Raw genomic sequence first — 243,793 nt, 5'->3', positions numbered from 1 at the left:
TTGGTCGGGTAAAAGTTCATTTTCAAACAGAGCACTTGGTTAATCATGAACACGTCTCTTTGTCATTGTGTAAGGAGAGTTAAGACTTACGCGAACTATAAAATTCTAACCGGTAGTAGGCGGTAAAGTGCTGTAGCAAAAATAATCGTAGCGGAACATTACACTGTATATTTCAGAGAGTTAGAAAGTAAAATTTCAGATTTACGGTAAACCTTAACAGCATATACTTTCTTTAACCAGTTTTCAAAGGTAAAAAAGTTTTATTTTTATTCTCACGTGACCAATCTAGAACTCGGGGGAATCCCCCAGCAACAAAACATTGTAACTTCTTTTTAGTTTTTTCTTGGTAAGGTTAGAACTTTAGAAGATAAAAACGAATAGTCCAGTCATTTATTTGCAGTAAAATTACGTTCAGTGGTGACGTAGGAGTAAAATTCAGGAGAACACTATTTGTTTTACGAACTTAGTTGTGTGGTTGCTTCTTGTTTGACTTTTTGCATTCTTTGTTTGTTGCAAAACTGTGTTTTGTTTTAATTAAATTAAAGTCGTGTTTATATGCTTTCTTATTATAGATTTTAGTATTAAAAGATATTGTTAGGATCTGACGTTTCAATGTTGTCCATCTGTAGACTTGGTGGTCACACCAAGGAAGTTAACTCGTGCACTTTTTCTACACAATATTTTGTGACTTGCTCTGGTAAGTTTTATTCTGTCATTACTTCACAGTGTGTAGTTTTCTCTGGTAACTATGCTGTATTGGGATTTAAAAATAGATATTAGTAATATTAACCCATTCCTATTATTTGCAAAAATACACATATATTTCTATGTATATGTGTATATATATAATAGAGTTAATATCATTTGCCCGGTACTTTGGTGAAATATAAACTTTTCTGTTGGGTTTATTAAATCACTGCTAAACCGTATTATTGTGACCTAATGATGTTTTATCATTTTAATGCAAGTATGCTAACGAATCGTAACGAACATTCCATTATTAAACAGGTGACAAAACATTAAGAGTTTATTCAGCAACAACATTCACTGAGTTGCCATACTCGCCGATAAAAATCTTTAAATATGGGGTGAATTTTGTAAAGTTTGATAAATCAGGTTCTCTACTGGCAAGTGCGTGCTCAGATGGGAAAGCACATCTGTTTCAGCTGAGTGAAACAGACTACCAGGTAAGCTATATATATGGTAGATTTTAAACCATAGGCGTAACATTAAGGGTGGCTGGGGTGATATGTAACCCCAATTTTTTTAACTGAGAGTTGAAATAAGATCATGCGTTTTAGTACCATGGTTTTACACCTTTAAATTTGTTTTACTTGCTGTTATGTGTTTAGGCCTATACAAACAAAAAAATGCCAAAATAAGTATATATACTGCTATTCTCCACATTAATCAATAAAGTTTCCAATTTTTAACAACCATGGGCAAATAAGAGTAATTACCTTTTAAGAATTTTACCACAGATTTAACAAAAATCCAAAACGTCAAGCTGTTAATTTTTTGATATATGTTAAAGTATTTAAAAGAGTGTAAACTAGTACACCCTACACGCGAAGAACTTGTTCTAAAAACATCAATTTTTCCTTACAGAAACCTGCACTTAAATTAAATTAATCAATGATTAATTTGAACTTCCTGTAATTCATTTTGTGTGTTCCAACTTAGTCCTAAATCCCAGGACCCTTGGCGAGCTCTGCCATAGTTACCCACCCATATGGATTGAAGTAGAATTTCTGTTAAAATGCATCATGTTTTTTTAGTATTTTAAAATGCAGTTACGCTCATAGTTGTCAAACAAAAAAAGTCATTGATTAATGTGGAAAATGGGATTTGACTTTGCTTGTTTGTACGGGCACTTTATGAGTGACATGTTACCCCTAACCTTACAACTGTACTTATGTTTTAGGTTGTGGCAGTGTTTCGACATTCAGACGTAAACACAGCGCAAGTGTGCGCTTTTTCCAGCCAATCGAATCTACTCGTTACTGGATCTGCTGATGGTTCAATTGCATTGTGGGATATAAACAGTAAAAAACAAGTCAGGTATATCTTGAACAAGACTCAAAGTTTCCAGTTTTAAACATTCTACCTACTTTATTTTATTTTGTTGATTTAATTGCAAATATTGTGTGCTAAATCAGCCAAAAGTCAGAAGCAAAACTGCATTAACATTACAATTGCCATTAAAATATAAATACAGCTATGGGGCAAACTAGATTCCAATTTTGTTCTATTTTTTTAAAAGTACTTTTATACAAACGCTCTTAACATAATTGCTTTATATAATTAACTCGAATTAAAAGTATTTTTATATGTATTTCGTTTCTATCAGAATTAAAGCTGGCCATCCTGAGGGCAACGTATATGCAGCTGCTTTCACGCCTTGTGATCATTTTCTTCTTACTGGTTCCGCACTCGGTGATATTAGAATGTGGAATATGCAGCAAAACAGAATTTTTGTAAGTCTGCAACTTGTATTCTCATGAAACCTGAAATTTTCGCACATTTTTTCTTTCGTAACTACTTAAACAATTAATAATAAAATTGATTTCTAAAATTGAACTTAGTGGCCTATCTAAAAAATTCATCTAAAAAACTAGAAGTATTTTAAGTAGCAAATGATAAAATTTAAGAAACTGTAATGTTAAGATTATTTCACCAAAAAAGTTTATATTTTTGTCACCATAGCAACCTATATCACTCACACAAGCACATGATGAAGGCATCTCATCATGTGGTGTCACGTGCATCGTATTTTCACCAACTTTTCATCAATCACGTGAGTTTTTATCGTATGAACAAATTCAACACAAACAGTTTGTAAATATTTTTTGAGTGACATCTAAAATTTAAAAAAAGTAAAAAAAAACGTTGTTTTATACCAGATGAGCCACTAGAATATTTTTACATTATGCCTGGTAGCAGAAGTGACAGAATAGTTTTTTTTTTGTATTTTATGAATATCTAAGGGCATACACATAACGTTAGGTGTTCCTGTCTTGGAACAGGTGTGATTCCGATATTATCTGTTTAGCACCCCAGTTTTAAGCCTAAAATAGCTTTTATGTTGTCAGGTGTCTACAATCAGCAGAGCCTAAGTATAATACATTCACCACATTAACAATGAAGTTTCCTGTGTTTTATGAATATAAGTGTAACTGCATTTTAACAATGGCACCCAGGATTTTGTTAAAATTCCAAAATATGACACCTATTTATAAAATACCTAGGAACATGGTATTTCCATTTGCATAAGCATTTTTAAAACAATAGATTAAATGCTGGTTTAATACATTGTATAAACTGCATGTTTTTAAACTATTCATTTACATCGATATTTGTATCCTTTACATAAATTGTTTGTATTATTAAACTTGTAAACTTTTCTTGCTTTTCAAGTTGACAATCCAGATCGAAGTTATCTAGTTGCATCTTCGGGGCAAGATAACAACGTAAAGATGTGGATTTTCAACTATGCTTGTAAGTTGCTTAAGAAGCATTATTATTTACTGTTAGTTTATCAGTTGAATTTTTATAAGGAATAGTCTATATGGGTAAGGTGAGGTTCTATTGTGTGGGTTAGGGATTTATGCCAGAATTGCATGTAAAGGCATTAGCATGTGAAGATCTCCAATATATTACTGTTAAAGCCCTCGCGTACCTTTGGGGAAGTGGCTAGCTTAAAAACCTGGTTGGAGGTCCATGGAGTAGCACCCCTGGTGTTGGGGTAATAGGCCACTCCTGGCCTATATTCTAGCACTCATGAGCAGGTTTTAAATTAGAACAGGTTTTAAATAACCTAAAAAAAGGTTTACTGCCTATATATTATAAGATCATTAAGGCAAAATGTAGCTTTATACGTCAGTTGGTTTTGGTTTGTAGTCCATGTTAACTAATACAAAAAAAGTAGCCAAGTGAAACCCCAATGTACCAACTCTTCCTATATCTTGGGACCCCTGAAATGCCTCGCTGTAGGACATCCCCAACATGGAATAGAATAATAACAAAATCAGTCACCTCTAATAGACCTTGATGTGCATATTGTTTCTCCAGCAAGAAGTCTTCAGTTATTTCAAACACTCTCAGGGCATGGTGGGCCAGTTAACTCGTGCGACTTTTCCCTGGATGGCAGCAATATTGCTTCGGTTTCATTTGATAAAACGGTTCGCATATGGGCATCGGTAAGAATATATTGTTTTTTTTCAACTTTAGTGGGATACATGTATTACTATTAAAAAAAATTTGCTAAAACTAGAATGAATGAATGTAACTTACTTTATCCCACGTGGCCGGAAAACAACAACACAGCCACAAGTGTTCTGTTTCATACACCTCATGTCAGCTTACGAGTTACCATATATGTTACTTTGTGGTGGTTTCTATTAACACCTAATATCATTGGAGATATAGAGGCAGCTCAGCGTAAACCACAGCTTTGCTGAGCGATGTTCTCCAAAAATGATAAACTTCTTTTAAAAACCCACTGTCCACTCTTTGACAGTGATGTTACATATAGAAGAACAATCTTTTTCAACCTGTTTTGCGGAATTGCGCAGTTTAGACACTCTGCTGCAGTTTTCTTTAGGGCAGGAACAGCACAGAACAGCAATAACAGCATTGGACCAGTTTCAATGGCGTAAATTTGCAAAGTGTTCGAACATTGTCCAAAATAAAAACAAATTAAAATCACAACGTATTAAACATGGTGTAGCATCTAGCACCACTGTGAAATGATTTGTTTTATATCATAATTGAGTTTTCTCATGCAGCAGAAAAAAGTGTTTTTTTTTGCTGTGTTACAGACTCGTACATTTTCGACTACCTATTTTTCTCCTATTTTTTTGTTATGAATTAATAAATAGTACATGCATGTGTGGTTTAAAACGTAATACATATTTTAGAACTGTGTGAAACAAATGTCTCTATTACCATAAACTGTTTGCATTCATTCACCCCTATTGGAAAATTCATATATAGTAGGGTGGGGTAAGATGGATACTTTTAGCACATAATATCCTAATATTTCCTAGTCTTGTTTTAACAATTACCAACGTTTTTTTTATACTTGTGCGGATACCGGTATATAATTTTTTAACTGTTCTTCATTTTTTACCAAATTGGGCGGTATAAATGAATGAAAATATGGACCAACTTACCCCAACCCTAACACATATGCAACGCAAGCAATAATATATGGTAGGGTGGGGGGAAATGGGACACATTTTCATTCGTTTTTTTCGTCCCATGTGATAGTAAACAAAGAATACTCGAAGAATTTTAAAACACTGTCCTGACAACTCCCACAGTCTGTTGTTATTTGTTTAAAACATGATTGGAATTTTGTATATTTTGTGTAGAAGGTGTCCCATATTTCCCCACCCTACTTTATCATCAAAACAGACACATCCACACCTGTATTTAAATTCCACATTTATCAATAATTCAACTTTAGATATCTGGTGAAACAGAAATGGTTCTTGACGGTCATTCCACCATTGTAACATCAGTATCTTATTCAAGAGACGGCAAATACCTGGCTACCACTGGATATGATAAAGTTACCACTGTATGGAAAATACAGGGCGAGACAACATCAAATAGTTCTGTTTCTCCCAATCGAGCTGCTGTCTCGGTAGGTCAAAAATGCCTTTGAGTTGGAAATTAAATATAAATTTGTATTTTTCTTTTACTCAATAGGCCGATGTGCTTGGTTTACTCAAAGGACAAACTGATTCTGCAACCCCACCATCTGCTGCAGGTTTGTTTAGGATATTTATATTACCTTGGCGCCGTGGCATAGTGCTTAGCGTGTCTGCCTTTAACTCAGAGTGGGTTCAAGGCTCGTCGCTGCTATCATTGTGGTGGTGTCTGTTCTTGGGCAAGAAACTTCGGCAGTTGCTCCAACCCAGTAGTCAGTAATGAATTGTATGAAAAAATATTGAAAAAATTCAAAAAAATCACCCACAAAGTAAAATATATGGTAACTTGTAAGCTGGCACAAGCTGTATGAAGACCCGCGTTATAACGACCGTTATTTTATGGGCACTTTTTCCTTTTAAACTTGTTAACAACTGCCTCTATTACAGCAGCTGCAAACATTTCATTTCAAAACTGGTCATGTGACGAGGTTGGGGAGTGGTTGACCAATGAGATGAAACTTGAACAATATGTGGAAGCGTTTAAAAATAATGATATCGATGGTGCGGAGCTCGAAAGTTTAACTTCAGAAATTTTGCAAAAGGAATTGGGAATAAGTGAGTAATTTTAAGGTTATTCAGTTTTGCTAAAAAGTATTAAAATTGTTTTAATATGTTTCATTCTAATAAGAAGAGTACACTGTTTTTTTTTTGTTTTTTTTTTAATTGTAAAACCTGTTTATTTTTAACTGTATCTTAATTTGTAAGCAAAAAAAAGAAAAAATTAAAAATGGAAAAATATTGTACACCGAAACCAAATATATTTAGATGTTTTTAAAAAAAAACATCACAAAACCATATTTTTTTATCACAGCTCCTCTGGGACACAGAAACAAGATTATAAGAGCGATAAAAGCTCTTCAAGGAGGCGAGAGAGCCCAACAAGAGAAGCTTGACCTCTCTGCGTTGGTTGGGGCTCTTCCTCAGTCTTTACAAGCTATTGCTCCATCTGTGATCAACCAGTTTATGAAACCAAACGCAAAAAAAAGTGGAGGTAAGGTTGGTTATGTTTGGTGCTGGGCTCACTTGGTATTCTATTCTATATGGGTAATGGTTCCTAGGATTTGGGTCAGGATTGGCCCATTACCACAATGTCTCACTTGAGTCGTAATTGAAGGATACCAGGTTCAATGCTCGACGCTGATGAGTGTATGTATGTGTCTTTGTGCAAGGCACTTAACATGTAGAACCTATATCTTAGCATCAAGTACTTAGTTTTATACCTGGATTTAGGAAAGAGTTTGTCCACTATTTTTTCACACAGGGTGCTACAACACATTTAGTGACCACTGTTTCTGAATACTCGTATGTTCCTTTAATGTTATGTGTAAAAATCAATAAAACAGTTATTTTACCAATACAGATGGCAATGATGAATATGAATGGAAGAAAGTTCACCTGATACCTCCAGGTCAAAGAGTACCAGCAAATAGACCAGCAAAGATTGGTAACTTTGTTTTTGATTTACTAGAAAAGTATTTTTTGGTTGAACAAATGTAACTTGCTTTATCCCGATGCGGCCGGGAAATTTGTTATAATAAAGGTATTACCTGTTTCATACACCTCGTGCCAGCTTACGAGTTACCTAGTATGTTATTTTGTGGGTGAATATTTTTTGGAAAATATTTTATAAGAGATTTTTTTTAAGTATGGCTGATAATTTGGACAACCCATTAGTGACCCCTGCATTGAAGCAAATGCCGCGTTCCACCGAAAAAGACACATATACCCATTGGTTACAGGCAGGCACAATAATCACAGTACTACAGTGTCGGACTTCTTTTCTGTATAACATGTTCTTAACTTTGCAGTAAAAGAAGGAGAATGGCAGAACATAACATATGGGAGTCCTGTTCAAGTTACCAACCTTAGAAGAAGTGAAGCTGATGGTTAGTAGAGGAATGTAAAAGTTTGGTTTCATTTATATATTTTTTAAAATATGATAAGTAATGTACTGACAAAGTAATTGTTTGGCTAATTCTATATGGGTGAGGTCCTATAGTGATGCATGCTTGGAAACATGGGTTTCAGGTTAGAGTTAGACCATTCATTTCAGTATTGAGAAAAGTTTCTTGTTTAATCAAATGTACTAGAGTTATGTGCCTTTTTTGATTTTAGTTTTGATTTTATTATGCAAGAACGTAATTTTGAAAACATTTCTTTTTCAGAGACAGCACCAGATGAATACCTTTGTCCGATATCAAGGGAAATAATGACAGACCCTGTTTTAGCTGCAGGTAATATCTTATAAATAAGATTTTTTCTACAATTATATATAGTAGGTTGAGGTATGATGGTCCATATTTTGTTTTTTTTATTATCCCAATTAGATATATCCTTTGGTGAACAAAGCATATTTACAGAATTATATAACTGTATCGTCGCAACTCCTAAAGGAGTGTTTGTAACAATCAAAAAAGGGCAAAAAATCTAGCTTTTTCAGTAAAACTGATTTCAAGACTGTGATTTTAAACTATATATTTTAACTCCATTCTCAGTTCTTTTTAACTCTTAGATACTAAAACTTATCATAAATTCATTTTTGTGTGCATTTTCTATGATTAATTAATCATTCATCAATGCTTTTACATATTACTACTACTATTTTTACCATTGTTTTCACCTAAAACTTTTAAATCCCCAGATGGTTTCACATATGAGCGCGCCTCTATTGAGAAATGGTTTGCAAAAGGCAGCAAGCTTAGTCCCATGACAAACAAGGCTTTGGTAAACAGAAATCTTTTTCCAAACCAAACTGTTAAATCCCTGATTGCGCAATTTATTGAAAGCAAAACTACAACCGGCTGGGTAGAAGAAAAACTAGACTGAAAAAATGCTAAAAATTAGATTATTGTTGTTTTTTAATCAAGTCCCCAAAAAAGTGCTCTAGTAAAAAACGCAATGTAATTTATATTATTGCTTTTTTTTATATTTAATACATAAAAATTAAAGTGTTCTATATATATGAATGAAATGTTAAAATTAAACACGTTTAAAATTTTGTTTATTTTTAATTAAGAAACTTTAACAATTACCACTGCTTTTAAATCAAACCAGCATTGCACTAAAATGTATCATTTAAAAGTGCTCATTCAGTTCTTATTTTATTTTGAAGTTAGCCAGTTCAGGCTGTAGCCTGTCACCATAGGCACCAAACCTGGGCTGGCTGGGTATCCAGGTCACCCCTATATGTCAAATTTACACATTACAACTAAATATGTGAAATTTGTTTCAAAAGATTGTGTGTCTAAAAATCACCCCGCTTTCTCTGCATTTATAAAAGATTGGTGCCTAGAACTGTCACCTAAACCCTACTAAATTATCATCACATATTAAAAAAGTTTTTTAATCAATTTAGTGCAATACAATTAACCAAAAAAACAGACACCATGTTTAAATATTTTTTGCTTCAATATCTTTTAGTCAGAAAGTTATTGCAAGTTAAAACTTTTTAATTTTGAGCGTGTTTTTGTTGTTCACTTATATATCTATACAGTATGTAGGTATTTTATTATGTACAAATATGCAAGACTTCTATTCTACCATTTTGTTTCTTCTGTACATATTTCTGTTATCTCAAAAATGTTTTCTTGTCTTTTTTAACCAGATTTTTTGTTGTAAGACTAAAAGTAGGAAAATAATCATTTTCCAGTTTATTTAACGCAGAAAATGTGTTTTTTTTTATATATTTATTTTTGCATAAGTTACAGCGAAAATAAATGCTGGAATAAATGTTTCTTATTAAGTGGTAACAAAACTCTTTCTATGAGTTTAAGCCAAAAGTTATTTCATCTAAAAATATTGTTTAAAACTTGTTTTTTATTTCTATTACTTATTGTAGTAAGATTGCATTTTGTTATTTAGCGGTTAACTTAAAACTTAGTTTTTCTTTAGTGTATAACCCATTATTTTCTATTAATTTTTTATTTATTACAGACGTTTCTTTGTTTTTTCTTCCTTAAAAAAAGCTTTGTTTTTTCTTCCTTAAAAAAAGCTTTGTTTTTTCTTCTTTAAAAAAAAAGTTAAATTACATAACAAAAAAAATAAAACCTTTTATTTTTTAATTACTATTTCAGAAACCTGTTGATAGGTTAAATTCAATTTTTTTGACACAAGTGACCTATGGCTGCACCTGTAGATCATGAATTCAACAAGGATATGGTTGAACGAACAGCAGCAGATTTTGCAACATTGTTTAGTGTGACATCACAGACAAATGTGAGTGAATATATTTTAATTGCATTTGGTATTTTTTCAATGTTTTCAAAGTTAAAATTGACACTGAAGTTCTAATGCAGGAAATACAAATTGCGTAACACATCTTATCTACATTTACTCTGTACATAGGCTATAGACACTTAACGGCAATCTCTCCAACCCAGTGGTTATTATTGGGTTGTCCAAATTATTAGCCCTACTTATAAAAAAGCAACATACATTAGAAACTAGTAAGCTGACACGAAGTGTATGAACACTGGTGTTATAAGAACGGTCGGTTTCCGGCCACGTGGGAATAAAGTAAGTTGCATTCATTCATTGTAATTTTCCTTAGTGCTACAATGTAAGAATGTGTTGAATGGATTCTACTTGCATATCTTCGCGTAGCAGGCAACGACAGTTGTTATAACACATTATTATGCTAGAAGCAGGCATGTTAACCACTGTGCCAAAGCACATACCACGGCTTCCCTTTTTTATGTCATGTTTTTCGTCAGATGACTGCGATTGAGGAAAGCATGGAGGCTGTCATGACTCGCCTTGATGAATTATATGGAATGTTAGATATGGTGGGTCAAACTTTGGGTTTTTATCATCTTTAATTACCTTATTTCACCATTAACAGATTCGCACAGACAGTACATTAGCCACTACTGAGCTCCTGCCGTCTGTGAGAGCAAAAATGGACGCTTTGTCGCCGTTATTTCACCAAATAGACCAACTGGAGGTTTGGTTTTATGTAGTTACATTTCCAAATCCAGTTTTCGATTTTGATTCTAAAATAATTTTAATTATAATTTATCTTTTCACAGAAATTTGTAGAGACAGTATACAAATCAGTTACAGAGATGGAAAAAGCTGTAAAAGTTGCAGACAGTGAATTTAGCACCTTGAACTCAATTAAAAAAGCGGTTTCTGGTTTTTCATTTCTTGGAATTGGAAAGGTGGCTTTTTTTACATGAAACCTAATTATTCTTTGTATTTAGAGGTGTAAGCTTATTTTATGGTTTAACCAGATTCTTGTCTGGCACCCTGGTACAATTGGTTAGTCTGCATGCCTCTAACCCAAGGTAATGGGTTCAAGGCTCGTCGTTACTACCGTCATTGGCATTATGTCTTTGGGCAAAACACTTAATCAACTGCTTCAACCCAGTGGTCACTAATGGGTTGTCTAAATTGTCAGCTATACAGATAAACGAAACAATAAAAAAAAACAATCCCTCACAAAAATACATTTGTGGTAACTCATAAGCTGGCATGAGGTTTATGAAACAGAACACCCATGTTACAACGGCTGTCGTTTTCCGGCCACGCTAGGATAAAGCAAGTCACATTCATTCATTCAACTTTAAAATACTCCTATTTTTGCAGAAAACAGAACTGCAACGTCATAATGACCATTCTAATATCAGCATACCTGAAGCCTTTGTTACATCAGAATATTTAAATTTAAAAAGTGCTGATTCATCGAAAGAGATTAATGAGTCCGCAGAATAATCTTAAAATGTTTTGTTCATGTGCAATATTTGGTGTTTTCTCTTTTACAGCTGTTAATTTTATTAATGTTTAAATGAATGTATTTAATTTTTTATGTCCCATTTTATTGCTGTTTTATTAATCTTTTTGTTCAAAATTGTCAGTATATATTTCTGTTGTACTTTTCTTGAATTTTAGTGAAAATTATATTATATTATATTTGTTTTAGTTTAATATATCATATATTTTTTTCTTGAGTGCCTATGTTTGGGAATTTCATAAAATGACTAAACTTTTTTACTATCCTGATAAAAACTTATACGGGCTGACATGATTCTTTTAAAAAAGCTTTTACCAAATTAACATTAAAAATATCCCATTATTTTCTCCAGGCTTAAGGGAATAGGAAATATTCTAAATGTCTTCTCGTGAATGCCTCTTAGCTTATGAGCTGTTGCAAGAGCATTATGGTAAGATAGCTGCAGACGTGGCGAGCTTCCTGCTTCAAAATGGCTGGCAACCTCTTCGTTATATTGCCCTCAAAGCTAACTTGAAGCTTGACCAGGTGTGTGCAACATAGTATGGTTAATAATATGCTCTATCACTTGTTATATACTTGTATTGTAGTTTTGTAATTGCTAACTATTATGATCATTGTCACACTACATTACACATCTGTAAAGATATGAAAAACCCTAATTTTTTCTTTTTTCTTAAAAAATTTCCTTTAAAGAAACAGATGCAGAAATTTATATCCAAGCTGTTATGTTTCACTAATTCTTTACTTTATTTTTATCTTATCATAATTTTTTACTTGCTTATCTTTTTTTAATTTCATCACCACAATTTTTTATCTTTAGGTGCGGAAAGCTCTGTGCCTTTTGATTCAGCATAAGTTGGCAAAATTCCATGTAAGGAAGAGGAAGATTGTGGAATACGCCATTAATATCGAAAATGTCCTTTCCATACTTTTCCACCCAAAGTTTATTTACACAGTTAAACTACTTTACGGTGATGCTGCTGAGTTGATCGTGGAGGAAGCATTACAACATGGAATTGTAAGAACAAGCTGTTTTTTGTTTTTTCATTAAACACTAGATACGTAAATTAACTTGTATCATGGTTTATCTTCATGTGGCAACAATAGGCTAACACGGGTGTTCTGTTTCATAAACCACGTTTCAGAAAGTTACCACGTTGTAACTTTTTAAGTGTGTTTTTCTGTATGACCGACAACTCATTAGTGACCACTGGGTTTAAGGAATTTCCGCTAATTTACTTGCACAAGAATAAATATGCTCACAGCAGTTAGCGAAGTATGGCTTTTGTAAAAAATGTCTCTTTTTTCACAAAAAAACCTGACTAGATTCTGATGAGCACCGCAATTAAAAATGTGGCAGACAGACTCCCAGATGAAAATGGATCGGGGAAAATTGAAAAAGCTTTCAAAGACCTTGTACAGACTCATTTTTTACAGAGGTAGGCATTACTGTAAGTTAATCAAAGTCTCCGGACTTTAGGTGGCTGTACACAGTATCCAGCATGCGAATTCGCTTGCAAAGTAGTATGCAAACCCATTACCGAGTTCTGCATGCGGCAGCGAAATCCCAACAAAACAGACAAAACGACGAATTCCGGATACTGTGTACAGTCATCTTTGTAGTATTTTAAAAATAATTTTAAATTTTGTAAAAACCCAAATTGTATCAAATATTTGCTAAAAATAAAAGGCATTCGGATTAGGGTAATATGTTAACTCTGCCCTACAACCAAGATCTTCTGTTGTGCTGCACAATAGGACCTTACTCCTATACAATTCATAGCTCACCGTCACCAAACATTACAATGTATGTCATATCTGTACCATAACCACTTTTTAAGGCTTTAATTGCTCTTTTTTTTTAAAAAGTGTTAGAATTTATAGCTTACTATAAAATAAAATCCATGTCATCCCTGTACCACAAGTTCCACCACTTTTTACTCCAGAGAGCCAGAAGTAGAGAAGAACGAAGAAGAGGAATATATTGTTCCCATCTTCACTCAGAATGAAGCTGATCTGTATCGTCTTCCGACTTTATCAGAGGAATGTGAGTACTGCTGCTGGTCCTAATTTGCATAATATTATTTTTTAATTAGCCATACCCTAATGAAAATTTACTATTGGCACTAATGCAGTTTTAAACAGATTTATTCAGTTAACATTTTTCACTGATATTAACATGGTCTTCACTGCCACTAGAACATTTCTTTTATTACATATACATATAAAATATTGTTTTCCGGAATATTTATTCTGACTTTTTGCTTTTTGGAAAGATAAATTTGAAGTGCTGCTTTTGAATAAATGTGCACCATGATATATAATCTCTTCATTTTATGTTTTATATTAAAACAGCTTTGAAAAGAAAAAGATCTGATGATGGTTCTGATGAACCAAAAGCAAAAAGATTAAAATCGGAAAATGGAACACCTTCTGTAAGTATCTTTATAACAGAAATTCATGTTCTCCTACCTTGTTAAAAGCCCGTGCCTTGCCAATATAAATTAATTCATTTATTGTAAAAAAAGTATGGTAGGCTGAATACGGGATACCTTTGGCACAAAATATCCTGATCATGTTTTAAACAATTAACAACGGTCTATGCCAGTCATGAGCATACAGTTTTCAAATTCTTTGAATGTTCTTTGTTTACTACCAAATGAGACGAGAAAATAGAATGAAAAGGTGTTTCATTTTCTCCCACCCTACTATGACACCTACACCAAGCCACTTTACCATAAATTCAACGCACAAAAACAAAAGTTTTTTCTTGCTACAGATGCCTACAGACGTTGTAGAAGACGATGGTGTTTACTGGTCAGTTAACATTTCCAGATTTCAACAATATTTTCGCGACCAATCCATAGTAGCTTCTGTTACGCAACGCTTTGGGACACCGTGTGGTGAAATAGTCCGAGCAATGCTAAGGATTAGTGAGGTCACGACCCCAGCCAACGCCCAGTCCACACAACCAATCAGCAGCGCCGAAATCGCGAGGTCTTTACCACAGAAATTACCAATGGAGGTTGGAATATATTGATTTTAATGTTTTTTTGGGTTTATTTTTTAAAGCATGCTTTTAGTTTTTTTTTTGCTTTAGCATTTCAGTTTTGATGCTTTTAAGTAGATCTACACTGTTTTAACTTTTTTCTTTTAAAAACTATCGGTGCTCCTTTATTAAATTTAGTAATATAAGGACTTCAATTTATATAAGTTTTGTGTTACATCACAGTAAACTTTTTACAATATGTTCGAGTGACACACATTCTCAAACGCCGAAGTGGCTAAAGCAGTGCAAATTTCAATCACGAATTGTTTGTACATGCATCACAAGTACCCATAAACTCTGGCATAGAAGCAGACGCTTGTTGCCAATACTTATGTTGCCAATACACTGAACCTAAAGTCACGAATTGTTTATTCAGCATGTTGAGCAACATCTGAAACTTCTCTCTAATGATGAAGATAAAATTGTTCAGTTATTTGATGACTCTGGCAGTGGGGGATTGTATGTTGTCAACTTAAAAAACTCGGCTCTGGCGCTGGCAACTGCCACAGTGCTTTCCTATGTTCAGCAGAGGTGTGTAGTTGGTTCTGTTTAGATTTTTGCTGCGATTATGTGAATGCATGATTCCGGGACCAGGCAAAGTGGTTAGCGCCTGCCTGTAACCCAGAGGTAATGGATTCAAGGCTCGTCACTGCTACCATTATGGGTGTATTTGTCCTAGGGCAAGACACCTATCGGCAATTGCTCCAACCCAGTGGTCACTAATGGGTTGTCTAAATTATCAGCCATACATAAAAAATGAAAAAATCCCCCTCCCCCCAAAAAAAATAGTCACCTGCAAAGTAACATGGTAACACATAAGCTGGCACAAGGTGAATGAATAACCGTGTTATAACGACTGTCATTTTTAGCCATGTGGGGATAAAGTAAATTACATACATTCATAAAACTTGTTTATCCTTGCATGGCATTGACAGTCCTTATAACCTGATTGTTCTAATTCATATACCTTGTGCCCGCTTATAAGTTACCACATATGCAACTTTGTAAGTGAATATTTTTTTTTATATATGGCAGATAACCCATAAGGAACCCAGCAATTAAGACCAAGTGTCTTTTCCAGGGTAACAAAATGCCAATTGTTTTTGACATCATTTTTTATGTATTGAATCTGCAACTTGTGGGTTTGTTGCCAGTACAGTATCACATAAAGTATTGCTTTAAACATTATATAAATAATTATAAGACATGTCAATGTCCTATTTTCATCACTAACTCATATCTATTATAGATACGGAAGTAAAGCTTGTCGTATATTCCGTCTACTCATGCTAAAGAAACATTTGGAGCAGAAACAAGTTGAAGAATTTGCGATGATTCCTCCCAAGGAGGCAAAAGGATATCTTTACCATGTAGGAAACTGATTTAAAATTTTAAATCTAAAAGAATGAATTTAACTTTTTTATCTTAACGTGGAGGGGCAACAGTAGTCGTTAAAACACAAGTGATGTTTTTTATACACCTCGTGTCGGCTTTTGAGTTGCCAGATATAGTAGGGTGGGGGAAGATGGGACAGCTTTTCATAGTAAACAAAGAACATTCAAAGTATTTTAAAACTGTATCCTCACGACTCACATAGACCGTTGTTAATTGTTTAAAACGCCATCAGGATTTTTAGATATTAGGTGCTAAAAGTTTCCCGTCTTCCCCCACCCCACTATATTATGTAACCACTGAGTTAGAGCCAACTTTATACTATTTTGCACAAAAACACATATAGGCACAATTGTAGCCTAGAACCTCCAGTCTGTTGGGTAGGGGTAGATGAACTAACGACTGCGCAGCGAAACTGGACCGCTACATATTTAAGTTTCAGTTTTTATACGAAAAATCTAATATTTTTTCCACCACTTTATGTTGCATTTAAAAATTTTTTTGAATTGTAAATTTTTCATGAATCTGCAATATGGTTTACTTTTTTCAGATGTTAGCAGAAAACATGGTTATCATGCAAGAAGTTCCACGCACACCTGACCACGCTCCTGCTAGAACGTTCTACCTTTACTCTGTTAATATTCAGAGACTCTCAAGAATATTATTAGTAAAGTGCTACAAGGTATATTACTGGTTTATATTTAAAAACACTTTGGTTATTTTTCATGCAAACATCTTAACTTTTCTGTTACTTTTGCTACCAGGCATGATGTAAATAATTTTTAGTGGCCCATCTGGTATAAAAAATGTAATATATTTTTTAATTTTCATCTGCCCTTTGGCAAGTTCAGACGAAACGTCGAATATTCCCTAGATCTTTATACCTGATGTATAAAAATTGGCGCATATGGTGTCTTTTCCCTCAATATGAAATTGCCTAAAATAACGAATATTTAATCATTACAGACCTGCACTAATCTTATGACGCGGCATAATCACTTAATCAAAACAAACAAAAGAATTCTCGATAAAGAGGAACGAATTACGGCTATTAAAGTGAGAGTAATATTATATTCTTTACTGAACAATGTTTACTTGACCGGCGCCGTGAGGTGTATGAACGAGGTGTATGAAACAAAACACCCGTGTTATAACGACTGTCGTTTTCCGGCCACGCGAGGATACAATAAGTTACATTCATTCATTCAATGGTGGCAGCGTCAAGAAATTGGCTGTAAATCTTCCAAACGTGTTGGGGTTATGCGTGGTTTTAGATAGATACTGTTACAGGTAGACAAGTTAACCACTGTTGACTGTTCCACAGCGCCGTACGATATATTATCTTTTTTAACCAAGCAAGTTTCTAGGCTACGTTACCAGATGCTGATGAAGCACAGCTTGAGGAAATTGAAGAAATGATGACGTCATCAGAGCGTACGTCACTCACAAAGCATCAGCATTGTTGCAATAAACTACACACAGCTCAGAATCAGTTGCTGAACACCATTTTTGTTTTGGATTCGTATTTAAACGCTCTTTCGTCAGCGTGAAAATAGATTAAAATAAATTCAAAAATTTCGTTTAGCCGGCGTGTTGATTGTACCTTTAGTTATACGGTTGCCATTTGTACGCACCATTACACTCCTTGGCTCCTATATGGCACATTCTTGTTTTTAATGCTAGTAACGGGCATACGTATCGAAACGACACTTAACAGCGCTCACAAGATTGTCAGTAACGGGTTCTATTCTATATGGGCAGAGACCCCAACACCAAGGACACATATGCGTATTAGTGTGTTAAGCTTCGAACCGGATATTCTTCGAATACAATGCAAGCGCCTAATGACTGAGCCACGGCGCGTAAAGTCAAAATTGTCAATGTGGCGAAATTACGCATGGCCGAGTACGAAAATTGCAATTAAGAAACTTTCTCTCACGAGTTTCCTTATCCATATCACGTACATAAAACTATATATCCAATTTCTGCTTCCTTGTTTCAGACCCTGAATAAAGCCTGTACCTGAATTAAAAACTCTGTGATACGGAAAATGTACAAAACCGAAAGTTGCCGCTCCTGTATTTTTCATTGATGCAAAAATGTCGTAACAATACACACGTGACCAGTCATAAAAATTTTCCTTTTAAACAAGCTTTATAAATATAAACATTTGTAGATATAAACTTTACACACAGATTGCTATGTGGGCACAAGGTGTGTGGAACCGAACACCCTGTGTTATAACGACTGTCGTTTCCCCGCCATGTGAGGATAAATAAATTACAATCATTGTTTTAATTTTATAAACAGATTAGAGTTAATTCCGTCCAAGAAAATGAATCAGACCATGAAACGAAATACCGTTTTAGTCCTGTGTGTGCTGCTGTTGGCACTCCAGTTAGCTGATTGCTGGAGTTGGGGCAGAAGACGCCATAGACGCCGTATTAGACGCCGAAATATAGTTTACGTCGGTCGCCCAGGACGACTTACAAGCGGTCGCCAAAGATTTTACGTCGGAGTTAGATATAAAATTCCGTTTACGTAATGCTTGTTATTTAGAAAAAAACAAAGCTTTTTTATTTAATCATATTTTCTTACAGAGATACCGCTGAAAACGAAAACAACCCAATCGAGACGGGTAAGCGTCTTACTTTTCCAATGTTATATATATATAATAGTAGGTTGGGGAAAGACGGGACACCTTTACCGCACATGGTATCAAAATATCCTGACCGTATTATAAACAATCAACAACGATCTATATGGGAGTCGTGAGAGTATACGGTTCTATAGTTATTTCAATGTTCTTTGTTTACTACCAAATGGGACGAGGAAATAGAATGAAAAGGTGTCCCATCTTTACCCACCCTACTATATAGTAGGGTGGAAAAATATGGGTCACCTTTAGCACAGAATAACCAAATATCCTGATCGTATTTTAAACAATTAACAATGGTCTATCGGGTCGTAAGGATATGGTTTTACAAATTTTTAAATGTTCTTTGTTTACTACTAAATGGTACGGGGAAAGAGAATGAAAATATGTCCCATCTTCACCCACCCTAATATAAGTTACCTTCATTATTTCATATTACCACAGATTCCGACGAAACGCCATACATTAACAGCGACCAAGCGGACGACGAGTTGATGCAAATGACAGAGGAGTAACAATTCCAAAGTCTAAATACAATGAAAGGACCGACCCCAGCACGACCCTGACTTACCAACCGTTTAATCAACGTTCATATTTACACATTTTCGTGCTTATGTATCAATGTTGGTCGGATTTTTTTTTCTTTTATGTAGTTGGAAATAAAAGGATTTTTAAAATGCAAACTTATCGAATGTGTATAAGTACAGTACAGATGTTTTTTTTAATAAAACGCGAAACGTTGCAAGGTGTTAAAAATGCGAAATATGCAATCGGCGTTGTAAGTAATGGGCCTGTGGTTTAGGCCATAGGTGGTTCATTACCATAACACCCAGGGTGTTATAGCAAATTAGTGACCACTTGGTTGAAGCAATGTTCGCTAAACATTTCTCAAGGACACATGTACGCGTATCAGTGTGTAGAACTGTAGAGCTTCGAACCGGATGTTCTTCGATTACAATGCAAGTGCCTAACGAGCCACGGCGCGTTAAGTCAAAATTGTCAATGTGGCAAAATCACGTACGGCCGAGTACGAAAATTGCAATTCAGAAACTTTCCCCTACGAGTTTCCTTATCCATATCACGTACATAAAACTATATATCCATTGTCAGCAATCTCTGCTTCCTTGTTTCAGACCCTGAATAAAGCCTGTATCTGGATTAAAAACTCTGCGATACGGAAAATGTACAAAACCGAAAGTTGCCGCTCCCCAGTCACAAAACTCTTCCTTTTAACCAAGCTTTATAAATATAAAGATGTATGGATAAACTTTACACACAGATTGATACATGGGCACAAGGTGTGTGGAACAGAACACCCTGTGTTATAACGACTGTCGTTTCCCCGCCATGTGAGGATAAATAAATTACATTCATTGTTTTAATTTTATAAACAGATTAGAGTTAATTCCGCCCCAGAAACTTTAGAACATGAAACGAAATGCTGTTTTAGTCGTGTGTGTGTTGCTGGTGGCATTCCAGTTAGCTGATTGCTTTTCGAGGAGACGATTTGACTTTTCTAGACGCCGAATCTACGTCGCTCGACGTAGATCTCTCGCTTTCGCTCACCGGAGGCGTTTTGGGTAATTTATCCGTAATGCTTGTTATTTGGAAAAACAAAGATTTTTGATTTGATCTTATGTTTCTTTCAGGGATACTGCTGAAAACGAAAACAACCCAATCAAGACGGGTAAGCGTTCTACTTTTCTCATGTTATATATAGCAGGGTGGCGAAAGACGAGACACTTTTAGCACATGATATCGAAATATCCTGACTGTGTTTTAAACAATTAACTACGGTCTATGGTAGTCGTGAAGGTGCGGTTTTATAATTCTTTGAGTGTTCTTTGTTTACTACCAAATGGAACGAGGAAATGGAATAAAAAGGTGTTCCATCTTCACCCACCCTACTATATGTTACCTTCATTCTTTCATATTGTTACAGATTCCGACGAAACGTCATACATTCATAGCGACCAAGCGGATGACGAGTTAATGCAAATGGCAGAGGAGTAACAATTCCCAAGTCTGAATACAATAAAAGGACTGACCCCAGCACGACCCTGACTTCCCAACTGTTTGATCAACGTTTATATTTACACATTTACATGCATTTTTATTAATGTTGGTCAGATTTTTTTCTTTTTTGTAATCGGTAATAAAAAGACTTTTAAAATGTAAACTTGATCAAATGTAGGAAAATACAGTTTAGATTTCTTAAAGAGTATGCGAAACGTTGTTTAATGTTAGGTCAGTCAAAAATTACCAGTCATGCTATGAGCGCTTAAAACTCAAGGCATAAAAAACGGAGTGCAGAAAACGCTTGTAATTATTTTTCTCGCGTTTGTTTTGGTCTCAGTTTCTCGTTTAGATTGCAACTGGTTAGTGTAGCAGCATAGTAGCCGACTCCTGCTTGAAAGAAGCCATTGTAGTATTGAAGCAAGGTAAGTTACTTGGTTTAATTTATTGATGGATTTAAAAAATATGTACAACCATTAACATATATAGTAAGATGGGGGAAAATGGGACATCTTTAGCACATAATATTTAAATATCTTGATCGTTTTTTAAACAATTAACAACGATATATGGTAGTCGTGAGGATACTGTTTCATAATTCTTTGAATGTTCTTTGTTTACTACCAAATGCGACGAGCAAAGAATGAAAAAGTGTCCTATCTTCCCCTACCCTACTATATGTTGTATTTATACCCCTTTATTGAGTATATTTCGTTACATTATTACTTACAAATAAAATTATATTGGTAAGTACAGTGTGACTGACTGACGATAGACTCAGCAGGCCGTTATTCGCAAAATAGGTAAATAAGCAGGATGGGTGTAGAAGCTGGCTGTTTGTAAATACACATACAATGGGTTGCATGTATATGCGGTAACTCGTAAGCGTGCACCACGGCGGGCACAAGGTGTATGAAACAGAACAGCGGTGTTATAACAACCGTCGCTGTCTCGCCATGCCATGCAAGGACAAATTAAGTATCCTTCAGTTATATAAAAGTATCTGTTATTTATAGTTTATACATTCAATAAAAACCAGCTACTTTCTTATGAATGAAACCATGATTAAACATAAGTATATATCCACACTGTTTGACGTCATACCGTATGTAATAATGGGGTTTTGGCTAATCATAAACGTCTTTATTTTAAAATAGACACACACATTTTACATGTTTTATTCAGAGCAACCTTAAAAAGTGACATTTATTATTTTTTTTCCAATTTTACGGACTTCGATTAGAGCTAAACATACGATGAAACCACCGTAAGGAAGCAAATTTTACGGATGGAGTACAAGACTGGCGAAGGATGTGCCTCTCGAGGTATTTACAAGTTTACATCGTATTTTAGTTTACTCAGAGAACATAAATCTGCAAAATATGATAATTGCGGGCGAGAAATCAGGCGTATATAAAGTCATATTTTACCTTTGTGTCTGTTGTATAGCCAAAGATATAGACATGTTATCTCGCAAACTCTGATTTTTCGTTTTAACCATTTTGCAATCTTCGCTACCGTAAAGAGACAAATAAAAATTATTAGTATTTTTATTATAACAAATTGTAGCATATAACATAATGAAGCCCTAAACAGGAAGTTCCAGCCTAAAACTGTAGTAGGCATGTATCCTACTGTGTAGGCCAGAACAATAAACATATATGCACTAATTTATAACACTTGTACAATAGCAGACGTGTATGGACAAATTGTAACCTTTTTAAATATTATCAAATAATAATTTTTCTTTTTCTTTAGATTCTAATTCTGATTCAGTAGTCCCAATACCAAACATTTCACAGAAATTTAAATGCAATCGTTTTCTTGTCATATTTGGTCTGTGTGCTCTTATGTTCGGTGGTCTAGCGCTTATACTCGTAATAAGTAAGTAATAACATGCTGTGTCTAATCTCATATGTGTCAAAAACTGTCATTTTACCAATTTTAAATTTTAATAATTGTTCTATTTTCTGCTTAAATGCTTTTTAAATAATTTAAGAACTGTTCTTTAAAAGATTTATAAAAATGTTTTAAAGACGACACATTTTTGTATTTTCTAAGTAAAATAATTGTTTTTAAGTACTTTCTTTTCATGTATTTGGATTTTTCGTTTTATGTACCCACAAGTTTCTAAAATATTTTTTATACAGCTTGGCCTGTTGATCCCGGCATAGCTGCATCCGAAACCGAGCGTCTTTACTTGAGTAGAGAATTCTCCAGTCCTTTGTTTAGCGGTGGCATTCAGATCGAGAAGCTGGATAGCGTTGATGTAGTTTGGGATGATGGGATGGGAAATTCGGATGATAGTAGAAGAAAGGCGATATCTAGGTCTTTAACTGCCAAGGTGGGTCGTTAGTGCCCGGCGCTCTGGCACAGTGGTTACGGGTTCGAGGCCCGACGCTTGTATATCCTGGTCTCGATGGTTGTCCGTTTTTATCTCGTTAATTGAAAACAAGAGCATTAAACATGAAACTATAGCATATATTCTCTGCCGAGCTGTCAGGGAAAGATCTTACATCTATTACCATTAAAGCAGGTTCCAAAACTGGTGAGGTCCATGAGGTAGCACCCCGGGTGTTGGGGTAATGGACCAATCCTGACCTAAATCCTAAAACCCATGGCATGCCACGTTGCGGGACCACACTCACATAGATATAAACACCAATAAAGCTATAGGTGTTACACCACATAATCTTTTCTTTAGAAATTTATGTTTTCTTCAGTTACAAACTGCATTTGAAATTGAAGGCTTCACCATCACTAAAGTAGAAATAACGAGCTTTGAACCTGTAACTGTTGATGTCTATTCAATATTGGGACGCAACGTCACGACCCTAACCTTCCCCGCTTCACTTGCTATGGGCGGGAACCAAACAGACAAGATAAAGGTAATCCTATGGTGCTTATATATATATGTATGTGTGTAGTATGATGATCTTCTTATATAGTCTATTATGATGGTATTCATATATCTACAAACCGGCGTTATAGGGTAGCGTATTTATAAAATACAGATTCGTACGTAAACATATCCTTTTTAACCGACTAAATCGTTCTTTTGCGCTTTGGTGCCAACGTGTTTTAATTTACCTCTAACAAAGCGATTTGATTAAGTATGAAAAGAGACTGTTGCCTATCAGTCAGTACTTTCAATGTTGACGATACCACACCTGTGGGTAAATAAGCGCTCTTTTATAAACAGACAAAAACGCGAAGGTTAAAGGCAGTTTTTATAATACAAGTGTTCTGTTCACACACCTTGTGCCTGCTTACGGGTTACCACGTATTACTTTTCGTTTATTATCAAGTGTTACCATCAAATACCGCTTTAAATAATGATGATGTGATTTACAGGCAGTAACCTTGGGGAAAAGAAAAATTATTCGCATTGCTTATGAGTGTTTTGCAATTCCGTCCAAAAACGTAAAAGTAGGGTCGCAAGTTGGCGCCGTCGAGGCAGGTTCAATTCAATTTATGCTGGGAAGTTATTTGGCAAATCGTGAAGTAATTGCTTTGGTTGAAACTATTGAAGGTTAGAATATATTATATATATATATATATATATATATATATATCAATTATTAGCGTCATCATTGATGTGTGGCAAATGCCATTGGTTAGTGATGTTTATCTATAATGTAAATTAAACATTCTGACAAAAAAAATTGAGTGATAATTGGCATCATCCTTTTTCTATCATGTACGCATGACGTTTACCAACTGTAACACGCGTGGTACCAAGTGTGTATACCCACATGCATATAGTAACTTGTAAGCAGGCACAAGGTGTGTGAAAACAACATCTGCGCTAAAACCACTGCCAATACCCGTCACGCGATTGTAAAATTCGATCACATCCTAAGCGTACACACATTATTGTACCAGCAGTTTATAAACCTGTCTTACATAACGCAGTGCTTGACAATTTCAAGAAATCTGTGAAGTCTGCATTGCGAGCGATACCACGACTTGCTACCGAAGTAAAAGCAAATATGAACCATGCTGCTACACCAGGTATATATATATAAGCCAATTACTCTTTTTAACGGAAGCTTTTCCCCCAACGTTTTTTCCCATAATAAGTTTTAACGAATGTCGTTTGCTGTTGATTCCATCTACGTTCTTTGATCTTCGCTTTCGTTTTTGCTTCTTTCGACGATTTAATGTAGATGTGTATTATCCATATAGTCGGTTTCAATGCCTATTGTTTTGCCGTTGTCTATTTACATATATATATATAGTAGGGTGGGGGAAGATGGGACACCTTTAATACATAATATCCAAATAGCCTGATCGTATTTTAAACAATTAACAACGGTCTGTGGAAGTCGTGAGGATACGATTTTATAATTCATTGAATGTTCTTTGTTTACTACCAAATGGAAAGAGAAAACTAAACGAAAAGGTGTCTCATCTTCCCCCACCCTACTATATATATATTTTTTAAAATTTCTTGGACATGCTTTTACTCAGTAATGTTTGTTTATTTTACTGTTCACTTTCAGCAACCTTCATCACTTGCCATAAAACTGGAGCCCAGATCGACAACAGCAACTCTATCTTTCGTTGCCCCGCAAATTGTCGCTTTACTTCTGCAGATAAAATCGTTGGTCATCACTGGTACCATATCGCATCGTCAGTTTGTTTTGCAGCAATTCATGCAGGGGCCATACAGGTGAAGTCAGTGTTACCCAACGTGTTTTTAAATTGTTCCCCAACGTGTTTTTTAAAAAAAATGGCAAAATGGCATTTTTCAATCAGTGATTCAATCATGTTTTATAGTTGTTTTTTGTTAAATATTTATTTTAGTATAGCCTGCCGCTGGACCACAATTTGTATGTTCGAGGCTCGATGTGGCTTGGTAGTATCCTCACGACTCTAAAACTAGCGTTGCCAATTGTCAAAACACGGCTAGGAAATATGCTAACAGTATCTATCTTACCCACAGTACTATAATAGGAAAAAATGTGTCAAATCATTAGACCTAGTGCAGTGGCTGCAGTTACTAGTAATTGTTCATATTTTAATTTTAATAGAAATCTAAAGGAGGAACAATTGAATTTTTAAAGGTGGGCAGTGGTTTTGTATTCAAAGGATTACTTGCGAACGAAATTAACTCCACGACCAAGGTTGAATATGCTGAACGATTTATAGTGAAGTGTAGGTTTACCAAAAAAATAGTTACTTGCTATAACAGGCTATGTACTTATTTAATTGTCGGGTAAGATGGGATACCGTTGGCACGTAATATGCTATTTATTAATTAGGTTTCTATCAGTGAGAAACACTCTTAGAGTCGCGGGCTATACAGTTGTATGGTTCTGTAAATATTCTTTCTTTACTACCAAATCGGGTTAAAATATAATGAAAACATGTCCCATTTTACCCCACCATGTTATAACACCTGCATCGGTATTGTGTACAATGTACATATAGTGGGTTATGGTAAGACAGGTAATTATACAGATGCGTTGCAATATTTTTGCAGCACAAGGACCGAGCTGGATTGCTAAACCGACGTCTGGTCAAAAAGATGCTGACGCTTCTTCTGATTCATACGCACCAAAAAAAGGAGATCTTATTATGAAAGGTGTGTAAACGACTTTAAGTAATCTGCTTTGCAAGTTCTATTAAATAAAACCGGCGCCGTAGCACAGTTGGTTAGCGCGTCTAACCCAGGGGGCGTATGGGTCCTTAGGTGGACACTTCAATTGCTCCAACCCAGTGGTGACTAAGGGGTTGTCCAAATTATCAGCCACACGTAAAAATTTTTTTAAAAAATCACAAAAAAATAATCACTGACAAAGTAACATACATGGTAATTCGTAAGCTGGCACGAGGTGTACATCCGTGTTATAACGACTGTCGTTTTCCGGCCACGTGAGGATAAAGTAAATTTCGTTCATTCATTCATTCATTTGTTCACTATGTTATAGCGACTGTTGTTAATGAAACCAACAAGTTTAATTTTCATAAAAGTTATTTCTCCAAAATTATCTTATATACAGTAAAGTTCATATTGTTGAAAATGGACGGCACGAATATCAGATTTTCATTGATCGGCATTCAGTCTTCATATTTGGCAAATAAACTACGAGAAGACGTCGTTGTAAAGGTTAGAGTATTTTAACCTGACCCAACTTATAAGTGTTATTATGGATTACGCATGTGGTGCACAGTTAAAGGTTAATGTATTGTGCCAATATCCTTGTGTGCTCGTCTCTTGTCCGGCACTGTCACACAGTAGTTAGCACGACTGCCATACACAAGAGGGTATAGCTAGTAGCACGACTGCCATACACAAGAGGGTATAGCTAGGTTCGAGGCTTGAAGCTGCTAGCTGAGTGTGCGTTTATTTTTTTGAGGTAATGGGTTCAAGGCTCGGTGTTGCTACCATTGTGGGCGTATGTGTCCAATGGCAATTGTTCTAACTCAGTGGCCACTAACGAGTTGATCATCAGCCACACATAAACAATAAAAAAAAAAAAATAATAATAATTCACAAAGTAACATACTTGGTAGCTCGTAAGATTGCACGAGGTGTATGAATACCCCTGTTAGTGTCGTTTTTCGGCCACGTGAAAATAATTAAGTTCCATTCATTCATTAAAGCTGTAGTTAATTTTATCTATTCCCAAAAATTTTAAAATCTCTCTAACTCTTGCTGTATTCTCACAGACAAGAGCATCTTTTGAGGTTTTGAACTTTCGTTTTACCTCAGCTAGTTTATCAGCATTGGAGCCGTTACTACATGATGCTAATTCAGTTAGAGTTACGATAGATCTATATGGGAACTTTAAGGCTAATGCTTGGGTATGTTGACCAATACGTTATAATGTAAACTATGTCCAAACTGGTACACAATGCAACCATATGTGATATATAGGGGAAAAGACGCGACACCTTTTAGTTTTATTTTCCCGCCCATTTGGTAGGAAACAAAGAACATTCAATAAATTATAAAACTGTTACCTCACGACCCTCAAACCGTTGTTAATTGTTTAAAACACGATCAAAATGCTTGGATATTATGTGCTAAAGGTATTCGGTCCTACTCCCCACTGTATCATATTATACGTTATTGCTTTGTTTACTTAACCTTTTATGTTGAACACAGCCCATGTTTTTATACAAACCTTGGAAAGATACAGATATAAAGAAACTACATGATGACGTCAGTGAAGCGTCATCTAAATGGCAAATTTCATTCGAACACTTGGACATTAATTGTGAGAATTTAATCATAATTTAACAAGTTTTAAAAGTAGATTGACTCAAACAAGTATTACATTACGATTCGTATACCAGGGGAGGGCACATTCAGCACATAATATCGAAGTATCCTGATTGGGTTTTAAAGTATTAACAACGGTATAGAAGAGTCATAAGAAAACGGTTTTATAATTTCTTTGTTTACTACCAAATGGGACGAGAAAATAGAATAAAGGAGTGTCTCATCTTCCCCCCCCCTGCTATCCAAAAGTTTTTAATTTCTGGCATCACTGAAAATAGTCACAGACATTTAAATAGTTATAAAACCGTATCCTCACGAGTGTCACGACTCCCATAAACCGTTGTTAATTGTTTAAAAACATGATCAGGATATTTGGATATTATATGTTCTAAAGGTGTTCCGTCTTCCAGTTCCAGTTTCATTTCTATTAATCTGGTTCTGATACTATATGTATTATTTAAAAATGTGTATTAAAGTATTAGTTAATACCAAAATATAGACAAATAGCAACCACAATGTGTGTTTTAACTTCCAGTGAACTCCAAGTTCATGCAATTAATAGAAGTTATACCAAGCACAACCGGAGCCCCTATCACTGACTACCCAGGCAAGTGCGGGTACGTTAACCTTTGTCATATTTAATGAATGGAATGTGGTTAGTACGCATGTCTCTAACCCGAAGGTGATGAGTTCAAGGCTCGTCGCTGCTACTATTATGAACGTATGTGTCTTTGGGCAAGAAATTGTGTCTTTGGGCAAGGAGAAAGTTAATTGCTTTAATCTAGTTGTCATCAATGGGTTGTCCAAATTATCAGCCCTACATAATATAAAATAAAAAATTCACACTTTGTCCTCACATGTACGAAAAACGACTGTCGTAATAACACTGGTGCTCCGTTTCATACACTTCGTGCGAGCTTACGAGTTACCACGTATGTAACTTTTGGGGGTGTTTTTCTCTGTATAGCTAATAATATGACCAACCCACTGGTGACCACTGGGTTAGAGCAATTGCCGTTAAATGTCTTGCTCAAGAGCAGATACGCTCACAACAGTAGCAGCGACGAGCTTTGTGTGCTTTATATACATTAGGGTGGGGAAAGATAGGACACTTTTATTTTATTTTCTCGTCCCATTTAATAGTAAATAAAGAACATTCAAGGAAATATAAAACCGTATCCTCACGACTCCTATATACGTTTAGAATCTTAGAGTAGTATATGCTAAAGGTGTCTCGTCTTCCCCACCCTACTATACAGTTTGGAGTACGTGTTATATCCTATATGTAAGACTACAAAGCTGCGCATTTAATTAAATTTAACATTTTCCCAAACAGTTGCGGAGAGATCTACTTCATCCACAGCATCGGGCCAGTAGAACACCGTGACAGCATTCGAAATTTCTACAACCATATTTTCAACATGTTTAAATTCGACCAGGTGTATATATAAATATATGTATATAGATTAAGGTGGGAAAGATAGGACACCTTTAACACATATTATCCAAATACTCTGATCGAATTTTAAACAATTAAGAACGGTCTATGGGAGTCGGGACACTCGTAAGGATACGGTTTTACAACTATTTAAATGTCTGTGTCCCATCTTACCCCATCCTACTATATTTTATATATGTTTATATTTTTCCCGATCGTTTCCTCTTTTCGGTTTATTTTCGACCTTTACGGCAACTTACCGAAAAGTAAAGATTAAAAGCTTTGCTGCTATAGACCCGTCAGCTTAAAGCTTTGAATAAACTCCTTGAAAAAAAAACTTAAAAATTTGAAAAATTTTAAATAAATTTAAATACATGAATAAAACTTTGCATAAAACAAACTTTGAGTAATTTAATTCCAGTTGGATTTGGGGTTTGGTCTTGCCATGCTTCGCCCTACACCAACGGGGAAATCAGAAACTGAAATTGTAACGAAAATCGGTCAAGATTTGAGCGTGGGTGCTTTGCGTAGATTGGATGAGGTTTTGAAGGAAGGGAATCAAATTGATGATGAAGACATTACAAGGGAAGAACTATGGAGAGTGTTGGACGTAAGTAGGGATAAATAAATTAACTGTCGATGCCAAGTTGTATCGTAATTATAAAAAAAGTCCAAGGTTATAATAGTTCATGTTTTTATTCTATTTTCTCGTCTTATTTGGTGGTAAACAAAGAATATTTAAAAAATAAATAAAACTGTACTATTACGACCCCCCATGGACCATTCTTAATTGTTTAAAATAGGGTATTTTGGCATTGTGTCCAATCTAACACTACAGTACTATATATAAACATCTTCGCGACTATAAAAGTGCATTAATATTTATTATAACTGCAATTTGAAAATATGAAACATTATATTCCAACGGTTTTCATCTTTCCCCTCGGTACTATATTTTTGTTGTTCTGTGTGCTTCCATGTCATACCAGCATATACCTTATTCTAATAAATGTCAATATTTTAGAAACTAGAAAAGGAATCCAACTTCATGAGACAAGATTTAAAAACTCGGAAAAAGTTGCTCATAATTTCATCACGGTTCGTGTTCGGTCCTGCAGCCAGCACCAATATAGCGTACTTGGACCGTGTGAAACGTAAAGGAATACAAGTTGCTTACATCGGTTATAACTGGGACGAAGAGTTACTGAAAGCGTAAGTTTCTATTACACAATTGTATAAACAAAGGATTTTTCTAGAGTTATATACCCTATCTTCACGACTCTAAAGAAGCATTTTTAATTTTTAAAACAACAGAATTCTGTGTATCTATCTTACCCCACTGTACTAATACAAACTCATTTCTTTTATTTCTCCAGACATTACTATCCACAAATGTTCGCATCCCAACCGGCTTCCGACTTCGTCAAACACGTGAGAAGTATTGATGACGTAGACTCACTTACGTCATTCGTAAGTGACATCATAAAGTACGTACACAACTTTTAAAATGGTGATTTTAACTAACCGTTAAACTTGTGCCTGTTTACGCTTTACCACAATTTTAAGTGTGAGAGTGTACGTCCGACAGTTTAGTTAGAGTCAGACAACCGCGACAAACGATCACTAGGTTAAATCAATTGTTCGGTGTCTTGTCCAAGAACACGTCGACAATATGGCAACGACGAGCCTCGAATTCGTACGGTCTAGGTGTGACTCAGCAGGCTCGTGTACTAACAACTTGCCACAACGTCAGTAAATTGTAATTAATACCTGCTTGGGGAACAGACCTAATACTGTGTAAAGGTGGCTGTATACATAGAATCCGGATTTCGTCCGTTTTGTCTGTTTTGTCCGGATTTTGCTGCCGGATACTGTGTATAGCCACCTTAAAGCTCCCATATTTCAAGTTCTAAATACTCATAACATACAGACACCTTTATCGTTTAGATTAAGATTATTTATTAATTTTTTAGGAAACAGATTTGTAACAGCAGTCCACAAACGTGTGCAAACATTAAGTTTCTCATTCAACCCCCAGGTATGGTTTATAAATTATTTATTTAATATAACTTGCTTTATCATTACGCTTATGGAAAAATGACAGTTGTTATAACACAGGTGTTCTGTTTCATACACCTCGTGCCAACTTAAGAGTTACCACATATAGTAGGGTGGGGAAAGATGGGACACCTGTTCATTCTATTTTCTCTTCCAATTTGGGAGTAAGCAAAAAACATTCAAAGAATTATAAAACTGTATGTTCACAACTCCCATGCACCATAGTTAATTGTTTAAAAACACGATCAGGATATTTGAATATTATGTGCTAAAGTGTCCCATCTTCCCCCACCCTACTATATATAACTTGTGGATGGTTGTTTTTCTGTTTGAATAACTATTTGGACAACGCAATAGTGACCCCTGGATTGGAGGCTTATATGTATATAGTATATATCCTTTATATAAGCTATTTCTCAGTTTACTTTTTTAGACGACCTGACGTTCGATTCAGTATTACCCAGTAACGATACGACTGGTAGCTACATGTTGGGAGTTCCAGTTGGAACCGGTTTGAAGCAGTACAAGCCTACAGGCGGTATGTAGTTTTGTGTAAAATTACGAATTTTACATTCGATTTTTAATATTTGCCGCTATGATAAAATGATTACACGTCTCAGGCCTACAGTACAACAACGTAGACCTCCCACCTACCTCTGTTTGGAGGAAAACTGTCCCGGGTCCAAAACAAGCTTTCTACAATAAATATCAATGTGGTGTACAAGCTAACCAGCCTGCGTTTCCGACAGGCAGAATAGTGGGTGGGTATATAAATGAAATATTGAGTTTTTTAAATTAATGTTAGTTTTATTTATTTATTTACAAGATACCTCAAGCGTAAGAGGTCGCTAAAACCGTTAGATAAGGTGTTCAATCCTTTTTTACCAGCAGCTGTAACTTACAAATTATTTTTCACTTTAAGATGTAACCCCTCAAATTTCTAAATTGTTAGCTATATACAATAAAAAAAATTCTTAAAAATAATCACTCAGACAATTATTTGTAATAATTCATAACCGGGCACGAGGTGCACGCAGGAGATATAGCACCAGTGTTATAACAATTGCCGTTGCCCCGCCCGAAGTACAATAATATAAAAAAAGTTTCATTTGTTTATTTATTCGTTCAGTTTTTTATTTTGTTGCCAGAACGTTACTAAAAACTGAAAGCATCATGCCTTTTATTACAGGCGGGTCTGAGGCGGTACCTCACTCTTGGCCATGGGCAGTTAGTATTAACTTACTTCGTTCCAAAGTCGACAGCAAAACTAAACTTCTTTCCTATTATTATAACTTTTGGAAATGCGGAGGCACTATTATTCACAACGATTGGATCGTAACTGCAGCACATTGCTTCGCTAATAAGAACGAACTAGTGTGAGTATACACTAAAGTGTGAGTGTGAGTATAATATAGTAGGGTATTGCACTATATTAAAGATCTATACGAAATACTATAAACACAACTCATGCCCAAATGAATATGCATACCTGTTGTTTTTACCAAAAACGTGTTTTTCACCATTGTTGTTTTCGTGCTACTTGCCCTCTCTTTGTTGTTTTAATTAATTTGGTCTTATATATTCTAAGAAATAAGAAATATAGAGTATAAGGGTGGGGGAAGATGGGGCACATTTTCATTCCATTTTCTCGTCCCATTTGGTAGGAAACAAAAAACACTCTAAGAATTCTAAAACCGTATCTCCACGACTCCCATAGACCGTTATTAATTGTTTAAAAGGCGGTCAGGATATTTGAATACTATGTGCTTCAGGTGTCCCATCTCCACCCACTCCACTATATGTTATAACGTAATGTAAGGTAAGAAGAGATAAGACTAGCACATAATATCCCTTACTTTTTTATTGTGTTTTAAACAATAAACAACACTCTTTTAAAGTCTTTATGATGCAGGTATATATTATTCTTTGTTTAGTACCAAATGGGACAATAAAATAGAATAAAAATACAGACTAACCTAACCCGCCCAACTATATAACGAAACACTAGGTTTACTTTTTTGAATAAAACTTATTTCAACAGGCCAACAACTAACTACGTAGTAGCAGTCGGTCGTCATGACCAGAACGACCTAACCAGTTTACCCGGCGACGTGTATGAAATAAAGAGAATTGTCTATCATCCAGATTATGACGATCCGAGTAACAAATTTGATGTGGCGTTACTGGAATTGAAGGTAAGAGAAACACTAGATAACTTAGTGGTAACTGCTGATGGGTTGTCCAAAGTGCCAGCCAAACATAAAGACAAAAGGAAAAAAATAAGGTCCTATACAGCAGGGACTCGCCACGGGACTTGTTGAGATTAAGGCTACAGGCTAATTACCTTGAAAGGAGGTGTCTACCACTCAGGGTGCTAACTTGTAAGCAGGCACGAAATGTACGATACATAACACCCGTGTTATAACGACTGTCGTTGTTCTTATTTATGCTTCTGTCATTTATTCAATTTTTTAGCGTTCCATAACATACCGTCGTGAGGTGGCGCCAGCGTGCTTGCCAAACCCTGATGTGATACCATCCACTGGGGGGCAGTGTTGGCTTGTTGGGTGGGGATTTACAAGTAACGAAGGTGAGTTAATAAAATCACAATTTTAATTAAAATCACACCTTTTTTATAAAATGACTTAAAATTAGCGTAGTTTTGTTATTCCTATGTATAGTGGGGTTGGGGTACATAGGAATATGTGGTGTGGAAAGAACACCTTTTCGTTCTATTTTCTCGTCACATTTGGTAGTAAACAAAAAAACACTCAAAATTTAATAAAACCCTCCTCACGACTCCATTAAACTTTTCTTAATTGTTTAAAACACGATCAGGATATTTAAATATTAAGTGCTAAAGGTGTCCCGTCTTACCCTACAGTACTATATATCTCGATGTTCATAAATCATTGCAAACCATTCCCTATCCTCCAATACGCAGCTACATCACCACGTAATATTTTGAAGCAAGCTGTTCAAGTAATAGAATCACCAAGCACGTGTCAGCAAGTATACAAACGTTACTATTATGACCCGAACACCAATCTCTGCTCAAAAAGATCGGAATCCGAAAACGTTAACATGCAATGTCGGGTAAGTGGTTAAACAGCACTCCAGAGCGTTTTATGCGCTTTTACGAAACTCGTCTGCAATCTAGGGCTTCTAGGCCATGACCTAGATTTTGGCTGAATTTTCATAAGCATTTTCCGACAGTATAAAGTATAAAGCATTGTAGGAAAAAATAAAGTAAAATAAAGCATAGCGTACTTTACGATTTCGTAGCCGTGTGTAGAAGTCCTATCTAAGTCGCCTCGTGTTCCATTACTGCTTAATATAGTAGGGTGGGGGAAGATGGGACACATTTTCATTCTGTTTTCTCGTCCCATTGGGTATTAAACAAAGATATTCAAAGAATTATAAACTGTATCCTCACGACTACCATGCACCGTTGTTAATTGTTTAAAACACGATCAGGATATTTGGATATTTCGTGGTAAAGATGTCCCGTCTTCCCCCATCCTACTATATATCCAACGTTGTATTAATGTTAGGAAGCATTGAAATACTTTGCGAGCTTTTGTCATTCTTCTCTTTTGAAAAAGATTAATCACCAGCAGTTAAAATGCCATTTCTCATCCAGAAAGCGTTGGTATAAATGTAAACAGTCTGACTTCACTTTCGTAACAAGGCAGCACATGCCAGCTTATACATAAAGCTAGATAAAGCTAGATAAAGCTAGATAAATATAAAAACCGCCAATCAGATATAACACACAATCCCACAAAGTTACAAAGGCGGAATTAAAACTCGAAGGTGGGTACGAGTTTGAAACAGAAAACCCATGGTATATCTATACTGTCGATTTCCCATCACGCGGGATATATACGTTACATTCTTTCTTTCATTTGACCCTTACCATTTTAAATAGGCAAATTATATGATATATAGTAGGGGAAGATGGGACACCTATTTATTCTATTTTCTCGTCCAATTTGATAGTGAACAAAGAATATTCAAAGAATTATAAAACCGCATCCTCACAACTCCCATATAAGACCGTTGTTAATTGTTTAAAACACGCGATCAGAAAACATGGGTATTAGGTCGCAAAGATGTCTTGTCTTCCCCGTCCTACTATATATATATAAGTTTTAAGGCAGTGCCGGGTGATTAAAATCAAACGCGATTTAGACAGTTAGATCTGATAATGTATATCTGCCCAGGGTGACAGCGGCGGCCCACTTGTATGCTTTGAGAACGAACGTTGGGTGTTGTACGGCGTTTCCAACTTCGGCCCAAAGTTGTGCGAAAATGGCGGGGAAAGTGGATACTTCTTATTGTCGTCTGTACTGGATTGGTTATGCTGCTACATTCAGCCCAAAATAGGACCTTGCGCTTATGTAAAGTGTTCAGTAGGCGTTTCCTAATACAGTGTATATATAGCTAGCAGTAATGTTCCACAGTGTGGCTTGCTATACTTGCGGTGCAATAACCCTGGTTATAATAGTTACATAAGAAATGAAGTATAACTTTGAAATCGGTATATAAAGCTACTTTAAGCATGGTTTTATTGTTCTTTCAACCGAATCTAAGTGTGATCGAGACCGTCGTCTTATACGACGTAAACACCAGAAACTGCTATTCTATATGTAGTATAGGGTAAGATGGCACGTTTCATTGTGTTTTATCCCCCCCCCCCCCTTGATAGTAAACAAGAAGTATTTACAGAGTTATAAAAACCTTATTACGATCTAAAACTCATTACGACCTAAAACACGAAGAAATGTGGAACTTTATAAACTAACTGTGTCTATTTTAATCTATATAGTAGGGTGGGGTAAGACGGGACACCTTTAGCAGATAATATCCAAAGATCCGAATCGTGCTTTAAAGAGTTAACAACGGTTTATCGGGTTTAGTATATAAGCCATCGCAACGGTTAAACTAAAAGTGTGCGTTTATTTTTAAACTAAGTGACAAAAACAAACTTTGTAAGCCGCAAGTGGAATTTTATTCACCGCGCGCCGAACAGAACATCCATTACGCATGACATGAAGTGTATAAAACTAATAGTTATTTTGCCATGGTTTCGCCACAAAAGAGACCACGACGCCGTTTCAGCATGTGTATTGTAAAAAGTATTTTGCCTAAGGCGATGCGTTGTATACGTTCTCCCGATAGCGCGTAAGATAAAATACCTCACCTCGTCGAAACTAAAAAGGTTAAAAATTTAGGAATATTATTTTTACAATTCACATATATATCCTTGTTTACCTATATCCTTTGTGTGTTTTTCTCTCCCGTCCCATTTGGTATTAATAAAGAACGTTCAAATAATAAGCCGTATCGATCAAGACTTTTTAAACGTAGAGCAATAATTTCAACTGTTTTATTATTTTCTTTACTTTCTTCATTTTTTTTTTTCTAAAAACTATATTTTTTATAAACCAGTCCCTGTCCTTACGCATTTATTAGTCGGAAATAGCAATCGTATTATCACAGGTTGTGCTAAGATTTGAATCGTAGCAAAGTTACAGGTCGTGACATCATGTAATTGCAATTTTGAAACTTCATGATACTACAACATAACACCCCATAACAGTTAAATATTTTATTCAAAAAACGTTTTGTAAACGAAGTTATGGGGTTATTAACTTCTGGAAAAGTTATTTTATTGTTCTATACCATGCTCGTTTTTATGTGTACCTTTCAAACATTTTTGACAGCTTTGAGTACAAAAGTAAGTATTAACTGCGTAGTTTTAGCATTATATAAGCCAGCCTTGTCAAGATGACCTTTGCAAGCGTCGGAAACCAGCGCTGCTAATGTTTTTCACAAACTGTCAGCTTAAGCGATTTATCAACTTGACGCTGCAGTAATTTTAACTAACTTTCAATTTTGGCAACAAATTCTCAGTTTCAAATAATCCACGCTTTGTGTAGGTTTCGGTGCCAAAATTTCTTGTTCGGTTTTCTAAATCTGTAATATGGACATTATTGACAACACTGACCGTTAGCGTATGACGATGATGTAATCCTATCTATAATCCAGATTAAGTTAGTTTAATAGACCGACACTTTGGCGCCACTTGTTTATTACAGCATATGAAGCTTTTGGTATAACCGTATAATCATATATAAAAGTCCAATTCGTTTTAACTACTATAGTACTTGAGTCTAGAATGCGTTCTTGAATCTAGAATATTAGTTTAGCATATTTCATAATCTTAATGTCATAAAATGCAGCGCTGGCGTAATTCGGAAGTTTCCATAAATTATTAGTTCGCAACCGTATATTTTCGAAACTTTATTTTCACCTAACAAAATTTTTACAAAATAATTTTTGTTTTTTGACAAAATCCTATCCAAACGACGCGCCTGTGTCGTAAACAATTTGACTTTTTGCGTCATAATGTCAAGCGTCAGAAGTTCGGATGATCCAGGTTTAAAATACACTGCTGGTTACTCATCATTCAATTTGGTACAAAACACCAAAAACGGAATTTAATATTTGATTTAAAGATTCTTGACGATTTATAACTATTTTTTTGCGTGGGCGGAAAAAGAAATTTTGCTTCATAAAACGTTTTTTAGAGAGAGTTTTACCAAGTTTGTCTAAACGCTTAGGCCTCGACACTGTACTAAACTTGTAAAAGTGTATTAAAACGGCAACGCTTTTTATAACTGGCGATATTTGCCGCACATTTTAATTCTTGGTATGTTTATAAAGTCGCTTTTGGCTGTTTATTTCATTCTTTTCGTTTTTTCGATAATATGGTCTTCCGTTTTTAAAGAATAACTAAATAATTATTTTTATGTAACTTGCGATACCTGCCCAAAAATAGCGTTGGCTTTTATTTTTATACTTCAGAAAAAAAGCTTGTTTCGTTTTGCAACGTTTATTTTTAGGCGGGTTTCAAACACTGATACGCCATGTGTTCTTTTAAAAGTAAAAACGGTTAGAAATGTGAAGGAAAGTTATTGTTTGTATAAAACTATGTATAGTACTGTGGGGGAAGATGAGACACTTTTAGCACATGATATCCAAATATACTGAGCGTGTTTTAAATAGTTAACAACGGTCTATGAGTGTTGTGAGGATACGTTTTTGTAATTTTCCGAATGTTCTTTGTTTGCTACAAAATCGGACGAGAAAATAGAATGAAAAGGTTTCCCATCTTCCCCCACTCTACTATATATAAATTGTATACCAGTGGTTCTTAACCTAAATTTATATCGGCTTAAACTGGACAGTGCCTATTTACCATAACAGTTGTTTAACATTTTCATTTAGCTGAAATGTGTCTTCTCTTAAAAGGCCTGAAAGACTTAGGTTAAGAACCACCGGTTTAAATGCAGATAATAAGTGCAAACAGTAATTAAAACACTGTATATGAAATATGGGTGTCCACAAAAACATAATTACAGTAATATAGCTTTAAAAGTAAAAGTCAAAATCAATCGTAGTCTATTATACGATTTCTATTTTTTGCAGTAAAACGCAATTATTTTTCAAATACATTTTTAACGCAAAACATACACGTTCATATAAACTATAAAATTTACTAATTACGAAAAAAAATTTTAAAGATGCTTTATAATTTAAATTAAAAGGTCATCTTAGGTAACAATTGAAAACCAATATACCGTTCTTGATTCTGAATAAGACACATACTAGATCGTATTTAAGTTTGAGTGGCTTCTGTTACGTTGATTTGTGATAAGATATCGTAAGCCGCCTTCAGTTCAGTGATGGTATTCAAAGTATTGCATAGGTCACCTATGCAACAGAAGTGGCATGTAGACACCTGCAAAATAGGTTATTTTAATTTCTGGTCTTTTTATAACAGGTTCTGTTACTTAATCTTATTTTTTGGTCCTGTAAAATAGGTCTTGTTGTTCTTCAATGTATTAGAAATTGGAACAGTGCCATTTTAAAGTACTTTTACACTAGATTAAACTTGGTATATGGTATTTAGAGGTTGGAGTAGGATGGTTCATGTTTTTATTCTATTTTATTGTCCCATTTGGTAGTATTCAAAGGCTATAACAGAAACATATAACCGCTCCTCACTCTAAAATGCTTTGTTAAAAACACGCAGTTTATTTAAATAGGCATATCGAAATAAGCGGTATAAAAACCTTATTTTAAATGTACGCTAAAATTTTTCCAACATTTATAAATATATAACTAAATTTCTATCACAAAATTCGATAAACCAAAAGGTATCAAATTTAACAAACGCGGGGTTAGGCAGGAATATTGGTATTTTAATTTCTGTACAAAGTTCTGCGGCGCTTTGCCCAAACATTGCGGCGGATAATCTTCACTAAATTCTATCTACTTGCTGTTGTACATGCGGAGATTTAAGCCATGCAAAACAAATTGCGTAAATATGCCCTTTAGGGACTTTTTAACCTAGAAGATAACACTATAAGCTAATGTTATGCAACGTCGTATACAGATTGTTAGTGTTTTTCGTTGTTGGTCATGTCGGCTATTTAATTGTACAGTACTTCAGTGGTTCTTAAACTTGGTATTTTTAAAACTGCACAATTTTAGCATAGAGTTGACATTTTTTAATTAAGTTTTTAACACAACAAAGTGTCAACTCGTACAACTTTTTCCGAAACTTATGTTCGGCACAGCTGAGCCTAATTACCACAACATAAAGGTTGGAAAGTTGCAGTTTAAAACACATTATACATATGTTTAATTGACTTACCTCGTTGGTAAGGGCCTCGAATCCGTTGCATTGTAAGCTGTTTTCGCTCTCATGTCTGGTACAAGCTTCAGGTTGTTTACATTGCTTCGTTATTTCAGTTACTCCGTTATTGAGTTGTAACGTGGTCATGCACATTTGCTGCAATAAATAAATAAAACGTTCATTAATTAAACAATATGATATTGATACCGACTCCAGTGTTATATTGACTATTTGTCGTTGCCCCGCCACGCAAGGATGAATAAGTTAAATTAATATGTGTTACTAGTCTATTCGTATTTGTGTAAAAACGAATAAAAACTGGGAACTATTTTATTAAATGCTCCAGAAAAAAGATTGACTATTAAACATTTGTCGTGTATAAGTTGTTTATTAGGTCTGTATATAGCAGATAGCTTTTACAGTCCGCTTTATAACAAGGCGTTTTTATAAAGATTTCTATCAGTACTTTGAATAGTCTACAAAGGATAATTAAATCATTTGCCACAAACTGCGACATATAAGTTTGTTTATTATGACGACCGCTAATACCCCGCTGGCAAACGCTGTATGGCTACAAACTAAACGTCAGACGCTTAAAAACAGTAAATCGCCCTAGTCTTGTGCTAAGAAAATGCTTTAATATTTGAACTTAAGACTATACAGTAGTGTGGGGGAAGATGGGAAACCTTTAACACAGAATATCCAAATATCCCATTTGTGTTTTAAACAATTAACAACGGTTTATGGAAGTCGTGAGTATATAATTTTAAAATTCTTTAGATGTTCTTTGTTTGCTACCAAATTGGACGAGAAAATAGAATAAAAGAATGTCCCATCTTCCCTCACCCTACTATATTATTTATATATACGAGAAGTTAGAAGGAAGAGAATGAATGCTAACTATATAATGGTCACTTTTATTCAATGCGGTTTTATGCTTTTTTTTAAAGTCAAACGAAAACTTCCAAACCAAAACTGTCACGTTTAAAACTTTTCGGAAATTCGATTTTTTCATAGCTATAACATTACTAATGGTATATTAGTTCCGGGTGTAAGCACTCCGGGTGTACGGAATTACTGCTGTTATCAGATCAAGACACGTACGCAGTGTAATCGATCGTGCCAAGAAAAGTTTATGCCTTTTATCGTTCACACATTATACCAACAGACTTTTGGGACAAATTATAACTTACGGAACAAAAAATATCGCATATTTTTTAATTTCTTTTGTTTCAAATTATAACTTAAGTTTTGACCACAATGCCCCATATATATCGCATGCTTTTTACCATATGGGATGAGAATACGTTTAAGATTTTGTACGGTTCCCGCATTATTCGTTAAAGTTATACCGTAAATCTTAGGTTTTGTTATTTAAGTTAATGCAAGTAGAGACAAACATATCCAAGCACGCTGCGTTTTCGGGAAATATACACATAAGAAGACATGATCAACCATGGCGGACGCAATACATTGAGTATATGCCACGGGTCAGCAAATTAAAATTTGCGCTAAAGTAAAATAATATATTTCCTATGCCGAAATTATCTGATAGGTGTACGGAATTAAGTCGGTATAAAGGTACTCACATTGTTGCCCGGTTATGTCACTAAAGATTTTGGCGCGTGAAGTTACATAGGTGCGCTTTTGAAGGCGATGACATTTGCTTTGTTTAACGATTATTGTGATAACCTAGGAATGTATATGTTTTGTATATACACGCTCACAAAGGTTATTCGACAGATAATAGGTTGGGGTAAGATGGTCCATGTTTTTATTCTACGGTATCCTACTATTTGGTAGTAAGCAAAGAATATTTACAGAATTATATATGATTTGTCACGCGTTTTAAAAGAGTGTTGTTAATTCTAATTGTTAAAAGCACAATAAGAAATTATGGGATATTGTATGTGAATATTATAGGATATTATATGTCTATCTTACCCTACACTCCTACAGTATTATACTTATAAAATATACCTCATTAGCTGGACATTGGGATTCTGTATAGTTGGTATTTTTTCCAGTGTAACAGTTAAGAATTGGAGTGACTGCAGAACCTTCGATTTCTGTAACAAACACAACGTTCTAAAAACAGTTTATCATGGACGACATTTCGGACTGTCGCCGCCGGTAATGATAAAGTGTTGCGTTACATGAATTATAACGAAATCCTATATTCCCAATAAGCTCGCAACCTATAAAGGAATAGGTTTAAACCCTTTAAAGTGAGCACAGGTGTAAGAAATTTTAAACATGTTTTAAGGTTTAAAGTTTTTGAAATGTATTAACTGTGGAAAAAGTAGCTAAATGTTAAAAATGATTTAAACAGTTAAACAAAAACTACTTTTAAAAAGGTATTTATAAGTATTTTTATTTTAATTATGTCAGTACACAAAATTTTTGGAAATTCCTTGTATAATTCACAATTATAACTCCTCAATCACGAGTTGAAGGTAATTGTTCGTTTCGGTATCAATGAAAGGACATACAGACAGAATAATTATAACGTATTACATATCTAGAACTACACTTAATAGCCACGAAACTGTCATTATGAAGCACGCACACTTGAATTGAAATTACGTAATCACCTGCTTGTCTTTTCACAATACTTGCGCTGACCACGCAGACACAGAAACCAAATACGATTCCGAATTTCATCATTTTAGTTTTGTTGCTCCACAGTCTTGACACAAATTCCAAAAATTTAAAAACAGCCTGCTAAAAAAACATATTTGAATTCATTATAAAACCTGTCGTATGCAAAATTCGTCTTTATAGCTGGCCAATTCTAGTTCTTCTTACGTCTAAACCATTCTTTTGCCTTGTACTGATAAGAAAATCGAATTCCGTGTTTTACGTAAAATAACTAACATTTCTTTTCTCTTGCTAAAACTTGTGCGGACTACGTCAGAATTTCAGTATTTAAGCGCTCGCCTTTTTCTTTTTTCTCTGTTCTTATACCGTGAGTAACGCTCATGACGTGTACGCACAAATAACAACGTCAATCTCACATTGCGTGGCCAGCTTGTCAAATGACGTTGCTTTACATTTTTGCCGGGCCACCAAAGGAATTCATTACTGGTCAGTGTAAATAAATAAAACCGAGACAATACGGCCGTGTCAGCCCCCTGCGACGCAACAGAAGTGCGTGCGATCGTTTTACGATCATTACCAAGGACGGCACATCGTGTATGTCATTGTATTTCCACGTCGCATTATTGCGATTTTAAAATTGGGTAATCGGCGTTACGGTCTTTACAATATGTGTAGTTGTATGTAAACAAAGAAAGTCGTGACGGGTTATATAGCCTATTTCACACACAAGTTTAAATTTACCAGTCTCAGTGCTCTGCATATTTAAACGCAACAACAAAACTACAATAAACAAATCATATTGCATGTTTTTAAACCCCTTATTCTGAATTTTAACGGATCGTCAGTTTTAAATAAGTGTGTTTATTATAATAAAAAATATATATAACATCGTCTGCCACACAGAAGCAACGATATTTTAGTGTTAAAATAAAATTGTTCAATTAAATTGTATAATATAGAAAACTGTGAGGAGAAAAATAGGCACATTTTCCTCTTATTTGATAGTAAACAAAAAACATTTAAAGAATTATTAAGCGGTATCCTGACGACTTTCATAATGGACAGTTTTTAATTGTTTAAAAAGTGCGATTGGGATATTTGAATAGTATGGGGGCCTAGTATAGACATTCGTTTCTTAAACTGGGGTGAATTTACCCCTTGAAGTAAATTCCTAGTATTTACAGGAGGAAAATGAGCTACCAATCGAATTCCACTTCATGCAGTTCAACTGATGTAATTAGTTGTTTTTGCTTTTTAGTAAATAGCGTCTTATATATTACATATTTGGGGTAAATCTCATAACCAATTTGTTAAAAAAGCAAAGCATACAAAAAAGTTTAGGAACCACTAGTATAGATGTAATATGTAACGCATATGATAGTCCACGTATAATGTTTGACGACTGCATACGCCTATCTGTACTTTTATGTTTATGCTTAGTTAGAACACTACATTAGTTGTACTTGGTATATAAGCAGCTTGAAGGGTCATGTAAACTAAGTTACCCCAATTTAAAGTTCAAGAGGACCGATACGTGTTCCATTGGTCACCTGGCCGCTGTCAATCAAATCAAGCCGTGGGCGGGGCTTAAACCACGTCATTCCATAGTCACACCTAATTGATCAACCTCTAGGCCCTGTCTTATAATCACCGGTATCAGGTTAGGCCAGTAATGCCAAACCAAGCATGTTCAATGGGATCATATTAGGTATAACACGTACCATGGGAACAATTGACATTTAAACAGCTCGCCGTATAATTAGGCAAAAAATAGCAGTTCACATGAAATACCTGACAGAAAAACCTCATTAACAAAGCGGGTATTCATGCTTGTGTAAAATGCTTAGATAATTTGCCGATGGCGCTCAAAGATTGAAATGTTTCCAACTTTTACTCAACTTTTGTAAATTCACCGGAATGAAAGTTTATTGACGAAGTAAACAAAAAACTCAGCGTCTGCCATCTGATAATGCAATATCGTATATACCTTTTTACATAGCCTACTAAAGATATCTTTAGTACCTTTAGTATGCCATGCTTTTTACATGTTCACATGGTTCGATTGCTGCAACAATGCATCAAAGTTACTTCTTACATAGTACGTCATTATACATAAGTAACATACTTGGGTACTTTCTACATAACTTTCTACACAATTATAAATCAATTTAAGAAGGGTGCTTTTTTATCGCAAAAAGGAGCCACGAAGCAACCACTTGTCGATGCACCTATACATCTATTTTTACCCGCACTAACAAGTTAGAGGATTCCCCTATCGGTAAACAGCAGTCTTCCGATTTTACGTCCTAACTTTTTTCGTCTGTTAATTTGTGCCTCAAAACTTTTTAAAGGTATATTTAAATAACACAGCCGGGCTCTAGTGGTATTGGGAAGATTTAAAATGCCTAGTTGTTTTAATTTTAACTGCTGCCACCGGTGCCGTTCGTCGTCAGACAGCGAAGTTTTGGAACCTTTAATCCAACAACCTTTAGCGAGCAGGGAGCACTCAGTTCACTGTAAAGATTATGAGGTAGTTAATATATGATACTCAACGTGTAATCCAATTAATTTTTTGCCAAGTCTTCAAATTGTAGGGTCCACGGCCCGAGACACTGTCGGACTACCTATACAGAATAAATTAAGCCACTTTATCCCTTGGTAATAAAATGGTAAATGCACCTATAGCGCAGCTGCCTCCAACCCAGAGGTTATGGGTTCAAGGCTTATCACTGCTACCAATGACATTGCTATCATGATGGCTTGTGATTTTTGGGGGCAATTGCTCTAACCCAATAGTTTCTTTTCTTATGGGTTGTATAAATAAATACGAGAACAATTCAAAATTAAACTCTTCCCATCTTTTTTGCAGAGCTTGGATTATGACAAATGCTACAACACGCCATACAGGGAACATATAAAGGTAAAGTTTTATTCCCCATTTCATTATCTTTCACAAACTCTTACTGTTTTCAGAATCATGGAAAATGGTTTGAAACTAAAAAGGAAATTCTAAGTTGGGTTTCAATTTTCATCATTGGTTTTTGTACAGCATTGGTAAGTACTTTTGTATAGTTTCATATTTATATATATAGTAGGCCAGTAGGGTGGGGAAGACGGGGCACCTTTATTACATGATATCCAAATATCCCGATCATGTTTTAAACAAGTACCAACCGTATATGGGAGTCGGTAAGGTGCCGTTTTATAATGCTTTGAAAGTTCTTTGTTTACTACTAAATGGGAAGAGAAAATAAAATAAAAAGTCCCCCCATCTTCCTCCACTCTACTGTATACTAGTGCGTTCCTTCAGACTATGTTAGCTTATATTATATAGCTTTATTGTAAACGTGATAGAATTGAAATTTTATTTTACGCCCTAAATAGTTAGGCTTACATAATATGTAAACTCATAAGCTGTCACCAGGTTATGAGACAGAACATCCGTGTTATAACGATTTTCCGGTCACACGAGGATAAAGCGTTACATTCAAGCAATAAATTAAAATATGTGACCTACTTTAATATTTAGCTTTGAGAAATCATAATATTTTCAATATTTTTGGTAGGTTGCATTTGGTATTGACACCGTTATTCGCTACTTAACTGCATGGAAGCTTACCACAGTTACCAAGTGTAAGTATGTGCATGGGAGTAATGCTGTTTGAATTTTGGACAAAATCTGTGGTGATATTGTTAAAAACAAAATGCAGTTACACTCATAGTTGCGGTATACTTTGATTCTACTCGTTTGTGTATACATATAACATTAGGGTAAAAGTTATTTAAGGTGTAAAAGTAGGGTACTAAAACATATGATGTTACAAATGTTGGTGTGACATGTTACCCAGGACCCCTTAAGTTAAAATAACAATAAAAAATTGTTACATAAATACAATAACTTGACTTTAAATGCGCCAAATATATCGAAAATAAGCATTTCGAAAATTTTTTTTTTTTACTTATTGAAAGTTAAAATACCAGTAAACAAATTCCTATATAAAAATAATAATTTCACATCTTTGCAGCAATGGGTGCATGTAAACATGATAGTTGTATTGCTACTTCCCTATTGTTGCTTGCTGCATTCAACCTTTCCTTTGTGTTTATCGCTGCATTGTTGGTGGTGTATGGGGAGGTAAGTGTGATGTAACATAGCCTATTTGTATTATGACATCATAATACCAGCATATTTAGTGTGAAATTTGATTTCAATTTTTTTCAGTTTTAGTATAATTTTCGCGATAAAAACAAAATCAAAAGCTTTTTTTAGCATGTAGGAGTCCCGGATTTCTTCAAAAGTCTATTTCCTTTTCTGTTTTTATTTATAAGAAGATTTTAATAACCTTTGTCTTACCACTACTACCTGTTGTTTCACTTTATCTTTCCCGTACTTCTTTATCAAGACTAAAGAGACAAATTTGAAAAAGAGACAAATAAAAAAAAAATGTGACAAAACAAGTTTTGTATGCATTCTTGCACTAATTTTGGTTAAACTAATGCTTACTATTGACTTACCAAATACCTTCATATTTACTACCTACGTCAAATAAAAGGTTGTGTGTTGAATCAACATTACAATAATATTCCTGTTTTCAGTTCTACTATTGCAAAACCTGTCGTAAACTCCTGTTTAAATAATATGTGTGCATTAAAACACTCTTTAAATAATAATTTTGCATTCAGTGTGGTGGGTACAATATAATGAATTGGATTTTCTATGTATTAGCGTTGCTTAAGTTTACTTTACCATTTGGGCATTCGCCTTTTTTAATGTTTAAACATGCAGGTAAAGCTTATATACCGAAACCAATGTAAATTATAATTTAGCATTGTATCGGTTACATTAAGTTTTGTAAATCTTGGTATCTGAGATTGTATGCCTTAAAACTTACACAAATATTCTTAGTACGGATAAAATTTTGTTTCCTATTGGGATTTTTTATGGCCGACAATGTAGACAATCCATAGGGGATCTTTCGTTTGAAGCAATTACCCGTAAGGGTCTTGCCCATAGACACAGGCATCCACAATGGTAGCAGTGTCCAGCCTTGAACCTGTATCCTCTGGGCTAGAGATACTGCTTACCGGCAATGTGTCATAGCACCAAAACACTGAGCATTTTTATTTCAGCCTCTTGCCGCTGGGTCTGGTATTCCTGAAATCAAATGTTATTTAAACGGAGTGAAAGTACAAAATGTAACCAGGTTAAAAACTCTCTTCTGCAAAGCAGTTGGAGTCCTTTTCAGTGTGTCTGGAGGTATGTGTTAATGTTCAAAACACATTGTGTAACTTAGGATTTTTTTATTTTCCAAGCATATTTTGGCAAATAGTGTTGATAAATTGGCAAACTTATGTAAAATGTAGAGTACCAAAGACAAACCCATTTTAAACTGTAAAAGTAATCTGCAATTTAACAGCAAAACTATTCAGTCAAAGTCTCAAAGAAATATCATAAATACCAAGACAAAAATAAAACAGAAAAAGTTTTTAAACTTCCCTCCAAAAAATCCAAAATTTCTAAAAGCCCTTTTTTTACAAAAAATAGTTTTACAGTTTGCTTTACAAAAAAGGTTTTATTTTGTTTTACCCCACCGGCCACCCACAGGTTTATTAGTCGGCAAAGAGGGTCCAATGATCCACAGTGGTGGCGTAATAGGAGCAGGAATACCTCAGTTTGAGAGTCTTACAATCAAAGGCCTCAAACTAAACATCCCATATTTCCGATCAGACAGGTATTTATTGACTGCAGCCTATGTCCTAACATCAGTTGCTGTATTATCATGTATGGACATGGTCATTTGACGCAAAAATATGATAAAGTAATTGAATAGTTTTAGTGTACTCTTACACTGGCTTCATAGGCGTGACTTGTCTGTTGACACCCCAGCTTTTGAAATCGGGGTGACCGTACATTATATTATTAGAAATGGCTTTTAATCTGATATAACATGTTGTTTATACAAACAAGTGCAGCCAAAGTATATTTCATTCTCGATATTAATTATTGAGATTGTCTATGTTTTATAACCATTGGCGTAAGCGTAACTTCGTTTTAAAACTGTCCCCCAATATTTGTTAAAAATTTTAAAACTTGATTTCAATAAGGCTATGTTTAACCTATAGTATTCACAAAGATACAAGCCCTAAGCTTACCATACATGTCACTACATTAGAAATATAGTTCAAAGTAATCACTGTTACACAACAATGCAGTCAATTTTACAAGAATGCCTTACCTATAAACAGCTTTTACAAATGCTAAATCCAGGGCTACGGAAAACCCTGATCATTTTTAGGGTAGGCTTGCAAACCCTGCACCATATAAATCGTTGCCATTTATATACAAGTGTGTGTAACTTCTTACTTTATCCTTGCGTGGCTGGAAAAAACGACAGTCCTTAAAAACGGGTGTTTTGTTTCATACACCTCGTGCTAGCTAATGAGTTACCAAGTATGTTACTTTGTGGCTGATTAATTTTCAGTGATTTTTTCATACCTTATATTTATACCTTATATTCAGGGACAAGCGTGACTTTGTATCAGCTGGTGCAGCTGCTGGAGTAGCTGCTGCATTCGGTGCTCCCATTGGTGGCGTGTTGTTTAGTTTAGAGGAAGGTTGTTCATTTTGGAATCAAGCTCTTACATGGAAAACGGTAATCATTGAAAATGTAGACTCGTTCATGGCCCTCTAAATTAGTGGGCCTATAACATTTGCCTAAAAGATATGTTAAAGACTAAAGTTGGCACTAAATGTACCACACTCGCGTTTTGTTAAAATGTATCATGTGCGCGTCAATTTGCAAGCATAAACTAACTTTACTAACCAAATGCTTGGTCAAGACATGGCCTACTCAATACACGGCCTAGGAATACACCGAAACTGTTCAGAAAATAAGAGGCCTATTGACGCGAATAATGCCCATTATAATACATTGTTACGTCACGGTTTTATCAATGGATTTCCTTCATTTTGAATGCAGTTTGCAGTTGTTGGTAGGTTCAATATCAGTTCTAGGTTGTTTTAACTTACAGTTTATCACAGAACGTGTCGCAGGGATATTTTCTTGTTTAGTTAAAATCATACCAGACATATAAAGCAGCGCAAAAGGTTTATTAGTATATAAATATCAGTTTATTAAGCATAAAGAGAGACGAGCAATCAGATTCAGTTTACCAACACAGAAAACCTACGTTTTGATTATATTTAATTTAGTAGACAGGCATTTGGCAAGTTTTATAATGCACAACACTTAAGTACGAAGGGAGGCTATCGTGAGTTTGTTTGTATTATACAGTCTTAATTTATGATGTGCTGTATGACCCATTTTTTGACCTTGAGGAAGAGCCTCTGTCCTGCTTTAACAAAAAAAACCTCGAGTAGAAAATGGGTTATGAGCAGCAGGACAGATCAAGGCATAAGCACCTTGAGACAAAAGGCTGATGCTTGTGTTTATCCAATATGTATCCTATATTGTTTTTAAGGACCGGTTTTAAAAGTCCACAACGGACATATCAATTAACTTACTTGTTGTTACTGCGGTGTTGTTTTGCTAGATATATATAGGCTGTCTTAAAAAACTTCTGTTTTAAGCCAAATACTATTTTCACTCAGCGACTGTGCCAAACTAAACTGTCGGTAAAACTTACTTGTATGCCGCACGTGGTTAAAAGTAACTCCTATCTGTTCAGTCATGCTTAAACATTTATAAAAAATATAAGATGTTGACAAAATAACCCGAAAAATAAGGTAATTTAACCGGGAATGGTAAATAAACTGTTATTTGATGCAAAAACTACAGCCAGACAGCAAAATCCATTCATAAAACCGTGACGTAACAATGTATTATAATGGGCATTATTCGCGTCAATAGGCCTCCTATTTTCTGAGCAGTTTCGGTGTATTCCTAGGCCGTGTATTGAGTAGGCCATGGTCAAGACTACCCAAAAAAGAAGTATACAGATGTTATTCAACTACTTGTGTGCTACTTTTGTCCCAACTGTTTTGCAAAATATGTTGTAAAAAACAGTGGCTGGCCAGAACTATGTATTCCCTAATGCAATATGTTGGCCTACTTTCAAATTTTGGACATATTTCATGTTTTATTTAAACAGTTATTCTGCACCATGACATCAACGTTCACTTTGAATTTTTTCCTCTCTGGTACATTTGACCACTCATGGGGATCCTTTAATCAGAATGGGTTGTTAACATTTGGTGTTTTTCAGGTTAGTTGAGTTGTGGTTTGTGGGACTTTTGTTTTGGTGTTGGTTTTATAATTCTGCTTTCGTTATAATACTTTGCTGGGGTGGCCTTGTTTTAATGTGTGGGATGGTCTTTTAAATTGTTTCTTTAATCAAATAGTGTTTTATATATCATTTATAGTTCCTGGAAAATGTTGAGATTTGTACCAAATTCCAGGGCCATAACAAGGACCTCGTGCATATAAAATAAAATAGGAAATGAAAATGTGCCGAAATATTTTGTACCTTCACAAAAAAACTGACAGTTTTTGTTTGCAAATACCCATTAATTAGACTAACAAGGCCCTCACCCATATAAAATAAAATTGGATTAGAAAATGTTGTGATTAATTTGTTGTGTTTTTATTAAAAATTGACAGTTTTGGCTTGTAGTGTGTTACTAATTCCACTAACCTGGTTGCAGTGTCCACCTTCTAATAAGAACTGCCACTTATGGACTTTGGGTGATTTACTTATATTTATTATCATTGGTGCTGGAGGTGGATTGTTTGGTATGGTGTTCAATGCAATAAATACAAAGCTAACTTTGTTTAGACTCAAATACTTAGCTAAGAAACATAAGCTATTTAGGTGAGTACGAAAAAGTGAAAAATGGCTCAAAAATTGTGTAGAAAAATGGCTCAAAAATTGTGTAGAAAAATGGCTCAAAAAAATATTTTTATTGGGTTAAAAATATGGCATCAAACACACTAAAAGGGAGGGAGGGATAGTTAAATGCATATTTCTTTAAAAAATGGTTGATTTTAATGTTTAATTATAAATGGGGTGCAGAAAACTCCAGGGTAGGGCTGTCTATCCTGCCACCTCAGGTTTGGTGTCTGACGTATGTTTTAGAAAATATTTTTTAACATTTTTTTAAAATATCATAAAAATATTTTTTAACATTTTTACAAAAGTTAATAAAACTGACACAGTCACTAATTTTTACAGTACTTGTTATCACTTTCAAAATCAATATATTTCCGCAGAGTACTTGAAGTTCTAGCAGTTGCCTTCATGACAACTTTAGTTGTTTTTCTCAGTCCATTGGTTGGGAAATGCAAACCTATTGTAAGTATTTAAACTGGTGCCAGCTATATTGCACGTATTTTGTAAAATAGCACTTCTGGTATTTATTTGCTTACTGGCGCTTTAAAAATATATTTTTAGAGAGGTGTTGTAAGTACATTACCTGTTTTTGCTATTAAATAAAGATTTTAGATATAAAGTAGAGTGCAAGAAGATGGGACATCTGTTCTTTCTATTTTCTCGTTCAATTTGGTAGTAAACAAAGAACATTCAAAGAATTATAAAACCATACCCTCACAACTCCCATAGACCATTGTTAATTGTTTAAAACACGATTATGATATTATGTGCTAAAAGTGTCCCATCCTCCTCCACCCTACTATATATCTAAAATCCTTAAAAAATGAACTTTTTTGTAAATTAAATACAGAAAAGAAGTTTTTTTACCAGGAGCCATTTCCTTTTTTAAATAAAAAGTTGTTCGAAAACCATGTTAAAAATAACTCAAAAAATATGTTGTTGTGTTTTACAGAGCGCTTTTCCAAACAATACAATTACATTAAGCTTTAAGGAGTCTGGCCAAAATGCAAGTCTGCAAAGATTCTTATGTCCTGTTGGAGAGTATAACGACATGGCTACCTTGTTTTACAATGGCCAAGAAATTGCTATCAAACAGTTGTTTCATAATAATGGTAAGACTAGGATCCTAATTTTTTAAATGGTGTGCAGCACCTGTTTTTTGTTGGGCAACGGACAGCATTTTTTACTGGTGCCCTTTTCCACACCTTTTATTTATAGCTTGTTTTAACGACTGTCGTTTTGCTGTTAATACTATTCTCTTTGTTCTTAAAATAAAATCTTCGCTATTTTTTTCGAAGAGATAGATAACAAATTATGTAATTAACACAGCATGTATATATTTATATAAACATGTTTATTTAAGCGTATGTATGTTATTGACCGTTAGTTTACTGCTATACATTTTTTTTTTAAATTGAAAAATAATTTTTTTAAATAATAAATTTTAAAAAGACACAATTTTATTTTACTATAGGAGAATTTTCTTTGGAAACTTTGGGTTTATTTTTCATTCTCTTTTTCTTCTTATCATGTTGGACATACGGCAGTAGTGTACCAAGTGGTTTGTTTGTCCCATGTATATTATGTGGTGCAGCTTACGGCAGATTCGTGGCATCTTTCTTACATAAGTAAGTGATTTTTAATGTTTATATATTCTGCTGGTGTTCCAGCTATAATGTAATGTAGGAGTTAATGGCTCTTATTAATAAATTAACAGTTTTCACCAGAAAAGCTTATTAACAGCTTCAGTTAGACACTGCTACCATGGTAGGCATGAGTTCTTAGACAAAACTCTTAATGACTATTGTCAACTCAGTGGTCACTAATGGGTTGTCCAAATTGCTACAGCCATATAGTAAAACAATCACCAACAAAGTTTTAAATGTTGTTAGCCACTTCAGAATAAATAAGTTGAATGAAAATAACTTACTTATCCTCGCGTGGCTGGAAAACAGCAGTCTTTAAACACGGGTGTTCTGTTTCAAACACCTCTCACCAGCTTTACCATGTATGTTACTTTGCGGGTGATTATTTTTTGGGAATTTTTTTAAGTGTGGCTGATAATTTAGATAATTCATTAGTGACCATTGGGTTGAAGCAATTGCTATTAAGTGTCTTGCCCAAAGACACATACGCCAACAATAGTAGAACCTTCAACCCATTACCTCTTGATTAGAAGCAGGCCTGCCAACCTACAACCTTATGACGCTTCTATTACAAGTTACAATAATACATTCCCATTCCCTCCATCAGCTACCTTGATATCAACCATATCTACCTTGGTACTTTCTCACTTATTGGAGCTGCTGCATTTCTGGGTGGTGTGGTTCGCATGACAATAAGTTTAACTGTCATATTGATTGAATGTACAAACGAAATTAGTCTCAGCTTGCCAATTATGGTTACTTTAATGGTTGGTTGTATTTTCTGTATTTTATATATTTGTTTGAATTTTTATATAGTAGGAAGGGGGAGATAGAACATCCTTTCATCCTAATTTCTTGTCCCATTTGGTAAACAAATAAAAAACGTTCAAAGAATTATAAAACCCTATCCTCACAACTCCCATAGGCTGTTGGTAATTGTTTAAAACACAAGCGGGATATTTGGATATTATGTTCTAAAGGTGTCCCGTCTTTCCCCACCCTGCCATATAAAGTATAGAATATATTATATATATGTCTATAGAATATACAATTTAAAAATTGTGAACAATTTTGGTGTTTTAGTTGTGTGTTCTGCTTTAACATATTTATTTTATTGGTATATGTATTTTATACTTGATAACATATGTGGTATTTGGTGTAGGAAGAATATTTTGTTCTTAGTTACCAGTTTCTAATATCTTTTAATGGGTTTTAGGTTTAAACCGCTGTATAGTATGTTACTATGTTTTCAGATCAAAGTTGGAGAATATTTGAGTAACTGAACTGAAGAGATAGTTAATTCACAAAAATTGTACAGAATTATGTCATTTGGGACTTTGGTAAAAAGTAGTAAAATACTCCTTAAACTGTTATTTTTACCTGATGCATGGTACAACTATTCAACTTAAAAAATGTCACTTTTATTTGTGCATTTTAGGTTGCTAAATGGGCTGGGGACATGGCTAATCATGGCTTATATGATATTCATATATTTCTCAAGTCTGTTCCACTCTTAGAATGGGAAGTACCCATTATAGCAAAATCGTAAGTTCTCAAAAACTGCTATTCTTGTTCTAATTTCATCAAAGTCAATTTACTTCAGTTCCAAAATTAAAATGCACAATTTGATCGATTTGTTACTTTTACCTTAGCATTGTTCACTGAGAATATTTTATTTGCTTTTACAGTACAATCCTATTTCTTTTTCCTAAACTAGCTATTAACCCCTAAATTGCTTCAAAAGTTTTTTTCCACTGTAACAAAACAATCCATTTTCAAAAAAAAACATTCTTTTTATTTTCAGCCTGACAGCCGTTGACATCATGAACACTCGCTTGAAATTCATCTTTCCACACACTAGAGTGCGCTCTATCGTGAACTTGTTACGCACCACCGCACACAACTCTTTTCCCGTCGTTACCATGGAAACAGTAGATAGGGAACCCAAGTCTACTTTGTCCACTGCTAATCTAAGATACAGGGTGCGTGAATGAATGAGTAACTTATTTGTGCACACTTACATAGTATGTGTAACTTTGTGGGTGATTTTATTTTAAATTTTTTTATTTAACTCATTAAAAAAAACAAAAAATTACCGCTGACAAAGTTAAATATGTGGGAACACGTAAGCAGGCACGAGGTGTATGAATCAGAACACCCAAGTTATAAGATTATTATTTTCCCACAAGCAAAGATAAGCAAGAAAAATTGATAAACAAGAAGAAAAACTTTGCGGGTGTTTATTTCTAAGATTTTTTTCCATTTTTTATATTTGGTTGACGATTTAGAAACCCATTTTTTGTCCATAGTCCTCCAGTCATGTGACAAGAATGCAGGTGGAGCGCGAACGAGCAAGGACGAGGAGTCAACTGGAGACAGAGCTTGTGGAGGTTGATCTCAGTGATGAAGATACATCTGAAGAGGGATCCATGTGTGAGAAGATGAGGTATGAAGTCTTGAAGAAATTAAACATATTTTTCCTTGTTTGGCAGGGCAACGATAGTTGTTGTAACAAGGGTCTTTGTTTTATTTACCTTGTGCCTGCTTACGAATTACCACGTATGTAACTTTGTGGGTGAATATTTTTTATGTATGGCTGACAATTTGGGAAATATATTATTGATCACTATGTTGGAGCTATTGTCTTTAAGTGTCCTGCCCAAGGACACATTCTCCCGTAATAATAGCAGCAACACGGCTTGTGCACTTAGACAGCACCAGTATCCCTGTTGTTTTAAAAGAACTAGGACAAATTTATTACAAAATTTACAAAATTGAAATTTTGTTCTGCGGCACAGTGGTTAGTGTGTTTGCATCTAGCTTAAGAGGATATGGGTTCACGGCTTGACGTTGCTACCATTGTGGGGAAATGTGTCCTTGACCAGGACCTGTAATGACAATTGCTCCACAGTGGTTCCTTAAAATAATAACCTGCAAAGTTACATATGTGGAAATTATATATGTATATATATATATATATAATACGTATATAATAAGTTATACATATATAATAAGTTATATTTAACTTGCAAGTGTGCGCGAGGTGTATAACAATTATTTCAAAATGTGAATTTTCTGAACTGAAATTTCAAAAGATCTTTATAACATGCAGCAGCAACGAGGACTCAAACGGTTCTTCAGGACTTGCAGATAATTTGCAACCAATGACCTTTCATGGAATAATTCTTCGCACACAACTGACTACACTGCTTAAGAATAATATTTACCACAACCAATATTCGGGGGTAAGCATCTGTGTCATATCAATGGAACTTGATTTATCCTCACTTGGCCGGGAAACAACAGTCGTCATAACACAAGTGTTTCATACGCCTCATGCTCGTCCGCCAGCTTATAGGTTATCATGTGTTATAAATTCGTGGGTAATTTTTTGTATGGCTGACAATTTAGACAAGCCATTAGTGACCACTAGGTTGGACTAATCGTCGTTCTCAACAAACAATTTGTCCACAATTGTAGCAGCAACAAGCCTTGAACCCATAACGGCTGGGTTTTAAGCCAGGGGCAATTACCATTGTGCCAGGAAGCTGGACAATATGTTTACATTGGTTGGCACTGTGAATAGGTGCTTGTATCAAAACCAAATATACTGCTCAACATTGCTTCTGATAGCTGTTTGTGTCTTTTGAGCGGACATTGCTCCAACCCAGTGGTAACAAATGGGGTAATAGCCTAACTTTGGAATAAATTTAAAGTTCCATGGCATCCCACGCTGTAGGGCCTCACCCACATAAAACAGAAGGGGTAAATGCAGCTGTTAAATAAATCGGACAAATTTGAACTAGAATGTTTTAATTTTTAATCATTTTAGATAAACATTTTATTTTTTCAGGCATCCACTCAAGAGGTATTATCATATGAAAAATTTAATGAGGATTACCCACGTTTCATGAACATTCATGATATGAATATGGATGATTTGAACCTAAATGAAATATTGGTAAGCAATTTAATTCTGTGTTATTTAATTCTATGAGGGTGAGGTCATATGGCAAGGCACAACAAAGTGGGATAATGCAGAGTTGGCCCATTACTCTAAAAAGTTTCTACCAAATGTTCTGCTGTTTCCACAAAGGAAAACAATAAGCTTGTATTGATTATTAAGCTTCTTGTGAATTTTAATTTTAGTTAAACCTTAAGTTAGGGTAGTGTATGTTACTTTTTTTGCATAAAACATAGATTTTCTAGTTAATTAACCTAAAGCTAAAATTAGCAGTCCATGTATGACCCATTTGTCCCTTTTTTACATTTTAATACAAAATTAAATTCATTACAATTTATTCAACAATGTTACATTTTAACACGAAATTTATACAAACTTTTTAAGGATGTTACACCTTACATGCACCCATGTCCACATATCGTTCACCCTGACTCTCCAGTGCCTCAAGTGTTCAATTTGTTCCGTACTATGGGCTTACGTCATTTACCAGTCATCAACAGTAGAGGAGAGGTACTTTATAGTTTCAACTTGGCTGTTTTTTTCTGATTTTTTATTAACTTTTAATATTTAAATATTTTTTTAAAAATCATTTAATTTAGTTTGGTGTTTTTTTTCTGATTTTTTAACTTCTTCAAATTTTGCTCATCTGGTATAAAAAAGTAAGGTGCCCTGATGAAGTCTTGTCAGATGGCGGACAAAATGTTGAAAATACAGTTTTTATACCAGATGAGTGGCCAAAAAAAGATTCACATTATGCCAGGTAGCAAAAGTAATAGAATCTGCAAATTTAGTCTAAATACCGGTTTATAGATTATGTAAAATTTCTGCGTCGCACAGAAATGTCTGATAAAGACATAACATGTCTATCCCGCACTAAAAATATCGGCAACGCTCATAAAATATCCGTAACACATATAAAATGTATAGAAATGCATATAAAAATGCCACTTTAGTGGAATGGCCTCCCCAGGCTTACTTTCTACATTTAAATAAAGTCCGTGATTTACATTCGATAAATTCAATGGTTTGATTTCAGTCTCTAGTAGTAAAGTAGTAATGTTTAGTTCTGGGAACATAATCAGTGAAATTTAGACGACTTTAGACAAGAAAGATTATAAGCCTGAAAGCGATCTTCTGTCAATTTTTTGTTTATGATCTAAAAGAAACTCATAATATGCATGCCAGCAATTGCATATATAGTATGACATCTTTTTATTCCATTTTCTCGGCCCATTTGGTAGTAAACAAAAAAAACATTCAAAGAATTATGAAACCATATCTTTCAGACTGCCATAGACTGTTCTTAATTGTTTAAAAAAGGATCACAATATTTTGACCTCACCCCACCCAATTATATATAGACAGATTATGCCTTAGATATTTAGGTTAAAGGTATTGCATGATACAGATACTTACATAATGCAAAACTATGCAGGTACTAGGGTGGATTACCAGACACAACTTAACTCATGAATTCATTGAAGAAATTGTAAAAATTAAAAGCAATTCCAGAGATTAAGTTGAAATACACTTTGTGCAATAAGCTAATAATCTCCGTGACCTATATATTATATGGCAAAGAAATACACTGGATAATTTAGCAGGCATATTGATTTTTGAATTTTTAACAAAATCTGGGGTGGCAATGTTAAATTTGCATTTATAGCGTGAAACATTGGGAACTTTGGTGACAAATATTACTGTACAGTTTAGCCCTGCTTGTTTGTATAGAGTTTACATCAGGGTAAAAGCTGTATTAAATTGTAAAACTGAGGTGCTAAAACACATCCTGCCCCCCTTTCCCCAAATTGGGAGTACATGTCAACCTAGTCACCCCTATGATGCAAAATGAATAGTATTCGAAGTGAACTGTTTTGGTGTATTTTCGAGCTATGTTTAATATCTAGGTCATACTTATGTAACTACATAACTGCATATACCCATTAAGTGCCAATTCCATTTTTATGCAACATTTTATAAATCTATCATATTGCCATTTGTGTGATTTTGTTTATCATTCTCATGATTATATATGTAACCAAGTGAATATTTATCATCGTTTTATGTGATTTCTATTTATCTTACGCTACCTACCTGTTTAAGAAGTGCAATTACACCACCATTATTGTAAAAAACTCCAGGTTGAAAAATTTTTGAAAAATTTATTGTGCACTGTTGAAATTGCCTATAAAGTGCATGGGGCATGCAGAATTGATTATCTCAGTAGTTCAAAGTTAGTGACAGGATTTTAAGTTGAAGTTCTTGTTGTCACAAACCATCTCCAGTTTTCTGCTTCTTTTTTGCCCGTATTTGGTTGAGAGTTTCTTCAATTGATCTTTGATCTCGTTTGTTTGTACTTGGTACTGGGGAAAAGAAGATGTATGAAGAAAACTACATATCAATATATCAATACAAATTTAAAGCAAACTTAAGGGTTTTGATGCCAGACTGCAGAACATGGCAACAAGACCTTGTGAAATTTTTATTGAAATTTAGTGTTTAACTGGCAGAAACGGAGACATATTGTTCTTTTTGTCTTGTAAAATTTTTCAAACCATTTCTGACACAAATGTATGTGAAACGTGACCAACACAAACTATCGGATTTTTAAAAAACCTATAATGTTTACTTGCCCACAAATGCTCACAAAGAAACAAGACATCACTCACCCATTCCAAAGGATTTATTTGCTTCTGTTTTGCGTGCAGCTTCTTTTGCAGCAGACGATCCAATAATATGATTATATTTATCCTTATAGTTAGATGTAGGTTCTACTGTTGAGGTCGTAGCGACAATTACTTCGTTTCTGATTCGTTCTTCTGCCTCCTATATAGTGATCAGGTTAAAAAGAAAAAATATTAAAATTGTCTCACAACCCAAGGTCCTACATTTGATCTTTTCATAGATTTTTTATATTTATATTCTTGTTCTTCTATTAAAGGATTTAAAAAAATGCGTTTTAAGGTTTATGTAAAATTTCAAGGTATATGGGTTTTAGGTTTGCATACAGATATGTAACACTCTAAAATTAATCATACAGCAACATAAATAATTGGTTTGGACTTGGCTTGGTAATGGCAAATAGTTAACAAAGCTCCATTCGATACAACCTTTCTTTTCCTTGCTTCTTTACCAACAACAGGAAATTATACAATGACAATAATGAATCACTGTCAAAAATTAAAAAACAATGGCCGTCGTTTATTTACCTTTCTCTTTTTAACTTCTTTTTCTTTCTCTTCATTCCACGTCTCTCCTTGTTTATAAGCTTGTATTTCATCCTCTGTTAGCGGATGCTCTTTCTTAATAAGCATCACATATCTGGAATATAAAACTTAAAACATGTGGAACAATGGGCCAAAAATAAACAGTCTATGACCAATTGTAAAAAAGCAATAGACTTTGTACAGGCATTCAACCCAACAGTCATTTAACTGCAATCATTTCTGCTTTTTTACAAATAGTTCGAAATTCATAACTGCTGACTGTTGCTGCCAATCTAAGAGTATAAATTTTTTTTTAAATAAAAAATTAAAAACAGGAGTACAGTATACATAGCTACACAAACCAATGTAAACATATAATATAATAAATACAACAACTTTTATTTTTCTCTTCGACTACAATAGCGAAGATTTAAAAATATTTTGAACAAAAAGACAGGCAATAGCGACAAAACAACAGTTGTTAAAACTCGCTTACAATTAAAAACGTTTTTACAATTAAATGAAAGAAAATATGCGTGGTTGCTACACCTATATAGTTTAACTACCTGTCATTTTCCTCAACTCCAAAAGCTTGCGTTGATAATCCACCAATGTCTGCCATTTCATGTCTAAAAAAGCAAATACAATTTGGACATTATCTTAACACCCTGGGCGTTGGGGTAATGGGCCAACCCTGGACCAAATCCAAGGACCCATGTTCTGCCACGTTGTGGCTGTGAGACCTCACCCAAATGAATAAGAATAAAATTTCCACACTTAGTTATATGATCATAAGCATAGGCGGATCTAGGATTATTCTGACGGGGGTGTTCGCAAGAAAATGTTTAACTAGTAGTTGCAAAGCGTCGTATTAATATGTGCGTAAATCAACCCGTAAGTTTTAATTCACCACTTGCATTTGCCCGCGGTAGCAACATTAATCTATGCTACGCGTAATAAAGTCATTATTTACGCAGGATTTACTCAGACAAGCAGAATTTTTGTTACGTCATAGTAGGGATTCACACGTTGATTGTTTACGTCATAATACCGACTTTCGTATTCAAATTTTGCCGCACAGGAACTTTTAACTAACTATAACCAAAGGTTCGTTGTTTCACGTTCATATTAATTGCCACAATATTTTGTTACATCACTTATAGTTACAACACCGGTTAGGCAGACTTAAAACATAATACGATACGCATGTTTCTGGAAAGCCTGTTACTATTTTTTGCTTACGCGAGTTTGGTTTACTCTCTCTATTACTGCATGAGAATTCAGTTAAACAAACAATATTACTGCGATACTGCTAAACAGACAATGTTTTATCCCTGCATTGCATTCTAAACGATTTAGGCCGTAAGAATCAACTTAAATCTGTTCCAGAAGCATTGCTTCTTTATATTTACGATGTTTTGCTCAGCCAAGCAGTGTATTTGTTACGAAATAGTAAGGATTCACACGTGTATTCATTGCATCATAATAACGATTGTTTGACCTGGCAATTGATTACGACATAATAGCAATTCACACGTCGATTGTTTGCGTCATAATAGGGACTCACACGTTCATTATTTAGCTTGCAGGTGCTTAAAACATGTTGAATGTATGCTTTTTCACGTTTGCCATTAGGTAAAGGATTGTCTCGTTTACGATGAATACTTTCTACGAACGTAAACGCAACAAGCATGTGAATTAAATGTGTGTTTAGATAAAGCTTGCTGGCCACTGGCCAGACCGATTTCGCCCCTATAGATTCAAGCTTTTATTTTGGTTATAACAGCAGGTAATCGCAGATTTACCGTTCCTGTAGTGGTAATCCTTTAGCTGGTGGTCACAATGTTCCTTAGGTCTCACTGATACCTGCTGTCTAATTTTTTTTTTGAAAAAACTCGTGCTTTCGTGTCGAAAATTAACATTGAAAATGCGCGAAATCGAGCTGCGTTACCGTATTTTCCACACGAGCCGTCATGAATTAAACAAAGGTTAGATTATTACATCATAGAATGCGTATTGTTACGTTTAATTTCTACGTTACAGATAACGTAATTTGTTGGGGGTTAGTGGTTGGGAGTTAGGGGTTAGGGCATGGGGTTAAGGTTTTCACTAGCATAAAACAGTGCGAAAAAACAAGGCTATATCGTCCCGTAACGTGCGTAATATAACACTGTTGTGACGTAACATACCGCGATTGTGACGTAATAAAACGTTAACCTTACGCAAGTCAGACGAATTACGGTGACGAGGCATGTTTTCGCGCATTTTCAAAGTTAATTTTCGACACGAACGCCCGACTTTTTCGCAATAAAAATTAGAGAGCAGGTATGAGTGAAACCTATAGAACATTTTGAAACCAAAATTTCAGGTGGCCACCAGCTAAAGGATTACCTCCTGTAATTTGGCTCGCCAGACGAGTGATCTTTTCGTTAGCATGTAGATATGCATACGATAATATAGATAACGATTGCAACAAGTTGCGCAATCAGTAACAGAGATTTAAGTATTGTAGTTGATTTTGAGTCACGGAATTTTGATTTTAATTAACTACAAACGATCGTTACTTTGACGCGCGCCGTTTTTCGTTTAGAGCTACGTAACGAAAATATGTATAAAATATCTGAGGGGGGTGTTCAAACACCAAACACCCCCCTCTAGATCACCAAGGTGATCCTAGAATACAGATATTCTAGCGGCCATTTTCGATACCTTCTACTGGTGCCACCAACCTAAAATTTGGACACTGTACTAACTAGACCCCAGCGGTACCGATTCTGAAATCAAAAATTTAAAATTCGAAAAAATATTAATTATGAATATTAATATTCGTCATAAAAACATATTTATAAATTTTTCGCACGCACCAGCTTTGAATATGTTGTAGCGCTACTTAATAGCTACAAAACGAAAGATTTTTTTCTTAAAAAAAATGGGGGCTTGGGTATGAAATATTAAAAAGTATGACCATAACTTGAATCATATAAATATTAAATTTTCAATTTTTTTTGCAAAAATATAACTTACGCATACATCTATGTTGGTCACTAACATACCATTCCCATTAAAAAAATAATTAATTTTAATTTTTTTTAATTATGAATATTAATATTCGTCATAAAAACATATTTATAGAATTTTCGCACGCACCAGCTTGGAATATGTTATAGCGCTACGTAATAGCTACAAAATGAAACATTATTTTTTTCAAAAAAATGGGGGCTTGGGTTCAGAATACAGACAAGTATGAGTCAAATATCTCAAATTATATGAATATTAAATTTTCTAAAAATATTCGCGAAAATATAACTCACGCATACATCTGTGTAGGTCACTAACATATTTTTCCCATTAAAAAAATATTTAATTTTAATTTTTTTTTAATTATGAATATTAATATTCGTCATAAAAACATATTTATAGAATTTTCGCACGCACCATCTTGGAATATGTTATAGCGCTACGTATTAGCTACAAAATGAAACATTTTTTTCTTCAAAAAAATGGGGGCTTGGGTTCAGAATACAAACAAGTATGGTCATAACTCAAATCATATAAATATCAAATTTTCGATTTTTTTTGCGAAAATATAACTTACGCATACATCTATGTTGGTCACTAACATACCATTCCCAATAAAAAAATAATTAATTTTAATTTTTTTTAATTATGAATATTAATATTCGTCATAAAAACATATTTATAGAATTTTCGCACGCACCAGCTTGGAATATGTTATAGCGCTACGTAATAGCTACAAAATGAAACATTATTTTTTTCAAAAAAATGGGGGCTTGGGTTCAGAATACAGACAAGTATGAGTCAAATATCTCAAATCATATGAATATTAAATTTTCTAAAAATATTCGCGAAAATATAACTCACACATACATCTGTGTAGGTCACTAACATATTTTTCCCATTAAAAAAATAATTAATTTAAATTTTTTTTAATTATGAATATTAATATTCGTCATAAAAACATATTTATAGAATTTTCGCACGCACCAGCTTGGAATATGTTATAGCGCTACGTAATAGCTACAAAATGAAACATTAATTTTTTCAAAAAAATGGGGGCTTGGGTTCAGAATACAGACAAGTATGAGTCAAATATCTCAAATTATATGAATATTAAATTTTCTAAAAATATTCGCGAAAATATAACTTACGCATACATCTGTGTAGGTCACTAACATATTTTTCCCATTAAAAAAATAATTAATTTTAATTTTTTTTAATTATGAATATTAATATTCGTCATAAAAACATATTTATAGAATTTTCGCACGCACCATCTTGGAATATTTTATAGCGCTACGTAATAGCTACAAAATGAAACTTTCATTTCTTCAAAAAAATGCGGGCTTGGGTTCAGAATACAGACAAGTATGAGTCATAACTATAATTCCTTGTTCATATATTTTATTTGCACGAACGCTAAAATTATACGCGCATAAATCGACGTACATGTCATTCACAAAAATAAATAAATGCGGAAAAGTTTATGTACTGCACCACGGTTCTTTTTATACAAGTTTTATTCACCAAAACACCCAAAGATTTTTCAATATGGCTATTAACATACGTCATAAAAGCATAGTAATACCATCTTGTTTCAAATTAAAATCGGAAATCTAATAGTTCCACTAAATAACTAAAAAGTAAAACATTAATTTCCTTAACTGGGTGCGGGGATGGGTGTCAAATATTGTGAAGAATATTCGTATAACTTATGTCACTTTACCGTTTATTGACTTTTTTTTATTCAAACTTAAAAAACAAAAGTTGTTTTTGTAACTAAACATTTGTTTTGCAATAACATGTTGTTGTTGTTGTTGTTCTAAGTGCAAGACTTGGCTCCATTTTGACTGCGTCGCTGAGGAAATACCTAGTGAGGCTAAACGTATCGGCGTTAAATGGTTTTGTATCAATTGTTCTGAATAATTTGTTTACTGCCTAACTATGTGTTTTCAATTATATTCTTCAGGTATCCGACGATGATCAACGAACACACAACGAGGAGATCACTAAATCTTTGGTCACTATTCCTCACATTTTACTCTTCTATTAATTCTGCATCGTACTTCTAATAATTCTGCATCGTATTAAAAGATAAACCCTAATCTTAGAGGCTTCAAGAACAAAAAACCTTTTGTATTAATTGAAACAAATAAATTAAATTCTCGATGTTTCTATACTTACGTACGGATAGGATAAAGTAAATGGTGCGGCAGTCGAAGACTTTATTTAAATTCCAAGCATCACATTTGAATGTACGTATTTACTGTTTATTATATTATTTTTTATTATATGTATAATTTTTGCGTTCGTGCAAATAAAATATATGAACAAGGAATTATAGTTATGACTCATACTTGTCTGTATTCTGAACCCAAGCCCGCATTTTTTTGAAGAAATGAAAGTTTCATTTTGTAGCTAATACGGAGCGCTATAACATATTCCAAGCTGGTGCGTGCGAAAATTCTATAAATATGTTTTTATGACGAATATTAATATTCATAATTAAAAAAAAATTAAAATTAATCATTTTTTTATTGGGAATGGTATGTTAGTGACCAACATAGATGTATGCGTAAGTTATATTTTCGCAAAAAAAATCGAAAATTTGATATTTATATGATTTGAGTTATGACCATACTTGTTTGTATTCTGAACCCAAGCCCCCATTTTTTTGAAGAAAAAAATGTTTCATTTTGTAGCTAATACGTAGCGCTATAACATATTCCAAGATGGTGCGTGCGAAAATTCTATAAATATGTTTTTATGACGAATATTAATATTCATAATTAAAAAAAAATTAAAATTAATTATTTTTTTAATGGGAAAAATATGTTAGTGACCTACACAGATGTATGTGTGAGTTATATTTTCGCGAATATTTTTAGAAAATTTAATATTCATATGATTTGAGATATTTGACTCATACTTGTCTGTATTCTGAACCCAAGCCCCCATTTTTTTGAAAAAAATAATGTTTCATTTTGTAGCTATTACGTAGCGCTATAACATATTCCAAGCTGGTGCGTGCGAAAATTCTATAAATACGTTTTTATGACGAATATTAATATTCATAATTAAAAAAAAATTAAAATTAATTATTTTTTTAATGGGAATGGTATGTTAGTGACCAACATAGATGTATGCGTAAGTTATATTTTTGCAAAAAAAATTGAAAATTTAATATTTATATGATTCAAGTTATGGTCATACTTTTTAATATTTCATACCCAAGCCCCCATTTTTTTGAAGAAAAAAATGTTTTATTTTGTAGCTATTAAGTAGCGCTACAACATATTCAAAGCTGGTGCGTGCGAAAATTCTATAAATATGTTTTTATGACGAATATTAATATTCATAATTAATATTTTTTCGAATTTTTAATTTTTGATTTGAGAATCGGTACCGCTGGGGTCTAGTTAGTACAGTGTCCAAATTTTAGGTTAGTGGCACCAGTAGAAGGTATCAAAAATGGCCGCTAGAATATCTGTATTCTAGGATCACCTTGGTCTCTAGATCCGCCACTGATCATAAGTTACATACACAAACTAGTATATTCTACTTACACAATACTTCGTTCCAGTTTATTCATTGGTTTCATTTTATGTCTCGTCTTTTCACCATCGTTTACAAAATCAGAAATCTGCTTCTCAACATTTTTACGAAATTTTTCTTTTCGATCCTTTTCTTCTTTTAACATTTTTCTCATCTTTATCTGCTGCTCTGCATTTCATAAAAGGCATGTAAAACTATGTATCGTAACAGACTTCTAATTGAATGTAATTTTCTTTACCCTTGCCTAGCCGAAAAACAACAGTGGTTATAACAAGAGTGTTCAGTTTCATACCCCTCGTGCCAGCTTTTGAGTTAACACATAACTTTGTGGGTAGGTGATTTTTCTTTATGGCTGATAATTTAGACAACCCACTAAGGATCACTGGGTTGGAGCAATTTCTGTGTCTTGCCCAAGAGACAAAGGTAGCGGCAATAAGCCTTAACCTCTGGTAATGTGGGAGTACAGATTTAATTTTATACAAGTGCATTAGCAATACCTGGTCAAGCTTATGCTCCTTTGTGTTTGTGTTTTCTGTATGGCAACTTATTACTGAATACTGGGTTGGGGCAATTACTGCTTAAAGATATCCACACTACAATGGCATAGACACAGTAAGGAAAGATTTAAAACTCGTATCTTCTTGCAACAGCCTAGCCAACAGTGTTACAACGGCAGTATAAACGCGTAAAAAGTAACAAATGAAATACTTTATTTTTGTGTTAAAAGTATTGAAATTTCTTTGTATATTATGTCATTTTTTAGGTGGCAAACACAGTTGTATATTTCACCTTTTGCCTTTTTCTTTTCATCTTCCGAGGCAGTTGGTGGTTTGTCCATAGACCCAAGTATGGAACCAAGCAGGTCAGCCATGTTTATTGTAAGCCTACCCTGTGTTATATTCAATCACATAAAGAAGTTAGATTGATAAATAATTTGTTACAGTGGAAGAAATGGTCAAACAAAAACGTGGATGGTGGCAAACCAACAAGGAAAAAAGAAAAAGGAAAACTTCCATCTGTATCGTTAAGAAATAAATAAAGATGGGAAAAGAAACTAAACAGAAATGCATCAGGTAAGAATGATAGATAATCTAATACCTTTGTCGGCAATAATCTAGAATATGTAAAAATGTTGTACTTCAATGACAACTTTTCACTGAAATAACAGTACAGCTTAAAATGATAGTTGTTCCAATATAAAAAAAAATGTTTGCTGGTTGTTTTATTTAATGAACAAATGGATTATGAATTGCACTGACGTTTGGCGAACTTGAAAAAAAATTTTAACCTGCATTTAAAGGCATTCAAAGATACAAAAAAACACCGTATTTTTGCCACTACTAGTCATCAGAAAACGTGTACCTGTCTCTAAAAGTAAACAATTTTGGATTTACACTTTGTGTGCTGTCTGCTGTATCATTTCTGCTTTTAAATGAAGCAAATGAGTCTTTTGAGTTACCAAGAAAAACACCTACAAGTCCTGACCATAAACTGTTCAGTATGGACTTCTTTTGATCCTTTATGTTTAACAATTTTGTCTCTTGATCATGAAGTGCAAGAAGTTTGTCGTATTCATCTTCAAGAAGTTCTAGCTTCTTATGCAAAGATTTTATTTCTTCTTCCCCTTTAGATGCGACACTCGATTCTGATTCATTTCTTTTGGGTTTTTGGAGCTGTTCCAATTCTTCTTTGATTTTCACTTGTGCTCTAAAAATAATAACACAAAAAAATGAGCAAATATATTCATGTGTAATTACAATTGACAAAAATTTAATGAAAAATACTTTTCACTTACTTTATATTGACTGCAAACTTTCTCATCTCATGGGCTTTAACAAGCGGGTCACTTCGCTTCTCAAGGTTTGGGCAATTGCATTCTAGTCTCATTTTCATTGCTTCAGGAATCCGTTCTTCTAATGTAACTGCTCGTTTCTCATGACTTGGATGTGTGGACGAGAATTCAAAATCAATCTCGGATTTTCCAACCAACGCATCAGTAGCTTCCTGTATAAATGCTATGTTATTTATATGAGTAATTAGAGGTACATGTGTGTCAAGGGTGGCACATCATGTGTCTAGGGTGACACTTCCCCCAGTCGTTGAACCAGGGGTGCATAATAGCATCCAAGTTTTTCTATGATTGACGACTATAAGTGTACATTTTACTAAAAAAACTAAAAACCTGATGATTATGGTGACATTGAAGCATTTACTGTACACAAATATTCCGTAATAGCACCCAATGACATTTACTTCAGTGAGCCTTGAACCCCTTACCCTCTAATCCAACTTACCATCAAAGCCAGTTTATCCCACAAATACACGCTCCATCTTGGATCAAAACAAGCTTTAGAAGCAAGCATGAGACCAACTTCATCTGCTTCTGATTCAAGCTGTCTACTGTATGGCAGCTTAAACCCAAGCTCAAATATAATGGGGTACATGAACTGTTGGATTGAATACACAACGAATGCAGCAAAGTCATCAAGGAGAAACCATATGAAGGCAAGCAGTGGTACAACTATGAGTTCTCCAAACACAGCAAAACTTTGCTGCTCCTATGATAAAGCATGGGATTAGTTCATGCAGACCATGCTTATAAAAATAGGTGTCATTTTAGCGATGCCACTCAAACTTTTAATACAGGAGTGACTTCATATGTTGAAACCAGCTTTTACCTTGCTAAAGTTAGCATTTATCCCTTTAAACAATGAGGTTCCCTTTGTTTTGACACTTTGGGTCCTGCTGTATTTATATATATTCTACACAATGCATTTTACAGAAACATCAAACAATATATTCAAACATAACACTACTATACCTGAACATGCCCAAGAATTGCATGGGACATCTCATGTCCAAGAACAATAGCCAGCTCCTGCCAATCACTCATCACATCAACCATACCAGTGAACAAGAAGATTTCTCCGTTGGGTAAAACAAAGGCATTGTTCATTTCAGGATCATCAATAACTGTCAGTTTCCAATCTACCTTTTTAACAATATCAATATCCTGATTGTGGGATATAAGAGAATCTACTATGCTTTTACATTGCTTGTACAGAGGTGTTTTATGGTCAATAATCTTCGATGCATATTCGTCCATTAGTTGATTGCGGTCCATGTCAGCTAGAACCAAAATCTGATCTTTTGTGAAGGAAATCCACCTTTTTCTGCCTGTTATTGGGCATGTGTCGTAGTGGACTATAGAGTAGTATACTATGTACATTAAAATCACAGCTGATGTTCCGAAAGCGATTTTGTGCCGTGAGAGTTGACGTTGGATAGCTTCAGGAAGTTTGTCATGTAGCTTTCGGAAGGAACGCCCTGAAAGAATTGAGACGTACTTTAAAGCCTGTATTCCTTTCATTTTAAAAAGAAACATGACCAACGGGTTGACCGGCCTTCGTTCTGAAGTTGAAAACTGTTTCAAACTTTCAAGATTCTTGAGGTGTGGCCGCTTGGGCATAGTTCTGGTTAAAAGTGCGCGTGTTCTCATAGTTGTATGATGGTTCATAAATACGTTCGTCTTGCATAAGCAGGAAACGGCGGCTCGAAAAACATGCATTGAATACAGTGGTAACGATAAGAACTTGAGAAATATTACCTAAACATTTATATACACTAACAACGATACAGTTTTTACAAACTCTACAGTTTAACTGAGCGTGCAATTAACTTAGACAAAACACGAGTCTCGTAAATTTTCTAAAGAAAAACAAAGCTTGGGGTAATTCCCTGCTTCGAAACTGGGGTGCAAAAACGTTGTTGTCTCTCTGCGCGGATCCGCTGTCGCCAAATTAACTTTAGAAAATTGTCTTTGTCACAGTTTCAAAAAAAAATTATTGTAGACTTACTAATTAATATTTGTAGATTAATTTTTGCAGCTACAGTGTGTTTTATGACTGAAACGAAGAAACATCTGAGGAATAGGAATTGTATTTGTTAATGGAATGCAAATAAACTTCTAATTAAAAAATCTATACAATAAAAAAATAAAACTGAGTAATTGCAGTACTGTTCTAAATTTTAATTACTGTGATTTTAGAACAACGGTACATAAGCGTGGTATTTAAACACCTTTATGCTTTCCTTTTGCACCTTTTCTTGTTTTACAATATACAAAGTACATGGCGATACACACAATAATTAACACAGCTAAATACACCGTAACACTGGGCACATCCGTATCAGAAACCAGAGTTTTTAAAAGAACATCCAATGACCCGTTATTGGGAGCTGGTTGTATTCCGAGTAGATGACACATAAGCGGGTAAATGTGAACAGATTCAAAACCATCTACTACATAGTTTTTCTGTAGATAACAAAAATAAAGTTAATGTTATTAAAGTTGAAATTGATGTTTTGTGATATACTGTTGGTTTTTATATTTTAAAATATGGAAGCATTACATAATTTTATATCAAATTTCAAATACTCTGTAATATTTTTACCAGAAACCCATGTTTGATAAAAAGCAGCTGTAATATGTCACTAGTAGCCTATATAAACAAGTCATTACCTTGAATGATGGACCAATACTGTAGTAAAATGCTCTCATATTAACCAATTTATTATCATATCCATGATCACCCCTAGTTGGGTGGTATCCTGGAAATTTCTAAAAACGACAATCTTTGTAAACATAACATAAATTTAATTCATAAAAAAACAAGGACGGAAATTGGCAAAAATTGCCAGTTGTTAAAACCAAGGTATAAATAAATAAAAAGCTACTTGACTAAGAGCAATAGAAAAATATGTTAATAAACCCATTTCACAATTGAAAAACTATATTGAGTTACATTTAATTTAGACAAATTCGATTTAAGAAGAATGTGCATTGTTGAAGCTATGTTTTTTTTACAGGGCTTACCCAGAAAACAAAGTATCCTGGTTCACCAACCACGATAATGGATGGGATTCTGTCACTTCCTTTTAAATGCCATCTTTCTGGTATCTCTTCTTTGTAATAAACCCGAACATTTGATTGACCTGCAAAAAAACGAACAGATTAAAAAACAATTACTGTTATAAGCATATTTATATTATACTTTATTAGAATAAAAAACATACTACAATAATTTTAGTCGCTTTAACTACAAGGGTGTAACCCAAAAGGTAAAATATCCCATTTAGGTTTAATTTGACTCTAACTATGAATACCTACCTTTTAAAGCTTGGTACACTGAAACTAGTCTTCCTGGTTTTGGTTCAATGAGACCAATAGGTCCATAGCAAAATTGGAAGTCAATATCATCAATATTAATATGCTTGCTTAATGATACTGCATCATCATGTCCCACTGTCGTGTTGATTGGTATATGCCCATGATCACTGGGTAAAAATAACAAGAGCGTTACTTTCCCGCATTGTAATAGCTTTTTACCTTACACCATATGCAGAAGAGAACCCAAAGCAGTACAAACACACAGATTATATCTTTCTGTTTTTAATTTCTGAATTGTTATTTTTTTATAAGATGAAATTTTGTTTAACATAACAGATTTTAAAAATAGGAAATTTTTGTTTTACAATAGGAGAATTTTCCTTAGACGCTTTGAATTTATTTTTCATTAATTTATTCTGGTTACTAAACTTAAAAGCTGTTACCTTATGGATAGTACGGTGTATATATATAAATATAGTAGCTTTTTAAGATTTAGATTTTATCTAGCAAAACTCTTTACAGTGGTTAGTTAATATAACATTTAATATACTTTTCTACACATGCTATCTCATAGGGGAGCAAAAGAAGTCACCCCAGATATGGGACTGTTAACTTATTACGTAATTTAACTCTATTCACTTTTCAAACCTGAGAAATATTATATTAAGGTCATCAGTTAAGCCAGCATCCTCAACTTTCTTGAGTAAATGCATGATAGTGTTGCTAACCCAGGATTTCACATCATATCTCACTCTCTTTGAGTCGGGGCCCAATTCATGTGAAAGAGTATCTGGCTGAAATATACACAATATTAAAATGTGTAGAAAATTATCCAGACAGGTGCTACAGAATAACATTTTTTTATTCCAAGTAAGGTGCTACAGCGTGGCATACCATTGGACTTTATATATAGGTTTTGCCCAAGAACAAATACGCCATCTGTGTCAAGCATTGAAGCCGGTATTTTTTGGTTAAATGCAATGATGCAAACACCTTTTTACTGAGTCTTGGTGTCAATTGCCATGCTGTAAATTATGTTTCTGGTTCTACCTCTTCGAAGTAAAGTGCCACAAAGTCCATATCCTCATCTTTCAGCCAACCAACCACAGTGCTGATACGGTTTTGCCAGGAGCGCTGTGAGTATGGCATAAACTGCTTCTGTAGAACTTTCTTTGTTGCACTAACTCCATTTATAGTTGCATAGCTGCCAGGGAACATGTAGCCACCACTTTTAAGACCCTTTAAAGATAATTGTATTAGTGTAAAATGGAAATTAATAAATTGTATCTATTCTTAATCAGGTTGAAAAAGTAAAAGCTTTTATACTGTTTTTGTGGTATGACCAAAACTGTGAAATGCTTTTCATAAGAGCAAGATTATAACATGAAACGTAATATTTACCAATACCGTAATGGATGGTCAAAATTAATGATTTATGAAATTTTGACCTATTTTGTAAAGTAAACCGACTTGTCTTGATGATATGTACATTACACCCTGTGTATTTCCATATAGAGGAATATAATACAAGGTTACCAATTTTACTTCACATAAACCATGATGTACATTTTCCTATCATACCAACTTGATTGACAGCTGCGATCCATATAGGCTCCACCCCTGTGTCCCACCAATAGTTTACAGGCAGTGTAGAAAGAAAATCAGAACCTTGGTGCCCAACGCTCATGTTATAATGACAGTTGTGCACAACGTTGTGAGACTCAGTGTACAGACCTTAAAAAGAAAGGGCAGCATATAATACAGTAGGGTGGGGAAGATGGGGCACTTTTTAGCTCTGTTTTCTCGTTTCAATAAGTAGTAAAGGAAAAACATTCAATAAATTATAAACTATATCTTCACGACTCCCATAGACCACCGGCATTTGTTTTAAACACGATCAAGATACTTGGATATTTTGTGCTAAAGATGTCCCATCTTCCTCCACCCTATTATATAAAGTTGGGACCCACTTTTATGTGCTATATATATTAACTGTCATAAAAAGTACTGAGCGATGAATGGGAGCTATATAGAGATGCCTGCAAATCGTATAAATGTTTGTTTGTAAAGTAGCCTACATGCGTTCATTGTTTCTTATCGTTCTGTTTTTTAGTACGCAAAGAAGTTAACATAAATACCAGTATCCTCACGACCATAAAGAGCGTTGTTAATTGTTAAAAGTTAATTAGGATATTTGGCACATTATGTGTTAACGGTGGCTATCTTGCCCCAGAATAGTATGTCTAAATTTGTATGTTATTGTTACATCGAACAGGTGGGAACAGTTTCAATTGATAAGTTTTATATTACCGACCTGTAGCTATTGACATGTGAGACGGGGAGGTTAAAGTGGGAAAGGCTCCTTGCAGGTATTTGGCTCGAACACCGTTAGCGTTGAGGTATTGGAAAGCCGGAAACATGGGTTCTTCATTTGCATAGTCGTACCTAAAAGTGATATGGTAGGGTAGTGTAAGTTGGGACACGTTTTTCAATTGTTCGTAAATAAAGATATTTAAAAAACATCATATTTTAAAAGAGCGCTGTTAATTATTTAAAACACAAGAGGATATGTGCATACTATGAGCTAAAAGTGTCCCCATCTTACCCCATATGGCCATTGATCATTGTGTAGAATGTAGCATACGTTGTAACGTTAACCTATTGTGGCAGAAAAGTCACATATATGTTGTAACTCGTATGCTGGCACGAGGTGTATGAAACAGAACACCCGTGATATAACGACTGTCGAGTTTTAGCTATGCGAGGATAAAACAAGGGATTTTCATTCGTTGTAACCTGATTTCTGTGTTTATCATTATATGCGCATGTGGAAGAGACACTTTAAGCCAACAGCTTCAACCCAATGGTCTTTTATTTGGTTGCCTTAAAGTAAATGTGCGAACCGTTTTCGTTTTGTTTGTAATTGAACCACGATCGACACACTGATACACAATATCACCGCATGTCCCACTAACTGGCTAACGGCATCTGACACCGACAAAGTTCGTATTGTTTACCGAGCTATATTGCGTGATCGGCGCGCTCATTGTTTATGTTGACAAATAGAACACTGCTGACTGTGATCAGTGTTTAAGTCTAACGGCATCTGACACCGACAAAGTTCGTATTGTTTACCGAGCTATATTGCGTGATCGGCGCGCTCATTGTTTAACCTTTGGAGCTATTGTGTGTGTTCCGAAAATTCTCTGGTTGCATTGTTTACAAATAACACAACAATTTGCTACTAAAACCGCAGCAAAAATACAGATAAATATAGGAGGAAAGATGGGGTGAGGAAAGATGGGACAACTATTCATTCTATTTTTCGTCTCAGTTGGTAATAAACAAAGAACATTCAGAGAATTATAAAACCGCATCCTAACGACTCCCATGGACAGTTGTTAATTGTTTTTAAACACGAAAAAAAAAAGGATATTTGGATATTATGCGCTAAAGGTTTCCCCTCTTTCTCCACCCTACTATAAAAGTAACGACTTACCGAAAACCGTCAAAAGATATCAAAAGCAGCTTGTGGTGTTTAGTAGCAACAGTGGTAGCAGTAGAAAAAAATGCTAATGAAAGCAAACACCTCAATAACGCTTGCATTTCGATGACTAGACCAGAGGGTCTACTAATTCAAGTAACACGCCTTTGCATCTGTGAAATATGTTACTTTTAAATGCATGTACTATTAGGTTTAGCGGATATGATAAATGTATGCAAACTTTGCACTTTGTACACTTCTTCTTCTAACAAGCTTCATGCTGTCTGGTCTAATTTAACACCGCGAGTAAGTTTCGCTCTAATTCCACTGAGATAACCAGACCCAATTAACCGGCTTCTGATAACCGGCCGCTGCACCACGCCCAGATGCGCTATTATGTACACTCGGACATTGTTTATTTATTGCGGACGTAGTCACCTATAGATTCTCTTCTCTTTTCGATTACAGTAACGAAGATCCGATTAATTATAATTAAAACAGGGAAGAGAACGGAACTATAACAGCAAATCGACAGTCGTAAAAACACGCTCCGATGACGTGATATATTTGTTCCGACCATTAAATTTGTACCCGGCGCTGTATTTCGAATGGACCGCAACGCTACTTCGCGTGCGCAGTAAGTCGGAACGAATATAATGACCACTCGGTTCAAATTTAATACGACCCTCCATTGAAAACGTTCCACACACAACGTTTGTACGTTAAAAGTTTAATTATCGGGTTAAAGTTAGCAGAACTGTATAGGCTATGTTTTTGTAGCGTAGGATATTCAAGTACTCCTAACAAACTTTATTTTAGATTAGTTTAACAAGCATATTTTACTTAATTTAATACTTTTCTCTTACATTTGAAAATTACTTAAAAATATGCTGTTTAAAATGAACATTTTTCTTAGTTGACCGAAAGTAAACAATGCTAAATGCGAACTATCCTGTTTTTTCTTGACAAAATACAACAATAGTAGCAGGGGCAAGTGCAACAACAAAGTGATTTTGGTGATTAGTTCATTACTGGTAATTATCGGTACAGGATGATGTTTGACGTAATCTTATATTGCGACACCAACAGTACAGGTGGTAGAAATGTTCCTTGAAATGGTGCAAAAAGTATATAAAATATTTTTCCCCGGGACTTTTTTTAGTCGGTCCATATTTAACAAACCTTGTATTATGTTTGCATCGACCTATTATGCGCAGTAGTGTTACGGCGCGTGCGTAATAGCGCCCAATACAAATTCAACAATCGAAACAAATGTATCACGACACCGGTTAATTATTGTATTCAAGCACCTTCTGAACACTCCCCCAAAACAATGCAAATACAAACAAATAACATTTAATTTAATTATCGTATAGGAATAGGTTAAGAAATGAACATTCACTTTAAAAGCCGTAATTACCTTAGGTAACCTATGTTCAAATGCGTTTGAGCGTGGGAAAACACGTGTCATAAATGCGGAAGCGGTTCTAATCAGCTGGTTTTGGTGTGACGTAGTAAGGTTTTACTATACGTTTTCAGGTGCGTTTACGTGTCCACATTTGTGGCCAGTTTTAACGTCGTATGTCGCAGGAATTCCAAAACAAAAATATTCTTTTAAACCATATATAAACATTAAACAGCCATACTTTCTTTATTTAAATGTTTATTTTGTTAACAGAATCAAAAAGGGTAGCATATATACGATAAGAATGAATGTAGTGAAAAGATTTTCGCTGGCATTTGCATCAATTTTATTGGTAAGTTTGATATGAACATTTATAAACATATTCCCAGCTTTATATTTTATGTTGACAAATAGAACACTGCTGACTGTGATCAGTTTGTTTAAGTTTGGTATATGACTGAAGGAGTGTTACTGGATAACTTACCAAATTTACGCAGTAACTCAACTATATTTTAGTGTTTCGAACTAGTGACAAATTTACCTACTTGGCTATATGCTAACTCAATATATTTACTTTATGGTTTTGCTATTATTTTAGGAAAAAATATTTTCAGCATATTTTTATATTTATTTTATTTGCTAGGTGCTGTCGCTTCAAGAGGTTGAATGTAAGAAAAAAGATGAATTTTCTAAGTTCGTGCAAGAAGTGGACAACGTAAAGTCTTTTAAAAAGTTGATTCGGACTAAAACTAATGTTCTTGTCCTATTTGCAGAATCAGGTACAGTTACACACACATATATATAATATATATATATATATATATTGCAACAATATTCTGTAGTTTGAATGGCTTGTATTGTGTTCTTAACTTTTTGATGTCATAGCACTCAGTTTTATTTTATTTTAATGAGATCCTACAGTGTAGCTTGCCATGACTTGAGATATGGGCCAGACCAGAGTAGACAGTAGTGCCACAACATAAAGTTAATGTTAATTGGATGAAGTTTTGCAAGTCACATGAGATTCGTGGCACAATGGTTTGTAATGACACACAATTTAAAAAACCTTGGTGCATACATATGGCAACAGTATACATATGCAAACAGACAAGATGGAAATAGTCTATGTTTATATTGTAATAAGTGTGTATATATATATATATTAATTTTAAAAACAGACAGTGCTGCCCAGAAGCGATTCTCAGTGTTTGGGGAAGCTGGTAAAATATCAAAAGGCACGGCAACACTTGCATGGGTGGATTGTGCTGATAAAGAAGGAAAGAAGGTAAAACTAACAATGTTTTGTTTGTTGTGTTGATCAATCAATTGTATATTTTCTTTATTCAGTTATTTCTGCTACCAGGTATAATGTAATTAATCTTTTAGCTGCTGACTTTATGAATTCTTGCCAGTTAGCAGTCATAACGGCGGAAATACACTGCATTTTGCCCCAAATAAGCCCCTAAAAAATATTAATTTATTGTATGTGTTAATGTTCATGCAAATTGCCGAGGCCTAAATTATTCAATGTATTGAGTTCTAGGTTCCGTAACTATGTTTTATTTTGAGTGAGTCTTAACAGCAATATCTTCAGTCAAATTATATATTGTATTGAAATTGATATGATACGTACTTTAGTCTTAAGTTAAATTATTAATGTTATTGGGGTATGTAAGTATTTGTTACCGTGTATGCGGTATTGCAAAATTTAAGTTAAATTATTTATGGAATTTGAATTGTTACAGTATGTTTATGTATGTAAAATAATTTGTTCAATGTATTTTCAATTCAGTTGTCTTATTTTAAAGTTTCTAATTTATAGTATTACTGGCGTTTAGAAGATTAGGTATAATAGTATTTTGGACCATCCATTTTACTTCTAGTTATAATTGAGTTTTAGTTCTAGTTATAAATATTTACATATTTTTTTCTTGTTTTCATAGTTATGCAAGAAGCAAAAAGCAAAGCCTTCACCCGTGGAAATCCAACATTATAAAGATGGAGAGTACAGTTCAACTTATGACAGGAAGTTTACTGTTAAGGTAATCACTGTAACAAGTGGCTGCTGGCTGTGTTGTGTTGGTATTCTGAAATGCAAGTGTTTTGTATTAGACTATGTCGGATGTTGTATTGATTGAATAATTGTAATTTATCTTCACACAGTGGGAAAATATACACTATGCGGCGAGTTACCATGTTTAACTTTGTGGTTAATTGTTTTTTTAATGTATGGCCGACAATTTAGCTACTTATAATAACAAACCACTGGATTGAAACGATTTGTCTTGCTCAAGGTCACTTACACCCACAAAAGTAGCAGCAACAACTTTAGAAGTATTGATAGCTTTTATGAATGCAACCTGTTTAGAAACACATGACTACTTTTAAACAAGAGTGACATCATCTGTTTCTTGCCCCCAAAACTGGCGAACTTTTTAAACAAGGGTGACATCTGTTTTTTGCTCCAGAACTTTACCAAAAACATTAAAAACTGATTTTGAACTTTCATCAATTTTTCCCTCAGTCAATCCTGGCTTTCTTGAAAGATCCGAAGTCCGATGGTCCATGGGAGGAAGAAGATGGAGCAGAGGATGTTGTTCACATTGAGTCAGAGAAACAACTTAATAAGATGATCAAGAAGAACAAACCGTTGCTTGTCATGTTCTATGCTCCATGTATGTTTTTTTTTTATTCAATTTAGAGGTTATCCATTTTAGATTTTAAAGGTTTATCCATTTTTAGAGGTTAGAGGTTTTTTATTTATTAAAAAAGATGTTTTTTGTTTGTATAGATGTGGTTGCAATATTTTTACGTATGGTTGTGAGTCTTGTCACTAAAGGGTTTAAAGTTATGGTTTTTACTTTTTAAATTATAATTTACAATGGTCATTTCTTTATTTAAAGTTTTTTGCATGTGTAAAATCCAGCTGAAAGTTACATTATGTTTATATAATAAGGTGCATGGCTAAATTTTATAGATTTTTGTTAGAGTTCAGTGTTTTTGCATTGAAATCATAACTTATCATGTATTTATTCCAGGGTGTGGATATTGCAAGAGATTTAAACCCGTGTTCGCCGAAGCTGCTACAGAAGTAAAAGGACAAGTTGTAAGTTGGTGTTAACACTGGTTTCGAACCCTTTTTATTCTACTTTTACCCTTTGTAATTTTTTCTGCCAAGCATCTTCTAGAAATAAAGATATAAAGTTAACTCATTTAAACTAAAAAACTTGAAAATACTTCGGTGAGATTGTCTTCAAGGTTTAATTTGGCAGTATGGCTATGTCATGCAAATTTGAATGAATGAATGTAACTTACTTTATCCCTGCGTGGCCGGAAAACGATAGTCGTTTTCACACTGGTTTATCACCTCGTGCCAGCTTATGAGTTACCATGTATGTTACTTTGTGGGTGATTATTTTTTTGGATTGTTTTTCATGTTTTTATGTATGGCTGATAATTTGGACAACCCATTAGTGGCCACTGGGTTGGAGCAATTGCCGTTAAGTGTCATGCCCAAGGACACATACGCTCACAATGGTAGCAGCGTCGAGCCTTGAACCCATTATTGTCTTTCAGGTGTTGGCAGGTTTAGATGCTGAGGGCAACAAAGATTCTGCCTCAATCAGGCAAACTTACAATATTACTGGATTCCCAAAGACAATTTATTTCGAGTGAGAAATCATTTAAATATAAACTGTAACCATGTTGGATTATTTTTTGTCCTCACATCAATTTTTATATCGTTGAATTTAGGAATAAATGTGATTTATTTACCCTCCTTGGCGGGGTTTACACAGGTGTTCTGTTTCATTCACCTCATGTCCGAGTTACCACGTATGGTTGTAGAAATAAATGAGAAATTGCAGTTGTTTATGTTTTAACACATGATTATTTTGTAGCAAAGGAAAACAACTGTTTGATTATTCTGGTGGCCACACTAAGCAAGAGTTAATAGACTGGTTAGAGGAGTAAGTATTTGTCGTGTGTTTCTTACAAAATACCCATATATTTAAGGGTTTTTTTAAAACTGTTTTTTTTTTTAAGTATTATTAAGTTGTATTGTTAAATTGAAAAACGGTGTAAATAAAAATATGTAGAAATTTTCACAAACTAATTGAAAGCAGTTTATCATTGACTATTTTTATTTTAAAACGGCAAAAAATGGCATATCTGGAAACTGGAGCCTTGTGCTTGTACAATATGTATTTAGAATTTGCTTTGTTGAAAAAAATAATTTCTAACTTTATGTTACAGACCTTCAGAACCAAAGCCAAAGGAACCTGAGCCATCATGGGCTGATGATATAACTGATGTTGTACATTTGACCGATGAAACTTTTGATCCTTTTCTCGAGGAAAATAAGAAGGTTATGGTTTTCTTCTATGCGCCATGTAAGTGGTACTTGGTATTCTAAAAAAATTATAATTTGAAATTTTTTTTTTATAGAAAATTTTTTAAGTTTATAATTTTTTTTGCAACCTAAAACTGTAGCGTAGGGTGAATTCCATGAATATACCTTGTTTGTTCTCGCTGGCGGTACAATCACAGTTGTTATAAAATGGGTTTTGTGGTTTATGATATTAACCGTTTTATAACAACGGTCATTGTAGTCTAAATTAAAATTTTTCATCAGGTAAGTGGTGCTTGGTAATATAATTTGAAATTAAAGAGTTTTACATTTTTCTTTCAATTTAAAACTGTAGGATGCATGTAATCTGTTTATTCACAATAGTGAGACAATGACAATTGTATAATACGAGTTTTGTGTTTTATAACATTGGAACTTAAACTTAAATCGCATTTTTATGGGCAGTTGTACTTTATAGGCAGTGTGTGGTTAGCTACAATTTAATATTTCTTCAATAGGATTGTTTAAGTATTTAAATTTATTCTAAAATTCTTTGTGGATTTGAATAAATCATACTAGATGCAAAGTAGTTAAGCATTTCTTGTAAACAATCTTTTTATCCTATTACATTGCGATACATAAAAGAAGTTAAAAAATGGTATTATACCTGTGTGTAAATTTGATGCTAATGTTAACAGATTAATGCAGTGCGGACAATTTCAGGGTAGACCTGCCTACCTTATCACCCAGGTCTGGTGCCTATACTTGGGTAGTAATTTTTCCCAAAGAACATACCTACCCACAATGTTAGCAGCGCCGAGCATTAAACTGTTACCCTTAGTTTATAATGATGGTGGTCACCTCTGAACCATGTTTCAGACAAACCATACTTTTGGATCCATTAGCAATAACAGTCTGATTACTTTTCAGGGTGTGGTCACTGTAAGAATTTGAAGCCTGAATGGAACAAAGCGGCCACCATACTGAAGGATGAGGAAGCCTCTGAGAAGCTTACTGCTGTGGATGCTACACAATATAGTCAGCTTGGTAATAGATACAAGGTATAAATGGTATTGTAAATTGATAGGATATTTCATGAAATGTTTCTGTGTGTATATTTTAATAGAAGTGTCAGTTAAAAACGTGTTTGCTGGTGTTTTGCAAAAAAGTTTGGAAAATCTGCATAAAAGAATTAAAAGTGACTACGTTACAATAAAATTATTAAAATGTATCAAAATACACCTAAAAATATAAATAATTTTCGACCTAATTTAAATGTTACATTCTTAAGGTCACTGGTTACCCAACTGTAATCTACTTTGAGAATGGTGAGCACAAATATGATGCTTCATCCGCATTCAAACGAACTGCGGAAGGAATTGTGGAATATATTAAAGAGTAAGTAACATGATTTTTATTAAATTGGATGATATTTTTCTGCAAAAAAAATTTAAAAAATTTTCGCAAACTATATATCATTAGTTACTTATTATGAGTTGGAGCCAATATATAATGTGTTTGTGTCAGTATCTGAGGTTACCAACTACTTAAGTGGATTTTTCATTAGCTTCATAACTATATTTGTTTAAGTCATTTAGTCTCAATAGGCTCGTGTTCATGAAAGCCAAGCACTCTCCATTATATTTTATACACTAGTTGTACTTGTCAATATTGATTTTGTTTGCACTTAAGTGTTAGCATACATTTCCATTATATTGAAAACTACTGGAACATGAATGTGGGATTGGAGTACTGTTACATTAGCTGTATAACTAACATATGCTTGTTAAGCGGACATGGCTTCATTACTATTAGTGAAAATATGCTATTTGAAATAATGGTGCCAGAAAACTTCTTATCCTAACTTGTGTAACTTATAAAAATGAATGTAATTTATTTATCCTTACGTGGTGGCGGGCAACGACAGTCGTAATAACATCAATGGTATGTCTCATACACCTGGTGCCCATTTACAATTTAACACATACAAAATTATGTTGGTACATGTTTAAAAAAAAAGATGTTCAATTTACAGTTTTTATTGATATACAACATATGTAACTTTCGGGGTGAAATAGGTAGCTGAAGTTTTTTTAAACTACCTATTTCTGGCACTTTCCGTTTCCATAAATATTGTATTTTGTTCCATGCAGCCCCAAACCACCCCCGCCCCCTGAGAAAGCTTGGACCGAAGTTGAGAGCGATGTCGTCCATCTTGATGATTCATCATTCAAATCTACAGTGAAAAAGAAGAAACATTCCTTGGTCATGTTCTACGCACCATGTATGTTTTTACTTATTTTACTATTTACCTTTTATTTGGGAAATAGCTTGGTGGTTAATGGTATTAAACTTAAACAAAACTTTTGTTAAAATTTTTTATTGTTTCAAATATTTTCCAATCTTGCCCAACTTTATATATATAAATAAATATATATATATATATATACAGATTTCAAATAGAGCCATTCTGACAGTAGGCTTAATAATATTTCTGAAGGCAATAGCATAAACACACATATTTTTTTCTACCTATATTGTTGGAATAAACAAATTCTATTTGAACAGGGTGTGGACATTGTAAGAAAGCGAAACCAGAATACCAGGGAGCTGCTGCACAATTCGTGGATGACAAGAAGGTACGTAATGCTGTCTAGCTAGCTATTCTACTAACTTAATGCACTAAACCTGTACATTCATGATATTTTTACTTTTTTGCAGTTGCCTACTATTGACTTAAATTTGGTCAAACGCAATACAATTGTATTATGTACTTTTTAACGGCACAGATTATAAGTATTAACAGATTTTTTTAACTTCAGACATTTGATGGTTTAGTTCGAAACATAAAAAAGGACGAAAATAAGGTTATTGTAGGGTGAGGGGGAGATGGAACACCTTATATTTCATTTTCTTATTCTATTTGGTAGTAACTAAAAAAATTATAGATAGCTGTTAATTGTGTAAAACACGTTCAGGATATTTGGATATAATTTGCTTAAGGTGTGTTTATTCTCACCCTACTAAGTACATAGGTTTTGTAATTCATGAAAGAATTAGTATTTTCAGTATTGTTAAACCACTAACTTTCAGGTTGTGTTCGGCGCTGTGGATTGCACACAGAACCAAAAAACTTGTGAAATTTACGACGTCAAAGGTTACCCTACCATCTATTACTTATCATATGGAAAGAATGAGGAGAAGTACCAGCTGGGCAGAGAGGTAAGATCATTTTACCATTTAATGTAATGAGTCAAATCATATTACGATGGTTTAGTGTAAAACTTATATAGTAGGTTTAGAACAGTGTTTCTCAACCAGTATATAACTGCTTTTAAAACTTCAGAGGTGTTTATTGGGGGTTTTGCCAAGGCTATAGAAGCTGAATGATGAAAAGTTTGTCACTATTAATCTAGCAATGTAAATGTAACATTTTTATTCTGGCCTGGCGGGCAACGACAATGGTTATAACAGGGTTGTTTTTACATGTTGTTACATACATGGTATGCCCCATGCCCACTTACAAGTTACCACATATAGATATATACCTTACCTTTTAAGTGATTATTTTTTAGGATATTTATTAATATTATTTATTATTATAAGTAAAAGTTTCTTTATAAAAAAATGAGACACTGAGCCAAAGGGTTGAGAAACACTAGTTTAGTAACATAGATTGTAGGCCTAGCTTTTCACTTACTGGTGGTAATTCTAACAAAAAATATTTATTTTTTGTTTTCTCGTGCCGCTTGAATTGTGATGTCATAAAGGAATCGGATTTCGTCAAATTCATGTCGGGAAAGACGGGAGTTACGAAGACAGAGCTGTAGTTATTTTAAGATTTAACGAATAGCGGTGTTATGAAACTATTTTAACAAATTTCCGTTTTTCAATTACACCTCTTGAGACTATTTTCTAGAAGTAGCTTTTTGGTTAAATTTGCAATAATTTTAGTAAAGTAATAACAGATAGAAATTATAATGTTAAATGTCAAATGGTACATTTAAACAAAAAATGTTAAAAGCACTTAATATTGTTATCAATGAAGCAGACTTCTCATGAAATTTTGTCTTATTATTTCTGCTTCCATGTTATGCAGTGTCAAAATTCAAAATATATTTCATTTTTCATGCAAATTATGGCATCCTATCTATACCTAAACTGTTTCGCCCTGGTTTTTTGAAGCATGTTAAGAACTAGTTACAACGTTAGAATGTAGTGTTACTTATAACCGGTGGTGGTGCCTTAGATATTTTTCATTCACAATTCCTGAAGTGCCATATAATTGCATTACACCATATTATTTTGAAAAAGTTATCATGTACAGTTGTTGAACTTTTCGATGTCTGTTTATAATATTGCCTTGTTTGAAACAGTTGATTACTATTTGGTGGCAACAGCCTTAAAAGTGAAAATTTATTCGGGAAATATAATATTTTATAGGTACATTATGTTTTACTTAGCCTACATGACGAAATAACAAAAATATGGTCAAAAATAGAAAAGTGCTAAGTTTAGCGCTAACTAAATGAATTATCTGCATTGTTTTTTTTAGGTTTTAGTCCGTTTCATGAATAAGTTTGTAAAGTTTTTACCGTTTGATAAATATTTCGAATGTGCCTAAAACGAATATTAAAACCTATGATCTACATATAGTCGGCCAGACCTAAGTAAATTCAATTCAATGCAAAGACATAAAGTGTGAGAACGTGCGTTTTGTTTTTAATGCCAAAAGGGAAATCATTTAGGAAGAAGATTTTGTTGAGTTTATAAAAGCTAAAGAACGACTATCCAACGATTCGCAGAAGACGGCCACGTTTTGGCAAGACATCCCGAACGTACAATATCTACACCAGCTAACAAGTAAAACAAAATTTAGTTTATTTTGGTGTTTTAGTACAGTTGTGGAGCGTTAGCCTAATACGTTTAAATTCCTTTTTGTGCCATTTGCCGTCGTGAGTTTATGTTGTAACCCCACGCGCATGTATTTTACTTTGTCTTAAAGTTAACCTTACCAAAGGGTGCACTAATCATACTTTATGCGAGAACCTGCTTGTACACTGTTTTAGACGAAACATGGCAATCCTTTGTAAAAGAAAACTCTAAAGTTTTAATAACCATTTATTACGCCGGGTGTCCAAACTGCGAAGTTATTCGAAAAGAGTTGACTGAATGTGCCAAAGCAGCAAGGGAGCAAAATGTAAGTTTAAACTCAAGAATTTAATTGCCTATGTTATGCACTTTCCTACAGGGTATGTGTCCTTTGACAGAACAATTATTGCTACAACCCAGTGGTTAAAGGGTTTGTAGTACTCTAGGTGCAGCAGTAATGGCCCAACTGTCTAAAGCCTAGGTCCCATCCCATGGCATTCTATGCTGCAGGATCTCTTTTTTTAGAAGGCTATTACATTTTTTTTATTAGGCTTTGGTTTTCGAAAAATAATTCAAATGCCCAGGTAAATGTGATTTTTCTTTTGCTCAGATTGCTGTGAAAATAGCTGTGGTAGACGGTGAACAGTATGGTAGCACTATTCACCGGTTATGGACCAAAGACATGGGAACTCCTACCATATTCTGGTATGAAAATGGAATCAAACAGTTTGAGTATATTAAATCTAGAGCAGCAGAAGAACTGATAAAATTCATTAAAAAGTAAGTACAAAAGCAACTTTTAATTCTAATTGCTAGTGGATATGGTTCTTAAACTTTTAGCTGCATTCTTGCATGTCAAAGATTAACAAATGCATAATACACTTCTGTTTGATACGATAAACCTAAAATAGCTCTTTTTACAAAAAAAAAACGAAAAAACATTTTTTCATTTTGAGACCATTTTCAATGCTAAATTTTTTTTATTGTTACAACATTAAAAAGTGTTTAAAAATGATTTTCTGTTTATGCAGCCCGAAAAAGCCACAAGAAAAGAAGTCTTATCCTGACTGGTCAATGCAAGAATCCGCAGACGATATTTATTTTCTTGATGCTCGTGGTTTTGACTCATTTGTAAAAGATCAGGAACACATGATGGTTGTCTTCTTCTCACCAGGTTAGCATTCTATAAGTTATATAACAAAGCTAGTAATGGAAACTGTTGTTAATGAATTAGACTTGAGTTACTCCGTTTGCATTAGCATTATATTCTACATGAGTCCTATTGCAAAAAAAACGGCAAAGAAACCTGGGACATGGACCCGAGATGACCCATTACCCCTACCCAAAAAGTCAACATTTTTTGCTACTCTGTATTATAAATTATGGTCAACAGAGGGTAAAGAAAACCCATATAAACTGCTATTTTAAATATGTTTCGAAACGATAACAGTTATTTTTTTTTTAAATAATTTAAAAAGTCCAAGCTCTAATTTAAAACGTTGGTGGCTGTTATTATTTTTTTAACATTATCAAACAAATTTTTAATTTAATTGCATACTTTAATAAGTTGTAAATATTTATTTTGAACTTATTTATTTTATTAAGGGTGCAATGCTTGCTTCAATATTCGATCACAATATGAAGAAGCAGCCACGAGATTAGATGACATCAGGTCTGATGTCACGATGGCTGCAGTCAACTTTGCTAAAGGTATTGTAAGTTTATTTGTTTTGTAACATTGACTGACTCGTACTCAAACCAAATGTTGCCTTCTGGCTTATAAGTTGCTTAAACTTTTAGCCATAGATTGAAATGAAAAATCAAAAAATACTCCTATACATAATTACATAGACATACTTAAAACATGCATGATAACCAAAAAGGGGGAATGATGTGTATGAAACAGAACACCAGTGTTATAGGTACTGTTGCAGCCTTGTAATGTGATTATATGAAGATAAATAAATTACGGTTGTTTATGTATTGTAAGACACTTTGTTTAATGGTAAGACATTTTTAGCAGTCTTGTATTTATATAACATCAACATATATATGTATGTGTTGATGTGGTGCAATAAAATTTGTGAAACTTTTTAGGAAATATGTTTTTTCTTGTGTTTTTGCTGCAGCCAGAGAACTATCAGCTCGTTTCAATGTTGTGTCATATCCATACTTTGCTTATTTTAAAGAAGGGAGGTTTAAGTTTCAATACAAAGGAAAACCTTTAGCTGATGATATTGTCGAGTTTATGAAGAAGTAAGTTAAGCATAGATAAATGTAATTTTTGGTCAACAATTTAGATAAGCCAGGGGCCACTGGGTTGGCACAATTAATGTTCAATGTTTGGCCTACCATTTGTACCCAATGGTATCACTATCAGCATTGGGCCTAGAACCCATACCCTATTAGCTAGAGACAGACCCCCCAACCACCATGGCACCAGTATGCAACAGTGTCTTTAATCATTATTGGTGCGTGGTCACTAATATATATTTGTGGTTACTTACCCTGATCATAATTAAAGTTATCATTTTACCCACACAGTCCTAAGCCACCAGCTGAACCAGATATCTCAGAAAACATTCCAGCAGAACCAGAAAGTAACGTCACATCTTTAACTGAGGAAACTTTCAATAAATTTATGAAAACTCACTCAAATGTGCTGGTCATGTTTTCCACACCGTGTAAGTGGAGTTGAAGTCTTATAGTACACACCATGGGATCTAAGATTTTAACCCTAATTAGCATATTACCCCAACAAACTTTTAGTTTTTGTTTGTTGTACATTTGATTCCATTGTTTTTCTCCTGGTATTGCAGTGCGTCTGATTAAAAACTGTATGTAATACCTTTATACACCTTTTATAAGGGTAATGTTTAGGGTGGCCGAGCCGAGGTAATGAATTTTAAAACAGAGTCACAAATTTTGGAACCCCAGTTTTAAGCCTAAAACTGCTGTTACCGTGCTGTTGGCTGTCTATACAAATAAGCATAGCCATTTACTTAGGACACACACCCTAATTTTTGAAACAGGCGTGACATTTTATGTTTTAGCACACCAGTTTTAAACCTAAAACAAGTATTACCACACTGTTTGGTGTTCAAACATAATCAGAGCCATAAAATATTGTGTTTTCCACATTAATTATATTCAATAACCAGGGTGTGGACATTGTCGTCACTTTAAACCAAAGTATGAGAAAGCAGCAGATGCATTAAAGGCCGATGGATCCTTGGGAAAGCTAGCCAGTGTTAACGGGAACAATGAAAAGAATTTACTAAAGGAATATAATGTATATGGATTTCCTACGCTCTTGCATTTCCAGTGAGTTATGTTTTTCCTTTTGACTTCATAAGTTTAATTTTTATGTATATAACTACAGTAGCATTATCTGTGCTTTTGTACCTCATATGCACTTTCCAGTGACATAATTATTAATTATGATGATATGATAGTAATTTTCGCAAACTGTAAATGCAAGTACATGTTGTAATAATATTAATTCCTAATGCCTTTTCCTTCTAGGAATGGTGAAAATAAGGACAAATACAAAGGAGAAAGAACTATGGAATCTGTTGTAAGATTTATGAAAAAGTAAGAATTATTTATTTTGAAACATCCACAACAAATACTGTATACAGTTTTTTGGTCTAACATTCTATGGGCAAAAAAAATTCTATGGATTTGTTTTCATTCTTTTATGAGTAATTAAACAACTTAATTTTGTCTCTTCGGTTGCGGTAAAGGTCAGATGAGTATATAAAAGTGAAAAAAACATGACAAATATTACACGCTTAAAGGCAAAACAGTAGGAAACTTGTCGATAAAAGCTAATCTGTTACACTCTAGTTATCTACCATTTTTGACAAAGTCCTTCAGCTAATTTTCTATTTAAACAGTGCCACAAATGAAACAACATTATCAGAACACCCAAAACCTAAAACCACTGACATAATTATGAAAACCAAACCCCAACAAGTGACTGCTTTGAACTCAACAACATTTGAAAAGTTCATTAATTCTTCTGAACAAGTTTTTATCATGTTTTATGCTCCATGTAAGTTTAGTTTGAAATATTTTATTGTTTTACTTATTTTGTGATGGGGGATTTTTATTAATTATGAATTTTAGAACTGTCTGTTGAATGGTTGCGTATGTATATATATATATACCTTTTGTTTTGGGTGTTAGAAATTAGTCTAAAATTGCTATTTGTTATAAAATGCCAAAAGTTCCTTAAAATGTTTAAATAGTTGATTAAACTAAAGTTTAGTAAAGTACTGAGCAGTGGCATTTGAAAATAAAGTTTAAATTTACAAGTTGATAATATCAATGCACACTACACACAGGGTGTGGGGCATGCAAGACAAGCAAAGATGCATTTTTCCAAGCTGCTATTGAAGTGTATGAGGAATTGGATTATTTCAAACTTGCTGTGATTAATGCAGATAAATTGAGTTCACTGATGAAGAAATACAACCTAACAGTTAGTGCCTAAGAGTTCTGAATTTAGGCTTTAAATGTACAGACCTCAAAATATCTCTAACACTTTTATTTGGCAAGACTATAACACAGCTTCGCATGTATTGTAAATGCATTTCCAAATTTTATGTCAATGTTCCTAGTGTTTTTATTGAAATAATTCCAGGGTTTTCCATCCTTTCTCTTCTTTAAAGATGGTCGGTTCATCACAAAATATCGAGGAACGACGGACAAAAAAAGTTTTATCGGATTTTTAAATGAGTAAGTTGTCCTAATGGAATGTATTTTTGTAAATTTTGTTTTAATCTGTAAAAAGTTCAAATACAATTTTTGTGTTTAAATTTGTAATGTCCAATACACTTATTAAATGTATTATAAGTCTAATACAAATGTGTTTGGCAAAGAGAAGAAAATTAACAACAACACAACACTCATTAAAAACACACAATTAATAAATAAAACTTGTCTGATAAAAGTGTGGGTGCTAACCCCACAATGGCAAATAAATTAACTACTATTATGTAATGTAACAACTTACTTTATCCTTGCATGGCCGAATACGTCAGTCGTTATAACACAGGTGTTTTCTTTCTTATATCTCATGCCAGCATACCAGTTACCATGTATGTTACTTTATGGTTGATTAATTTTTTAGAATTTTTTTTATAATTTTTGTTTGTGGCTAATGTTTGGACAAACGATTAGTAACCGCTGGGTTGATTAAGTTGTATTTATTCTAAACAAATTAGGCTGTAGTAAGAAGAAAACGATGTGTACAGACACAATTTGTACAATGCAGAATAGTTTTATAATTTATATTTAGTCCTCCTGAAGAGAAAGAGGAGACAGAGCAAAAACCATCTTCATCATCAAGTCAACAGTGGATTAGTGAAGTGGGGAAAGTGGAACATCCAAATATTAACAACTTTGAACAATTTGTTCGGAAATACACTCATGTGTTGGTCTTCTTCTATATTAATGGTAATTACTTTGGATTTTATTCATTATCTTAATATAAATTTAATGCATAGCATGCCATTCCTGCCATGGAAAATCAACACTGTTTTTCAGACAGCCTGAAATAAAAGTTAATGATTGCTGTCATAGGCACCAAATTTTTTATTATGCCAGAGAGGCAGGGATAGTTTGACAAGTAATTGTGTAAAACAAATCCAACATATTGGCTGTAATGTTTTTTGATAATTGATTGTAGAAAACTCGATATTGTCGTCATAATTGTTGCTGTTGGCTATGTCTCACACTGCATAACTGTATTTTATGTGGTGTACCAATAAAATATATATATATATATGTTTATTTAAACTGGGTATAACTGAACACTATTCGTTCTAACTACATTTTAATTCCCCAGCTTGCGAGATCTGCTTAAACCAGATGAAACCGGAATACACAAAAGCTGCTGAGATTTTGAGAAAAGAGAGACCTGCAGTTCGACTTGCTGCTGTTAATGGAGCTTGGGAAAGTAAATTGATGCAACAGTTTGGTGTGGATGGTTTTCCTACCATCCTGTACTTCAGGTGTTTATGTTATAGTTAACTTTATGTTGTATGCTTGAATGTAATGTATTAGATTGAATGGAACTTATTTACCTGTGGCGGGGCAGCAAAGGCGGTTATAACATGGCTGTTCTGTTTTATACATCTTGTGTCTGCTTACAAGTTAGCTACCACGTACGTTACTTTGCGGGTGAATATTTTTAGGTATTAATGTTTTCCTGATTTATAGCTGACAAATTTAGCATCCCAAAAGGGACCACTAAATAAATAAAAAAATGTGTTAAAAATGTTCTTGATTTTAAAATAGCAGACTATTTCTTTAGTAAAGGAAAGAAGCAATATGTGTACAAAGGTGATTGGAAAACTGGCAGTCTGGTAAAGTTCATGAAAAAGTAAGTAAGAATTTTTAAACTGAAATCCCCCCAATAACAATGTTGTTTTCTTAATTCAATCCAGTCCTAAAGAAGAGCTTGCGAAGAAACAGAAGCCAACATCATGGCAAGATATAAAGGGGGTAATGTTTGGGGGTGTTGTTCATCTTGGAAATAAAACTTTTGATCAATTTATTGCTAAACAGGTGAGTTAATTAGTCTTCGTTTTGCTTATTGGATTTCAACCCTTTATGGTTCATGTCTCTATTGTAGCTATTTTTTATGTTCGGCAGAATGATTAGCACTACTGCTAGCCCAAAGGTTACAGGCACGAAGCACGACACTGCTACCATTGTGGCATATATGTTCTTGGACAAGACATTTAACTAAGTAATTGTTCCAATCCAGTGGTCACTAACTTGTCAGCCATACAAATTTTAATTAACCACAAAGTTACATATATGGTAACTGGTAAGTGGACACAAGGTGTATAAAACAGAACACCCGTGTTATAACAACCGTACTTGCCCCACCACGCAAGGATTAATAAATTACATTTGTTCATTCAACCTCTCTTTTCACCAGAAACACGCTCTCATTCTCTTCCATTCACTCTACTTCTCACGTTGCATCATCGCACGAGAACAATTCCGTATTTCTGCGATGACCTTTGCTCGTGAAACCAATGTTGGGTTTGGAGCAGTGGATTGTCATAGACAACCTGAACAAGGATGTAAGTTTGTTTGGTATATTCCTATGATACAGTAGGGTGGGGGAAAATGAGACACTTTTTTATTTTATTTCTCTACTATTCGGTAGTAAACAAAGAACATTCAAAAAACTATAAAACCGTATCCTTATGACTCCCATAGACCAATGTTAACTCTTTAAAACAGTATCAGAATATTTGGATAATATTTGCTAAAGGTGTCTCCCCCCACCCTACTGTATATAATTAAAATAGCTTTCCTTTGTCTCTTTGGTTGCGGTAAACAAAAATTAAAGATTGAGGTAAGATGGATACAGTTAACACATAATATTTCATATTTCCTAATCATGTTTAAAATAATTTTTATATTTTGCAAAGATACAGTTTTATAATTTTGTGTTCAGTCTTTGTTCACTACCAAACTGGACCATAAAACAGAATTAAAACTTAGACCAACTTACCCCGACCTATATTTTGTTCTATCTAATTACTCACCAACTGTCAAACATTCCACAGTGGTTTGTTACCACCTGGATGTAAAGAAATTCCCGTCATACAAATATTACTTGAATGGAAAACTCTCTAAAGATCTTGAGTTTGCCCGGACAGAGGAAATAACTGACTTTATGCTCGCCAAGATTGAACAACAAAAAAGCAGGGAAGAACTTTGAACTGTGTTCTGTTATAAATTTTTCGCTTTGTTTTTATGGACTTCTTCTTAAGCTGAGTAAGTCTGCTTTTAGTAGGCAGTAGATAGATAATTATTGTTGTTTTGAAAATGTATTCTTAGCCACACGTGTTTGATTATAAAATTAGATTACGAAAAACATAGATACAGTGAGATGGATGATGCATATTGCAGTGACAGAATTGGGCTGTTTACAATTAATTACGATGCAGATTATAAACTTCACTAGAATACATTACTGGAAATACTACTAGAATACATTACTAGAATACATTACTGGAAATATTACTAGAATACATTACTAGAAACTTCACTAGAATACATTACTAGAAACTTCACTAGAATACATTACTAGAAACTTCACTAGAATACATTACTAGAATATATTACTAGAAACATTACTAGAATACATTACTAGAAAACAGAACACAGTTTGCTGAAGAACTATTAAAATTACAAGACACAGTTTCAGACAAAATGTGTGATCATATGCGAAAAGTTCAGACATAAAGTGTAAACTCAACAGAATGGCTCAACTGTTTAGCATACGCCGATATGTAGATGTGTAATACGCGTATGCTATACATTTTCAGGAGTACTACTGTTTCACATATGTTACCGGCTAAGTTCATATACAACCTTAATTTGATGGTTAATGTAGGCAGTTTTATTTATTCCTGTTGTTGGTTAGTGTTTTGTGGTAGAACCGTGATCGTGTCACCCCCAATGACGCAGTTGGTGTAAGTACCACCAGACATATTGAGAATCATTGACCGGTTTTCGGTAGTGCCACTTTCTGTAAACTGAACTTGGTTTACCATGTTGCTGTTTTGGCGAAGAAAATTTGGAGTTGGTGTAGCTGGAACTGTCTGGTTTGCAGCAGGCGTCGATTGGAGAGCGCATTTTAAAATTATCTCTTCGGTGTCCTGGTAAAAAGGTATGTTTTGCTCAACAACTTTATTGGAGTTTTGGGAAGTCGTGGTTGGGTTTTCAGGTTGAATTACTTGTGGTATTTCGTGTTGCTTTGGTTGAGTTACGAAGGTTGCGTCTACTTGTTCTTCTTCAGCTTCTAAAACAAATCTACTTTACAGTGAATAATTGAGGTTTGTATTTGCTCTATATATGCTTGTACAATCATTGCTTACCAGAGTGTTCAGTATCAGACCCGGCATCAGTTTGAAGAATTTGTGAACCTTCGTTGTTTTCTATTTCATCGGTTGGTAGCTCATTCGCTGATTCGTCATGATTTTCCTCGTCGTTGGACTCCTGTTCCAAGTCACTCGGCTCATCTGTGGCGGTTGCTTCTATGAAAGTATATGTGCTAAAAGGCTGGTAGGGTAACATGGGGTACTGTAAGCATCTAAAACCCATATTTCCCAATCGTGTTTTTAACAATGCTCATTTAGAATCATAGACTATGTATATAATTCTGTAAATATTCTTAGTTTACTACCAAAAGGTACGCTAAATGAGGACAAAAACATGATCAAACATGCCCCACCCTACTATACCACCGCTGACAAAATTTGGATAAAAAGTAAACTAACCTGTGTCCCTTTCATCCTCCTCTTCTACATTACCATCTTCTTCTTTCGGTAGAAAGAAATTCTCAATACTTGTTTGTGCTTTCTTGTTTGTATCATGAACATCAATAACAGAGGGAGAGGGTATTATCTTTAAACACGATAAAAATATTTCAAAAGTAGTATTTATTAATCAGTATTCATACCTGATTGTAAAGTAAGGGATTCTCCTGTTTTTCTATAGTTGCCTTCTGATAGTCTTTTATTTCAACCTGTATGAATTGTTGTTGCTTTGAAAAAAGCCATGTAAACTTTAATAAAGTACATAAAGAGGTCGTATGTATCTATATAGATACCTTGATTATCTTTGTTCCCACGCCAAAAGTAGTGACATACTCCGTCGGAATGGCGAACACGTCACCATCTTTGTACCTGATGTATGCCTCGTCTGTTTCGTCAGAGATAGCTACGAGTTTACAAACACCCACCATTGCCTTAAAATTAAAAATGGAAAGTTTCGAGCTTTGCTCATATATGATATATTTAGTGTTATCCACCTTACCTGACAAATACCCAGATCCAACTCCATTCCTAACCCTTCCATATCGAAATGGGCTATGGAACTGTCAAGTACAACGTTTGAGTTGACCTAGATAGAAAGTGTTACAGATGCATTACCATTGAGAGACTTTAAAGAACATTTAACAGATTAAAGATACCTTTATTGCTTGTACAGCTGAAACATGGTCTCTGTGTTGCTGAGCTACTGACTCGTTCGAAACGAAAAGAAAATTTGTCGGAACATGTAGGCTATAAAATATACATATAGTAGGGTGGGGGAAGACGGGACAACTTTAGCACCTAATATCCAAATATCCTGATCGCGGTTTAAACAATTAACAAGGGTCTATGGGAGTCATCAGTATATAGTTTTATAATTCTTTGAATGTTCTTTGTTTAATACCAAATGAGACGAGAATTGAATGAAAAGGTGTCCCATCTTCCCCCACCCTACTATATTACCCGTGTGTCAGCAATGTTCAATTCAACGCAATTTATTACCTTCTTTTGTTGAATTTGACGACTGTTGTTGTAAATGATGAATACCCTTGAACCATGCCAGGGGATAACAACACCTATGTATAAAACAGATAATATTCCAGTTGGGATTATTACAAATTGAGGTCCAAGCACCGGTTCAGCATAACCACGCATGGTTTAGTTTAAAGTATACATACTTTTAAGTACTTTTCGGAAACACGAAGGTCTTTTAACATTCTGAGAATCTGTCGGTGTTTGATTATCTGAACCACTTGGTTTATCTAGAAATGATCCAATGTTAGGTCTATAATGCCATTAATAACAATCATGCACAAAATTTCAAAAAGCGCTTGGAAAACTGTTCTACAAACCGTATTCACCTCAAAAGGAAACTGTTCTGTAGTTTTGAAATGGCCTTCCCCGCTCTTATGTCGTGTTCGTTTATCTTTCTTTTTACGTTCTTTTTGAATACAATTCGGGGGTAGTATCCATCTGCATTAAAAAGAAGATGTTAAGACATAAGAGAAAAATAAGACAAAAGTTTTTGAATTTAGTGCATTTGTTTCGCATTATAAAAATATAGACTTCATAAAAACACCAACTTAAACTCCAAAAAACGTCAGGAGTTTCAATATTATACATGTTAATTTTCTCTTTAAACAAAACACTTACACCCGATCTTTTACTTTTACCACAACTTCTCTTTCCACGGAAAAGGTCACTATCCCTACTTTTCCCAGAATCTTCGCAAAAATATAACTTACGTTAACGAAGAAAGAATATTAAAAAAAACTGCCACACAACCTGTGTCATTTCGTAATTCCATTTCCCAGTTAGAGCATTTACTGCCTGCATTACTTCCATAAGATCGCTACTCACAACAACACGTGTACCTAAAGTGAACCCTTGAGCATGCTGTAATTTATGGTATAAGAGATTAAATTAATTTATGGTAGGGGAACTCCATGATTTTATTATTTCACACCTTTGGTAGTTCAATGTTGATCGGATACTTTCGCTTGGACAGGAGCGCTTTGTTTACAATCACGCTGTAAATAATAGAATTTTTTTTGCATACAGTTATATTATGACTACATGTATGGTACTGGGGTCAGTGGGGTAAGATGGGATACTGTAAGCACCTAAATTTCATATTTCCTGATCGTGTTTTGAACATTTAACAATTCTCTTTTAGAGTTGATCGGTTACGGGTAGATAATTTTGTAAATATTCTTTGTTTACCACCAAACAGGAGGATAAAAGAGAGTGAAGACCATTGTTTGAAGAATAAACCAAGTACAAATAGCATAATCAAAATGACGTCTATACTTTGTATACTTACCAGGAATATTCGCTCACAGTCACGAATGCATCACCTTTTGAATCGAATGTAATAATTCGCCCAAGACGATCTTGTAACTAAAATAGTAACCGTAACATTACAAATATATAGCCTATAACTATTACATATAATATATATCTTGTCATTGCATACCTGTAAAAGTTGATTCACATCAGTACCATGGTTCGGTTGCATCAGCTGAATTAAGCGTGTTTCGACATCTATTTCCACCTCAGTACCAATCTTGAAATTTACAAGTGTTTTTTATACATCGAAATGATAGAAGAAATTTTAAAGTATCAGATGTACAAGAATAGATACAAAACAGGCACCAAAACGAAATAAATCCAGTTTACCTGCAAATCATTACTTGCAGTGAGGGCTGAGCCATCATCCTTACAAGTGTCAGACACACTTTCAAGTGCACTGCCATCGCTTATATACCACCTTATAGAAAGTAAAATAGATTTAAAATGTGTCAAAATTACTGTTTAATATTAGATTCTGTTCCAAAGCCTGGTTGTGGCAGGTAATATGTATTTTATTATAGACTTACATTGTTCCAGTATTGGGGAAATAGACAACAGTGTCATATTTCCCGTCCCTATATCGCCCGACCACTGTACCAACATGTCCAAAGTTCTGGTAAAAAGGCAGTTTTTTATCAATTTTTTTAAATAGGCCATTTATTTACCTGTGTAATTAATTCATTCCAGCTATGTGGAGCTAGTACTTGTTTCAGTTGCCGCTTTTTTAGGGTAATGCGGACGCGATCACCAAGCTATAAAACAAGAAAATTTGTTTAATTTTATTGTGTAGACATTATTATTATTTCGCAATTTTTCAATGAAGGTGTTTACTTTTATTTCATCTCTTGGTAGAGGTGGTGGAGGTGGGAACAGCAAGGTGTCTTGGTTGCTCCTAATTTGCAGTTGCCTGCAGGTTAATAAAATAACAAAATTGTTTGATTCTCGAAAACATGGTACTTTACCTCACTTCAGAAGATTCCACTTTTCGTATTTTACTGCGAATCTAGAAAAGCAACCATTAGTAACCAAGCTAACATGGGTACTAAGTTGTAACCTCTAATATCCTTGCTCTCCAGTAAAAGACAGTTTCCTCCACAAATTGTTGAAGTGTTGGGCCATTGACACCTAGTGCCTTTAAGATAAACAATTGTAAGGGTATATGCAACTGCCATTATCTGTTTATCATGTGTTAAGGTAACATGCAATATATTAATATAGAAGTACTTACTGGAAGTTGAATATTTTGTTGTAGATTTGAATTTAAACTTGTAGGCTGTGGGATTCCTAGAATGAATATCTTGTTATCTCAATAACTTTATATAAAAATACTTAGTTTATAACTTGAACTTGATAATTCGACCGAGACGAAATTATCATGGTATGCTTTGCTGATAGGCTATGTAAACTTTAAAATATTATAGTCATTTTAATATGTAATGTGTCCCATTTTTTAGTGTTTAGAAGGTGGGGTAAGACAGAACCCCTAAGCACATATTGCCCAATATTTCCAAACTAAAAGTATATGGTTTTAGGGTGATTTTAGTTGGACTGTGGGTGTAACGTAAAAGTAGATTTTAAAAAAGTCCCGTTTTCACCCACCCAACTATAATACTATAATCTTACCTCTTTGCTGCACATATGCTGCTGCTAAATCTCTGAAAAACTGTTGCTGGAGTTCTAGTGCCATTTGCAACTCTTTCTGTAGCGCGTATGTCAAAATTTGAAATGAACGTTACTTTGATCGCGCGAACCGTTTGTTTTACGTAATCAGAACAGACGAAACTTTAGTATCGCTTTTCTCTTGGGACGCTGAATCAATACATACCTACGCACTGAGCTGAATCAAAATATACCTACGCACTGAGCTGTATTATATAGTAGGGTGGGGGAAGATGGGACACCTTTTCAATCTATTTTCTTGTCTCATTGGGTAGTAAACAAAGAACATTCAAAAAATTATAGAACTGTATCCTCACGACTCTTATAAACCGTTGTTATTTGTTAAAAACACGATCAGGATATTTGGATATTATGTGAAAAGGGTGTCCCATATTCCCACAACCTACTGTATACGAAAGCTGACTGAACGTACCATCTACGTTACATGCTAAACAATCAAACGATTTAAACTAAGAATACAGTAGGGTGGGGGAGATGGGACACCTTTAGCACATAATATCCAAGTATCCTGATCGTGTTTTAAGCAATTAACAACGGTCTATGGGAGCCGTAAGAATATAGTTTTATTTACATTTTTTTAATGTTCTTGGTTTACTACTTATTGGGACGAGAGAAAAGAGTTAAGGGGTGTCCCATCTTTCCCCGTCCAGCTCCATATACGAGTATGACGGCAATTTACGTTTTACATTTACTAAAATGAGCTGATAAGAATAGCCAATATATGCTACTATTTTTTAAATTCCTTATTTAAACGTTTTGTCAAGAAATTTGTTTTGACTTGACAGTAACGTACGTTTTTTCTGTTTTATATAAAAAAGTTTTGCCAGGTTTAAATCTTTACGGTATCGTGATATAGTAGGGTGGGGGTAGATGCGGAACCGTTTTATTCTATTTTCTAAACCCATTTGGTCGTAAACAAAAAATATTTAAAGGATTATAAAATCTCATCTTCCCGACTCACATAGGCCGCCGTTATTAATTGCTTAAAAAACATTAGGGTATTTTATATTATGTGCTAAAAGTGTTCCGTCATCTACCACCCACAACGTCTAATATTAAAAAGCACCTTGCTGAAAGATAGACATGTTCTTTCTGTATAACCAACTTATTTGCTGACTTATCATGGTAAAATGTATTCTAATGTGCACATATAGGATACCATAGGATGTGCGTCAGGCTACCTTTACGCGTATCCTCTATATTAACTTGTACTTCTGCAGTGTAGGTTTGTTACCCATAGGCATATTACCATAGTACTCTAAACAGAGTGTTTTAGAGTACTATGATATTACCTTTTTATATAACGTATAGGGAGGGAAGCAGGGTTGAATTCGATGTAGTTGGTTTCATATTGTATTTTCCCATAGTGGTTTGAGCTATACCATCGTAATCAAAAAACATCGTGTTTGTTGTTCGATGTTACCATCTGCTACTCTTTGCTGGCGTGTGCGTTTTGGGGGGTAATGAATAAAATCTTAGGCCTGCTTTATTTTTAGGGGACCATGGTAATACACATGACCATAGCGGTCGTTGCACGGAGTGTACGGTATATATAGGATATTCGTATTATAGAGACAGTAGTTGTCGTGCTACGCGAATGTAAATACGTAACATTCATTTCTCATTTGCACTCCCCATTCAAACTTATGCAATAGAAATCTTATATTACAATATGGCGACAAAATAAATATTTTTTGTCACGAGATTTCGCAGCGGAACTGTAGAGAAGTTTATAGAGTAGATGTCAGATATTTAAGGACGAATAAATACTAATATAAAGCCATGTAAGCGCCTGTTCATGTTCAGGCGCGTGTCATGTAGATGTTATCATTATTGTGCACCGTTAAACTTGTGGCGTGGTACTCAGTGAATGTGGATGTGGTGTATATTGTAATGCATTGATTTGAGACGATACATTTTCAGCAACTTTGTTTCACTGGCCCACTTGAATAAACTGTGTATTGTATCATAATAGCAGTAAAAATGGCCCAACCACCATCTTATAATGAAGCTATGGATGAGAAGAAGTTGTTTGACCCAAACCCCCCAACCCCACAACCTTATGTTCAACCCAGTGCACCCCTACAAGCAGGAGCCCCCTACCCCCCAGCCAACCAACCATACCCACCAGCCAACCAACCATATGCGCAACCGTATCCCACAGGGAATTACCAGACACAGTATGCACCACACCCAGCTGGTAGGTGATATTTTAAAAGCAATACAGCAATAATTTGCGAAAAAAATAATTAAGCATCACAAGTCTGCATGAAAAGTTGTTAAAAAAGTATTTTTGCACACAAAATTAGTCACCGTATTGCCTAATTTTAGTTATGGTAAATTCGAAATCGACACTGTAACAGTTTACAGATTAAAAGCATGGGATACATAATATATATATAGATGGATTTATTTTATATATGTATATGAAAATATTCATTAATTTATATTTAATATTATACTCAATTAAGTGGGATATGATAATGTTGTTCAAAATAGTTGTTAATTTAAATGGAACTATATGTTATTTAAAAATTGTATTTCCTTGACATAAAATTATATTATGCTTTCATAGTACTTGCATCTGTAGTAACTTAAAACTGTGCTTATATAGCTCCTTATGGACAGAATAGTGTGCAGCCAGCTGCGGGTATGGTTCACTAATTTGTAGTCTGTTAGCTTGCTGCATGTTGCCTGCAATATAAGATTAGTGTAGGCAATCACCAACTGCACTTATTTTACTGTTAATTTTGTAGTAGGGTAAAAGTCTAAAAGAATCTTGAAAGAAACTTAATTATTTATGTGTTTTTAATTCCACATATAGCGTTTGAGTTAATTTGTCATACTGGTAGCGTTGACACTTTTTAAGCAAAACAGACATAACACGCACACATGTCACATGACTCACATACTATGTTATTGTTAATGTTATTAAATCATTTTGAACATATTTGCTAACAACAAAACCAAAGCTTTATTCTTTGGTATATTCATAAAAATGTTATAAGCCATATGTCTAATATATAAATCATTTATTATTTCACCATAATAGAAATTGTCTCACAAATAACAATATAACTGCCCACCATCTTGTAACTATTTTCCAACACTTTTTAATGATGCTCCCATATTCCTATATCCTATTATACGCATGCTTTTAAACTGAACGGTCTGTTGTTATTTTGTGACTTCATATTACCAACCACTGACTTTTCCTAAATATTAGAAACAGCTGTCCATCAGCCGTCATACAATTCCACACCACATCATGCTGAAGATGGAGGATTTACAACACGGTAAGTATTCAAAGGATAGCAAACTATTTAAAATGACACCCAATATAAAGTTTTATGTACTTTGAATATAATTTCATTCATTGAAATAGGAGTAAAACAACTTTAAACTTGCGATTTTTTTTATCTTAACTTGTCATTATCTTTTATTGTTCACATTAACTAGTGTATTTACATTAAACACAATTTGTCACTAAAATTACAAGGCTTGAGTTAAATCAATTTGCAAATAGTTTTGTTTATTCCAGAGGTTCATTTGATGACAAAAGTGTTCGTCGTTTGTTTATTCGGAAAGTTTACATCACACTGGGTCTTCAACTGCTGGTAACATTTGGAATTGTCTGCATTTTCACTTTCATGTAAGCAATATTTTTGATAAGGTATTTAAATGATTAGAATTAAATGTTAGCTTTGTCCTTATGATACAACTAATCAGTTTTTGTATAAACTTTTCTAATTTGAATACAGCAATAAGATAAAACCCTAAATGTAAAAAAGTGAAATGAAATTTCATAAAAGTATCACATACATCACAATCACATTGTTTTCTTTGAATTCCAGACCTTCTGTGAAGACATTCATTAGAGCAAATTCAGCGATGTATTATGTTGCATAGTAAGATTAATTTTCTAGTTCTAACTAATGTTACTATTCTTTTTTGAAAATATAGCCTACCATTAAACGTTTGTAATTGATACAGTTTTCGGTAGCCTGACTGTGAGCCCCACATTCTCAACTCTTAAAATTAAACTCAGGGTCCCAGTACCATTAGTTATTCGTTTTTAAATTATCCTGTTTAAATCTAAATTTGTTTAAAATCAGACTATTTACTCAATGCACAATCTATGAAGCTGTAAACTTTTAATAAGCATTAAAATGATACCAAAACAAAATAAACTGAGGTATCGAATCTTTCAAGAAATGATAGGCCTATACAATTTAATATTTCGGTGCTAAAAAGCTCCCATCAAAGTTTCTAAAGACAATCAGCCTATAAAATAATTGTGTGAAATTGAATTGCTTTAGTAAAGGTATCGGTCTTGTGATAATGCATGGGATTTCCCAGAAGAAAAAAATGTCTCCCACTGTCAACCTATTTAAATGTTCCTCATATTACACAGTGCTATTTTCCTTGCTCTCTACATAGCTCTGGTGTGCTGCCCCAATGTTCGACGCAAGCATCCTACCAACATTATTGTTCTTGCCATCTTCGTAAGTTTTACTAATAGATGTTTACATTTTATGATTATATATGTCTACCATAAAATCTTCCACTCCTACCTTTTTGTGCTTGTACTGGTATGTTATCCCCTTTAACTACACAAGACCCTTGAAACCTACTTTACCCCATATGAGTCGGGTTCATGGGCAAGACACGCAAGGAGACCTGAGATTTGTGCCAATGTTAGCACATAAATATAACTTTGTTGTCTATATTATTGATATTTTTTGTTCATTTAGACACTTGCCCTCTCCTACATGGTTGGAACTATTGCAAGCTTTTATGACACAATGTCTGTTGTTATCGCCTTAGGCATAACAGTGGTAAGTTGCTTATTAAACCATCTATTATTAAAATACACAAATAGAACGACTGAATTTGGTGCAAAACTTATGGAAGTAAGCCAGTAATATCAACAGTTCTTTGTTGACCTCAGTGTTAAATTCATGAAATATCCTTATATTATTTGATGTGTAATCCAATAAGCTTAACAATGACCTAGTTTTTTTTGGTGATAGTTTATATGAAATAAGATTAAATTATTAAATTAAAGTATATGTGATGTTTAAAACACTAATGAGTATGGTCGTTTGACGATACAATACGTTGAAGTAAGATGATTCATGTTTTCATTCTTATCGTCGCATTTCGTAGCCTAGTTAACAAAGAATATTTACTGATTTATATAATTATCCTTTAATCCTTATGACTCTTAACACAGCCTGGTTAACTGCCAAAACACTATATGGGAATATGGGATATTATGTGTTAACGCCCACAGGACTGTATAACAAGAGACAAATTCACACTTTGCAATGACTTTTCTTAGGGTGTATGTGTAGCTGTTACATTATTCTCATTGCAAACCAAATTTGACTTCACAAAAATTATGTGTTAACGCCCACAGGACTGTATAACAAGAGACAAATTCACACTTTGCAATGACTTTTCTTAGGGTGTATGTGTAGCTGTTACATTATTCTCATTGCAAACCAAATTTGACTTCACAAAATGCTCCGGTCTTCTCTTTGTACTTGTTCTTGTGCTCATGCTGTTTGGATTTGTGACTATCTTCACATGGAATAAGTCATGGGTATGTGACTGTGTTTTATATCTATATATATATATATAGTTAAAATTGAGTGTTGTGGTATAAATAAACTTTAGCGTCAGCTGTTTTATATAAACTTACTTTAGTTATTTATAAAGTTGGTTTAAATATAAAAAATATGCATGTTTAAAAACACTTAAAATTTCACTAGTTTTCTGTGGTGTCAATAAAATAGATCCTTTTGAAGTTTCTTAACCTCTTTTAAAATGACGTCAATGGTGGTAACTATTCAAACACTCCCTAACATTTAGCATACATGGTTATTCTTATCACAACATTCATAAGTTTGTCTACATGGCACCCTAGGTGCATATTTATCTATCTAAAATATGTTCTTATCCTCTAGTATCTTCATGTTGTATATGGATCCCTGGGTGCTCTTGTTTTCACTTTGGTAAGTTGTCCGGATTTATTTAAAATGCAAGCATAACATTTTCTGTATACATTTGTGTAACATAGAATATCAAGATTCTAGGTCTTTTTGAACTAACTTTTTTCAAGTATTTGGTTAATAGTTCACAAATATAGTTTGTTATCAATGTGTATAGTTAGAGTACACAAATACAGATTGTATGCAAGGGATAATATATTTCTGATTATTCGCAGTTAAAGTAAATAGGAGGTTATGTGCAAAGAAATAGGATTATGATGCGCTTTTTCATAGTTACAGTATAAAATAGATCTAATATTAGTATATACATATTAATACATACATATATTTGAGATTGTAATATAATTTAAATAAATTAAATATTGTCAGTTCCTGGCTTTCGACACTCAACTTATAATGGGAGGAAAACGTTATGAGCTTGACCCAGAAGAATACATCTATGGTGCCCTCAATCTCTACATAGATGTTGTTTACATTTTCATCTTTATTCTTTCCATTTTTGGGAGTAGCAACTAGTGTTGTGGATATAAGGAGACTGTATGGAACTATGCCATACATCTGTAATTAACTAGCTCATAGAGACAAGCTAAAGAAAGCTGTCTCAAAAAGCAAACACTAATGATTTCTTGTTGTTCATTATTTAGGATGTTTATTTAATTCCATGTGTTTGGTATTATGTCGACTCATTGTTATCTCAAGCAAAGTTTGCATAATTGAATATATTTTAATTAAAAGTTTTGATAAAGTTTTTGCTAGGATTACAAATTAAGTTGCCACATGATATCCTGATGCACAATGTACAACAGTGTGAATAGTTAATTACATAGGATTTAGTTCAGCAGTTGGCCCATCGCTCATGTTTAGTTGACTACTGTATATAATGGGGTATCTATTATTATGTACGTTGTTTGATGTTAAATTAATGTATTTTAAGCACACTTGCCTAAATGTTTAATCTGACAAATGTGAAATGCTAAGTAATGGAAATTTATTGTTTATTTTTTCTTGTATATAGCAAACCCATCTTGTCACCCCTGTACATTTGGAACAAAAATGTAGATTACATTGTAGTAGTCTGAACTGTAATGTTAAATTTGGTAATTAGTACTTGAAACCATTGCTGTGATTTCCATATCTTAAAAGTTTTAAAAGATATATAGGTTTATTTGTTGTTGTAATTTATTCAAGCATACATATGTATATTACTGTTGATAATAACAAGCAAATAAAAGTTGTATAACTTGGTTTTATGAAGACTAACGGAGATCGTAAACAACTGCAAAGCAAATTTTGTTATGTTTGTGGTCTTTTATAGACTATACCTTATTTAGGTTTTTAAAATAACTGAAACGATTGCCTCAATACTGTATGTAGCTTTCGTAAATGGGCCGTGGTTGCTACAATACTTAAACGCTTTCCTGCTGTAATACAGGAAGATAGGTATGTGGGCCTAACGGTAAGTAACCAGCAAATAGAGTCGCAAGTCCATCTGAAGTAGATCTATAGTAGACACGTAATAGCTATAGTAGACACGTAATAGCGCTATGTAGTAATACTGGTAATGTTGCTATATCAATTATCATTTACTTTATAACACATAGTTTAAAGAAAACTATTTTGTAGCAGTTTGGCTAAACATTATTTGAAAAATCGGTTTGGCGATAATGTGCAACCATGCAATCTATTATAAAATCTGAAAGTATATCGAGAAACCATGCATTATTTATAATAACCTTTTGCGTATTGATAATTACATTACGGCCGTTCTTTGAACTAGAAGCGTGGTAGAATATGACACAACATAACATTTGGCCTTGAACGTTTTTCAAAAACAGACGTATTCAATTTTCTTCTCGAGATAGGAAACTGCAGGCTGATTTGTGGTATTCGTGGTCGCATTGGAAAAAATCAAAATACAATTAAACTGATGGAAATGTGGGACAACATCAACTAGCAACCACGAAAGCAACACAAAGTAATCAGCAGTTATACACAGAACTGCAAATGACTTCAGCTTTGTTTGGTTGCTGCGACAAATGTGAGAGAGGCTTCATGCGAGAGAGCGCTAAAAAAAGCTCCACGAAGAAAGCAGCAAACGATAAACTGCCAGGACTGACTGAACAGCTCGCAGTTGCTGTCAATACGCTCTGTGCTGGTATGTCGGCTGAAAGGGCCAGTAACATCGTTATATTTTCGAGTGTTTACATTGGAAAGGGTGAAAATTGTGCGTCGAGTCGGCCTATGTTTAGTTCAGATGGATTTGGTAGCAGAAGTCGACAGAAAAAAGGATTCGTCGAGTCCGCCATGTTTTGATCAAGCAAAGAAGTCGACATAGAAATCGTATATTTTATTTCAGGGCAAATCGTTTATCCGCATTGTTTACTTGCTAAATATATGCATTGTAAGTTCTAATAATATAAACCGAACAAAATAAGTTTGTTTTGGAACATTGATTTGTTTTGTAATGCATCATTGCGTCTTCAGCTAAGCGTGAAATTTGCTTTTGTTCATGAATAAATGTTGCGCAATCATGACGTCACGGTCTCGTGTCATGAATCTCAGTGCGCATGCGCGAAACGCAGGAGCGCGTCTTGTTTACCGCTCTGGCTGTTACTTTTCGATTCGACTGGGTGATGGCTTCAGATAATAATAGAAAATGGCAGTATTCAAGGGAAGATTTAGACCAAACTCCCAGTCGAAAAGATGGTATAGATGCAGATAAAGAGCTTGGTTATCGTCAACAAGCGGCAAATTTAATACAAGACATGGGACAACGACTTTCAGTGTATCCTTTAGTTTTCTGCCAGTCACGATTCGGTCACTAATTTTTAATGGCGGATATCGCTTAATTTAGTTCTTTAATGTAACCAATACAAAACCATTTTAAATAACTTACAACACCAATATTTGACATAAAACTACTTAGTTTACGATTTTAAACCTCTTTTTTGTTCGTATTTATTCCGTAACTTCTACATTCTACGTTTCCTTAACCGCCACCACCGTTACAGTAATCAACTTACCATCAACACTGCGATTGTATATATGCACAGATTTTATGTTTACCACTCCTTTACTGTATTTTCACGTTACGTAAGTACTTTCATAACTAATTTTAAATGTTTAAATACTATATTAGTAGTGTTTTGTGGCATTTATTACAGCCAATTAAGTTGTTACAAACCATGCTAAATGAAATGCCGGTACTAACTACTAAGTTGGAGTTTCTTAATTGCTTTAAGCTGTTAACATGACCATGCTTTTCGTAGTGACATTTTTTATTGATGTCAGTTCCTGTTATTATTTTACGTAGAAACTTTTTTTATTTCAGGCTATCGCCCCAACTGCGCTTTTTTTGGCTGCTAAAGTGGAAGAACAACCCAAAAAGTTGGAGCATGTTCTTAAGGTTGTGTGATTGTATAAGTATGCAAATATTATTGGGTGTCCCAAAATTACCGGTACCAAAAAAGAAACGTTGTTCGCCTAATGGTAAGATCTCATTAGCAAAACTGTTAAATCTAAGATATTTAAATATTTTTCCCCTGTGAGTATATTTTTCGTCAATAAGTTTTAACAGAAATTAAATATTTTCTAAAATTTTGCGTTATGGTTTGTACAGATTTGTTATGTCTGCCTCCACCCTGATAAACCACACCTCGACACCCACAGCGACAGCTATCTCAAGCAGGCACAGGAGCTTGTTCAAAATGAGCTTGTGCTTCTTCAAACTTTAGGTTTTAATGCTTTTACAATGATGTTTCCATTGTAAAATGTTAGAACATCCATTTATGATTTTACTGATTTAGGTTTCGATATTTCGGTAGATCACCCTCACACACATGTTGTGAAATGTACTCAACTTGTGAAAGGTTGGTTCTCTTTTTTTCATATTATTTTTCTAATAGTTATAGTTTTAAAAGTTAATTAAACAGTACAATAAATAATGAAGTTATCTTGCCTGATGAAAATGAGATTCGCGAAGTTCTTAAATTTTATATCTTACTCTTTGGGTAGAGACTTTAAATGATTGTCACATATTAATTTGTGGTAACAAAAGAGAGAAACAAGCTTAATTTGTGTCATAGTTTGGCCACCTCTTGACTTTAATAAATAGTTTAAACAAGGCCAGACTGTTTTGTTTGTACATCGTATTTCACCATGTAACTGGATTATTACGCAATTTCAGCAAGCCGTGATTTGTCACAGATGGCTTACTTCATGGCAACCAACAGGTAAATAGGACATATTAATGTAACAAGTTATGTATTAAATTGTTATTCCCATACAACAGGCCTACCAACATTCATGTTGTTAATAGTTATGTACCACGGTTAATTGAATGCCATTTAAATTTTCTATTTACTACAGTAAAGACATTATTAACTTTTGCTAATGATTGACACATAAAATAATTTTCTATGTTCAGATCAAATGTCAGATTAATTAAATATGGGTTCCGTTACAGTTTGCATCTTACCACCTTCTGTTTGCTCTACAAACCAACTGTAGTGGCAGCCATGTGCATACACCTCTCTTGCAAATGGTCCAAATACGAAGTAAGTTAAAGATTAATTAAAACAGAATCGCGTTAAAACCTGTCTATGTTGTACTCGTATTATATAGAGCCAAGCCCCACTTGTTGGATTTTTTAGGAATGGCAGACCTTTTGTAATAATTTGTATTCCTGTTAAAACTTTATTTCAGATTTGTATTTTCATATAATTTAACACTATAAAGTTATGTACAAATATTTAGGTCTTCAATTCAATAAGAATTATACAAGGTGTTTGTGATCTATAGGAAAGCCTGGTCTAACCCTTAACCTGTGAATCCTATTAACTTTCAATCAGATCCCGTTATCCAATGATGGTAAAGCGTATTGGACTTACATGGATCCAATTATAACCGAACCTTTACTCGATACAATCATTGAAGAATTTTTAAAGATTCTGAACCGTTGCCCAACGAGACTGCGCAAGTTAAAAAATTACAAGGTAAATATTTTCTTTTGTTTGTCTGTTTATTTTATCATGGGGCTTCATCTATACTCTGTTAGGTTATCCAACTGTAACTGTGGTTTCCAAATACAAAGCTATACCATAAAGAAAAGTGGCCTCATACAGACAGGCAGTCAGAACCTGTTTCAATATTTAAGTCGCCAGTTTAACAGTCAGAATTACTCCTGGAACCCCATTGTAAATGACTGCACTTTCAGACATGAATGTATGCATTTTTTGATAATGGGCAAATTCTATTTTTGGGTAATGGGCAAATTCTGGCCTGAATCCAAGGACCCATGGCAAGCCTTGCTGCAGGTCTTCACCCTCATAGAATACACAGTGTCTACCACATAACGCGTTTCTCTCCATTTTCAATCTCACAGGCTCCCAGCACTTTTTGTTTACTATTGGCCGACACCGCGTCGGCAATGATAAGGCATTCACAGGATAAGACCAGCCAGCATTATAAGCCTCGTTTTGCCTTGTTTCAGGCACCAGTACCTTTTTATGGGCGAGTGGCTTGTAAAGCCGGTTGATAAGCCTGACAATATCTCTATTGCGGCTTCCCTGCTACCACACCCCTAGTTTTATACAAAAAGGGAAAGCGTCTGGTCTGTAGGCAGTAAAACGAGGCTATGATTTGAATGTTAAAGGAGTAGTCTAGTAGAACAATGGCTACTTATGTAACTGCGTGGGTGCCGAGGTAAGATGATAGCTCATAATGTTTATAAAGTTAACACCTGACATTCATAAGCCAATGGAAATGGAGTGCTATGTATTCTTGTAGAGTAGATAACATCGCTTAGGCAACTATTTTTGAAAAACAATTTGTTCGATTTCCCCCGTCCGATTAGTGCTTGTAATTACTGATCCCACCACACATTATCATGCACTGTGGTGTTTATTGCAGCCTTCATTAACGGCATCAAGCTCAAACAAAGAAACTTACGAGTTCTCTGAAAAAGATGTGAAACACCATCCATCATCTAACACACCAGTATCTGCAGGTAGTGCATCTAAATACCAATAATATCTGACTACCTGTCATTATTTTTTAAAAATGTAAAAAGTAATGCATTGAGACAAACATTGGTTTCAATGTTATTATTATTCGACAGCTACTATCTTTTTTAAGGTATAGCTATCACAGTAATGACTCTTTAGCATAAAACACACTCAAGACGAAACATATCCATAGTTTCATTCTTATTATTTTATGCTTAAATCATTGTGGGATTCCAAGGCAGCTGTCTGACATGGCAGTGTTCCATTTCACCCCCACAACAATAAAAATATTGCTCATTAAACCCATAAATATCACTTAGTTAAACCTATTGAAGTCAGGATCTGTGACAAAATTCTATTGTTGTCATCTAGTTAGTATTAAGGTTACGTTGGCATTATATATATCTCTTCACAGCAGGTGAAAAACCAGAGAACAATCATCCACCACCTAAACTAAAGTAAGTATTTTAAACAGTGTACTACTAGCTACTTTCTCTCCCACTGTAATGGGCATGAGTGGATGACCATACAAGTCTGTTCTATATGTGCCAGGGCCCACAGTCTGATATGTAATGTGCCACAATTGGTCATTCCTCCATACCCATTCAATATATGTTACCACAAAGCACAATTGTTGAGCAAGTTTATAAACCTATTCTCTTACATCAGAGAGAAGAAGCCAGCAATGTCACTCCAGGAATACAAACGAACTCACCCAAACACACGAGTCCCCACCAAACCAGCTCCACCTACTCAACCAGTCCACTCATCATCTGGTAGGTTAAAAAAAAACTGTTTTATAACATCTTGTGGAAAAGATTTGCTAGTTGCAACAAAGTGTTAAAATCCGATAACACAACAGTCCATTCTGTAGTCTTTTCTGAATGTTTTAGCAAATTTTAAAGTGTATCCATCAGTTTGTATAAGCTGTTGAAGTGTCTGATTTTGTGTATAACAATTGTTTGTATAATTATGCATATCTGTTTGATTATGTAGTAATAAATTGTTCACATTTTTGATTGGCAATGATGTTTCATAGTTGTCTTTAAAACATTTATTATTTCCAGGTCACACAAAGCCAGTGGAGAGTCGTAACAATCAAAACCCAATGGACCCCAGTCGTTCCACCCTACCTCAATCCCGACCTCACCCACACCAACAACCTCACCCTTCAAGTCGTGCCCCACCCCAGAAACCAGACTTGAATCGAAGCCACAACAGACCTACAGCACACCCAGAAGCTCACCGTAACATGATGAAGCCACAACAGCCGCCAAATGAGAAAAAACCTGACCAGAGTAAAGGCTGGCATCAAGCTCCACATTCCCAACAGCCTAAACAACCAAAACCGGAACCATCTAGCACACCTGATGACCTGGCTGCTGTAAATAAGGACCTGGAAGGCCGGATTCGCACGGAAAAGCTCAAGCAAAGAGCCGCACCAGAATCCCACCACAATAGATCTGCCACACATTCTGGGGTAACAAGTTCCGGTAGGCATTTGCCCAAAGATGCACAAGAAGCCCGGCGGCACCACAGTGAGAAGACGCATGCTGCACACAGCCATTCACAAAAGGAGTCGAAAGCTCTTGATTACAAGGCGATGTGTGAACTATACAAGCGCAACCCTGAGAAGCTGCACCACTACCTCAAACAAAAAGCTGCAGCCGTTGCTCTCTCAACCGAAGAGAAAAATCTGCTGGGCAAACTGCGAGCAAAAGAAGAGGAACGGCGGAAACGAAAGCAGGCAGAAGCTGCACTTAAACATCAACAGCAGAAGAGCACACGTCCTCCACCTCCCCCGCCTCCAGCAGCAGCCACAGCAGCATCATCAGAAGCTTCCGTTGCTCCTCTAAGGATCAAACTTTCATCTTCGGATGGCCAGTTAAACACATCTGTTGCGAAGATTGTGGGTTCAAGCTCTGGTTCTGGCTCTGAAGTTTCACCCGTTCGAGCAAGAAAACGTGGCCACTTAGACAGCGGGGGGCAAGTGGAGCACTCAGCTGCCAAGCTTTCAAAAAGGTTGGTTGCGTATACTAATGAAGCTTTTACCCTGCTGTAAGTGTCTATACAAACAAGAGGGGTCAGATTATGCAGTATTCAACTCATTAATCAATAAAGTTTCCAATTTAACTTCCCTTTTTATGTTAAGTTTGTTGTTCCAGGGGTCACCACCATCATCACAGTGGTAATGGTTCCAGTAGCGGAGGATCGAAACATAAGCACCATCATCAACACAGACACCATTCCAAGTAAGATATGAAATAAACTACCTGTATTCTAAGGTTTATAACTTACTTGGAATACAGGTAAAAATAAAATAAAAAGCAGATTTCGCAAACAAGAATAATATTAAATGGCTTTACCCACTAATTAGTCTACAGCATTTAAATTGTCATAAATCTCGCTTTAGCATTAAACATTTATTGATATGAAATACCCAAAACATAGATAAAGTGAAATGAATATGTTTTATTAATGTTTATTTTTATTTCAGAAGCTCGAAAAAGCACAGCGAAATATTAAATGATGCAATTTTCCAAAAATCACTTTCAGATGCGATTTCCAAGGTAAAGTGAATTTTTAACAATTTGAAACATTGTGTTCTACATTGACCATGTAGTCTCACATGCAGGTGAAGCAGACCAGTGGTAAGAGCATTCCCACAGTCACCTTAAAGCGTGCAGCCAATGGAAGCGGTCCCCCGGTTTTTACACCGATGCCCAACACGGCCATGTTTGATCCCTCGGCCCCGATCCCAATGTCAATGCCGGATGAGATCTTTGAAGATGAGGAAGACAGTGGTGCCTTTGTCGCTGGGAGCTTGCCAACTGGAGGTTCTTACGATTCTGCTCGCTCCAGTCCTGAACCGGGAGAGATAAACGAGAGCCCACCCCACCGCCCCAAACAGCCAGCAAAAGTCCCTGGCCTCATGTCCCCGTCAAGCGGTTCGGACACTAAGCTGCACCGTGGTTACGGTTACCATAGCAACAATGAAAAGGATTTTTCATCTCCACCACCTTTAGTTCAGCGCTCGACTGTAAACTGATTTAACATTGCAGCGATTTTTTTGTTCCCAAAAGGGAATTAGTTGACTGCAGTTAATTGTAAGGTATTTAAGACCACAAAAAAAACTATTAACTTAAAAAATATAAGAAAACATTTTATATATTTTGTAAAAACCTCCAACAAAAAAGTAAGACGAAAAATCAACTAAAAAACGCTTGTAATGATACTGTATGCTTTACTGAGATTGTAATTATATTAATCTACAGTAGAATGCTTGTACTGCCTTACTCATAAAAATGTTGTTTTTGTTAAAAAAAGCACATTTTTCCTACATCTACTGTTAACGGGCATTTTTTTCAGTAACCTCATAACTATCTCCAATGCATGCTTGTATATATGCTTATGACTGCAGTCATGACTTTCTTTGTTTCTGGGATATTTCGGTTTTGCCTAAAAAGCAGTGCTATTAGTTATACTGCGCAAAACGTAATTTAAAATATGGAGATCTTGTTATTTTTTGAAAACCATTTGTCAGAGTGACTTGCGCCGCTACTTTTTGTGCCCCCTGTACATTGCAGATTCCTTTTCTCTTCCGTTTTTGAAGGCTCATTGTGTTAAGATTGCATTTTGCATTCGATCGCCAAGCACGTTCGAACTCCTCTGTTGGATTCCATTTTCGTTCTTTTGCTTTCTAAGTTGGGTTGCGACCAATGAATGCGTTGTTCTGATGTACACACGCGACACGCTACATATGTCCATAGGCAATTGCAAAGATATGAATAAAATTTGCGTCTGAAAATGTTGTCCTAGTATTATCTGTAACGAGAATTGAGAAATCTACAATCGAATGACGACACAGCGAGAGTTATGATGTAACAATTAATGTTCGGCTTATCAGACCAGAGCCTCTACAGGTGACAGGTGCAGTCGGTATTTAACTTTTTGCAGGACAGTTGAAATTAAACAGATAGAAAGAAATTGTTATACTGAGTTAAAATTAGACAATCTGCCCAGCGTAAATTTGGGAATCCACATACGGTAAGACACCATTTGCTATATTGTCGCGATAATTTGAAGCTCTGTATTGAATATTTGCATTAGTACTTTGGGCGCGTGAGCTCTTGATCATTCGAGTTGAACTTTTTCGATGGAAACGACTGCAGCTCCTTATTCACCATGGTCAACTAACACTGATGAACAAGCCACGAAGTAAGCCTTCACCTGTTTTAAACTGCAAAAGTATTTTTGCGCGCGCTACTAAAAGAAATCTTTTTTTTACGTTACAGTCACATAATTTATCGTTTTAACAAAATAATTATAACAGCCTTATAACTGAAGCTTCATATACATACACAATTACTGTTTATGTTTAATTACTGATTTTACCACAGAAACGACAGCTCATTAGGAGATCTGGTAGCAAGCATATTATCAGACAAACCAGCAAAAACTAATCCCATCAAAAGAATATGGTAACATTTTAATTTTGACCTTTAATCAGAACAGTGTATTGCTAATACCTTTGACAGTACAAAGAATACTGCTTGCCATTCTGTAGATAATATATATCCATTTTATTTAATAGATTGGATACTACAGCCAGGTGACCTGGAATGTAGACGGAATTATAATTACCCCATATATATGCATCCTAGGTTATATTATTTGTATTTTTCAGTTCGGAAAGTGTATTGCCAGCGTGGAAGCCAATCTCTGGTTCAAGTTTGAAACCAAACCGCAGCTCTGGTCTGCTGAGTCCAAACTTTTGTACCCCACCATCAAAAAAGGTTAATTTTAAGTTAATCCCCTTCATTATAATCAGTTATCACTGTTGCAATATAGCTTATTAATTGTGTAGAATGTAGATATTACTAATGCCTCTCGCAATAGCTTCTGCAACAATACTTAAATAAAATACCCATAACTAGTGCTTGTTAAAATCACTACCTTCAAGTTTCATTTATTATCAATGTACTTTAAGAACTTTAGCAGCCTTTTTCAACTAAGATTAAAAATAGTGTTTAAGTTTTCCTTTAAATGAACTAAAATTATGTCACCCTGGAGTTTTTCTTTTTACTACCTTAATTAGACTATGCAATATATTTAGTAGGCTACTAGAATTTTTAATTATTATCAATATGTGGTATCCACCAATTTAACTTTAACTTTGAGTTAATATCTTTAAAAATCAACTTAAAAAGCTTATTTTATTTCAGATCTTTGGTACAAACACTGTTTTAACAATATTTTTTCTCACTAAATACAGCCACTTCAATTGGACACTGATCGTACTCCATTTCTGCATCAATTTCGCTCTGCAAACCGACCACAACAGGATAGTTTCAACTTACATTCATATCTTCCCACCCCTGATGTATCGCAGCTTACAAATAGCTGTTACTTGGATAGAACTGGTGATCAATTCAATGATAACTCAACTATTGGGAGGGATAAGACTGACACCGATACAGCTGTTCAGTCATATTCAGGTTTTCAGTTCGAAGGTAATCAGCTTTAGATGCACTGTAACTATAACGTGTTTCATCATTTAGTTAAAACGCTCCGAACTGTACATTTTGACATTTAATCATGTTTTGCAGTTTTTTTTGTAAAATTTTTATTTAGTTTTGTGTAAAAAAAAACGAATATGGTTATAGAAAGCCAAAATGGTATAGAATTTGATCCACAACAAAATTGGTGTTACATATTAGCAAGCAACATGAAAACATTTATTAGGCTATATTTAATCTTTTATTAATTGTTTTGTATTTAAATAACAAGAAGCCAAAAAAATTAAATAATAAAATGGGTATTATGGGTATCTAAATTTTACAACAAAAAATATGCAAAACATGATTGAATCTCAAAATGTACATCTCAGAGCGTTTTAACTAAATATTGAAATGTGATACAGTCTAGTTCTTTTATTTAAACTCTGATTAATTTTCCTTCAAGAATTCTTCTACACTGTTTAATCAATGATTTCTAATCCACAGATGGTGGAACTTTAAACTCAAGTGGGATATCAGGTACAGGGAGTGGCGATTATATCAACCCTTCCATAAACCTGCATGATAATTCAGACCTGCTATTAAAAGCTGGTGACATGGACCCTTTGGTTGTAGATCGGCTGAGGTAATATAGTTCATAGTGTAAGGTTATCCTCATTTTTTAAGTTTTTTTGATTTGAGTAATTAAAAAAACAGTTTCTTTTGGTTAAGTCTGCGAATATAAAACCATTTTATTAATTGAATTATATATATATATAGCAAAGAACTGGAAAAAATACCATTTTAAGTTATGCTTGGTAGCAGAAGTAACAGAATATTAATTATTTGACTTGTTTTGTTTGGTACCAATATTGTGTAAAAACCTGACTTATGTGAGTTGTAGTTATACCACAGCTGTTGTGTACTTCAGAAAGCTTATGTCATATAATAGCATGTTTATACCAGAGAATTTATCCACATATGGTAATAAAAAAACATCCTTTCTGTAGCACATTTTTAATACCTGCTAATTTCTGTAAGCAACATGTGAAAAAATATGTTTTCCATTATTTCCAATACCAGTTAATTTTTCTATAGTTTACTTTACACTACATTCGTTACAGGAAACATCTGCTTAGCCAGTCTGACACTGAACTCAGCCTCATAAATTCCCCATGGGCACGAAGTAGTTCGTTCTATGATAACAGCAGAAGTAACTACATGAGCCCACAAGGTAAACAGCTGTTAATACATTTGTGCAACTCTAATGGGGTTTTCGAGTAGTTTTTTCTGTGTTTCTTATTCACATGTTGTAAAACTGTTGTTATAGGTAAAATAATGTCATGCATATGCTATCTGTTGCCCTTGTAACATAGAGATATCTAGTTCAAAATTTGCTGTAGTACATTTACCTATGTGGCTATGCAACCACATATATTGCTTTTATGCATATTGTTAGCCCTAGTCCTTGGCCAAAAATGGCATTCCATAGCCTAATGTACTCTGCCTACAAAATCCCACTTTGCCCACCAATAAGGACAGTAGGAGTATTTAGTTGATGTTACATGTTATAGGTGATGGGCCAGATACATTCAGTACATTGCATGCAGATAAATCGTATTACCACTCCACCCCGCAACAAGATGCAAACCAGCAGAGAATATATCCAACAGATTCAAGGTAATATAACAAAGTACTGTGTACTTTTGTCTTTTGTGTATACAGTTTTTTGCTATTCTAAAAAAAAAAACAACAGAATTTAAAGGAATGAAAAAGTCCCATAGGCATATTATACTGTACAAAAATGGCACATCCAAAATGATACAGCATTTTAACTCTATTTTCATTGTACCAGCAACATACAAGTGCAAGAGAGATTGATTCAGCAAAAGTTCAGGGAGCTTGGATTGGGCAATGGCACACCACCTCTTTCTACTAATGAAGATACCAATTTAAATGGTGAGAAATTTCAAAGAGTTTATTGGACATAAGATTTTATAACGTTTTCCTGCAGGTTCACTATTAAGAAACCTTGATCTGAACGAAGTTTCACTTCATAGATTGGATCCAATAACTCAACAGACAACGCCACAAAAACCCAAACGTAACGGTACTGAATTATCTATCTCTTATTTCATCATTATTTTATAAACCCTAGGTCCTTAAAGACCTCACTCATATAGAATAAAATAAAATCTTTTATTTAATAACATAACAATAAAATCTAACCAAAAGAGGTTGGAATAGTTGCATATCTCACATAACTGTGAATCTTCTGCTGTTTATATATTGGGTGGCTAAAAAGCATGGTATGTACCACAGGCCCACAGACTTTAAATTCATGTAGCAAAGTCAGGAAATGTCCTATACAAAAATTGCATTCACAACTCTATCTCTTACAAAGTTGATATTGACATACAATTCGGTATTTTAGCAATGTTAACACAAATTTTGTAAAAAAATGTGATTTTTTGCTTATAAACATGTAACACTCATTTACCTACCAATACAAACCTTCAGGTTACAGCAATCTTGCTATGAACATGTCGTTCCCTTCACCCATTGACCCTTTGTACCAAACTGAATCACCACGTAACTTACCTTTGTCTGCGAGTCGTGACAAGAACTTGTTCTGCCCCATATTGAACCAAGAAGAACAGGTAAGAGACCTAAAGGTTATAAAATTGTTTGAGGTTAATTTTTTTATATCAATTCCCTAAGGTTTTTGGTATAAGTTAACTTTTTATATCAATTATTTAAATATTTTTGTATAAATTAAATTTTTATATAAGTTAAACGAATAGTTTTATTGTAAGCCTGTTCACTAGTGTAAATGAATAAAACTTCTCGATATGCTTAAAACATAATTCAGTTTGGTTGTATAATAAATATATAGGTATGAAAACATGAGGGTATAAGTCAAATCTGACACAAATCTCACAGTCCTCGAATAAAAAGCACCTCAGCCACTTTTTTTAAATATGTTTCTTTAAAAACAGCCTAAGGCATCACTGTATACATCCATGTACATAGTTAAATATGACAGTCAGTGTTCCCACCCACACAGATGGGATCACCTTGGAGAAGCGATTCAGTTACTTCAGGTTTAGAAAGCAACACAAACAACTGTGAGCGTAGAACACCACTCCCCACCCAACCCACCACACAGGATGCTTTAAAAAGCCAAAGTTAGTTTATTTAAAAATGAGAGTCAGGAATTTAAGATAGGGGTGTTGAAATAAGGTAGCGGGACAAATACATTTTTTGCCTCGATTTAAGTAAAGCTTTAGTAAGATGTGTAGAAAAAAGTTTTAAAGCATTAATACAGCAGGAAAGATAAAGTAAAACAGTAAAAATATTATTATAAAAAATGGAAATTCAGATTATTTACCAGATTATTTATTTATATATTTAAATGGAAATTCAGATATATTCAGATTATTTAGCAAAGAATACTATACCACTACCATTTCTATTAATAACATTATGTAATTTATACAATTAATACAAAGACACCATATGCCCAATTCTGATTTAAATATTAAAATAATTTCACGGCTAAACTACCCACTTAACATTATACTGAAATGCATTTTGTAAATTCCCAGCATCGGATACACTGTATGTTCGATCCCAAAATACCAACTTGGATTATGATGTTTCTACTTCAAGAGAAAACTTACAGAACCAGAGAAGGAACTCACAAGCTTATTTGGTGACTTTCTCTTGTTGTTATTTATGTTCATAGGCACCTTATATCTTTTACCCTAACATTAAATATTTATACTGACAAGCACGGCCAAAGTACAATACTGGACAGGTTAATCAATGTTTCTTATGTTTGATGCTATATTATGTTTGATAACTGCATTTTACTAATTTCTCCCTAGATTTTGTTAAAAATTAAAAAAACTTGTTGCCTACAACTATATTTTCTATCGCAGCAAGCAAGAAGCAAGGAGAAGCCGACAACCTATCCTCCCAACCCCCCACCCCAATCTTACCCAACCCCTGACCCCATTCATGGAAGTTACCCGTTCAACCCATCATCTTACCCCCAATTTAACAAGATGGTTCCACGTCACCCAGGGTTCAATAGCATGTGCCCCCCTGGTTACCCCTACCTACCCCGACCCACTATACCCCCTACATTTTACCCGGCATCTTACCCCCCAAGATTAGAGGGCCCCAAATACCCCTCAGAAGGTTTTCACCCCTATTTCTTCAGCCAGGGACCCCCAATGCCAATGGGTCAGCCGTACCCGATGCGTCCACGGTGTAATATGTCCCCTTACTTTGATGAGAAAGGATGGCCTTTGATTCCTATTCATATGAATGGTGTATATGGTGAGTCTTATTCAATACCTTTGTTTTATACAGTTAAGAATCACAAATGGATAACCTTTGATTTAGTGTTGTAAGCGGGAAGCACATTCAACTTAAATTGTAACTGCTGTTATTTTTTCTTTCTAAATTATGATCAAAAGTTCAATATATTTCTTATTATAGTGATCATCTTTATTTTGCCACAATATAATTTCAATATTTTTCATCATATAAGTTCATAGTTTTCATTATCTTTATTATGGTGATTATCTTTATTTTGCCACAATTAAATCACTCTGTAACTTTTTGTATTTAAATCCCATGTATAGGTATACCACCACCACCATTACCAGGTATGCCCATGCAAGCTAAGCAACGCACGGCACCCAGGAATAAACTGTATTTTGCAATGGAGGAATGCTATGATCAACAAAGGGGTTTAGAAAAGGAAAGAAAGAAGGTAATTGTACAATCATGGGCCGTCAAACTTTTGGCAGGGTTTGTTAGACATGCATTTATGTAAACAAATCTGACTTTTTGGTTTAATTTTTACTGATTAATGCAGTGCTTTATATATTAAGCATTTTGCATGGCAACCACAATAACTTTTTGATATGCATTGGTAGTGCCCAAATATTTAGGTTAAGTGTATCTTTTAAGTCTTATTTAAACACTTAAATTTTAAAGACTGAGTCAGAGCTTGCTCGTAATTTCCCCGGTCGTCGAGTGTCGAGTTCAAACAACACACCCCTGCCCCGCCCACCCAGCAATCCTTCAAGAGTAGATAAACTGATATCGGAGCAATACCGTGAGCACAGCAGGGTATGGTATTTCTTAATATGGACAGTCTTTATAATACACATAACATTGACAGTCATTATATGTTCATACACCTCGAGCCAGCTAACAAGGTACCATTTATGTTTTTTTGTCGGTGATTATTTTTTTGGCTTTTTTCTTAATTTTTTATGTTTATGTACTTAGTTTTTCAATTTTTTTTACCACAATTTTACCTCTCTCTACCAGGTAATGGCATTGTTGGATAGGATGGAACATTTACTTGGAGGTCCGATGCACAGTGGTGTGCTGGCTGTGTTGGAGAGCCAGTATAAGCTTATAAGGGAGGTGGAAGCAAAGAGAAGGAACGAAATATTCTCGTATCAGAGGGAACCAGGGTCTCATGTTGTGGATGATGCTCAGTCAGGTAAGTGGTTTTGGTTTGGCGTGAAAAAAATGTTTTTACAAAGTTTTTGTTAACACAAAAAAATGTGTTGGGAAAAATTAGGTTATGTAAAATGTTATGTTTTGTACTTATTCTATATGGATAAAGTCCCGAAGCATGGCACGCCATGGGTCCTAGGATTTAGGCGAGAATTGGCTCATTACCCCAACACCCAAGGTGCTATGCACTGAGACTAAATAAGTTTCGGTGAGCCTTGGATCATGCCCTTTGGTCTTCCAAACAGAGATCTACGCAATTAACCTGGTTGCCAAGGAATTGACACTTTGTACTTAAAAATGAATTGTACATTTTAGAGCTATTTGCATGTGACATTTTTTAAATTGATGGCATAAAACGTTTCAAATAGAACTTTATTTTTAGATATCCTGACTCTTGCTCTTGCTGCTTCACTAAGCTTGCTTACCATGGCAACAAGGAAATCAAGGACAGCTTTGTGGGCTGCGTTTATGATTACTCTCATTTCTAAAAAGAAGACGAAAAAATCCTCAGAGCCAGATTCTATCTCTCCTACCGTGGAAAGCATTGTAGAAGAATTAGAAGACAGTTGTTCCAGTGCGGAACAATAAATTTAAAAAATAAATAAATATTGACGTTATTGAAAGTGTTTAGTTTGTTCTTTTTTTTGTTTTTTTTTTGTAAACATAAATTAAAAGTTTGTTTCACTGTGGCCAGTGTCTGTTTTTTATTACGTTGTTTTCACTGTCATTACTGTTTTTTTCGTAATCTGTACTGTTTTATGTAGTAGTGTACCAGGTGCTGGAGTTGTTTTTAGTTGCTTTTATTACGGATAGAGTTAATGCATTTCTTTGGTTGTTTTATTTGCTTACCATGCGGCAACTAGTGTTAGCCATATATGATAATTTATTCCAACAAGGTTTAACCTGCATCAATTTTAAACTAAAAGTCTCGCTACTGTTTGCATATCATGTAGCACGCTATGATCTTGCCCTTAAAAAAGATCGTACTCTCCAATTTTTAGATTTTCTAATATTATATCATTGTTCAAGTCTTACATATTTTATATCCAGTTTACAGTTCTGTTTTTATTTTATTCAGTTTTGTTGTCAATTAGGGTATAAACAAATTGGTTAATAAAGCATGCTTAACTGAGTGGGTGAGTGGTTCTTGCAAGACTTTTGGACATTTTCTGCAACAATACATCAAAGGTAAATGGTCTACAGTTTAAATAGATGTATGTTGTTTGGTTTATGTTCAATCTTTTTAAAAGTTGACCAACCAAAAGTGTGTTTATGCAGTTTAGTTGTATGTGGTATGACAGTGGATTAAAGCAGTTACATTTTCAGTCGTCAAACATAGTAAATAAGGTAGATTCAATAATATACTTAGGCTAATCTGCTTGTTTGTATACTTAAATAGTGTAGGTTTAAAACTGAGGTGCTAAAACAAAGATTGGTGACATGCCACCCACAAGGTTATGCCTATAAATAACACACAGGTGTTCCATACTTATGTGGGTGTAGTGGCACTGTCTGATAATGTGCTCTGATCAAACTTTTTTTTGAATCAAAATTTTATTAACTCAAACCAAAAGGTGCACCAAAAACAAATTTTTAGAACAAAGAGTTATTACAGTTATAATATAAATAAGAAATTGCCTATACATTGATACAAACGCATTTGAACTGAATATTATTTTAACATTATTATCTCCCTCTTTCTTTTTTCTGTGTTCTTTGTTTCTCCTTTTCTTTCCTTTCAGCCTTTTTAATTTTCTGTTTCTCCAAATTGATCTAGAATAGATGGAAAGTTGAAGAAATGTTTATGTATAGGAAATTTTAAAAGGAATATTATGTATATGAATTTTAAAAATGTTCCTACTTTTTGGAAGAAAATGTATATATATATTTAAAAGCAAGGCTAGGAAATAGCTTAATTTAAATATGTAAATATAATATTTCTGGCAGAAATATCATTAACATCAATGTAATAAAAATAACTAATTTACTTTGTCTTGTTCTTTCTTTTTAACAGATTCTTCTTTCTGTTTAACCCGAGCATTTTTCTCAGCTTCCGTTACAGTTTTCGAGTTTGTATTTTCAAAAACTTCCAAAGCTGCATCTATAAAAAAACATTGTTATTTAAAAAAACTATTAATACTTTGTGCTTAACTGGGATTTACAAGTAAAACTTACCAACTGTCTGATGATGATGTGCCTTACCATCTCTCTCACCTGTACTTTATTGAAACATAAATGTTAAGAAAACTTTTTGTTGTTATATGTTGAAAATGTATACATACTAAACAAAATATAATGTTGTAATGGGCTAAGTTTGAGTGTATATGATAGTGTACAATAAAGCATAGATAAAACTCTTTTGAATTTTGATGAAGTACTTCCAATACACATACAACTATTAGCTATACATGTATGTAATATAATATCCAATACAACATAAAAAGGATATAGTTCATCATCTTCATTATCTTCAGGTACAGAACTATACATTGCCATCACAGATCTCTTAATTGCTGTGTGTTCTTCTGTTAAAGCTAAACATAAAATAACATCAGTAGGTAAATCTATGCAAAGATAATTGCATTACATTCACCCCACAAAGTAAGACACATAAAAACTTAAGCGTAATCACACAGTTATACACATGGTAACTTGTATGTTGTTTTGTATCCTATCCAACATAGAACATATATGAAATAAGACACCTCATTCTTCTTAAAAATGTTAGATAACAGATGCTATGGTTTTGTGTTACTTTAAAAATTACTGGGTTCCAATGTACTGTATAAGAAAACAAATATTGCCAAACCTTCTGGCTTAGGAGTTTGTTTTTGCATTGTTGTTGTTGTTACCCCAACATGTGCTGCCAATATTTCATCAATGTTTGGTCTATCATCTAAACAAACAAAAGTATTTTAATTAAAAAAATAAATTTTATTTCACCATTTGTGTACAATGACAAAGAAATAAAAAAAAAACTTTGTAAAAGAAATAATAACATATGCGGTTCTGTGCCATTTATTTAAATATTACCAGCTCCTTTGTTTTTATTGTTGTTTGCTTGTTTCATTGCATTGTATGTTTTAATCACGACATCGCATAACTCAGCACTGTCTTCCTGTACATATAAAAATCAAATTTTCAATGGTCTGTAATATTGAATAGTGGGGAAGTTTTTTATACTGTGTGAATTTTTACACAATGTTGTTAAAATTCCAGTGTATGCGATATACCCCATTTAAAATTATAGAATAAAGTACAAGTTGTGGGTTTTACCATGGTTCATTTGCTGTGTATAAAACACATATGGAAATTTAGGATAGACCATTTTTCCCATGCCACTACACTGTAGAAACGTCAGTTTTTAGAGCTTGTAACTACACCACAGTGGGTATTGGGTAATAATTAAAAACTTGGTTTTAATCAACCATATACTCACAGTAACTGCTTCTAAAATTTCTCCCAATGTTTCTTTCTTCGTATCTTCTTCGTCTTCTTCATCCAATATACCGGTGATGTACGATCCATATACGTCGTTGTCGATATCAAGGGATGTAAGTTTCTTGCATAACCAACCTTCAAAATCTCCACCAGCTATAACCTCTCCCATTATCGACAGTTATTTACTGGCTTTGTGTGCTGTTGGTGTTTTCTGTACCCCTTGTAATGTAGTTTGTTTTGCTCGACCATATAGGTGCGATTGCGCAAATGGCAACAGCTGAAACAGGCGTGTAATGTAGCTTTGAGCCTTCTTTTTTTTCGAAAGCGATTTGCAAACAATGTTTTACTTGTACCTTTTTATTATGCCAGACACAAATAGTTTAAAAAAGTATACCTTTTTAAACGCAATAAGTTGTTATTGCTAGCTGGTTTTCGATGTCAACCTGTGCGGTAAATATACTTTACGGATACAGCTAGAGCTTCTTTTTTCTTTTTTTAGGTCAATTATTATAAGGTCATTGTATATAGTTTGCTTTGCCGCGCGCTGGCTGTTACCAAAAAGTTCTTTATAAATTTTGCACATGGCTTTGCTACAGGCGTTATACTGTTTGATAACAAATCCTGAAACACCGTTAATATTGGATTCGGAACTTGTTTAAGAATGATATAAGACATGGAAGACAGAAATCCATCACCACCCCCGGAGTTTGAGGAAGACAGTGAGGTCTACAGGCCCGACAGCGTTGGTGGAACGGCAATTAGCAAACACTGGGTGCTAACTACTTTGATGGAAATTATAAATGTATGTTTTATTGTGTTTAAACGTGAATTATATTAAATATCAGACCTATTAATGATATAATACTACTACATGGTAAAATGTTCATTAGTCTGTGCACTGTAACTGACAAATTGAGATTAATAACCCCAAGATGCCTGTTTATACAATACCCTGGGTCTCTGCCTATACACAATAAAATTAATGTACTATTTAAAACACTAAATAGAAAACAATAGTTTACAAACCCCTAATGTTACAGGAGGTTAAAACACACAACGATGAAGACGCAGAGCCTCCACTAGATGTCCCTGAGTCGTTACAAGACTCTGCATGTAAACTATGGGATGTATGTGTTGACAAGGTATATACTTGGATGAATTAAATATAAAATATCCCATAGCTTTCACATGAACCAGAGCTTATAAATTTTAACAATACTGTGGTACTACCCTTTTTTCGCTACTGTGGAAGAAAAGAAAAAATATTACTGTGGTACTAACAGCTCTACGCGTATTTGAGTTAATAAAATATATACATTTAATGCTATAATATTGACATATTGTATCCTCAAAAAATTGCAGTGGTTGGTGGTGGTTATGTGCATTTCATTGGCTTGCGTTAATAGATTTTACAGCTTACTCTATTATAAAAAGTGATTCCTTAATTATATTAAAGATTTCAGACTTGCTAAATTTCATGTCCTTCCTGCCACACAGAGTAACATATTCTTAATATATTCATAGGACGTTGCTGTGTTTTTGTTGGATTTTGATATAGTGGATATTTTGTATGGAATTATTGTGAAAAGCAAAGCACCTCGCTTGACGGTAAGTTTTTTTTTATACATACAGTATATATTATAAACTGTTCCATATTTATGTTGAACCGATATACCTATCTAAAAAATAATCAAAAATTAAACTCCTGTCAGTGTGCATGCAGAATGCAGATGTTGCTAAGTTTAAACCTATCGTAATAAGAGGTTTAATGTGATGCAATGATACTCATAGGCATATGTGACACTTTCCTAATTTAGTGGCCACTAGAATAGAACAATAGATTGTTGCATCCTGGCTGTTGGGGTAACTAATGAACCAACTGTGCCCTAAATCTCAGAACCAGTAGGACCCCACGTAGAATAGAATTGTTTGTTTTTTTTTGCGTTTTTATGATGTGGTGTTAGGTAATTTATTTAACAGTATTGATCAATCGAAATTCTTTCTGCAGGAGATCTGCGTTGGTATCCTTGCAAACATGGCGTGCAGCATCACAGCATGTGAAGCTATCAGCAAACTATCTGACCTAAGGTGACCTAAATCTTATGGGTTTTATTACCAGTGTTGCGCAACATCAGTTTTTACAGATCTCTTCTACTTTAGATCTGTTATTCTAGCTCTACTTTCTGCATCTGATACTCGGACACTTCTGGAAACAGTCCGGCTTTTAAGAACTTGCCTGGCTGACCAAAAATCCTCAAATCTTTGGGTGGAAACTGCGGAGGAAAACGTGAAGGATCTGCACGAAAATTCCATATTTATTTTGAGCTGCTCAACTAATGGTAAAACCATAGATTATGTGTATTCATATAATTTTAATTCATTTCTCTTTAAACCTTCAGGCAAATTACTGAGTTCTTTGTCAGAAGTTTTGGACCAGTTGTTTAAATTATCACCAGAAAAAGTTCTGGAAAAATTCTCAACAAAGGAATTTGTTGGTATGTGAAATATGTAGTTTGTGTAATACAGTTAATTTAGGCCTTGCATATATTTTTACTACTATAGCATAAATGAAACTTGCTTTATCCACGTGTGGCTGGAAAACAATAGTTGTTATAACACGGGTGTTCTGTTTCTGATACACCTTTGTCCTTTTCCAGCTTACAAGTTACCATGTATGTAACTTTTAAAACTGCTTTTTGGGTCATGAGGTTTGAAAAGAGTGTATAGCAGACAAAACTGCAAATAAATTTATAGCATTTATTATAACCAGATTTTGTATTGTTTTGTATTTAAAATTCAAGTAATTATTGTTCATTTTTTCCAGCTTCATTGTTGGAAGCATTGGGACAACTTTACAATGAAGCCAGCACCCTTCACACACTGTGTCATCCATTACATGCATTGCATACGATAACTGAAACTGACCTGGGAAGAAGTCTAATAGGTGTCAAGTTTTTTTTAACTTAGTAAAATTTGGGGTGACATTCTATAGTTAATAAAATGTAGTTTAGGAAACCTTATTAATTCTTGTGTATACTTTTGTTTGTGTTACAACAGGGTAAAAGCTGTTGGGACTGACATTCCAGTTTTTTATGTAAAAATGTTTTTATTCTGCTGTTAGGTACCAAATTAATTAATCAGGTTCCCTTTGTTTGATGACTGAGTATTAATGCATTTTAACAATATCACCGCAGATTTTGCTTAAAATTAAAAACCTAATGGCCATGATGTAATGCCTATCTCTCTACTATATAGTAATTTATATTTTGTATCATGGGCCATGGCATTTGTTTTACCTCATTTTCCACCATAGTTAAGCAAAGAAGAAGTGTAGTTTCCGTTCTCTCCATGTTAACTGAACAATGGATGAATTTTCACCCCAAGATTGAGTACGACAACTCCAACACAATGTCCTCCAGTGAAGTGTCGGTGTCTTGTTGCTTAGCAACCGCATCGGCTGTGTTTGAATCCATGGATGAAGATGGAGAGGACTTGGATGATGAAGAAAGAGGAATTCTCATCAGGTAGGAATATTTTATGATTTATGTGGTCTGGTGTGTTTGTATATTTCTAGTCAGCACCGCTTAATTTGGATATGTATGTTGAATTGGTTTTAATCTGTTTACGTTTTAAGAATACCTAAATCAACATCAGTGGTGGTACTGGTAGAAGCTAAGCATTTGAAATGAAGCATTTTTATACATGCATATGGGCTTTATGTTATTATTGAAACTGACTAGAAAATCTGTGTTTTTGCACATATTTTGTATTAAAATGATATTAATCAAAAAAGATTTCAGTCGGCCAGTCAAAAAAAGTTTTCATTAGAAGATTTATTACAATTACTGTTTATCCTGTCTTTTGTATTTGTAGTAAAAATTAGTTCTACCTTTAATTTTAACAGATTCTCAAAGACAGTATTAGCTGCAAAAGGAGTTTTATCAGCTTTGTCAGTAATGTCTTCCATCATTGTACCAGATGAAATAGAACCTCCTAATGAGTTTAAAACTCCTCTTGTTGGTGGGAAAAACTCTCCCAGAATAACCACCCCACTTCTTACCAATACTATTAAACTTAGTGAGTCTATAACACCATCAGGGACGCCTAAGTCTCTGTCTCAACCCGACACGCCACAACACACGCCTAAATGTGACAGCCCGTCATTAGATAGGACGCCCACTGACGGCGAAGCAAACGATGAAAAACCCGCCGCTAAAGAGAGCCCAAGAGCTGTTAAACTTCCGTCTGTAATATTATGCGAACTCGCAGAAGAATTGCTGCAATTCGCGTCCAAATCAAACATAAACAACACTCAATCTCCGCAGAAAAAATCCGACTCTGTAACTTGATAAAACCGGTTATAACTAAATTTCATGCACTGCCAATGTTTTATGCCAAATTAAATCCTACGCAAAACTCACTATTTTCCAACATAGCGTAGTTGTTTTGTAAAGTAACCATTATGTAGCATGTTCCCTTATCCATGTTACAACTCGGTGACAGTTATTTGTGTTTATATGACAAATTAAGCATATCAGAATCGGTTTGTTGGAATATTTACAGTTTTGTAGAACATTAATAAAGCTCATTACATTTTCAAGACGCATTGCTGATGTATATATATTCTACTTTCGGGTAAGATGAATACGGTTAGCACCATATAGAAACTTCTAATTTTTTTTTATAAAAAAAAACCGCAATATTTTAGAATCGTGAGGATATGGTTATATAATTTTGTAAAGATTCTTTGTTTACTACATAATTTACGTCAGAGATGGAGAAATATTCAGTAAATTGGTTCCTCACCTGAGTAAATATAAAGGACAAGCCTTGTGGTTGGAATAGCAAACACAGTGATTATATAGAACAGTGGTTCCCACATGATATGGTACTTAAATGTAAGGTATGTTTTATACAAGCTTTTACAGTGAAACAATATACAGTGATGTGGGGGAAGATGGAACACCTTTAGCACATATTATCTAAATGTCCTGGTCGTGTTTTAGACAATTAACAACGGTCTAGGGGAGTCGTGAGGATATGCTTTTATAATTCTGTGCATTTTCTTTGTTTACTACCAAATTGGGCAAGAAAGTAGAATAAAAAGGTGTCCCATCTTCCCCCACCCGCCTATATGATAGCGAAGATTAAGACATGGAAAATATTGATGTGATTTATATTGATTTCTCAAAATGGCAGAAGCGCTAGTTAAACACGCCAGCAGTAAATGAAGTAAATAACACAAACATTGTAGCTCCCAGCACACATTAGAAATGTTCGAAACAGAAAACGGTACGCGAGTAATTACAGCTTGGGAACTAGAGTAGGCAAATGTTAATGAGCTCAATATTAATTAAGTTCCGATATTTCTGCTACCATATCACTGTATCTTTTCTTTGAGCTATTTATCAACTGTTTGGATTTCGTATACTGAAAAACACGTCGCATGCTCGAGCAAACTAGTTTTGCCTTTTAGCAAAAGCGTGGCAGTTTAAACTCAACGTGTTTTGCCGAAGTAATCAGTATGCAGTGTAGCCGTTTACTGTTAAGAGGATTTGGTATGATAACCTGATTTAATTGAGGACAGTTGAGTTTAATAAGAAGATCGGTTCGTTATCTAACTTAATATCAGAATATGAAGCATCAAATTAATTATAGAGTGATATATATAGGGGCAGATAGCGTTTCGCGTGGGTTTGTTTATATTGATGATGATGTAAGTTACATGTCTGGATATTGTGGTTGAATAAAGTACTGCCATGGTATACAGCAGTATAGTAGGGTGGGGAAGATAGGACACCTTTAGCACATAATGTTCAAATATCCTAATCATGTTTTAAACAATTAACAACGGTCTATGTGAGTCGCGAAGATGCAGTTTCGCAATTCTATATATGTGCAAAAAAATTTCCCACCCTACTATATGTTAGATATTTTAAACTTTGGACTTTTAGCGAAAGGGAAAGTATCACGTTAACATTGACATTGTTCGCTTTACCAATATGTACGTAGATGCGTTTGACTTTCGTGCTGTATTAAATCATTTCCGTAACTCTCCTTTTCGAACGTTTTGCGGCGAACAAAATAACGTAATTTGGTTGTTTAACTCCACCCACTGTTTGAGCTCAGCCATTGTAAAGTCTCGCTTAAACCACGACGCCCATTAAGCACACCTGAACGTACCTTGGAAGATGAAGGTATGTTTGCGTACGGGGTTTAGGAATTTAGTATTGTCGCTTATGAGAAGCATTAATCATATGAGAACGCTAGTGGTTAGAAGGCAGTGAACTATTTGTAGCGATATGTTTCCTGTTGTATGTAGGTTGGTTCTACTTGTTGTTTTTTAAGTTAGTCTACGTTTTTTAACTTTTTAACAGTTTTCGGTTTGTTTTCCTTTTTTTAATGAGGTATTCGTAGTTTCGCTGTAAAAGTGCACGTATACTTGTAATTACTTAATCTTTGAGACAAGCTTATCAGTACAGGCAGGATCAACTAGGAAACAAGTAATATTAACCGTGACAGTTTAGCACGTATCACTGTTTCATTTCACCGAAAAAAAAAGTATTAATTTACTTATAGTAGCCTACCGGAGTTTAAAACATTGCCGTAGAAGTCCGTTCCGCCGTGGCGCAGTGGTTAGCGGTTCGAAGCTCCCGCATGTGAAATCGTTATGGGCGCAGGTGTCCTTTGAAAATTGCTTCATGAAACAGAAAACTTCTTATTACAACGACTGTCGTTTTCCGGCCACGCGAGGATAAAGCAAGTTATGCATTTATTCATTCATAACTAACAACAAAACGAAAGCGACAAAACGTAACGTCATATAAACACGGTTAATGAAACTATGAGTTGGTTCACCCGAAGTAATAGTCTATGATTCTATACGATCATTGTCTTGTCTATATGGATTTAGTCTTACATTTCGTGATTTGCGCCAGTATATAAAACGCCGTTCAACATCTAACCAAAACATATGAAACTATATACAATATACCACAAGCACGAGCTGCGCAGCTCCTCCATAAAATAAACAAACTATAATCACCGTTTAATTTCGGTGGAACTTTAGCTTGCTTTGATACGTCGAACGGTTGAGTTGCTTAGAAAGGAAACAGCTGCGGGTTTGTTAGTGAAAATAAATGACTGTAACGATTTCTTAAGTAGATTTGTAATAATATAAATGCTTTGATATTGAGTGGGATATACGAAGATCATGTACGACGTAGTAAATAGGACTAGTTTTGAAATATGAGTATATAATAGCGGTAATAACTTCACAGAAGCGTGATAGTGGTAGCTACAGGTTTGATAGGTTCATAAAGGGCAGTTAAAATTGTACACCTGTTTCCTATGCCATGAAAGTATGTGAGAACTTGAAACCAGAAAAAGGTTTTAACGCATTTGTTTTGTGATTGCGTAGCCTATTAGGTGTTAGTAATAGATCTGTATCTCTTGTTTTATGCGGCAGAACCTATGGAAAAATGAATAAGTGACTTTGTTTTGCCTTTTCGGTCACATGATCAAAGGTCAAAGTAGTATATATACAAAAGTGAAAAGTAGGAATGTAATGGTAAAACAACAGACGTTATAACACGCCTATGAACAAAACAGAAGCGTAAAATGAGAATACGTTTTTATAATTCTTTAAATGTTCTTTGTTCACTATTAAATGAACGATAAAATAGAATGTAAGGTGTCCATCTTACCCCACCCCACTATACCTATTTTTCACAATATGTTTCATTTCAGACGTATAATATAAATCTGTAGCCATGGGGAACAGCATGACTCCGGAGCAAAGGGATGTTGCTCTCAGTGAGGCAGCGGAGGGAGGGATGGTGAAAAAGGTGGACTCCTTGCTGAAGAGAGGAGCAAATCCCAACCGAAAGTTTAGTGAAAGAAGATCAAGGACGTCGTTACATACAGCAGCTAAGACGAAGAATAATGTCAACGTGTTAACTAAGTTATTGCAACATATAAAAGATGTCGGTAAGTAGAATTAATGTTCGTACCTTTAGTAGAGTAGGGTAAGATGAATAACGTGGTTTCTGTTTTCATTCATTTTTATCGTTTTATTTTTATCGGCTAACATAAAACAGTGAAAAAGCGTATACGCGTGTTTACTGTTTGTTATAAGAGGTATATCTGTGTACTGTATAACTGTAACAGGACATCCGTGTGTACAAAGCTTTACTAGCAACACAGAATAAATACAAATGTTTGTTTCCTCGAATTTGAACAACAAATAACACTCTCCTTGAGTGTTATATATATATATAGTAGTGTTATACGTGATTTTACCTAAATTTGCCGTGGTTGTTTATTGTTTTACTGACCAGAGGTTTTTTCTACAGAGAAAAACAATCCAAAAGTAATTTTAAAAAAGCGAAAAACAAACCCAAAGTAGTTTACGTGTGTAGTGACTCGTAAGCGGGCACTAGATGTATGAAACAAAACATCCGTGCTAATTATAAGGCATGTTGCCGCCCGGCCACGCGGGGATAAATAAGTTATATGCAGTCATTAAGTTGTTTTTACAAACAACTGACCGATACATTCTATGATTTCAGATGAAACCGACGAAGACGGAAACACGGCACTCCACCTAGCGGCTGGTTATTATAACAATATATCATTCGTTGAAACTTTGCTAAATGCTGGACCAAACTGCAAAATACAAAATAAAAACGGGGAAACTGCTTTGCACAGGTTGGAACTTTGTTTTGTTAAGTTTATAATATAATATATTGTGTTAATGTATTTGTATATAAGACGTGTGTCAGTATAGTCATAATTTGTTTCTGTTGGCATATAGCAGGTTGGGATAAGATGACATCTGTTTTCATTCTTTTATCTCATTCCATTTGGTAATAAACAAAGAACATTCAAGGAATTATATATACCCGTATCCTTACACCTCTAAAAGAGCGATGTTAATTGTTATAACAAGGTTAGGAAATATTGGATATTGTGTGCTAACGGTATCCACCACAGTATTAGTAAATTACCAGTTCTGATCAAACTGTTTGCTTTTCGTTTATGCTTATTGATACGTACGACTCCTAAATACGCCCACACACGCATATAGTCTATACCTAGACTTGGAATTCCAAACATTGTAATTCGTATTTAGTTAATTAAATTACAATTGTTTTCACTTACCACCTGCGTGACTACGTTTAGAATCGACCGGCCGCATAAATTCTCGAAAAATTACAATTTCTATACACTACGTTATACGTAAAGTATATATTCCAGCCTTGTGGAGATATACAGTACTACTGTGGGTAAGATAGATATAGTTTGTTAAACAATTAACAAGCTCGTTAAGAGTCGTGGGAATATGAATATACAACTGTATGAACATTTCTTGTTTACTAACAAATGAGACCATAAAAGAGAATAAAAACGTGTACCACTTTACCCCAACCATTTATTAAAGGTCTGGGATTTGGGCCAAGTTAGCCCACTAACCCTAAAATTTAAAAACTTTATTTTCTAGCGCTATTAACGGTGGAAATGAATGGAAAATTATTGAGCTTCTTCTACGAGCTGAATCCGATCCGAACGTGGCAGATTTTAACGGAAATACACCTCTACACTTGTGCGCCTCCAAGCGGGGAGTTGATCCAATGTTACCAGGGATGTTGTTACGATTTGCGGCGAATCCCAACTTGAAAAATGAAGACGGTATAACATGTTATGTTCAGTTTAATATAAAAACGTAATTCATATTTTTTATATGATAGAGGTTGAATATTTTCTGTAGCTTTGTAAACGTTACCTTTAACTTGAAAAACAAAGAAAGTATAAGATGCGGTATCTATAGTTTAAAATTCCAACGAAATCCCTTATTTTATAAAAATCAGTAAAATACATTCTCTGTCTTTGAAACATTACCAAACGATCATTACTCCAACCCAGTGATGGTCACTAATGAATTGTTAAATTGTCAGTCATGCATAAAGAACACATCATATCTTGTTAGTAGGTATATACGAACTGCGTGTAACTAAAAACTCGTATGTTAAAGAGTTTGGTTGAACCGACCCTTCTATCGCGCGGGGATAAATAAGTTACATTTATTCATCCATCTATATGGTCGGTGATTGTGTATGCAATACGGACAGTACAATATATATATTCCCCTATATTATTGCGATTTAGAACAGTTGTACATTATAGGTCAAACCGCTCTACACGTCGCGTCGAAAACTGGAAACAAATCTGTTCTACTTTTGCTCAAATTCCATGCAAAGGCAAGTGTGCAGTAAAACGTTTAGTAGAAAATACTTTAGGGTAAGATGGATACTGTTGAAATAAAATTTCGTAATTCTTAATCGTGTTTTTAAAAATCAACAGTGCTCTTTTAGTCGTGAAGATGCGATTATATATAATTATGTTACTGCAATTTGTGAAAACTAAAGAATAATTTATTTAACGTCATCGCATGCACATATAGGTTCGAATACGTGACAAAGATGGAAAAAAGGCTTCAGAAATTGCAGCAACCGATGATATTCGGGAAATACTTTTATGCGAAGAACGAGAACTTGAAGGTATTACTGTGGGGTCTATATTTAGTACTGTGGGGAATGATGGGAGACTTTTAGCACCTAATATCTTATCATGGTGACTGTGTTTTAAATAATTAACAATCGTCTAATGAGTCGTGAGAATACGGTTTTATATTTCTTTGAATATTCTTTGTTTGCTACCGAATGGGGAAAAAAATAAAGTGAAAATGTATCGCATCGTTCTCCACCCATATATAACCATATCCTCACGATTCAAATAGTCGTTGTTAACTCGTTTAAAACACTGTTTGCAAATACGGTTAAGTATGTGGTAACATTATATCCACCTTAACCCTGCCTACTATACATAAATAGTTATGGACGCTATGGTCCGATGATTTATTCTTAGTTGTTTTTATTAGAAAGAACGACTCGCCAATCACAATCTTCGTTGACTCGTACGTCATCACGTGCGTCACAAAGCTCTGATGACGTTACAGGGAAAACCCCAACATACTATTTAAACGGGGAAGCAAGGTGCATTATAGGGTTTAAATTATTTTTAATCAACCGGTTACGATGACTTTTATGGTACTGTATAGCGTAGGGTTTAGACTTTAAATGGTTATATGTCATAGAAAGTGTCTGCTATTGAGAAGATATCCACATAGATAATGGGTTGTCCAACAAAGTATCAGCCATACAAAAAAAAATAAAAATTACCAAAAAAATAATTACCCACAAAAATAATCACTAGTAAAATACATGGTAACTCGTAAGCTGGCACGAGGTGTAATAACACCCGTGTTATAACTACAGTCGTTTTACGGCCACGCAAGGATAAAGTGAGTTACATTTATTCATTCATTCATTACATTCAAGTTACTTTCTCCTACACGCATGGCCCATGGCTTACTATGGATGACCATGTAGAGAAAAAATAGAATTTCCTCAAAGCGGATCTGTTGTATGCCATATATCCAACCTCGTGTGTCTATTTATAAACCCAAAGTATAATTTACGTTTAGTTGGGCGGAACTACAGAACGATTGGAAGGGCTCAGGGGGTGATGGTGTTATACATCTTCCTGATAAATCCGACATTGTTGTTCCCCCTCAATCCGTTCCTTATGGCACAACAGTGAAGGTAAGTAAAGTAATTTGTTCGGAGCCGTGGTGTATACCGGTTACCCCTGAGGTTTCCAATGAGTGATTATTCTTAAGTGTTTTTTTTGTATTTTTTTAAGTGTTTTTTTTTTCTTCTGGAGTTTATCGCCCAAAATAGCAACGTCATTTCCATAAATTGAACACGTAGTACCTACTCGTAAAGCGGGCACGCGGTGTATAAAACAGAACACCAATGGAACAACGACTGCTGCTGCCTGGCCACATGAGAAGGAATAAATCACATTCATTCTTATTTTATTAATTCACCTTTGTTCATTCGAATAGTAGAAGTTATTTTTTACATTGCAGTTAAACATTACGCCAAGTAAGAAACAAGACAGCAATGTTGAAACCGAAGATGAAATTCCCGAGTTCGATTTCGATCTTTATAATTTCGAAATTGATATTAAATTAGACTTGCCAGGTGAGTTATTATATTTTCGGACTTCGTTTCTGCGTATGAAGTGCAACTTGTTAGTTGTTTTTCTCTGTGTGTTTTTTGTATAGCTGACAATATAGACAGGCTGGGTGGTTCGGCGCTTACACATAGTAACCAAAATATACTGGAATCGATGTTAATAGGCGTATACGCTCTTAGACAATACACTTAACACACATTGAATCAACCTAGTATTCATAATAAAGGGGTTGTAGCACCGTGGCTGTCAGGATAATGGTCCAACTCTGACCTAAACCTAGGTCTTATGTAGATCAAAATAGAAGTCGAATAATTAGTAAAACCGATTTGCAACCAGTTGACAACACTTTAACTGCTTCCTATCTCTAATCAACACCATAATACAATCTTGTTACGCAACAGGTTTAATTATTTATACCCCTAATTAAACACCACTTTCTAAAACATAGTTTTTTCATCCCAACCAATTACTAGGCATAGTGATGTCCCAGTCGTGGACGTCCGACTCGCAAATCCTACCAAGTCATTCCTCATCTACGTCATCTCCAGCAGCATTTACCGGAATGTGCATGGAAGGCCGGAACCGGTGGAAATCAACCCGCGAGGGTGGCGTGCAAGCGCGACGGAATGGTCGCAATGCATTTTAGGTTAAGCAGGGAAAAGTCGACGCCTCTTTCATACAAGGTACGTTGGTTGTAAGTTGTGTTATTAATGGTAACTCGTAAGCGGGCACTGAAGAGCAATTTTATAAGCGTGGTAACTCGTAAGCTGAAGTGTATGAAACGGAACACCCGTGTTATAACGGCTGATGTTTTCTGACCGCGCACAAATAATCTTCCATTCATTTAGTTACAATCATTTATTCGTTTCATAGGAACCTCCTCCAAAGCAAAGATCCGCTATTGAAGTAGACGTCACACGTCCAACACGCAATGGAAGATTCTCACCGGAAATTCAAAACATGCGGTATCTCAATCTGGATGACATCGGCCCCGCAGTGGAGCTAGAGAGTCAATCTCCATCGCTGACGTCATCAGATGACGAATCGGACATTGATGACGTAGGTGAAGATAATACGATGTCTATGTACAGAGAAGGTGATATGTTCGAGGGAGGAACCGCCTCGTGCTGACGTCATAACAACGTATGATGACGTCACTGCTATGGAGGAAGAGAAACACGATGCGTATGATCGATTAAACAACATTGAATATTACGGGAATTTTGCTCCGAAAGAGGAAGAAGAGCAAGTAATGAGATATGACCAACATCCGATTGATCCTGCTCTGGACACGATCCCGGAGGAGACGAATTCGATCACCGAGTTTTACGAAAATCCAACGTCCTCTTCTGGATCCTCGGAAGTTGATCCTGTACTTTCCGATGACGACGACATCAACTTTGACGTCACACTGGATGACGTAGACAGCTTCCAGAACGCGATGAAAGAAAAAAATTCGAACGGGGCCGCGTTACAAATTTATCAGTAAAACGTCGAAACAATATAAACGCAAAATGTATTTAATGTTCTGGTGCTGTTGGTACCGGGCAAAATATATAGTAGGTTGGGGTAAGATGGTCCATGATTAATTCTCTTTTGTCGTTTCATTTGGTAGTAATCTAAGAACTTTCACAGCATCATTTAAACATATCCTCATGACTCTAAAATATTGTTAATTGCTGTTAATTTCTCAAAAGACGATTAGGAAACATTGGATATTATGTGCTAACAGTATCTATCTTACCCCACAGTACTATACTTGTATTACCTATAACTGCCGAATATGTTTAATATTCCACATTATTAAGTAACAAACCTCTTGTAAATATTATGATGTTTTTGCACATGTTATTTTGTAGTTTTTATTTTTATTGGTAAAAACCCTTTGGTGCATTTATGGCCACTAATACGACCATTTGTTCTTACCAATCTTCGCAACAATACTTCCCAATTAAAGCTGTAAAATTATATAATTTACGCTAAGGCTGGATTTCTAGAACTTCTGAAATTAGTTGATTCAGATAACAAGGCAATTATATTATTCCAACCTACGATTTTAAAGTTTTCGCCACTCACAAAACGCCTGGTAAACTTAAAAAAATATATCGTTTTCATAACAATCCAGTCGGTTCCGGTTGAAATACGGTTTTTGTTTATGTACATACATAAAACTTGTGAAGACGTGTATATTTTTACAACTTTTTTTCATATCTTCAAAGTTTTTAGTATACGAGAGTTCGTTTTAATTTGGTAAAATGCAAATTATTTTGTAATTTAAAATCGTTCAAAATATTGTTATCTAGATTTATATTAAATATCTGCTTTTTCGATATTGTCATTAGCATTTGTTCATAATATGTTTCAGGTACAGAGTAGTATATCTATTAATACATGTTCAGCGGTCAGTGCGTACGCTCTGATGCTGTCTATATATATATTAGGATGGAACATCTTTTCTTTCTATTCTCTCATTCCATTTGATAGTAAACAAAGAGCATTTAAAGGATTATAAAACCGCGACTACTATAGACCGTTGGTAATTGTTTCAAACGATCGGAATATTCGAATATTATGTGCTACCGATTTGAATATATATACACACCGACATTGATATATAAAGTAGGGTGAGGGACTGTTTTCTAATAATTTTTTCTAATAATTCCTAATAAGACTGAATATATATATAAAGTAGGGTGGGGGAAGATGGGACACTTTTAACAAAAAATATCCAAACATCCTAATTGTTAAACATTTAAACGGTCTATGGGAGTCGTGAAGATATGGTTTTATAATTCTTTGAATTTTCTTTGTTTACTACCAAATGGGACAAGACAATATAATGAGAAAGTGTCCCGTTTTCCCTTACCCTACTATACAGTAAAGATCTGGTGTTACGAAAACGTAACCAACAAAAATCAAGTCCAACCGCTAATGGTAATTGAGAAATATATTTCGCCTAATATATTTCGGCATCGTCAGTCTCTAGTATATACTATATCAATGTCGGCGAATATATTTACACATCGACATTGATGTAGTAGGGTGGCGGAAATGTTTTCAGTGGTCACTAATAGTTTTGCCAATATAAAAATCCGCAAAGTTGGTTACTTGGTAACCATACACGATGAGCAATAGGTTAATGCAACAATATGAACACGGCAGTAGAACTTCGACAACAAAAATTATCAACAAAGTAACATGCATATGGTAACTCGTAATATCACGAGGTGTATAAAACAAAACACCCATGTTATAACTGCTGTCATTTTCCGGCCACACGAGCATAAAGTAAGTACATTCATTCATTCGCCGATGTGGTCCCTGTCTCCAGTTAAGAGAATATAAGTTCTAGGCTTGACCCTGCTACCATTTAGGCATATGTGTTTTCCTGTCCAATTTCGACAAACTAGCGCCCCGTTATGAGTTAATTTTTTTCAGCTATGTTTTTTAAAAAAATCTAAAAACCTAGTTACCCCTAATTTATTGATGGTAACTCGTAAGCGGCCATTAAGTGTATGAAATAGAACACCCGTGTTATAACGAATGTCGTTGCCTGACTACGCGAAAATAAATAAGTAAGCACATTCATTCATTCATACTTTCCAACGCCGTTTTTATTGCACGATTAGAAATAACACTAATTACATTTGCAATAATAGATTGCACGAAATTCAAAATTACATTTCAAACCAAAAACTTATTTAATATTTTTGCTTCATAAACAAAAAAAATAATTAAACATACACTGAAAAGGCAAATTAATGTCATATAAAAATTAAATCAAACTAATTTTCCTGAAGGCATTAATACATTTAATTATTAAACAATATTAAACAAAGAGTTTTCCACCCTTCCATATCTGTCCACATCATATTCTACATTCTTGGGTCTGGCTGCAAGTTTATAATTTGCAGGGCTACGAAACACTTCTGAAAATGAATCGTTTCCACTGATACCTGTGGGAGCAGTATGTGTTTAGTGTACAGGAAAAGGTATATATATTGTGGAAGTGAATTTTTGTTTATTATCTGGGTGAGGTCTCACAGTATGGTACGGCATAGGACCTAAGTTGAACCATTACCTCGACACCCAGGGTGCTACAACACAAATTGGACCACTGGGTTGGGACAATGTCTGTTAAATCCCTTGCCCAAGAACAAATACAGCAGCGTCAACTTTCGCCAAGCCTGTTAACTTTGAACTAGAGGTGGGCACGCTAACCACTTTGCAATGGCCCCAAATGTAACAATAAATAGGGCTATACATTACAGTAAATCAGGATGCAAAAAAACAACAAAGAAATGTAGTTACCATGTTTTGCTCTGTAAGCACAACCAAGACATGCTGAGTTCAAAGTGTCGAGTGTGTATACGGGTGACTGGAATACATCAGATAAAACCTGTAAAGAGTTGGCTGGTTTAAACATATTAAAAATTACAAAAATAGTAGTGTATGGGATCGTCCAGTAAAAAACGTTAAAGTTAAAATAGTTTTTTTTAGGACCCTCCAGTAAAAAAAATATTAAAGTTAAAATAGTCTTTTTTGGATAGTCCAGTAAAAAACGTTAAAGTTAAAATAGTTTTTTTAAGGATTCTCTAGTAAAAAAACATTAACTTTTTTTTAATGTTTTTAAATTATTTACCATTAAGTAGTCAGGGTTGTGACACAGTGGTAAGCATGACAGCATTCAACCCAGAGGTTATGGGTTCAACGCTCATCGGTGCTACCGTTGTAAGCGTATGTGCCCCCTGTGAGCAGGACAACGGCAACTGCCCAAACCCAGTTGTCACTAATGCGTTGTTAAAATTGTCAGCCATACAGTAATAAAACAGTCCACAAAATTACATACGTGGTAACTTCTAGGCTGGCGCGAGGTGTATGAAACAGAACATCAGAAGTAGCAGAACATTTGTATAGGGGAATTCAATGTTCTGTTTAATATACTTCGTGCCTGCTTAATTTAAATGCGTGATTAAATTTTTATTCGTGATATGAATAATGTAACTTTAGGGCCACAACTCAGGCTGGGTGAATAGGCGCTTACACATAGTAACCAAAAGATATCGATGTTAATAGGCGTATACGCTCATAGACAATACACTTAACACACATTGAATCAACCTAGTGTTCATAATAAAGGGGTTGTAGCACCGTTATGTTTCATACACCTCGTGCCTACTTACAAGTTACCACATACATAACTTTGTGGGTAAGTATGTTTTTATTATTTTAATGTCTGTCACTTGATTATATCATTTCTATAAAAGTATCTATGAATATTTTTCCATATTTTACAGCAAGTATAAAAACTACCTACCATCCTATCATTGAAGTCAAATCTATACTGGCCTTCAATTGCTGGTGTAATTTCCATAACATCAAAGAAAATGCCTGAAATAAAATGCAACATTGCGTTTGGTATTTGATAATAATTTTGCCAAAGAAATTCTATTCTATATAGATTATCTCCTATGTGAGGCACATCAAGGAACCTTGAATATAAACCACAGTTTACTTATACTTTTTTCAACCATACAAATAAACAGTAATTGTGTTTTAACAACCGTCATTTTGTTGATATATCATGTCGGTCTGTAACTTTATTTTTTCCTAATATCTGCTACATAACTAGAGAGTCATAGGAATGTTAATACTATTAAACTAACTAAAGAGCTACATAAAACTGAAGTTTATTTTGTACGGGTTCTGTCTTTGTAAGTAGTTCACACTCACTTTTGTTTCTATTAAAAGAGTAACTTAAAATATTTAAACATAAATGACTTTTTTTTGGTGTAGCGACTACCCTTATTTTTTTCCAACTAAATTTGTTTTTAACTGTAAGCGTGTTTTAACAACACTACTTTGTTGCTATATCCTGTCTTTTCATTAAAAATATTTCTAAATCCTTGCTATCGTAATCGAAGAGACAAATAAAGCTATTAATAATATTTTATTATTTCAAAATGTCTCCCCCTTACTCTAAAACAACTCACCCAGGTTCCCATCATTGCCAGCAGGTGTGGTACGGAGTTGATCGGAAAATTTCTCCCAGGAACCCGAACTAAATTGATCTCGAAATCGCTCTCTTGTTAACGACCCATTTTTGAAGCTAGGTTTTAAAAGAAGACAAAATTTGTAAATTTTGAAGCTAAATAAAAAGGTAAAAAATACAGTTACTATTAATTTATCCTCTAGAGCCAGTGAATTGACAATTGTTATAACACAAATGTTTTATTTCATACACTTCTTGCCTGCTTATGAGTTACCATATATTTAATTTTGTGGGTGATTGTTTTTTAAATTTTTTAAATTATTTAACACACCAGTGTCGTTAAAAAGGAAAATCAAAATCTAAATAAGCAGTTTTAAAAATGGAAATGTTAAAAATGATCAGTTTTACCACAACAGTGCCATGTATGCATCGTCATCTATTGGGTTGATAAATATATGGCCTTCCAAGGAGGGTAGAGGCTCATCAAGCCACAACAGAAGTGTGTCAGAAGTTCCCAGACTCACTACTACATCACCTCTCTAAGAAAAACTTTCTGATAATCATGTAAAATCATTGTACTACTAATAAAAACAAAAAAAAACATAATCCTAATGTACATTTATCAAGATGAAAAAGGGTTGTTTTTGATTAAAAAATTTCAGAACACAAATTTTAGTATATTGTTATGCCATGCAAAATAGTTACAGCAAGCGACTGCTTTTTGTAATATATTTAAAAAAATAAATAAAAATATTACAATGTTGTCTCAGTTTCTCAAATTAATGGGTAACAGAAATGATTTCAGCACTACAGATGCAGTGCTTACCTGGAGTCTACACCCAGCAAGAGAAGCAGGGTTATCACCAGTAAAAGCAACTATTTGGCAATCAGGTTTGAAACCGTATTTCTTCACGAAGTAAGAAGATATAGAGCCCTAGAAATAAAAATAACAACAACTGAATTTATAATTTTGTTGAAATATATGAAGAAAACTTATTTATCCTTGTGTTATGAGGTTATGGCACAAAGATTAGCAGGACTGTCTCTAAGAAGGTACAGGTTTAAGGCTCGTCCCTGCTACCATTATATCCTAGGGCAAGACACAGCAAGGGCAATTTCTCCAACTAAGTTGTCCCTTATGGGTTGTCAAAATTGTGGGACATACAATTACCCACAAAGTAACATACTCAGTATCTTCTAAACGGGCACCAGGTGTATACAAAACATAGCAACCATGTTATAATGACTGTCCTTTTTCGGCCGCATGATTAAAAATAAGATCTGTTCATTCATAATAATTAAAATTTGTAAAAATCAAAATAATACCAGTTAAACATTAATACCCATGATACTGGTAATGATTAGAAACAGCTAGCTCACCAAGTTAGTTGCAGATGGCACAGGAGATCCAAGTTTTGAAGCTAAATCCTCCCCGCATGCATCTAGACATTGTTGACTCCATTTCTTTTGTCTAAAATTGGTTTTGGTAAGTTGTCTGAGTACTTTATACCCGGTTCAGGCCTGCCAAGAGAAACTGGATTTTGGATCAATAGTATAACATAATACCCACAAAAGGTGTGGGTGAATTTCTATCTAAAGTTTTTCTAGCAAAAACCCCACATATTTTATAACACTTTTTTTAACAAAAACAGTTGGATTTTATGGCAGTAATTATCTCCGAATAAAGGGGCCTTCACTTAAATCCTGTGTCCATTGTCAAGCTGCATATATAGAGACTGAGGTGCATATTTTTACAATAAAACATCATTTAGTGTTTGATTCAAGGTAAAATTTACCAACCGAATATCAAGAAGGTTCATCCCAGATCCATCACTATGATCTATTGGTGCGTATTTGCCGAGTAATAATGACGCAGCAAAACTGCTGACGAGCGATATCCTCTGTGAATTAAATATAACCAAATATGAGCAGAATGAAGCGTTTTGATGAAATAATAAAATAAAAGAATGGAAAAAAACTAAAGAACTCAGACAAAAGAAACTGCTTATTACCTTATTAATCATTGACCTAGGTTTTATATTACAGTCGTATAAGAGAACCTGTAACCTTGAATCCACACTGCACCTGCTATTGTTAGGCACAGCTTTATTTTATTTCAAAAATGTAGTTTTTACTTTTTAAACAGTTTCATTAAATCTGAATGTCTATGTAACTTGCTTTAACCTTGCATGACTGGAAAACGTTATAACACTTGTGTTTTGTTTCATACACCTCCTGCCAGCTTAAAATTTACAATGTATGTAACTTTGTAGGTGATTATTTTTTTCTGTATGGCTGACAATTTTGACAACCCATTTGTGACCACCATATTTAATTACCACACATATTTAATGCAGTGAGAGCCACCCTCCTACCTCCGTATTATCATAATCTTGCTTCTGGTTCACAAAAACTTTCCGAATTTGGTTTCCCGTGAAACGTTCATATGCACGTGATCCCGAGATGTCGGATAATGCTTGTGCACCACCCACTGTATCCTCTAAATGCCTGTGATGAACCTTTTCACGTGAATCCATTATCATAGGAAAAGAGCATGACAGAATTTGACTTGGGCAGTTTAATATTTATAAATTTGTTTACCACAATTGTTTCAAATGTCACAGGTGCCAAACCTAGGGTAATAGAAGAACCCTGCAATTTTCTACATGGTATTAATCAGTAAACAATACAACTAATAAGATAGGGTTTAACTATCTCTGCCACCCCTGCATTAAAGATATTGATTACTGATCAACTCTGTGAACAATTTTCCAGGTTTTCTATATATGTTTAAAATGTTAAAACAGGCCACCACAAAAACATCTTTAGCCCGCTCCTTTATCAAAATAAATATATACAACTAAAAATGTAATACTTGCACTCTGCTGTTGTGCTCGAATCCATCCAGATAGGGGAATTTTTTAAAGAAAAACAATCTTTAAGTTGTTCGTGAAGGCTTTGGGAGTTGTCCAAGTTCTCCAATGTCTTGCTTGACCCATTTTTCCAATACACACTGCCATGTTGCTGGTATGATATTGGTATTTCATTGTATCTCTTATATAACTTTGTGTGATTAATTACCTTATTAAAATATGGGTGCCCTATTGTTGACCATTAGCAATAGAATAATACATATAATGCATACTTAAAGTTAACGAAAACAAATTGGTGTTTTGTTTCTATATAGTAGGGTGGGGAAGACGGGACACTTTTTCGAGCACATATTATTCAAAGATCCTGACCGTGTTTTAAATGGGAGTCGTAAAGATTAAGTTTTATATATCTTTGATTGTTCTTTGAACAAAAAGGTGTCCCATCTTCCCCCCACCATATTATACATAAATTTTAAAAAAACATGAGAAACCATAGCAACGCAGAGACAGACATGTCAACAATAGTAGCAGTGCTCAGCTTCGCACCCACTACCTTTGGTTATCAGATAGTAAACCCAAATATGATAAAAGTTGGTTCTACCTGTCCAGTACCAGATATTGCGGCAACAGTGGAAAAATCAAAGTCTTGCTTCTGTAGTTTCTCAAGCACTAGATCAAGTGCTTTTACCCACATTTCTGTTGGTGCTGTTACCGTTAGTTGATCTTCATGGATATGAACACCTCCTAATGACAACATAGAGGGTTAGAGTATACTGTTGGTGCCAGGCATATTATACTTGTATTTTGACTCTTTCGGTAAGGATTTTTCTGACCAATATGTTTGGACATCAAGTAACACATATTTTTTATTTATAACTAATTTTAATCACTGTCATTTTTGTTGCAAATTTATTACTTTTTGCATATAAATGATAACAAATTTTGTCACCTTTGGTCTTGTATTCCTTAAGATCAGTATCAAACTGTACGAATACTTCTGTTAAAACTTCCAGATCATTATTCGTGGCAAGGATTTTCAACTGACGAAAAGATAAATATTGTTATTTTATGTTACATTATGATAATATTTTTTTTTATTTATTCCTTTAATTGCAATAATAAAGATTATATTGGGTTTTATTAAAAGCTTTATTTCAAATGTAAGCCTGTTGTTTGAGCTCATCTCTTGCTATGTAAAATAAATATGACCTGTATCTATAATAGAAAAAAATATGTTAAAGCAACGAAGAGACAGAAGTAGGACTTGCCGACTATACAGCAAAACTACAGCTGTTTTATAATAGGATATAGATATGATGCATTTTCACATACCATAGAAAAAGGTATATTTTAGTTTTAGTGGGTATAGTTAATAACAATTAAACCTAAACTTAGACCCCACGTATTGGCTAATTTGTAACGTAACGAATTCTCCACTAATACCAGAAAAAAGTTTAAGAACTTAATTAAATTTGTAATAAATTTAGTTTACCTGCTGTGTGCTAAAATCGAGGCCCAAGTACGTCGACATTGTTAAAACTCATAGAATTCCTGAATTAGATATTAAAGTCAGATTGGGTGAAATTGATTGTGGGAATTTCCCTTTAAAGAACTACCCGCATGGCGCCCTCTATGACAAAACAATGACAAAAAACCGTAGACAAAAATCGACGAACAAAGCATAACAAAGACAGAACTTGGACAAAACATGGGGAAAAAAACGTGACAAAACTTAGACAAGACATGGATCAGGTAGTATCTAGTAGGTCCGGGTAAGATGGACCATTGTGTTGCCCAACTTTGTAGTAAACAAGGAGTTTTTTGTACGCTTTTTATTTCGTTTTACACGTTTACTATATATGACAAGCAAAACAAACACAAAACACGTTATCATCTAAAAACCCTCTGTGAAACTACACGTAGCATAATCTGTGAAACTACAAAGTATAATTTACATTGCCCCCTGGGTTTAGCAATCACGCCTTCATTCGACACTTTTACTCAATTACCTTTAGTATAGTAGGGCGGAGGACGTTCTTTGTTTACTACCAAATTGATCGAGAAATTGGAATAAGCGGTGTCCCATCTTCGCCACCCTACTATATCGTGTTTTAACGACTGTTTTTTTTGCTGTTAATTTTCTGCTTCAGATTCTTTTAAATAATAACCTTCTATATTTTATCCCATAAAATAAAAGTTATATCTGTGTTATGGTTTTATGAACGATTTTGCACAACACACGTGGTATTTGCTTATTAGACGAAGAGGCTGTGGAATTTATGGTATCGCTTCCAATCCACAGTAAACTCTATGCGAGAATACAATTTTAAAAACAAAAATTGATAGATCGTCAAATGTACTCAACAACGTACAAGTATAGTAGGGTGGGGGAAGATAGGACACCTTTTCATTCTATTTTCCCATCACATTTGTTGGCAAACAAAGAACATTCAAAGAATTATAAAGCCTTATCCTCACGACTCCCATATACCGTTATTAATTGTTTAAAACACGATCAGGACATTTGAATATAATGTGCTAATGGCGTCCCATCTCAACCCACAGCACTATATAGCAGTTTTATTTGGCCCATAGCTAAGCCATACACATTTTAATTTATTAATAAAATCAGCAGAAAATTCGATAAAAATATGGTTAATCAATCTACCGTTTCAGATATTGACCATCAATATTACATCGAATTAATATGGTAAGTATATGGTTTTTGATAAAATAAAATGTTCGTACAATATATATGTATAGTAGGGTGGGGGGATACGACACATTCGCATTACATATTTGTATTCGTTTGGTAGTAAGCAAAAAACATTTCAATTTTTGTAAAACTGTATTCTCACGACTACCATAGACTGCTGTTAATTGTTTAAAACACAATCAGGATTTTTGGATAACATGTGCTACATGTGTCCCATATTACCCCACAGTACTATACCTGTAGTAGGTCGGGTTAAAATGGTCGATGTATTTATTCTCTTTTATCGTTCTATTGGTAGTTAACAAAGAACATTCAAAGAATTGTATAACCGCACCCTCACGACTCAAAAAAAAACATTGTAAAATGTCAACAACACGATTAAGAAATATGGAATTTCAGGTGTGAACAGTAACCATCCTATCCCACAGTAGGCTACTATATATATAATGTAAGTTAGGTTTATTGCGCAATGTCGCTTTTCCTTGGTAAGGCCGACTTGGGGCAGAGCTTCGTCGAACTTGTGGATTGGACGAGTCTTTGCTTAACTTTCTAACCAAAGTTGACGGAGGCCCGTGACTTGAATTCTTTTTTGTTGCAGTTTTCTTCGGCGGGTGAAGCGCCAGCCAAAGTTTATGTTCCTCGTCTGAAAGCTTTTCTTCTTCTTTTTTCAAAAGCCATTTTTGAAAAGCTTTTTCAATTTCTTCTTTATCCCGTTTTTCAAACTCTTTTTCATTAACCCCAGCAATACTGGAGCGCCTGCCTTGGCTCGCCTACAAGATTTAGATTGCACAATTCTAATTATTGTAATTAATGAACAACCCGTTGCTGCCAGGTAGCTATTATAACAAACGTAAAATACGTCGGTTCTATACAAATAAATTGCAAAAAGAGCAACACCGTCAAACTTCTTTATTCTAATTAGAAAATCTTTATACAACGCAACCTAAAGAATTAGCACAAATTAACAGCCCATGCAGTCTGAATTTAGAGACTTTGTCTTAAACAAATTAATTTAAGCATGAAAATAAAACAAGTTAAATTAAACTGAAAGAGAAACGTTTTTTAAAACCTCCGGCCATACCAAATGACAGCCAACTTTTAGGGTTAGTTTTTAAATAAGGGTATCAGTTAAGAGGAATTGTCTACACTAGTTTAAAAACCACAAAAAGAAAACACTGACCCCAATTTTTGACTCTTTTTGATTTGATTTCTGATCCATCCATTGCTCAAAACTTATCTTTCTTCCAAACTTTTGCTCCTCAAGAGCTGCCTTCTTTTCTTTGTTTATTCTCTCAATTTCTGCCCTTTTCCTTTGCTCCTGTTTTTGCTTCTCTTCCACAAGTTGATTCCACTCATCAAATGTCAAACTATTTTTACGACTTCCTTTCTCCTTGTTGCGGACCTAAGACAGTAAACAGATTAATCAGCCCTCAAAAGCTTATTGAACAAACAAGCAAACATTTGTGGCAGCAACAGTTGTTTTATTGGGGCCATGCGAGTTTAAATGAATGTTCTTATGCCACAACAGCAAATATGAGCAACAAACAAAACTATGATATATGTTGACTACTTGCACCACATGTAAAGAGCATAGCTGCTTCAACACACTGGTTTGCGGTACTAAATATAATGTGGTAACTAAATATGTATGTGAGTTTATTAAAGAAAACTGGGTAATGTTTAAATATATCATTTTCACTTAAATATGAGACCTTAAAATAAACAGCACTATATCTGTATCATATTGGGGCAAAAACATCCATACTGAATAAAATTTAGATTTCAAACAGTAGTAACTATCTTGAACCTTATACCACTTAACAAACACTTGTAAAACCTAAAGTCAATATTTTGAAATGAAACCGACTACAACTTCTATTTTAGAACAGAAATGTTGAAAACAAAATTCCTAAAGATAGACTCATCACTCATGGCACACTAAAAATAGAAAAAAAACTTCTTTTATTTATCCTGGACTTTAAACCAATGCAAAACATTGGGTCTACCTATGCTAGTTTAATATAGGTGCCATATTTATACAGTTGCGCTACACAAAAAGCTATAAAATAAATAGGTCGCCAGAGAGTCTGTTATAGTTAGAACAGACTGTGGGCAACAGACTTCCAAACTGCAGGCAATTCTTTCAGTGTTAATTTATAGTTTTTTTACCTTTTCCTATATTATATGAGATATACAAAATAAACATGAAAATTTTGAAGTTACAGACCACAAAACATGCAAAACCAAAATTTGACATCTACTTTTTGGACATATAATTGCAAACATTTGAAATTTGGACAGTTTGGTGATAATTGACAATTATATAAATGCATAAAACATGTTTTTTCTGGTATCTTTCAACATAACTGAAGATGATTTTAGCTTTTAAACCGAAAAGTATAAGATGGGAATCGTATAATACAATTACTCACATCAAACATTTGCCTCCTTTTCTGTTTGTCTCTCTCCTCAACAGCAAGACTCCATTCTTCAAATGTTAAACTTTTTCTTCGTCCATTTCTACCAGTGCTTACTTTCCTGTGGCCCTCATTCTGTAGGAATCAATCACAATAAATAAAAAAAAACAGCAATGTTTTAAACCCTGGTAATAAAAAATGACAGCCAATGTGCTCAAATTAATGAATGTAACTTATTTATCCTGACATATTGGGGCAATGAGCCATTAAGACAGGGATGTTCTTTCATACACCTCATGTCGGCTTACAAGTTACCACGTATGTAGCATATGAAACAAATATTTTAAAACCAATGTGAGGCCACTTCTACATCTGTAGCCGAAAGATTATATATTCATAAATAATAAAACAGGTGTTCAACACCAATGTATAGGTATATAAAAAAAGGTGGTATTAATTAAGCTATTTCCACCACTGTAAAACAGTAACAACATTACAGTGACATGCACACAAAATCTTCTACTCACAGAAGTAATATTTGGTGCATCAGTTACTCCTATTCTTCTTGGATGAGCAGACTGTGGTCGCAATTCTGAACTTATTTTCCTATTCTCCATTTTCGTCTTCGCAGTTACTGAACAAAACTGATGTGGTCAGCTGCTCCTGTAAGATAAAATGTTTCACATATGTTTGGTTACACAATGTAGGGATACTGGTTATCCAAACACCCCAATACCATTACCTCCAAAACTATGTACACACACAATCTGTTCTCCTTTAAAATAAACAGCAAAATATCGAATTTTATTAATAATTTCCCAAACTGACCTTTTTAAAATAAAATTTATCAAACGTACGAACCTAAACTGAAGCTCCGTAGTTTGATTAGTGGTTCATTTTTCTTCTGAGCGGTGACAAGCCATTTCAGCTGACAGTTTTGCTCTTCAGGTTTGTTTACCAGCCAACACAAGATACCAATTTATGGCTTTTTAATACCGTCTCTTACCCACACACTTTCATAAGAAGTAGCGTTTGATCCACAGCAGAGTAACCATAAATCAAACTAAATATAACTGACAGCAAAATGTTTGCGCAAGAGAAAAAGGGCAGACCTATTGGACTTTATAATCGCATGTCTCAAACAACAGGTTGAAGTTCATAAAGTTTCTATTTGCAAATGGTTTTGCCGACAGTAGAGAGACAGACTAGTGTGGTAAAGCACACTTTGGTGAAGAAACCATTTGGGTAAACTGAGTAGAAAAAAGGTTAAACAAATACAACATGGTTGCTTGTTCTGCTTTATTTAGATATGGAAGAAATAACAACAAACAACACAAAGAAACAAACAGCCAACTCACAGCATAGGCAACACTGCAGAAAATGGTCATGGCAGCACCGGAAGAAATATCAAACAAATCACGCTACACAATTTGCAACTAAAGCATTACTAGATACAACATTCAAAGATCATTAATTTTGAGTTTTCTATTGCAGCAAAACTGTATGACACTAAAATATTCCCTCCAAACTTTGAAATATTCGCTGTATACGCCCATGTGTATAATGGGTAATAATGGTGTTAGTGTTATTTACTGCACCTGTACTTGATTTATTTTAATAAAACATGGGGTCAAGGGTAATTAACCGGGATATAGAGTTGGAAAAGAAGTAAATTGTCCAAACTGAAGTCACAATCGGATAGGTAAACTCGACACCGTCCGAGTTAAAAGAAAGAAGGAATTGTGACGATAAAGTGCAAACAAACAACAAGAATAATAAGGAAAGTAAGAGAACAATAAGCAACAAAGAAAACTTGAACCTAACTGACAATTTTTTTAGTGAATTAAATTTTACCTTTCTACAACGGTAACTAAATTTCTACAACGGTAACAAGGCAGATAAGTAATCAAACACAGAAAACACAAATTGTCCAACATGATATTTACAATCTTGGTAAACACATTCCAAATAATCCATCAATTTGCTAAGCTATTTTTACACCATACCTCAGTAGAGATACTTGGGAACAAACGCAGCTGTTGATCTACTGAAACTCTTCAGCTCAGCTTCATCATACAAGGATCTAATGGAGTGGAGACAAGAGAGACATTCTCCTCTTCATATTCCAACAGCTCTTCCTCCGTGATGGTTACTCCATCCCAGGAACCAGCATTAAAAGATGCTGGAATCATATTTTGGCCAGGAGTAATCTTGGAAGACTTTTAACCCAACAGAAGATGCAGGTTCATCTAGAATTGAAGTAGAAAGACGAAAGGCAGCTCTTGCAGCAACAGAAGGAGGAAACTGCACAAACTGGTAGTTGGTGAGACCCTTCTCAAGAAAACTTCGACCAAGACAAAGCAAAGCACTGAAATAAAAAGGTATATACTTTATATACATATTTATATTTTTTCTACGTAATAGTGACAGTACTTCCAATGAACAAAGAGTATCTGTCACATTGTTAATGTGTTATATGTAAACAGAATCATAGAAAACATAAAAAAGATTTAAAAAAATTAAGTTAGACCTATAATTTTGTAAAATTGAGTAAAACATGGCTACAATTTGGCCACCTGAAAGGAAACTAAGTTGGTGCATTTGTTGTGTCTTACTCTAGAAGACATACGCCACAAAGTGACCATGTTAGGCCCCAACTCAACCTAACCTTTGGGCTACAGATAAGTGCTGCATGAAACTACTGTGCAAAATGCATTAACCAATCCAAGAAAAAGGGTAATTATAAGCACATTAGTACATATAGTAATGGTTTCAGCTTTAAAACTGTGACAATACCTTTTAAAACATACTAGGTCAAGTTACTTACATAAAATATTCTTGTACATCTGCTGGTTCATCTTTCACCAACACAACATGACATTTCTGCACGTAAACATCATAATGGATGCTGATAATGGTGTCATAGAACAAGTGTGATGATGGAACGTTTAAATCAAATCCTATTGTGATCAACAGAACACGCTCCAATGATAGCAGTTGTGGGCGAGTGTAGAGGTTTCTACAAAGACCCAAGCAGGCAGAAACTGGTGGAATTTCAACTTCAAGCTGAAAAGATACAACAGGTTTCAAGTTTTCAACGGATCTTATGAAAAACGGTACAAAATAAAAGCTTTTGAAGCACCATCTAATATTCGAATCACATTTTTTTGGTAATACTTATTCAATTAACTTGAATGGTGAATAAGAATATATACATCATGATGCAAAATAAATGCTATATAAGTACTAACACAAATAGAATAGATAGATTTTACCCGAAAACTCTATCTTTATCCGAAAACTCTATCGAGCTACAAGAATCAGTGCAAGAAATTCAGTGTTGATAGATCATGAAGGCTAACCAATGACCTACTTTTACCACAGTACCAGATAAAAGACCACAGCAATTACAAAGGCAACTTTATATTACTGTGGTGAAATTTATCAACAAAACTTCCACACACCTGTTTAGCAGCAATAAGCAAGCTAGTGATTCCAATCAACTGAAGATATTTCTTTCTTATTGTGACGAATTCTCTCTCCAAATATCGATCAAGAATATTACAGCAAGATGTAATGTTTCACCTTGTATCTTGTAATGGTGAGTTACCATCACTAACCATTCCACCAAGATGAATCGACAGCGCTGGGTTATCTGGGATAAATATCAAATTAACCTGTTTTTAAGGTTTGAACAATAGCGGTTACTGACTTGAACCCAGTCTCTGTAATATGTGAACGAATGTAACTTACTTTACCCTTGTTTGTCTGGAAGACGTCAGTCGTTATAACAGGGATGTTCATACACTTTGTGCAAGCTTACAAGTTACCAAGCATGTTACTTTGTAGGTGAATAATTTTTTCAGGCACCGCACAATACATGTCATTGTGAAAAGATATTTAAAGACAATTACTCTAACTTAGTGGTCACTAACCGGCTGTTCCATACTGTTAGCCATACCGAAAAAAAAATAATAACATACAAACTGCATACTTAGAAACTTGTAGCAGGTCTGAGGTGCATGAAGTCACTGCATGCGGTGCGCAAAAGACCCTTTATATAAATTGCACCATCACAAAAAAACTCACTCACTTCCTTCCAAATTTTTTTTTTTTTTTTTTAATTGGAAAAAATTTTTTTTACTGTTTTTGTTAAAATTTCTACTTACGATTTTTTGTTCACAAAGAGATGTGCTAGGATGAGAGTAATATTCTTTTGCTTTCATCTGCCAATAGACATCGCGGATGTCCAGCTTATCCAGAGATGTCACGGCAAAGATGGCAAGACCAATATCACTAAACTCACAACCAGTGACCGATTTATCATCAAATGCGGCCTCCTCGTAGCAGTACAGTGTGCTATCAGGTGTTGCTATAGCGACGAAAGCATCATTACCGAAATGTCGATAAAACTTATAAATTGAGTGACGGGGTAATGGCAGTTGTTATAGCATAAGTGTTTTGTTTTACACATCTAGTTACCACGTATGTCATTTTGTAGCTGGTTATTTTATGGGGAATTTTTTAGTGTATGTATTGTACTTGTTGCACAAAGCAATTCATAAAATGTTCTCACCTAAGCTTGCATTTGGAGAACTTTTATCTGATTCGTTCGACCACTTTTCATAATAATGAACATAGGACTTTTCGGAGCTTTTCTCTATGACAACATAATCATCATACATGACGCATGTCTCGCTCATTCCAAGATAATCATTCTGAAATCCTGGCTTTTCAGAAAGATTGGGGGATCTTGCCAAGTACTCACTGCTTCTAAACCTCTTGGCCAAATTCTGAATCTTTGAATCTCCACTACTGCGCTTGGTTGAACCAAAACCACATCTTCCTAATTTGCTCGCAGAAGATCTAATAGAGGATGGTGCAGCTATGGCGACTTTTCTTCCATTACTTCGTCGTCTTTTTGAGGATCCAGAAGAAGTTTTCTTGGTTTTTGAACTTCCATTTTGTTTGCATATATTGCCTTGAAGCAATCCATCGCTGCAGTTGTTGTTGTTTTTGTCATAGTTAAATCCACCCACAGTGAAGTCTGGATTGGATCCACCTATATTGCCTGTGGTTTAAAATATTTCAGATAAAATCCCAATATCCCTTGCAGTCTAAATTAAATAAATCTAATATTTTATGCAGAACATCAAGCCAACTTTGCTTAAAAAAAAAAAAAATACAAGACTTTAGGTTTCTAACATTTACATGTTTGTAATAATTAGGAAGCTAAAAAATCTTAAATCAATTCAATTTTTAGATTAGGAGCCATGCCAAAACAAACTTACGTAATCGTGTTCCACATTTTGTCGATTTATGCGATGGTGCTTCCAATGAACAAACGGTACCTGTGACAGAGACAATCTAGTTCACCAATCGAAAAACTGGTACACCAAAACTGTTTGCAACTATATAGGCCGATGTGTGCGGATTGGGACGCTTGGGTGATCATGGGACATGTCGCGGAGCTTCGGTCAACCCTGGTTTCCACGTTCTTTACCATTTAAAAGAGAACGCAACTTCAACTGTTTGGTTCAATTGAATGTATGTAACCTACCTTTTTTCCTGTAGCGAGTCAAAGGTAAAACATTTGTGTTCTGTTTTACACACCAGGTGTTCGCTTACGTTAGTAACTTCGTTGGTGGTACCTACTATGCCCCACTGCAACCAACCCGATAGCCGAACCTAACCGATAACATGCGTGTACATCTCATATACACAGTTGGACACGCTCGCGAACTCTTTCCATTTGTTACCCATGTTTAAACGAAAAACATATGCGACAACGTGAAACCCCTATTAACATGCTTAAAACGTCACGAAGCTACATTACGAAAAGCATCAATAGCATATAGGGCCAACGCTAGGTTTATTTACACCAAATAACAATGCACTTTACATGCAGTTTATACTGTATAGTAGGGTAGGGCGGAGTGGGGTAAGATGGGACGCCTTTTCCTTTTTTTTTACCTTCCCAAATGGTAGTAATAAGCAAAGAATATTCACAGAAATAAATATACACCCGTGTTCTTACAACTCTAGACCTAGAACGTTGGTAATTGTTCAAAACAGGATCAGGAAACATGAAATTTAGGTGCAAACAGTATCCCATCTTACCCGATGTTACTACATGGCGTTCTACTCGCATACACCGCTCCACCCCATAAACGCTACACGTGGGCTACACTAGAAAGACAATACAACCTGTTGAGTAAACAAGCGCACTATCCTCCCCCCACCCAACTATACCTTTTAAATGTTGTAGGTAGAATTCGTCTCTGCGCTTTGCAGCATAACCATCAACGTGCGTCTGCTGCTTCGCTTCGTTTTCATGCAGTAAGACGACAGGTGTCTTGCATAAGTTGTTCATATCTAATAAAGCAGGCTATGTCTGTAATTGCAAGTTTTTGCTCTTAATTTTATTACGAAGACCAACTACATATAGTAGGGTGGGGAAAGATGGGACACTTTTTAATTCTATTTTCTCGTCCCCGTTTGTAGTAAACAAAGAACTTTCAAAATATTATAAAACCGTATCCTCTCGACTCCCATGAACCGTTGGTAATTGTTTAAAACACGATCAGAATATTTGAATATTATTAGCTATAAAAGTGTCCCATCTTCCCCCACAGTACTATATACATTACACACGTCTAGTATTTTCAATTTTAATCAATCTGTATTCGCAGTTACTAAAAACCAATATAAAGTATGACCATATCAGTGAAGCTAGGTAATAAAATCATTTTATACATTATCTACAAACTGCAAGCTAAAATTGATTACGTCGTACACATTACAAAACCTGGTAACATCCTGACCAACTATACTATTCATATGAAACAACTTCCTCACCAAACAACGACCTTACACTAGTGAACTCAAAACAACAAGAAACTGCTTGCTGTTCTTGCAATCGGCGTTTTTAATCAACGCCGCGTGATTATTATACACGGGCAAAAGCGCTTTTTGAATTCTTGCCTACAATGCGCACCCAGCCTTGAGCAGACAGCATTCCTTCTGCGTGTTTACGTTACAAAAATGCCCTACAGTTTTGGTTTCGTCATAAAAAAGCGTCAATCAGTTGTATGTTGTGTACTATCTATACTATATTGGTAAATAGCGCAGAAAATAACTTCGTATATTGTAACCTATTACACTCAATATGTATTGAGTATCTGCCATGATAGATGTAAAACCCAATAGGGGAAGATGGGACAATTTTTAACTTTCGTCTTTTCTCCGTTTAGCAGTAAACAAAAAACATTCAATGAATTATAAATCTGTAACCTCACGACCCCAATATACCGTTATTAATTGTCTAAAACACGATCAAGATATACGGATATTGTATGCTAAAGGTGTCCCACCTTCCCCCATCCTACTATGGAACTTCTGCCCTAACACAACTTGCATAATTTTAGAGACCTCATGCACCAAATACACTGTCGCTCTAATGTCGTTATAACTATAACCTAGGTGGTATAAGTTGCAAGCTATGACCTATACGATCGTACCAACTCGAATACCTCTACATATATTTCAAACAGATAACCAACCAAAGACATTGCCTACTTGACGAAAACTACTTTCCACAACAAAACATTCGTGTTTGCTTATCAGCATTATTAGCAACTTGATTGTATATTTCCAACATTTAAAAACACAAACAAAAAAACGAATGAATACAATAATAACACAAAAAAAACGATTTCACCAATCGGTGTCAATATAATGTTTCATCATCTCGAATTCGTCACCGCCATGCCGCGCACATAATTGTGTCGTAATAAAGAATTCGTCGTCCTGAACAAGACGAATCCTGCAAGACATTAAAAATCCAACCAAGTCGTCCACGGGAGATTTTTGAGGAGTTGACGTCATTCTTACGTCATCAAATGTTGCTGTAAATGAAAACAAACTTAAACATGTATTAATGACCAACCAAATGATCATGTGTTAGTTAGAGTAACTAATTTTCCTGTTATAATAAAGCGTTTGTGGTACTGTTGTTACAGCGCCCTTACCCAGATGATACAGGTACGATGCTTGTTAATGCTGCTGCAACTATAGAAGTATGTGTATTGGACATACATAAAAAATCACACACAAGGTTACACACATAGTAATGAACCAGAACACCCATATTATAACTGCTGTAATTGCCTGCCACGAAAAAAGTAAAAGCCATTCTTAAAATACTTTAAAACAAAACACAAAATATTACTTTGTTGTTGAGGCATTACAGCAGCTTGTGTCTTCTGTGCTACTCTCATAGATATATTATAAAGTGGCTCATTCAAGTAAGTTACCTATGTGAGAATAAAACTTTAAAATATAAACTTGAAACTTTAAATTATAAATTTGTATAAACTCATCAAAATGTGTACAATATACCTATTGCCATAACCCAACATACATTTTATACTCTTCGAATACAGTTCAATTTATTTAAATAAATAAAGTTAAAGGAATTAGTAACGAAACGATAGTTGGTAAAATCACATTAATTTCGGATCCTTCATCCTCGTAGCCTAAGTGGCATTGTTTGTAATAAACAGGCGTACATATTATTTAGATTTGTATTTCTTACCATTTTAAAAGCGTTAACTTTAGAATAACTTCTTCCCGTCACCCCCTTAATCCACGCTACTGGAGTGACGTATAATTGAAATTCTGACGTCAGAATGGAACCGTTGCTCGTCAGTGAAGCAACATGCTCTGTCTGGAAATAATAATATTTTTAACTTCACAGATTTTAAAATTAAATGTGTTATAGTATCGTAGGATAAGATGGATTAGCACATAATTTTCTTTTCCTAAGCGTGTTTCAATATTTATAGGATATAGTTCTGTAAACATTCCTTGTTTACTACCAAATGGGGCGATAAAGGAGAATAAAACATGGATTATCTTACCCCAACAAAATATATACTACCTAATTTTCAATAGTTGATAAATAATACAACGTCATTTTATAACTTTGGTAATAAATACTGTAGATATAAGTTCCTTACCCCCATAGATTTTAATTTCAAAGCGTTTGAACCTTGTTGGATAATTTTGTTCTTTAGTAGATAACTGAGATTTAAATCAAGTTTGTCTTGCTGTATGTCTGCTTGAGCTGGGTGTTGTGAAGTGTTTGGTGATTTAGTTGGTAGCATATGGGTGGACATAGGTATATTGGGTATTCCAGATTGACTAAGGGCTTGGAAAATAGGGGAAAATGACTTTGGTTGGGTTATTTCCGGTAATAGTATAGGTTTTGGGGCTTTGGGGTTCACAAAACGATTTGGGTGGGTGGGTATCAATTTAGGGGTAATACTGGAAGTAGTAGGTAAAGTAGATATCGGTTTGTTTGTAAGTGTATGGTGTTGGTTGTTACTATGTTGTATGATCTTGATCTTTGTTGGTTGGGGAGTGCGTGAAATGTGATGGATTTGCGGACTCTTAACTCTTGATATTACAGGCATGGCTGTTCCTTTTTGTGTGGTGCAACTGTTTGGTACAACGTATATAATAGGGCGTGTGGATGTGGTCTTTGTGTTCTTATTAGGAAGCTGTATTTGTCTGAATCCCTGCGGTCGTTTCATTTTGCTTTGCTTTGTAGTGGTGGTACTTGTTGGTAGTTTCACAGTAAAACTGAAAGTTTAAATATAAGTTATTTTATATCCATATACACACTTCAACCTCCAAGCATATTGATGAGAGCGCTAGCCTTACAGGATACCAGGTTCAAGGCTCAACGCGGTCACCCAAGACACTAATGTAATTGATTCAACCCAGGGCCTACTCGTGGGTCGTCCAAATTGTCAAACATACAAAAAATAAAAATTCAGGATAAATGGGCATGAGGTATATAAAATAGGCCAGAATAAAACAGTGACATAAACTATTTTTAAATTTAACTTATAGTTGTAATTTACTTGCCTTTTATAGAGAGGGACATTAACAGGTAAGATGGATTGACTTGATTCAATATCTTCATCCTGTATTAAACGTGTAATACTGGTTAGATATACTAGGTGATATTAAGTTTGCTTGAAAGAATAAATTTAAGTCAAGTCTGCCAGAACAATAAACATGATAGTCTGGTGCCGTGGACATGGGTTTAAAGCTTAATGCTGCTACCTGCTACTACCGTGGGCGTGTTTGTCCTTAGACACCTAACGGCAATTGTTCCAACCCAGTAGTGTCTAAAAGGAACATCTAATTCTAATATCTCAACCAAACATTATAAAATTAAATATATAAAAATTCCTATAAAGTAAAATACATGGTAAATCGTAAGCGGGCGTGAGGTTTAGGAAACAGAACACCCATGTTGCATCTAGTGTTGTTGCCACACAAGGATAAATAAGTAAAATTCAATCATTCATTCAATCATGACACCACACCTCATCCTCTTCCTCACATCCTCCCATCTGATCCAGTTCCTCCAACAATTTATCCCGAGCAACGAGGATCGCTTCAAGTCGATTCTCTCGCATCCGAAGGAGCTGGGAGTGATCTCGCTTTTGCTCACTGTCACTAGAGAGATAACTTATTTTTACGCAAAATATACCCTATTTGTTGTTCTGTTACCTTATGTGTTTTTTTGTTTTTCTTTATACAAATAACAGTGATAACATAAATACAGGGTGTTTGGTAAGTGTGCACTATTCTAATAATTATTTTGTATTTACAGATTAAGGTGTATGGAAACAAAATAAGAAGTTCCAAGCCTGTATGGATACAAATGGGGGTCACTTTCAACATCACTTTTAATTGTCATTCATATTTACCTCTTAGACTCTGTACTAAAACATCTAGTAATAGAAATGTGAGTGCGCAGTGACTTTCTAACTAACCTGTGCAACTTATAAATTACAGAATGTGGTTATTGCTCCAACAATCTAAATCTTATAACAAATTCTTCAATAAATTTCCTAACTATACAGACAATATGTAACCTTTCAGAAGATGACTGTTTATCATATAAATGATCTTTAATTTTCTCAATCCTTTTCCTTACTTCTCCTTTCAATATATGTTCTGCGTTACCTGTGATTACTATCATTTAACTTCTGTTCAATTACCTTATAGACCTACTGCACTGTTAAAATTATATGCATATGCACATACACTAGATCACTCTGTACACTAGACTAGATGTTAATCAACATGCATGCTTATTCACTAGATGCCTATACACTACTCAAATAATTTGTACAACACTGTCAACGTCAATATACAAGGTGTTTGGAAAGTCACAATGCAGTGTTCAAAACATTTTTTTGGTAGCAACTGATTGAAGGTCTTTAAAAAAACAAAACAACATCGGTCTGTATTGATGCTAATGTGGGCCATTTATAACATCATTTATAATTGTCATTCATATTTACATCCTGGATTCTATACTAAAACTTGTCTGTTTTTAAATATGTAAGTGCCCGGTGACTTTCCGAGTACCCTACATGCTTTTAATACTTCAAAACACTTTATTTTAACTTAACTAATTATACAGTATACAAATAAACAGTTTAGTCTTGTCTATATACATATTCTTTAAGTTTCCTTGTAAAGCTAACAGCATATGTTACTAATGTAAATATACAACCACTATCACACATACCATAATATCTCTTCTGTTTCATAGCAAGCACTTTCTTCACAGATGATATTTTGGCCTGAATTATGTTTAGTTCTTCCATTTGCTTTCGATGAAGCTGTGTGGAAAAGAATTCAAAGCCTGAACTAATAAATTGTGAATGAAATTATAACTGTTACAGATGTGTTTAAAACACATGTACAGAAAATAATACAACTGTGACACGATATGACAATATGCAATATTATATATACACCTTATCCTGCTTACCATGAATACTTGTAAGTGAATAATCATCCATTTTTTGTATGTAGAAATTTTGAAAATTATAAAGGTACAACTTGATCGCAGCAGTTGTAAACTTGTAATTATGTGTCTTTGTTTTTTTTCAGAACAAAAATTAACCATAATCATTACTGTAAATATTATATAATATATTTTATGTTAACTACCTTGTTACTATAAGGTGGTTCTTCTATATCATCACATCTTACTTGACTTAAGGAAATCTGGGACGGTTGGGTGAATTTGATCTTTCTTTGAAATAAGTATAATGTTAACTAAATAGCTAAAACAATAGTTCCAAGCAAAGCAAGTATGTGGTATACTACTTCCATGGAATGGAAAAAAAAATTAAATATCATCTTACTTTCTCCTTTTATGTCGCTTGGTTTTTTCAACTTTGTTTTCAACAATCTTTCTTTTTTCATTTATTCCTGAAGTTGTTTGACTGGCAGGCGGATCTATTATTATACAATCATCATCTAGAAAAGTGATAAAGTTGAAAGAATTGTGATTGACACAACTGCACATGTATTGTATTCTATATGTGTGAGATTCTACTGCAAGCATGTCAAGGGACCTGTAATGAAGGCCATTTCTAACCCATAAAATAAAAAAGTAAATTCATACCATTTATGCCTATGGCTAATACTGTTGATACCATAACATACATCATATAATACCGTTGATGTCTTATACTGTTGAATGGTACCATACATCATATTCATATCATACCATTGCTGGAATAGTTGAGCAGAGCACTATCTGTAACTTCAGTATATTGCTTCTTTGTTGGAGTTGACATTTTAGCTTCTTGGGTCAAAATATCATCTATTGTACTTTGTGTTGAAGATGTGGATGGCCTTCCTTCATTTTCTACTTGTGTAAAAACATCATCAATTGTTGATGTTGGTATTTCAGTTTGTTGGGTAAAAATATCATCTATTAAAGTTTGAGTTGGAGTTGTTTCATTTTCTTTTTGTGTGAAAACATCGTCAAGCATAGTGGTTGCTTTTTCAGTTTGTTGAGTGAAAATATCATACACTGCATTTTGTGTTGCAGGTATTGTTGCTTTTTGGGTAAAAATATTATCAGAAGTGTTTGATGAAATTTTGGTTTGTTGGGTGTTAATATCATCTGCAGTAGTTTGTGTTGTAGACAGAGTTGGATCTACATTTTCTGCTTTTGTAAAAATATCATTTGTTGCAGTTGCTGGTATTTCAGGTTGTTGGGTAAAAATAGGTGTTGTAGTTGTGGAAGTTGAAGGTGGGAAAATTGGTTGGGGTGAATGAGTGAGAACATCACTAGTTGTTAGTGGTGAAGTTGCATTAGGTGCTTGGGTGAAGATTTCATTTTCATCCTCATGTATTGTTGGTTGAAGAGATGGAGTAAAAGTATCAGATGTTTTTGTTGGTGATTGTAAAAATTGGGTAACTTGATTGGGTAATATAAATGGTTTAGAGGCAGTTGCAAGAGTAGGTTCTTCACTTCTCTTTGTTGGTGTTGTTTGCTGGTTGAGGCTTAAGCCTGTAGTACACTGCAAGACAAATTGTTATTTTAAACGAGTCTTCAAGAAACTTATTATTGATTAAAAGTTGAATGAAAATTAAAATGTCGGTTTAAAAAGTAAGAGCAGAAAATAAATAGATGTTTCAGATTCGACTTATATTTAGGAATAACAGTATATTGGAAACATATCATTCAAAAAGTGATAAAAATGATAAGCAAGGTAACAGGTCACATACCTCAATAACATTGTTATAATTTTCATTTGTTGATTTCAAATGACTTGCTGGAGTTTCAGGAATTGTTGAAAATAAAGAAAGTTGACTTGGTGGGAGAATTGAAATGGAATCTTGAGATTCCGAATGACAATCAATTGCTTCGACAGTCTATCAACAAGTATGTGAATATTACCTTCAACAATAAGTTACAAGTGTATTGTAAATGAAAATCAGTATAAAACAAAAAATATTCTTGGTGCAAAATACTTTTCAAACTGTTATCCTACTAATAGTTTGTACAGGTTTTAAAATGTGGAAGTGATTTTTATTGGTTTTGTTTTTATAAAACTGTAGTTGTGATTTTTAAAAAGTGATTTTTTGGTTTGTCTATATAACCCAAAGTTACCACACATATTGAAACCTTAATACCTCACTCTGACTCACACAGCTGAATGGTGGTGCCTGTTGTAAACCCACATCACAACTTTCAACAGATAAACAAGTTACATCACTGTCATAATTTTCAACAGGTACATCCCCTGGCCTGTGGTAGAAAATGCAAAAAGTGTTAAAAAAAATGCTGAAGTAACATATATATAAATATATATATGGTGTGCCATTCTACTGGCAATTTTTATGTTAGTTGCTAAAAAGACAACAATTCTTTTTGACATAAGTTATTTTATACGTTTAAATTTCACTTACAATATTATGGGATTTCCGAACGACTGTTCTTCTAAATATTCATTTAAATCCAAGGTTAAACTGTCTTCAATCACTATATCTTCCATTTCTGTAAAAAAATGAAGCAAAAAGGTAAATATACGTAATACGTATTGCTTATATACAATTGTAAAACGAGAGCGATTTTAAAACTTTGTAAAGTTTTGCGCCCTAGCAAAATGGTGGATCCCCAACTGGGATAGTCCCGAATTCTAAGCATAGAAAACATATGTAAATACCTTTTCGGCCGTGGGGTAGTGGCTTGGCTAAATCAATTTGTATATATATAGTTCAAATGTAACATGGTTGTTTTCTGTTGTTTCATTTACGCTAATGTATTAGGGTTATATACGCACTTCATACACACCGCATGTATACGACTGTGTGATAAGATGGATACCGTTATCACGTAACATCCCCAGTAGAGAATAAAAACATAGACTTTCTCAAACCCAACCTACTATACATTCAAATGCCATCTTTAAGTCTACATTGACAAAACATACATCAAGTATGTTGTAAAAATTAGACCAATGCAAAGTAACGTAATATGCCTCGTGTAAAATTCGAGGTACAGTACTTTCAAAGCATAAACACAATAGAATGAAATAGGATATGGCAAAACAACACCTGAATTAAAACCGACATCGCTTGTAGTTGTTCTCAGTCTACAAATACGAAGCAGAGCAATTGAAGCTTTCGTTCTTGTACAATGCTGTAAAGAGTGTAGAAATCCAGTTGGAATAAAGTTTTGTATAGTAGGGTGGGGGAAGATGGTGCACATTTAGCGCAAAATAACCAAATATCCTGATCGTATTTTAAACAATTACCAATAATTTATTGGAGTCGCGAGGATACGGTTTTATAATTCTTCAAATGTATTTTGTTTACTATAGAATAGAATGAAATAGTGTCCCATCTTCCCCCATCTTACTATATAAACAGGTTTATAATAACATGTACGAGCCGTTTAGGTCAACGTTTTATCTTTAAAATTATAGTCAATGATGTTTCACCGTCTATATACAGCACAGAACAACGTCGAAGGCGTGTTTAATTGTGTGGCCTATGGAATAGGTATATAGGCCTATATCGTTCAGAATTAGATTAACGTAACAGTAAAGTAAACTAGAGTACAAGCGAAACGCCCATATTAGAATTTTGCAATTAAAATACAATCGTTTGTCGACGCTTTCGCTTAACCTATGACTCGGTGTACAACAAAAACAGATTAGAAACCTACTGTGAATCATTAAATCGTATTCGCAACATAATGTCATCGGATAAGCTAACAGAAGAGGAACAAGTTATCTTTACCGAAGCATTCAAGAAGTTTGACTCGGAAGGGACTAACTTTATCTCGATTGATGACGTAGGAAGCGTTCTCCGAGCAGCTGGTCAAGCACCAACTGAGTCCGAATTGGAGAAATTTAAAAAGGTTTACAATTATCTAGTGGTGGGGAGACGGATAGCCTACCGTTAGCACATTTAACATCCTATACAGAAAAGGGCAATGAAGATATTCTAACATTTTTGTATATCCACATTTCTGACTTATATAGCCTACTTTATGTGCTGGGCCCTTTCAAAAGTATAACACGGATTTTAATAATAATAGCCTATACACTTTAGATACTGACCTTAATAATAATAATACATAATAATATACGCTTTAGACACCTACCTTAATAATAATATACACTTTCATACAAATTCAGTTGCCATTCTCAGACTAATCAGCAGCAACTTGCCAACTTACGAGTTTTCATATCTTCCTTCCGTTTATAAATGCAACGTTAACACGTTATAAAACAATCAAACAGTTTATACTTACGGTTATAAGTTCACGTCTTTGTTATTTACGCAGGAACTAGACCCGAAAAACACTGGAGAAGCCGCTTTTAAAGACTTGATTGATTTGTATGCGAGGATAATGAAAACTACTCTGGAGATGGATGACGAACTGACTGAAGCGTTCAGGTATTCCATAGGCTGCACAAGTACACACGTCTTCGACGTTGTGAAGTTCGCTGACGTTGAATTCGTTTGCGCTCCTGCCTCAAACCCAAAGGAATCTGAACACCTGTGGTGTACCGACGTAGCGAGTTTTTACCCATTATTTCAATTCTTACTTTCATTAAATACTCCTTATCATATTCAAAAGCAAACAAATAAAATGTAGGTGTATGTTACGCTTTTGACAGCGGAGAAAATTGTTGCCCTATAAACAACGCTAGTGTCATTATTGCAACGTTTATCAAACAAACCATATATTTGCCTCGCAACAATTAATTGTTCTTACGTACGATTAGAGTCTTCGATAAAGACCTGAAAGGTCACATTATGGCGTCAGACCTACGTCATCACCTAACGACGTTGGGAGAAAAGCTCTCACCCGAAGAAGTCGACGAATTGATAAAAGATGCAGACTCGAGCGGGGATGGGAAAATTAATTACACAGAATTCTGTTTCTCTATTATACACGACAACACCACATAATCATGGTGTCTGCAATTTCGTTAATACTTAAATTAGTTTAAATTGTATATGGTACGGTGGGAGAAGATAAGACACCTTTTTATTTTATTTTCTCGTCCCATTTGGTAGTAAACAAAGATTTGTAAAACCGTTTTTCAACGCTCCCACAGACCATTGTTGATTGTTTAAAACACGATCAGGATATTTGAATATTATGTGCTAAAGGTGTCTCATCTCCCCCATGGTATATACTATAGAACTGAACATAGCATATTGTATGTATGGTTAATGTACTTAAAAACAATAAACTTGAAATTTGATTTTTTTTAGCGAGTTAAACAGATTTAAAGAACTAGCTTTTAAAATAAATATATATAACTGAAGATCCGAATAAACTAATACAAAAATACAGTAATTCTACAAAAGTAATATTATAATGCTCTTAAGCTTCCAACATGTAAAACTTTCTGACTGATCACTTTTATAACAACATCCACATATACCCAGATTGTGCATGCAATACATAAACACAAGTTTGTAAAATGACACAAAAGAAACAATATAACACATTATTCAATGAGCAACGGCAGTTGCTTTTGCTTGAATTTTTGAAACACTTTCTTTATGTTTGTTTAACTGCTTTTCAAGGTCTGCAACTAAAGTTTCCTGACGCTTTATTTCAGCGCTTATATATTCAATACGTTTCGACACAGTGCCTTTAGCTTCACCTAAATCTTGCTTGACAAGAACCGGACCAGTCAGCTTGTAGACATTTGATTCCGGCTGCACAGAACATCATTTTTACTATTTATACACATATTGAAAAACACCTGTGTATCAAACCTGAATTTCAACGTGGCACTTTGCAGATACCATACATCAAGAGCAAGTAAATGCAAACTATTGCGACTCGCATGTATTTTACTTATAAATATGCTGAATCTGGGGTCAGTGGGGTGGCATGCTTAGTTGGAATTTGTGCAGTGGATTAATCAATATAACAATTAGGAGATGCTTTACAAGTTTAAATACTCCAAACTTACCAATAGCTGAAACCTATATGCACAGGCAGCAAAGCAAATAGGCTATGTATAATGTATATACGGTTTACTCATTGAAAAAACTAAGTAAGATTCATAACAAACCTCCAAGAATTCCAATTCATCTTTCACAACAGTATTCTGGTTTAATTGAGAATCAAGCTTTTTCTGCAGTTCTGCTGATTTTTGAATTTCCTTCTGGACTTTTTGAATTTCATCAAATTCTTTTTGCAATTCCAGCCTTACTTGAGCATCCACAGCACCCATGTTTATATAAGGCCCTAATTTACTCCTAAAATAGATTCATTTGTTAACACAGAAATAGTGTAAAAATGCTCCTAATTATGGACCATAACCTGACTAACAATGCTGTATCTATAATGTCAACAAAAACACAAAATTTTCATCGCATTTGAATTTATTCGCAGTAAAATGCTGGGTACGATACCGTTGTTATTACTGGAACAAAACAAAATAGCGAGACATTTAGACCTTCTTAAGGTGCTCTGCCAACACGTCATGTGCTTGGCCTTCTTTGCCCCAATCGCGTACAACAACACTGCTGCAGCCAACCACTTTTCTGGGTTTTCCTTCTTGGTCGATTTTACAAAGACCGGCCCATTCCCCGAGCTTTTTGCTGTCGTCAACTTTGATCAAACTGATTTGATGCTCATTGCACAAAGCTTCGATCAGTTTCACATAGCTGGGTTCGTCGCAGTTGTTAGCAAGAACGCAAAGATGAGCCTGGCGTTTATCCAAGGCCCTTGCACATTCGTTCAAACCGCGGGCAAGACCGTCGTTAATGACTGCTGTTTTTAGAACCTCCTGAAGCGCTGTATTAAGGTCCATAGGACCGCTGGGTTGTACTGCGACCGGAACATCATCTCCTTCACCGTCAGACATATTCAGTTATATATATTGACACTAGAAGTCCTCGATGCGTCCAGATATCATAAAGTTTTTTCGAAAGATCGAAACCGTTCAGAATCCGCACAGACATTTTCAACGTGAGATTTTATGGTACCCTACCGCCATAGAAACTCGAAAACATTCGGGGAGGTAATTTCCGTATTTTAATTGGAACAGGACGTACATCCTATACTTCGCGTTAAATAAGTTATGAAGTATGTCAATTTTTAAACGGAATGTTAAAGTATATGCAAAGGTATTATTTTATTGGTTTTCGGCAGTATACAAATATGAAACACGATTTTTCTTTTGTAAATCATCCAAAACTAATCCTCGTCCTTTTTCATTCCACCAAACACTTCATCTGGTACGATCTTTCTTTGTATAACGGCTGGCCCTGTTACAATTACAACACAGTAGTTAAAGCTTTGTTTTTAGGTGAAACATCATTTAATGTGTGACAAAACATACAAAAGCAGCATAAAACTAATGAAAATAATAACAAAACATACAAAAACATCATATAACATAAAAAATCATAACACAACATGTACATACCATCTTCAGTCTCACTGTCATCATCATCAATGTCAATTTCATCAGGATTCTGAACTTGGCTGATTTCAGTTTCCATAGGTGGTTTGTCACTCCTGTAATAAATCAACAGTAAAAAGTAACATTTGCTTCTTGTTTCAACTTAACATAAAAAGTATAGTTAAAAGCCTTTTAAAAAACTTTTTACTCCGTTAAGTTTTTCGTTGGTCGTTAGTTTTCAAACACTTACCTAACAAACAGAATTCCTTTATTTGGTTTCATTTCTTCCTGGTTTGCCCTTGCAGCAGCGTGACTTGCTTTTTGTTCAAGAAGTTTCATTCCATCGTTGTCAAGGTTACCATCAGGGGTAAGGTCAGATGTAGTGCCTGAGTTGAATGAATAAACGAATTTTTTAACCGCACATGGCAGTGAAAGGATAGTCATTATAACATGAACTACCTCTTACTAACTCTTCAAAGAAAACAACAGAATATACAGTTGTTTTTTGATCTTACCTGTAAGATTTCCAGCAGCTGCCAACATTTGTGCTGACATATAGTTAACCTGTAACATAACATAACATATTTTTAGCAAAGGCTTGACTGATAAATTAGTAAGAAAGCAATACAAAATAAAAAAATGACTTTAGTTTTAAATGACTTTAGTTTGTCTTGCTTTTGGTAACTATGTTCAAAGCAATATAAAACATTGTAAAAAGACATAACAGTAAGTTAGTAAGTATAAACAAGAAAAATGAAAAAATGTTCGGCATGGTTCTATCATATTAACTCTTTTAAAAATTATTTGTGCAACCTATAACAACAATACCTGGGTATTGTAAGTAGCTTGAACACTTCTCTTTATTCGAAGCATCTCACGAACTGTATCTTCGTTACCATGTTTAACTTCAAACGACTTCCAAGCTTCCCAGAAGTTGGCACTTGTCTGTAGTTAAGTATTTATACAAATTTAAGCAGTGAATCAGATATTTTATACAGTAATCTCTTCTGGCATGACTCGTTGAAGGCCAATATTAATCTAGAGTAGAAATATAGATATTTCCCAATCCACATATTTCCTAGAGTTGTATACATCTATAACATATTATGCACACTCTAAGCAAGTGCCTAAACATTGTGTCACTGTAGATACTTTTTCATTCATTCTTATTTTTAGGAATTCATTTAGAATTTCCACACAGAACCAGGCCCAATATTTTACGCTTGTTGCATTTCTTTAGATACAAACTGCTTGGCTATTATAAGTCTGCATACATTTTATATAGTATTCATAAGACATTAGAGCTTACTCTCGGGTCACACATTTGCGAACAGTGAGCATACACGGCACGAGCCCGATCTATTTCACCGAGTTTTCGTTCAAGATCAGCGAATCTGAGGCAAAAATCTCGAGCATGTTCGTCAGGGAGAACTTCAATTGCTTTCTGTAAAAATTAAACATGATTGGTGAAAATAATAATGGAGAACTTCAATTGATTTCTGTCTAATTGACAGTTTGCTGTATATGCATATATATAGAAGCATCAGACTGGTTACAATATAAGTGGATTGGTATACACACTCTCATAAATTTATGATATAGATTTATTACAAATACAAAGTTCAGGATAAAATAACAGTGCATATATAATGTCATATAAATTGGTAAATAGCAGTTACCTCGTATATTGGTCTTGTGTGAGTTACTCCATATATCTCAGCAGCTCGACGTAGATATATGTTGAACAGTTCATGTCTGTATAACAGTTTTATTTATGTTGTTTCAAGCAAAAAAATGTTAATGAAGTTTTCAAGTAAATGTTCTATTCCATTCTATATGGACAACGTCCTTGTCAACGGATCTGAGATTTAGGCCAGAGTGACGCGTTACTCCAAAACCCAGACTCCAGTTCTGAATAAATCAATGTTAAATGGAAGAATGGACAATAAACATCAGTATTAGTCTGAAAATAATTTCCCAAAACCAGTTAAATGCAGTTAAAACCAGTACCAATCAAGTTTTACTCTGGCTAGCCTTTGCCAGCTTATTATAACCTAATCCAACTAACCGTTGATCTGCTAACACAGCTTTGGTTGCTCTTTCATAAACAGCCATAGCATGTCTTGATAATCCATACTCCTCTTCCAGTTTAGCATACAACAAATATAGATCTGTAATAAAGTGTAAATTAATATTACACTATCAGAAAAAAAAAACATATTAAGTCCTAAAAACATAAATTTTCAGCTAAAACATACAACAAAAATACAACAAGATAAAACATACAACAAATGCACCATATTAAAAAGTTAATAAAAAATATCCCTCCAAAATAATTTAAGATGAACCAAATTAGAAATTACTCGAAAAATATTCAAACTATGTAAACTACAAAATTATCTAAACAGTAAAGCTACACACAAGACAACAAACTTACTTTTAGCAAACTTAGCTGGACAGCCATCAAGTGCTTGCTCAAATAAATCCCTCGCCCTCTCCAACTTCTTGCCCCCATATCTCTTAATAAACTTTGTGAGATACGTGTTCCAAATATCATAAACATTCGGCCATTTAAATAAAGCAACTCCTCTTTCATATGCCTGGGGGAAATAGTAAGGTAAAATATTAAATAGGAATGAAAATAGTATACCGACACCCAAACTTCAGATTTTGCCTCGCAAAAGTTTATGTAGTAAATCCTAATAACTGAGCTGACAAAAGTTTTGTAGCATATTATTATTATGTATACCACCTTTGGCAAAGCAGCAGGCTCCAAAAACTGGTGAAGCCTATGCAGTAGCACAACAGGTGTTGGAGGAATGGGCCAATCCTGGCCTAAATCCTAGGACCCATGGCATGCCACGCTGCAGTACCTCATCCAAATAGAATAGAATATATAATTGTGGATGTCACCACAGTAGGAATATAACATGTATCTGTGTATATTCTTCAGTGACTGTTTGTGGCCTACATCTCAATTTCCCTGACACGACACAAGGCCTCACTCAAGTTGAATAAAAACAATATAATGGTTTAGTAAAACAATACAAGACTAAAAGATAGAGATTTAAAATAGAAATTCACACAAACCTTAAATGCATCTTCAAAATAATTATTTTCTTCCAAGAACATTCCATAGTTGATGATAATTTGTGGGGTAGCGATTCGTAGATCAAGGATTTTATCATAAACTGCTTTGCATGTCTGTGGTAAAGTTGAAAAAATTAGTGAATTTCCAATCTTAAGATAACCGATACAGCATGGAGATACAAAAATTAGGGAATTCGAATAAGCTATTGAGAAATTTTATTCTTAATGTGTTTATAATCCTTTATGTGAAAGTAACGCTAACTGTTTCAGACTTGGTCAAACATTTCATTTAAAGTAATCAAATTATACCAGCATAAATGCATGATTTACATCACCATTAACCTTGTTTCATTTATTAGTAAAAACTGCCGAAATTTTTACATGGCATACCACACAGATTAAGTGTTTGCTTTAACTTATTATTTTGATCAGTATTTTCCCAAAACTTCTTACAGTAAAAACTATGGTAGGCTCCTTAAACTAGGGAGATCCATGCAGTAGCACCCTCGGTGTTGGGGTAATGAGCCAATCCTGGCCTACATCCTAAAACCCAGGCTGTGGGACCTTACCCACATAGAATAGAATACAACTACATTTGTATCAGTAAATTTCAACAACATAACACATAAATTATAACATTACCAGTAAATTTCAACAACAACCAACAACTCACCTTTAAAGTCCCAAAGCTTTCCTCCAGGTCAGCATACATTGACCACAATTTGATCGATCGATAAACTCGATTCTGCACGGGTTCAGTGTTATCGAAGAAACCAGCTCTCTTGGTGGGAAGAGCAGTTGATCTCTTCATCAAGTTCATCGCTGCGTCGTAGTTTTCATGTCTGATGGAAGGAATAGTTCACAGTAGTAAAGTTTAATCAAAGAGTAGGGTGGGGAAAGATGGGACACATGTATTAACCAAATATCCTGAACGTGTTTTGAAACAATTAACAACGGTATATAGGAGCCATGAGGATAAGATTTTAGAATTCATGAATGTTCTTTGTTAACTACCAAATTAAACAGGAAAAAATGAAATGGAAAGGTGTCCCATCTTCTTATACCTTACTATATGCTGTGGGTGTCGTATACTGTATACACAAAAGTATTTCTATATACCTAATATACACTTCATGTGTAAAGTTATCTTGGAATACACTTTACCTTTATAGAGTATGTAATAAGACAGCCATGTTATAACATGACAGTGAGCATGAGGTGTGTGAATACATCATGTGTGTTATGTGTATAAGAAGACCCGCCTATGTTGTAACTTAACACTGAGCAGGATTTGCTTGACTACACCATTTATGTCTTATGACTTGTGTTTAGTAAAATACACATGTTTTAACTCCACATAGTGTATGTATCTATTTACTCTGGTTTATCATTGTTCTTTTTAAATATATAACACATTCCAAACATATATCACTTTATAAATGTGGTTACTTTGTAGAAATATCTCCCCAAATATGAACACAATAATTCTGACTACCTGATCTCCATCTCTGACCATTCACACCACACAGAAGCAAGATCATCCACAGCTTTATATTGAACTAATGTGGCTTTGTTGAATATTGTGCGAGCCTGGAATAAACAACATCAAATAAATAAAAAAAACATGTAAAAAAGTAAAACAACACATAGTAAACAAGACTTGTAATTGTGTTGGGATATGAACAGCAAAGAAAAGGTAAAAAAAGCAATAAACAATGTATTATACTTGTTTAACAACACTTGTTTTATGGACATATACACAACATATAATTAAATTTGCCTTTTAAAAGCACCCCTAAATAAGCAATAACTTGTTTCAAATAAGACCCATAAGAATAAGATTTAGAGTTTTAGACAAATGCACATGCATTATTAAAGAGAAAATATAAACTAATAATTGACTCACATCTTGTATTTGATCGTTGCTTTCATAAAACTTTGCAAAAGAAACCCACAGGGTGTAAAGTTTCCCAACAGATTTCTTCACATCAATAGTTTGTATTGCTTCAGTGTATGTGTTGATTATTTCTCGAGGCTGGTCTGTAAAATTTGTTTCATAGGTAAAGTAAAATTTGTTACATGGTTAAAATGAAATTTGTTCCATAGTTAAATGAAATTTGTTACATGGTTAAAATGAAATTTGTTCCATAGTTAAATGAAATTTGTTTCATGGCTAAAATGAATTTTGTTTCATAGGTAAAATGACTTTTGTTTCTAGGTAAAATGAAATTTATTCTATATGTGAAATGAAATTTGTTTGGGATAATGTAAAAATAGTATATACTCTATATAACATAGTATTAGTATTGGTAAATATTATTCACTAATATGTCACCTACCTTTAAACAACTAAACACTTCTATAGTAACTTTATGGGACCTCAAACATAAATAACAAGACTAGCTTTTGTATCACCACATGTAACGGTCTTTTTACCTTTAAACAATTCCACACGTTTGAGCCATTCCAATACATTGTGTGGATTCTGTCTTAACAGGACACTGTTGAGCAGCAAAGGTCGTCGGTCCATGAGATGTTCAAACCTCGCAAGTCGAAGTTCAATGTCTGTGTCATCTGTCAGTGTTGCCATTGTTATAATTGTAGGAACATAAGTTGAAAAGGAGAAAGCAAAACTTTAATTAAATCCATCAAATTTAACACTTTTTTACATCTTGCTACCTTTGTATTTTGTTTCCCTAACCCCTTTTGCTATACTTCCTTGACATTGGATACATTACCATAGAACCGCATACATATAAGATAGAGCAAACCAAAATTTTTGTTTTATTTTAAAAAAAGGTTATTACTCCTTTTTTAAAAAAATAATACCAGCAAAAAAAACAAACAATCACTACTAAAATCTAGAAGTACAAAAAAAAACTACACAATGAAGATCGCATATATAGGATAAAATAGGTTTTAATCTCTAACATAATATAATAAATTACATATTAAGCATCCAAATCACCTTCATCCTGGTCATCTGATGGATTGTTTGTCATTTGTTCCATCTTACTTGATATAACGGTCTCCTCAAACTGAGCATAAGCATCAAATATCTGGGTGAAGTCTCTCACTGTGGTCACAGTTTCAATCGCTTCTTCATATATGTCTCTTGCCTATTATATGATGAAACATAATAGGTCATATTGAACAGAAAAGCCAGGTTTATAAGTAAGATGATGGCCCTGGTATGTATATAGATATTTATATACAATTCAGAACAATCAATCGGTAATGTACTAATGTACACTGCAGTGTGGTGCCTTAATTTTGAGGTTTTTCAAAGACATTACATTTACTGGGGCTGTGGTACTTTGTCAAATCCAAAACATACATATACTATCAACAAATTTAGGTATGTAGTATATGTATCATTTTTTTCTGCATGACTCACAATTTAGACAACTCATTAGTGACAACTGAGCTAGGGCAATTGCCGATAAGTGTCTTGCTCAATGAAACATACACCCCACTTTACCACAGAGAAAATAAAGTGAGTGTGAGAATAGCATTGCACAAAAAAAGTCATTTTTCCTTATTTAAAACCTATTACCCACCCTTTCAAACAAACCACTCCTTGTATAATAATCAGCAAGCGAACACCACAGTTGTCCAAGCTGATCAGTGAAGCGTTTCAACCCACCACGGATGATTGCTTCCACATTTAATGAATGAACTTTATCAGGGTTGCGAGAAATTAGGGTGCACAGTTCGTGCCATAATGCGTGGTTCGACTTGCCTCGCTGTGAGTAAAAAAAAATATTTAGGAAAATTAAATTTGGTTTTTAATACTGATGAATAAGTATAAGCACAACAAATAATCAGTTAATATATGCTTCTTTTCCATTAGGGCACTAGCTACTAAATAAATATGCTTAAAATTGGTAAAGTACAACTTTATGCAACAGCAGCAGACTATTTATTAGATTGCGAACTTAAATGTATGGATGCATTTTCCAATGTAGCAGGCCCTCTTATTACAAGAACTGTATTGAGTAAACAAGTACCAAGAAAGATATGACAGTTTATTAAATTAGTCATTTATCACAATGTATAATATTGGCTGTTCCATATTAACCAACCTTAGACAGGAAATGTTCGTCGTTTACAATTTCCGCAAGTTTAACGCAAGCCTCATCAAGTCGATCAATAGAAATCAAATATTCAATGTAGTCTTCCGCATCTTCAGGTTGTAACTTGAATAAAATATCTTGGTTAGTAACAAAATAAAGCCATGGGCACCAAACCTGATGTGGTATACAGGCGAACAGGCCTATACTAAAAAGTTTAACACTCCATTAATCAGTAGTCTAAACAATACAACCAACAAGCTTTGATTGCACAGAATTGAGTGTCCAACTATCATGCCACCCCTGCATTTTAAAGTTCACCTACGAACAGTATAACCTAAGTTGCGAACTTTATAGCTAGATAAGGTGGTTTAAAAAGGATGTTAAAATGTTGTGATATTTAAATATGCTGTATATTCTGTAAGATTAGTTGTATGATTCTATTCTTTTTTTTGTGGGTCACGGACCTGGGATTTAGGCCAGATTTGGCCCCTTACCCCAGCACCCGGGATGCATATTTAAGTCTTTCATGCAACTGGTTCCGCACTGTCTCGGACTCCATCGATTTTAAGGTAATAGGCCAAATCTGACCAAAACCCCAACCGTACCCACAAAAAATAAAAGTCCTTACTTTTAGCATTCTCCTATAGACCCTCACAGCTGTTTCATGAACTGGATACTTCTTGACAAAGTTTAAATAGAGCGGCCACACTCGTGTGTGTTGTGTGATAGGGAGAGCACGTAGTGCGCGATCAAATGTTCGTCTGATTCGTGTCAGCTTCATTTGCTCTACGAGGAGTTTACAATAATCAATCCAAATTCGTGGCATCTGAAGAAATTAATATCAAAAGTTACTCAAAATGTAACCTGCAAGAACTATGAACTTGGCTTATGCAAGTATGTGGTTTATCAATGTTATTATTCTGCCATAACTCGTGTAATAGGGGCAACAACTGTTAGGTTGTCCTTTCATTACACAACACAGACCTATCAGGTCAATTAGCATGAAACAATATAGGTAAGTGACAGGATTCCTTATTATATAGTTTATATACATATGTTTAAATACTCTTATTTACTTCTTCTCTGATTTATGTAACAGAACATAAGATAAAAAAATAATCACCCACAAAGTAACATACATGGAGACTCGTAAGCTGGCACGAGGTGTTAAACCCGTGTGATAACGACTGTCGTTTTCCGGCCACGCGAGGATAAAGTAAGTTACATTCATTCATACATTCATAACAAGCCATATTTGACACCATTGGCACCGAATTTTTTATAACGCAAGGAAGGCAGAGATAGTTAGATGCGCACTCCTTTTAAAAAAAATGTTTTAATGTTTACAGAATAATGCACAGCAGAAAATTTCAGGGTAGGCCTGCCAACTCTGCCACCCCAGGTTTGGTGCCTTTGGTATTCACTATTCGATATTCAGTATTACCTTATGCATGAAGACAAGCGCACGTTCGTGTGCATTGTTGACGTCTTCATACATCGGATCATTTATACAAAGTCCCTTCAACTGTGATCGCCGCAATCTTAGATAAGCGTACCACAGTTTGTAACTACCTGGAAGTTCTTTTAGGGCTCGCTCAAATACCATGTTGATCTAAAAATAAAATGACTCAAAATTACTATGCATAAAGTAATAATAAAAAAGTGCAATTTTAAGACCCTGATGAGCAAATTTTAACAATAATAAATGCACTATATTACATATTTTTAAAATGTAATTTAATAAATTTTCTGCCAAAGTTATACTCACAACTAAAAATAAATTAAATTTTTTTATAAATGAAAATATTAATTAAAAATATAGGTAGATATATGTTATAAATAGATATTTAGTTTGCGATAAAATAATTAAAATTTATTTAACTAAAACAGAATAGAGAAAGGACCCAAACCTCTTTAGCAGGTGATCCTTCTTTATGTTCAACATATCGTAACCAACATTTAACGGAATATGGATTTCTAAGAATTTCTTCTTCATATGGCAAGTCATCTTCATGCTAAAGTCAAACATTATGTTGAAATTGGAAGTTATACTTTAGTTATGTATTGGTAATTGAAAATTTATAAAACTGTGTTTGGGAGCATTTCCTGCAGTAATTTTTTTTTTAAATATGAAGCTTAATTTTGATTGGGATGTAATAGACATTAAAACAGTGTTTGACTGTTTGTATAGGGAAAAAGGGGGTACGAAATACAACCAAAATCGGAAGAGCAATTGGGATAAAAAATATACACATATTATATATAATACAGCAACAAGCAGGTATCTGTTAATGCCTTCTGGTAGCAGCAGCCTACTAATTGTTATTGATTTTGTTTGGCACAAGTATATATATCTATATATTGTACTATTGTACAATCTTGACAATTGGGAAAACATTAAAAAAAACAGGTACCTAAAACATTTTGGTAAACATGCAGTTAAAAGTTACAAAATGTACTTACAAAGTTTAGGTCTCTTTCCGGCATATTAGCTTTTTATGCTCAATAAATGGCCCTACATACAGTAGTGGAACTATAAAAATAAGGTATATGAAACGGGGAAGCTAGGCACTGATCATATTAATATTCATTACAAAACTACTTAAACAAGGTTCAGAAATACGGTAAAAAAACTAACAGAAGTTTTTGAACAATATTAGCCAGTTATATATGCTTGCTACACAACTAGGACAAATAAACAAAGAAGTTATTTATTAATTGTCATTGATGAGAAATAGCGATTGTAATCCAAACGAAGAGTCAATTGAGCAACGTGTGGGTTGCCTTGGTGTGTGCAAACACGAGTGAGAACTTGGAAGAATACAACAGCTTTGTTTGAGAAAAGTTTCCATAGTTCCTGCACCTGTTGTGGAATATGTTCCTTTGAATGTAGCAGAGGAGAAGCTGTCATTAGCTCGCAGAACTGGTGGCAAATATCAAGGATTTCTATGAGATTTGAGCACACCGTGTTTGAGAGGACAAAGCATTGAGCGAGTAGTGCGTTAAGAAAGTTATCGTGAGCTGTGGTGATTGCTTCAAAGTCTCTCTGCTTTTCTGATGTGTTTCTAATTTTTTCAAGCAGTCGTGTAAAGTGAGATTCCAACACATCAGCTTGTAGATAATATTGGAGGTTGTCAACAAAATACTGCATATCTCTTCTACATTTCCACTGTAGCATCTCGGTAGTAGCATCGTCACTGTCAGAATAATCTTCTGAGTTATCTTTCCCTTGTCGAGGCTCCATTTGAGTGAGCCATATGCGCTGAAGAGATGCTTGGGTACGCTTAACTCTCAATAAGAACTTAAACAAGTGGTTGTATTTCTCAAGTACTGCAGGCTTAAACACTGTGTGCAGAGGCCAAGTGACTTTAAAATCCATTCCAAGACATGCCCAGCCTGTGTCCATCTTATCAACGCTTACAAAGGATGTAGATCTGTTTGCTTGCTTTTGCGTGATGGTTAGTGAAAATAAATCAAATGGTTTTTCATCCTCCATTAGAATTTTGGCTGCAGATCTTAAAAAAGCTTGCTGGACATCATGTTGAGTTACCCTGGATGGCGGGTTCTTTAATATTGGACCAGCTTCATCTAAAAACACGAGAAACAGTTCTCCCCTCCCAAGTAAGTAAAAATCTTTCAACATGTACAGGTTTGAAACCAACTGCGCATGCTCCACACACAACTCCCAAAGCTCCCTTGCCACCACTGATCTTATCTTATCAATACATATTTCAAAGTCTTGGTTAATAAACTCTTTTGCTTGTTTTAGTGCGTTTAAATCAGCAACGAACTCAGTGTCTTTTCCTTGCAAAATGCTCTGAAGATCTGAAGACTTTTTCTTAACTGTCTTACAAGAAGTGGACCCAAAAGTGTGATTTTTTCCATCTGATTCAAATAAATGAAGTGATGTACCTACAAAACAAATCACATTTGCAACACGAGGTGCAATGTATGAAGGCAGGAATGAAAGACGAAGCTGGAATTTATCTTTTTGTTGAACAATGGATGTCTCTTCAAATTCATCTTCATTTGTGTCATTTGTTCGACTAATTTCGAAAGTTTCTTCGATAAAAAACTCAAGATGTCTATCTATCAGTATACCATGGAGAAGCCAGGATGATAATTGGTTGTACATGACAACATGGCATCTCTGTGTTATTGCTAGAATTGAATCTCGCACGAACTCATTGCCACATACACTCGCACGTGCCAGTGCTTCCAAGATCTGACAACCATGAGCTTTTCGAGACTTAATGGTGGTTATAACATCATAAAGAGCATCAAATAAATAATGGTAATTATCTGTCTCCTGTTGCACAAACAGCAGAGAAAGATGTAAGTCCTTTAAAATTTCCTTTTCAATATTTAGCAAACACTCACGGTACGGCGTTAACACATGCTCTAGACCGGAGCAAAAAGCTTTCAGATAGCAACCTCTTTTTAACCCATCGCTTGAAACCTCTTGACCAGGAAGAGTTATTGCTGAAGTGTTGCAAGAAATAAACTTTTTAAAGAATATGTATCTTGTGGAGAGATGTAATAAATAGTTAAGGGCAGATGTTTCATTTGGAGATAAGTTTGGTATTCCAGCGGCTACTTCTACTTTGCCTGAAGTCGTTTCTTTGAAAATATCACCTGGATATCCAGATAACGCGAACAGCAGGTCATGTAACATTTTTATTTATATCACGCAAACAATAAGCCTGAAGACATTATAATAATAACGTAGTAATAACGTACACTTGTATAGTAATTTCGGTATTTTATCATATGCGGCAGTTACGAAACGATTACAAATGGGGGCACCAGTTGAGAGTCCTCTGGAACATAGAAGAATAGGCTGGTGGAAAGTGTTAGACCAGTTGGAGGTTGGTAGTTAATACAGGGGTTAGTCGACAGTCGTTATAATAGGGATTAGTAGTTAGAGGTTAGTGGTTAGCAAATAAGGTGGGGAAGGATTTTTCACTAGCATTCAAATGGGCACTCATTTATTATTACTATTTAAAAAAAAGTATAAGGAACTTGTGTAAAATTTTGTTCCATAAAACAAACAAATACAAATTTCGTGAAACCTCCGAACTATTCATGCGTGACAAAGTAACGCAACTCATGCGTATCTAAATATAGATATCGTAGTTGCTACGACTTTTAGTTGTTTTTCTGAACGATTTTTTTTCTGGAGCATTTTTTCCCTATACAATTTAAAAATGCCACAAAGAATTGTTTAATTGTAAAAAATGTGACAATGCTAAATCGTTTTAATATTGTTGGTCTTTTTCGCGTTATTAAAATGTATACTGGAAACACCTTATTAAAAATACAACATTTGAAACAATGCAAGCAAAAAATGTTTTACAATTTACTGTAATTTTGCAAAATAGTGTTTTCAGTCCAAACAATGACATACGAGCGTCGGTTTGCAAAAAGTGCAAGTCATCGTGACTTAGCGGAAGTGTGTAATATGATACCGGTGTATTTGTTTGGGAAAAGTTCAGCTCGTTCAGGGTATTTGTTTTGTTCGGTAAAAGAAAGGCGTGTTTATGTAGCGTTATATTTTATCAAGTGCTTACGGCGTTTGCTACACATTTCACATTCTGCTCTGTTCACTTCATAGATTTTGCTCGGTTTCAGTGCATTTTAAATGGCAACCTGGCAAAAAGTTGTTGTGTTTATTGGTTCTGCAAGAGAGGTTCGCCTTGGAGAGCGCGTGACAAAGTTTGTGGTGAACAAACTCAAAGAAAAAAAACTGGAAGTTGTTCTTGTTGGTATGTTATGTTATCACTAATTGCAATTACTTTTCATTGCATGTTGGCTCATCCGATTTTCTGAAAATGTGTGGCGTGAAAAATCATTAGAACGTTGTTGTCGAATAATCTATTATAAATGCCTTAGCATGTTCCATTCCACCTATTAAAAAAATTCTTTGCTTTTCAACATAATTATTTATTTTTTATTGCTTTTCAGACCCCAAAAAGTTTGAAGTGCCGATTTTGCAGAAACCAGTTCATTTCTACAGACCAAATGATACTCCACCACCAGCTAATAATCTGGTTTCTATGAATAAGCATGTAAGGAACTTTGTATTGGTCACAGTAGTGTACAAACCTTTGCCTAAATCCCAGCACCTCACCCATAAAGAATAGAAACTTGCAAGTTGTATCCAACCTTAAATAAATTTCATTTATTTATTTCTAGATCACAGAAGCAGATGCCATTGTAGTTATATCATGCGAATACAACCACTGTATACCTCCAGGTTTAACCAATATCATGGATCATTTTGGACCAAAATCTTTTGATAAAAAACCATCGGGTATTGTGACATATTCCCCAAGTAAGTAAACATTAACTGTATATATCTTAATTCTTGTAAGTGTAATAACATCTTTAGATATTTTAAGTTCATTCTTTTTGCAAAATGTTCTCCTTAAATGAATAGAATTAACTTATTTATCTTAACATAGCGGGGTTATGACAGTGGTTATAACACAGAACAGTGTTCTGTTTTAAACACCTCCTGTCTGCTAACTTTGTGCAGTGTGTATCTAATGTAACGAGTATCTAAATTATATTGGTTATCTTAATAAGCACTCCGCATGCTTTAACATGTGTTTACACAATTTCTATCACAGGTTCAGTGGGTGGGGCACGAGCAGGTGTTCAATTAAGATCTCTGCTTGGTGAACTTGGATGCATTAGTGTTTCAAACATGTTTACCATTCCACAAGTTCATACAGCTATTAGTGAATCTGGTGAACCATTAGATAGTGAAGGGGTAAATTCTGATTTGTATTTTACTATTTTACAAACTAAAAAGAGAAAGTCAATTAGCCCAATATGTTAATGTATATATTATTTATATATATATTATTAATAACAAAAAATTTTGGTTTAAAGAAATTTGTAAATTTTCTTGAAATTGTAAAATTAATAATGTACATGGATAAATTATTGATTTTTCCTTTTAAATATTTCTTAGATAAGATTTAATCTCATGGATGGGTTTTGGTATTTACAGGGTAAACATATGGACAGTGCGGTTGGAAAACTGTTAGCTCAGTTGGAGTGGTGGGCAAATGCTGCTAAGGCACAAAGAGCTGTGAAAGAAAATTTTTAAAATCTTGTACACCAACAGTCAGCATTGTAGTATTTTTAATATTACATTTTATGTTTTACTAAAAAATGTATGTTTAAGTTTCAAGTTACAGATACTTTGTGTTTATACAAATAGTACACATTAAACCTTCACAACTTTGTTATTTTATATGCGACTTACTATTGCAACAAAACATGCTACCAGAGGCAAAAATGTTTTCCTCACCTACATTTTATCCAATTTCAAAGAAAGTACACATCAAGTTTACTTGAAGAGTAACTAATGCAACAGTACATGCTACCCGTCTCAAACCAATTGCACAAAGTGTGTATTCTGTGTACAGATGTAACAATGAATAATTGCTCTTTGGAAAATTGATACAGTTTGAAAAATCAAAATATATGCTTTTAAAGAAAAATTTTTTACAAATGTAATTATCCAATACCTGTCATGCACTATATATGCCTATCCGAAGCTACAACATTATTGCACTCTTACCTGTAGTTATTGCATCAATTTTAATAAAATAGGTGTCGAAAAATTTATGTTCGTATAATGTTAAACCTTTTAATTAATTAATTATGAGTTAATTCCTTTTGGAATGTGCTTAAGTTTGCCCCAAGGCTAACCACTATGTATTTAAACAAAACAGATAAGTGAGAGATTACATTTAACCATAGACTTAGTCAAGACAGCAAGACCTTAGCAGTTTTAGCACACAAGTGAACAACACAGTTCTGCAAAACTAAAACAATGAACCAACTGCATGTGCTTGTATAACAAAAAGCTGGTTAAAAGTAGTTTCAATCTTAAAGAGTAACATTACAATAATGGCAACAACCTATTCCTTACACTAACTTCACACATATTAAACTGTCTTTCTTATACTAAACAGTCCTATGCTTAAAACAAATTAAAAATAGCATAAATTGTAGCATTACAGCAATGATATCAACAAGAGTAACATTACAATAATGGCAGCAACCTATTCCTTACACTAACTTCACACAAATCAAACCGTCTTTCTCATACTAAACAGTCCTATGCTTAAAACAAATTAAAAATAGCATAAATTGTAAAGTTACAGCTATGATAGCAACCTACAACATATAGGCCAAAATACCTCTTCACACTAACTATACAGAGCAAATAAAACCTTGACCACTGACAATAGTCTAAAATTTACAAAAGAAAAAGGCCAAACATAAAGATTTTAAAAGTATGTTTGTAACTCAAAACTTGCCAGTATTCTTGTTATGCCAACTAGATAAAACAGTGCAGCAGAAAGTGGAATTATGAGAAAAATACTGTTTTTGATATGCTGACGAGGAACTAAAGGTGAACAAAAAAGGCGTTACATATATTTACACAGACTTGTAAAGGGCAGAGTAGTTACAGAAAGTTGTATAATAAGTGAATTGCCTGTTACATGCATTTTATAGAAGTTACCCAGAATACAAAAGTTAAAATATTTGGTTAAAATGTATACCTTTAAAATTTGCAACTAACTGTCAGATGAGGATATGTGTACCGCTGCGTAGTTTATAGAAATAGTCAATTGATAAGGCTGACACACTAATAAAATACATCAGAACTGCCTCTGAGGTTAAAAACGCAGCAAATGCTAGAAAGCTTAAAAATCGGCAGTTGTTGCCATAAAGTGACGCCCGATTGTAAATGCACCTTGGTGCAAATTTAGCTCTAAAATAAACAACTTCTAATCCCTATCTTGCAGCTTTTGTTCCAATGTTTGGACCTGTCCTTGTAGTTGGGATATTTTGCTTTCGAGGGCTTCAATCACTGACAATACTTTGTCCATTGAAGCAGAAGGAATACCTTCAGGTTCAATTTTGTTCATTTTTTCAACTCCAACTCTCAGTCGGGGTTCGTTTTGTAAGGGTGGATTAGGGGTTAGGGGATTATCCCATGGTTGATTGGTATTTGAAGAGTTATTTATATTTCTATGTGAATGACGTTTGTTTGTGCTTCGCTTGCTGCGTGACCTTCGCTGAAAATGGTCTGCAAAATATTTTTATTTAACATTAGTATTTAAACTAATGGGATAAGCTAAATACAGTTAATAAATAATGGAAACTTTAGATGTAAAAATAACATGGAAGAATAAACACTGAAATAAATTACAGAAAAAAAATATAAAATAGCATCATAAACAAACCGTTTAGTTATCTCAAAATAAACAATAGATTATGTCAGCTGGTATGCAGTTTTAAATTATTTTAAAAATAAAGTTTAGGTTATTTAATTTCTATATTTGCTCTCAATAAGAGATTAAAATGTCGTTTACAAAAGCTTATTTTTATTTCTTATTGTTTTATTTCTGTATATAGACAACAAGCCACCTGACAAAGTTTCGAACGATCCAGAATCTGAACAATCAGAACAACAGTCGATCCATGCCGACAAATCAATGGACGGTATTTCGTCACATGACACAAAGTCAGCTTGTGGTTGGTTGAGAAACACGTCACGTGGAACAGTTTTTATCGAATCAGTGTTATCGCAGATGACTCTCGCCAGTGATGCTTGTTTCAACGCATTGACCTGCATTGGACTAAAAATTCCTGGGTTCTCATACCTGAATATATGAATACTAGTTAGTGCTGAAGAATCGCAAGTGGAATAACCTATTTCTGAGAAAAAGTTTGAAAATTTTAATTTTTTATATTGATTGGCGCTCTAGCAACCTAATATATATATGATGGTCACAACTGTAACACCCAAAATGTTTTGATCTATGATTAAAAATAAGTTTATAATATCTATATCAAATACAGATAATACTACTGCCAGTTTTTGTTTAAACAGACAGTGCATAAAAATATCTCCATAAGAAAGTCACCAAAATCTGTTTCCAGTTCTTTTCCGTTTGAACTGTTTACTTAACAGACAAGCCTAAGGATTATACATTCATCAGATAATTGCCAAAATATGGTAGACACCCACCAAAAATGTGTTTTATCAATAAATGTGTTTGTTTTGCTTTTGTATATCCTGATTTTTTATATATAGGCAACTACCAAAAAATTGTTAGTCTTTGTTTTCCATTACAAGTAAGTAAAAGCCTTGACAGGTTTTCATTACTGTGCTGCAGTTTAAAGGCAGCTTAAAACTAAAATAAATTATTTAAAAGTTTACCAGAATCTGTCCCCGGCTCTTGTCCTTTTGAACTGTTCAGTCAAGAGACAAGCCAGGGTTGGTCCCAACCTTGAACCTGGGACCACATCTTCTACTATCATACCAACAAATGGATCGATATTTGCAGGTACTTTGTAAAGCTCGCGTAGTTTGTTACGAACCTGAACAAACAATTAGGTAAATTATAATTGATTGTTATAACAACATAGTCCTAAATTTTTAGTACGTTTTTTTTGAATATATGTCACTCTTTTTTGGCTGTTTTTGTATCAGTTGGAATTAGTAGTGCTTGCTTTTTATTGAAGCATTTAGGAAATTTGCTTAGTGTATGGGCCAACTCATGACTTAATGCTAGAAACAAGGTCTTTAGCATGCCTTGCTATAGGAAAGGTAGAATAGGATTATGTAGATGGCAATTGGAAACTCAATTGCCATGCAGGTACAGGTAATACAGTACTAAATGCCCAAGCAAATCAGCTCATTTAGCCGCAAATTTCTACCAAACAACTCCCCACCTCTGGATTTTTTATCTCAGTTGCCAGATCATCAAATGTTGTTGCACTCGAAAGATTACAAAACTGCCTCCATTCATTATAGAATGGAAGAGCGTGATCTCTTCCTCTTTGGATGTTAAGTGCTCCAAGATCAAGTGCAACCTCCTCAGCCATGGAGAAAAGTCGTTCAATCAATTCTTCGTTCATATTTGAATCACTGTCTCTTGCCTGTGATGAAAAGTTTGATGAAAGTTTAGTGTTCTACCCTTCTAGATTTTTATGCTGCTGTCGCTACCATATTACTTAAAACTTCTTTTATAGTAAAAACTGTAAATTTCCTATTTTAAAGTATTTGAATCACTCTCTGTTGGCTGGGAAAAAATTGAAACATTTAAAAACAGTCTTCAAGATATAAGTATGTTATAGCCCCCACTTTGTTGGAACGGTAATACAAAAGTAACCCCTCAAATATGTGCTTGCACACAAAATGCTCATCTACACAAAGTATAAAGTATTCAGATAACTAAAGACAATGTTTGGATAAAAATAATAATATTGATATTTCTTTAAAAAATACTTTTTGTTTCTGTCATCACCCAGTTTATAGTAGTAACCATGCGAGAATTATTGACAGAAAAACAGTCATTAAACTTATTTTAAATCATTATACAACCTACTTTCATAGGTTTAGCAATCAACCCTCTGATCAGTGGATCTATACCACCCTCATGCACGATGCGGAATGGAGCAAAGAAAGCTTCATGAAGGTTCAAGTTGCCGTAACGAGATTCGTGCCACGTCTCATTTAATCTGGTTAAATTAACAGCATAATTTTCTTTAACAACATGATAAAAAATTACCCACTAAATTTTACACGAGATAACGCATATGCAGGCAGAAGGTGTATAAAACCGAACAACAGTGCTGTAACAAAATTAACAACATAACTTTGTTTAACAACATAATAAAAAAGTACCAACGAAGTTACATATGTGGTAACTCATATGCAGGCATGAGGTGTATGAAACAGAACACTTGTGTTATAACAAAAATTGTTGCCCCAGCCTGCTATAAAACAGTCACACTTATTTATTCAGTCAGTCATAGCCAAGAACCTAAAGGTTCATGTAGCATATCACATTACCTGTACATGATAGGATTGATCATTGTGTGTCCGAACCTATAAGCTGCTGTTGCAAATACATTAACAATAGAGGATGGTAAGTTGGGGTCGTAACCTCTGTATTCACCAATCAGAGAAGTAAATGGTCCAAGTAACTTTGGTAGCCAATGCTGGGGAAAATGTTTTAATAATGTTTTGTTCAGAAATGTTGAATTCATATTATGAGAGATAGCTAAGTGTGTAAACCTTGCATTGTAAGGTTAAATAGTTTATTTTATAAGAGTTAGGTCTTATTGCAAGTCATGTCATGAGAATTGGAATTTGGACCGGAGTAGGCTCACCTCACAATAGTGTTAACAGTATTAACAGACCAATAAGTTTATAAGAACAGCCCATAAACCATTAAGTAACTAACAAATAAAAATAAACATAACTTAAAACTTGATGTAACAGATATTGTGCAATATGAACAGAATAGGATGTTTTTGGAAATAGCCCACACAAAAACCATCAATGCACAATGGGGTAGCAAAATAAACATTGCTGTAAAAAAATACACACCGTGTATGTTATGTGCTGCATTTGTGCTCCAATTATTTTCCTCGTTTCATGGAAGATTGTATCTCCGTCCCAATGCTGGTTAACTTGTTTAATATATCGTGCAATTCTGTTGTGTTCCCTCATCCATAAAGTGTGCATTGTAGTTAACGATACCTGAATTGAAATGGTCATCACGGTAAATGTTAGAGGCACGCTAGCATGATAATGTATTGTATAACATTTTCACACTTTTTTATATAACATTGACAAACTTCTTTATATAACATTGACAAATAGTTTTCCACACATAAATAAAAAGCATATTTAAAAGACTAATTTTCCAAAGCAACAAATAAAAACCAGTCCAACGTTAACTTTCCCGGACAATAAAATGTAAAACTTAGTTCAAAATGTTTAAACTACCCACTTGTTCGTTAGCTCTTAGATCACCAGCAAGGAAACAAGGAACGCTTCGTTGACGGGCAGTTTCACCTTCGCCACGAAAACAATCAAGAGGAGCAACCAACTGTATCGAGTTTGAACCTGGAAAAAAAGAGATACCTCAAAGGTTTAATAGTGAATTTTAGGGTAAACGGCCAATTTGGGCCTAATATGGCGGTTTACTAATGTACTTACAGAGAAAGGTACAAATTAATACAGTGTTAAAAGGGTTTACTAGCATTCAAGAAACAAGATTTTCTAATCCGTTTTCCGCAGGTAAGGTCCTACAGCTAAATACACCATAAGACCTAGAGTTTGCCTATCATCTAGGCTAGAGTTTATTTATTATCCTGACACCCAGGGTGCTACAACTGATTAGTGACTATTATGTAGCAGTAATGTCTGCTAATTTTTTTCCCAAAACACATTTGTCTGTCAGTGTTAGTGTCAAAATATATTTAAAGCTTAAAAAAGACAAAACTATAGGAAGATTATTGTCCACCATTTTCATAGCATCATGCTTGTATATACTTACCAGATTCAAGGTCACTATATACATTGTAAGGTAACAATGGTTTCTGTCCAAGTTCAAGTGACTGGCCTTCCTTCAATAAACCAAGGTCTGATGAAAAATCTCGCAGATTCCTCATTTCTTTATCATTGCTACTGTATACATTTGACGCATCCAAATAAGATGTTATCTGGTGATGTAAAATGTTATATGATTAATACTACACCATAAGCAGCAAAAAAACAGTGGTTAAAACTTGCTATGGATAAAAAGTGTGTAAAAAAGCTTGGCTGTTGCACACCTATTCTTCCGACACACAGGGTGCTATGATTAATTTAGTTATTATTGGGTTGTCCACTAAAGTAGTTTTCCCCAAGAACCCTGCCAGTACCAGTATTGAGCATCGAACCCGGTATCATTTGTTTACAAAGCAAGTATCTAACCACTGAGCCATAGCACCAAAGCATATTAAATATAACTTTGTAAACAAGGTACAAATTCTTAAAAACAGTATACGCTTTTTAAACAAGTATGAAATGAAAGTCTTCTCTTACATATGTTGTTATCTGTATTTTAAGACTGACCAAAAATATCCTTGTTTTATGCACTAACGTACAAATTAACAAACACCTGGTTTATTTGTTCCCTCCTAGATATTGCACTGAAGAATACGGAAGTAATCCCAGATCCACACACCGCACTTGATCTTGTGAAGGTCATGCATCTTCCTGATCCGTGTGGATGTTGCCTTCCATGTCTCCTTGGTGATGGGGGGTGGTGGTGGAAACGGGAGTGGCGGGAGTCGTTATCAACTGGAAGAAATAAAATCATTTTTAGAGGGAAATGAAATTATCACAGTTGTTATTAACTGGTAGAGATCTAGTTCGAAATCAATATTTTTTATAAAAATTAAAAAAAAGTATTTTTTTAATAAAAGAAATAAAAAATTTATGGACAAAAAATATCATTCCAAAACTATATTCTTAATCCATGCACAGGTTTTAAATGATGGAAAATCTATTAATGCTTACATTGTGGGGCAAAAACATTCATTATAACAAGTGTTCTACTTCATACACCTTGCTTACAAATTCTATTCTAATGTAAAAATGAGGCCTTATGTAGAAACCCAGGGTGATTTAAGTTGGCTGATTACTTACTCCCTGCTTATAATTACTACCTTGGAATATGATTGCATACCTAGAATAGGAAAACAAGGGGCTTCATGTTCACAAGTGTCTTTGCACGCCAAACCATCTGAGAATCTTTGCACACTTGGAGCCATGGTTGTGAAATCAAGGTCGTGATCTAAGAATTGACCCCACTGCATCACCATGTGGGTAAAATCGGGGTCTTTTCTTGGGGGTCGTGATCCTGCTGACATTAACACACCCACCGACACAGAACGGGGTGAGGGTAGAGTGTTGTTGTTGTATCTGGAGGTGAATTTTGAGTGAGTTTACTGATATAGTTAAGAAAATGATAAATTTTACTAAACATTAAACAAGGAAGAGAATGAAATCTCTAAAATTTCGAAAACATCTGTTATTAGTATGGGGGTCTAAACATGGCTAAAAAATATGATACTAAAAGTTTAAGGTGGTTATAGGGCACTTTAATAGATATACATTTAGATGTTGTTCCAGTTTTTCATTTTTTTATTCAAAATAAATCATAAATTTGTGGTAGCAGTTTATAGTGTAATAAATAAGTTAGTCTCACTTTTTGTTGTTGTTCCATGAGATAGGAGCATTGAATCCATTTTCATAGATGGGTTGCAACAAGCGATGGAAAGGAGTGAGTGAAGCTCCCCACATTGGGTGGTGGAGGTTGTTGCATGTACCATCTGGGGAGCGGTACCTGAATGTATGAATGAATGTAACTTACTGTATCCTCACATGGCCAAAAAAACGACAGTCTTTAAACACTGGTGTTCTGTTCCATACACTTCATGCCAGCTTACGAGTTACCATGTATGTTACTTTGTGGGTGATTATTTTTTAGGCTATTTAATTTGTGTCTTACTTTCTATGGAAACAAATATCTCGTGAGCAATCTATATTAGGTCGATGTGCTGAACATCCCGATAAGTTTGCAACCAACTCAACGGCCTCGCTACCAATCAATGACATAACATCCATCTCTTCATCGCCATCTAGTGAGGCAGGGCCATCACCTGTTAACATTTTTGGTGGTGGAAAAATGTTTTTTTGTGTGTGAAGTGTAAACAAATGTGTCAAAAAGTGCGGTAAGGTGGATCAGTATTGGTAGATTGCATAACTACCGTATAATAGTGGGTGAAATGCTCGATTTTGCTTAGGCCTATGTCTCCCTGAGGCAAGACACTTAGCAGACATACACCCTTGGTATTGGGGTAGTATGCCAATTCTGGCCAAAATCGCAGGTCCCACGGCTCGCTATGCTGTGTCATGCATGAGGACCTAATTCAGCATGTGAGGACATGGTGCAGATACAAAATTGACATGTTTACTAAATAAGCAAAATAAAACAACAATGCTATGTTGATATTAAGTTTAATCCAACCTTCTTGTCTGTCCTTTGTGTGCCGAACGTCAAAATCTCTAGGTCTCATGCCTCGTCGCACACAGCACTCAATCATGCGCAACGCAACATCGAACACTTCTGCAGCTCTTGCTAAGTCCACACCAGCTCGTGTGGATGGGAACCTCACCAGGGCAAGCAAGTCACCTGGGCTCTGCCGGTTACGCCTGTAAAATTTCCAATCATTAGGATTTCAAGTAATTGTGAAAAAATATTCAGCTAGAAAATTTTAAACCTAAAAATGAGCTGATAAATTAAAAACTGATTCCTTATTTGAGAACTTTTATTCAGAAACTGAATTTTCCAAACAAAACTCATCTAAAGGGCATTATTTTACCCGTTATTAAAATGTTGTATCGAATTGTTTATTCCACGGTTGACTTCATTCGTTGCACTTTGTATGGTGTCGTATAACTCGGACAAGTGAACAACTGAAAACATAAAAACGCTTTATAATATAAAAAAATAGTATGTGTTCCAAAATACAAGTTCAACCAGAAATATAAATTCACACTCTTTTATTCTTGAAAAGTGGGGGATCAGATTATTAATCTTACCATACAGTAACAGTTTATGCCACTAACTACGAGTTGGTTTTAACAAACATATACATTTTTATCTTTTCAAAAATTATAGCAAAGATCATGTTATTTAAAGAAAGAAGAGAATGAAATCAGAAAAAAAACTACAGTTGTTTAACACGCTATGGATTAAATGTGTGGGAAAAAATGTCAACTAAAAAGCGTGGCTGTTTCATCCAATTTTCATGTTTAAATAAAATTTACCACTTTGTCTTTTTTGTCTTGAGGCTGACGCAAGAAAATGTTGGTTAAGAAGTTCGTCGAGTGATAACGGGCTTTGCTCCTCATCATGGGAGGAGTGAGAGGACTCTGAGAGGTTGGGGAACAATAATGTGGATAGTGTAAGAGACGATATTTAATTCAATATAAGTAAATTTCTATGGCTGTTTTCATTCTTTCTTATCGTTCTATTTGGTAGTAAAAATAGAATATTTACAGAATTGTATATATCTTTGTGACTCAGTAAGGTTAAATTGGTTGAAGATTAAGAAATACAACATATGTTACTGATATCCCTTTTACCACACAGTATTATATATTGACTTTTATTAAAAATTCTTACGGTCCAGTTCATCAGGACATCCATGTAGAAGACAATCAGCTGGAAGAATCTGAGCAAGTTTAACAACGATATCTTTTACTGTGTTCCTTAAGTTTACCACCAATGTCATTGCTGTGGAAGCATCAACAATTTAAATCTAACTGTAAAATACGTGCATTTCACTGCTCCAACCCAGTGGTCCTTGGGTTGTTTGAATTGTCCGCCTGATAAACCACCCACAAGTTCATATGTGACAACTTGTGAGCACAAGGTGTATGAACCAGAACGGCCATGTTTTGATGACCATTTTTCCACATTAAGACAGTAAACAGGTTAAATTCAAACTAATTGTCAAATATCACTCATTAATTCAATTTTCGTATTTTTTTCATGTTTTTTGTTATCATATTAGATAAACAAAAACAATTATTATGGCGCATCATGTAATAACTTTACCATTTTAAGTATTTTTTGGGGGTTTGATGCGAATACTTACAAGCAGATATAAAATCCGATCCACTCCTTGCAACACATTCATATCTTCCGGTGTCATCCCGAGCAACTTGTCGGATCAACAATTCACTCAAGGAAGATCGGGAGATCGAGAAACGACCTGAACATTATTCACGATTATTTTGTAGCAAAACCTTATTGTAAAAATTATCAATGCAAGTGGTTTTTCTGTGATTCAACATTTTATCTTATGAAAACACTTTAGTCATAACATTTTTGCTTCTAAATGCTAAAACCCGTTTTGTTTACAAATGCACTCGTTTTGTTAATAAACAGCTGTTGAAAACCAAGATACTTTCCCACTTTTTTGTTATAGTACCTAATATCCATTGTTATATAATATTCTACACTTTTACTAATCTTGACATTGATTTACTTTTTGATACCTGAAGTAGTTAGTCGGACATTATCTTTGGTCCAATATATATTTGGAGCTGTTTCATCATCCACCCCTCCCCCAGTAACATGGCATCTTATTGTCACATCGGTTCCAGCATCAACTGTTTGATCCTCAGGTGTCCTAGTGAGGTTTGAAAAAGAAATTTTCAATAGATGTGAAATTGTGAAAATTTAAAATATACAAACCACACATGCATAAAAAGTTGTTTTTCCTACCCTGGCACACTACATCTAAATTATTATTATACTGGTGCCTATAAAACTCAATTTTCAAGTGTCACAAACACAAAGCATCATTTTCGGTACATGCTTGATCATGCAAAATATTACTGCAATGAAAACAGACCTTAGCTTAAATAGGGGCGTGACACATTTTTTCGACCTATGATTAAAACCTGAATTTTACCTCACAAAACTTAAAGGTGTTGGAGGGATAACTGTCAACGAAACTTGAGCATGCTGAGCACCAACTGCATTAGCTGCTTCACACCGGTAATTACCAGCATGTTCCGGTTGTGCTCTTAGTAATCTTAGTGTACCAGATGGCAGAAGGGAATAGCGCGGGTCATCTGGTACAGCTCGACCTAAAAACAGTGAATGTAAAAATAGTATTAAACAGTGTTACAAACAGAGTACAAAGAGTGTCACTTGTTAAATTGTTATAAAGCATCTATAATTTTCCGTGAGGCATTCATACATCTATAATAGGATGCTCGATGTACAATTTAAATTGATTGACCACCAGAGTTAAAATGTCTGTAACACATCATTGTTGCGAAACTATACATTTTTTCAATTATATAAACAGCAGACCACACTGCAATACTTTTTTTTTCATGGCTTTTTCCTCTTACATACTTTATAATTGAATTACAAATCTTAAACACAGCTGTATACGAAACTATATGACTTAGCATTACTTATAAAAATGATTGCGCAATACTTACCATTGATAGTCCACACTATCTGTGGTTGTGGTCTCCCAGCAACTTGACATTGGAAATCCACAGTAAGTCCTTGTCTTACTCTCTGATTCTGTGGTCGAACAGTAAATCGGGGAGGTACTGGAACACATTGTGATCGTCACAATAAAGATTATGACAACACAATAAAGATTATGACATCAGTCATAACAATAAAAATGATGACATCACGATAAACATAATGACAACACAATAAAAATTCTGACATCAAATGCTTACCCATTATGGTAACAAAGGCATCTGAAGTTGAAACTCCAGCGTTGCTCTCAGCTTTGCAAGTGTAAGTTCCTTCGTCACCAGGGTTTACACCACGAATAAGTAAAGAACCTGAAAAGTAACTTAGATATAAAGAGATAGGTAAAGACATTAATATGAAACCCACCGCAGTGGCAAACTGGTTAACCCAGAGGTTATGGGTTCAAGGTTCAGTACAGCTTCCACTGTAGGCATTCATGTCCTTTGGCAAAACACTTTAATTGCCTCAACTTAGTGATCACTGATGGGTTATCTATATTGTTAGCCATTGGGTGTTTGGGTAACTTGCCCCTTTGGGTTGAAGTACATATTACTATGCACAACTGACCAGAGATTGATCATATACAGTAGGCTATTAATACAGCAATAAATTAATATTATTTACCGGAAGTCATCACTAGATAACGTTGGTCTCTGTTTAAAGTGTGTCCATTCCTCAACCAACTTAAAGTAGGTTCCGGAATTCCTTCAGCATGACAGTCAAGTGTTACACTTCTGCCTTGGATTGCTGTTTGGTCTTGTGGCTTAACTGTAAACTTGGGTGGGTCTGTAGGAAAGTTGCATTGTGAGTATACAAGTCTGGTGCATTGTGCATCAACCTTTTATGGTTTATTGCACTGGACCTAATAATAACAGTTAATTTGGGAGTATCTGTTAAATTGTGAGTATGTAAATCTAGTGGATTGTTTACGAAACTCCCCTGAGCCATCAATAAAATAATGTAATTACCCCTATGCCTTCAATAAATATAATAACATTGTTGTTGTGCCATTAATAAAACAATCGGGAAACAAGGTTGTAAGGTTACATAAAACCATATAGTAACTAACTTGAATTTGATTGAAAACTTACTTCTTACAATCAGAGTAGCAGAGGAGTTGATGAAACCTTCACTGTTAGCTGCCATACAAGTGTAAGTGCCATTGTTTTCAATGGATGCAGATCTTATGTGAAGTGTGCCTGGAATACAGAGCTGAAAATTACAAAATGAATGTTTGAAGAATATAAAGAAACACCTGGGTGACAAATATATGTCATACAGCAAAGTTTAGAAGATAGACTTGCTTAAAATATAACTAAACAACCATTTTTTTATGAACTGTGAGATGTTGGTGCAGCAATATACACTACCTGGCATTACAATGAAGTTTGGTGTAACTGGAAGTCTCTCATGGTTATGATACCATCTAGTCACAGGTTCTGGGGTACCAGTGCTTCTACATTGGAAAGTAACTCGACCATTCAGTATTACCTGAGTGATAAGTATATAATAAAAATGCAACAAAAAACAAAACATTGAAAACAAAACTATTTATAAATATAAATTTGGAAAACATTGCTTGTTAAGTCTTTGTGGACATTTCTATTTATTCCTCATACATAAAAAACTTGTTGTTATATTATATATAATTAAAAGTTATTTTTACCTCTTTATTGGATGGCACAGTTGTAAAGACAGGAGGACCTTGGGCTCCTCTATATGTTAATCTTGCAACACTACTAGATCTGTGGCCAACAGTATTATCAGCAGTGCATTTATAAATACCTGGATAAAAGTACAAAAGTTCTTACTAAGGTTATAATGTAGCCGGAGGATACCGGGTTTTCTTGTCACTGATAGGCCTGTATGTCCTTGTGTAAGACATAAAAGTAAATAAAGGAGAAGTGCCCAGCTTCAAAATAAGGTGAGATCTTGGGAACTCAGCACAGTGACAAAGTGGTTACCCAAGAGGTTACAGATTTAAGGCTCAATACACCTTCCACTATGGACATATGTGTCTTTCGACAAGACACTTTACAGCTATTGCTTAATCCAAGTGATCACTAATGTAAGCCACAGTGGACCTTGCTCCAGCTCAGTGGTCACTAAATCTTGTAGGACCTCACCATATAGAATGGAAGGTTATATCAATATTTCTGTTTTTTAATTGCAATATTCTAGATCACGCAATAAACATAAGCCTCAAACATCCAGCCATTATTTAAACTAGACATAACATATTATCCCAAACTTGATTTTTTGCACAAATTGGAACAGGGATTTTGTTTAAACTAATGTTTCGTATGTCATCTGGCAGTATTTCATCTAGGTTAATGATAAGCATAAGTTTATATGACTCACCTCTGTCTGATTGCCTGGAGGTTTGAATAACCAACGATCCATCAGTAGATTTCCTAACTCTGGTATCTAATCGCACAGGTGTCCTGAAATACAAAAATAACAAATATAAGATAAGTTTATAATACAGTTTAAAATAATACAGATAAGCAAAACAGCAATTTTATAATACCGTTACATTTATTTCTAAATTATATTCCTATCATTTCATGATTAGGCAAATAATTTTATTCTTAGGTGGTAGGAATTGTTTTATATAAGACACATACCCATCATGGTGCCAAGTGATCAAGGGCCTGGGTGACCCTCTTACCCCACATCTAAATATCACAGATTCACCCTGCTGTACTTCTACATCCTCGGGCATCTCATAAAAAATTGGAGCAACTGTGTGCGACAGAAATTGTGATATTTGTGTGAAAACCAAAGTTATGAATGTTGGACTGTATGTATGTGTGTTTACAATTACACATGAGTGAGTTGCGAAAAAAATTTAAAAACATAGTGTGGGCGTCCAAATTAACTCAAATCTACATGCTTGGAACTAAAAAGGAAGGAGGGAAAACTTGTGTAAGAAAACAAGCAATGCAACCATTCTACAAAAAGATAAAAATATCCACGAAAGAACTAAAAATAAAGAAAAATAAGTAGTAGCACACTATGAGTAATAGCATTTTAAGGATAATGCATGTGTTTTGGCAACTTGTTAAGTGCTTTATGCCAAAGAAAAATTGATGTAAGAAGTTGATAAGTAATAATGATATTTTGAAAATGAATTGCTGCAACGACAAGTATATGTTAACATATGGAAAATGGAAGTGTTAGAAAAGCCCACACTCACTTGTATACGTACTGTTATTAGTGTCACTGCATTGAAACTCTGATGGTTGGATAGTTGGTATGTGACGACCAGACAGTGACCTTGGTTGATAACATACTGCAGTGGCAAGAACAGAGCGACCGGGCCCTTGCAAATAAGTGGCCAACCAAGCAAGGTCGCAATCACAGCGTAAACGATTCCCATCTAACCTCCTAGGATTATTACGCAAAATATTTTTTAAAAACAGTGGCGTATAAAAATTTAATGACATGTGTACTTGTGTACCACTTATAAAATGTAGTTGCATTACAAACAGATCTTATGACAAAAATGGAACACGTAAGGGTGACCTAAGCTCTTTGCACCACTTAAACAAAGTATTTTAACTCGATATTTTATGCAACATTTTCACTCAACAGGGTAATTCAAGCAGCAAAAAAATGCGAGAAATTCTTAAGCGGAAGCTATGCAGAGCCCTATTATTGACAGACGAGCGCACGCCGATAATCTATCAAGTTACAGCACACTTCAGATCAAAGTAACCAAGACCAAATATTGCTTTTACTCACAGCCGCTTTAGCGTCAGATCATCAAAGAGCCGATTTGGTAGAGTTTCAATCAAATTCGAATGGAGTAACCTGTGAAAAAACAATACTGTAACGAATTGTATAAGATTTAGATATTTTAACGCGTGTAGAATACTGTAATACTTATCAAAATTTGTGAGCTTGAATGATTATTCAAGACACGCGTTGTGTTTTAGAAATTTTTAAACAGCGACATATTTATGTGTTTGTATTGCTTTCAACAAAATTACCAAAATTAGCATGTTGCTTTTAAAAAATGATAATATATTTACGCGCGCTTCTGTCTAAAACTTATTGCACTAGGTGGCGAACGAGGGAGCAAATTAGTGGAAGCGAGTTGTAGCGGGGACTTGTGTTCATTAGCACGAGCGGAACCGATCGATTGAAATCGACAGAAGAATTAGAACAAAGGCGTTTTCTATCCTGTATAACAGTCGGAAACCAACCCACCAGACAAAGTGGTGCTAATCAAATAAGTTACTGGGTGAGCGTTTAATCTTCTGGTTAGGGAGATGATGTTGGCAGCACAGTCATCGATAAATACGTGATAAGACAGATGTGATGCATAATAGGTTAAGGACATCTTCCGTCTGAAGCCACACACTCTTACGTATCGATCAATATTCTATTGGCCTCAATAATCTTTTCTTTTCCATATCTTTGTTAAAGTGTTGAGAAGTGGTTAATTATTCAGAAAAGTTTGTTAGCATGAATAGGCTACCCTTTCGTTTTTCATCTCTTTGTTAAAGTATTGAGAATGGTAGTTACTTTTTAACACTCGTTAAGCACGGGGGTTTTTATAGGAACAAACCATAGTTGGAACAAAGAAGAGACTTTGCACGAAAACGCCGTTGACTGTAAACTTACAGCTATAGGTTATTATTTCTTTTTTAAAGGTTTAAATACCAAACGGTTATACGATAGCGCCCGTGTGTGTATTTATACATTTCAATAACGACTCTTTGGAGCAGAATCTGTTTCGATTTCTTGTAACCGTTTGTTTCGACTACGAGGATTCGTATTTCATGTGGTCATAAAACTATAGAAACTCTTTTACGATTGCAATATTAAAATTCTTTTTTAAAAATACCTTATACGGCTTTTAAGACACTACCTTACGAAATACATTTAACAGTACATCTATTTATAAAACATAAAAAATCGTGTCTGATAACTTGTTATTGCAAACGCTAAAGACGAAATGTAATCTTTGTCCGACCACATTTTAACGCTGCAAATTCGCTGCTTGGGCCAAAAACGCGGCTATAATCTTAACCATCGTTTTAACAACGTATGCTGTTGCACTGGAACACCTGTGTTTTGTTAAGATGGGATACGCATTGATAATAATTTTCAACTTACAATCGTTCGAGCTTCGGTAAAGTGGCAAATGTTCCGGACGGCACAGTGACGATTTTATTGTCGTGAAGATATCTGCAAAAGGTTAAGACTAAGTTATTACGCACACGACGATGCAAGTGATTCTATATGAGGCACTATACAGTTTCATATGCCCGAGGAGTCAAGATGCAGTAGTTGTTGGCCCATTATCGCATAATATTTTCTATAATATAATTTACTACAAACGCAAAATCATTAAAGCTTAATGAATTGAAATGGGTCGGTTAATATGTGGTAGAGTGGGGGGAGATGGGACACCTTTTTATTCTATTGTCCCGTTCTATGTGGTTGGGTAAACAAAGAACATTTAAAGAAATTTAAAACCGTATCCTCACGATTCCCATAGACCTTTGGTAATTGTCCCGTCTTTCCCCAAACTACTATAATATAATTATTAAAACTTTTTCTACAATTGCAGTGTCCTACTGATGTAACATGCAGGAAATATGTAAATAGGTTATAGAAGAAAATGTGTTTAAAAGAAATGAAACGGTTGTTTTATCCAAATTTCTGAACGGCACAATGTGATGGCTTCACTACACAAACTGAAATCGACTATAGTCTACATGTGTGTTGATTAAACAGGATCGTAAATGTTTCAATAAAGTTAAAACCGATTCGTGTGTTTACCCGAAAATATCAGTTTGCAGATTATAATGGTTGCATGTTTTGGGCAATTACGTCGAAATAGTAAGCTCAGAAATTTAAAACATGCAGTAAATTATTATCTAATCTTTTAAACACTAAATGCTACAGCATACGAGACGGGGAGAAATTCACTTTATCTTTTAAAAACGTGCAGTTACTGATTAATCAAACACAGGTAGACATAATGAGTTTTCTAGTTTGGTGTTCAATATAAACATCATCATGCCCCAAAGCGCCGGTGTCTAGGCTTAATAAAAAGTATGTTTTAGGTTCGTTTTCGTTGACTTTACTTGGGAATTCTAAACCTAATAGGTTTATAATAAATGTAAACACAATATTAAAACCGTATGCCCCATGGCCAACACAGCTGACATACGTTTGTTAACCCAGTGTGTATTAGTTCACGCGTAATATACGTAGTTACTATTTTTCTTATAAAGCTTAGCGATTACATGCGGAATTCGCTAAGCAGCCTTAAGGCCTCCACTGAACACAAAGTAGATTTAACACGGTTAGTGCCACTTTAATGCAGTGGATAAGGGGACAAAATTATACCACTATGAACAAAGAAATAACTCACAATTGCTCTAAAGAAACTAGGCCATTGAACGCTCTTTTGTGTATCGTCCTTATTTTGTTCTTGTATAGGTATCTGTCAACATAAAAGAGCGTGTCAGGCCATGTTTTATAACAGTAGAAGTTTTTAACAGCCGTTTGTTATTGTAGTTGACACGGAACAAAGTACAGCCGTACACTCGAACGCAAATGCCAAATTTCATACCAATGTAAACTATAGTCTGCTTGCATAATATGACATGACGTATTCTTACGTCAGATATTATGCAAGCACCAGGTGTTTACTACGGGTTGAATAGAAATTCCTCTTGCGTGCTGTTTACTACCAGTTCCTGTGGAATTCAGTGTCGAACAGGTGATGGTTTTCAGCTCGAAAACAACCCGACTCGTTCGCCAAAAGTTGACCGAGTTCGGTTTGGGGGAACAACCGCAACTTGTGGCTTGTGCAAATAAAGGCATTGTGTTCATACAAAAAATCGCAAGCTATTTGCTACAGTAGGGAGTCAATTTTGGTATATATAAACGACTCTAGAGCCAAACTTCCTTTAAAAAACCTAGAATTTCAGGTGTTTTGGATGAAAATTAGTATCTATATATACCGATTTTATACGAACCAGTGTTAACTAAACAGCGAAATAAACAGAAAATAAAGAATTTTATATCGCCATGCTGGATAGTGATTATGGCTGTATCTACTCAAAGCACAGGCAAGCAAATACTAAAAATGTTGCGCCCAAATCCACGCTATGCAGTAACAAGACGTTCGTTTATTGGTTTTGTCGCGTAAGCTTAAGCAGCTAAGCCGTGCCCGGGTATTCTAATCTATAAATGGCGGTTTTTGATCACTCTTAAGCGGTGTTTACATTGCAGTGTTCATCGAAGTGAAAAGTAACAAAAAAACATCTTTAAATGCTCCGTAAATTTCATTTAAGTTGGGTTAGCTCTAAACTATAGTGTAAACAAAAAATCAGTTCAATTTGTGCATTCTGTTTCAAGAAATCTATCAATATTAAAGTGGAAAATAGACTTTAGATGCCAAAGCGACGGCTTGAGTGGTTTGAATTAATACTTTTGCCACGGCGCTTCTGCGGGTTCGTCTATGGATATCTTATACTCACAAATACTTGAGTGATGAGAGACCTCGGAATGCGTTCTCTGAGACTGATTGGATCTCGTTGTTGTTGAGTAATCTGAAAAACAAGGTTCAATTTCAAGAACGCAGATAACGTTGAACGCTCAATAACTTCAGTCGTACACGTCTCCTGCGTCGTCAACGTCACCGCGAGTGGTACAACACTTATATATGCTACTTAAAATAGATTTTGCATAGGTATGTTTTTATATTTAAAAAATGTAATACACTTAAACGTGATTTAATTTCTACTTTAAATATATTTAGATGATAAACATTGGTACATAACACTTTTGTTTAACTATGCTGATTGTAAAATAAGTTTGCATAATAAAAAGTATAATATAAAACAGACGTGATTTTTTTTGACCCATAACAAACGTGATGGTTAATTTCAAAGCAGTAACAATGTTCATGATCTACAAAGTGCCATATTTCAAAGCGAAAAGCCTATTTATCAAATAGAAGTCTATAGGAGTATTGGATTGCGAGACAAATGATCAGACTTCAAAAGTTGGACGAATTTTTCATCTTCAATGAGTTTAATTTGGTGGAAAACCGCAATCTTGAAGAGGCCTCGACTTATTTGTTTTCTTTCGGTAAATACACAAGGCAGAGCCTGGGAATGCGCCTTAAAATCTTTAAATTTGTTGGCTGGTAATGTATCACTGAAACAAACGTGTTACGGCGTTGATAGCCTGTCTGTTAACGAGAGCCGGTAAGTGAATTCAGAGAAACCAGTGCCCTTAATCCAGTGGTAAATGAACCGTTAACTTGTGCAAACGAAACAGGTCGTCGGCAAACCGTCTACCTTATCATTATGTCAACGAACATAATCCCCTTCTGCTTTATACGTGCGAGAAAGTTGCTTGCTATCAATAAAAGCAACGCAAAATTATAACGGACGAGGTGCAACTTTCAAACGGTGACATTAAACCAAAGCGTTATGTTGATAAAATGCGATACAAGTATTTATTAAACCTATGCCAAAATTGTCTCTGATGTGAAAGATTTCGTTTCGCAGCATCAGCAACTTTATCGGCGTTTTTTGGCACATAGCCGACCACGTTGTAACGCCAAACAAACATTGCCGCGCAGCATGCGAATCAGCAGCGAGACCCAAGGCTTAAGTATCCATCAATCAAACGATGTTGCAGGGACAAAATTTCTTGTTTTGTAAACGTGTCAGTATGATGGGTTGTTACAACGTTAGACCCCATGCGACGTGAACACGACCCCGAGGTGTAACTTGCGCTGAAATTCTCTCAACTTAAGCAACGAAACGCTTTTTAGTTCAGTTAGATTTCGTTCGCAGGGTTTTACATTTCGGTTAAGAATTATTGCGGGGTTTAATTCCAATTGAGAGCTGCGAGCGCTTCCAAGACGGGCAATATAATACACCTGTAAACGTGAAGCTTAGGTAACCTAGCCTACACAATCGGAGAATCTTTTAGAAGTGATCAAGCACGGTACAGACGTGAGGTTGCTGCATCGCAGTTTAGGGTCGAGCTTTCGTGTGATATTTCAGTCAAGAATTCAAGTGGTACTCGAACTTGGAATTCAACGGTTTCACTCGACCCTTAAGTTGATATTGAAGTGTTTAATACTAGAAGTATTTGAGATGGCTACCATCCGTACATACTCACAGTGAATTCAGATTCCTCATTCGACGGAAAGTAGACGCAGGAATGCTACGAATTCTATTGAACCTCATGTCTCTGGGAAAATAAATTTACATTACATTATATAACGTACTGTATTATATTATACCTTACATAAATTATATTATGCCATAGCACTTTATATATATACTCTACAATACACAGTATTGCACTTTACATATTATTAAATGTACCGTACAATATAACATTCGTGTTGGACTTCCAAGAACAAGGCGTAACTATAAGTTTAACACAGAAAGCAGCGCAATTAAAGTTATTGCAATCGGGTTTGAAGTGTTGTGCAAGTGTTCAAAGTGGTTACGGGAAAATGTACATCGGGACGGCATGCGTTCAGGCGCAAATCTTTATGTTGTACTGGTGTATGTTGGTATATATGATTAATGCTTTTAAATCGGCAAAGCGTTTTATGAGTTTAAATTAACATAGTTTCCTTGTAAGGTAAGAACACAAAAAGTACTATTGTATTGCAGCAGGTCTTTTGAACTGCTCAATATACACGGGTCTCTCAAACTCTAGATTATGAGTGAATTTATGTTATTTATTCTTGCATGAGGGCGCAAAACGACAGTGTTTTGTTTCATACACTCGGTGAAAAAACATTTTAAACTGGTTCACGGTCGGTTCATTAATACCGTGCCTCATATATTTCTATTCACGACAAATACAAATTGCCAGTGTTGGACTATCCATTATTAACTACAGTGTAAAGATTATTAACAACAGTGGTAATTTACTCGCATCAGCAATGAAAACAGATGGTATCTTCGTGACAATCTGCATCGCATTTACAGTTCAGTGTCATTTAGAAACACTCTTATATAGTCGGGTGGGATAAGAAGAGATATGTTGTTATTCTATTTTCTCGTCCCGTTTTGGTAGTAAACAAAGAATATTATTTACAGAGTTATATAACCGTAGCCCCACGACCCCAAAGTAGATTTAGGTGCTAACAGTATTCCATCTTACCCCACAGTACTATATACCAATCTATGGCCATTGGAAGCAGCAGTTAATAAAATCGCACGGGATGATATATTGAGCGACATTTTAAAAGGTTAAAGTTGTTGTACCGTCTTAACGACCAGGGTATATGATTGTTTAGCATACAAGAGCACGATACGCCCTGTTTAAACTTGGAGGTTAAGATTTAATGACTCAAGAGTGATACGTATGAGTGTAATAGGTTTTAAAACAGACAATTTAACAGAAGAGCAAAGTACAACGGGTAGAGTTAAACCGCAAAACGACCTTAGGAAATGGTAACATTATTCAAACAAACCGAGGCGCCAAGTGCGGCATGTTTTCACAACGATTCAATAATAAATAGATATCGAATGAAAGCATGTTTATGGTGGAAGTTAAATGAATGGCGCAAGCTGTGCTACGATCTCGCCGAATAAGAGACGAGCTGCCGCAAACAGGAAATGCGGTGACGACAAACTTCCTAAATCGCTTCGTGGCTTCCGAAGCTTATCTCGGTATGTTTGTGACGTAATAAAGTGGTCCAACATTCATTTAGCGGTGGGGATAACTAATTATGACGTGATATTGAAAGATTCATAAAACGAAAGAGCACATTCTTATCTCGCAATGTGTGATACACAAATTTACAAAAACAGAACATACGGTTGCAGAAAAAAAGGATGACACAAACCAAATTCGAGGTATTGGTCTTTAAAATTCGCGCTAAAGAAGGTAACATTTTAAGCACTACTGGCAGCGAACGTTCGTGCTTAGTTCGGTGTATAATATGTTATACTTACGTTAACCAACACATAACAAAGTACCGCCTATAAAGTCAAACCGATAAGTGAACCCTTGGATTGAGTTTCAAGCAATGCTATTACTAAAAGGGCGGGGGATGTGTGTACAGCAAACTGTACGCGAGCTAAAAGTGTCGTAGCCTTGATCTAAATCCAAAATCCACAGACGACAAGTTCATTGAAGCTGCCGGTTTAAGCAACATGTGGATTATTCAACTTGTGTCTGAAGATGCACAGACTGGATATGACGTGTTTAGTTGTTTTAGATTCTAAGCACACTTGAGACGCGTCATTGGGAAATTTATGCCGGTTATAAATCACCTGTTGTGTCTCTAACTCTGACGTAACATAAAAAAACACCCATTCAAAAGGTTTGCCCAAAAGGCTTTCAAAACATCACACAATTTTCAAAACGAAAATCGTAAAACCAGATATATATATAAGTTGTATCGGTACGTTTTCATTTCTTGCAGATTGATCTGAATATTAAGTGTTAACTTGTCCCATGCTACAATTTAAACAAAGTGTTGCTTCATATTAAACCATGTTTGCATTTACGCCTTGTACATTAGGCCCCATGGCATGACTTGCTGATAGGGTAGAGTAGCAAAAGTCAATATTACACAAAACAACCGTATAATAAAAACTTGACGGCTGTACCGTTATTATGCGCGATAGACCATTTAAACGCAAACACCTTACTCGGATATTAAACATTAAAAACCAGCAATAAGTAAGAACGTTTTGCTACAAATTCCCTTCTCTTTGCTTGTTTAATTAATCTTTGTCGTATCCGAAGGCGTAATTCTTGTTATATATACAACTGCAGTTACTTTTGCAACCTTTTAACGTACGGAAGTGTTTACTGTAAGCTAAATGTCCAACCCTATGGTTTGCGAGTTTGCGGTTCTGGCAAAATGCCAAGTTTATCCTGGAGGCGATGGAAGAGCTCTGTTAGGTGTTGTGGTGGCACTGGTGGGTATCAGAAAACAACCAAACCCTTTGGTGGGTAGGCCTATGTAGAACAGTGCTTCTCAACAACAGTTGGTGCTGTAGCACTTCATGGACGCTTATTTTACAAAACGTTGTGCAAAATTTATTAAATTCGATCGTCACAGATTTTCATTTGCTATTCATCTGCATTTATTTGTTCGTACCAGCACTGGTATATATCAGACGAAAAAAAATTCTCTGCAATCAATTACAACGCAGTGTGCTATCTCGGTTTGCATTTTCGTGGCACGAGGTAGGAGAACCAAAAAAGTATCTGAAAATCTGCAAAGCACACTAAGGGCCTTGTAGATATAATTAGTACAGGCCTACCTGGAAGCGCGCTAGGAAATTACTTTTTAATTGGTTTGCATGAAATCTCGCTTTTAGTAGCAAGAGCTAAAGGTTGCGGTTAGTTTCGATTTAAAGAGCTTATGCGCATGTCGGGGCGAAATAATGACAGTGGGCGGCTTGTTACGCTTATTTTCGATTAACCGCTACAAATAACACGGGATGGTAAACCAAAGATATTGCTGAGAAAATATCTTTTCACCATTTTCGGTAGTAAGTTGGGACATCGGCGGTCGCGTGCCGAGAGAATATGGTCGAATGATTAACATTCCTAAGGTGTGAGTGAGAATCTCGGTTTCCTAGGTGCACGACAGCCCGTTGAAAGTATGGCGGTTTATTAGAAACACACTGGGCTCTAAAAATCAAGCCACCCATGTGGAATCAAACGAAATTAGGTCGTAACCTGTCAAGCGTACTTCTCGCTTTACTTTGGGAAGTAAGTGCAACGTTGTAAAAGCGATATTTTAAGCAGATTTGCTGCTGAATATATTTACGACCATGGCCGAGCGCATGCATTGCAGAAACACGTTGTTATTGCTTTTATCAATGCATTTTTGCAGATCCATGTAAATATGCTTTACAGTTTGATCAAATGTGTGGTCATATATACACATAAACACTTAACTTGCTAATAATCGATGTTTATATTAATCCTTTGATTAAATATGTCAGCCTAAATATTATCCTTATGGATAAGTCACACACCTTTAAAACCGGTTCAACCAATTATCACTCGTTGTATTTAATTATCGCCCATACACTTACAGTGTATATTTCGAATGATTCCAGACTAATTTCACGTTTCCTTCACATTCCAATTAACACGGGTGTTCCACTTAAAACATCAAAATGAAAGTACAAACCTATACCAAGAGCACTGAATTACCGTAATTTCAACATTAAACCAGTGTTGGTATACCAATTAAACTAACTTCGTGAATAAATAAGTGTTAATAAAATATAATTCATTCATAAATCACACGTTCATAAGGTTATGCTTGTTTCAAATTAAATAAACTATATAGGATTATAAATCAATTATCAAGAAGATAGCGAAATCCACAAATCTTTTACAAGGAATCTCATTATACTTTTTAAATACAATAGGGTGGGGGAAGATGGGACACCTTTTAACTCCATTTTCTCGTCTCGTTTAGTAGTAAACAAAGAACATTCAGAGAATCATAAAACTTTATCCTCACGACTCCCATAGACCGTTGTTAATTTAAAAAAAACACGATCATGATATTTGTATATTATGTGCTAAAGGTATCCCATCTTCCCCTACCCTACTATATATTATTATTTCAATATAGAAATTAAGAGATACCTATAAACAACAAAAAATTAATTTGCTTACAAATTTAAAACAACTTAACAATAATCCGTTTAAATAAGAAATACTAACCATAGACAATACTACAGTTTATATACACTTCTTTTATAAAACACTTAAATAATCGATTAAAGTGAATTTTATGACCGTTTGACTTTTAATTGCAAAACGATAAACGAAAACTTGAAATATCAGATGCAATTTCCCTTTTGACAATAAGCATAGCAAATTATTAAGTAAACTATGTTTGTGTTTTATTCTACTTCATACAACGTAACAGGATATATATACAATCGCCCGCGATTGGCGAAAATATTGTTACAGCAGTTTTATAATGATTTATACCACGAGTAATACGTGGTACAAAATGCCATGACAGTAAATTGTCGCGAAAAAAACCGCCGGGGGCCTCAATGCGTCTGTGGTAATTCACAAGTGTCGGGGTGTTTACATTCAAATTTGTTTCTTGTGATCAAAAGTAGGTCAGAAACAACCTTTTAAGTGGGGAAAGGATTGTTATCAGCAAGGTAGAACTCTAGCCGTTCAACCAACGTTGGTTTAGTTCACAAGCAAAAGTTTACAAATTTAAACTGAAAATACAAGAAGCCTGCCAATAACTTAAATACATTGTCCTAATTGTAATGTAAACCTTACACGTTTCACTTCAAACTTTACTAACTCGGAAATACTTTGTAATTTGTAATAAATTATTTTTGTAATAAAACAATTTCCTTTTTCGCGTCACTGTTTAATATTCAATTACTTTACCAATGCAACGCTGTGACGCGGAGAAAAACAGTGCTGTAACACATTCTACAGAAAAATATGAACACACTGCATTTATTTTACACAAACAAAGACGCAGCGTTAAGAATGTAAGGTGCCTGGGGTTTGACAATATAGCGCTTTCCCAATGTAAACTGGGAACTAACAGGCATTGCATACAGTGGTTAAAACATAGTTAGCGACTTACGGAACTTTTGTTATATGAAAGTGTATGTTTCAATTATTGACCTGTAACCAATTAAGTCGTCTATAGGTCAAACCCTTGCAAAACGAAGCTGGAATTTCAACCCAGTGTGAAATATTCCCACGAACTTTTAAACAAAGGGTCCTCAGGGATAAGATTACGCCTGCCACAAACACGAGACATACATGTTCCCACCATGTCAGTATAAAGTGCTGGACCTGTGACGTAGCGAGAGACTATGTCAATGACTCGTGCCTTGTAACATGACTGACTCTGAATGCATACGGCAGACGTTCCAGCTTCTTCGGTAACCTAAGTATTAATACATGGTCCATGGAGGGTGTATAGAAGCTATGCTTTCTATTCCAAGTTAACCGTGTTCATGGCATTGGATTATTGGAGCCAACCCACGTAATTATTCAACAGGTGTGGTCTGTATAACAATGTATGGCTTTAAACACGAAGTCTAATAAGGAGACCCCGGCTCTCAAGTCTGTACATGGTCTCTAATAGTCACAGTATATGTACGGTGGCGCAAAAACTCCAATTAATTGAATTCCATGCGTTATATCAATGCGGTGTGACGCGCAACCGCAGTGGATATAATATATATATAGAAGAATGGAGGGAGACGGGATACCTTTAGCACATGACATCCAAATATGTTTTAAACAGTTAACAGCGGTCTATGTGAGTTGTGAGGATACAGTTTTATTATTCTTTAAATGTTTTTTCTTTACTACCAAATGGGACGAAAAATCGAATAAAAGGTGTCCCATCTTCCCCCACCCTACTACAGTACTGTGGGGTAAGATATATATGATACCTTTAGCACCTAATATCAAAATATCTTGATTGTGTTTTAAACAATTATCAACGGTTTATAGGATATACGGTATTAAACATTCTTTGAGTGTTCTTTGTTTACTACCAAATGCGACGCAGAATAGAATAAGGTATCCCATCTTCCCAACCCTACTATAACTGTTATTCTGTTTTCTGTTTGTAAATTATCACTCTATGGTTAGGTAAAAATCAAATTAATGATTATCTTTGCATTTTCGACGTGTGGGGTTCTGTGCGCATTGTATACACGTTCAAGTATGTGGTAAAGTAACCAGGATCTATCCCCGTGGTAAAGTATTTAATTACCATGCTAAATCTCTTGGGAATAAACGGTTATGTTGTTGCTGCTCGAAAATAACAAATGCAACATGTCCGTTGCTATGTGATGCATTGCTAAACGATAAGGTAATTCCCGCAACTCTCGTATATATAGTTTATACCGTTTACTCACGCTCCAACACACCTAACAAGAAAATACAGGTCTAATTGACCTAAACCCAAAACTAAACCAGGGATAGACACAACAGCGCCGCAGCGGATTTGCTTATCGTGTGTGATCGTTAATTTTAAACTTTTCAATCCATTACGTTGATTAGTTCGGGTCCTTCATTGGGACTAAATCTGCTTCGGACTTAACGCTTGCCAAGCGCTATCTATGGTTTCCCAAGGGCTGTACAACACTCAAGAAACAAAGGCGAGAGATTGAAGGTAAGTTCGAATATAATACCAGGCCTCTCTTCGGCTTGTGACTCATTGTAAACCAAGCCGTACCACCACTCGCGAGTAGAACTAGTAATTTCGCTAAACCAACAAAACCCAGGTTTGGGTGTAACTATATTATTCAACTTTAGAGTTCCATAGCTCTTTAAATTCAAGCTGCAAACGAAAAGTAAACAAACCATAACCACGATATTAAACCTGCTTATAAAACGGCAAAGTCTTCGGCAAAGATGGATATATTGTTATAATAATAAGACTCCGTAGCTTACATAGGTTATGCGAGTTCGAGTGATGTTTACTTTAACGCAAGTTATGTTTTCAGTTGTAAAGATCGCACAAGAACGATATTTCACAGTAGGATATTACTTTGCACGCAATCTACGTTACTGTGAACAGTTTATATGCCTGTAAAGGTCAACAAAGTCTTCAAAACAACCAGTCCAACTTGGTAATCTCGACTCAAAATATACAATAGAATACACGATTTGTGTATATTGGTAAAATTATAGGTCCTAACACTCCACCGGTTTATGTTTGTAGACTAAGTAAACAAGTGAAACAGACGAAGCGAAGATGTTTCTTATGATGGATTATCCGTGTATAAGTCGTGGAAACTTGTAATCGAATGCTTAGTAGTAGAAACATGAATTATACATGCCGCGACACATATATTCTCTAAATGAGGTTTAGAAATTTAAATCAATTTCAGTGATGTACTTTGAAATGCGATAACCATTGCGGTAATCGTATCAAACATAGGCTGCGTATTGTTTGTATCCACACTGACCAAAAATTCATATTTTATGCACCTAAATGTAACATTGAATTTTACTCACAGGACTCTGGTCTCGGGTGCGACTTGTGGGATGGTGTCTCGCCTTCGATGCATGCATCGGACAGTTGTTACGAAGCACAGACATCCAGAGGGGCAAGCGCGGTGTTCTGGGCTCTGCGCCTTGCATGTACCATCAAGATTTACCAATATAGCGAAAGCAACGCACAGAGTCAGTGTCCTTTTAATCCACATTGCAAGTTGAGAGGTTATTTGGGCAGAAAACTTGGTTTTACCGATGTTTGTACTCTAACATATCCAGCACAAATAGATTGGTTGCTGCAATGCAAACACCGGGTTCTCGGCGACGGAGTAAATAACAGAATTTATTAAATAAATATTGATTCTGTGGAGGAATGCAGCCGTTACCTAGTTTATTACCACGGTCGGCCTACATGAGGTACAACATGTAGCACTCGGCAACTCGTAACTTAACAACTTTTGTGCCTTCTTTGCCGCTTCATTAAAACGTAAACCAAAGCCTTTGAATCTAACCTTATTCCAAATTGGGCGCTATATACAAACAACGATCTGACAAGTACACATGCATAGAGCTTATAAGATGCATTTGCTTCTAAACTGATTCTACACGGATGACAGTTAATGCGAAATCTACCGCTTTCTAATGAACGCCGGCAGATAAAGAGCCTAGACATTACGTCATACTGTGCAGATCCTGCCGAAAACGAACTAGTAGCGGTGTACGACCCGCCGTCTTGTTTCCTGTGTCTTTCTTCGCCTCGGAGCAAAAGACATGGCGCTTTGTCCTGAGTTTGCCTTTTTCTTTTACCGGCCCTTTTTGACACATCTTGTTCCACACTGCCGCTCGTGGCATTTACAAAATCTACACAAAGTGTCTGACTATTGCAATACATGTTTGTATGACGTATGTAAAATTTTACCGTTAGTTTATGTATCGCCTAACAACATCATAAACACTGAACCTTGAAATTTATCATACCACACAAAAAAGTAGAAAAGGTTGGCATACCAGACACAGAACATAACGATATAAGATATTTGATAACTGTTACGTATTATATTAAACCACCTTAAATTATCAACAGGCACGTCTATTTTATGTATAAACTATAAACTTGAATAAAACAAACGCAAGAATACTTTAGCTACAGTACTGAGGGAAAAGATAGGACACCTTTTTAGCACATAATATCCAAATATCCTGGTCGTGTTTTAAACAACTAACAACGGTGTATAGGAGTCCCGGGGATACGGTTTTAGAATTCTTTGATTATTCTTTGTTTACTACCAAATGGGACGAGAAAATAGAATGAAAAGGTGTATTATCTTTCCCCACCCTACAATATATTAAACACAACACCATACCCCTATAATTGTATATCGTGCACTTTACTCTCACAATCCTTATATAGTCCAAACACAAATCCGTAACCAACAACTTAGCAATACTTTAAACTTAACATACTCTTTTATTTAAAACTGTTTTGAGCTAGATACTAACAGAAGTTATACAACCGTTGAGTATAATCCGTTCAAGTACTTATCTCTAAGCTTTGCTGAGTCTCATAAACCGCAATAAATATGTCATGTTATTCATATAACATCATATTAAACAGCAAAGTAAGCAAGATTGGTGTTAACAACAATTTGAATTCATTTTCTCTTTACTACAATCTCATCTAACGCAGAGCTATAATACTATGACTGAACAGAAAGCTATATGTCCTTGGCGGCTCTAATTAACGCCGCAACGTAAATTCAATGATTAGTTTTATAATCTTCTGGTCGAAACAGCGCGACAAAGCGTTTTTGATAAAGATTCATTCGAAACAGCCCAACACTTCGTACTTATGAAAGAGTTTTAAAACCTTACTCTTATATATTACATTACCTCAATCAATACATAGTGTGACACCTTTTAACATTATATTTTCCCGTCCCATTTGGCATAGTAAACAAAGAACATTCAAAGAATTATAAACCGTATATACCCTTACCAATCCCATATACCGTTGTTAAATGTTTAAAACACAGGGTATTTGGCCATTACGTGCTAAAGATGTCCCATTTTCCCCATCCTACTATATATACACATTACGCCAGACCTAATGACTCAAACATACTGACAAAGGTAGCTTTTAATGCCAAAAAGTGCGTGGCCGTATAGTGAAAAGATACTTACACTCTGCTTAATACAATAGTGCAAGTGGATTTGACAGCCTATATAGCAACAAAGAGTTACAGCCTATATTCTGCTGGGTCTAAGTATTGAACAAGCCATAAATTCCGCGGCTTTTCATTGCGATTTTAGTATTTTCGAAGCGGATTCGTAAGACCGCTTTATATAAGTGTGATTCTCATGGTCAAGATAAGCGTACAGAGAACTACTGCAGATATAACTCGCCAAGCGAGCTTTAACGCAAGCATTTAAGTTTTCCATCTCAATGGTATTTAAAGGGAAACCATCTTGATAACCTGCAATGCAAGCCGTAAATGTTCTGTTCAAGTCGAAACCAAGTTCCAGAGCATGACATTTCATAAGTGCTGCCAAAGTGGCCAACTCAAAGACATAGGCACTTTCCTCAGAATCTCTAAAGTCGATGATGCCTATAATATTAAAATAGAGTTCTTATCTTCAATAGAGTCGAACAAAAAATAGATATATGCCTATAGAAGTCAGTCAATATAGGGTCGAGGAAGATGGGACACTTTTTATTCTATGTTCTGCGTCCCATTTGGTAATAAACAAAGAACATTCAAAGAGTAATAAAACCGTATCCTCATCCACGACTTCCCCATATACCGTTGCTAATTGTTTGAAACACGAACAGAATATTTGGATATTATGCGCTGAAGGTGTCCCGTCCTCCCCCACCCTACTATATGTCGTTTCACAATACAAGGCAAACATCTCGTGACATTTTGAATGTCACATCGCGCCTCACCGAACCGTGTAACCTCTGGTTAAAATGCGAGCAGTTTAATTACTGCGCCACGGTACCTATGGTAATAACTAACGAGCACAAAGCTATACAGTACTGCGGGATAGAATGGGACATCTTTAGCACATAGTATACAAACATCGTGATCGAGTTTTAAACAATTAACAACGGCATTTGAGAGTCGTGAGGATACGGGTTTGTAATTCTTTGTGTGTTCTTTGTTACTACCAAATGAGACGAGAAAGTAGAATGAAAAAATGTTCTATCTTCTCCTACCCTATACTATATATATTTATATACACCTATAAGGTACAAAGGCTTCCCAGTACCATGGAATCGATATGAAGTTTCTTTGCAGTCAGATTGCTTTAATTTCTTCAGTACTATGTTTCCAGCGCTTCCGTCTCCATGAATTAGACCTAAAAACATCACGACAATAAACTTTTGTTGATGGCAGAAGAGCAGTTGAACAAACGAAAAATTTGTACAATTTAGGTACAATCAATTGGACTATTGGGCAAACTACTTAAGTGTATAATGTTAAAAAATTAATTTGCAGATACCCTTTCTAAATTCTCCGAGCTTCGGCAATATTAGAGTTTCAAACTTGATCAAAATCTTGTGACAAATCTCCTGAAGTTCGGAATCTTCAACGTACTTAAGTCGGTAGCCTACTTTTTCAAGAGTAAAATTTTCCAACCTCCATAATGTGTCACGGCGAGAAACTTGATGGGAAAGATTAGAATTCTGTGATATTGTATATTCATATGAGTGCGCTGGTGCTGGTGCTATGTTAAGATAGGTAAGAATTAAGACCAAGGAATTCGGGCACGGTCGGCGCATTACTCCTGATACCAAAACCGTGCCAGATTAGGGAAAAATATAAAATAACTTGTTTCGTTAAAGGTCACAAACATCACTTGGGTACTCTGTTAAAAATAAGTTTGTAAACTAAAGTAAATTAAACATTTTGGGGTAATATATATGGATGGATTAAGAAATCTGCTTTAGTTTAAAAAAATATCATGCCTTTAACCAACCTGTAAAATTTTGTTCATCTTGCCGAAAAATCTCGCCATATCTTTTACAACTTGGTAAAAATTGCTTTCGCTTATGGTGACGTCATCAAATATGTCACCGTGAATAAAACTGAGAAGTTGTATCACGTGACTGGACCCATCTGAAACAAACCTGAGGTAGTTTTAAATATTTAACTTATTTTCAGCCAACATTTACTATTCTCTCATAATGACGAGTTATGTTACAATGACGTCATATGTTATGATGACGTAAAACCGCACTTTGCGGTGGCCAAATGGGACCTGAACATTTAGACCAAAGTCGACCCAAAACCACAGGCTGATACAATTTAAAAAGCATTTAACAGTTTCTAAGAAATGTGTAAAATGTGAGTGTAAAATAAGACTAATTTGGTGACTATGGCGATTTCCTATATGACCGTATATACGACAAGACATATTCGCCGCTTAAAACACATTAATCTGTATTATTTAAACAAATTTACATATAAAATGTTGTACCGATTTCAACAGTTGAGATTGTATCTTTGTTTCTTGTTTGAATCGGACGAGGAACGTTTAGTCCTGATGAGAATAAAGTTTCCATCGCTTCGTTTATTCCACGGAATATATCTGAAACAGGAAATTGGTGAGATTCTTTCAATTGGGGAAGGAGTTATACTGCATGTGAATGATATAGCTGGCATGTTTTAGATACCAATACTTTTTTTATTTCGTTCCATGTGGGTAAGGTATTTGTTCCAATTATTTATTTGTTCCAAACATTCAGACACTCTATTTTTAAGACGTCGAAATGGAACATACTCTACAGCTTCAATGTTAAGTTATTGTAATTATACCTTTAGGCTGTTTTTGGTGTGGCAGCGGAAATTTATTATGCGTATATAGGTATACATGATTTTAATGTATATATACACGAAAAGCGTATAAGAAACACTATATATCATTTGGATACAAATAACAGACAAACACACACACCGAACCTGGACTACAAGATTCGTCTTTATTAATTATCTTTAGCACGTAACTTTCACTGCTTCTCGCTGTTCCTACACAATAATTCTCATCCTCGTACCCACTTAACTTTGTCACATTATCAACAGTAATATTAAAATGCTCATAAACTAATTCACGAATGAACTTCTCCCGCAGTATTTTGCTTGTCATAATTGTCTATTTAGAAAATCTAAAACAGGCACTGTGTTATTACCATCATTATTTATTTATCCTTAAGAGTTGGGACAACCTATAACACATCTCTTCTGTTTTACAGGTAACAAGCAATAAGGCCCACCCTCGCAGCAATGGGAACATGTATAGAAGCTAGGGTTTAACTCCTACGCGGCTGCTGTTTTAGCCGTAACCAATAAGCGACTGGAGCGTTTATAACTTGATCAACGCACTCGGCTTGACGAATAGGCTATAGGTGTATTGATAAACAACTATCCCACAGGAACCACATACAACAAACATATCGACGTCGATAGACAAGAAAGAACAAAAAAATGTTCAGTCGCTAGAATAAAACAATAAGCATTAAAATGCTGCACACAATAAAAATAAAGACTCTACGCTCAATACACGCACAATATGAGGCTAAACTGTAACTGATAACGAAACGGCACCGCAACTTACAGAGAAAAGAAATAAATAAAACATTTGGAGCTAACAACAAGAATACGCGAACATATGCGGCGATCAAACATTATATGCATTATCTGTCTATATTACAGCAGTTTTATTATAGGGATGTCTAAAGCCTCCTAATAAAATTGGATATTTCCGCCCGGATTCTAGCACAACATATTTATAGTTTAAATATCGAGCACTCAAACGAGTTAACACTACATGGCTATCTATAGTTAAAGGTTCATTTTAAGAAACTCGAAAACATGGTTGTGTTGAAACTTTTCGGTATTTGATTGGTTAAACCGCCATTTTATTGGTGTTTTGTGTCTTTGTTTTAATCGGAATTATAGGACAGGCACTACACTTTCAGCAGTTTTATTTCATCTAAAACAAAGATTCAATCTAAAGCAATAACAAGGACGTATGTTTTACATAACGGAGTATCCTTATACAGTTAGAGTTGCGACGATGAGACACCTTTTCATTTTATTTTCTTGTTCCATTTGGTAGTGAACAAAAAACATTTAAAGAATTATAAAACAGTATCCTCACGACTCTAACATACCGTTGTTGATTGTTTAAAACACTGACAGAATATTTGGATGGTATGTGCTAACGGTGTCCCATCTTACCCTACAGTAAAAACTAATACATATATAACATACAGTTTTGTACAATTGCGATTGTTGGTTAATCTCTATTTGTTGGTACAGAATTTAGAATCATAGCAACCACTTCAAATCTGTTTTTTTCTGCCTTTGAAGGAGAAATATGAGTTCTGATGTAATTCTATCTGCGATGATGCTTTTATAAAAGTTCTCTAAAAATGTCAGTTAAAAGAGTGGCCAAGTAAAAACGCAAAGTTTTTCATGTGTGGTGTATATGCAGGTTCGTCCGAATGCGCTTAAAACACGTCAAAAAATAGTCTCCAACCAGCAGAGAACAGGCGATAAAAATATCTACAAAAGAGAAAGTGGCGAAACAAAAACAGGCAGAATTAGAAAGACCAAAAGCAGTGACAACTGAGCACAGGGAAGCAGGTTTTGTGGTTTGCAATTAATTTATAGTGCCAACCGATTTACGTTAACATTTGCACAAGGCAGCACTTTGGGGGGTTCGACTACCAGTATTTACAATTTTTTGCGGTTACAACGATTGCTAGAAATGTACACAGTTGTTCGAGCACTATACTGTACACTGCAGACCATTTACTTGGGATTCTGTATTGTACTGGGTTACTGTGTGAGAAAAAATGAAAATAAAACAGAAAAATCGATCAGGGCCCGAAGGTTGAAGGGTTTGAGGATTGATGGATTACAGGTAACAGATTGGAGAGCATGGTAAATTAGTGCAAAGTCGGCAACACTGTGCGGCAAACGGTGTACTGGCACGAAAGTGTGGGATCTACCTGGTAAAACGGACAGTGGTCCAGAGGTACGGGGTATATTGAAAGGCCGATATAATGTAAGGCATGAGATATCGAGCAAGATATGAAATAGCAAACGTACGATTTACAAAACAAACCACAGAAAGGGTAAATGGAACAAAACAACTCATTCAAGCGAGGTTTTCACTAGAAGTATGAACGACACAGTAAAACTGAATTTTACGTGAATTATAATTTTGTACATGTGTATTAGTGAGGAGTATTTATATGACAAGTTTAGCAGTGGCCAGTGAAAACCAAGCTTGAATAATTGCGGAACAAAAAAAAAATCAACCACAGGTATATCCGGCCGCGAATTAATGCTATATCTTTCGTAATGCGTTAAAAGAACCAAAGATATAGCATTAAAATTGCGGTCTATGGCTAAAAGTTCAATATTGCGAAACGCGCCGCTTGGTGGTGGGTGACGCTTAAAATTACGGACAGCAGATGTCGTCCCTGAGCCACGCTAGGTCGGAACTTTCAATCATCCGTTTAACTTCATCTGTGTCGTAGTCTGAGAACTCGAAATGTGATTTCCTTCTGCAAGGATCAGCATATGCTATCCCGCTGCTTAATGTGATTTGGTCAATAAAGTGATCTTCCTGTAAAACAAAACAAAAACAACTAAAAAACAGAAAATCAGTTTGAAAACATTTCCAAAAAAAAACAGTAAGTCTTAAATATACAAGCCTTTAAATACATATATAAGCCCCTGGTCTGTGGCCGGTTAAAGGCACTAACTTCATTATAACCGCGCTCATAATCCAATACGCCCTATAGGTCTCAGGTGTATACCTTAAACATTGTGCTATAACTAGTGGTTAATGTATTATTTCAACCAGTAGTTATTTCACCCAGTTAGTGAACGCAGTAATATACCTCAAGACCTTAGGAATTTCAATCTTAAGTTCCTAAGTGTTGTGTGGTTTCGTTTCGCTTTAATAAACGGTTGCTTGAATTACTCTGATGCGGTTAATATACGTCCAGCTATGTACTGTATATATCAGCCATATGTCGCGACCTACTTTTCGCCTATTGGATTTACCGAAAGAAGGAGTGGCGAAATGGATAATAGTCGAGCCGGAAACGAAGTGCTAGCAAATGTTAGTAGCCGGAAACCAATGCTTCGAAACCCGACTGTTAAAATTTGATTTTTGCCGCGGAAGATTCATTTAGGGGGGGGGGGGGGCGAAATGTTTTCACAGTACCGTTGGTTGGATTAGTGTTTCCGGTAAACGTGATGTCATGACTGTGCGCCTCAAACCTGCCGTGCTTAAATGAATTCACAGGAAACCCAAACGACCTTCCGCGTATCCGTTTTGGCTTAGAGTGAAAATCGAGCGATTTTTCACGAACTTCATTACGAAAGTGAGGTGTGTTTTTGTTTCTTATTTAGAAAGGCCTTGAACAAAAAGAGAAGCGTTTTCGCGTCTACATAAATTATGCAAGACTAAAACACTGGGGCCAAACATTTTGCTCGTGAATAATTCAAAAGCAAAAAAGACAGCGTGCTTTCCCTATGGTATTAATATGGTTTAACGTCAAAATATTGGTGCGCGGATAAAAATCTTCGTCTAGTTTCACGTTCCGCTGAATTAGGAATATGACAGACAATAAAGCTTATTCTTTGTGAATCTAGATCGCGTCGTTTCGCGTCAATTCACGATTGCTCGCGGTTACGTTAAATGCAGATGCCGCACGCTGGTGGGTGACCACAGAGGACATAAACCGATTGACATTTAAATGATCCCGTTGGATTGAAACCGACACTCGAACTGCCAAACAATGTATTCTGGTAAAACAACTTTATTACCCAACCATACATCCTTGACAGCAAACATATAGGTTTATGACGAAACAAACGACTTTGACATCAAAGGGGAACGCATCATTATATATTAAGCGTGTTTGATTATTTTGAAACATCATAGTCGTTACAGGTGGAATGTACAACAACACATTTATACGACTTAGGGGGAAGATGGATACCATAAGCACCTAATACCTATTTCCCAATGGTTTTTAACAGTTTAACAACGCTCTCGTGAGAATACGGTTGTATTAATATGTAAATATTCTTTATTTACTTTCAAATGGGCAATACAAGAGAATGCAAACATTGAACACCTCATTCCAGCCATTGCACAACTACTGCATACGCCGTTCCATTTAAACATTGCACAACTACTGCATACGCCATTCCATTTAAATTAGAAACCACCATAATAAAATTGTTGCGGTTAGTCCATGGTGCAAGTCAAACCATAAATACCCTAAAATCAAATCAGGTAAGGTATCTATGGTCAAATGTAGCCACCAATTTAACAATTGAATCAACAAGAGAGCAATCGCGGTTTGTATGACGTCTATGTTGGGAGTTTTATTCCAAGTTGACGCATCGCGCAAGAACTGATGAAAACGAAAGTGAAAGGTGACGGATTGTATTAAAATCGATTGGCGAAAGGTCATCGGTATAGCACGGTGGACGTTAATAGTAGGTCGGGGTAAGATGGTCAATGTACTCATTCTCTTTTATCGTCCCATTTTTTAGTAAATAAAATACATTCAAAAAATTATTTAACTATATTCTTAAGTCTCTAAAAGAGCGTTGTTAATTGTTAATAACACGAAGAGGAAATACGGAATGCAATGTGCTAACGGTATCCATCTTACCCCACAGTACTTTCTATTCTCACGGTATGGAAAACACATTTTGGTTGAAAATCCGTCGACAATTGCTTATGCACTGTTTTTAAATTGGCTTATCTTCCGCGCCGTGTCTGATCTGTGGCAGCGTTATCATTTTCCAGTGACTTGAAAGGGAATGGACAAAGAGAATAGCGTGGGGGCTTGGGAAAGGCTGAAGTCCACTTTAGGAAAAGAAAAAAGAAACTTGGCAAGTAGTCGCCAAAACTGGGACATAACAAATTGATTGACAGTTTGCTGATCTTGTAGTTTTGAATGCTAACAAGATTTGACAGAAGCATCGATATTTTCCGAGATAAACAAGCAAAAGGAACGCATTACGGCCGCTGAAATTGATCAATAAGATTGAAAATGGACATTGATATTTCTTTGTTTATAAAATGACCGCTGGCTTGTTAGATAAGCGCGCTGTCACGGTTGACGATGTGGTGCTGGAAAAATCAATTCTTTCAGATTCTAATTACGAGCATGATCGAAAATAAAGAACCCGGTCAGCTGCATACGACTTAATTAAGGAGAATTATGATTTTCGGAAGGAATTGCGGACAATTTTTAATTGAAAATGGCTTTGTTTTGCCTGCTGTTATGCTTGTATTAATTTGACCAATTATGATCGCCAGATGCATAAGACAAGCATTGGGCAATGTTTTTGAGATTGGCTTGGCTATGTGATGAATCACTTGTAATAAGCAATATTGAAAATGCCACAAAAGCAACCACAGGATTAATTGGCCTCATTTGTCAAGCGGGTAGCACATTAAAAACAATCGAAATCAGCATTAACCTTTAAAGAGAATCATACTGAGACATAAACACCAATAAGCATGAAATATTGGAAGATTTAAAGGGAGCAGATAAACAACATTGGCCGAAAGCAATCTTATATAATACATAGTTGACTCATTTGACTGGTAAGAGCATCGACGACAGTACGACGGTTCAACAAGCAGCTAGCACTTGTATGAGCTACTTGAGTTCTACGCGGAGTTGTTTTGAAACCGGCTACTTCCCACGAGAGGCCTCGCACAACGAAAAGCTAATTCAACTCCGAATTAATTGGAAAATCAACACAAACTGACGCAAGGTTTTGTGTACATAACAGAGATCTATGTGTTCTCACAAAGATTAAATCGTTTCGGCTTAAACTTATGTACATATACATATATGTTCTTTTAAACTGTAACAAACGGTGGACCATGTTCAAAATGTCTAAATGTATATTGGTATACTAAGTTATCGCATAAACTGGCATCAGTTGTGCTAATTTAGCAATGCGAAATGGCATCACATAAATACTGACTAAGAACGTTTCGTTTAAAGGTGTTTGTTATTGTTGCGTCAGGAAACGGATATTATGATGTAACAGTGAGTGAAAGAAAATGTTGTGATTTAAACTAAAGCTTCTAAATCTAAACTAAAGTAAACTCAACTGTAACCTACAGAATGCCTAACCCATAACGCCTATTACTTGTTTGTGCTTGTAAGACCCACTGGGCCGTGTCAAGCGAAAAATTAATCAGATTTGTGGGTTTTTCGACTTTAATTCCATTTAAGACTCTCTCTGGTTTAAAAATAAACAAAAAATCGCCGACTGCGCACATTGTTAATAACTGGTGTACAAATTAAGAACGCATTAAGAGTTGTTTTCTTTAAAAGTGGCCACAAATTGCCTGTAAGTGCTGGTATTGACGATACATTTATCATTGTTAGTGGTTACCGGTATTTTAACATTAAACATTATCACTCGATCAAACAGTTAAGTATGCTTGGTACCGCTACAATTTGCGTTTACAGTGAATTTTCAAGTGTTTAGATATCGTAAACCTTGCTAATGCGCACTTTTGGTGAACCAGTTTTTGCTTCTGTACGTAACTTTTTCTTGGTATTGTACACCTCGAAATGCTGCAGAGCCCGAAGCACATGCTGCATTCATTGCCGCAGCCCAGCGATCAGCTGTTTTTCGTTTATTTTTCGAAACTCGCTAGCCATTATTACGTCGCAGGGTGACTCTCCTTTTCGCTCTTCGCTTTGTGACGTCATAATCGTGTTATCGAATAAAAGGCGTGAACGTCGCGAAGCAGCGAAGCCGGTTCGGCCAAGAATTAAAACAGAATAAAAATCACTTGGCCGTAGCGCCAATTCGGTTACAAAGCTAAACACAGCGATGTTTGCGACTGTGTCATGGTTCAGAAATCGCGCGATTTTACGCGTCGCGGATTTTCACGGGACTCATATATTATTGAAAGCACCTCGGCAAAAGGAAACCAAAGGACACTTGACGCGGGGTGGGAGACGGCTTGACCAGGGTTCCTTATTATTAAAATGCTAAAATAAGTCCTAAGGGCTCGAAGCGATATGTGTATTCGGTGTAACTCAACCCGAGCGTGTTGACAGATTACCACACAGTGCAAGGGATGCTTAACCTTGACCTAGTAACTCATTACCGCAAGGGTTAGTATCGTGGATTCAAAACAAGGCAGATATTCAACCGAACTAATAATAACACAATGACAAAGCTTCCATAAGCAGTGGTGCAACTTATGAGAACACGCAATTTCTAACTGGGCAGGTCTAGGCTTGTCGTTCGCGGAAATAGGAAATCGGGTAATAGGGAAATTCGGTAAAAAAGTACGCACGGGTGCTGTATTTGGGCAAGACCAAACTTGCCTTGTTGCAACGCCTATTGAAAATAGCAACAAGAGGGTGTGACGTTAAACCACTGTTGGTGTAATATTTGATTTGTGTCCAAGTAGGGGTATTGGTATTGAAAAGGGTAAGGTGTAACGTCAATACAATAATCCTCTTGCGTGACAATACGGGTGCAATCGGTCATGTAGGCTGGTAACTGTTGAAAATGTAAAAACCGTGCACAAAAAATGGCATTTAAATGACATCGTGTACAAAACACGGTGGTCGTACAGCTCGTAGCTTGCTATGGATAGCTAGAGGCTGTTTAGCCACCTTACCGAGGCTGGCTATCAAAACGTCGCGACAATTTTAACATCGGCAAAGTTCACACAATCGCTTTCATTGCCCTTTCCAAGAGCGGAGTGCAAGCAACCGTGCAGGGCAATGGTGGCGCAACTCGTGCCCTATGGGTGACTCATGTATCTGGGATGGCTGGATTACGACGCCAATAAAAGTTCGCTTTATTTTGCCAGAGTTCCTGTTTATAAGCTGCAGGAACGTCTGGCGCCTGCTGTGGATTGTAAACTTTAAATTGAAGGACAGTTTATAGTTTATGTATCCGGATGTATTGCGCTGTACCGCTATTGAACAAAGGAAGATTGCGATTGCGATTGCGAAAATAATCGCTCGTTTGCAGGCTCGCGAACGATTTCGCTATTTGTAGCAATCGTTGTGACGTAACAGCGGTTTCCATGGACGGAGTACACAATGACTCGACACGATGGCGCTAAAGAGTCGCGGGAATTAAAATTTGCCTTATGTAACCAACGCAACCGTGCATGGCGCCACGAAGCTTGTACATTGATAACCAAGCGCAGACAGATTACTTTTCCTTGTATTCAAGCTATTAAACCGCCATCGGCACGAAGCAAACCCTTCGTGAGTCATTCCTCGGTACTAACTGAAGTCACGCGATGACCCCGCTATTAAATTGTGGTTTCCGCGTTCTTTCTTTACCGTTGGTAAAGACCATACGTGGCTTCATGTTGTACAGCCTAAGTGCGCCTGGTTTACATTTGATTAATAGAACATTCCGAGCTCTCCCATTAGGACGATAAGACTTGACGCCAGAGCCGAAAACCAATTCCACCGGTTTCTGGTTCGTTTATTCTTGACGGGCTCTCGCGCCGACAGATGGCCGCCAAGACACGGAATTGAAAAGGCCCGTCACGCTGCCCATATGCCCGCTCCCAAAGCTCATATACTCTTACCAGTAGAACAATGCGTGGATTATAATAAACCAAAAGCCGAAAGGCAGTTCTATGGCGAATTACAAGTTAAACAAACCACTACCCACCAGCTGCTGTAGAAATAACGTCAGGAAGCATTCGACTATAATACCTGACTCGAAACGCGTCACAATTTTGAGCTGGAGACATAAAAGCGTGGTACCACTGCTCACGGTCCGTTAATTCGGTTTCTAAGTACCACGCGACGAGGAAACGTTAAAAAAGGTCATGTTTTGTAACGCACGACCAGTATAGGCCATTTCTGTCCAGCCAGCGCCTGTTAATTTATCCCATTTTCTATTTATATATCCCTTAGCAACCTTTATATATTAGTCGCTCTATTTCTGTATTTATTGAAACCCCCGGAATATTAATTGGAAAATACGATTAAATTAATTAATGTAATCCCCTAGCTATAAAAAAACGGATGAATAATAGAACGATTATGACGTAAAATCGCGACTATTGTCGCAAATCACGACAACAAACAAATAGAAACGAAGTGCGTGAAGTGGCCTCTATTAGCAAATAAACAAGGTTGTTTGTTGATGGTCTATACCACGCGACGCTATATGACGTCACATGGCACGTTATTGCATCATCATTATAATGATAGGATCTATTGGTTTAATCCATTCGTGGAAGCAAATGAATGGTTTAAACGGAAGAGATTGTTTAGATTAAGCTATGGTGTGTCTCGTAGATTAAGCGTATGGTCTGTCTAGTGTAAAAGTGTAAGAATCACACGGTGCGTGGTACGAATACTTGCTATTCTAAGTTTTCAAAGTCATTTCTATTGCGTCACAATAACGATGCGTCAACCGACTTTTACGTAACAGCGTGAATAAGCTTCTCGATCGCATGGTCGGGGGTTATGAATAAAGTTGCGTGACTTGTTCGGGAAATTGGAACGGGCGGACCTAAATTACATGTTTCAAGTGAAGCTCTTATACCGTGTAGGCCTTATGCTTTGTACACACTATACCGTGATGACTAACGGAAACGCATTGATGCAACCGACGTATACGTTTCAATTTGATCAACAAACACCTCTTTACGTCATAATATCATGACAATGGGTCACACAGTACACGGTAGGCGTTCGCTTTTTATTCTGGCGTAAGAATTCACTGCGAAATATGGGAGAAGCAGAGACTAACCACAAAACCTCATGTGACGTATGTAGGCGCTTTGTGACATCACAACCAAAGCCTTCAATATGCGTGACGGCCTTACATGATAGTAATTGCTTCAATTTCATGTCAGTAACTCCTCGTAAATTATGGCTTCCATCGTTCCTAGCAACGAGGTATATACGACAGCGTGGCAAACACGTGGCTTCACCCACACGTTATAACCAAGTGCAACGGTCTGTTGCCCACCTATTCACGGTATATCCGGCCCAAACGACCGTTGGTAAAGATAAAGTGGGGAAATCGAATGGAAATAACGAGAAATGACGCGCGTGTTCGTGCGAGAAAATATCGAATGCTCCCCCATTGTTACGTCAATCAATGACAGCGCACGCAAGCTTGCATTGTCACACTCCTATTACGTCAATAACGTTCAATGAAAAATCGCAACTTAAAATTTAAAATAGGTGTGTCGCAGTTAGCTCTTCCGATTGGTCAAGCCAGGAAACGCCCCTCATCACACCACGTGCCTTAAGTCCAGTCATCAATTTATTCAAATCTGTGTGACCTATTTTAGGAGCGTAGTAAAATGATGACACACACTGTCCAATTGTACTTAGGTCAGATATAGACTGAACGAATAAAAAGCAATATACAATGATTTCGAACCTCGTGGGAACATAGAGCAACGGATACAGATTGTAAACGGTGGCGGTGATATCGGAAATTATGAATGAACAGCCGTGAGATTTTAACATGCAGTATTGCGCAACTTGACTTATGTTATACTGTACCACGCTGTGTAGGAGTTCTCGTCGATTAAGAACGGCTTAAATTCGTGCCCAGCGTGAATAAGACCATGTTAGAACTTGTCTTCCCAGTAATTATGGTCGCTAAGGCAACCAGGAAATTGGTGACTCCTAGCAGCTCCTAAAGATCTAAAACCGCCGGTGAATTTGTCAAATATATTTATCTTCTGTTGCCGCCACATAGACTACTGAAATCGACTACAAACTTAAGATGAAACACGTCAACCGACAGTTTCATCGTAATCCGGTTCAAAGGGAAACATGGCACGCTTGGGAGTCAATTTTCACAGCTCTAACTGCCGACCTTTTGCCAAGTAATTGAATTTTATCTGTTCACACTTCATTGGTTCTTAAGGACCGGTGCAATGGACAACAGATATAGTTCGGGCAAATGTACACAAACATAATGATATAATATGCATCTCCTGTGCGTCATATTTGCGTTATATCAATGTGCAAATGGCTATATCTCTAGTATAGTACTGCGGAATGAGATGGATACCGTTATCTCATATTGTCTCCTTTTCCTAATCGTGTTTTACCAAAACACATTTCATTTTACAGTCGTGAGAATGCGGTTATGTAATTCTGTAAATATTCTTTGTGTACTACCAAATATGTGACGATAAAATGGAATGAAAACATGAACCATCTAACAGACAGTAGACCAAAGCAAGGACCTACACTGCGAAAATCCGATACATCTTTCGCAACTTTCAAATCGAATTAGGAGCCCCAAATTTTTGTGGTTCACTAACGGCTAATCGGTTGGGTCATCGAGCCCGCCAGTTCCCAGGCTCGTTAAGTTCCAGCTGATCCCATTCAGGAGACACGAAATAACGTCGTCCGTGGTAATCCGACCCCTGAACCTAATTCTCCGACGATTAGAACTGAACGCGTTTGTGGATACAGTTGCTTCATTTTACAAGTGATCAATAAATGATCTCACTTTAACTCAATGGGCCATTTCGAGATAAAATACCCCAAGAATTGTATGTGCTACAGGATAAAGAAGACGCACAAGGTAGATTCTGGTGTTAACGATGCTTTCCCATAACGCCATATGTTGTAGTTTCTAATGTATTTCAAAGCACGTTGTTTCTGATTTCTGTCAATTTTTTTAACATAAAAACTGCTAGGTAATTTACGAAGACTTTTAGTGTCACGTTGGTACAGCATTTGGTTTTCTGTCAGTGTGGTTGAGGTATAAGTGTATAATTACCCCAGTCGTGCATGAGAAGGTGGTATATGGGGTATTGGGGCAGCCAACGAAGTTCAGACTACGGAAACACAAAGCAGGAAACCACAACCATTGGCGTTCAATGAACACGCTTTAAATACAGTACTATGTAAACAAGCACCTTCAGCCTCGTAGCCTTTCCCCGAAATACAAGGGTATAGTCACGATAGGCGGCACCAGGCTCACAAAAGATGGAATATTAACAATATGTACCAACACGTAAACGACCATGTAGAGATCTGAACCGTGAGATCTCGTAATTTGAAAGATAACATCTGTTTATAGACAACATGAGCGTCGCGTATTAATAACTCCCTACAGAGCATGTACGTCTTGTACGACATCCAGAGTATATCCAGCAACAACGGGCAATATTTACGAGCATTTAACGTCAAGCTATTTATCCTTGGCGAGGACAGAACACACGTGGATATCTCAATGCTAGACAAACAAAAACGACCTCGGTTAACTCCAAACGAGTCATGGGCAATGCAAGCCGTCCGGAAACCGTTTGAAATTAGACAGCTTGTTTGAGGTAAGTCAATTAGACAATTGAATTTCAGAAGGGCTCGCGGACAACGCTGTTATCGGTGGTAACTGAACTCGGGGTGTCCGATTGTGTGGTTTTCATTTCTATGACTCATTCAAGGGCACCCTTGTGACTTCACTGAAGTCTTGATGAAACAACAATCGACCACTTTCAATTAAACTCGCTCTTTTTCATGGGGGTGGGGAAACACGTAGATAATCGACCACACAGAGTAACTATACCTCTACCCGGGCGGACATTATATGTTTCATTTAATACACACAATGTAGTCCTAACGATCGGGTAAGCATTGAATGGTACAGGTGAGGCAACAATTCTATTTAACCGCATCCATTTCGAGCCCCACACCTGGCAAGCATAGTCCCGAGTTACCACATAGCTCTTTGGACAACGCCACAATGTTATTATTGCATCATACACAAGATGATTCATGGTATAACAAAAGCCATTATTTCCTGTAAGTGATGGCGCCTATGGGATAAATCCACCAACAAGCAAATAACAAAGCGAGCATAGAAACCACGCGTTACCCCGAGTATTGTTAGTTCACAATTAAGCAAAGCACTTCTTGGACAAGAATAAAACTACTCTTTATCGCACAATAACGCATTATGTATGTGATTCCTCCTGACTCATTGTAGACGGATACCTGGTCAAGTGACAGTCAAAGAAAAGGCGGAAAGACGTAATTTGCGCCTTGCCACCTTAACCATATGTCAGCGATAATTGCAGAGCTGTAACCGATGCAGAAAGTTATCGTTTGCCCCCGATCGACACTCTTATCATGTCACAATAGGCCAAGTACCATTCTGGCGCGTCTTTGCAACCCTTCTGTGACGTCACAAGCTACTCGAAGGGTCCTCGGCGGTTTATCGAATCAGAATCGGGGATTCCGCGTCTCGTAGGTGATGTTAACAAGCTTCCACCAAGGCTTCCCCATTTGCGCAGACGTCTTGCTAGCAATCGGTAAAAACACACGGACACAAATTTGCGAAACACTTAAAACATCAAACGTCGGCCACACACGAGCTAAGGCGCCATCGCCTTAAATTAAACCGCGGGGCAACCGCCTGTGTTTAATCTATAAGGTGTTGCAGATGATTTATGAGCAACCAATTCCTCTCTGTTTACGTTTCTGAGAAGCCGTATTCTTTAAAACAAAACAGCGCAAGCCAGCAACAAAGATCTCATAACGATATAATGACAGCCTGAAGGCAACTCACTATTTTCACTCAGTTATAAAGTTCATTCCTAGGCCAAGCCCCTAAGGACCAATGGTACACCGCGTGCTGTAACCACAGAAGTAAGCCACCTGTTATAAATATAGGACAGCAGGTGCATGGTACGTGGATCCAAAATCTTGGAATATCAACTCTAAGCCTAACCCTGCGGTCTTGTGTCAATAGAAGGACAAATATACGGGTTGAATACGTCGAACTTACGCCCCGAACTCGCCTCACCTTTTTAGGAAAACCCGTGTGTTCCACATCCTGATATTATTCATCGTCATAGCAGGCTGTGTTACGTCACAGTTTCCCGTATAATTAGTTTCATTTTCCGGAAACTGTCTATCCTTATTGGGGAAGGGGATTTTCTCCTAACGTAAGTTTAAAGGGTCGTGACGCAAGACAGCTTAAACCCATCAGACTATGACAACATCAGACCTACAGGGTTTCATTTATGCAGAGGAAGTTTAAACCATTGCCTATGGGTAATTAAAAACAAACGGAAGTATTTATAAGCGTAACCCTTGGCGTTGAACAAGCGTTAATCACTCCAACAGAAACTAATACGGAAATATGACGTAGAATGACGTCATCAGCGTTGTGCGTGTTAGATAATCGTTGGAAACAGAGACTGATAAAGGTCCTTGCGTTTCTTGGCACGTTTTAATTGGCAGCTTCAAACGCAGGTTTAAATCGTCTTATCGCTTAATTAATTGGTTAGTTTGAAGTGAGCACCGGTTTGGTGTCTGCCAACGGGGAAATGTACATATGCGTCATAGCTGAGTAAAATCAACATGGAACGGGAAACAGTGGGCGATATGATTCTATAGCCACACTATAGTACACAAGCTATAGGACATGTTTGCTTGTAGAGTTACGAAAGCTTGCCCGATGCGGGAAACGGGTGGTCCACTGCTGATAATTTTGTGTGACTCATTACTATGGATCGACAAGACAGGAATCTCTGGCAACAATAACAGACCCTCATATGCAACTGCAGATCCTACATTTGACTTGTTTACGACGATTATCGTCATGCGTAAGCGCTCAAGGACGTTATGTAACTGTTGGTGAAAAGCCAAAGGTATATTTATTCCACCACACACCCCAAGAGCGTAGGTGCTTTCCTAAGCGTTAATAACAAACCATCCTATTAGTGTTGTGGTTAGAACAAAACCACAGAATTCTCAAAAGCACTTGCGCAAATCAGAGGTCACCAACCAAAGAAGATTATGAACACAGTACACATGTTGTGTATTTGGGAACAACAGGTCATAAATAAAATTTAAAACCACTGTTTGCGTTTGGAAAGGGTTAATATTGTTTTATAAAGACAAACATATGGTGATAATTTAACAATAAGAAAAAAACGAACAATGGGATTTCTTTGGCCCAATATAACCCGTAAAATTTTGGTTAGAAATTTTGGTATGGTGGTTTTCAAACTGCTAAAGTCTGTCATAACAGTCAAACAAAACATGAGTTAGTATTCTTGGCATGAAAGAAGTAACGTGCGTCACTGGATAAACTTATTTACTGCTAAACGGGTATAAGAGCAAAAGATTTAATATTATACCGTTTTAACTACAGCAGCAGACGTCACAGGCCCTCTGGATAAACGCGTGTGCAGTGTTTAAGGTCCAATCGTGAAACGACAGCCTTTCTGTTTGTATACCTCATATTTACAAGCCTATACTGCTAAGGTCGAAAACCTTTTAAATAGAACATGATATGCACGATTCTGTTTTTCATTGGGGAGTCTAAAAATATTTACTGTCTCATGCTTCGTCACAAACACTTCAGTGACGTCACAGATTCGCTTGTTATGTACGAGTACGGCTCGACACAGAAGCTGGGAATTTTACGAGTAAGCCCTACTGAGTAAGAAACCGAAAATTCTACAGCAAAACAATTGAAGTAAAAGAAAGACTGTTGAAACATGAGATCTTAAGATACCATTATACTGTCGAAATTAACCCTATGATCGGTTATAAAAAGCACGAAGTAGGATGTTTTCCCGTTAAATTTACAGCTCAGATAAAACTAGCACATGTACACGCCTACTTTTCAGCCAATCAATGCACATTGTCCGAACTCAGTAACCCTTATAGCGAGGTGCGGTGGAACTGCTGTTTACTACGAGAATATTCGCTTGGTGCCTCTGCGTGTAAACATGTTTTCTCATGAGCTGGTGTCTACGAATCGATAAAGCTGGAAAACTCACCGAAATATTTTCGTGGCTTGTTATTTTGGAGTTCCAGCTGGACGAACTCGTTAAGTTAGACGAACTCGGTATGCGAAAACACCCCAATCAACCAATGTACCCACGTGGCTAACCGCCAGTGGTTACGCAACGAGTCAACAACAACAGTGCAGTAGACTAGTAGAATACGAGTTCATGATATATTAGCACACAGCTGAGTGTCCGTAAGGGGCAATTCTCCTTAGGCAATTCTTAGCATTGAAGTTCCCCGTTACTTCACCGCAGAACTGCAGTTTATCGAATAGGCCTGAAGTTCAATTAACCTTGGATGAGCAGCGTTAGTTTTCATTATCTATGACCCCGACTTGTTGTAATCCGTTTTAAAATGTAAAGCCGGAATTTAACCTGGTTTTAGAAATGTCAGTTCTCTCTAACAAATCCAAAACAAGGTTTTACAGCAATCTTAATGCTTTCAAAGAAACGCAACTTGATGGCAGCAATCCAAATACAACAAACAACAGTAAATACGTCATATATAACCTTTGAAATGGCCAACCTGACTCAAACGTAAATGAAAAATGAATTAATTAAATGAATACAGACTGTTAATGTATTGCGCCCTAAAATAAGGGACATTTTAGGTGCCACTACCTGATTAGTGGACAAGGAAATAGACGGGCTTAAGCGCCCTTCCCAGCTAACAGCGTAGGAACCATTTTCCTGCTGCAATTTGCAGCGGCCGTTGTAAAAAATCCCGAAAAGTTTCAGGACAAGGTGTCGGGTTGCAGGACAATCCGACCGAGCAAGATAAATGTAGGTACTGACTGTTGTCTTTGCTGTGTCCTGGACTTACCAAAAAGAGCCAGCAGCTTTTTAACCGTGTGTTTGTGAAAATTACCAACAAATTACGATAACGTTTTCAAATACACTTTTTCAAATTGGCGATAGCCCTAACGGTGGCGTGACAACAGTATTTTGAAAATAGGTCAAGAATATGTGTAAGTCAATGTCCCAGTTAAACATTAACTACAATAGGTAAGTAATGATTGCTGGGTCGACGAAAACATTGGTGTAAATTTTGTGTTGTGTTGACTTAACGCTAAAGGGCGTCAAAAATCGTTAGCAAGCCGATTACATAAATATAGGTTTGTTTTAAATCACGATCTGGCATTTCTTTCACTGCGTGGTGGGTGCATGCCGTGAAATTGCACGAAGGATTTAGTAATAGCATGGATACCAGGATAAACTGGCTCTCATGATCGAGAAGCAGAAGAGTAAGTCACGAATGCGTAGGACGCGTTACTACTGTGACGACATAAAGGTTGTTAACACTGAAGCGTAGAGAGATACATCAGACTATTCTTGCCCGTGTCAGTAATATGAGACGGCAGGAAACTAAAATATACAATAGCCGGGACAGAGAAAGCTATGTCGGCAATGGGTACCTCGCAGAGGAACTATACGAAAAATGCAAATTAGTTTCATATGGTGAACACGTAACGCATGATCATGACGTAACGTGGTGGAAATTTACTAGCGTCTTGCTGATGCATGATGACGATGCAGTTTCGGCTAAGATCAGTTCGTGTGTGTTATAGTTCCTCGTTTGCTTTACATTAGACCAAAGGGCGTGTCGGCAACAAGTAAAACAAGCCATTAAATATAACTATTTCATTCCCGTTTGCGCTACTCACGCAATGGCTTGTAAAGATACGTATATGCAAATACCCATGCGCAAGGGTAATTCCGAAATGAGTTTTATATGAAACAGCGCCTTCGCAAACTGGCACAGAAAGATACGCGAAATATATTAACCCAAACGCTCGCCGTTATAACGCTGTTCAACTTTGAACATGTGTCAATCCAATTACATGTTTTTTTTTCAGACTATATGCGTATGAACGTACGGTGTGTTACGCCCCCGCGCTAAGCTATAAATCAGGGTATGGGAATGAAAAACCAGCATCATTTATTGTGAAAAATAGGCATTCATTTGGAAAATAATATTTCCTGCAGTTACAGGCGCAGCTTGGTAACAAGATACTTCCATTGGAGCAGCGGTGGCTCTCAGTGCTATACCAGGAAACCCGCGGAGTGGTCCGCATCTGACCATTGTGAGAGGATAATGCATACTCTCTGCGACCACGATGCTACCATTGTGGTGATATGAATGACAGCTATTGCCACGAAAAGTCCCTATAGGCGTCAGGTCACTGGGTATATAGCAGCGAAACACGTTACACCGAGGCTGTGACTCGATAAGTTTGGATTAAAGTTATCGACAAGGTTTACTGACGTCAACCGTGAATGCAGTTGACCGCATACGTACATGGTTGCGAGAAGTTAAGACAAAAAATACAGCGGCAATCTACGCAGCAATTGACCCGAGGCAAAAACAACAAACTGACTCAGTTTTTGCGATTCGCTGTTTTGCTTTATACTTAGCGGGAAAATAACCAGGAATATATTACTATGTCAACCAAGCAATTTGGCCAGAAATAGACCGAGACCAAATTAGCGGTTAATATTACGATTCATTTAGAACGGGCGGCTAATTTAGCTGTAAAACTCATTCTCATAAAACGGTTTCGAGTCGCTTAAGGGCCTAACATTTAAAGCATTTGCGAAATCAGCTTCATTTCGAATTAGAAGACGTGCGTTAGACCGAAAATCGGTTTACGTATCTCATTATCTGGCGTCTACAACTGTATTATAAAGTGCGTGTAATGACATATACATTGAAAACCAATAATAAAACTTAAAGCTGCGAGAAAGCAGAGACCAGTTGACATATAAACACTGAATTAGCGCGGGTTTCAAACAGAGGGTTATTGCATTCCGTAGCGCTATTAAACTGATACATGACAGGCCTAATAAACGGGTAATAACAGCCAAACATCCAATAATGGTAGCGCAACTCGGTTCGCAGGTGTGCGCACGTTTAATGGTAAATTAAGCTCGGGAGGTACCAGCGACCTGTTATTCTGTGCGCGGCACAGCTTTAAGATTGTCTTTGTTGACAAATCTAAAGATGATAGACAATTTCCTGCCTAATGGTTTTTGTTTGAATATCAATAAGCAACTTATGAAGTGGATACAACATGCTATACGTTCAATGCGTATTGATTCCTAACATTGTTTAGGTTTGTATACGCAAGCGCGCATTTAAAGACCGAAAATTCTGGCTAATAGTTTACATATGGATTAAGGCATAATAGACAAAGGAAATGCTAATTACCTTCAGGTATTCGTTCCGGAAGTCATCGCCCATGTTGGCAAATGTAGTTGGGACATCAGGCTCCACGCGTTTCTGTGTGGTAGAGTTCGTTGGTTCCTGACTCGCCACTTGTATGCACCCTCTTACAATGTTATACACTTTTTCTTGTCCGCAGTCGTTGGTTATCGGCACAAAGTTAGCGTTTATTATTTGTTTTTGTTGGCAAGGTGTTGATGTTCGTTGCGTCGACACCAAGCTCGAGTTTGTGACGTCAGAAATGACGTCATTAGCACCGGAAACGATGATGAACTGGCGATTTCCTTCGGTGACGGTTTTGAAGACAGTTCCATGCACCAAACCTATCCTCTGGTTCGTATCGCAAGGGGAGGGGGTATGTACTTCGAACCTGCCACGTTTGGAAGGCACGGCCGTCACGATCGTAGCTGGGGTAATCGGCAGAGGTGGCACTCGTGGCTCGACTTTAACCGCCGTCAGCAGATTGTTCGTTGTTGCGGTGACTTCTTTGGCTTGCGGTTCGCTGTTACCTGAGTTGTTTTGAATGGGATTGATAGAGGCCACGACAGTCGGTTTGATTTCAGGTAAAGAAGGCTTGCTTTGAGACAGCTTTCGTTTCTTTGGCAAACGTTTGCTGGACACTTTTACTTCCGCCTTTAAGGCTTCAGTATTCGTTTCTATAATTTCCATGGATTGATCTGGATCGTTGTGCAAATAACTGAACGTAGAGTTCTCTGACGAGTCGCATTTTTTGCCCTTTGCTTTCTTTTTCGGTTTATATTTATAATCAGGGTAGTCGCACATATGCTGCAGTCGTAATCTCTCCGCTTCGATCAGAAACGGCCGCTTAATCGAATCCGCCTGCTCCCTCCAGATTCGACCTAGATTGCGGCTGATTTCAGCATTGTGTAGCTCTGGAGTTTTCTCCATTATCTTTCTCCGTTCGATTTGCGACCATATCATGAACGCATTCATTGGGCGCTTGATGTAGCCAGGCCTCGCCGCCAGTTTCTTTTGACTGCTTCGCGACGGCGGAGGCAATTTGATCTTTGTAGCGGGTAGGTTTTTCAACTCGTTCAATATGTTTTCCCTCTTGTTCTTGTTCGGCGACTGTCTGGGTTTCGGGTCTTTAAAGTCAGCCTCTTTTTTGATCGGACTGTCAAACACGTCTACTCCGCTAACATCAGGGCAATCTAGGATACATTCCAATGTTGGAGAGGGAGATGAAGCATGTAGGGCGTCTATTGACCTTCTTGGTGTAGCTACAGAACTGGATTGCACGATTTCATCGCTGTCAAAGTCCCAGTCTGAGCCCAAGCCCGACTCTGGCGAGCCCGGGTTGCCGTCCAAATTTTGGCCGGCGTGCAAGCTCATGAGTTCGGCCGAAATCTTTGTAAGTCTTGATGTACTTGCCATAGCTGAACTAGTCCAGAATATAAATATACAATCTTGAAATTCTTTTGCGTTGGTTGTTCTTCGGTTTTACATTAACAGTAAGATGCACTTACACCATTAAGCATTATAATAACAATTGTTCATAAGGCGACGTAATACAGCAGTTATCTAAACATAAACAAAACTAGTATTACCTTGTTTCTGAACCAGCAATAACAATATGTATGCGAAAGGTAAACAGGATATAGATAAGAGAACTGCCTTATCTGTACGAAGTAATAGTTTGGTTGCAGGGACAAATTAACTAGTCAAAACATCCTGTCCATCATGCCTTGTAGCGCCGCTAAACTAGCTAAGCATACATCATGCTTGAATATAAACATAATTACCTAACTGTTCCAAGCTTGATGACTAACTAACAGCGCATAGCTCGTATTTAAACATATATACACTATACACATAACAAACAATACATACGTGACTCTTATCCTACCAACAAGCCTATAGCAGTCACAGCTTAATAATGTCTGAGTACAATATACTTTATCCTATCATAAACTGCAACTACAACGCCTGTAGGCTGTTACACTATCTGATGCACTGCTGTCACAGTACTAACTTACCGTATACTATCCTAGCACAAAACAAGTTTACTGTTCACTGAATCTAATTTAGTCTTGCCCGTGCTTTTTAAACGAGGACAGAGATAGCATGCCCCTTTTTCTTTTCCTCTCTCCTATTTTGTCGTCACCGTAAAAGTAAACAGAGAGAGGCCGCGATCAGCTGGTAAACGAGCACGCTTCGGGAACCAGCTGATTCTGTTGACTCTGGTACTGCCCTAGGCTTTAAATTGAACAGAGTGAACGCCCGATAACCTCCGTCACGATCTTTGGTAATAAGAAGCCAAGCGCCCCAAAGAACCATATGTCTGTTTGAGATATAGTATAAACTAGAAACTATTTTACACCGGCTTACATAAGGCTGTGTTTGCTCTGAAACAAAACATACGGCCAGTATACTTACAGTGACAGGCCTTTACTGCGCTTAATATTGACTGAAACTGCGTGGAACTAATTAATACGTGGACGCGGTTTAAATTAAAACAAAATAAAGTGCGCTCCTATGCGACACCCATCGATGACAAGTTTACGCGGTTAAAATATAATATAAATTAATTATTTACCGTTTCGTTGCGTGCTTACTTATTTTCGTTTGAGCTGTTTTGTCATAGTTTAAGTTAGATAACCGAATTTTACGTAAGACATTATTAAAGCCAAATAAATATTTACCGTTTCGCTGCGTGCCTATGTAAGTTTCGCTTTGGTTGCTTTGTCCTATTAAACCGAATTTTACGTAGGGTATTATTAAAGCCAAAGAAAACTGCCTATGTAAGTTGCAAATTGCACAGCAACAAAGCAATTCGTTTGCAGCAGCTTTGTAATACTTAAGAGAAATTGCTGACAGAGCTGCGGATATTAATATCTGTCTTGTAGGTCGTAAAGGAGGGAGACAGACGGTGGTGCAATCTGGACTCGCGTGTAGAATTACCGCTATGTTTATCAACAGATCGAATCTAGATGCTGAAGTCAGCGAATTTAATCATGATTCAAAATTGCTAGAAATGCAAATCCGTTATTTGGTATGTAATTGCTGGCAAAGGTGGTTTAATAGCGTCGTAGAATTAATAATAAACACGACTACGAATTACCGCTTTTAGTTATTACAGTCGAGTAAATGAAAAATGTTTGCTTACTAGTGTCCGATGTAGCGCTGACGTGGCAGTCTCTGATTGCACCTGTGCGCTGCGGGCAGAGAAACGGTTTTCAGCACTATTGGAATTACACCATCGGTGGAAAACTGCAAGGAAATGGTTTTTGTTTCGCTCAGCAGATTATTTGTTTTTGGATTACGCGACGCGTGGCACCTGCACAATTACCGACGCAACGATCCGTTGCAGAGGGTAGGACAACAAAGTCACGTGATGTTACGTATACGACGTGAGAAAAAAGGCAAGCAGGTCTTCTTAGAAATACTTGAATGTCAAGACCAACGCACGGCGCAATAATAAGTTCCATATATGAATAGATAATTTGTGTTGTATTTGGCCATCAAGCCATATTAAAAGCACACAAAAATATTTTTTTTAATATACAAAGATGTTTTAAATGCAATCACCAGGAGGCATTTTACAAAGTGCTATAGTAGGATAGGAAAGATGGGACACCTTTTCATTTTCCCGTGACATCTGGTAGTAAACAAAAAACATTTAAATAATTATAAAACAGTATCTTCACGACTCTCATACACCGTTGTAAATTGGTTAAAAAACGATCAGGATATTTGGATATTATGTGCTAGAGGTGTCTCATCTATCCCATCCAACTATATTAATGCGTATATGTATACACAGTTACATAAATTTCAATATAATTACTGCAAAAACAAGTATTGAAAAACTTACATGCGAAGGTCAACAGTTGTAGAACAGGTCAACTTAGACAATTGCAAATCACGTTTGGCAAATCACAATTATGTCTTTTAGACTTAATTTCAGAAGCACATAATGATATGATTGCATACTCTCACTAAGTATAGGTTAATCCTCACAGTGCTAAGTATGAATACTTTGAAGTTTCACTTTACGGAGAAAGCTTGTATTTTTTAAGGATATTGTTGACAGCTACTCGGCTGTTAAAAATACAATCGTTTATGCTGACCCCCCAATACGATGCACCAACTAATGACAGAGGTACATCGTGTTCCGATATAAAATCTTCAATATTTTCAACAAGATCCGTGTGGCCAACTCTGGTAATTCAAAACAATCAATAAAATACACAATCAATGAATTTTTTTATCCTCGTGTGGCGGGAAAACGACAGTCGTTATTACAGTTGTTATGACAGTTCTTATTATAAAGATAACACAATCATGGTTTAAAGGTAAGCATTTGTATCTAGCTCAAAGTGTAGAAGGTGAGACTTGGACTTAAAGCTCGATACAATCGTCGTGGGTGTATGTATATTTGAAAAAGACACTTAACGACATTGACTCCTACCAAGTGGTCCCTTATGGGTTGCCTAAACTATCAGCCATACTTAAAAAAATTCCAACACCTATGTTATAACACTTCATTGGCCCAGCATGCTAGGATAAATAAGTTACATTTATATTATATACCAAACCAAAAGGTTTCTTTTAACCAAAATACAGTTTATATATTTACCTGTATGTTGGAATGCATTTTTTGCATAATGTTGTGTCAACGTTCATTGGGTCCTCATGTATACCAAGCTGTTGAGATATACTTCCCAATGCTGCACTTTCTAACGTTTGATTTGAAACAAGATTCGGATCACCAAATAATTCCCAGAACCATGAGCCTCCCATCATACAAGTCATTCTAGTGGTTGGCATGTTTAACCTGGATCAATAAAGAGGCAAAACAGGTTTCCTCGGTCCATCTGCACTGATCAATGTAGTTATACTGCAAAAGCAGCAGAAGGTAAAATATGAATCACAATATCTTGGACTCCAGGTTAAAGTAGACACTCAGAACCTGTGGCACTTACATAATTTAAAAAATGTTACCTGGCGCTGTGGTATATAGGTTCTAGGTTGGGGTCTCTGCTTTTAGCCCACAGGACACAATTTGATGTTACTACCATTGTGGGTGTATGTATTCTTATGTAAGACTCTAAACTAAGGGCAATTGGTTTAACCTAAAGGTTTTTAACAAAAAATGAACCTAAAATAGTTACCCACAAGTTACATATGGTACTCTTAAGCAGGCACATAGCCAATGAAACAGATCATCAGTGTTTTTTCACTGT

The 243,793-nt window shown here is 35.2% G+C and overlaps 32 protein-coding genes, 1 long non-coding RNA gene and 1 pseudogene across 51 annotated transcripts in view; 16 read left to right on the top strand and 18 right to left on the bottom strand.

Annotated features, from left to right (window-relative positions):
* Positions 1-373: 373 nt before the first annotated feature.
* Positions 374-8,943, top strand: LOC149734080 (WD repeat, SAM and U-box domain-containing protein 1-like). Of its 2 annotated transcripts, none has more exons than XM_089881543.1 (15): positions 374-697; positions 1,009-1,187; positions 1,925-2,061; positions 2,351-2,477; positions 2,707-2,797; positions 3,418-3,498; positions 4,072-4,199; positions 5,471-5,650; positions 5,716-5,776; positions 6,108-6,272; positions 6,529-6,708; positions 7,078-7,161; positions 7,526-7,603; positions 7,883-7,951; positions 8,359-8,943. In XM_089881543.1, the coding sequence occupies exons 1-15, from the start codon at positions 613-615 to the stop codon at positions 8,541-8,543; spliced, it is 1,830 nt and encodes a 609-aa protein (XP_089737669.1). In that variant the 5' UTR covers positions 374-612; the 3' UTR covers positions 8,544-8,943. The 2 variants fall into 2 exon arrangements, with proteins under 2 accessions (XP_089737669.1, XP_089737668.1); XM_089881542.1 differs by having other exon boundaries at positions 377-697; positions 6,105-6,272.
* Positions 8,944-9,788: 845 nt separating this feature from the next.
* LOC149734079 (biogenesis of lysosome-related organelles complex 1 subunit 4-like) lies at positions 9,789-11,800 on the top strand. Its single transcript, XM_089881596.1, has 5 exons — positions 9,789-9,932; positions 10,430-10,501; positions 10,558-10,659; positions 10,745-10,876; positions 11,304-11,800. The coding sequence occupies exons 1-5, from the start codon at positions 9,837-9,839 to the stop codon at positions 11,427-11,429; spliced, it is 528 nt and encodes a 175-aa protein (XP_089737722.1). The 5' UTR covers positions 9,789-9,836; the 3' UTR covers positions 11,430-11,800.
* A 16-nt stretch (positions 11,801-11,816) lies between these two features.
* LOC149734078 (DNA-directed RNA polymerase III subunit RPC3-like) lies at positions 11,817-17,473 on the top strand. 2 transcript variants are annotated; one of them, XM_089881552.1, is made up of 11 exons: positions 11,817-11,973; positions 12,269-12,466; positions 12,775-12,887; positions 13,395-13,495; positions 13,804-13,883; positions 14,228-14,473; positions 14,874-15,028; positions 15,747-15,867; positions 16,440-16,571; positions 16,856-16,945; positions 17,257-17,473. In XM_089881552.1, the coding sequence occupies exons 1-11, from the start codon at positions 11,827-11,829 to the stop codon at positions 17,437-17,439; spliced, it is 1,566 nt and encodes a 521-aa protein (XP_089737678.1). In that variant the 5' UTR covers positions 11,817-11,826; the 3' UTR covers positions 17,440-17,473. The 2 variants fall into 2 exon arrangements, with proteins under 2 accessions (XP_089737678.1, XP_089737679.1); XM_089881553.1 differs by lacking the exon at positions 16,856-16,945.
* Positions 17,474-18,108: 635 nt separating this feature from the next.
* LOC149734077 (uncharacterized) lies at positions 18,109-19,228 on the top strand. The gene is made up of 3 exons (XM_089881607.1): positions 18,109-18,430; positions 18,490-18,527; positions 18,990-19,228. Exons 1-3 carry the CDS (start codon positions 18,225-18,227, stop codon positions 19,058-19,060), a joined length of 315 nt encoding a protein of 104 aa, XP_089737733.1. The 5' UTR covers positions 18,109-18,224; the 3' UTR covers positions 19,061-19,228.
* A 689-nt stretch (positions 19,229-19,917) lies between these two features.
* On the top strand, positions 19,918-20,724 carry LOC149734076 (uncharacterized). The gene is made up of 3 exons (XR_016385354.1): positions 19,918-20,125; positions 20,195-20,232; positions 20,488-20,724. It is a non-coding gene; the product is annotated as an uncharacterized LOC149734076 (long non-coding RNA).
* Positions 20,725-20,848: 124 nt separating this feature from the next.
* LOC149734075 (uncharacterized) lies at positions 20,849-38,795 on the top strand. The gene is made up of 26 exons (XM_089881516.1): positions 20,849-20,986; positions 21,805-21,886; positions 22,320-22,445; positions 22,712-22,905; positions 23,285-23,449; positions 23,916-24,093; positions 24,477-24,575; positions 25,067-25,236; positions 25,598-25,721; positions 26,050-26,151; positions 26,570-26,676; positions 27,240-27,374; positions 27,679-27,790; positions 28,331-28,412; positions 29,132-29,234; positions 29,655-29,843; positions 30,258-30,445; positions 30,610-30,720; positions 31,207-31,271; positions 31,725-31,829; positions 31,912-32,052; positions 32,481-32,667; positions 33,333-33,486; positions 33,767-33,881; positions 34,236-34,387; positions 35,518-38,795. The coding sequence occupies exons 2-26, from the start codon at positions 21,850-21,852 to the stop codon at positions 35,719-35,721; spliced, it is 3,345 nt and encodes a 1,114-aa protein (XP_089737642.1). The 5' UTR covers positions 20,849-20,986; positions 21,805-21,849; the 3' UTR covers positions 35,722-38,795.
* On the bottom strand, positions 38,174-42,756 carry LOC149734074 (uncharacterized). Its single transcript, XM_089881602.1, has 4 exons — positions 42,596-42,756; positions 41,982-42,070; positions 40,020-40,157; positions 38,174-39,101 (listed from the first exon to the last, which is right to left on the bottom strand). Exons 1-4 carry the CDS (start codon positions 42,666-42,668, stop codon positions 38,979-38,981), a joined length of 423 nt encoding a protein of 140 aa, XP_089737728.1. The 5' UTR covers positions 42,669-42,756; the 3' UTR covers positions 38,174-38,978.
* Positions 42,757-44,851: 2,095 nt separating this feature from the next.
* LOC149734073 (H(+)/Cl(-) exchange transporter 6-like) lies at positions 44,852-65,629 on the top strand. 2 transcript variants are annotated; one of them, XM_089881529.1, is made up of 21 exons: positions 44,852-45,132; positions 45,472-45,522; positions 45,576-45,656; positions 46,169-46,235; positions 46,628-46,737; positions 47,733-47,859; positions 48,208-48,334; positions 49,123-49,255; positions 50,715-50,828; positions 51,268-51,434; positions 51,833-51,914; positions 52,405-52,564; positions 52,927-53,080; positions 53,706-53,865; positions 54,537-54,643; positions 54,903-55,080; positions 55,408-55,544; positions 56,214-56,343; positions 56,952-57,059; positions 57,447-57,572; positions 58,498-65,629. In XM_089881529.1, the coding sequence occupies exons 1-21, from the start codon at positions 45,004-45,006 to the stop codon at positions 58,579-58,581; spliced, it is 2,532 nt and encodes an 843-aa protein (XP_089737655.1). In that variant the 5' UTR covers positions 44,852-45,003; the 3' UTR covers positions 58,582-65,629. The 2 variants fall into 2 exon arrangements, with proteins under 2 accessions (XP_089737655.1, XP_089737654.1); XM_089881528.1 differs by having other exon boundaries at positions 44,858-45,132; positions 56,211-56,343.
* On the bottom strand, positions 59,210-67,761 carry LOC149734072 (sperm-associated antigen 7 homolog). Its single transcript, XM_089881592.1, has 6 exons — positions 67,631-67,761; positions 66,853-67,009; positions 60,835-60,897; positions 60,272-60,383; positions 59,732-59,888; positions 59,210-59,425 (listed from the first exon to the last, which is right to left on the bottom strand). The coding sequence occupies exons 1-6, from the start codon at positions 67,710-67,712 to the stop codon at positions 59,331-59,333; spliced, it is 666 nt and encodes a 221-aa protein (XP_089737718.1). The 5' UTR covers positions 67,713-67,761; the 3' UTR covers positions 59,210-59,330.
* Positions 67,762-68,050: 289 nt separating this feature from the next.
* Positions 68,051-70,626, bottom strand: LOC149734071 (metalloendopeptidase OMA1, mitochondrial-like). Its single transcript, XM_089881550.1, has 4 exons — positions 69,663-70,626; positions 69,136-69,399; positions 68,637-68,845; positions 68,051-68,548 (listed from the first exon to the last, which is right to left on the bottom strand). Exons 1-4 carry the CDS (start codon positions 70,407-70,409, stop codon positions 68,182-68,184), a joined length of 1,587 nt encoding a protein of 528 aa, XP_089737676.1. The 5' UTR covers positions 70,410-70,626; the 3' UTR covers positions 68,051-68,181.
* A 138-nt stretch (positions 70,627-70,764) lies between these two features.
* On the bottom strand, positions 70,765-75,720 carry LOC149734070 (ectonucleotide pyrophosphatase/phosphodiesterase family member 7-like). 2 transcript variants are annotated; one of them, XM_089881566.1, is made up of 9 exons: positions 75,511-75,718; positions 74,326-74,456; positions 73,597-73,745; positions 73,062-73,250; positions 72,660-72,805; positions 72,012-72,178; positions 71,718-71,836; positions 71,364-71,462; positions 70,765-71,156 (listed from the first exon to the last, which is right to left on the bottom strand). In XM_089881566.1, exons 1-9 carry the CDS (start codon positions 75,615-75,617, stop codon positions 70,914-70,916), a joined length of 1,350 nt encoding a protein of 449 aa, XP_089737692.1. In that variant the 5' UTR covers positions 75,618-75,718; the 3' UTR covers positions 70,765-70,913. The 2 variants fall into 2 exon arrangements, with proteins under 2 accessions (XP_089737692.1, XP_089737693.1); XM_089881567.1 differs by lacking the exon at positions 71,364-71,462 and having other exon boundaries at positions 75,511-75,720.
* A 1,348-nt stretch (positions 75,721-77,068) lies between these two features.
* LOC149734069 (protein disulfide-isomerase A5-like) lies at positions 77,069-85,694 on the top strand. The gene is made up of 15 exons (XM_089881560.1): positions 77,069-77,252; positions 77,544-77,679; positions 78,079-78,185; positions 78,844-78,942; positions 79,425-79,575; positions 79,939-80,006; positions 80,477-80,571; positions 80,800-80,868; positions 81,155-81,291; positions 82,179-82,309; positions 82,540-82,646; positions 83,402-83,532; positions 83,817-83,887; positions 84,342-84,470; positions 85,019-85,694. Exons 1-15 carry the CDS (start codon positions 77,205-77,207, stop codon positions 85,076-85,078), a joined length of 1,539 nt encoding a protein of 512 aa, XP_089737686.1. The 5' UTR covers positions 77,069-77,204; the 3' UTR covers positions 85,079-85,694.
* Positions 85,695-85,833: 139 nt separating this feature from the next.
* Positions 85,834-94,030, top strand: LOC149734068 (protein disulfide-isomerase A5-like). 2 transcript variants are annotated; one of them, XM_089881537.1, is made up of 18 exons: positions 85,834-86,111; positions 86,318-86,448; positions 86,731-86,900; positions 87,152-87,294; positions 87,726-87,830; positions 88,250-88,376; positions 88,665-88,804; positions 89,282-89,444; positions 89,646-89,714; positions 90,020-90,177; positions 90,470-90,606; positions 90,769-90,863; positions 91,426-91,583; positions 91,975-92,140; positions 92,443-92,511; positions 92,576-92,696; positions 93,076-93,223; positions 93,716-94,030. In XM_089881537.1, the coding sequence occupies exons 3-18, from the start codon at positions 86,803-86,805 to the stop codon at positions 93,868-93,870; spliced, it is 2,052 nt and encodes a 683-aa protein (XP_089737663.1). In that variant the 5' UTR covers positions 85,834-86,111; positions 86,318-86,448; positions 86,731-86,802; the 3' UTR covers positions 93,871-94,030. The 2 variants fall into 2 exon arrangements, with proteins under 2 accessions (XP_089737663.1, XP_089737664.1); XM_089881538.1 differs by lacking the exon at positions 85,834-86,111 and having other exon boundaries at positions 86,140-86,448.
* On the bottom strand, positions 93,958-99,668 carry LOC149734067 (uncharacterized). Of its 4 annotated transcripts, none has more exons than XM_089881533.1 (23): positions 99,446-99,668; positions 99,051-99,106; positions 98,877-98,954; positions 98,785-98,825; positions 98,654-98,729; positions 98,488-98,574; positions 98,350-98,435; positions 98,150-98,240; positions 97,947-98,036; positions 97,794-97,870; positions 97,437-97,500; positions 97,256-97,366; positions 97,124-97,194; positions 96,832-96,943; positions 96,649-96,732; positions 96,473-96,546; positions 96,130-96,220; positions 95,973-96,059; positions 95,767-95,904; positions 95,617-95,682; positions 95,435-95,561; positions 95,033-95,191; positions 93,958-94,967 (listed from the first exon to the last, which is right to left on the bottom strand). In XM_089881533.1, exons 1-23 carry the CDS (start codon positions 99,507-99,509, stop codon positions 94,957-94,959), a joined length of 1,941 nt encoding a protein of 646 aa, XP_089737659.1. In that variant the 5' UTR covers positions 99,510-99,668; the 3' UTR covers positions 93,958-94,956. The 4 variants fall into 4 exon arrangements, with proteins under 4 accessions (XP_089737659.1, XP_089737656.1, XP_089737657.1 ...); XM_089881530.1 differs by having other exon boundaries at positions 93,958-94,956; XM_089881531.1 differs by having other exon boundaries at positions 93,958-94,953.
* A 1,593-nt stretch (positions 99,669-101,261) lies between these two features.
* Positions 101,262-106,764, top strand: LOC149734066 (protein lifeguard 3-like). Of its 2 annotated transcripts, XM_089881576.1 has the most exons (10): positions 101,262-101,702; positions 102,117-102,152; positions 102,729-102,798; positions 103,044-103,154; positions 103,357-103,410; positions 103,917-104,007; positions 104,257-104,340; positions 104,973-105,110; positions 105,475-105,522; positions 105,889-106,764. In XM_089881576.1, exons 1-10 carry the CDS (start codon positions 101,486-101,488, stop codon positions 106,033-106,035), a joined length of 996 nt encoding a protein of 331 aa, XP_089737702.1. In that variant the 5' UTR covers positions 101,262-101,485; the 3' UTR covers positions 106,036-106,764. The 2 variants fall into 2 exon arrangements, with proteins under 2 accessions (XP_089737702.1, XP_089737703.1); XM_089881577.1 differs by lacking the exon at positions 102,117-102,152 and having other exon boundaries at positions 101,270-101,702.
* An 886-nt stretch (positions 106,765-107,650) lies between these two features.
* On the top strand, positions 107,651-115,332 carry LOC149734065 (uncharacterized). 4 transcript variants are annotated; one of them, XM_089881523.1, is made up of 15 exons: positions 107,651-108,304; positions 108,531-108,612; positions 108,851-108,925; positions 109,139-109,253; positions 109,326-109,388; positions 109,706-109,751; positions 109,985-110,075; positions 110,370-110,513; positions 111,430-111,526; positions 111,943-111,982; positions 112,194-112,300; positions 112,592-113,546; positions 113,690-113,776; positions 114,022-114,094; positions 114,148-115,332. In XM_089881523.1, exons 1-15 carry the CDS (start codon positions 108,087-108,089, stop codon positions 114,571-114,573), a joined length of 2,619 nt encoding a protein of 872 aa, XP_089737649.1. In that variant the 5' UTR covers positions 107,651-108,086; the 3' UTR covers positions 114,574-115,332. The 4 variants fall into 4 exon arrangements, with proteins under 4 accessions (XP_089737649.1, XP_089737650.1, XP_089737647.1 ...); XM_089881524.1 differs by having other exon boundaries at positions 111,940-111,982; positions 114,160-115,332; XM_089881521.1 differs by having other exon boundaries at positions 111,940-111,982.
* A 98-nt stretch (positions 115,333-115,430) lies between these two features.
* LOC149734064 (uncharacterized) lies at positions 115,431-123,702 on the top strand. Its single transcript, XM_089881609.1, has 18 exons — positions 115,431-115,571; positions 115,635-115,742; positions 115,925-116,005; positions 116,212-116,320; positions 116,800-117,037; positions 117,530-117,668; positions 118,147-118,256; positions 118,597-118,702; positions 118,878-118,981; positions 119,037-119,132; positions 119,543-119,682; positions 120,090-120,210; positions 120,631-120,737; positions 120,967-121,369; positions 121,678-121,808; positions 122,036-122,170; positions 122,375-122,552; positions 122,952-123,702. The coding sequence occupies exons 2-18, from the start codon at positions 115,681-115,683 to the stop codon at positions 123,155-123,157; spliced, it is 2,466 nt and encodes an 821-aa protein (XP_089737735.1). The 5' UTR covers positions 115,431-115,571; positions 115,635-115,680; the 3' UTR covers positions 123,158-123,702.
* A 402-nt stretch (positions 123,703-124,104) lies between these two features.
* On the bottom strand, positions 124,105-126,420 carry LOC149734063 (coiled-coil domain-containing protein 43-like). Its single transcript, XM_089881591.1, has 8 exons — positions 126,405-126,420; positions 126,009-126,287; positions 125,603-125,687; positions 125,379-125,465; positions 125,019-125,103; positions 124,745-124,785; positions 124,558-124,670; positions 124,105-124,342 (listed from the first exon to the last, which is right to left on the bottom strand). The coding sequence occupies exons 2-8, from the start codon at positions 126,177-126,179 to the stop codon at positions 124,256-124,258; spliced, it is 669 nt and encodes a 222-aa protein (XP_089737717.1). The 5' UTR covers positions 126,180-126,287; positions 126,405-126,420; the 3' UTR covers positions 124,105-124,255.
* Positions 126,421-126,546: 126 nt separating this feature from the next.
* On the top strand, positions 126,547-130,610 carry LOC149734062 (protein saal1-like). Its single transcript, XM_089881564.1, has 9 exons — positions 126,547-126,812; positions 127,051-127,152; positions 127,535-127,618; positions 128,019-128,098; positions 128,171-128,349; positions 128,410-128,505; positions 128,835-128,954; positions 129,324-129,534; positions 129,915-130,610. The coding sequence occupies exons 1-9, from the start codon at positions 126,684-126,686 to the stop codon at positions 130,357-130,359; spliced, it is 1,446 nt and encodes a 481-aa protein (XP_089737690.1). The 5' UTR covers positions 126,547-126,683; the 3' UTR covers positions 130,360-130,610.
* A 345-nt stretch (positions 130,611-130,955) lies between these two features.
* On the top strand, positions 130,956-140,442 carry LOC149734061 (uncharacterized; annotated as a pseudogene). Its single transcript, XR_016385335.1, has 11 exons — positions 130,956-133,999; positions 134,581-134,719; positions 135,513-135,700; positions 136,196-136,269; positions 136,473-136,569; positions 136,950-137,064; positions 137,556-137,673; positions 138,003-138,117; positions 138,586-138,795; positions 138,986-139,108; positions 139,176-140,442. The product of XR_016385335.1 is annotated as an uncharacterized LOC149734061 (transcript).
* A 1,266-nt stretch (positions 140,443-141,708) lies between these two features.
* Positions 141,709-148,733, bottom strand: LOC149734060 (xylulose kinase-like). Its single transcript, XM_089881611.1, has 13 exons — positions 148,470-148,733; positions 147,927-148,017; positions 147,579-147,721; positions 146,980-147,128; positions 146,480-146,612; positions 145,905-146,005; positions 145,485-145,575; positions 144,931-145,038; positions 144,513-144,643; positions 144,106-144,221; positions 143,387-143,503; positions 142,424-142,621; positions 141,709-142,068 (listed from the first exon to the last, which is right to left on the bottom strand). Exons 1-13 carry the CDS (start codon positions 148,506-148,508, stop codon positions 141,932-141,934), a joined length of 1,554 nt encoding a protein of 517 aa, XP_089737737.1. The 5' UTR covers positions 148,509-148,733; the 3' UTR covers positions 141,709-141,931.
* Positions 148,734-149,174: 441 nt separating this feature from the next.
* LOC149734058 (uncharacterized) lies at positions 149,175-158,538 on the bottom strand. 2 transcript variants are annotated; one of them, XM_089881574.1, is made up of 7 exons: positions 158,363-158,538; positions 157,402-157,461; positions 156,687-157,181; positions 156,280-156,482; positions 155,575-155,765; positions 154,938-155,176; positions 153,396-154,478 (listed from the first exon to the last, which is right to left on the bottom strand). In XM_089881574.1, exons 1-5 carry the CDS (start codon positions 158,481-158,483, stop codon positions 155,631-155,633), a joined length of 1,014 nt encoding a protein of 337 aa, XP_089737700.1. In that variant the 5' UTR covers positions 158,484-158,538; the 3' UTR covers positions 153,396-154,478; positions 154,938-155,176; positions 155,575-155,630. The 2 variants fall into 2 exon arrangements, with proteins under 2 accessions (XP_089737701.1, XP_089737700.1); XM_089881575.1 differs by lacking the exons at positions 155,575-155,765; positions 156,280-156,482; positions 156,687-157,181; positions 157,402-157,461; positions 158,363-158,538 and adding exons at positions 149,175-150,463; positions 150,874-151,095; positions 152,126-152,245; positions 152,638-152,773 and having other exon boundaries at positions 152,972-154,478.
* LOC149734059 (uncharacterized) lies at positions 154,283-155,327 on the bottom strand. Its single transcript, XM_089881267.1, has 3 exons — positions 155,301-155,327; positions 154,938-155,176; positions 154,283-154,478 (listed from the first exon to the last, which is right to left on the bottom strand). The coding sequence occupies exons 1-3, from the start codon at positions 155,325-155,327 to the stop codon at positions 154,283-154,285; spliced, it is 462 nt and encodes a 153-aa protein (XP_089737393.1).
* Positions 158,539-159,738: 1,200 nt separating the features above from the next.
* On the bottom strand, positions 159,739-168,316 carry LOC149734057 (uncharacterized). Its single transcript, XM_089881608.1, has 17 exons — positions 168,267-168,316; positions 167,750-167,841; positions 167,063-167,147; positions 166,415-166,502; positions 166,139-166,253; positions 165,731-165,877; positions 164,721-165,522; positions 164,353-164,467; positions 164,156-164,240; positions 163,728-163,821; positions 163,066-163,156; positions 162,511-162,643; positions 162,044-162,102; positions 161,131-161,755; positions 160,707-160,838; positions 160,341-160,425; positions 159,739-160,017 (listed from the first exon to the last, which is right to left on the bottom strand). Exons 4-17 carry the CDS (start codon positions 166,498-166,500, stop codon positions 159,827-159,829), a joined length of 2,760 nt encoding a protein of 919 aa, XP_089737734.1. The 5' UTR covers positions 166,501-166,502; positions 167,063-167,147; positions 167,750-167,841; positions 168,267-168,316; the 3' UTR covers positions 159,739-159,826.
* Positions 167,481-169,230, top strand: LOC149734056 (neo-calmodulin-like). Its single transcript, XM_089881600.1, has 3 exons — positions 167,481-167,870; positions 168,300-168,412; positions 168,745-169,230. Exons 1-3 carry the CDS (start codon positions 167,706-167,708, stop codon positions 168,929-168,931), a joined length of 465 nt encoding a protein of 154 aa, XP_089737726.1. The 5' UTR covers positions 167,481-167,705; the 3' UTR covers positions 168,932-169,230.
* Positions 168,886-170,267, bottom strand: LOC149734055 (uncharacterized). The gene is made up of 2 exons (XM_089881604.1): positions 170,056-170,267; positions 168,886-169,693 (listed from the first exon to the last, which is right to left on the bottom strand). Exons 1-2 carry the CDS (start codon positions 170,215-170,217, stop codon positions 169,484-169,486), a joined length of 372 nt encoding a protein of 123 aa, XP_089737730.1. The 5' UTR covers positions 170,218-170,267; the 3' UTR covers positions 168,886-169,483.
* An 83-nt stretch (positions 170,268-170,350) lies between these two features.
* Positions 170,351-170,954, bottom strand: LOC149734054 (small ribosomal subunit protein eS12-like). Its single transcript, XM_089881603.1, has one exon. It carries the CDS (start codon positions 170,851-170,853, stop codon positions 170,437-170,439), a length of 417 nt encoding a protein of 138 aa, XP_089737729.1. The 5' UTR covers positions 170,854-170,954; the 3' UTR covers positions 170,351-170,436.
* A 150-nt stretch (positions 170,955-171,104) lies between these two features.
* On the bottom strand, positions 171,105-181,205 carry LOC149734053 (pre-mRNA-splicing factor SYF1-like). Its single transcript, XM_089881527.1, has 21 exons — positions 181,023-181,205; positions 180,470-180,574; positions 180,004-180,171; positions 179,188-179,385; positions 178,569-178,682; positions 178,044-178,229; positions 177,452-177,602; positions 176,920-177,057; positions 176,390-176,523; positions 175,979-176,073; positions 175,157-175,325; positions 174,484-174,597; positions 173,831-173,993; positions 173,462-173,564; positions 173,073-173,148; positions 172,703-172,837; positions 172,222-172,338; positions 171,909-171,957; positions 171,644-171,779; positions 171,418-171,509; positions 171,105-171,256 (listed from the first exon to the last, which is right to left on the bottom strand). Exons 1-21 carry the CDS (start codon positions 181,044-181,046, stop codon positions 171,186-171,188), a joined length of 2,538 nt encoding a protein of 845 aa, XP_089737653.1. The 5' UTR covers positions 181,047-181,205; the 3' UTR covers positions 171,105-171,185.
* On the bottom strand, positions 181,093-183,911 carry LOC149734052 (gamma-tubulin complex component 4-like). Its single transcript, XM_089881539.1, has one exon. It carries the CDS (start codon positions 183,232-183,234, stop codon positions 181,267-181,269), a length of 1,968 nt encoding a protein of 655 aa, XP_089737665.1. The 5' UTR covers positions 183,235-183,911; the 3' UTR covers positions 181,093-181,266.
* Positions 183,912-184,063: 152 nt separating this feature from the next.
* Positions 184,064-186,200, top strand: LOC149734051 (uncharacterized). The gene is made up of 5 exons (XM_089881595.1): positions 184,064-184,324; positions 184,524-184,627; positions 184,755-184,893; positions 185,192-185,334; positions 185,578-186,200. Exons 1-5 carry the CDS (start codon positions 184,201-184,203, stop codon positions 185,674-185,676), a joined length of 609 nt encoding a protein of 202 aa, XP_089737721.1. The 5' UTR covers positions 184,064-184,200; the 3' UTR covers positions 185,677-186,200.
* Positions 186,201-186,860: 660 nt separating this feature from the next.
* LOC149734050 (peroxidasin-like) lies at positions 186,861-214,869 on the bottom strand. 3 transcript variants are annotated; one of them, XM_089881504.1, is made up of 35 exons: positions 214,532-214,869; positions 206,684-206,755; positions 205,024-205,095; positions 203,910-203,981; positions 202,643-202,714; positions 201,263-201,331; positions 200,715-200,905; positions 200,143-200,260; positions 199,877-199,959; positions 199,182-199,300; positions 198,886-199,006; positions 198,607-198,714; positions 198,140-198,301; positions 197,719-197,826; positions 197,464-197,580; positions 196,923-197,100; positions 196,504-196,637; positions 196,101-196,217; positions 195,626-195,736; positions 195,268-195,372; positions 194,820-194,913; positions 194,465-194,649; positions 193,946-194,096; positions 193,643-193,780; positions 193,121-193,356; positions 192,551-192,732; positions 191,945-192,110; positions 191,396-191,511; positions 190,990-191,142; positions 190,450-190,598; positions 189,983-190,115; positions 189,327-189,533; positions 188,812-188,972; positions 188,016-188,251; positions 186,861-187,674 (listed from the first exon to the last, which is right to left on the bottom strand). In XM_089881504.1, exons 1-35 carry the CDS (start codon positions 214,720-214,722, stop codon positions 187,373-187,375), a joined length of 4,929 nt encoding a protein of 1,642 aa, XP_089737630.1. In that variant the 5' UTR covers positions 214,723-214,869; the 3' UTR covers positions 186,861-187,372. The 3 variants fall into 3 exon arrangements, with proteins under 3 accessions (XP_089737630.1, XP_089737631.1, XP_089737632.1); XM_089881505.1 differs by having other exon boundaries at positions 200,727-200,905; XM_089881506.1 differs by lacking the exon at positions 203,910-203,981.
* A 14-nt stretch (positions 214,870-214,883) lies between these two features.
* On the bottom strand, positions 214,884-220,997 carry LOC149734049 (hydroxylysine kinase-like). Its single transcript, XM_089881573.1, has 6 exons — positions 219,475-220,997; positions 218,993-219,103; positions 218,492-218,631; positions 218,015-218,198; positions 217,781-217,870; positions 214,884-217,116 (listed from the first exon to the last, which is right to left on the bottom strand). The coding sequence occupies exons 1-6, from the start codon at positions 219,656-219,658 to the stop codon at positions 216,806-216,808; spliced, it is 1,020 nt and encodes a 339-aa protein (XP_089737699.1). The 5' UTR covers positions 219,659-220,997; the 3' UTR covers positions 214,884-216,805.
* Positions 220,998-221,424: 427 nt separating this feature from the next.
* On the bottom strand, positions 221,425-240,630 carry LOC149734048 (uncharacterized). The gene is made up of 2 exons (XM_089881551.1): positions 238,572-240,630; positions 221,425-222,151 (listed from the first exon to the last, which is right to left on the bottom strand). Exons 1-2 carry the CDS (start codon positions 239,979-239,981, stop codon positions 221,984-221,986), a joined length of 1,578 nt encoding a protein of 525 aa, XP_089737677.1. The 5' UTR covers positions 239,982-240,630; the 3' UTR covers positions 221,425-221,983.
* A 1,408-nt stretch (positions 240,631-242,038) lies between these two features.
* Positions 242,039-243,793, bottom strand: part of LOC149734047 (protoporphyrinogen oxidase-like) — a 5,415-nt gene continuing 3,660 nt past the window's right edge. For 2 of the 3 annotated variants that reach the window (XM_089881554.1, XM_089881557.1), the window contains 2 exons: positions 243,187-243,384; positions 242,039-242,768 (listed from right to left, as the gene is read on the bottom strand). In XM_089881554.1, the coding sequence (XP_089737680.1) occupies positions 242,600-242,768; positions 243,187-243,384 (367 nt within the window). In that variant the 3' untranslated portion in view covers positions 242,039-242,599. Of the gene's footprint in view, positions 242,769-243,186; positions 243,448-243,793 lie in introns of those variants that run through there. The other variant, XM_089881558.1, reaches the window with a different exon arrangement.

This window comes from Ciona robusta, chromosome 7, assembly GCF_009617815.1.
Source record: "Ciona robusta chromosome 7, ASM961781v2".
NCBI classification, from domain to species: Eukaryota; Metazoa; Chordata; class Ascidiacea; order Phlebobranchia; family Cionidae; genus Ciona; species Ciona robusta.
The sequence above is the reverse complement of the archived record's forward strand: the minus strand, read 5'-3'. Positions and strand labels throughout refer to the sequence as shown.

Bases quoted from the DNA above. Each gene is read 5' to 3' on its own strand.
- LOC149734080 (XM_089881542.1), top strand. From the start codon at position 613: ATGTTGTCCATCTGTAGACTTGGTGGTCACACCAAGGAAGTTAACTCG. The intron at 4,200-5,470 runs GTAAGAATATAT...ATTCAACTTTAG, and splicing joins CGGTTCGCATATGGGCATCG to ATATCTGGTGAAACAGAAAT. The intron at 5,651-5,715 runs GTAGGTCAAAAA...TTTACTCAATAG, and splicing joins CCAATCGAGCTGCTGTCTCG to GCCGATGTGCTTGGTTTACT.
- LOC149734079 (XM_089881596.1), top strand. From the start codon at position 9,837: ATGGCTGCACCTGTAGATCATGAATTCAACAAGGATATGGTTGAACGA. The intron at 9,933-10,429 runs GTGAGTGAATAT...GTTTTTCGTCAG, and splicing joins GTGTGACATCACAGACAAAT to ATGACTGCGATTGAGGAAAG. The intron at 10,660-10,744 runs GTTTGGTTTTAT...ATCTTTTCACAG, and splicing joins ACCAAATAGACCAACTGGAG to AAATTTGTAGAGACAGTATA.
- LOC149734078 (XM_089881552.1), top strand. From the start codon at position 11,827: ATGTCTTCTCGTGAATGCCTCTTAGCTTATGAGCTGTTGCAAGAGCAT. The intron at 15,029-15,746 runs GTGTGTAGTTGG...TATCTATTATAG, and splicing joins CTTTCCTATGTTCAGCAGAG to ATACGGAAGTAAAGCTTGTC. The intron at 16,572-16,855 runs GTATATTACTGG...TAATCATTACAG, and splicing joins TATTAGTAAAGTGCTACAAG to ACCTGCACTAATCTTATGAC.
- LOC149734077 (XM_089881607.1), top strand. From the start codon at position 18,225: ATGAATCAGACCATGAAACGAAATACCGTTTTAGTCCTGTGTGTGCTG. The intron at 18,431-18,489 runs GTAATGCTTGTT...ATTTTCTTACAG, and splicing joins AGATATAAAATTCCGTTTAC to AGATACCGCTGAAAACGAAA. The intron at 18,528-18,989 runs GTAAGCGTCTTA...ATATTACCACAG, and splicing joins AAACAACCCAATCGAGACGG to ATTCCGACGAAACGCCATAC.
- LOC149734075 (XM_089881516.1), top strand. From the start codon at position 21,850: ATGGAGTACAAGACTGGCGAAGGATGTGCCTCTCGAG. The intron at 26,152-26,569 runs GTGTGTAAACGA...TCTTATATACAG, and splicing joins AGGAGATCTTATTATGAAAG to TAAAGTTCATATTGTTGAAA. The intron at 27,375-27,678 runs GTATGTTGACCA...TGTTGAACACAG, and splicing joins ACTTTAAGGCTAATGCTTGG to CCCATGTTTTTATACAAACC.
- LOC149734074 (XM_089881602.1), bottom strand. From the start codon at position 42,668: ATGATGAAATTCGGAATCGTATTTGGTTTCTGTGTCTGCGTGGTCAGC. The intron at 42,071-42,595 runs GTGATTACGTAA...TGTTTGTTACAG, and splicing joins TATTGTGAAAAGACAAGCAG to AAATCGAAGGTTCTGCAGTC. The intron at 39,102-40,019 runs GTAAGTCAATTA...CCTATTTTGCAG, and splicing joins TCGAGGCCCTTACCAACGAG to GTGTCTACATGCCACTTCTG.
- LOC149734073 (XM_089881528.1), top strand. From the start codon at position 45,004: ATGCCTAGTTGTTTTAATTTTAACTGCTGCCACCGGTGCCGTTCGTCG. The intron at 45,657-46,168 runs GTAAGTACTTTT...TATTTTTGGTAG, and splicing joins TTGGTTTTTGTACAGCATTG to GTTGCATTTGGTATTGACAC. The intron at 53,081-53,705 runs GTAAGTGATTTT...TCCCTCCATCAG, and splicing joins GTGGCATCTTTCTTACATAA to CTACCTTGATATCAACCATA.
- LOC149734072 (XM_089881592.1), bottom strand. From the start codon at position 67,712: ATGGCTGACCTGCTTGGTTCCATACTTGGGTCTATGGACAAACCACCA. The intron at 60,384-60,834 runs GTAGTTAAACTA...TTTATATTCCAG, and splicing joins GGAGTTGAGGAAAATGACAG to ATATGTGATGCTTATTAAGA. The intron at 59,889-60,271 runs GTAAATAAACGA...ATCACTATATAG, and splicing joins AAGAAGTTAAAAAGAGAAAG to GAGGCAGAAGAACGAATCAG.
- LOC149734071 (XM_089881550.1), bottom strand. From the start codon at position 70,409: ATGCATGTTTTTCGAGCCGCCGTTTCCTGCTTATGCAAGACGAACGTA. The intron at 68,846-69,135 runs GTAAGTTGGATT...GCATTTATACAG, and splicing joins GGGATAAACTGGCTTTGATG to GAAGCTACTGATGCGTTGGT. The intron at 68,549-68,636 runs GTAAGTGAAAAG...TATTATTTTTAG, and splicing joins AAGTTTGCAGTCAATATAAA to AGCACAAGTGAAAATCAAAG.
- LOC149734070 (XM_089881566.1), bottom strand. From the start codon at position 75,617: ATGCAAGCGTTATTGAGGTGTTTGCTTTCATTAGCATTTTTTTCTACT. The intron at 72,179-72,659 runs GTTTGAAAAGTG...ATTTTTACCCAG, and splicing joins CTTAATATAATATTTCTCAG to TGATCATGGGCATATACCAA. The intron at 71,463-71,717 runs GTAAGCCCTGTA...TGTCGTTTTTAG, and splicing joins CAGGATACTTTGTTTTCTGG to AAATTTCCAGGATACCACCC.
- LOC149734069 (XM_089881560.1), top strand. From the start codon at position 77,205: ATGAATGTAGTGAAAAGATTTTCGCTGGCATTTGCATCAATTTTATTG. The intron at 80,869-81,154 runs GTAAGTATTTGT...TTTATGTTACAG, and splicing joins TTAATAGACTGGTTAGAGGA to ACCTTCAGAACCAAAGCCAA. The intron at 82,310-82,539 runs GTATAAATGGTA...TACATTCTTAAG, and splicing joins AGCTTGGTAATAGATACAAG to GTCACTGGTTACCCAACTGT.
- LOC149734068 (XM_089881537.1), top strand. From the start codon at position 86,803: ATGGGAACTCCTACCATATTCTGGTATGAAAATGGAATCAAACAGTTT. The intron at 90,864-91,425 runs GTAAGTTGTCCT...ATTTATATTTAG, and splicing joins TTTATCGGATTTTTAAATGA to TCCTCCTGAAGAGAAAGAGG. The intron at 92,141-92,442 runs GTGTTTATGTTA...CTATTTCTTTAG, and splicing joins CCTACCATCCTGTACTTCAG to TAAAGGAAAGAAGCAATATG.
- LOC149734067 (XM_089881530.1), bottom strand. From the start codon at position 99,509: ATGGCACTAGAACTCCAGCAACAGTTTTTCAGAGATTTAGCAGCAGCA. The intron at 96,221-96,472 runs GTAATAAATTGC...TATATTTTATAG, and splicing joins GTCAAATTCAACAAAAGAAG to CCTACATGTTCCGACAAATT. The intron at 95,683-95,766 runs GTATCTATATAG...CAATTCATACAG, and splicing joins TGGGAACAAAGATAATCAAG to GTTGAAATAAAAGACTATCA.
- LOC149734066 (XM_089881576.1), top strand. From the start codon at position 101,486: ATGGCCCAACCACCATCTTATAATGAAGCTATGGATGAGAAGAAGTTG. The intron at 101,703-102,116 runs GTAGGTGATATT...GTGCTTATATAG, and splicing joins GTATGCACCACACCCAGCTG to CTCCTTATGGACAGAATAGT. The intron at 102,799-103,043 runs GTAAGTATTCAA...TGTTTATTCCAG, and splicing joins GATGGAGGATTTACAACACG to AGGTTCATTTGATGACAAAA.
- LOC149734065 (XM_089881521.1), top strand. From the start codon at position 108,087: ATGCGCGAAACGCAGGAGCGCGTCTTGTTTACCGCTCTGGCTGTTACT. The intron at 111,527-111,939 runs GTAGTGCATCTA...ATCTCTTCACAG, and splicing joins TAACACACCAGTATCTGCAG to CAGGTGAAAAACCAGAGAAC. The intron at 114,095-114,147 runs GTAAAGTGAATT...TTGACCATGTAG, and splicing joins TTTCAGATGCGATTTCCAAG to TCTCACATGCAGGTGAAGCA.
- LOC149734064 (XM_089881609.1), top strand. From the start codon at position 115,681: ATGGAAACGACTGCAGCTCCTTATTCACCATGGTCAACTAACACTGAT. The intron at 122,171-122,374 runs GTATGGTATTTC...TCTCTCTACCAG, and splicing joins AATACCGTGAGCACAGCAGG to GTAATGGCATTGTTGGATAG. The intron at 122,553-122,951 runs GTAAGTGGTTTT...CTTTATTTTTAG, and splicing joins TGTGGATGATGCTCAGTCAG to ATATCCTGACTCTTGCTCTT.
- LOC149734063 (XM_089881591.1), bottom strand. From the start codon at position 126,179: ATGGGAGAGGTTATAGCTGGTGGAGATTTTGAAGGTTGGTTATGCAAG. The intron at 125,688-126,008 runs GTGAGTATATGG...TTATATGTACAG, and splicing joins AAATTTTAGAAGCAGTTACT to GAAGACAGTGCTGAGTTATG. The intron at 124,343-124,557 runs GTAAATTAGTTA...CATCTATTCTAG, and splicing joins AAAAGAAAGAACAAGACAAA to ATCAATTTGGAGAAACAGAA.
- LOC149734062 (XM_089881564.1), top strand. From the start codon at position 126,684: ATGGAAGACAGAAATCCATCACCACCCCCGGAGTTTGAGGAAGACAGT. The intron at 127,153-127,534 runs GTATATACTTGG...ATATATTCATAG, and splicing joins GGGATGTATGTGTTGACAAG to GACGTTGCTGTGTTTTTGTT. The intron at 127,619-128,018 runs GTAAGTTTTTTT...TTCTTTCTGCAG, and splicing joins GCAAAGCACCTCGCTTGACG to GAGATCTGCGTTGGTATCCT.
- LOC149734060 (XM_089881611.1), bottom strand. From the start codon at position 148,508: ATGTCGACGTACTTGGGCCTCGATTTTAGCACACAGCAG. The intron at 145,039-145,484 runs GTGAGCTAGCTG...TTTTATTTCTAG, and splicing joins TGCCATCTGCAACTAACTTG to GGCTCTATATCTTCTTACTT. The intron at 142,069-142,423 runs GTAACTACATTT...CTGCTCCCACAG, and splicing joins TGCTTACAGAGCAAAACATG to GTATCAGTGGAAACGATTCA.
- LOC149734059 (XM_089881267.1), bottom strand. From the start codon at position 155,327: ATGTATATATTCTTATTCACCATTCAA. The intron at 155,177-155,300 runs GTTAATTGAATA...GTATCTTTTCAG, and splicing joins TATTCTTATTCACCATTCAA to CTTGAAGTTGAAATTCCACC. The intron at 154,479-154,937 runs GTAAGTAACTTG...TTTTTATTTCAG, and splicing joins GATGTACAAGAATATTTTAT to TGCTTTGCTTTGTCTTGGTC.
- LOC149734058 (XM_089881574.1), bottom strand. From the start codon at position 158,483: ATGAACAACTTATGCAAGACACCTGTCGTCTTACTGCATGAAAACGAA. The intron at 157,182-157,401 runs GTAAGTTTGTTT...TTTAAACCACAG, and splicing joins AAAATGTGGAACACGATTAC to GCAATATAGGTGGATCCAAT. The intron at 156,483-156,686 runs GTGAGAACATTT...TCGTCGCTATAG, and splicing joins TTCTCCAAATGCAAGCTTAG to CAACACCTGATAGCACACTG.
- LOC149734057 (XM_089881608.1), bottom strand. From the start codon at position 166,500: ATGGAAGATATAGTGATTGAAGACAGTTTAACCTTGGATTTAAATGAA. The intron at 164,468-164,720 runs GTATGATATGAA...TCACTTTTCTAG, and splicing joins GCTCAACTATTCCAGCAATG to ATGATGATTGTATAATAATA. The intron at 160,426-160,706 runs GTAAGAAATACA...ATTCTCACATAG, and splicing joins AAGTTAACGCTTTTAAAATG to GTAACTTACTTGAATGAGCC.
- LOC149734056 (XM_089881600.1), top strand. From the start codon at position 167,706: ATGTCATCGGATAAGCTAACAGAAGAGGAACAAGTTATCTTTACCGAA. The intron at 167,871-168,299 runs GTTTACAATTAT...TTATTTACGCAG, and splicing joins AATTGGAGAAATTTAAAAAG to GAACTAGACCCGAAAAACAC. The intron at 168,413-168,744 runs GTATTCCATAGG...ACGTACGATTAG, and splicing joins GAACTGACTGAAGCGTTCAG to AGTCTTCGATAAAGACCTGA.
- LOC149734055 (XM_089881604.1), bottom strand. From the start codon at position 170,217: ATGGGTGCTGTGGATGCTCAAGTAAGGCTGGAATTGCAAAAAGAATTT. The intron at 169,694-170,055 runs GTTTGTTATGAA...TGTTCTGTGCAG, and splicing joins ATGAATTGGAATTCTTGGAG to CCGGAATCAAATGTCTACAA.
- LOC149734054 (XM_089881603.1), bottom strand. From the start codon at position 170,853: ATGTCTGACGGTGAAGGAGATGATGTTCCGGTCGCAGTACAACCCAGC.
- LOC149734053 (XM_089881527.1), bottom strand. From the start codon at position 181,046: ATGCCGGAAAGAGACCTAAACTTT. The intron at 176,074-176,389 runs GTGAGTCAATTA...TGTTTATTCCAG, and splicing joins GCAACGATCAAATACAAGAT to GCTCGCACAATATTCAACAA. The intron at 174,598-175,156 runs GTGAGTTGTTGG...ACTTTACCACAG, and splicing joins AAAGCTTTGGGACTTTAAAG to ACATGCAAAGCAGTTTATGA.
- LOC149734052 (XM_089881539.1), bottom strand. From the start codon at position 183,234: ATGTTACATGACCTGCTGTTCGCGTTATCTGGATATCCAGGTGATATT.
- LOC149734051 (XM_089881595.1), top strand. From the start codon at position 184,201: ATGGCAACCTGGCAAAAAGTTGTTGTGTTTATTGGTTCTGCAAGAGAG. The intron at 184,628-184,754 runs GTAAGGAACTTT...ATTTATTTCTAG, and splicing joins TGGTTTCTATGAATAAGCAT to ATCACAGAAGCAGATGCCAT. The intron at 185,335-185,577 runs GTAAATTCTGAT...TGGTATTTACAG, and splicing joins AACCATTAGATAGTGAAGGG to GGTAAACATATGGACAGTGC.
- LOC149734050 (XM_089881504.1), bottom strand. From the start codon at position 214,722: ATGTGGATTAAAAGGACACTGACTCTGTGCGTTGCTTTCGCTATATTG. The intron at 199,301-199,876 runs GTGAGTCATATA...ACTTTTATCCAG, and splicing joins CTCCAGGCAATCAGACAGAG to GTATTTATAAATGCACTGCT. The intron at 194,097-194,464 runs GTTGGATTAAAC...AAATGTTAACAG, and splicing joins CACAAAGGACAGACAAGAAG to GTGATGGCCCTGCCTCACTA.
- LOC149734049 (XM_089881573.1), bottom strand. From the start codon at position 219,658: ATGACAAGCAAAATACTGCGGGAGAAGTTCATTCGTGAATTAGTTTAT. The intron at 218,632-218,992 runs GTACAACATTTT...GGTTTGTTTCAG, and splicing joins AATCTCAACTGTTGAAATCG to ATGGGTCCAGTCACGTGATA. The intron at 218,199-218,491 runs GTTGGTTAAAGG...ACAATATCACAG, and splicing joins AGATGAACAAAATTTTACAG to AATTCTAATCTTTCCCATCA.
- LOC149734048 (XM_089881551.1), bottom strand. From the start codon at position 239,981: ATGGCAAGTACATCAAGACTTACAAAGATTTCGGCCGAACTCATGAGC. The intron at 222,152-238,571 runs GTAATTAGCATT...TTTGTTTTACAG, and splicing joins TCCGGAACGAATACCTGAAG to GAAGATCACTTTATTGACCA.